The sequence below is a fragment of the Sylvia atricapilla genome, chromosome 6 (genome assembly GCF_009819655.1).
Source record: "Sylvia atricapilla isolate bSylAtr1 chromosome 6, bSylAtr1.pri, whole genome shotgun sequence".
Classification (NCBI taxonomy): domain Eukaryota; kingdom Metazoa; phylum Chordata; class Aves; order Passeriformes; family Sylviidae; genus Sylvia; species Sylvia atricapilla.
Window position 1 is genome coordinate 7,920,969 of NC_089145.1, and position 288,358 is coordinate 8,209,326.

Consider the following 288,358-nt stretch of genomic DNA (forward strand, 5'->3'; position numbering starts at 1 on the left):
GGCAAAAGTCTGGAAAATTACTGAATTTTCTGTTTATTTCTCCATAGTCTCCCATCCATCTTCTAATGGTACCACTTTTGATCCCAGAGGGCTTGGAAAACCTTTCCAAAAGGAAAGAAAAAGGCCATTTACTGACAGTACAATTTGAATGTGGAATTCCTATCTTGTAGCTGTTTCATGGCTGTGCAGAAGAACGTAACAAATGAGAATGTGTGGTACTTGTAAATTCTGCTTCTCTGGCTTCCTGGGGCAGGCAACAACAGAAAACATGAAATAGAATATTGAAACCCATTTTAGCTTTGTATTTTCTAATTATTAGTGCTGGGATTCAACATTCTCCTTATGGGAATTAAACTGCGTGAAACTAGTTTTTATAACAGAGTTCAGATTATGTACCCCAGTCACTGTTTATTGTATCACCCCAGGGAGGAAAAAAAATCCATCAGAAAAAAAAAATCAATGTGTTTGTACTAATTCTCATCGGACTCCTATTGATATTGAATGATTTAAGAATCTGCAGCTGAATATTTTTATGTCAGCAGACATTTGATGGTGCCTGGGACATTTTATTGTGCCATGCTACATTTATGTGTCAGAATGCACTGTTCCTTAGTTGTACCTGCATTTTTGCTATCCAGGATAATTGTTTTCAAGACACAATAAAGCACAACATTTAAGCTTGTAGACTGAGTAGGTTTTCAAATTCTGTATGCTTGCTTTTTTTCATAGTGACTTCTTAGGCATCTGTACATATGGGGAAATGAGGGATTAGTGGACCATGGCACTGTGGTTATGCTCTTGATTTATTTTTTGTGGTTTGTTTTTTTTCCCCCATGACACCTTTGCATGTTAGTAATTGTGTATAGGCAAAAAAAAAAAAATACAATAGATGTTTCATTTTGTTTGGGAAGCACAAAGTTATCTCTTAGAAAGTTCTCTCTTAGCACTTAAAACTGTGCAAAGTGGTGTAAAGTAGATTTTGAATGACATTTATTTGTTACTTTTTTTCTTTTGAACATTTAAAAATCTTGTTTATAATGTTCCCTTTAGCCTGGACAGCGATTCTCTCCCTCAAAACCTTGTTCTTTTCTCATAGATGAACACCACCAGCACTCACAGATTTCTGTGCCCAATCCCTCACCTTGAGCTCCTGCCTCAGTTGTTTTTTGGAACAAAGAGCTCATGTGTTCCTGTAGTTGCTCCATGTTTTACTTCCCTTTACTCACCTCCAGTTCCTTTCCATTTTCTTTCCATTTTTTTCCCATCAATTTTTTGCATTCTTGGCCAGCATTCTTCATGCTGCTGTTTTACTTTTCAGCTGATTATTGAGCCTGGTACAGATACAAGTACATGAACTGGGGCTAGAAGCCCAGAATTGGGGTAGTCTTGGGGCAAGCTTGGAATTTTTTAAACATAAAGGAACTTGAAGGCAGGCTTTAACCAGAGGGGAAAAGGAATCTTTTATTTTAAGAATCAGTGGCATCTTGTCAGTTTTTCATCTTTTAAAAAACCTAACCCCACAAAACCTGTAACAAATAACAACAAAAGCAGTCTGGAACTAAGGAATTTTCTCTCTCAGCTTTTCAGCTTTTTATTCTCCTGCCTTTCTCCTGTACCCTGGGAAACCAGAGAACTTTAATCTAAACTCTCACTTTATTCTCTGGCCTGTCACCCCATCGCAGCAGACACAAATAATCTTTTCTTCCAAAGGCCTGCTCTAAGAAAAATAATTTCCTTTTGATCATGCCAGTACCTGAATTGCTCCTCCTGGTTTAATGCTGGTGGTGTCTTTGTATTCCAGCCTGGTCTTCTCAGGATAAAGACCTTTTAATGCACAAGTGCCTCTAGACTCTGTCAGGCTGGTGCTGACAGATTTATTTCTGCTAGTCCTCCTTGCATTCAATAGAACCAGTACTGTTTTCTTGGCAGGCTGCTACAATCATAATTTGCTTTCTTTTTGAACCTGAGATCTCTTCCCAAAAGTTCATTTTTTTTGTTACCATCTTGGCTGGATATACTCTTCTGGTTTTTATTCCATTTCCCAGGTGATAAAAGTTATTTAGAAGTGTAAGTACAGGGACGATTTTTGCCTGTGCGTGTGTTTGCCTTCCTGCATGCAGAGAACTCCTGAGACCAGCCAGTGCCCCTCATTCTGTGTGCCTGTGCTATTCTTTCCCTCTGCTTTTATGTGCCTTACAAATTGTGAGCTCCTCAGAGCAGGGATGATGACTCCTTATGTATTTGTGGAAGCGTGGGTGTTCTGTGAGTCGTATCGCAACAGTATTTATTACAAGTGCTTCTCCTCGGGCTGAATACCCTGAAAAGACAAAATTCAAGGGACAACACGCCGTTGTCACTTCTGGGAAGTACCAGAACTCTCCAGGTCTGTGTTTCTCATGTGAATCCCACTTTCCCAGCAGGGCTCCTCTGTCCCGTCCATACATTCTCCCTGTGACAGAGCAGTGCTGGCTCACAGTGCCAGGAGGGCAAGAGATGAGAGGGAGCTGCTCAGAACTTGTGTTCTCTGCAGTGCAAATCCAGCTTTCCTGCACTTCTTATATCATTTAAAAGCCTTTATCCGTTGTGTTAGCTCTAGGAGAGAAAAAATGAAAAGGCAATATAAAAGAAAATCCCCTAAAACATATTGGCATACAACTTTGTTTCTTTATTCTTTCTGCTGCCTTACTCCCAGGCCTGCCACACCCTCATCTCCCCCAAAACAACAACAACAAAAAAACCTGGGGTACATAATTCTATATTCTCAAGGAGAAACTCCTTTTTTAGTGTTAAATTTTAGTGCTCTGGCTCTAATTCCCATTAACAGCAAAGTACAAAATCAATTCTGTACTGCGTCACTTTTTCCCAGTGCCATGGATTTGGATGAGCTTCTCTGTCTCTTATCCTAGCAAAGTATAATTTTATTAATGTTTCTAGGTGCATAATACAGTATGCATGTATTTCAGTAGTCAGATGGATTACCCTGATGATTTTTTTCTTAAAATCCTGTTTCACTGCTTGTAGATGACACTCAGCACCTATAGGTTTGGAGGGAGTGTTAAAATAGTACAGTATTTTAACTTGTTGTTCAATAGAAATAAATTAGTTACTTATTTCATGGGAATGTTATGAAGACTAATAAATTATTTAGGCAGGATTTCAAAGCAGTGGTGTAAGTAGTTGGTGTTACTGGTGATGATACTCAGATGCACAAATGGTGTTTGGACATAGCAGCCATTTCAGCCTCTGAAAATGTTTCACTGGCTGCTGGTGGCAGAGATTTGCTGCTGCATGTGACCTGGAGGAAGCTGCTTAACTCTTCTGCCAAATGGCAAAACTAATGATGTATCTCAGAGGCATTTAATCTGCAAAGAGCTTTGAAATCCTCTGACAAGAGGGGCCCTATCAGTGTGCTTATTCAAGCTGTAGGTCAACCATCAATTGTAGTTGATGGCTTTTGAAGGTGTTTCTGCCTGTGCTTCTTCTTGCATCATAAGGATGCAGGATGCTTTCTATTTCAAATATCAATTTTGTTCATTAATTATTATTAAATCCCTTGCTATACTTAAGTTACTTGAAAGGGAACTGGATGTGCACTGAGAATATGATCCACACTTGCCTTAGGAGTGATTTATTCTGTGAGATTCTTCAGTTTTATTTTTATGTGACAACTACCCGCTGTACGGTAAAGAAACTCCGAAGTCAGCAATTTTAGTGCTATTGTTTCAAAATGTTCAGCTAGAAATCCAAGCCAAACATCTAACTGGAATGGGAGGGAAAAAGAATTTATTAAGTGGTCACTCAAAAAGCATTGTCTGCACAGCATAGTGGCCACTCCAGTCATGACTGAGGTTAGATATGATGATATGTGAGGTCAGCTGTTCAAAGATGTCCAGGGGATCAGAACTGAGAATACTCAAGAGTCAACAGAAAGGGAGAAGATCAGCCACAGTGGAACTAAGAGGGGAATTTCCCTCAGCATGGATTTTTGTTTCTCTGGGCAGAATTACACTTTGTAAAAAGACTATCTGAGAAGTTTCCACGTCTCTAGCACAGCACTCCACCTGCCAGTGCCACAGGATCTGTTATCTAGCTGGTGCTGCTTGCAGGATATCAGTAACGTTGATGAACAGATGTTTTTGGCATGGTAACAGCAGGAACATGCTGCTGGTGTGTTCAGAGTGGGTGCCCTGAAACCTTTGACTTGTGATGAAGTGCTGCACCAAGCTCCTGTGGGTTAGCAGGGGTGGTGGCAGCAGGAGCTCCAATTTTTCTTCATGAAGTATGGTTCCACTGCCATAACTCAGAAACACTGTGATAAAGTACACTGAAGAGAGGAAAACCCTTGCCAGACTACTTCAAAAAGGTGTTGTTCAGGAAAGTCACTCCCGTGGAAGTTAGGAAAAAATGGGCTTTTATTCCCGGGGAAAGAAGGTTATTTAATGTAACTGCCACTTCAGTGTGAGTGGTGCTAACTGCTGACAAACGGGGAAACCTTCTCATCCTGCTGTCTTTGAGTAGTGACTGAACTTATATGAGGGTTCAGAGAACATAAACAATCAGACCTTCAGGAATTACATCCCATGCTTCTGTACCTACTAATTTTTCGGTGAAGCTGAAGCTTAAAAAAGGAGCCAGGTGCAGCAGAGACATTTTTTCTTTTTCCAGAAATGAGCATGTGCTAAGCAAAGCCTGGGTCATGCCAGGTTTCAGTGTTTAATCCACTAATCACTGAAAGTAAACACTTCAGGTCCTTTGAAATAGTCCAAATTTCTCTTTTCCTAGTGTACTATCATAACTTTTACTGAGTTTTTATTACGATTTCCCTGAAACTCCTTGTAGACTAACAATTTCCACATACCCAACACCTGCAAGTGTAAGAAGTTGTTTTTTTTTTTCACTGAAAGCCTGCAAAGCAATGTTGGCCAGTAGAAAAGAGTGCTTAAAAAGTCAAGGAGGAAATATTTCATTCAGGCTTGAGCACCTGTCAAGGTCTGAGAAGGAATTCAAAACAGTGAGTTTGAACAGTATCAAACTCACTGTTTTGTACATTTATTGTACAAAACATTTTGTACATTTATTGTACAAAACATTTTGTACATTTATTGTACAAAACATTTTGTACATTTATTGTACAAAACATTTTGTACATTTATTGTACAAAACATTTTGTACATTTATTGTACAAAACATTTTGTACATTTATTATATATTTATTTGTTTCTTTTTAAGTGGTGAGACCTAATTAGTGCTTCTCCAGAAACACTTTAAACCATATAAAATCATAAAATATTGCTGGTTTACGAACACTCTTAATTTTGAAAAGAAAATGTTAAAAAGGTTTTTTTTTTGCTTTTTTTTCCCTCCTTTCCCTTGCCTAATTATATCCAATCTCTTGATTCCAAGGTTAAAACATTGACATGTGCTCTTTTTTTTTCTTTGGTAAATGGTAATTTATTTTTTTATTTTTATGGCGAATGTAAATACTTCATTATAATAGTATAAAATTAAGTCTAGCATTTTGGTGAAATTGCTGCTGTGACAAGATGATCAGCAATTACAAGGTATCAGTTCTGAAAAAGGTTAATGATTGCCAAGTTCAAATTGCCATAATGCTTCATCTTATAATTTTATAACATCATTAGAGATATAATTATGTAATATCATTAGAGATGAAATCCTCGCATCCAACCTGGGCTCTTGCCCAGTTTGTCTTTAGGAAAATTCAGAACAACAATTTGTGAGCTGCCTATTTGTAAAAATGTGATGGAAGAGCTGGAAATAGCTACGTTGACTTTGCTGGCCTGAATGCATCGCCACAGAGCAGTGTTTAGAAGCAGATCATTTTGGATGCTGTGTGGCTAGAGCTCACAGAAATGCATTTATGCAGTGCTCTTGCTGCAGCAGGCAGTCACACAAGCCATCTGTGAATGCACCTCTGGCAGCAGCCAGACTAAAGCCAGACAAGCTGAGGAACCTTTTATCAGCTCTTGGTGTCCATCAGATCTGCTGCTGGGAACAGGGGTTTGTAGGAAATGATGGTTCACATGGGCTTGTAGTGCTGTCTCTTCACACACATTTGCAAATTACTCCCTGGATACAGCTTTATGTAAATATATTCGGTGATAAGTTGTAATATATCCCATAAAACAATTCCTTGGGGTGAACTGTTGGGCAATTTCTCCTGGAGGAAGTTATACTTGAATGCATAGGCTGTGTAAAATTACCAGTTATCAGAAAATATTATGAAATGAAAATGGTGTTCCATTGTGTGAGGAATGGCAGCACTGGCGCAAAGTTATCTGAGCATCTGTGAGAGTGGGGGAGCAGGGCTGGCCCCAAATTTCCGAGCTGTCAGGAGGGATATTTGCAGAACTGTGACATTTGCTATTTCCAGTAACAGCTGGGAAAACCAGCTGGATCCCCACCGTGCATAGCCAGTGGCTATGGAGCTGTGCAGTTTCTAGGGGACATGGAATTACTCGTTTCCTAAGATGCTATGAATAGAGAGAGTGCAGCACTAAAAATATCTGCAAGATAATTACAGAAAATTGCATTTGGGACTTTAAACAACATAATAAATAACCAGAATGCTGTGCGAGCTTGATTTCTCCGTGACCAGCTATTAAACATATTATGTCCTTCCAAGACTTTGCAAACATCTGTGTGCAGTTCCTCTCTCCACCACACTCCCATATACTGGAAGTTTTTCAGTCACCTTAAAGTGAGCTTCCTGTCTTTATTCTCTCTGTACCCTCAGCACCCTGCCTTGCTAGGCAAGAGATAAGGCTGAACAATTGGAAAATCCTTCCTACCTTAAGTGATGCCTAGGGCAGGCTGACCTGAAACAGAGACACCCAAGGTGAACCCAAAATGGTTACAAAAGGTCATGAGGTCTTACATTTTTATAAGTTTTGGTCCATTTGCACATTGGGGGTAAATTGTCCAATTCCAGCTCCAGGTTGTGAGGTCTCATCCTTCTTGTTCCTCCCTCCAGCCCACCCTTGTTTGTGCTTTTGGGCCTGAAAGTTGTCCTTGGTCTCCAGCAGGGAAAGGATTTGTTTTGTCTCCCTGCTCTGTGAAGAGAGCTCACAGCTCAGCTCTGTGAATATGAGGCTCAGAACTGCACCCCTGGGCAGCACAGAATGTGAAAAATATGAAAGCTAAAACTTAAGACATCATAAGAATTGTGAATCATTTTCCAATCTATGAATCTGTCACTCCGTGTATCTCATGCAGTGTGCTGCACTTAGAAGCACAGATTTGTCAGCCCTTGTGTGTCTTGCAGCCTTTGCCAACAACCCTTTTTCTCTTCTCTCTTCTGTCTCTGGCCCTTTATAAGCCTCTGCAGCCACAGCTGTACGTGGTTCTCCTTTCCTGGTCTCCAACAAGTGTTTCAGGCCAAACCAGCTGGTGTGGTAGCTTTCCCTGTTTGTGGAGAGTGGACTGGAAACAACTGAATCTCTGAAAAGTGCAGTCTTAAAAAATGACAACATTTGTAAAATTCGGCCCCTGCCCCCTTTTCATAGACTGAGGCCTATTTTGTAATGAGGTAAAGAAAAAATATTTTGATCTCTGTGGTCACTGTTGCCTTGTGCTAGAATTACAACTTATCTTTAAGACAAACATGGACTCAAACTAGCTGTGAAGTACAGGTGATGTTTTCTGCAAACAAGCTGGTGTTATCTCTATTTCAGTAATTTTGTTGAAAAAAATCTTGGGCTTTATATGTGGGCAGGAAGTTGGAGAAGCATATACCAGCACCTAAGGCATTAATTAGAATTGTTATTATTCTGAAGGGTAAAAGGCAGACCTAAAATACATCCTCAAGGGTAACAGCTTTAAAAGAATTCAGCTCTTTGCAAGGGTCTGCTTAGAAATAATGAACACACTGTTAGTTTGTGGACAAAAAGAAATTGTATTCCTTACTCTTATTCCAGTTAAAAGCAGTTGTTATGGCAACTATTCCAGCATCTTTCTGGTATTTCTGTTGTACTGTTTGGGAGAGGCATAAATCTCTTTTTGCTCAGCTGCATGTGACTGAAGGAATGGGAGACTGAGAATGCCCCATTGCTAAGGAGAAGGATGAGGATTGTGGTAACGTGTTTGAAGTCAACCTCACCCTTTCCTAGGCAAGAGGGAAGCAAGGGCTGCCCACAAATGTAGACAGAGCATCCATTTTCCAAAGCTCTGGGTACCCAGAAGGCTTGCAGCCAGGGGCTTTACACATCACTCTTGGTAGCCAAATCTCTGTGTGCTGCTCCCAGGGAAGGGTGATGGCTGTCATTTGTTGAGTGTCTGGTGATCCTACCCAAATACCTGACAGGAGGCACACAGCAGCTGTTGCCTCTGTGCTTAGTGAGTAATATAAAAATACTCTGCAGCAAGGTTTGTGTTATCTCTTTGAGTAGTCCCTCAAATCCAGCATCTTCCCATCTTCCAGTTGTGAAATCAGGGTTGCATTTGGATGCTTGTCTGCAGCTCGCCTGCAAACTTGTGTTTGGCCTCAAGCCAAACTATGACTTGAACTCATTTTTTTCTCAATGTGTTTGTACCAGTTCATTGTTTCCTTTTACAGTTGTTAACTTTGTTTTACACTGTTTTTTGTGGTGGTTATTATTTTAACCGTGGAGCACCAAGAGGGGTCAGAAAGGTGTTGTGTAAACCATTCTTGTTTCACAGGAAACTGTTGGCAGTATCACTCATGCCACAGGAATTTCTGCTCAGTTTTTAAAAAGCAAGAGTAATACAGGTGCTGTTTCTGGGTAAAACACTGGGCACAGCAAATTCTGCTGGAAAACTCGATTTTCCTGTACCTCTGACTCATTTAATAATCTCCTGATTCTACTGTGCCCTTAACAGTACAAAGCATTATGTTGGGTAAAAGAACAGATGGATCAATAGGCCACAAAGGAATTAATAATCAAGGGGCAGGTTTTTAGAACCACATTCTTCCTGGAAAGCACATCACTGCAAGCGGTCCCACTGAAACTCATATACAAGAGAAGATGATGGCTCTCAAGCTAATTTGACTCAGGTAATATTAATCTTTCACAAATGTTTTCTATAAAGTGAATGACCACTTCTACAGACAATCTAAAGTCTAAGTGAACAGACAGGCTTCTGGAACTGCAGTGAAACTTGACTTGTGGGAGCTTAGATATGATACACAGTATTGTTTTCAGATCTTTCTAGATGATGAAAGCTCTATGTGATTCAATCTCTCTCAGGAAAATTCAGTCAAGGATTTAATACCTGAAAGCTTTACTTTCAAGAAGAATCATTTAAGTTGGCCATCCTTGACAGGAGTTATTGATTGTGAGACCAAGAAGAGAAAGTCATGCTATGGAACAATAAAATGGTTTAAATATGAACTGGTTCAAGTCTGAACTGACACTTTGAATACCTCTGTCTCTCTGCTAAGAACTGAGGTGCGAGAGAGGCTTTTTCTTTGACTTTGTTGATTGCTAAATACACAGAAATCTAACATTTAATTGCCTAGGCACAGTATACACAGGTTAGAAAAACAGAGGTGACACACATTGCATTCAGCTGCAATCTTACATACAGCCAGCCAATGTGCCTTCCAAGAAATTCAACTGAAGTTTGGACTCTGTTTTCTGAGAATAGGAAAGTAAGACAGATTAGAAAAGTGATACCTGCCAGAAATCTGAAGTTATCTTTGACACAGGTTTTGTGGTTTGGTGGTATTTTTTTCCCTCGTGTAATGTGTACTCAGGTAAAAAGTGCTCAGTAGCAAAGCATGTGAGAAACAGTAAAAATCAAGGTTATTCACTCCTCTGATGTGATGATCTTTCTTCATCTCTTAATAAAAGAAGCTCTCTCTGCTGAATGGCTGCCAGATCTGATGAGATATGGTCAGCAAAAATGCTTACAGCACAACACCTGGTTTGGAAAGTACTGTCCATATGATAACTTTTAATTCTTGTCTTTGCAGTGCTTGTGTTGTACTTTTTCTACTGCTTAGAAAGGTGTCAGCATCCAATTTTGCTGGCAAGATCCTTTTTGCGCATGGGATCCTTTTTGTGACTGTCACTGCTTGTTCAAGGTGACCTGTCGACATGTTTGGGACATATTTTTAGATTATCTCTCTTTAATTGTGAGCATTTAACACAAGTGATACTTCTTGTTATATGGCTGAACAATATCTAGGAGAATATAGAAAGCTATAAAATAATGGCACATCACAAAAAATATAATGCACAGAACACCCTTATTAACAGATGTGGAAAAGAAGAATGTAGCCTTTGGTGGTTTGTTTTGAATTGGAATGAGAGCACTTGTCATCTGCAGCAAAATATTCACAACTGGTACGAGAATAACTGGCACTTATGGGCACTTAAATATAGGTATTTCCTACCTGCATTTGCAGAAAATGGGCAGATCTTCCTGAGGTTAGCTCTTGGTATGCCAGTTCTAGAGCAGGTGTTACAGAGGGGGAAAAAACCCACTGAAATAAGTGTGAAATACCTTCAAGTGAAATACCTTCAAGTGATTTAGAAGGTAAATTAATATCAGTCCAAATGACAAGCTGAGTCTCACAACATCCTTTGTGGGTGCTGACAGGAGCTTTGGTTCTCTAGGAGTAAGAAAGGGTCAGTATTTTGAAATTTTTGCCTGCTATTGTTTATTTTAAAAATACCCCAAGAAACTACCACCCACACAGACTTCTGATCAAGAATGTCAGCAGAGTTTAAAGGCTGAACTTAACTCAATACTTTCATGTCTGAGCAGTCACCACCTTCTAAACTATGGTCCAATTTACTTACAATACTCAGTCTCCTTCCTTTTAAAAGCTGAATGAAAACTTCATGCCCCTTTGGCCTTTTGCAACTAATATATGCTTGTTGTTTTCCTATCATAAGATGATATTCTTGTCATTGAAATATTCTGTCCCATCATACATGCACCTCAAATGAGGCTACTTTGCTGGAAATAATACATTAACATGGAAAGTATATTTTTGTAGTGCTAAAAAAAGGTTTCAGATGGTTTATCACAAAAATCCCCTCAGACTACACAGAATTGAATTCAGGTAAAATAATCACTTCCACCTGACAATGCCAAGCTAATGTTAGTAAACAGAAATCCATTGCTTTGCTGGTTTCGAATATAGCCATGAATGACATAACTGAGACTCAACTTTTAAGTATTTTTAAAGGAAGGTGTGTAGCAGGGGGGAAATTTAGAAAATCAGTAGAGAACACACTGTTAGATAAAAGCCTTGATAATTGCCTCCTGAGCCTCTGTGTTAGCACAGCTATTTTGTATTCTGGTTGGAGAAGTTATTGGGGAAAACTTAACATTCACTTGAGCAAGTGTTGAAATAGAATGATGTGTTCCTGCTTTTTATTATGAGCTTTAAAAACAGATGTAGTGCTGAAGGTGTTCCGTGTAGCAGTGAGGTAATTGTGAACCAAACCTGACATTTTGGTGTCTTATCTGCATGTCTTTAAGACTGTAGTTGGATAAAGTGCATTTTAATGTTTGGGGTTTTTTTGTTGTGGTTGTCAAGTAACCAGTCTGTGTACATGCATGCTTATGTTTTATATATAAATTCACATGTATTTGATGATGTAAAGATATATACACACAAATACACATAATTTAGGTCTGCAAGCCTAAATTATGGTACAATCTATTTAAGTATGACCTTACAAAATCTGTTTCCCTTTATATCTCCAGCTAAGTAAGTATTCAGTGCTACCCAGCATAAAATGACATATGACAGCTAATTAACATTTTTGCAACTACCTCTTGATTAACATATATAAAAAGGCTCAGTGATTAGTTTTGACTGATTAACTTCTGTTTATAAAAGACACAGGAGGCCTGATGTTGGAGGGTGACATTTTGATATTTCAGAAAGACAAAACCAAAAAAACCTCTTTCTCAGCATCTTCCACAGCAAAAGAGGACAATCTTAAACCGTATTCTGCACAGTCACTCCCCAGCAGATGTTGGCAAACTTGGAAAGGCAGGGAAGGATAATCTAGAATTCTCCTGTCAGAGTTCCAGTTGGGGATGAGCAGATACCGTGTTGGTAATCCATGCCCCCGAATACCCTTAGGTTTGTAAAAAATAAGTGCATGAACATATAAATGAATAAATTCCTAGAACATGGATCTTTCTAAAGACTGTACACCCCACTTCCAGAAGTATTTCTAGGAATCTCTCATGCGAGCCAAACCCAAGCCACCTCTAAGGATGTGGATGCTCTTTTCTGCATGTTGTCCTCACGTCACCAGCACCGCTTCTTTCCTCCTAGGTGGTGGTGTCTTGCCCCATTTGCTGATGTGGGGAGAGGACACACAGTGGGAAACCTTGGGAAACCCTACAGTCTTGGGAAAGCACTGTAGGTGATAGGCTGGTATGAGTGAATGACACCTGAAAAGATATTTGCTGTCCATAAATATTTAAGCAAGTACTGCAGGAAGAAGGCTTAGGGTTTCTTGAAATGGGATGTTTACTTTAACTGTCAGTATATCCTCATCAGTTGGCAGATGTACTGTTGTTATTTGTCAAGAAAAACTGATCAAAATATATGAGAATAGTTGTCAAGCAGTAGGAGGATGAGGGGGATGACTGGATCTTTCTGGTTATCTTCATCTCTGACCAGACTCTGTTTGAGGAGTTATGTGACTTCTGGAATGGCATTCTTTGCTAACTGTTCCTCTTAAAAACAATCACACACACACCCAAATACAAACAACTATTGTCAGGGAATATTTTTTACCTTTTGAGGTAACTGATGATTGAATTTGATTCTATAGTTCTCCAAAAAGTGAAGATGAGTTTTATCTTTCACTTGGTACTTTTGATTGTCTTTTACAGTGTGAGGCAGTGCTCCTATATCTGTGTAATTTTTATACAGCTGCAAAAGAAAGTGGTGATGAGGCAGTTCATGACCAAGGGTGTCCACTGAAATGTGGCCATGTCCTTCAGTTCTGCTTGTGCTGTTGTGTTCTCTGAGAGGCTTGTCAAAGAAAAGTCTGTTCAGAGACCTCAGGTCTCAGAGCACATGAATATAAATGCTTATGTACATTCATTTTTACTGTATACCCATTTTGTGGTCTTACCCAGAGATTTAAACCCCTTTCCCTTTTATTATGTTATCACATAAAAATGGGAAAAGTATATTCTAAAACATGCATTTTACCTAAAGCCAAATTGCTGTAGTACAAAGTAATGTTTCAAGTCAAGATTTATGGGGTTTCCCACCACAAATTTTTATTCTGGTAATTCTTCTGTAGTTACTAGAATTGCAGAATTTAAACCCACAGTCACCACTGAGGGATTCCCTGTAAGGCTGCTGAAGGAAAGTGTTCCTGAGTGCAGACTCCATGGGAACCAAGGGAAGCAGCAGCCCTGGAGCTGGTGTGGAGCAATGAGGCTGGGCTGGACAGCACAGAACACAGGTGCTAGGACAAGGAGCAATGGGTTCAGACTGAAACGGGAAATTTAGGTTGGATACATGGAGGAATTTTGTTATTGCGGTAAGGTGGTGAGGCACAGGCCATCCAGAGAACATGGATGCCCCATCCCTGGGACTGTTCAAGGCCAGGCTGGATGGGGCTTGAGCGACCTGGGTGAGTGGGAAGTGTGCTGCCCATGGCAAGGGGCGCGTTCTAGAGATCTTTAAGGCCTCTTCCAACCCAAACCATTCTATGACACTGTGGTTTGGCACCATGATGTGGTTCACTTAAGTGGGGTGTGGTTTTCAGATTCTAGACACAGGATACTGATTTTGGCATGAAACATAGCAGCTCAGAGCTCAGTACCTTCCTTTCAAGTCTTTGCCAGGTATCTCCCTCTAGTGCTCATAAATAAAAACGTCCCCAGGCCAAAAAGTGAAGGCCCAGAGCAGCAAGCCTGGAGAAATCAAGAGGAGACTGATTTGATCCACAGCATTTGTTTTTTCCTTATGGCTGCATCTCCATGCGCCGACACCTCGGTGTCTTTGCTGGAAGGAAGCTCAGTTTGTCTCTTGCTCCTCTGCACGTGTTCCATGTTTTTGCTGTCTGAACATGCTGTTTCTTCCCCATTCATCTGGAATGGCTGGATTAGGCACTGCTCAAAATGACTCTGCATTCTAATTCCAATTTTGATGTGTGAAGCCAGTCAAAGGTCAAGTGCTCAGCCCATCACCACGTCTATGACTTTTCTCCTGTTGTTGGCTCAGGGCTTTCCTCTTTGAGAAGCAGATGTATGTTAACCATACATCCATGTATATGATAAATATATATAGCAGAAATTAGAACACCTGTAATTAATGTGCCCCAAGGCTTATTGAACAGCCCCAGGAAGCAATGCTGTGAGCTGATGCTGAACGTGAAGCTGGTCTGCAAAAGACAGTCTGGCACATAACCAGCTCCAAAAAAGGTTAGGACTGTTGCTTAAGGTAGCAAACAGAATAAAACCAACAAATACAGTAATAAAAGAGAAAGGAATTTGCATACAAATAAAAGCAGTTGGAAATAGACTCTAGTAATCCCGGTGTTCTGGTTTACCTTATCAAATTTTCTCTCCTCACCAGTCTTAGATGAAGTGATATGGAATTGTATTCACACCACCTTCAAGGCAGGGAGAAAGGCAGAGTGAATTCATACCTTTTTCTCTTGGATGGAGCCATTTTTACCCAAGTCTGTGGTACCCAGGGAACAAGTGCATTTAAAAAAAGAAGTTGTAAAAACAATGAAGAATTGGAAGGAAAGTTCAGTCACTGAAATAGAAGCCAACCCACTGCGAAATGTCAGGGTTTATATCTTAGTTTTCTTCCAATAGCTGCTGCTTTTTTCTTGTAGCTTTTTCCCCCTTCTTCTTTAACAAATTCTCTTCTCTGCCTCACTTGAGCCCAGGGGTTCTCTCTGGGGTTTTACTAAGTGGTACTGGAGAGAAAAAATACTTGGGGGCATATTATATACACCTCCACACACCACACCTTCCCCCTGTATTTGCACACCGGTGGCTACAGTGGTCTAGACAGCTCTCTGGAGAGGGAGAATGGAGAAAATCCTCTCTCACTGTAGCTATTGGTGTGCAGGTAGAACTTTTTATCACAAGTCTGGAGAATTCTGATGCTCTGCAGTAGCATGCTGAGATCAGGCTCAGGTTAACAAAAGCAATGAAACCAGCACTTAACTTCCAAATGGATTTCCATGGAGACAGCTAGACAGTAATAGTGTTCGGACTTTTTTATTCAATAAAATTTTGAGTTATAAATATTCTCCATTTGCCTCCTATTTACAGTTGTAAAATATTTTAGGATAGCCGACCCGTCACCTGTCATTCAGCGTCTCTATAAATGTCGTGAAAACATCATTGTGAAATAAAAAGGTCTTATTTCCAGCCCACAAACCCTATTTCCATACACTCACAAAATCAAACCAGAGACAAAAAAAGGGGCAAGAAGGAACTGGGGGGAGGGGGAAGCGGGAGGATTACAGTACAGCAGGCGACAATGCAGTACTTGCTACACAGTAGCAAAAGAAATGGGTACAAAATTTAGTCTGCTATGATGACAAGTTCCTCAGGACATTTGTTATGGACCAGCGCTGTCCAGTGCACTTCTGAAGGACCAGTTGAAATCCAAATTCGTTTTCACTGTTCTCCTGCAATTCCAGGCAGCGCTTGGATTTTCGGTTCTGGATAGGACCTCCCTGTAAAAATATTGGGGGAGAAAAGAAAAAGAAGTGTTTGTGTTAAACACTGATCTTGTCACATTGCTGCTGTGGGGTAATACAAGTTATAGAACATTCCAGTGCCTGTCTACTGTGAAAAGCTTTCCAGTTATAGGCAAGAAAAGCGTTGGATTTGGAATGAAGGTTCCTTTGTCGCTGGCTGGGTTTAATTTCTGATGCAGTTTGCAATAGTCTCAATTGCCTGGTTTCCATTTCAGCAAATGGGATTTCTGGAATTGAGCTGTGTTTCTAGCCATACATTTTAACCATGAGCCAAAGCTTTCCTGTTAGCTTCAGTTCTCTGATTTTGTGGCTCTGCTGCACTTCTGAACACCAAAATAAGGGAAAAGACAACCAAGGTATGCAGTATAAAGGATAAAAAGTTTATTCCCTGAATACTGAAATGTCTTTTATAATCTTTTGTTGCTAATCTTCAGTATTGATTCTGTTCAATTCCCAGCTTAATGCTACCTTATTAAAGCCCTGCTTTCACTTTTGAGTTGCATCAAGCTTTAAGTCACTGCTACCACAGACAGCTATAGACCTCAGTTACAATTAAATTGTCATGCAGGTGACATAAATTACATTTTCCCCTCTTTAAATCTGTTTTCAGTTGGTTCTTTCCTCCTCTCTCCTATCTATGGAAGGCAACAGATAACTTGTGCACATCAGCGTCTGGGAGGTTTCTTCCAAGATACATGGAGATACACAGAGTAGAGTAATTGCACAGAAGTCTGAAAGTGGCTTTCTCTAAAGTACCTTGACCTTGTGTAGAGAATTACTGGCCTAATCCGCAAATCAAAGAATTAGATTAGTACACTTGAAGTATAGAGAGAGCAGAAGCATCTAAATTGCTTGTATGTACCACGGGAAAAAATAATTGCTATAAAAAACCCAAACCTCCAATTTCATACAAAAACCCCTCCACCTCACAGTTTTGTTCAAGTCTGTGTTACACCTTGCCTTATAATCTGGGATGGATTTCTGTTATAATCACAAGGATATTGGCACAAACCCCACAGAGCAGGCTGTTCCCCAGACAAGGGCAGCTTGTGCCATTCAGCACAGGCTCTGCTTCATTCCAACAGGTGGCTGAGGGTCCTCTCCTACCCCACCAGCAATGCTCAGCAAGAACTTTCTCTAAGACATGAATTCTAAAATAGTATTTTGGGCCTGGCTAATGAAGCACAGAATTATATTTGAAAGCTCCACACTTTAAAAACAGCTTTGGGTAGGAGGGACCATTTCTAGAATAATCCACAGAACTTCAAAACCTGTGGCTCCCATGAATCCTCCTGGTAGGTCTATGTGCAGCCTTGATACAATTTCCACTGATCACTTTGCTAGGCAGACAGGCTTGCAGAGGCATTTTAATACACCTCCATAATGAAATGCTGAGTGAACTGTATTTTCCCACTGCTGTACAACTGTTATTGACATTTCTATTAATAACAGTAGTTAAATTTGGCTGTCTGGTGGGAGCATAAACTCCAAACTATCCAAAAGCAATAACACTGCATGACATGCAAGAAATTTGAAGAAACTAGGATGAAAATTCTGTCAAAGCTATATTATATGCCATTTCTTCTCTTATCCTACACACTCACCCTACATCCCCACCCCACTATTCTCATTCCCCCACTCCCTCGGTTATTTGGCCTTCTGGAAATCATTGTATTGAGGTTGATTATTTTTATTTTCCTCCAAGTTAATTTCATGAGCTCTGAACTAGGTTATTCACTTACATAACTCTGAGGTAAATGGGTATTTTCTCATTGTGAAAGGAACAGTTATCTTATTTTCTTCTAGAACAACATGATATTTTTATTCCTGATGAAAGCTGTGGAGTGTGGTTTTCCACTGCATAGACTCCGCGTTGCACGGCTCCCAGGGTCAGCTTTCTTGGCTTAGGCTAGGAATTGGGAATTACACCTTACAAGTGTTTCTGCCTAAACCCAAAATGGAGATTAACTTCCTTGTTTTTTCAACTGATGCTGGAGGTGTTTTGTGTTGCTGTTAGTTAGGTAAACTAGTTTTGTATCTTTCATTTCTTGGTTGTCTCTCATCCGACTTTCAATGCTTGGGACACTCTCAGCTCAGATCCTGCACTGAAAGCTGAGGAAAGCTGTCCCACTTTTTGTTAGAAATCTAACTTGGTTGGGTGCATTACTTGCCTGATTTCTGGACACGGGATCTGACTCTGTGGATGGTACTCTTAGGCTTCTCCTGTCATTTCTAACTTACTTATTTTCATCATAAGGAGATAAAATGAAAATATATCATAAGGCAAAAGGAGAGGAACAGAATTCCCTCTCTCCATTTCTTTGTGGAGTATGGCACTGGCAACTCTGTCAGGTAAAGGAAGGCACAGTGTTTAAGACTTAAAGACTGCCATGCAGAGTTGGAATTTTTCTGCTTACTTCCCATTTGTTTCAGTGCTCAAGGGTTTCTTTCACTTGAATGGGCCCAAATGCCTTGTGGATCTGGGGGTGGAGGAAGGAGGATGTTCACAGTGGAGACAACACTCTTTCCTTTTTTCTAAATTTTGTGGAGCAGGCCTAGGTGTTACAGTAAATGTATTTGTGAGAAACACATTAATATAGGCAGCTACACAAACGAAGTGTACTCCTATGGCAAAGAAAACAAGCAAGCAACCAAAAAAGCATATATATATGAAGAGTCCCCTCACACTCCTTCACTCCTTCTGATGTGCCCTCATGTGAAATCTGGCTTTTATTTAACAGAAACAAGTGAACTGGGAGATAAAAAAGCCAAGGAAGCTCTTTTTGATGTGTGGAAAGTGCTCTGTGTTGGCTACTGAAAGCCACCCTGCAGAGTGCATTGGAGCTGCTGTATGGAATAGAAAAGAGACACCAAAGTTAAATAGTGGCTAATATGTGTGAATTCAGTGTTGTAGAGAGCACAGAAGCTTCTAGCAAGATGTGCTTTTTTCAACCACCAAAGAGAAACGGGAAGGCTCAAGGCCTTTAGGAGCTAAGCTGTTCTGTTTGTAAGAGATGTGAGGTCTGTGCAGAGCCACTGCTTCAGCCCTCAGAGAGTGTACACAGCTTTAGATGCTTTCAGCAGCCATATAAAGGACAGAACTGCTCTGAAGTAAGGGGAGGAAGGTTTGTATGGTGCTTACTTAAAAATTCCTGTTATTTTTTTTTCTACTTAGCTGTGTTCATTTCACTCTTTTATATGCCCAATACAAGCCTGGGACAGTGGGATTGTCCCGTCAGCTCTGGGTTAGTGACAGGACACCTAATGCAGGTTGCAAGGCCTGAACTAGTGAGCTGTGTAAGCATTAAAGAACTCGACCTGAGTAACTGCAGTGAAAAAACTGAGCAAGCAGGACTGAGGCATCAAAAGCTAACACTTTATTTTACTCCTCTAACTGGCTCAGCCTCCAAATTACAGCATTCCTGAATGGTTTTGGAAGTCTGTCATCATCCTTAGGAACCTTAGAGCCAAATGCAGGCAAAGGTGTCCCTTAAGTTAATTATTTTTTGCCTTATTTTTTTTTTAGCAAGCAGTAATCCAAACTTGTATAAAAACTCTCATAACTGAGTTTACTGCATGCTTGGCAAAATGGTTTATTGTGTTACTACGCTTCAAGCTCAGTGAAAGGTGAGTTGCCCATCTGGGTTCCTTTCCCCATTCTAGGCAAGATCTCTACTTTCCAATTTAACAGCAAAAATTGATAGCCTAGGGTAATCCCTTTAATCATGAGACATTAAACACAAGGCTGAAACAAGTTTCAAGAGGAATTCTGCACAATTGAACAGAATTAGGATTAAGATCACTGATGATGAGAGGCAGCTCAATGGGAGCAGAAGTCTCAAGAGGATAAATAAGCAGCCAGGTGAACTATGCTGTAAAAAAATAGACTAAATGTGTCAGCACTAACCAGTCTGACTGAAAACTGCATGGTTTTTGTGAAGCAAAATGAAGCAATTCCTGTGAGAAGCACAAATGTTTTCTGCTCCTGCTGGTATTCAGACACACAGAAAACTGATCCAGTGCTTTGTAAGTGTACTGTTAATGTTAACACCTGGTACAAAAGCTTTTCTTTTCCTTTAGAGTCACTGCACTTTCTGCATTTCTGCTGTATGTAAGGGGTTTCCTTCCCAGTCTTTCACTAAAGCAGAATTTATCCGATAATATGGCACTTAAACACCGTTTGATGTGCCTGCAAACCCCTGCAGTACCAAGTTGTGTAGAGTAACTAGTACAGTTTTTTCTGAACTGTTCTGTGGGATTTGTTTTTGGTTTACTGGGGGTGGTGGATGCACAGCTACCAGACCTGATCACTTTAAAAGACCTGATCACTTGTGGAGATGAGGGATGTTAAATGAGCACTGGAGGCTGTCAGCATTACTGAAAATCAGACTGACGGCTATTTTTAAGGAGTTACTCCAAAGTGAACACTTTTCCTTTCAGAGTTTAAACCTGCTTTTTGCTCATCACATTAAAGCTCATGTTATTCCACCTGAAAGAGAAAAAGCATGCTCTTAGCTGCTTGCCTAAACATGGCTATTTCAGAAAAGGGTCTCGAAAGGTTAATAAGTATATCCAGCCTCCTATCACATACACTGTATAGATGGTTGCATTCTCTGGTCTATTAATTTTCTATTTGGACCTCAATCAGTGACCTCAAATATTTACATGTTCGTTCTGCCTTTGAGGCAGAAACTCCCATCTTTGCTGTTGCTTTGATACATTTGAATGAAAGAATTATGGTGAGGTATATGAGACAGAGATAATTTCCACTCCAGACAGAACACTCAATCTCCTCGTGCATTTCCCCAGAACACTGGGGCAAATTTTCGGTGACTGTTAGTACACCAAATTTAATCCTAAAGAAAATTACTCGAATTTTATACAAGGCATTTTTTTTTCCTCTGTGTGACTCACTTTTGTATGGATGTTGAAGGAGTAAGAAAATGTTCACAGGAAGAAGGGAACAATTTATCCCATCCAGTAATTAATGCATTTTTAGAATTGCCTGCTTCTTGGGAATACTGGATGATGTTATTCAGTTTACATTTTCTGCTTTTTAGCTTAAAAAGGAGATATATATATATATATATATATATATATAATATAGAGTTAACTGATTAACTCCTCCATGAATCCAAAGAAGTATGAAAATTTTTCCAACTCTTTGTCTAACAGGTGTGCTGCAAAGCAAAGCAGGCTCTACAACACATCTTTTCCTGTTCAAATTTTTCATCAATTAATTTGTACCACTTCAATTGAAATATTCCTCACTGAAGTATACTGTTATCTGCTTTTACTCAAAGACATGCTTCCTAATATATTTTTATGAGTACTGTGACAATAAGGTGCATTTAACTGCTTTTATGTATATGAAGTATCATATACAGCAGGTTCGTATATTAAAAATATATTGTTATCTGTTCAGCTACTTATATCTTTACTTACAGGGTAGATAAGCAAATGAGAATTTTTATAAGACACACTCAAAATGTGAATTTGTTTTTCCAACAATAAACAAAACTGATTACTATGTACAATGGAAACTTAAGTAGTGCTATAATAGGGATCAGCCAAACCATTTCTTAAGGAAAAAGCAAATTTTTCTGCTCCTTCTGCACTCAGGTTGTGTTGTCACCCAAGCACTTACATCCACTTGCTGGTACTCAGTGTAAATACTGTGACACGTCCTCTGACAGTGGGATTAGACACATCATTCAACAGTTCCACCACTTTAATGTCTACATCACAATTTGTCTCGTTCCTCTCCCAAGACATCTGAGTGTTCTGGTTTTACATGATCATAAATGCTGAATTTTCATAATGCTGCACCAAATTTTTAATACTGCAGCTGTGACAAATCAAATGAAGCAGCCTCATCTGTATGTCCAGAGCAGGTTTCAGTAACTAGTGGTTTGTGCAATCATTTTCTGTTTTATTTACTCCAGATTGGATTGTCTGATTTGCTTACTCTCTCCAGGATGCAGAAATACATGATACTCTTAATTAAGGTATTAAAAGCAATTAAACCTGGTACAAAGAAATGCAGTTTCATACAGAGAATGTTACCAGAATAGAAAACAAATTACAGAGATACAGAAAAAAAAATCAGAAATGGAACATGTGGATATATATCTCTTACTAACATTTCTCCACATACATAAAAAATTTATCACAGATTTTTAACAGGTTTCATTCTTGTTAGTAGCAAGATTAAGAAAATAATAACTTGAAAATAATTAAATTCAAGCTTTCAATGAAATACCAAGAAGCTCCTTAGGATATGATAGCTGGAAATGTGTTTTACTACAGAGAATTGAGATAACACTAAGAAATTGGAAGGTTTGGAGTACAATACATTAGCCAGGCAAAGGTATTTTTCAGAAAGTAAACATGAATTATTACTGTATCAGCAGTGGCCAGGAAATCTACCTAACATGCTAGAAAAACATCTGCAGAAACAAGCATTGTTTATGGTAATAAAATAATTTTTGAAATTAATTATTAAACACCGTCTTGGGGCACAGGGGGTGGCTGTGGCAGAGCGGAAAGCTGATTGAAAAGGGAATCTTTTATGCATACATAGGCCTGATAATTATGGCTAAATGCAGAATTTACAGCTGAAGGCATTGTTTGGTTTTTATTTGGCAGCAAATCCAGGTGATGATGTGTTGTGATGATCTTCTGAGAGCCAGGCTGACCTAGCAGTCCTTTGTGGAAAAGGAACAGCTGGCTTGATCCTCTGCAGAGGATGGTGTGCTTGGGTTTTCTCACCACAGCTGTCCCGAGCAACCAGCAAGGGGACAGTCACTCAGAAATAAACTGCCTTTTTGGGGACTTAGCAGGAGAAAGCTGCAGAGATGCACGCCGGTGAGGGATGACTCACAGATCAATATTTCTGGTTTTATTTTCCTCACCACTAAAGGGGGATGATGGCCACACTTGTCTCTCATCTGCCTGCTGCCCTACTTGGCAGCATTCAGGAAGCTGCACATGCAGAACCCACCACATTCCACACTCACTGGCTACTCAGTGCTCTAATTTTGATACTCAAGCTCTAAATTAGAACTTAAGAGATGCGTTTTTAAACTGTCAGTTTACAGCAACAACTACAACCGCTATGTTTTATACTCCCTCTAGTAGGAGAAGAATTGGATATGGGTAAATCCTGTGTTTGAAACACCACTGGAGTCTTGTGTGAGACATGACCTATAGAAAATATCCAAATACAATGTTTTGTCCAGTGTTTTCTGCAGGGTAACTTTTCTCTAACTAAAACCCAGAATTTTTTACAATCCTCCTTTTCATTGATTGTGCCATGCAACAGCTGCCTGTATAGTGAAACAGTATCTTGATACAACCAAGAAAAAGACAGGAGTGCTGGAGACATTTGCTTTATTTGCATGTTTTAATAATGCATTTTTTTGAAAAGCTCAGAAAAGTTACCCTTTTCTCTTTCATTCTGAGATTACATATAAATGATTTCTGCAAACGACTCAGGCTTGATTCATCTGCTGTGATCTAGGCTTGCTTCAAGATGTTTAAAGTGTAAGTCAGAGAAAGGCAACAAAGATGTTTTGAAGTGCGATGGAATATTCAGATGGTGGGGAAATTACAAAATATAGTAACATGAAATAAAAACAGGACTTTGTTTAGTAGGGGAATGAAAATCAGTGCCTTTAGTGTTCTAAAGCATAAGTACTTGTGAATAGCTGTGAGACACTGGTAAAGTTTCTAAGGAAAAAAGGGTGTTAGATAAAGGATTTGCTACAACTATTGTGATTTATGAGAGTATAGGAAACCTGTTGAATTCCTTGTCTCAGACATCAATGTTCAGTGACTGACTGTATGTTTTTGATGGGCTGAGTTAATTTTAAGAGTGCTGATAATTCTTCTTAGGTATACTGAGATGATCATTCAGACAAATCAAGCCTCAATCTTCTTGAAGAGAGCACTTCTGTGGTCAAGAAGGAAATCCTTCTCCTGGACTTCCAGTGAACTGCTGGCTCACAACAGAGCTCATATCCATGAAACAGTAAGCACTGACCATTGCCTGGGGCAGTCTTCTGGATGAGGTAATTAATCTAGTTAATTAATTTTGTGCTCTGTGATGCAGAAAATTGCATATTCCTAGATTTTGCCTTCCTGTTTTAAGTAATATCATTGTGGTATATAGAATTACAGGAGTGTTTTGGAGGCGAAAGACCTTTTAGATCATTGAGTTCAACCGTCAATTCAACACTCTCAGTTCTGTAACCAAACCAAACCACGTCCCTAGGTGCCACTTCTACGTGTCTTTTAAGTATCTCCAGGAATAGAGACTCCACCACTTCTCCAGGTGGCCCATTCCCCTGCTTGACTACCCTTCCAGTGAACAAATTTTTCCTGATATCCACATCTACATCTCCCCTGGCACAGCTTGAGGCCATTTCCTCTCATCCTATGGCAGGGAAAAGAGACCAACACCCACCTGGCTACAGCCTTTCCCAGAGAGCAATAAGCTCCCCAGGAACCCCCTCTTCTCCCAGCTGAGCACCTCCCTCAGCTTTGTGCTCCAGACCCAGCAGCAGCTCTGCTGCCCTTCTCTGGACACACTCCAGCATCTCAATGTCTTGCTGACAGGGAGGGGTCCAAACCCACACACATCTTGCAGCTGTAGCTCGTGCCTAGGAGCACCTCACTGCCTTACTCTTTCTCTTCTTCTCTCTCTGGATGAAAATATTGCTGTAATGTAGCACAGATGGACAACTGATGTGAAGAACACAACCTCACACTGCTGTTCACCAGCCTTAGCATAGGTTATCCCTAGGTACTCTTCTCCAGCCAGATAAATGAGAAACTCCTTTCAGGACAACTAGGAAACCTAAGATTTTTATATTTTTCCCAGACATGCTAACAGATTTCCCAAGGTTTATGGGGTTTAGATGAGATTATTCATGAGAAATAACTCCCTTGGAAAACAAAAATACTGAATGACAATTTTATTTATTTTGTGTGTGTGTGTATGTTGTATTTAATTAATCTAAGTTTTCTAATCTGAATGCTCCATAAGAAGGAGGCTTAATGCATTTTAACCCAGAACCTGAACTACTTGCATTATCATTATATGCTTCTGATTAAACCAGTCTCTAGAGCCTAAGAAATAAATTGAGTGCCAAGTGAAGAAAATTAGGAAATGAATTTGCACCACTATTTCAATTGATCTGCATATTCTAACATGCGAATTTAGGCTGGGCTCTTTGGGACTCTGATCATAGTGTCTAGTTATTGAAAATGGCTTTTTCCCCACTAACCACACAAATCTGATTATAACTGATATTGGGGAAGGAATGTCCTTGCTGCTGCAGCACAAACCTGTGCAGTTTACTCAGACAGTAATGAAAATAATCTATTTTTTTTGTCTGATACACTCTTGTCACCACTCTTGGGTTCAGGACACCATGGTTGATGGCCTGATCATTTCACTGAATAACAAACACTCCTTTCCTGTCAATTTTTTCATCCTGATTTATTTTGACTTCCAAGGGAACATTTTTCTCATCTTATCTCAGACTGTAGACAATTACCTGGTAGCCAAATCTTTCTTACTTACTTACTGCTATTAATTCCATTGGGATTAAAGATGCAACTTTTACTCACTTGATAGGAACAGAGTTTTGTTTTCAGCTGGGAATTTAGAAATAATAACAGCAGAACTCCTTCCATCCCTCCCACAGCCAGGGAATGCAGAACCCAAGCAGAGACTGGCGTGGTACTGCAAAGGAGGAACCAAAAGCAGAGCTCAAATCCCCTGAAACTCAGGCCCTTCACTTGGTAAGTGCTGGTTCTCACTCAGTTTGGAGGCATTTTGGATTTGGCCATGGTTTTGCCTGGCTGACAGGACAATGCCAGGCAGTGCCTTGGCAGCAGCTGTCATGGCCATTGTTGGGTGCAGCCCATCCAGACAGCTGAAACGAGGAAAAATCATGTGCAACTCAAACAAGTAATTTCTTTGTAAATAAATGTGGCATTTAAAATTAGATGCTAAAATATGCAAATAGGGTATCTGTTTTGAAGGAAAAACATGGGTATGTGTTAACTTTCTTCTAAATTAATTCAGCACAAGTGTCTTTGGAGTTTAAATGTAGTTCTCAGGAGAGTAAATACTGCATAATGTGATATGCTAGAAAAGATTTGAAATGCACCCACTAAAAGCTCTTTTTACTGCTGTATTTCACACAAACTTTCTAGCTGGCAAGTTCTACACCAATTTGCAAAGATTAAAACTTGCTACTAGAAAATTACTCCAAACAGAGAACTGAACTGATACAATGAAATTTTGGTTACCACTAGCTACAGCAATAATTAACAAGTAAATTTAACATCAGTTAGCAATAATTGCCAAGCAAATCTAACATCAGTTGTTAAAACACCATACTTTATAGTAATATTTCTTTTCCATATTTTTACGCATGTTTTTTGCATATACATTTTCATATTTAAGTTGCAGTCAAGTATCCAAAATGGAGAAAGCCTGTATGCTTTCAGATTTTTGTACTTCTCAATATCACTCTGCATAAACGGTACTAAAATGTTTATAGGCTTATAGTAAGATGTAGTTCATGGTGACTAAAAAAGAAACCTTTTAATACACCTTCTTTTAATTAATATTGTCATATTAAAGTATGACAAGAATGTTACGTTACACATGTCTTAGGAACAAATTTACTAGAGCAAAATGAAGATTTTTGAAGATTCTCATTTTCTCATGTCTGAGAAGAACAATGGGTCAGCTTCCTCGTCCTCCAGCTATAACACTTTGTGCTGTTATCCACTAAGTTCTGGGGTAATGTTTGATCAAAAAATGGGCAAAGAATATCTAAATATAGAAATGCTGCTAATGTACTGGACCCCTACACCAACACTCGGCCCTCTGGGGTTTGTGGAAGTGCTCTTTTATGTCTGAGGTTCAAAGCTCCACACATGGCAACACTGGTTATTTAAAAATCAGATTACCTCACTAAAAATACAGGGCTTAACCTAGTCTATTGGCTCATTTAATTGAGTAATTAGGTTCTGTTTTTCTTTATATTTCTCCTGCAGGTTTAAAGTCTGTATCTCTTTTAACAGGATCACCATCCCTTTCTGTTCTGAGCTGCCAGGCAAACAGCACTGCCTAATTACACAGTTCTGTAGCAGTACAGCATGTCTTACACTACAGAGACATCCTGAGAGTATTTGCATCCTTTGTGGTGAGAAATACCACATAAATCCAAATCCTTGATAGATCAATGATGCTGCTTTGCCAGCCTGTGGCCCTCATAACCGGGGAATCTGATGAAGTGGATGGGGCCACTGCTCCCTCAGGCACACACAGCTCTGCTGAGATGAATCCCTCTTGTAGGCTGATGTCCTTGGCTAATGGATGGGACGAAAACAGGAGTGGACACCGGAATTAGGCTGCTGTGTAATGGTGTTGGGCTCTGCTTCTGCACTCTGTGTGCTCAGCAAGGGGGCATCTGAAATGAGCACAGAGATTCTCTGCTTGTTTCCCAGCCCAGCAGGTTAATCCTGCCATGCAGCTGCATTCCCACGCTGCTCTGGGATGTGGTGGTGGGCAACATAGCACTGCACAGCCTTTATTATCATGAGATAAAGGTGGGTAAGAGTAATTGAGAGGCCAAAGTCTGCAGGAGGAATGAGATGCAAATTCAGTAATTTTAAAGTCTATTTTTTCTTTATACAGCTAAGCAGAAGATCTCCTTATCTATTACCTAATACCTATTCAAATAAGATATAAATCATCATATTTATCTAAGGAATACCTGTAACAACTCAGTAATTAATGTGCTTGTCTGTCTTCCCTTTTCCTTCTCACGCACTTCCTGCTATGACATTTAGGAAATACATTCTGTAACTACAGCTGTCAGCAACAAATTTTATTTACAGTTTCTGGCCATAGCATAAACCATTCCCTCCAAACATTTATGAATGGGAAGACATCCTGTGGAAACCCTCAGCAGTGACCAGAGTCACAATTCTCCACACCATGCACAAGCAATGTTATCAGAAGACATGGGAACAGGACAGTGCACATCTTGTCCTCAAATGAAGGATGTGGTGAGTGTCCAACCCTATATACGCAGATTTTTCCTACCTTTCTATGGCAACCACACTGGAAGCTGAATTACTTAAATTAACTAAGTATGAAACAGCTGTAAATGATTAATCCCAAGTTTTTAGCTCAGCTGGTGTCCTTTCTTTTGCCTCTTTTCTTCCCAGAGCTCTCTCCTGCTGCATTTCTCACAACAGCAAGAAGTGAGAGCATGGCTCATCTGGTTAGAATGGAAGAGTCATGTCCCTGTCCAACTAAACAGAAAAAGGAAGACAGTTCAAGATAAAGAGTAATTACAGAAAAACTTCCTCCTTTTGCCTTTGCTATGGCCTCTGGGGGTGCCCTAACGAGGTAAGTGAACTTTCTAACTGCTCTGCTGCCACCCAGGTGCGGTCCACAGAGACAAATTTCACTTGTAGGGCAGGCAACAGACTCTGCATCAGCAATAAATCTGAGAAATCAGACTGGAGACTGAGAGACTTCTTAAAATCTCCCAAATTTTGGGATTTGCTCTCTGAAAAACCTGATTGCAGCACTGAGAATGTACTGGTTCTCCAGAACATCAACCAACCCAATCGTATCAGAGAACTGGGCTGGCACAAGCAGTTTCTACCAACAAATGTCCCGAGCACCTCTCCAGGTGCTCTGGCCTTCCTTTCCCACAGCTCATAGCTCCTTCTCTGCCACCCACCAGAGCCACGTGCAGCTCCACCACTGCAGCAGCCCCAGCAGGTTCACTGAGCACAGGGACAGTGACAAAAGCTGCTGAGCTGGTGCTCTGTGCCAGCACTCTGTGCCACAGGAGCTGCTGCTGCCACCAGAGTCTGCAGCTGCTCCTCGCCAAAACAGCCCACAGCCTGGGGTTTTGCTTTCCTCATGCTTCAGGATGCAGCTTCCTTGGGACCATGTTCCACATCATATTTTTACTTAAATTCCAGCCTTTTTACTACTATGTAATTCTCTGCCTTGTCTAATTTCTGATCCCTACTGGCTTTTTGCTACAAGCCCAAACTTTGTTCTGATTAAACGAAAAAGTGGTGAGACAGACTGAACTAGGTGAGCTGTCAAACAGCTAGAAGACATTCTAGCACAAAAGTATTTCCAAAACAAACATTTCCCTAAGAGAGGATGTGACTAACAGCCTGAACAATCAAATTCTCGAACACCCCCCAGCTGATGGGAGTCTTTTCTGGGCTAATTTACATAATTTGACATAATTACTGTTATAAACACTCGAAGAAGCTTTGGAAGCAAGAATGCCACCAAAGCCTACATTTTATTGGGTCTCGTTGCATTTGGCAGCTGTACAAAACTGTGGAGCAGGGAAATGTGCTCAGATAGAGCCTGATTATACAAGCACATATTACAAGCTTTGAATGCCCAATTTCAGGTTTCTGTACAGGACAAAGATACCAGAGGTAGTGATTCCCTCCAAGTACCTGCCCATCAAATCTGTCCACAACGTAACAGTGGACATCTGGCTGCCTGACTCCAGTTGCCTGCAACTGAAGAGAGAGAGCCAAGGAATTTAAAGTTTTAAAACCAAAGCAAAAGATAAATTAAAATAAGAAATCAATTTGATATATATGCACAAATATATGTATGTGTGTATACTTGCACTTCTATCTAAAAGATGTGGCTTAATAATTAACGAAATAATTCTTTAATAGAGCTAATAGAAGCAAGAAGTCCCCTAACTGAGGACAACCTCATCTTCTACTTTTGTCATGTGGGATTCACTCATCATTACACAGTACAAAGGAAGAGGAAAACATCACCTGAAGGATTTTTTTATTAAAAAAAGCCATGCAGTTTTTGTTGTGACAGGCAGAAGAATTTATAAAAGAAAGGCCTCATAAAATCTGGCCTGCTTGATTAAATTAATAGCTAGCTTGTCTTTTCTTCTAAGTGTAGTTAAGCAATTTGCAAGTTTCTATGCCAAAACAACCTTGGTATGAAAGGTTTATTAATACAACCTATTCTGGGGTTGAAAAATAAGTGCGTCTGTGTAAACAATAAGATCTGTTCCATGAGAACCCATAAAGGAAAAACGTCAACAACCTGAATCTTCGCACCTACACACAAATCACCTGCTGACCGAAAAATGAAGTGGTAAGAAAACGACCAGCCAGTGGGTGCTGCACACGAGGTCCGTGAAAACTGTATAAATAATGTGAGTAAAGAACTGGCTTTTTCTGCATGAAAATAACGGGGTCTCGGCTGACTTATTACAGTATCTGATGACAGATGGCGGGAGGCCACAGCCGAGCCTGCCCGGGAAAGGACTGCACAAACACGGGAATAACCGGGCGGCCGAGCGGGGAGAGCACAGCAACACAGAAACAAGCACGGAAACAAACACAGCTCCCGGGAAGGGCTGAAACGGACTGAAAACGGACTGAAAAAGGCACTGCTGCCACGGAGAGGCGGGGAGCCAGCGGTCTCCAGAACCTGGGGAGTGTACGGTCAAGAGAACTGATGTGGGAGACACACGGGACACATTTATCTCTGCGGCGTAGGAAACAACGTGAGAGCAATGGACAAAATGCCTTTTCTACGGAAAGGTGGGACGAGGTCGGGGCAGGTTTTTGTGGGCAGCGCCCACAAGGGAAGATATGTTAGCCACAAAACCTCCACATGATCTTTTATTAGAGATTAGTTTTAAAAATTACAATTTGCTGAAGGGACCACAGCTGCTGCGGCAACCGGCCCCCGCGGGCTCCACAGACCTCTCGGTCACATCTCCTGTGACTAAAGCTCTACCCACGAACGACGGAAAAGTTACTTCTAATTCCGTTCTTCACGTTGAAGAGACTATTAAAAATGTTACAGGCACTTTGAAGCCCTGCGAAGAGCCGGCCGCAGGGGGAACAGAACGAGAAGCCGAGAGACGGCATTTGTGTGCCTGTGCCCACGGCAAATGGTTCCGGCGGGACACCGTGTCCCCGGGCCGCTGCGGGCCGGCCGCCTCCAGCGCCGCGGGAAGCCGCGTTGGTGTTCTATCTGGGGGATAAACTCACTCCGAGCGGGTTTTACCCTCCAGAAAAGCGCTCCGAGCCCCCGCACGGCCGGTTCCCAGCTCCGTCGGGGAGGCGCCGAGGGCAGGAGCCGGAGCACATTCCCTGCGCACAGCTCGATGGCGTCCCCTCATTCCCTCATTCCCTCTCGCCGAGCGGGGTTTTTGACTCACCCGGCGGCTCTGAGGGCGGGGAGCCACAAGCGCTTTGTGCCTTTTTAACCTTTCCTGGATTTGTTTTCGCTGGTTTTCCCCCTTTTTGCTACATGCGGTCTTTAGAGGGTGTATTTGTGCTGCTTTCCCCTCCGCTTTAGTACCGCGGCTGTCTGGGCGCAGACGGCGATGCAGCAGCCCCGGCAGGGCACGAGGGCTGTGAAAACTGTATAAAACAGTTTATAAAACAGTGAATAAATAAAATAAAATAGTGAATAGTGAAGTTATAAAATAGTGAATAAAGAATTGGCTTTTCCCGCACGAAGAAAATGGAGTCTCGGCTATTACAGTAAGTTTCCTATCAGCCAAGAGTGGTGTCCATGTCCCACCACAGACCACTGCGGGGTGTGCCCTCATTCAAACTAATTTAGCATGAACGTCTGTAAAGAAGGGAAAATACAGATTTTTGTGCTGGTCAGGGAAATCTAGTGCAGTTGGTTTATCCTGCTTTGGGTGGCCAGTCTCTTTCCTGTTCCCTTTCTGAGGCAATTCTCCTCTTGCACGGCTGTATTTTTACTTACCTCCACCATCAGACATTCTCATGGAATGGCTCACGAACCCAGAGACCTCAAAGTACCCGCAGCTAAAGGAAAGTGCTGCAAAAGGCTACAACCGACATCTACATTTTCATTAACAGTTCACAAATTTCAAGACTATATAAGCATCAATGCTTACAGTTCTGATACTCACAGTAGTCCTATTCACTGCACAATGTGGGAAAGAAATACCAGAGCTTGTAAAAAGTCATTAAAAAGGAGTCTTTTAGAGAGAGAGAGTTTCCAAGACAGCCACACAAACACAACTTTTCACCACACTAAATGGGAGAACTTCAAATGGAGTTCATCAGTTGATCTTGGCAAGCCTTGATTGCATTAATTAACTTTCTTCTAACTTACAGAACATACCCAGCGCTGGGTACCAGGCAGTACGTTGAGCAATAATGACATTTTAATTGTATTGGGTATTAGCAAAATCCTTTTTGAACAGAAAACTTTTAATTATTTCATTTGCCTCTTAATTTATCATAAAGAAACAACTAATTAGCTTTCACTTCTCTCGGGGAGAAAGGAGTTCCTTTGCAGGAGGAAGAAAGAGGCCATGGAGTCAAGTTTACCAGTGCTGCACCTTCATAGAGAGATTGTAACATGGAATTGCAACAAACCTAATACTGCTAAATCCCATTTGTAAAGATTTTAACAGCTAAATTATCAAGGCTTTCTACTGCTGCCCCCTCCCACAAAATATAATCTAACATAACATTATGAAATAGGGGCAGTATCCTGGGGTAGAAAGGATTAATTGTCACCAAAACTTTGGAGTATACAGTGCAATCAGTGGATAGGTGGACCATGCTAAATTTGTTGCTCTTTAGTGTTAATCATACCTTTTAGAAATGGTATTAAAAAAATCAAGTACAGAGATGGATTTAGTGAGGCTCTCCTCATGAGAAGACTAGTGTTAAAATTTGTGAGAAGATTTAATTAAAACTTTGCCCTTGAGGGGCCAATTTAGGGATTCAAGATCTGTTGCTTGAGAGTTACCTCTTAAAGACCTAGATGACTTTCAAGTATAAATACAAAATAATGCTTCACTAATATTATACTTTACTGATTAATGTCTAGATGCTGTCTGCACCAAGATTGATACTAACTGTATTAGCAAGGTCCTAAAGTATATGAATAATGGCTGTTAAAAAAATTGAGTTGACAGAAAAGATATTTGCAAACCCACATGGATGTTATAGAAAAATTAAACACAGGAAAAAAAATTGCTTTTAATGGTGAGTCTCAGCCTGTGGGCTGGAGTACCCAACTAGATTTGTTGACTCAAAACTGCAGAGGATCAGCTGTGACACCAGGCAAACTCACACCAGACAGGACATTTCCCCCAGAAGCTAAAGCATGCACTTGTTTTAGAAAGTAATGTCATTTCATTTCATCGACTCACCAGTGTGCCTGACATGGCAAAGTTCCATTATGTTAAACTTACCTTAGGAAAAACTCCTTGTTCTTTGAGAAACAGAACTGGACTCTCTTCGGCTTCCAACCACTGGAACCTGTTTTGCCTTCAGGATAACCTATATCCCTCTGTGGCAACACTGAGATGCCTTGAGTCACCTTGCCACTTCCTCTTAGCTAAACCACAGTGATCTCCAGGAGTGTTCTGTGGCAGAGCACCTTCTCTAGCCCCAGAACTTCTGTGGCTTCTTTACTCTCCCTTCCGTTTCTAAATCAGTTATGAATGTGAACTCCATGCCTGGCCTGTGTCCTATCAGCATTCTCATCACTATGAAAGCACCTCTCAGCCTTTCCTTCAGCCTCTTTCTGCATCTCTCACACTCATGTGGAAAAGCGTGAGCCTTTTTAAGAAAGAAACTGCAGAACGAGCTCATTATGAGGCTGTTATCACCAATGATCCACTACCCTTATTTCTGAGTTGCTACTTCTAAAAAAAAAAAACAAAAAACAAACAAACAAAAAACCCCCCAAACAAATAAAAACATTTCTGTTCCTCATTTCGTACTTTGCATTTGACTCCAAAATAACTTTTTTTTTTTTTTCCCCATGACAGGCCTCTGCCTTAGAAACAAGTTATTCATGGTGAACTTAGAAAATATAATACAATTTTTGTACTCTACTGAGGTAGCTGACATTACGATCAAAACTAAACACCAGCTTCCTGGCTCTATGCAAAGAAAGCAAGGATAAATCTGGTTCTGTTCTGTTAGTAAACAGATTATTCACACTTCAACACAGAAACAGAGCTTTGAAACTTTCTGAAATGGCTGCTGGGTAAGAATTACCTGAGTAAATTGCCAGTAAAGCTTCATTCTCTTGGCTTTGGCATAATTGCATTCAATGAGCCTGGGCCTGCTGTTCACATCCACCAGGCATCTGTTGTCATCATCGTCGATCGTGGGGCTCAGAACACCCACGTGGAGCTGCTGACTGCTTGTGTAATAAACATTCTGCAACAGGAAGCACAAACAAGATTTGTGGCCTCTACACAGAAGCAGCACTTTTACCCAAAAGCTAATGGCAAAGATAAATGCGCTGAATAGCAGTAGGCTGACCCCATAGTGGCTTTTAAATTATTTCCTTTCATGCAGGAAGCAACACGACATTTTAAAAGTTGGTCTAAATTAACAATTAATGCATAAATGCTAGTTAAGTATTAAAGAGGAAATATGCAAATACAACTGATTATTGTCTCATCATGTGCCTTTTAACTTCTGTTTTCTATGGTCGTACTGAGGATCTTCAAAGAGGAGGATCTACACCCTGGAATGGGCCTGGATATGGCCATCAGCTCTGATTAGACAATTTCATCTGAGGATAACACCTCACTGGAGTGGTAAAACAAGAGAACAGCAGCACAGGAGTTCAGAGCATCTCAATCTTTTAAAGGACAGATAAAAAGATAAATGAGGGTTTTCTACAAACAAATGCTAAAACCCACAGTTGAAGCAACTACTATATACAAAAAAAAGTTATTAGCAACTGGTGACAGATACAGGCAGGAGAGAGAACAGAACGGACACGTTTCAGAGCATTTGTTCTCATTTTACTTTTTATATGTCAATACACACAAGAGACTGGAAAAGGGACAGACACTGGCTGCTCTGTATTTCTAGCAAAGAAAGGCCCTCAAAGGCCTCAGGGATTACACCTGGGACCAAAGACATGAGTTTATTATGTTATAAAAATTCCTTCTACTCTGTTTGACAGCAAAGATAACGTGGGAGGTTTCTCTAGAACAAAGAAGAGGAAGGATGGAGCAGATGTGTCCTCTTTCAGATTGACAGGTTACCTGTAAGCCCAGAAAGGTGACACAGAACTGTGTCAGGATTGCCTGTTTGCTAATCACAAACAGAATTTGTTTTGCTAAAATAGACCTTTTTCTTGGAAGGACCATGAGAAAGATGAAATGGAAACATCATGCTGTGGGTGTTAAGTCTTTGATAATTCAGGAGTGGCAGAGTTACAACAAACAAGAGTGGACAGAAGCACCAAATTAATGCCCCTATCATTCACCGTAGCTATTCTATTCATCTGGGACTAAAGGGAAACTGGAAATTATGTTGGAAGTATTTGGGAATCTTTTCAGTGCCCAGAATTTCCAGTATTTGTTCATTGCTGACGTGGTAAATTGTTTTATGTGTGAGCGTTCTCATTTGTGAAAACTCTGGTAAAACAGGAGAGAAAGCAGAAAAGCAGAACAAGCCAGGTCTGCCAAAAGATCTAGGAGCTTCATGTAATAAACTAACAAATAAATAAATGAAAGGAATGCTGGAAGGAGTCAATGCAGGGATTGAATACAATCACAACAAACGGTGGTGTTTTGGACAAGACTGTGTCCCCTGCTTACCCTCCTGTAACACTGCCAGGGCAGATGTAACCTGACTGAGCCGCACTAAAGTTAATTAACTTACCATTAATGGTTTAGACTAATCCAAGGTTTTGCCCCCCTTAATGAAGTTTCATTGCTTCCACCTCACAGAAATGATAACAAGCCTGAGCTGGCTGAAGGGGAGTGAGTGAAAGTTTTAAGAGGTTGAACAGAGGAAAGTTGAATAGTTCAGCCATGCCCTACAGGAGAGAGCAGGGTAATAAAAGGACCTGGCAGAGCACATTTCCAGAACGGATGGGTATGATTGAAGTAAGGGTTGAGGTAGACTGTAAGAACTATGGGCTCGCTAACAAGATCACACTGCATCCACAACTCAGGTTATTAACATTCCTGCCAACAAAACTGATGCCTTAGAAAACAAATAAACATTTAGAATGCACTTTCTAGACAGACAGGAGCAAATATTTTAGACATGTTTATGATCTATTAAAGTGATTTTTTTTTTTTTTTTGAGAAAGAGAGAGACTGAGGTAGTGACAGAACAAAGCTGTAAGATCAAGATGATCTTAAAAGGGGATTTTTAGGACACCCTACAGATGAACTTTTTGTTGCAGCTTGTTTACCTCTTACCTGAAATTACTACTAGAAAACATAAAGGGAAATTGTCAGTTATTTAAATTTTTAAATTTAAATAGGAAGGGATATTTCACCTCAGCATGTTGTCACTACAGAAAACATGATACAAGAAAATTAAGGGGGCGTTGCCTTTTTTCTTTTTTTTTAACCAGATGATATTTATCATACTGGAAACAAATGGGCAGGCTTGTCTGTAACTCTGAGAAGTGCATTCCACAGCACAGCATCTGCACAAAGAAAGCAGGGTGCCTGCAAACCCTCGGGGCTGAGCTGTTTTCATTAGCTCAGACACCTGAGCCTTTTGCATCATGACCTAAAGGCTGCAGGTAAATCATTTCACCTTCTGGATGGACAGAGCAAACCCAGTTCATACTACAGCTTTTTCTGGTGTCAGAGCAGCAGTGGTTCAGTCTGAGCCTCTTTCTGCAGCAGCAGAACGATGGCTCTGGCTGGAGGCACTACTCAATTTCTGCTTGTTGGCAAAATTGTACAGAAGCAGAACAATCAAGTACGATTATGCTTAACAGATTTAATTAGCAGGTTGCTAATTAAGAGAGCCTACCTGCTAATATCACTCCATTTTTCATTGTGGGCCAGTTAGAAAAAGAGGTGAGAAATCTTGAATTCTCACCTAGTGTTGGGAAAGGCACCTTCCAGCTCAGTGGAAGTGGCATGCAAAAATAAGCTCAGACTACAACAGAATGTGGTAGGGTAGGGTCCAGCAAGGCTCTTTCAAGATGTCACTTTGCTTATCCAGTAATTTGGACAACATCTAACTGTTCTATATCATTACAAACATTTTGGTCTCTTATATAATAAATCCACTTCTTATTTCACTTCAGAATTGAAAACACCTTGCCGCTTGACTGCTGTGTTTTTCTATTGAAGGAATCACATCAAAAGCACACAACCTCTAAAAATTTGATTTAAGCAGCATGTTAACCAACAGGGAGGTACTGGTTTGTGTTGGCACTTGGCCAGAAAACTTTTCTTAAAGCCTAATGACAGTCCCTGGTTCCTCTTCCCCACCCTGAGAATGAAACAGCCCCTGCACTGAGGGAACACAATAATAACTCTGTTGGGATGAAGGGAGAAAATCCATTTGGTAAAAGAGAATTAACTATTGACACTACTGATTACTGCTCTAGTCTGAAACCTAAAGCTATTAAACATGAAACCACGGTAAAGTCTCCCTTTAAATAATTCCATATATTAAAAATACTTTAATTGCTTTCATATCAGACCTTCCTGTTTCTATTTGCTCACTTGCATTTTCCAAAATACTCTGAGTTGTAGGGTTGGGGATTTTTTTTTCCATTTGGGGTTTATTTTTGTGTCTTATAGTTTGAGTTGTTGTTTTGATTTTTTTAAGGATGGTACACAAACTAGTTGTCTGAAGCAGGCTGTAGAAGATTACCTGAGTTACATGAACTGAATTACCCTCTCAAAATGCACGTTAGCTATGCACATCTATGCCTTTTTATTGAACATATTTTAAACTGACCTTCATGTAAAGTATGGCCTTGCAGATTAAAACCCGCTCATGCTTTAACATCCTGTAGCCCTATAAACACACGGCTTGCACTTGTGATTTAAACAAGCTGTTGAATAGATAAATGGTCACAGCAGTCCTTCTTGAGGGGGATGCTTTTAACAGGCATCAACAAGCACAGAGCTGTTCTGCAGTCCACTTCAGCACAAAATGGGCAATTGAGGCACTTTTGTTTAAAACAGTTGAAAAGATACAGGTGAAATGCATTTTACTAGCACATTTTTTCTACTCTATTGCAAACATCACCATGAACCAACACAACAGGACAGAAATTCTGCAGTAATTCAGGGCAGTGATTTGTTGAACAATCACTCCAGTACTGTCCTGAAAGTCCAAATGACTGAACACTAAATATGAACTGCTAAGTTGCTGGGGTAACTCTGAAAATTTTGCTTAGAACTTGGACTTTTCATTTGAGCTACAACAGCAAATGTCACAGCAGTGCTTGTTCAAGGGATTACAGCTTAGATAAAAAATTATTTAGTTCCACTGAAGTCAAGACACATGCTCTCTGCTGATTTACAGCATTCATTCCAAGTTCCTTAGCAAAACAAGCATGCATTTTCACATCACCATCACACACACACTCCTGGAGGAGCTACTGAATTTCCACAGGAAGAATCTTGCTTGGATATTGGTACCAAAGCACCATTTAACAACTCTCTTCATCTGCAACAAAATAAGCCTCCTTACATTTCATTAGTCTGTTCTAGCCCACAGCATTTTACCATCTTGCTCTTTCACTACAGCAGCACTGATGTACAACTATGTCTCCCGGGCACGTGGCAGGGAGTGCTTCTGTTCAGGAAACCAGATAGGTCTGACAAAAGGCACTTACTGTCTCAAAAAGGGAATCTGCAAGGATTCAGTGAGAAACTCTATAAAAACCTGGGCAGGATTTGTGATCCGCAGAGTCTCGGTGAGCCTTTGGCACTGCCACCTCTCCTTCCAGCACTCTCCCACCGGGTGGGTGAGTGCCACGCACACAGGGACAGGCTGCCTGCTCTCCCTGCAGGGCCAGCTGCATTCAGTGACCTCAGGAGACTTCCCCTGGACGCCTGGGACTCACAGCAGATGGAAGTGATGGGAAAGAAATCCTTCAAAACAAAGCCTTGTGTGATCAATATAATGGTCTGCAGCAGGCAAATGATTAAAGTAACAGAGGTCTCCTACCTGGGTCTGAAGAGAAGCACATTGGTTGCCTTCAAAGCGTGACAGAGGTGTCTGCCACAAGGACCAGCCTCATTACTAAACTCTTTATAACTGATCTTCCCCCAGACTGTGAAACGTGGGGATTTCTTGTAAGTTGTTTCCAGTATTTTTAGTATCTGCTGAGAAACTTGGCCTGCAGTTTCTGTAAACTGGCACCTTCCAACTAAAGGACCAATTATTCTCTAGCTTTCTTGAATTTATTTTCCTACAAGTGTCCTATCTATAGCCATCACTTCATTTCCGTTTGCTCTACCCAGTAATGTCTCTGTCTATTCACACTGAGACAAGAAAACTGAGATTGGTATCACATAATTAAAACTAATAAAATGGCTCCTCAAATCCTCATATGAGGTTGAAGGTGTGAGGTATAGTCAAGGCATACTTTTTTGTGTTAAACAATTTATCTTTTTTTCTTAAGAAAAACATCTATTTGTCCTGAGAAAAGATATCTAAAGGATGAGAATGTGAATGAAGTGGTAGTTGAGAGCTGCATAGGATTCTCAGGAAATCATAATAATGACTATTAGAACTATTAGAAAAAATTAGGTGTTTGAAATCTTCTCCACACCTGCATTTCAGGTGAACTGGTTTGCTCAATGTTATTTTTTCTTAGTTAATATTCTAAGCTTAACATTTTTTAAAAATTCGCTTGAATATCCAGAAAACTCACAATATTACAATGAAAACAAAAGCTGTATTCAGTACGGCCATTCAGACCCACTCCAGAAATAAGGAGAAGCAGCTTCAGCCTTTATTTGTCATTGGACCAAGCAATACCCTTGCTCATTTTTGGGGAATGCCAGGACTTTCCCTCTCTCCTGATGCAATCTCATGTACCAAATCAGCAGGGAAGAGAAAACTGAGAGCTTATTCTTGGAGTCACAATCTTCCCTAAATCTCCGTTGTCACATTCAGAACAAAAGAGTCTTTGGCCCCTTCTATTCCACCCATCTCCTCCGAGACAAATTCTGCTTTAAGCTGTAATCTTGAAATATCACTTGCACAGCCCTCTCACGGCCAAGAGTTCATCCTCTGCTGAGCCAGTGCTCCTGCAAAGCCCTGCACAGCACACACACGTGCCAGGGGCATGGAGGGGACACAGCACAAAGCAGAGCTGAGCAGGAATGCTCAGAATTGGAAAATAACAGTTTGTGATTTATAAAGAGTTAGAGCTGAGGTAGAGCATATGGAACCCGGCACGTGCATGCAGAATACTTCTTTGCTGATGTTAAAGATTCTCTGAAGCTTTAGCTGTTTCTGTTTTACAGAGGGGGATGATGCTAAGCATGATCCACAAAATTCCCTCGTGTGCTTCAGCTCTCCCCCAGCCTGGCCAGACAGAGCCAGACCAAAAGGCTGTGAGAGACCAGCCACTCAGTCAGGGCCTGGCAAACTGAAAGATGCTGCTGCTCTTTCTGAAGATCACCAACTTGAATGCCACGGCAGGTCTCCTGTAGGGCTGGAAGGGTAATTTTGGTGCCACATTCACATCTCGCGTGCTGCGCTGCAGTGCAGAACACACCTGAATCTGCCATGGGTGAAATGAAACCCCCAGGTACTTCAACCAACATTTCTCTGCCCAGTGAAAATATTACATCTACACAAGATAAAATCTGCACAACCACCCATCCCAAGATGCTGTAGAGTGCAGGAGAAGGTAAATGAGCTCCCCTTACTTACAGGAATGCACAGCTTTGGCCTCACAACAGTGTCATGCTGAGCTTCTGTTCTTGAGAAGTTTGCCCTAAAAGGTCAATTTGTGATTCCCACTTCAATTAACACTGAAATTCCACTGACTTTGGGGGCAATGGGATTTCTGGCTCCAAGTTTGTTATTAAACATTGAAAAGCCACCAGACTTTATAAAGACTTCAGAGCTGAAGTGGCTTGCCAGTTGCAGTAAACTATTCATAGGAGCTGGTTTATCATGTAGCAAAAAAGTTACACTGAGATGTTCAACTTAACACAAGATTATTATCTGAAGGATAAATTGCCGACTCCCCACTGGAAGTTTAGAGCAATACATTCCAATTTTCAGGCTGAAAGCCATTTGTAATCCTTATGGCAGTGTTCCCAGATGAAATCACGCTGGAGACTAGTATAGGACTCTGCATTTATAATGAGCAAACTTAATGCTCACCACCAGCAGTATTTATTTGCTACCTTGCCTTTGGCATAATAACTATGAGGGATAAGAAGCCTGATTCACCACTACTTTATTCCATCTTAGAACCATATTTTTCTTCAGATGAATCCATGAAGTCATTTACTGTCAGGAGTAATATATTAACACACTAGGTCCAAAGTCTCCTAGCAGATTCATACTTGACTGTAACTCCAGCTGAAGAGCAGTCAAGTGGGTTCCAGTAAATCCAGACTTAGCTCCCACTGCCTTTACTTGGCTATTTGTATTGTTCCTGATTCCTATTCTGGCATTTCTTGTTACAGAAACACGCCTGAAAGAAAGAGCTTTCCAACCCTGATAAGAAAATGCCCAACACACTCCAAGTTCATTCTGAGCAACACAAACATGTACATCACTAAGATAAAAATCAAGTGTTTTCCTATCTACTGTTCCTGTAGGAAGTGGCAGAGGAGAGAGGCTGTGCTGTCCTATAACAACAGCATCTCTGTCTTGTGCTGCCCTGAAACACTGCTGAGGAAGGAAATACATGAGAACATGGGCTGAGAATTATAGAAAGTTACCCCTAAGCCACAGTTCAACCCTCAGAAGATTGATGCTGTTTTTGGAGGGTGGTTTTCAGCCTGATGATCCAACTTTTAAACCATTATGATGATATTTATCCACGTTGAGGATCTATTAACTATGAATCTTGTCTTAGTGAAGAGCTGACAAACAGCTCTGGTATACCAAGTGTAGCAACACCTTCCCTTAGATTTTAATTGTATTAAAGTGTGTAAGAAAGACTCACTATTTCACTTCAGTGTTCAGATTTGCATCTGCTGAATGAAGGCACCAGCATACTGATTATCTGACCTACTTGCTCTTCTTCATGTCCATGCACTAATTAAGACCTGAACTCTGAGCAACAATATTTGATAATAATAAAACCAAGGTGCTCAGAAACTTTAAATAGTACAATGTGGTGCTATAAATACATGCTTAAAGACACAAAAATGTTAACATTTTAATAGAAAACAGACAGGTACTAAAGGCCAGACCCTTTCTTTTTAATTTAAATTCATGAACTTATATTGCAGTGGAATACTTAATTCTGGTATTGCCTACTTAAGTATTCAGCTTTGGTTTTATTTAAAACAAGCAAACAAAAATCCTATTACTTAGGCTCCACTTTTTAAATTGAATAAAACTGTCAATCATGGGGTTTATATATGCTCTCAGTATTTATTGCCATAGTTCTCCTAATTCTGGTAAGTACAGAATTAACGCATCCTGGATAAATTAAAATTTTACTTCATTTGCTTCCTAATGCTTCTCCAGGTTTTGCTCTTTTCTCTGCACAAAACTTCTACATCTCTTCCACTAGAAATTTTTTTTTTAAAGGCAGTAAAAAAAAGTGCAGAAACATTCTGGCATCTGTGTCCTGGGTTTTTTTTAAAAAAACATGTTGTCTTAAGGTTCCTGAGACTTGGACCCATCTGCAGTTTCCTTCATCCTTTCCCACCAATCTCCCTTTAACCTTCAGAGTTTTCCTTGTGCATTCCTAAAGAACCCCATGTCTTTCTTATCCTTCAACACATATTCACCAGGAAACCAACAACCTTTGTTTCCATATGCTGATGCTCTGGTCCATCCTTTAAAGCAGAGCTGACTTCTAGGCAAATTAAAATCTGAGCTAGCTCACTGCCATCTGTGTATAAGCATTTGGTAGCTCAGCATCAAGAACTTTAAAAGCAGATTTTTTTTACCTTTTCATAGCTAGACCTCCAGATTACTATGGGCACAGTCACGTTCAGATAACTGTGTGTTTACATAATGCACATCCTCACCTTGAACCTCTTCCCAAGTCATCAAGCCTTACCATGCAGCCGATTTTTCCTGCAATAAAATACAGCTTTTCCACTTAAAATTGACCCTTGCTGCTTTCCTCACTGATGTCAAGACTCATGCCCACTTCAAATCCCTCCTGAATGCTTCTGAAAACTCGGTTTTCAGGCTGCCTTTCAGGAAGGGAACATCTCGCCTCTTGTTCTGTTTTCCACGCTGCTTAAATTGCTTCTCTTCATTTTCAAAGCCCTTCTGAACCCTTCTTTTGTTACTTATCAGCCAAGCAAGTATCACTAGCTTATCATCCAGCTCCTAACTGCCAGCCTTCACTGTTCTCTGCCTGTTACACAGAATTTCCCAAATGTCCAAAAAGAAAAAAATAAATCAGTAACTTTAATTGTGCTGCTGAATCCAGAGCATTACTCAAGAATGCTCTGTCAGTACCTCCTAGCATTCCCTTCTCCTCTCTCCCAGAATCTCCTGTTTCAAATATTTTATTTGTAGGCTTTAGCTGTTCAAGTCAAGGCCATAGGTTTTGTTCTGAGGTTGTAGACCACTTGATATAAGAGACATCTGGGTCATTATTGGAATGCCTAGAACTGCAATAATAAGCACACCAATTAAAAAGATGCAGGGATGAATCAGGTAGCTTACCACACCTCAGAAAGTGGTTCTTCTAGTGGTATAAACTTCTGAGAGTTTTCTAAAATAAATGGTGCTATTTCTACCACTATTACATTTTCTAAACTAAATTTGATGACATTTTTTGTCTACGAGGGATAAGTTAAGGCAAATTACAATCAAGTGCCATACTGTCTTAAGATGCTCTGCAGTAAACACCTTGATCTCAAGGGCTTTGAGGTTCTCGCTTGTTTGTTTGAGGTTTTCAGTTTGTAGATTCATTTAGTTTTGCTTTGTAATTCAGCCCTGTCATGTTTAATTTTGTATGGCAGTGAGCAATGACTGTGGATACAGAGGTCCTTTAACTCCTCTTGTGTTCCACAAGTGCTGTAATTTTTCATCATTTTGTGACAGGAACAAAGTAAGGCAGCTCCTGTACAACTCTGGAAGAATCCCCAGCTCCCTACAGGTATTTCTTAACATTTATGCCTACTCTTTCTCCTGGCTTCACTGAAAGGAATCAAAATCTGTTTCTAAGATCAGATGAGCCAGTCTCACCCTTTCTTAGAATCCCATGTGAATTTGATGTCAGTTTTCCAGAGATACCACACTGACAACCAGCACATGCAAACTCAAGAAAAAAATTATCTAAATTGTAGTTACTTTTTGTGCTAAAGACAATAAAATACAGATATTAAAACTTCTACATGGAAATGAGGCAACACATTTTAACCTAAGCTGGTTAGTGACAATCTCTCTTTTGGGTTTTTTTTCAACTGCTAGCAAGGATATAATTATTTTTCCCCCAGAGAAAAACCCCAAAGAACAATACACCCACAAGAGTTCATCAGCCAGAGTTAAGTTTATAAAGCGACTTTCATGCAAGCACCTTTGAGAGGATTGAAAAAATTGAAATGGCAAACCACCTGTAGCCAAAGAATCTGCTTAGAGACTTCAGTTACAATGGAATTGTCAAAATTAACATGGAAATTAAAAATAAAATAATAACTTAGAGCATACCAAAGTGTCAGAGCACTTTGACAAAAGGGAAGCTCTGAAGTTTTCACCTATTCCTATTAGCAGTGTTTCCTTCAGCAGCAGTTTTAACCTCCCACTTGACCTCCTAACCTCTCTGAAATAATGACACCCTGAAAGTCTTATTCTGGATATTATGGAAGCTGTGAATTCGTCAGGAACACAACCCATCTGGAGACCCATGGGATGAGCAGCGCCAGTGGTCTGGAGCACCACCACTGTTCCAAGACAGTGAGGAGGGGCAAAACCTTCTGCAGTGCAGCGGAGGGCCTCAAACACCAAAACAAAAAGAACTTCACTTTGTTCAAACACAGGAATGCGAGAGAAAGTCAGCACAGATGCACAGCACTCACACAGACAATTTTCTCCAGTGTTTTGTCTCTCACATGGCTGCAGGAATTGTCTTACAGCTGAGCTATTGCTATCTGGGAACAACATCTTAAAAGCTTATTACTTGCAGGTACATTGTGCATTTCCATGCACAGAACATTCAGTGCTGCAGTTTCAGTGACAAACAGCAGCTCTTGTAGCAAGCTCCACCACTTGAGCTGCTCAGTGGGAACTTCTGTAGTCTTTTCCCAGGTTAGAATTAGCCACTTTTCCGAGCAAAACCTGACACTGTTTCCCTCAGATTATCGTGTCATACGTGCCTACATTGACAGAAAAGACAAATGCTATAGGTATTTGCCTATAGCTGTATTAGCCTATATTGCTAATACTAGTTTCATGGTCAGAAACCTTATTTTTAATAAACTATAACAGAAGAAATCTCTGCCAGTTTTAGCTGCCTGCTTTGTCATAATATGAATAAAATATCTGTGCTGTGATGTCCTGTTCTTTAAATGACTTACATGACTTAACAGCCAACTTCACAACAGAGTGCTAATGGATGAGACTGCCTGAATTCTGATGTCGCAGACATGACTGATAACCACCAAAGCAAAGAGCACATTTGCCATTTTTGTTGATTATCTCTGTCAACAGTTAAACTTTTCTCTTTTTTATAAAAGAGCAAAGGCTGTGTACATCTCCCTTTGGGTTTGTGCTGATGGAGGCCTGTGGTGTGGCTGTTCTGAGGGCAGGGCTGAGAGGTGCAGCTTGGTGCAGCCTCCCTTCCATGGAAACAAAGGAGAGTTACTCTGCTCCCACCTGGGCACACTCAAGAGTATTTTTCCTCTTAAACTAAGTTAAGCCCATTAAGCTGAAGAAAAGAATTTCTCATTTCTTAAATGGACAGCATCAAAATCCAAGCAAATCCGTAATCACAGTGGCCTACAAAAAGTAAAAGTATTATGCCTTAGCTCTAGATGATGTATTTCAAGTAATACATTATCACTTCCTATCACTTCAACTGATTTGTTTCAATCTTTACTGTTGGTCTCACTCTGTAGAGACAGACAGGAGCTCATGAAGTTTTATCCATCCCAACTGTATCCTAAAAGAAAATTTCTTCCCTAAAACACTTTTAAGCTCTCCAAGGCAAGTGGAGAAATATATGTGCCTTAATAGAATAGGCTCTTTCCCTGCCTGCCAAAAGTCTTGAAGGAGTGGCTCCACTGTTTTCAGGGTGACAGCAAATGACACTCAGAGAAAGAAGTCACAACTAGAATTTAAATGAAGTTCCTGCACACTATGACCTCATGCAGAAGATGGAGTTTCGATCCTGCCTATGTTCATGAATAAATTGCAAAGTTCACAAAGCTTTGCAAATAAGATTGAGATGCGTCTCAGGCTGAATTACTGTGCTCATATCCCAGAGACTCCTCTTTTCCTCTGGCCCCCAAAAAAAGGGCAAAGAAAAGCATCACCTAACACACTTCTGTCACTAAATGTACTTTTAGTGCTATTAGCACTTTTTAACGGAAAGATGGAAAAGAAGAATAGAAGCAACCATACACCAAGATTTCTTACCATGAATATCTAAGTCTTAAAAGATTTTCTAAACTAGGAACAAATAAAGCAGTTCAAAAAGCAGAAAATTGCTTTGATGTCCAGGAGGACATTAATTCAACTGCCCTAGCTGCGAGGAGCCCTACTGTGCTTGGCTGGGTGAGCTTCACTTCTACGACTCCCAACGCTGCCAACTCTGTGCTGTGCCCCCTGCACAAATCAGGCTGTAAACCTTGGCAAGAAATGCAACTGCAAATACTCTGGTGTGCAAAGGCATGTTGCTCAATCATGCAAATGGTATGATATCTCGCCCTCCCACCCCTCCATTTTCATTCATTTCATTTAATTTCATTTCTAGGCCATTCAATCATACAGTGAAGGCTTAATATAAACTCAGGCCCTTCACAGGCCAAGCAGAAGAGGCTCAGATTTCTGAGCAGCAGCTTATCAGATGGATGAGACAGCAAAATAAAATCAACAGCTCTAAACCCAGGCTGTTTAAATGACCTTCAAGTACAACACTGAATAGCTAAAATAGCTCTGCTAAGCTCCAGGCTGCCGAGGTACCACTGGGCTGTGACGCTGAGCTGCCTTCAGCACCAAAGACAGATTATGTCAGATTGTTCCCTGCATTTTCTGCCTGTCTTCGAAGGCTTTATTTTAATATCTGAAGTAGATTATCCCATAACAGTATCTGCAGGACACAGACTTAAAGAATACAAAAAGCCTGCTGTCTTGCTGTTTAGAATTAATACAAAAACTAGGCGCATCAGTCACTCATAATTAAAAGTCACTGAATACTAACAATATAAATAACAGTTCTTTCAAGACTCTTTTAAGTAAACCAATTTTACAATATCCTTTTGATTGTTCTAAACCAACAACAATGACTACTGTTAGCTTCTTAGTTTGCATATGAATAGAAACACTAGTAAGGATTATTACAATTGTCTATTGTACAATAAACTATTTAGAGATTTGTATTATTTTGTGCAGATTGTCCCTAAAGCACAAATCCACGGCCCTACACAGGCCCTCTTGGGCTAGATGTTCCCTTGGAGGGCAGGGGTGGCAGAGGCATGCACTGGAGAAATCCAGTGGTTTGGGAATTAATTAATAATTAGTGGAATGGAATTCTCCCCTCCTTCCCAGGGCACACTGGCCCGTGTCCCCAACAGAGGGAATGCTGTGCTAGGGCACTGCCAAGGGGAGACAACACCACTGCACTCCTGAGCCATGCATCCACCCCAAACTGCACCGAGGGAGGACAGGGACCCCCTCAAATGCTAGAGACAACTGCAAGGCTCAGACAGGAGCTCAGGGAAGAGGCAGGAAAGATCTGGCCTGGTCCCAGCTGGGCTGTCGTGACCCGTGACATGAATCAGGTGTGGCAAAACCCCAGAAGAGCACAGCTAAGTTTGACCCAAAGCCACATTAATTGCACTTAGCTCTGCCCCCAAACTAAACCAGACTGAAGTAAAGCATCGGATTTTCAGTCAACAAAGTGCTGGTCCAGATGTCCCCGTGGCACACACCTGGAGGACACAATACAGCCAGCTACAAGCTCCTCCTTCAGCATGCTCCTTTCCAAGCCCACTGTTGTCAGCCTTTTATCAGCATCTCAGGGCAGCAATTTGTCAGTCTCCAGTACAACTCACTCTGGGACTTGCACCTGTCAGATTCACTGCAGGAAGGCACTGGAACAGTTAAAACCACACCGCCCACAGTCTTGATCTTTCAATATGAAATCTCTTTGTGTGCTTCAAGCCAACAGAGCCCTATCCTTGCAAACGGAATTGCATCATCCCTGAAAGGAGGTGCCAAAAAATTTTGTTCCTGCAACTGTCATAGAATAATTTGGGAGATGAATGGGAAGCTGAGGTGACAGGCTACATCCTCATTTGAAATTCTGGATAACAGTGATGTACCTGATCCTGGTATGGTGTCGAGTGCTCTCTAAATAAAACTAACTGTACGTTCTCTATGGCACATGGGGCACCAGATTTCTCTCCTGTTGCACAGAGTCTCTCTCTTGTTTGAAGCTGCTTTGCATTTCAGCCTGATAAAATTATTATTTAATTAAAGCCATTTCATGGCTGCTACCCAGAAAGCATTTCTTTAGACACTGACTGAAATCCTTGGGCCAGCCTAGGTGAATTTAGAGCTTTAGTCACTGTCTTGTTATCCCAAAGCACCCAGAGTTTATCCTTCACAATCAGCTGGCTCCACCACACCTTACTTACACTATTAGTGGAATTCCATTCCACTTATTATTAATTGCTTACACTAATGACTCACAGCTGCCACTGTTTCCTACCGAAGATGAAACATTTTTGGAGGTTACTCTATTTGTTTATAGTCACCTTGTATCTTTAATGCTTGGTTTGATCCTTTACAGAAGAGGTGCCAGAAATATTAGTTTTTCTTTTAAATCTATCCCAAGTCTTGGAGAGCTTTTAGCCTTTTGGGGAAGCGATGGGCCTGAGGTCATGGAACTTTTCTTCACCCCCGTCCAGACAACATATTTGTCTTGGAGCTGGCAAATTCAGGAAGAGATGGAATTATTTCAGTGCCATTGATTTTCCCACACAGAGGACTCTTCCCTTTCCCAAGATGAACTGGGTTTCCTCTGCTTTTATGGACAGAACAGGAATATAAAGTATCATGAGATATTTTCCTTGCTCGAGCTGATCCTGCTTAAACAGAGGGGTTGGACTAGATGACCTTCAGAGGTCCCTTCCCACCTCCAACGTTCTGTGACTGTGAGAAACAGTTTCCCATAAGAACAAGGCTGAAAACTGCTGGAGAGCAACGAAGTTGGAGGGACAGGAAGAATCCTAAGAGGTAAGTGTTTAATTAACAAAAAAGTTAATCAGTATTGATGTTTAGAAGTCTAACCAGTGCCAGAGAAGATGAAGTAAACATCAAACTTGACACGGTATTTGGAGGTGGTGTTATTTCTTCTTAGTGTCCTTAACTACAGTGCTATCTCAGGGATTATTGATCAAATTACAGAATTCCCTCAAGTTCATGTGCAGCAAGTAGAGCCTGCAGTAGAGTCTGCCCAGAAATGGGTGCTCTGCAGCACACAGTTAATTCATAATCATTCAGCGTGTCTCCTGCTGGAAGTGGGGAAATGAGGCATCTCAGAGTGCTGGCTCTGTGTGTCACACATCTGGCAGAATGACAGGCAGCTCACTTGACAGCTCATATTTGAATGTGCCTTGAGTGCTCAAGAAGGTCCCAAGACTCTCAGTCTACCTTTATGCAAACACTCACAGTTACTCCTGTTACTTATCCGATTGAATTTTAAAATGCCATCCGGGGAAAAAAACAACCTGCTCCAGAAATGCTTACACCTCACCAAATTCATAGCTGCTAACAAGAAAGAGGTTAACCTTGAAGAGATGTTTAAATCAATCCAGTAGGTGAAAGGACTTAAGTGTTGTGACTGCACCGGATACAAATAAATTGAATTATGATTAGTCAGTCATTGCCATGATTTGATCCAGCAGTGCTGACAGCACACAACCCTGAGGCCAGCTGGTACCCAAAATATGTCCCATCCAATGGAAACACTGTGCAGGCACAATTTAACAAAGGAAACCTTTTTAGCACACTGCGTACCACTAATGCAGTGGTGCTTGATAACAATTCCTATTTGAACAATTGAAGATTTCCTCACATAAACACATTTAAGGACAAGTGAAAAATGTAAAGGATTCGCTTCTGTGTTAATATAAAATAGAAGATCAAATGAAGCTCCCACACCAACATGAAATTTATAGCTCTGATTTACCATGATCCACTTCTGTCACACTGAGTCCTGTCCCTGTCCTTCTGGTCAGAGACCTCTATCCCAAAGGCAAAGCAGCACGATCGAAAAAATTCCAGGTTTAATGCAGTAACCCCAGTTTTATCCATTTTCAGAAGTTTTATTTAAACCTCACGTTGTTTTAGCAAAACCAGTGAGTTTACGAGCTGTGTTGCTATTTTTGACTTCCCAAACTGCCATTTGTGAGTCAGTCAATGCAGACATCACAGTTTTAAGGCTAATTTGAGAGCTTGAAAGCACCAAAAATAACCGCTGAAATGGAATATGCATGCTGAACAAATTGCTACGTCTTTAACACAGCAAGAGCAACAAAGCTCCAATGTCCACAATCAGTGGAGTTCCCTGCCAAAAAACCCCAAAGTTAATTCTGTAGTAACATCAGAATGACTTAAATGCATTCCTCAGCTTTTCCACTTGATTGCTCTGAGCCTTTATGGACAGCCAGCTGAGTAGCCAGCAGAGCTATCGCTGTATAATTCCTGCAATCACACTTTAGGAGAAATTAAAAAGAAAAACACCCAAACAAACAAAAGGAAAATTAATTCAAGAAATTTAACAACTATTTTTAAGCTATACAAGAACACATTAAACCTCCAACTCCCAAAAATTTCTTTAAAAGGCGTACCATTATTCCTCTGCTGTAACAGTCAGGTGTAATTTCTGAACCCTCTCAACTGAACTGAAATTCCAAGAAGTCCTAGCTGTGACTGCCACTTGGCTGGCATGTGAGTAGATCCACGAGCCAAAAAGAACCACCAGTTTTTCACTCTGCTCCCCCATATGCCACAGACTCTGTATTTCCACCTGCTTGCTGCTAAGTGAAACGAGTTGTACTGCATTAAATTATGGTTTCCAGAGAAACCATGTGTCAGCTTTGATGACCTCAACAATTATTTCCTGTGATGGCCACTGACCTGCTCTGAGAGGAATATGCACCTTATTCCTAATGGGCATCCGACTGGCTTTAATTTCTTGCCATTGGCTCTTGAAACCACCCTAGATTAAAATCTCTACTATCCCATATTTTCTTTGGGAAAAATACATCCACTTTGTAAATATATTCACGTTGTGACTGAACTCAACTTTTGCTAAGAGCTAGTTTGATTGCTGATTTTAAATAAATTATCTGACAAACACAGCTCTTTCCTTGGCTTCCAAATCAATGCAGGGTTCTTTTTCAGAGTTACTCATAACTATTCAATCAACATTTCATGTGAGCAAGTAATTTCTGACATTCTCTGTGCTCCCCAATTGGACAAACGATGGTTAATGAGCAGGGCAAAAAAAAAATTCCCCTGTTCACATAAACCCACTGTGGATGCAATCATTCCATAAACATTTCTGCAAATAACCACACTCTGCAAGTGCTGAACAATACCAGGGAAGAAACTAAGCTGTGGCTGAATTGCTGATCAGAATCTGAATGAAGGCTGTGGAAGTAATATGGCTCATGTAATTACAGAGGGAGTTAAATATGCTTTCATGGGGACTGAACTTGGTCCATGAATTCTAAATGAGCCAGTGGATGACTTCAATTAATGGAATGACATAATAAAATTATCAATAAAACTAAAGTAACGATAAAGTGAATTTTCCATCTACCATATTAACTACCTTCTCTAATAGTTATTAACATACTGTTAAGAATTCAAGAAACAAAAATCTGACCTTCAGAACTTCTGTGTCTGATGAAGTAACGAGAGAGAGTGTAGAATTAATCAAAGGAATGTTTAAATTGACAACCATCCCACAATTACTACATCATCCATCTCCAAGTGCTCTGCATGTGCTCCAATAACTGTTAGTTTTATGCCAAATTTAGATTGTAAGCGACAATTGGTTTTAAAAACTGCTGATTGAACTGCCAATTTGCAATGAGGAGAGACATCTTTAAAATATGGGTAACTCTAGTAAGAGCTACATAATATCCAACTCTGATCTATTTCAAATTAATGCACTTACAAAATGTGAAACGCTCCCGTAGCATCAGACTGTGAGACTAGACTGCAGGTACCCAACACCGCTGCTCTGCTTCTCCAGGAGTGTGAACTAAAACAATGCCCAAATTAGCAGAGGAGAGCCCTGCCCTTCTTTAGGAGTTGTACTACATCATCTCACACAAAAAGAGCCTGTTTGCAGAGTCGGAGCTCGGAGGGGGCAGCTTTGGGCCCCAAGGTCAGGGCAGGAACCAAGCCCTGCAGAGGCAGCAGCAGCCCCAAAACCACCACACCCTGAGTAATCTGGGAGTGAGGGCTCCAAAACCTTTCAGCACCAGCCCACAGCTCTGAATCCAGATCCAAAATCTAGTGCCAGGCTTATCATCTAGAAGCCCAGCAGTATTTCGACTCCACATTTTCAAATGTTTTGATATTTTCACCGGCTGAAATCAATTTAACCAAAACTAGCCTTACAGAAAAATCATTTACTATAGCATAGCACAAGGAAAAAAAAAGAAAAAGCCTGGAAATGTTATGTGCATTTTTATTTCCTAGATGAGAACAGTTCTGAACTGTTGTATAATATTCAGGATAACAACTCTAATCTCTTCTAAATTAAAAAAGTACATGAGAGCTTGAAATGCTTGTACATGAGAGCTTGAAATGCTCCGATAATTTTAAATTCTTAGGCACTGCAGTTGCTCTCAACAGTTTCAATTACATTTTCAATGCAGGGGTTTTTTACTACAGATATCCTGGGCAAATTGCCTTAAAAACGTAAACTAGGGAAGAAAGCTCTTACAGTGACCATGAGAATCTCAGTAATAAGTATTTGAATCTTATAAAATTAAAAACAAAACAAAACACCACACCAAAAAAAAAAAAATAAACCAAATCAAAAGAGGGCATTACATAGCCTGGAAATCAATTAGTTTGATATTCTACTTGCCTTCTTTCTGCACCAGCCTCACCTATTTAACAAAATGATGAATAAATTGTTACTGGTCAAACTATAAAGACAGCAGATATATGCTCCTGTCCTTCCATATCAACAACAGACATATCAGCTGTGGACAAGATAATCAGAAAAGATGATAAAGATGGATTTAGTCATACAGAAAGGCAACAGAATTCAGGATGAAGAGAATAACCCAAAGGCTGAGAGGCAAATGCATCACCTAAAGCAATACAGAAAACAGGCAAGGTAATGATAACATGACACAAAAAAACACAAAGTGAAAATACTTGATAAATTATTAAAACAAAATCTGTGAGGAACCTTCTGTGATGTGCAGGCTCATCAACTAACCAGTTTTTCTTAAAAGCAGCAAATAAAAACCCTCCCAAAGAGTGAGAAAGCCCCCAGTCTAAGCTGCGTGGTCCAATAGAGGGGAACTGAGGTGTTAATTGATTAATCCCCCTGTCTCTCCACAGGAGCATCCTCTGTGGCCTCAGGGTGCTGCTCTGAGCCCTCCACAAGCTCCCCCAGTACTATTTTTTGCTGACACAATGCATTATTCTTTTCTGCAGTAATGTGCTGAAAGCCGAGTTTATCAAGTCTAGGTAAATTACATCAGATTTTTTTTTGCCAGTTGAAGTTTCTATTATCTCTATGGAAATCCTGCTTTGCTAGGCAAAAGCTGAGGAGCTGAATGTCTTTGATAGCATTTTCTGAAGTACCCTTCTAACATTGCTTCTGATCAGCATTTGCAATCTTTCCTCCCATTAAAGGTTAACTTATGCTTGTCTATCTTTTCAGCACATCTTCTAGTATATGGGAAATTGCACCAGTACCTCTACTGTAAAATATTAAATAGTTCTGCTATCGTAAAAGAGCTCTTATCCATTCTCTGAAATGAGCATTTCCCTCTTCTTTAGAAGAATGGATGAGTGAACAGATACAGCATATTACAGACAACTGCTTTTATTCCGGTTACATTTTGTGGCTAGGGCTTTTATTTGCCTTTTTTTTTATTGCCTTTTCAAATTCAAAAATGTGTCTTCTGTGGCACTGGCCAAGTTATCTTTGACTGACCTGCTGCATCGACTTGCTTAAAGGAGCATTTATTTCTCAATCAGAAAAATGCTTGGCTATTTTTTTTTTTTTAGAGCCTTCTTGGCTCTAAGTTTTCAAGTAATTCAAGTTTTTAATACTCTTCCTCACAGCATTTAAAATAATTGAACTACTTTTTGGAGTCTTGCTTTTTAACTTCAGCTCAGGTCCTGAAACCTGTATGCCAGGATTAGTGCTTTAGCCAGTTCATTAATTTCAGCTCACAGTAGTATTTTCCTTTTTCATTCATGCTCACCTCCAGCAGTGATCCTGTACACTAGGGAAGAATACAGATTTCAGAGGACATTTTTAAGTTTTTTTCCATTCTAAACCATTCTACTGAAACAAAGATAATTTTTTTTCAAAACAAAACCATTTCTCTAAGACTAAAAAAATCCTATATGCTTCCAAATGAAAAAATCAATGTTACTCTTAGGAAAAAAAAAAGATTATTTTTCAACTCTCTCATTTCACCATGGCTGGAATTTCAATTCAAAGTGATCAGTTCTCTCAATTCTCACAGGCACACGCAGTGTTTTCACACTACATGGTTTCAAACACGAAAATAAATAAGCAGAAATATCCATTCCATTATTTCCAAATTGAAGGATGTAAAAGATATTCCCTCTGATCCAGAATAACACAGTTCTATGGCTTTTTTCCTCCGCTTTTGTTTTCAACCAGTGAAGTGTAACATACAAAAGACCTATCTCGGGTCTGAAACTTGAAGAAGGACCTCTTGTGCTGGTTCTTTTGAATTCCAGTGCCTTTTACCCTCTGAACAGAAAATGACATTGATTATGTCTGATACTTTCATAAAATGAACAGACAGGTGGGTCTCTGTCCTATTATTATAAAGCCTCGTATTCAGTTGCAAAATAGAGTGTGCAAATCCCTCAGACCTGTCAGATCCACACTCATAAGCTAAAGATTCAACACCATGGATCTTCACCTGCAATGAAAAGCTCTTATTCGGGTTGGAAAACACTTTTAAGATTGAGTCCAGCTGCAAACTTAACACTGCCACAGCAAGAACAGAAATAATTCGCTCATGGCAAATGGCTCAGTGTGAAACTGCTCCAAACCCAGAAATCAGATTAGCAGATCCTCTCTCTGAAACTTTGCACGGAAGGAAATAATGAGGATTTATTATAGGGCCAGAATCAAACTTCAGGGAAAAGATTAAAAAATGAAAATATTGTATATACAATGTGAAATGTCTTCATAACACATCCCCAAGAAGAAATCACTGCACTGCCTGTGCTAGGCCAAGAAGGACTGGTTGGTTTTGGAAGCCTTTGAAACATCTCTGTACCTCCCTGGTGTACCTGTCATATATCCTGAAGAGGCTGCAGCTTTGAATTCATCTTCTCAGGTACACATAGAAAAAGTTGACTTTGAAAAGGATTGCAAAAAACTAACACCAGATTTTGCTTCCCTTGCAAATAAGGTCACAACTCCTATTAACTTTACTATGATCAAAATCGGGATTTATACGCTGAAAGAAATTAGCAGAAACATAAATAGCCTTGATAAACGACTCAGCAGGAATGTCTTATATAAGACATTAATTGCCACAGCGACTTACAGAGTATGTTTAAAATAAAACTTATTAGTGCTGATAACCATGCTTGCCAGGCAGTTTCACTGACTCTCTGTCTTCTAATACTGAGCAACCTAGACTGAGGGGAAGGAAAAAAAAAAAAGGGCTATTTATTGTGGAAAAATATCCTTGCTCTCAGAAATCAAGCAAGTAAATAAAAGTTAGAGTTGGGCCCAGTGCTTAGATCATTCCACAGGGGTTCATGAGAAAGGCAAAGGACAGCAATGAGCTGGCAGGGCTGTCAGCTGCAGCCCCTGGAAGAAGAGGAGCACCTGCCCTGGGAGTCACACACACAGCCAGGCTGCCTCTCTGCGTGGGAGCAGTGACAGACTCCCTTTGTCCAGTCAAAGGGAGGAGTGTGCAGATCCCTCAGATCCACACTCACCAGCCAGAAACTCCACACCACTGATCTTCTGCAATGAAGAACTCTCCCATTTAGGCTGGAAAAGACTGCTGAGATCACCCAATCCAGCTGCAAACCCCACGGTGCCACAGCCAGCGCTTGCTCTGTTCACAGTGTGGCTGCAGCAGGAGAAAACTGGGTTTTTTTGTACAGCCCGGCCCTGCACTGCCCTCTGTGTGTCTGCACACACGAAAAGACCATCCTCAAGCAGGTGATTGCCCAGTTCAGCCCAGTGTGTGAGACAGAACTGGTGCTGCCAGATCAGGCTGCCCTGTGCACAGCTGCCTGACATCTGCCTCCAAGACAAACGTGAACACCAACCCTGAGCTTTCACGTAACTGAGAGCTGTGAAACAGCTGCTCTGCTCCCTTTTACTGCCTAAAAAAGGCTGCCTGAAATGTTTTTATTGTAGACACTTCATCTTCAGGGCAGTGATTTTTCAACTCTGAAGGGCCAGTCATTGATCCATCTGCAGGTTTGTTTTCCTCCGTATTTCCTGACAATCAGCATCTGTTGCATGTGGGGCCTTCTGTTAAACTATTTTCTTGCACAGCGTCTCAATTTGCAATTCTTATGTGTTTTACTTACCAAACTTCTAAATAACAGAAGACATTTTCTGAAATGTATGAAAAATATCTGTGTATGAACAATCACCATGCCAAGAGATTTAACCAAAGAAAACATAGCATTTATAAAAATATATATGACAAACGCTTTTGAACCATACAAAGAGTTCTTAGAAGTTGAGAAGTCTCTGGGAGTTTTTTTGCAACTGTTCCCAGTACTTCAGACACTGTGCTTAGAATATACAGTATGCTTTCAGGTCAGAGTCTTGTGCAGTGTGAACTGGCACAGCTTTATGTGTTGGCAGGACTCCCTTCCACTGCCTTCAGTGGAGATGCAATAATTCACAGCAGGCAGGGCTGCAGTCACTGGTGTCAGTTCTGCAATCTCTTGCAAGAATATGAAGTGATATTAATGAGTGTCCCTTCTCACCTGCATTTCTTGTCTAGTGATTCTCCCCGTTTAGTTTTCTGACCCTGGTCCTCAATTGGAATTCCTCAAACTCTAACTGGTTTCTACTGATTTTCACATCACTGGATGAGCTTTGGGATTTAACTGCTTATAAACTGAGAATTATATGAGCCAGAAGCTGCTAAACAAAGGAACAGAACTGCCCATTATCCCCTCAGTCACAAGCAATTTTCAAGGCAAAACTGCGCTTAAAATCTCACTTCATCGATTGATGGTACTTATTTATTATATAATAAAGTCTCTAATAATGTGGTATTTCATTCTCATAAAATAATCTTCTAAACTATCACTCAGGAGCAGTTTTAATGCAAGTGACATGCTGTCAGCAGCCTGCCTTCAAGATTACAGTCCTGGATAAACAGCAGTCTTAAACAACAACAACAACCAACCAGGCTCAGGCAGATCCCAGAATTAGGAAGGGAAGGCAGTCAGGCCTGGGGCATGTACTTACTGCAACTACAACAACCATCTTTTCCATGCAGAACAGGGGCACAGCAAGAAATAAATCTTCTGAGACCTAAATGTATGACTGAATTGTTGCTTTACTTTAACAGGTTTAGGAATTAGAACAGTACCTTTACCCTTTTCTACATGAACCAATTACAAAAACCCAGCAAAACCCCCAGAGCCTCACGTAAACTTTATGGTTTAGGTACTGTTTTGCCAGAACTGTTCTTCTGCCTTCACATTCATCTCCTCTCACTTCCAAGCCATCTCATCTCCCAGTTTTCCTCATTCCCTGCATCATCACTGTGATGGGGAGCTGCTGTGCTTTACATCTGAACTGATCTTACGTGATTAAAGCAACGCAATTTCTACCAGCACTAAGCAGTGTAGTAGGAGCCTGGTTTAACTCCTGGAGTAAGCCATTTTACCATGCTGCATTTACTTTTTTTGGCTGTTTCAACCATTGCAGAGGCCAGGTTTTGTCCAGCTGTGCTAAGCAGCAGGAGAGGCTTGATGTGACAGGCTAACACAGACACTGAAAGTCTCTCACAAACAGCACGCCAGAGGTACCAAAAGCACCTGATGGCCTTGGTGTGTGCACATCTAACAGCTCCCTCCACCCGTGGTGGCTGGAGGAGCAGCAGCAGATGCTCAGGTGTGATGGGGATGTTCCCGCAGATGAGTCTGGGGAATTAAGCCAGAACTCTGGCTGTGGCTGTCCAGGTGGAGCAGTGCTGGTTTGGGCAGAGAGTGTCTAAAGGCAGGAATGGAAAGATGTGATGCTTAGGGAGAAACACCCTTCAGCAACAGAATCAGGGTAGGATGAGCTGCTTAGGCAGCCACGCTGTTCAGATGCCACCACTGAGACAAGGAAGCTCTCAACAGAAACTCTGATTATCTGATAATTTGAGATTAATTCGTTCTTACTAAAGATGAAAGAACAGCAATTCTTCCCTCAGATTCACGGAGGTGCATTGCAGGATCATCACCCTTTTTGTTTTTTCCACCAGTGGAACATTCAAGGTGCTCTACTCAGTGAATGGTGACTCCTGAAGTGTCCAGGCTCCTGGGGACCAGGACAAAATGCAGCTGCCTTGGAAGGCACCCTCTGAGGATGGAGGGAGGGTAGGAAACACACCTAATCACGGATTGTAGTTTTTCAACTGCCTTCTATCTTTTCAGGCCAAGCCAAATACCTAGCTGTGAGGAATTCTTTCACATTAGTAGTATCAGAGGACCACAGAAATGGACAGATTAATATTTTGATTTTTCCATTCCATCTTAGTGTTTCACCACACATAAGATTTGCATCAGCTTCTCTATCTGAAACACAGTTACAAGGCACTCCAAGATACTTGCAGGAATGAACTGTGAATATGCCAATATTAGTTACAGCAGACACAGAGTGGATTGCAGAAACGTTTGGAAATCTGATCACAGAAGTCTTACCATCACTATTCCTGATTCTTTTTAAAATGAAACTGAAACACTACGAGAAAATAATGCTGCTAATCATTTCATTGCAATATTTTAGGATATTTCCTTGCGATTTTCTACTGCTTTTAATTATGAAGCTACATGTGATATTTTTGATCCTGTCTAAAAAAAAAAATGGAGCTTGGAATTCTAATGTCAGGTATGCAGTTCCCTTTCTATTGACTCTATTGATGATTTCTTTCCTATATAAAGCATATTAAAAGGAAACAGTAGCTGTACCTATGATTGTAAAACAAACACCTTATCTAAGCCTCTTCTCGTGCAAAAATGTGAAAATTCAAAAACATCTGAAAGCAGTTAGTGGGGGAAAAAAAGGAAGCTATCCAGTTTAGAAGAGAGACTGTAGTAGTAACTAATAATAGCAACTTAACTGCATATGAAGGAGTGGTTCCTGCCAGTTAGATATATTATTGCACATCCAGATGCAAGTGTGCCAAGTGGTGGCAGCAACAAAACTGTAAATGGAACAGCTACAACAGAAAAACTTTGCATATGAGCTAAGAACGGCATCACCCACCTGAATCAGGGCACTAATCTGTTTTGGTAAGGACTGCCAGGTGGGAAAAACATCCCCTTTGTGCAGCATTTCGCCACTACTACAATAAAATTAACATCTTACCAGTGTCTTTTGTGGCTACTGGCAAGATCACTAAGATTAAAAGGAATATTTTTACAAATATTTCTAACGTGCAAGAGAAGAAGTACATGGCTGGGCTGCAGCTCTGCTTGAGCAAGAGATGCAGCACTGCAATGGAAATCTCACAGAGGTATGCTGAGTGATGCCTGTTAGTTCTTTCCCTCTTAACACCATAATCCCTAACACAGAAAAAGTCTAATTCTCTTTTGAAAAAGTTCTCAGTCATTACTGGGATCTTATTACCCAAATTTGGCCTTTCTGGATGTTGTTTTTAACATTAGTTAGAAAGCAAAATACACAGTAATGGGGAGGAGACACAACATTTTTAATTATAAAGGAGCAGAGCCTTGTCAAGAAAAGCTTCCCTTGCCTCCTTCCCCTCTGTCATTTGTTTGCTGCTATCTCATTTGCTCAGAACTTGAGCTGACATTCAAAGGTAGTTCTTTATCTGGTGAATACCGAACTGCGCTAATTGAAGTGACTTTTGTTTGTCTCTCAACTCTAATTAAAGCTTCTAATTGGAATTTACAGGCGTGCCTGCAGTGTGTTGCTCTCACAGATGATGTGCCAGGTTATGGTGCCCTCCCAGGGGATGAGGAATAATGGCTCAGGGGTGAGTTGCACAGTTCCTCTGCCAACACTGAGGACTGCCTTGCAAACCTCCTGCAGGCAAACAGTGGTTCCCACATCATTCTGTGACAAATAAGGCACGGCCCAGGCAGTGAGTGAGTCTGATGGATGGGATTTTCAGGTGTTTCTGGCTTCCTCATTCATAATGTGCTCAAGCACGATGCCACTAGTGATCAGTGTTAAAGGAAGCCAGTGCAGAGCTGCAGCACGTGCAGCCTGGCAGGGAAGTAGAGAGTAATTCCTACAGCTCACCAAACTCATCGTCCCAGTTCACTGCGGGGTCCAGGCACAGGGGACAAGACCACCCTTCTGCTCTGTGGTTATTTCTGAGATACCCTGAGGAGTCATCTGCTGCACAGTCAAATCAGGTAACTGACAACTCCTGGGTAAAACCACATCCCGTAACTCCACAGGGTGGAGTGTTATAGGGTTCTTTTGAGAAAGCAAATACAAAACTTGGGTAAAAAAAATCCTTCAAACTGGAGGGATTTTTCAGTTTCTCTACTCACTCCCACAAGTATATCCATTTCCTTTATGTCATTTTTGCATATGCTATTTTTAAGGTTAAATAATCTGCACATCTGCCTTTGACAAGCGTCTTCTAGGCCACGCAACATTATTTTTCCTGTCAAGATTTGTCTCAAGACCCTTTCACTTAAGCCCCTGTTCTTAGTTGGGGAGACACAGTTCCTAACCCTCTTGTCTGCCAAGTTAGTAAATCCAGCTGTTACACAGGAAAATGGAAAGGTTTTGGTAATTTGAGTCTTTGGAACAGACTAGAGTAACAGGATGACAGCAGAGAAAGGGAAACAAGGAGATTTAGAAGAGGGGTTTTCACAAGAATAGGGTTTGGAATTTGACACAGCTGTATGGTGTGATAGAAGGTGGCTGTACACTTCAGATTTGTGGAAATGACACAGTAAATATATATATATTTATATACTTATATTTGTATTATTTATATTTATATATAAATATATAAAGTAAAAAAACACGTTGCTTCAGATAATGCATAAACAAACTGTGAGTATACCTATGTATGTATGCGGAATGTTTTAGAATGCATTGCTTCACTCATATGACATGCACAGTTAAGGATCAGAAATGAAAGCTTTTATCAGAAAATCTGGGTCAGAGCTGACTCTCATATTCCTCAAATTCTTTCAAAATGAATAAATCAACTTCCCTGTCAAAGCATTATTATACCAGCACTTCTCAATTTACAGCAGAAATAATGTCGTCTCTCTATAAAAGAGCTACTAAGCATCTTAGCAAGGAATTGTTGCAGGAAAACAATGACAGGTACAAGATGGTTCCTCCCACACAATCTGCTAACAGCAGCAGCAGAATCAGAGATCATTAGACAAACTAACCTGTGGTGTCATTCCATGGCAGATGTACATGATTGGGATATTCTCTGTGTCTGGCCCTTGATCAAGGCACAAATCACTTTTCAAGGAATTCTGCAGCTGAAATAAACAGAAAGAAAAAGAAATCAAGCAAGTTTTACATGAGAAAAAGATGGTGCGATTACTTTATCTTCCTTGAAAAAATAAATCCCACGTAGCTGAGGAAGGAAATATGCAAAGTTAAAATATGCTGTAATGAAGATCTTGAAGAGAAAGCATCCGGACTAAATTCTTCCTTGCAGATAATCTAGCACCACTGATATTTCAATAATGTTGCACAACGTTTCAGGCAGGGTGTATTTCAAAAAGCCTTCAGAGATAGTAATAATTTTTTGATATATGTTTTAAAAGCATTTAGTCTGTGGTACACACTGTATACAGAACCTGAATGCATCCTGCTGAGCAAGACAGATGAGGTATTAAACAGCTTTTAAGAATCACTCAGGAGAGTCTGCTGATTTCCAGAAATAATTCAAAAACCTGCTTTCAGCTGACACCTGGAGACTTCTGGCCAATTGTTATGCACCAGCTCCCCTGATTATTCTGGGCTAACCCACGCAGAGCAATGAACAGACTGCAAAGAACTCGGCCCTGGCCAGCACAAAGCCCTGTGAAAAACCTGGGCAACGCTGAGACAGACTTTTCCGAAAGTGAAGGGCTAAATTAATGAGCACAGATAGCTGGGGGGCCTGCTCAGAGTGCGAGGACAGAGATGTGCACTGCATACCCATGGATGTGCATAAAGGGGCTCAGTGGTGTAAGACTGGCTCAGAGAACAGGAGAAAAGTGCCCGATGGAGGGGAGATGTGGTTTGCAACCACCTGTGACCAACTGGGCACTTCTGTCAGCTGTGCACGGGGGCTCCCTTAAAAAACAAACTCAGATCTTTAGAAAGGAAGCCTAGAACTGCACTAGCACGTAAGAAGAGTGGACAAGCCAGAGGGTGAAGCCTGGCAGTGAATAAAATTGAAACCATCAACTCATCTCTAGAAGACTTCCAACTCCAAACCTAACTAAATCCAGTAATGGAGAGGACGCATCTCAACATTAAAGGGGAAATATGCATTAGGTATCAATACTGGCATTACTCTCAAGAATTGAAGCCTTGAGAATTACGTAAAATCTTCTCTCTCAAAGCTTTCTATTTCTTCTTCATAATGTTTGACTCTATTAATGACTCTAATCACAAACAGATGTCAAAGCACCCTTCTCTATCCAAACCAATGATAAATATCAGCCTTATTAATTCCTGCCTGGGTCTATCCCTACCTTTGTGCTTTCAAAACCTCTTCCATAAATTCCAACCCTAATGCTTGTCCTAGTGCTAATGTTAAAGTTTTCCACAAGAATCCCCACAATAAAGGAAGCAAAAACCCAGAAACAAAGCAGCCACTGATCTGTTAACTAATAATGCTGTTTCAAAGTCTGAGGCCCAGATTCTCAGGAACAATCACTTTACAAAATCTAGTGGCTTTGTGGCAACCAACAATTAACCTGAGTAATGCAATTCTGGCCTACCAAGACTTAAGAACAATTCAAAATATAACAGATAATCCCTGTGCTGAAACCCAGAAATAATTATTGTTACTCTGAATACAACAGCCTTTGGCCTAGTGACATTGGTTTCTTCTAAATAGGAGGGCACTGCACAATTCAGAAAGAAATTTTCTTCCCAGATATTTACTCTGCCACCAACCCCAATCCTAGCTATATGCCACAGCATAAGCTAGACCTGAATGATGCAACTATTTCCCTGACTCTCACAGAACACAAGGAAATGTAGGATTCAGGAAAAAAATATGTGGGGTGTCTCTGTAGGTGCCTACATCCTAACCTTTACCCTCATTCAGACACCTTTTCCAATTACTCAGGATATTTTTAAATTCATGATAATGCTACAGCAGCAGTATCTCTATTTTCAACCAAAAAAAAAAAAAATGAAGCCAGTTGATGAATGGAAGCATTTACAGAATCATAGAGCAGCTGACTTGCTTTGAAATATCACACTCTTCTCCACTGTAAGATGTGCAAGCAGACACAAGAGAAGATTAGACTTCCATGTGATTCTTTTTAGTAAAAGGACAGGGACACTTAATCTCGTGTCACACAACAGTATTTCATGAACCAGTGAGCTGTGCATTCCACAAAACACTCCATCTGTTGTCATAGTTGTCCACTACTCCTTTTGTGACGGTACAAACAGGGCCAGCTCCTCACATCTCTCAGCTGATGATAATCATGTGCCTTACTGGGCATTACCTAAATCACAGGACCACAGAATGGCTTGGGTTGGAAGACACATTAAAGATTATTTCATTCCAGCCCCCTGCTAGGGCTAGGACACTTTCCACTAGACCTGGTGACTCAAGGACCCATCCAGCCTGGTCTCCAACACCTCCAGGTGGACAAAGAGCCCATGATCTCTCTGGGCAACCTCTTCCATGCCTCACCACCCTTAGAGTAAAGAATTTCTTCCAAATATCTAACTTAGCCCTGCCTTTTTTCAGTTTAAAGCCATTCCCTCTTGTCCCATCACTATACATCCTCGTGAAAAGTCCTTCTCCTTCTCTCTTTAGCCCTCTTTAGGTTCTAGAAGGTTGCTCTAAGGTCTCCTTGAAGCCTTCTCTTCTCCAGGCTGACAATTGCATTCAGTTTTTCTGTAAAAAACTCTTCTTACTCTTTTTGGTTGATGAAAATCTCTCAGCAGAGTATAAAATCACTGTTGCTGATTTTCATTTTGACTTGCACAATGTGGAGTTGATCCTGAGATGAGTACTTCAGCTCTTCCACTGCCCTTCCTTTATTTGTATTGCTATCACTTCTACCTGAAAAGATTTTTTTTTATCCAGAGCCACCTACAAGCAGAACCATGCACTAGTTAGCTGCTATGCCTCCTTCTCCTCAGGGAACTCTACACTTGATTAGATCACAGCATCCCTGTGGGCAATTCCATGGTGTGTGACAGAGGGTCCTCACACACAGGTGTGATTTTGGCACTGTTCTGAACTAGTTTGGAAGGTCACCATTATCTCATGCATTTAGCAATGACCTAAACCTTTGCTGGAAGTGCTTTTCTTGTATGATTGTATAAAAAGCCAGCATGGCTATTTTAACTTATCATCACAGGGGCCACAGAATCCTGCAGGATGGACAATCCCTTCATTTGCCAAAACACAGCAGCTGCTCTATGGCACCCTCAGGGCTTTTCCAGAGCCATGCTGGCCGACTGCACAGCTCAGTTTTCTTTCTGAGGAGGAATGTCTGAAGACAAACCTTTCATCTGTATGATGTGCTCTTGCGTTTTCTAATTAGGACTGTCACGCAGAAAGAAAAATCTCATTCGCAGGAATCAATTTTTGTGAAAATGGTGGTGGAAGAGAATGTGAAAAGGACATCTTGGGTTTACTACCTCATTATGGGCCTGTGTTAATTCACTCTGCTCATCTCCCATGCCATACACACCTGCTCTCTGTGACTGGGGCCCTGCCAGTTTCTGAGGGGCAAGAACTGCTTCTGCCTTAATTAGCACCGCGCAACTCAAGTGTGATTCAACACAGACAAGGGCACTACTGTCCCACAGGTAATGATGAGCCCAAAATGCATGGATTTAGCTGCACTTTCCGTTGGATGCAATGTAATTCTTGAACCTCTCTAGTGGTGCTTTATACGTGGGTTGGCTGTGTGACATTTGGTTAGCTTGGAATGATAGTCTTTGACTGTGATACCCATTCTAGGGTGGATCAGGATTTCCTTTAAATGGCTAAAAGTTTAATAAGGGAAAGCATCAGCCTTTAACAGTTGGATTTGATTATATTAAAGGTCTTTCATCCTAAATGATTCCATGATTCTAAATTAAGATCTGGCTACAATCTTAAGAAGGTTGCAGTTGAAATACTGAGTCTATTTTGTGAGTTCCCCTGCGGCTACAAACCTGTCAGCTCCAATGTGTCTGCAAAATCACACCTTGAGTATTTCTGTGAAGCCATGAAACAAACAAACAACAAAAAATCAGGGAGGAAGGTAATGTTCAGGATACCTCAGCACAAACGACAGCAGAGCAGCTGTCTCTGTCAACTAACCAGTCTAAAACATTATTTAACCAGTGACTCCAAATGGATCTGATTGTTTAACTTTGAGTCAGGCATTGTCTTCATGAATTACTTCCACTCTTACACCTTTCTCCCCCATGTCTGTACAATGGGAAATGTAAAAAGAGCCTTACCACCCCGTAGGCGACGGTATCTGAGTACATCCTCATTTCTGGATACACGCTGACAAGGTACCACCTGAAGGTCTTGCACTGGAGCTTTTTCCTTAGAGCCTTCCTCTCTGAAATATCACCAATATCAATTCCAGAGTCCTGCACGTGAAACAGAGAGCAGAAAAAGCCAGAGAGACATCAGTGATACGCTTCTGTGTAAACTAAACGCCCAGAATCTCCCTTATTGCAGAATCACAGAATAAACAGAGTTGGCAGGGACCTGTCAGGATCATGAAGCCCGACTCCTGGCCCTGCACAGCACCATCCCCAAGACTCAGACACAGTTTTGACCTATGACAATAACCAGGTTTTGGTTGTGAAGTGAGTCTGCTACCCACACACACCCCAGAAAGTGTCCCAGCTAAATATGGTGCAACTCACCACAGCAGGGTCTCACAGTCTGCTTTGGTCAATGGCGACTACTCCTGTTGACTCCAGTGGGGTTGAGATCCAATTTCCAATGAATATCACTGCTGATCTCTAATTTCCTGGCACTTTCCAAGTCCAAAAGGAATTGGCAGGAAGTAGCAAGTTGCCCTAGAAACATGGGCAGTGCTGGTGTCCCACTGTGGCCTAATCATTACTGTATGGCACCTCCTGGCCATTTCTGAAGTCTGGGTTCTGCTTGACTGCAAAGAGCAGAAGCTCTGCACACCTCTCTGAAACATCACTTATTAAAGTTCTTTTGTAATGTAAAAAGAGAAGTTTGTTATTTTTGTTAAAAGCAATTGCTGAATATTCTCGCCTGTAATTTTTATTCTCCTTTACATTTCTGGCTAACCCAGTTTCTACTTTTCGTAAGAGCAGATCACAAAGCATGACTTTCATAAAGGGCCTATATATAAAAATCAATAATTTATCACATCAAAATCACACAGCAGAAATTTTTAGAGAGGGATCTAAGTGCAAATCTGTGGCTGCTCTTGACAGGAAGTAAAATGAGACATTTTGCTGCATATTGTGTTCCATGACTTCTGCCTCAGAGCAAATACAGGGTAAATACATTTTCATAGGGAAATCTTATAATCTATCTCCTTAAACAACAGCCTTTACTGGGCCAGAAACACCCCAAAGAGTTTTGTCAGCCATGAGACAAGATTTTAAAAAAAAAACATTGAAAGCACTGAATTTTCCTAGTTACACAAGAAAAAGGTATCTGAAGAAGCATCTACATTTCTGAGCTGCTGAAGCAACCACTGCACCCCAAAGCATTGAATTAATGCTAATCTGGAACAAGTGTATTTTATTATGTGGAAGCATTTTCAACTAAGTAAAATTGACTTCCACACTGGCAAAGCACACTGAAAAGTAAGAAACTGTGATCTGGCATACACAGATCAGACATAACAATTTTAAAATTGGTGATCCCCGTCTCAAGTCCTACATCATTTGCAAAACTTTATGTGGAGCTACTCCTTAATTGGCTTTTTTTTTTTTTTTTTCTGAATTTTGCAGCAAGTGAGTAAATAAAGAGGCCGTAGGGTGCTGAAAGATAATCAGTGGATCTTGTGAACAGATCCCACTCATGCTCCACTCTGGCTGCACTTTGCCACTGTATCTGCCACTTGTGAGAAGGAAAAGGAGGGTGCCAGCACACAGGTATTCCTGGGATCAAGTGCTAAATTGGTCCACTGCCTCCCAAATCCTTTCTCATCCAACCCTGAAGGCACCAGGGCCTGTTCCCTCACAGCTCACAGTATAAGAAAGAGCTTCAGTAATCACATCCTTTCATGCAGCTGAAGAAGGAAAATAGCTCACATGCAGCAGGCTGGCTTTATCACCACCAATAAGAGAGTGTGTTGCTCAAAGCTGAGAATATCATGGGAAAAAAACAAAACAACCCAACAAACAAAACCAGAAGCACTGGGAGAACACATGGAAAGCCCAGTTCTTGACTTGGGACTTGAAGAATCTTTCCTCTGGATTTCAAGTGCTTTTCTGAATCTATTTACCCAAGTGTCAATGATGCAGAAGTCACCATGGCAGCATAGGTCTCCATTTGGAGCCCTCAGTACTTCAGAGAGAAGCCCACAGAGATCCCAGGAGGGCAGTCACAGCACACTGCAAAATGAGTTTGACTCTTTTTTATTATTTTTATTAGCTCCCAAAGACTAAAACCTTTGGAAACATCTGACTTCTATGAGATCTGGGAATTCTTCCATGGAAAAAGTCAGGTCCCCTGTTTAACATTTTGGAACAACATTATTTCATGGAAAGTCCGGACTGTTGTAACTAAATAAATTTCTTTTACCTACCCAGTCCATTACCAGTACCCATTAGCTTCCAGAGACAGAACTACTCCTGTAGTTGTCCAGTTGGAAATTATCTTTGCATTATTTATGAACTTGATCTCAAATTGCATTCAGATCTCAAATTTGCACAAGATCAAGCAACACTATCATCACATCCAGATGAATATGATGCAAATCAGTGTATAGTACTGTATGTACATCCTTCTTAGCAAAAGGAATTTCTAAGTTTTGTGTTAATGGTATGTTTGCAAGTCAAAAAACTAAAACTTGGATCAATCAGTGAAGATCAACCAATCTTCAAGAAAATAATGAACACCATGAAATAGAAACTGAAATTTAAATCTACCAGGATAATCACAAATAAAATTCATTTGGAATTGCTTTGACATAAAATAAGCAGGGCAGCCCTATCCAGTGCAGAAATGTCTTTCCTCTTGCATGGACTGCTGTGCAACTGCTCAAAACAGGGACACGTAGAGGGCAGCTTGGATTCTGTGAACACAGAATTTCAGAAAAGCCCTCTCCTGTATCAGGTTGTAGAGGATCTTTTTCATGGTCATAGCAAATTATGTGGCTAATGATACAACCCAAAAATAGGACAATGACTTCCTCACTTTGCCAGAGTTATCTAGTTTTAATCATTAGAGATGCAAGAAGCTACTGAGAACAGCTGAACCAATATCAGCATTCATGTTTTCAGCTGATTTCTTGTTTCTAACATTTTCTTCTAATTAAACTGAAGAAGTACAGCATTTTTTTTCTTGACACAGAAATTGTAGCAAAACCAGTTTCTCTGAACTGTTGTCAAATCAGAGAGATTTTATTAAAGAAAAACTAATCTGCCCTTTAATTTAAGTCTAGAGGGTTTGCTTTTGCTGTAATGATGAGAGCTGTACTCTGAGTTAAACTCCATAGAGCCATGCTTCCCACTTCTAGGTGGAAACAATCTATTCACAGAGATTCTAAATAAGCACAGTGCCCTTGCTCTGAGCCCTTTAGCTCACAGCTCTTCACAGATTTAATGCCATTGACTACAGAAATGAAGGACAGCTAAAATCAAACTGAACTCTGAAGCTGCCCATCTGACATTATCTCTTCAATACAATGGACCAAGCAGTGCTCATCCAGGGAAATCAGGACCAGAAGTGCAGTGGGGAGTTGTAGCAAGATTCTGCAGTATGTCATGACACCCACCAGCCACCCTCACCCTGATGTGAAATACTTCTCAGACCCCCCACACTTGCATCAGTAGATGTCAACACCCCCTGACAGATCTCTCCTCACAAATCTGGTGGAATTATAGCTCTCTGGGATGGTAAATAGGAAACTCAAATTCAGATTAAGATGTGCAATGTAGATTTGATGGGGTTTTCCCCCATATTTCTGCAGCTACTAGTTTAAAATATCCATGAAGAATCATCAGTGAAGAGAATAAACTTAACAAGAAATTAATTTTAAAGGAACCTAAAGACAAAAATAAATTATTCTAAAATAAAACACAACTACATATACATGTTTATATGCAGTTGTGTATGTATAGGCATACACCTTATGCCTCTATGTGAGACATAAATATATATGCATATATACATACAAATAAAATTCTACCATAAAAATCAAAATTCAGGTTAGCCAAAACCAAAAGGATCCAAAACCAAAGGTAGGTTTTGGTAAGTGATGCCTTGGGAAGGCTGACCTGAAACAGAGACTGGACAGAGCCAGAGAATAAAGTACTTATTGAAAGTCCTCCAGGATCCACCTTGGGCAGGACAAGAGCCTGAGCAGGGCTACACCCAAGGTGGACTAAGAATGGCCACAAAATGGACAAATGGTCACGAGATCTTACATTTTTATAAGTTTTGGTCCATTTGCATATTGGGGTTTGATTGTCCAATTCCAGCTCCAGGCTGTGAGGTCCCATCCTTCTTGTTCCTCCCTCCAGCCCACCCTTGTTTGTGCTTTTGGGCCTGAAAGTTGTCCTTGGTCTCCAGCAGGGAAAGGATTTGTTTTGTGTCTCTGCTCTGTGAAGAGAGCTCACCACTTAACATGAGGCTCAGCACTGCACCCCTGGGCAGCACAGAATGTGAAAAACATGAAAGCAAAAACTTAAGGCATCATTTTCCCCTTTTTAGAGGCTTGACAAGGGCTTTTCCTTGTTGAGCTTTTATTCTAAAAAGTAAATTCTAAACATTTACTAATAACAGGTATTTAATACCAAATAAGTATCTAATAGCAGTAAACCCCAACCAAAAGCCAAAGCTTGGATCACTGGTGTCTGTGACTCACCTCCTGGGGAATGTTCCAGGCCATATAGACGTGGCTCTTGAACTCATCCATCCAGACCTCGGCCACCCTCAGGGCGTTCCTGCGGACGTGAGCAGTCAGATCCTCCGTGTAGGGTTTGTGTGCTCGCTCAATGTGGGCAATCCTGGAGCAAGGCAGCACCTCAACGCTTCCTCCGCACTGCCACACCTGGCAGGGGAAATAAAAGGACACGCTGCTAAGTGGAAGCTCCTCACTGTGGGAATACACAAGTCTGAGAGTAAGACAGACTTAATTAGCATAACTAGCCTAGTGACTAGGATGCTGTAGCAAAGACAAACAGAAGTTTAAGCTTATGAGAAGATGGGATTTAAACCTGTTTAAGAGAAAAGATTCAATCAACCCCCAACGATAAAGATGCTGTATAATGCATGAGTTGCTTGTATGATCTTCTAACCTAATTATTGTAGTAGAAATTATTAACCTCACTGAAATGGTATATAAAACTTGGAAAACCTCAGTAAAACCGAATTCTGACCATGAATCAGTCTTCCTGTCTCTCCATCAATCACCGATACCCCACACCACTGCTGGCCTCCAGGAAACACACTGGAATTGTTACAAAGGAGAATAACCACTCAAGATTTGTTGGGCTATACAGGGGTTGTGAGTGGGGAGTTGCCTCACCATTCATTATTGTTGCTACTTAACCTTATATCATGGTTTAACACAGTTTGGGTTTTACTTAAGAATACTGCTCTGTAAGCACCTGTTAATTTTTTGTAGAAGAGACAAGCACATATTAGAGGCTAATTTTTAGATAATGACATATTGTTTAACCACTGAGGAAGCTGAATGTGACTTCAGGAATAATTATATAAAGTCCTGATAGTGTCTGAGCTGAAAAGTCTTCTGTAAGCTGTAGTAACACACTGTAACATACTAGAATAGCCCTTTAAAAAATAAAAATATAAATTGGGGAGATGATTATTCAGATTTTTAAATTTAAGCAAAAGTATCTGTAATTAACTAACTAAGTATTAAATGAGTAGCTGTGATCTTGTGATCCCATAGGATGTTTAAACAGAAAGATATAAAATAAGAAGCTCCCTGTACCAGTAAAGAAATGAAGACATCTCTGTTCCTTAAGATGGAAAAATCCTTTGCCTTTAAAGTTGTTTATCTTTAAAATAACATCCCAGTATGTGTAAGTCCACAGCCTATATGTAGCCAGATGGGAAAGGCTACCTAATAAAAAATGTCCACAAGTACAAAGTTTCCCAAACAGCTGCTTTTATAGAAGTTAAAAGTCACAAGTAGACTGTTCTTTCTTATAAAAAGTTACCACAACAAATCAAGAGGAACTTCTCTCTCTAAAAAGACTAAATGAAAAACTATTTTATAAGTAGTGCTAACTTAAAGTTCTAAGTTTTGTCTCTTTACATTGTTTGTAAGAAAGTAAACACTTGAGGGGAGGAGGAGTGTTTTAAAGTTTCGTTTTAATTCTCATTTTCTTATTTTAGTTTGTGTTAATAAATCTATCTTTATAACCTTTAGGTTTAGGCCTGCTTTGCTTTTCTCCAGATCCTATCTCACATCAAAAAAAACCCACTCAAACCACTGCACTAAATTTAGCAAATAAAATTAAGAAAGCATAAAACCAATTCACCTTACTACTGAATTTCTACATTACCAGTAGCCTCTCATCTCACTCTGCCTGGATCAATTCAGTTGTTCTCAGGATTATTAATAAAATTATTTACAGGACATTCAAAACAGTAACACCTGGTTCAATTTTTAAGCCTTGCAAGGCTTTTGCTCTGAGGCTCTGCACAGTCAGTACCAGACCATAGAAGCACTACCCAGAATCTCAAACTAGGCAGCTTGTCATAACAGGGAAACTAAGTCAACCAGCTCTTTCAGACCACTGAAGTTCCTGGTTCTATGAAGATGAGGAATATAAATGCATCTTACACTTCACTTTGAACATGGTTGAGAAAGGACCATGAAAAGACTTCCTTTTGAGGAGTGATGAAGACTGAGACGGCCTAATGAAAACTGTTGTGTGAACAATTTCATCAGAAACTACTCTTACAATAGGATTTTTTATGTAGGTTACTCTACCTGCTCAAACAGATTTCAGTTTTGCCCACTACCACAACTGAGCTAGAGTACACAACATTAGTCATAATTATTGCTTTCATTTCTCATTTCCTCTTTCTGCCCTCAACGAAAGAGAAAACCACTTTGGCAAACTTAAGAGTCAGTGAACTGCATGAGTTATTTTACATAGCAGCTCTTTTTCTGTGTATCCTGTATTATGTAAGCTTCCTAACAAGATCAAGGCAGCCCATTCATAATGGTCGACTGGATGCTGCTCAGGTGAAAGCCCAGATGTACCCAAACTGTTTGATCCTGCTGAACAAGTACCTGGGTGTCCCAGAGGCAGGTGTACTCACTGAGAAGTGACAGAGTTTGCCTTATGATACTGCCAGCACAGACTCCTGAGGTTTGGTACCTCATGTTAAGAGAGCAAAAAATGAGAGCAAGGGTGCTCCTTCCTTGGACCCTCATCCAGGGGATGATATTCTGGTCTCCCTCCTGGTGGCCAGGGATGTAGGCTGGCAGAACATCCTGTTCTGGAGCTGATCTCAGGCCCCTCTGATCTGTCCACCCTATAGGCATATGCTCTACTAAGGAGGCACTTTGTTCAGTCATTCATTTTATATATTTAGACATCTGGCTTGAACACAGCATTTAGGCATTTGGCAGCTCCTGAGACCAGAAAATGTGGCATGAATTCAGAATGTTTACAAAGCTCTTTCTGAACTGGTGCCTAATTGCATTCAGCATATGCTGGGAGAAGAGACAGAGCCCTGGCTTGCAGAGCTCTGTGGAAAGGGAGCTAACCCATGAACCTGCTGTACAGTCAAAAAGGGAGCCGAAAAGACTTCAGCACATCTCTGTGTCCAGAACTTGGACGACCATTACAGCAAATAAACATAACCAGTAGCAAAATCGGGGCAAAACTGAGATGGCCATAAATATTAAAAAAATAAATATGCAATTGATCTGGCACAAGAATAAATAATCTGGAAACAACATTTGTGTCCTGTCTTTCTAAATATCATATTAAGTGGGCAATCAGGATTAATGATCCAACAAAAATAATAGTCTGTCAAACATTTAATTGTAAATGGTCCAGCTACATCTCCTAATAAAGATTAAATGTGAAGTACCACAAAGCTCTGCTCACAGAATGCCTGCTTTCATTCCAAATCATTTCTCAGTACATCCAGCTATAAATTGTTTCAGAGTTACTCACTCTACACTGCCTAAATTAGTATCATAAAAGACAAGGAAGATGTAGAGATGGTCCTAACTCGGCCCAGGACAGGGAAATCCACAATACACATGCACTGTGTACTCTGCCCAGCCTCTGCTCATTCCAACCAGGCCTGCAATTCAAGCCAAGGCTTGCAAGTGAACACCAAATCTTTTGTGGGATTTTCACAGCTAGGTCTCAATGCCATCTTGAAAACAAGCTGAGCCAAAAAATTCACAGTCTGCAATAAGCTGAATTTCCAAGCAAATTTCTAGGAACTGAAATTCTGAAGAGCAGAGTCATCTATAATTTTAGCACTGATTCAGTTATCAGGAAACTCTGATTTGATTTATATCAAAGTAGGATGTTTTAAAAAAAGAACCTGAGATGCCCAAGTCTTTGACAGAGTTTGCAAATAAGAATTAGCCACTACCTGAATAAGCACCAGGTAATCAATTCCAGTGGCCATTCCTTTCTTCCAGACACTGCCAGTCTTTGTTCTATTTTCAAAGACTAATTAATTTCTATCAATTAATTAGCTATCAATACAGAACTGCTAAGTTGCATTAAACTGTTTCAAAACCATATTATTTCCAAGCAAAAATCTCCTAAAATCCACAAAAACGAGCTGCAGCACTCAACAAGGAGCACGACCTTAGATACAGGCGATGGGACCTTGCCAAGTGGAAGCAGAGGCAATGCTTTCAAGAGACAGAAAGTACAATCCTGACATGCTCAGCCAGTCACATCTGGGCCAAGCCAATGTCCCTTCTCCCTCCCAGGGTCCTTTGCCAGTGGGAGTACAGTCTGGCAAGGAATCTCTTTTATCCGAAGGTTTCGTTGCCTTCAGGGAGTGGTGAATTGTTTTAAAAAAAATCAAAAAGAAATGTAGGTAGCAAGTATTAAAGTGGGACTTTCAAATGACATTAAGCTCTCCTGGAATCTCATGGAAGTCTGGATTCCCAGCTCCCTAAAATATGCAAAATTTCCAGCAGAGGAATGAAGGGCTTTGCTATTCATAAACTCAGCACTCCCCTGAACTGCATGTATGAATACTAAACAATAAACATAATTAATTGCTACAAAAAGCATCAGGATTTTTTAAAATTCTGCCCCGATTATATGTTAAATAATGGAATTGGTTTCAGTTTCTTTCCCTTCTAGACCAACTGTCCACTTGAATCTGACCACTCCTACCTCCCCTCATCTCTTTCACTCAGGTACATTAATCCCTAACCATTGTGGATAGCTGGATGGTTTTTCAAGAGAAAAAACTTGAGATGGTATAAATCTCACATCAGAAGTGCACAGGAAACACTAATTAATAACTCTGAACAAATACCTTTCAGTAAGATAAAATTTATAGGGTTTTTTTAAAAATCAATATTTTAATACTAAGAAATATACTTTCTCAGACTCTACTCAGAGGGAATTTGAGAAGCTGGCCTGTTCTTCATCTAATAAAATTCCTGTAGAGAAGAAGGAATAGCAACTGAGGGGTTAGTTCCTCGCAGCTTCACACATTTCCCCTGTGGATTTTGCAGCTATTTTTTGCTGTCATTAGCAATCTTTATACATCTTTAAGCACACTGAATAGCACCCTTCTAGTTTTCCAGCACTGCTATTTTATGTGACAGCTATAAATACATACAAAAGTTAAAAATCAGTAGAGCTTTTTTAAATTATCACCCATGGCTTTAGCAAGGAGTCTAAAGATAAAAGAGCTTCAAAGACTTTTTTCAACCACATGGAATGGTTTTAAGTGAAATGTTGTATCTCTGAGCATACTGTGGCTGCAATCAGTAATACTTAAAGACTAACCTGCTTGTACAAATTGCAAGGAAAAGAACTTGATTAATTTCCTAAACCATGGCTGAAAGGAAATTCAGCAACTTTTCCTGTTGCCCATGAAGATAATTTACTTATGATAGGCAAGCGGTGGAAATTACCAGCAATAATCTCAATTTCCTGCCAAATCTTGAAATATAAATATGCAGTTGTAAAAAATAACATCACTTTCATCACACAACAAATAGCAATTTGCCTATCATGCTGTAAAAGCATAAATTGCCAAACTGTACCAAGAGGTCTCAGACTTTGCCATAGAAAGTTTTGAAGTGTGGGGGGTCTATGTGTCTTTGGGAACACCTTCCACGATTGATGGAGTCTCAACAAGGCAAAAGGTTTGCTTTGCTCTGGAGGAATTTCTTGAGGCTCTGGTCCTGCTGGTTTACTTTGCAGAAACAGCCTTTCAGGAAAAGAACACAGCAACTGGAGTTTCCCTTCCCAAGAGCTCTGAGCCCACTTCAGTGTGTTTTCAATGCTCCCCTCCAAGCCAGCCTGAGAAAAGGCTCTTTATTTTTTAATTTCCTGAGGAGGCTCATGTATTTGGTACAGCCCCAAGGAGGGCTTAGAGGGATTCCTCTTCTTGAAAGGGTTCCTTGTTCCTTCACCACTTTCAAAAGGTAGTAAAATTCCATAAAAAAAATTCAAGGTCCAGAGGGACAGTAGCAGTGCCAAGGCAAACACTTAGAGAGCTGAAAGACTAAAATCACCACACCCCACGACTTTAATTCATTAAAAAATCAAAGGGGAGATGACAGGAGCATTAAATGAATGCAGAGAATCTACTCAGGGTGTGAGGGGGAAAGGAGGGGAAACTCCCTTTTAAATCTTCAGTTGTTGTGGCTCACGTGGACAACCCGTCCAAGCTCTAAGCCCTTCACACTGCTAATTTACTGAATGTTTATTTGCAATTGTTATAATTGTGGCCCTAAATCTGAGAGAATTTATGTTCACCGAGGTTAAAGTAGCATAATTTTAAGTTGCTGTCCTGGCTCTCCCAGAGAGCAACTTAAAACCATGGAGAGGACACAGACGGTGGCACAACAGCTCAGCTGTGACTCTGCTTGTTGAGGGCTGCAGGGCCTGAGCATGGGGCAGTCCAGGGGGATGGCACAGCTGAGGCAGCTACAGGAGCAGGAACACACCAAGCAGCTGCTTAAAGCAATTTGCCAAGTCCTGGAACCCCTGTCACCCCTCACTCACTCCCACCAGGCATCCCACAGCACTCGCACTTCCTAGCAAACACCCAAACCAATCTGGTTACAAGTTTGTTAAAACAAATTCCACTCCCACCTGGAAAATCTCTTTCACTACATCATTTAGTAAATCCTCCCCAATTTCATTTAAATGTATTTGAATTTGCATATTTAATCAAAACAATCACAACTTTTAAGCCGATCCCTCTCTCGAATATTTCATTTATACTTCATTACCAAATGATATAACACTTCTTGATTAGAAGTTTCTTTTTATCTCTTTAATCACTGAGTGTTCTTTTTATGTTATAGAACCTTAATCTAAAAAAAAAATAAACCCTGCAAGCCATTGAGCAGTTCATTAGCATGTACTGCATTCATTAAATTTACACAGATCATGCAGTTTCTCCAAGAGCTGATGTGACCTTGTTTGATACCATCACTTCATTTGGACTGCAAACAAAAACCTTTCAATAATTAAGTGATTTCTCAAAAAGCTGAAGTAATTTCTAGCTTCCGTGAAGGTTGCAAATTACAAAATTAGAAGTACTCATTAAAGATGCCCTGAAGTTAACAAAACATAGTCAGTGTAAATTAATTACTACTGTGGGTACAAACTAATGAGTTACCAATATCTTTGAAATATATTTTTGGGAATAATTTATTGTAAAAAGTACTTGTGAATCATGTCAGCCTTTGTCATTACCATTAATTGTTTACTGATAACCAGTAATGAGCTTGATGTTTTACAGACAAGTATGAATAAGCTATTTTCATTCAATGCCATAATAATTTGAATCTGCACTTTTATTTTGGTAACTTGACAGGTGACTGCAGAAAGGACAGAGTTGTCAGACACAAAGGTGACTGAAGTCAATATTCATATTTCTAGTTGCTACCAGTGGGTTTTCAGTCACACCCTGGAAGATTTTGGATTGTCGTGCTCATTTGTTTGGTATCTGTCTCTGTCGAGCTAGAAACTATACCCACTGGATTAAATATGTTAATATTTATTTAGATCATATCTCCACTGAATTCCGATAACCTTCACTAAATATTTCTGATCATCACACAATCCTGTCATACTTTCAGGTAAACTTATTTATTTGTATGTAAGAACAGCCTTTTTTCATAACCAAGCTGATATTTTAATGTGAAACTGTAATTAATCTACAAAAACACACCCCCACAATCTAAAAGGCTTTTTAAAAGGAAAATAAAAGACTTTAACATAACTAGAGCTGCTCTTCATTTTTAAAATGTAAATTATCCCTTAAATCTAACTTTTGAAGTCATCATTAATTGCCTCACAGGCCTCATTTTACATTAATTGTGCCTTCATAAAACACTCTCATTGAAAACCTAATACATGTAAAGATTCTTCCCAAATTAAATTGTCATTACTTTCCTTCCTCTTTTAGCTAATTGCTTCATTATGTACGTTTTTAAATTGTTTTGTTCTGCAGGGATTAATTTCACATGTATCTTCACGAGCTGTGAAGACTTTCACAGTGTACTGTTAAACTCCACACGGTGTGCTGCTGGTTTAAACTGCAGGAGCCATTCTCCACCTGTGTCACCTGGAGATAACACACATCAAGGGTGACTTGTGGCTCTGTTCTCATCCAAATGTGTCCATCCCATTGCCAGGCACAGTAAATAACCCACACATCAATGACTGCGCTGCCAAGTTTAAGTTATGGACGTTAAAAAAAAAGTTATGGAAGTAAAAGAAATCACTTTTTGTCTTGAAAAGAACAAAAGCAGGAGACTGAAGAGCAGGATCACCGCTGGTTAAGTATTCATGGAGCAATGTGGTGGCCATCTTTTCTGGTTTTACCTTTCTACACTTGGCTTGATCAGTTTCACTAATCTCGCACTGTGCCTAAAGATCTGATCATGGACTACAACATGCTGAGCTGGGAGGGACCCACAAGGACCATCAAAGCCCAATTCCTGGCCCTGCACAGGACACCCCAAGAGTCACACCATGTGCCTGAGAGCACTGTCCAAACACTTCCTGAACTCTGCCAGGCTTGGTGCTGTGACCACTGCCCTGGGGAGCCTGTTCCAGCATCCAGCCACTCTCTGTGAAGAGTCTTTTCCTCATGTCCAACCTAAAACCTTCCCTGACTCAGCTTCAGGTCATTCCCTCGGGTCCTGTCACTGTCACCAGAGAGCAGAGATCAGTGCCTGCCCCTCCTCTTCCCCTCCTGGGGGAGTTGTAACTGCAGTGAGGTCTGCCCTCAGTCTCCTCCAGGCTGAACAGACCCAGTGCCCTCAGTCCCTCTTCACACAGCTTCTCCTCCAGGCCCTTCATCATCTTCACTCCTTTGGACATTCTCTAGCAGTTTAATGTCTCTTCTATATTATAATATCCAAATCTGCCCCATCACTGCAGGTGAGGCTGCCCCAGCCCAGAGCAGAAGGGACAATCCCCTCCCTTGTGATGCTGTGCCTGATGCCCCCCAGGACAGAGATGTCCCTCCTGGCTGCAGGGCACTGCTGACTCGGATTCAGCTTGCCATCAATCCCCAGGTCCCTTTCCACACGGCTGCAGCCCAAATTCTACCACTATTATTAAAGACTGAGGTAAGAACTCCTGAAAAATTCCTTGTTCAGCCAGGCTGGTCTTTTGCCTCACTCACCTGACTTACAGCACAAGGTGCTGTCACACACCTAAAGGTACCTGGCCTTCACACCTGTGACCTGAACATGCTGGATCCATCCTGGTGAACCCATCTCCGTCATCTACTCGCTTCTGTACCACCACAACAACCCCCTGCTCTCCCACACTGGTCTTCCTCTAATCTTTGTTAGATTAGTAAATCAATCTTGCAATATTATAATCACTCAATGAAATTAAATTCTAGAGATAAGCCACAAATACACAATCTTCCTATCTTAGGCATGAAGACTTGGAGTACCAGAAGGTACAATGGCAATGACACTACGCCATGACTTGAAAGTGCAGGAAGGCATTAAACATGAGGCTAATAATGCACTAATTAATTTGCATCTCGCCCGAGTCCATTGGTTTATAAGCGTATATTGAGTTAAACTGTTCTGGTTCTTCCCATAGCACTATAAATAACAATTTCCTCCCATAAAACATCAAGATACCTATATTACTTCCCAGTTGGTAATGTGCAACCACACATGCACAGTTGGTGAAAAAAACTTCGTGAGAAATCTCCAAGTGCCTCCTCATCCTTCCCTGTAGGTTACAGAGATGCCTCGTGTTAGCTGCTGGTGTAATACTTTCCATTCCTGTGGGAGCAGCTAATAAAATGTTCTCTCCTCAGAAATAGCAAAACCACAAAACTGATTCCTTGGTAATGTATAATTACACACGCTGTAGCTGCAGGTTACCTGCTGAGGCATTCATGGGCAGAACAGGGGGAAAAACAATTATTTCAGTGTAGGAGTGACTGAAACCAGAATAAGCCAAAAGAGCCAGTTCCTGGTAATGTCATGACTGGCAGAATTGGAGACATGACAATTCCTTATTTTATTCTCAATAGAGCCTTTCTTTGTTAACCTGTTAGAATTACAACCCTGTAAATAGAGAATTGTGGTCTGTGCCATCTTGGGATTCAGATTGTTAACACAGTGAGGTACTCTGCAAAACAAAACTAACCTCAGGAATCATCCTGTGCACACTGATAAGCCACTGCTGGTTACACAGAGTGCTAGTGCTTATGCCTGCACTGCTAAGGAATTATTTTTGTCTTGGTGAGAGTGTGGGCTATGAAAAAGAGAGGCTACATCTTGTAAGAAGTACCATTTGGTCAATCTTGACAATTTTTTTTCTTTCAGGCTTCAATCTAGAAATAGTCTCCTCTTAATTCAAAAGAAATGGATAAAAGCAAAACAAACTTCTCTCAATTGAAAGCTTTAATGCAAACTCCAAGAGAAATCATTCTCTGAAAAAGTAGTATTTACAAGTTATCTCAGAGTAACAACTAAGGGTATTTCCATTTTCAGACTTTTCAGCCCTTTACCTTTACACATCACCAGCCTTGTACTGTTGAGCAGCGCTTGTGATCACGTACTGAGGATGTTTTCTTTTCAGCAAACCATTCCCTAGTGGCAAAGGATATTGGCCTTCTTACTGAAAACAAGCTAAAAACATGCCTTTAAGATTACAACAAGTGATGATAGCTGCAAGTGCAAGAATGGGAAATGTCTTGATTCATTTTCCTGAGGCGTATTCAGGGAAGATCTACATTGCTCAGTGGAGTGCCATGAAGGGAGGCCCAGCAGCAAGGACAGAAAGGGACACCAGGCACATGTGACACATCCCACTGCTCTCTCTCCATGCAAACACAGTTCCACAGCACAGCAGCTTGGTGAAAAACCCCCTCACCTTCTTGGTTCATTCCCAGACATTTCTACCTCTTGGCACGCCAGCCTGTCCATCTGCCTAGCAAAACAGTCTGTGAGGCAGCACGATGTAAACCACAACCTGCTTAACATCAAAATTAACCCCGCAATTAAAAGAAAATAAAAGTTTACTGAAGCAGAGGTGTTCAGAGGCAGCAGGTGTGGGGCAGACCACGGTGCTGGCACAGCCAAAGCACTGGTGAGCTGCTGCAGGAATGAGAACAAGAATGGCCGGGAGAAAATGTAACCCAGTGTAGCCTATGTGCTGTGCAACTACACTCAAGCTTGAACACTGTTTTAGGACTGTTCTCATCCTAAACCCAAAACACAGCACTGCACCAGCTACTAGGAACAAAATTCTCTCCACCCCAGCCATGCCCAGGACAACTGTGCAAAGGCTGTCCTTAATAGAATCAGAGATCTATTTATGTGCAATATAGTCACAGTTTCATGTCATTTATGGCCTGTGTTAGGAACACTGGCAGGTAAAATTGCTGGAAATTTCCAGGGAAAGAGGAAAAAGGGCAAAATGTTTCCAGACAAATATGGAGATTTGAGGGCAAGTGTAAATATCTTCACTTGCTTGTGATTTACAAAAAGAACACTACCCCGGAGGCAGTATTATAAGAAAGATCTCAGGTGAGAAACAATCAGGATACACAGATGCTGTGGATTGGAAATGGCTGGAATATGTGAGCAGCCATCAGTATTTATGGGAGACTCAACTAACAGGCAATGAAAAATCACAATCCCAGAAGTACGTGTTGGGGTGAGGGTAAAGAAAAAAACAAGAAAGGTAAGACCCGAAAACACACTAAAAAGCCCCAAACAAACAGTAAAACAAGACCCATCCCAAAACAAACAAATAATGGAAGTAATTTCTGGAATTTAAAAAGCAACAGATGAGAGATAGACATGATAGATTTCACATCTGCTTGCTTTGTCACAGAGGGACTCTAATGTATGGAAAACACCCCACTGAACACTGGGACTATTTTCTGCTCAAATAACTAATTTCTCCATCTCTATTCATTAACTTAATTCCTCTAGCTCTCCACCAACAGAAAGAGCATCAGCTTCACAAAAGGTCTGCAGATAAACCACCAGACTAGTAAGAAATGAAGCAATTAATTACACTACAGTAATATAGAGTACAAAAGTATGTGCCATGCTCAGTCTAACTATAAATGCAATTTTCCTCCTGGGTCAGCTGATGTAGAGTCCTGATATCCCATTTACTGGGAACAAGACCCAATCCTTTTCCCTTAAAGAGCTTTTACTTTCTAATAAAATTTTCTCTTACCCACTTAACAGGGCCATTATATCCTTGTGAACATGAATTCATCTGCAAGCACAAAGTCTTTGTGACAGATAGAATTATTCTAAGTTTAAAGCCTGGGCTTGCATTTCCTTGATTCTAATGATGACTTGGTCTGGAGTCTGGGGAAAATCACTGAATATTTGTTAAGACATCCCTAAAAGCAGCAGAAATAACTTATTGCAACAGATATTTGAGAGCCTTATCAAGCATATAGGCTGCTTTAAAAGACAAAAGGATTGCTACAGCGTTGCTTTTGACAGAAAATCTTCTTCTGACTTCAGCAGGAATTGGAAGAGGCCTTTAAGACACCTACTGCAAACTAGACTTGAACCATCCAAAGCAGAAACTGACTGAGTGCATCCAGTTGATTGCAAAGGATTTGTAGACTCTTCCATGGCCACAAGAACTGCTTGTGCAGGCACGACCCAGAAGCTGGGTCCAAATGACACTGAGAAACACCAGCCTTACATTCTTTTCCCACTTTAAGGCAGTTACCAACACAGTTCCTGCTTGGTCCCATGGATAAGAATGTGATTCCAATTCGCCCTACAAATGCAACCTTGGTAATTTAAAAGCACACTTAAGTCTATTCAATTAGGAATGGCTGGACATAAACCAAAAAGAAGCGCCACTCAGCCTAACCTGAATTTACAAATACGATGCTGCTTCACAGTAAAATAAATCTTAAAAAAATCCCAGTTAAAGTAATTGAACTGCTCAAAGAGGATTCTATCAACCAGCCTGCCTTTTTTGTCTTATGGGGCAAATAAATAGCTCTGCAAGAAAATGTTTGCTTGAGGAGTAAATAAAGTGTTTCTTCTAAGAATCAAATGCATTTGTGTTTTGAACTCATCTGTCAGCTTCTAGCCCAAGGCAGAAGATCTCTATTAATATTTATTTAATAAAATATGTTGAGCATTTTACAAATGCTGTTACAAAGCCACAGACAAGGGTAAAAATCTTAGAAGTTAAAATAGTATTCCAAATCAGAGACCAACAGAGCTGAGCAGTGAAACAAATTCTTCAAAATCAAGAGAATTATCCTCCAAAGTCCTGTTTTCTGTGGCTTGTTACAGTTCACCAACAATGTGTACTTCAAATACAGTTTCCAATAGCTGGGGATTTTCTTGCACTCATATAATACAAATAACCAGATATTTGTGTAGATGATGAGGTGACAGAAACAATGGATAGTGGGAAAAGTCTCCCTTTTGTTAGGGTTTAATTCCTCACAGTAGTTTTACATCCTCTGAAACAAAATCAGTAACATAAGGACATGGGACCACATTCTACTTCCCATGTTTAAGACAAACAGGTAGCTCAAATGATCCTAACACCTGCTGCTATTTCTGCAGTCAAAAATAAACTCTCCAGTTCTTCTAGATGTTTGCTCTTACAAGCTTATGCACAGAATTCCCCTAGCAGGGGAATTTTGGACAGACAGTGTCTGCTTGTCTGTTATCCTAAATGATAATGCTTATCACACAGCAGAATCCTAGAAAAATCTAGATACTTCTTAGAAAAAAAAAAAGGAAAACAGCAGTGAAAGATGAGGTACAACGAGTAATATGTAGTCATAGACTGGAGAACAGCATTTTAAAATGGAAAATAAAAAAAATTATTTAAATAATAAATAATAAAATTATTAAGATAATAAAATTATTTACTGCACTAATATTGTAATTGTAATGTAGGTTTTTGTAGAACAATGACTATTTTGATTGATTCATCATTGGCCCCGCAGTAGAAAGTAACACAAGTAATACAGAGACGTTCCAGTGCCCAGCCATCCTCTGGGTGAAAAACATTTTCGTGATCTCCAACCTAAACCTCCTGTGACACAACTTCAGGCCACTCCCTTGGGTCCTGTCACTGGGCACCAGAGAGCAGAGATCAGTGCCTGCCCCTCCATCTCCCCTGGTGAGGATGCTGAAGACCACAATGAGGTCTCCCCTCGTTGAGTCTCATCCTTGCATGACCTCGGACACACTGAGGATTGTGAGAAGAGCTGGTAATAAAATGCTGGGAATCCTGTTTATTACAGCTCTGTAATTTGTTTTCATATAGCCAGGAACACAGATCCAAGCCAGCGTAAAGTCAGATGAGGCAGCACACATTATGCTACCTTGCACACTACAATGTGTTACAGATGAAAGTATTTTATGTAGGTCAGGCACTGCTTCCCTGGAGACAGACAGAAAGCCATGAGGAAATCAGAGCAGTGTCAGGCCTTCTTATTCCAGTGATCCAGCCTGCTCCAAAACTTCAATTATGCAGAGACTGTGTCTCTCTGGTCTTGTCTATCAACATACCAACAATCAACTCCTCCAAGGCTAAGTACTGCAGACCAGACAGGGCACATCTCATGATGCAAACTGAGAGAAAACTCCTCGCACTCACGAGGAAACAGTAAGTTCTTGTCAGTTGTAAAAGAACAGAAAAATCAACTGAGTTTCCAACTCATCGCAACATTGAGCTGCAAAATAAATTTTTGGGAACAGAAGGCAGCTCTCTGGCCCTCATACTGAGAAGAATGGTGTTTTTAAAAGAAGCAGTCTTGCATTTCCCTCCCCCTTTCCTTAAAGAAGTGGTCTAGTGTAGCTGGATGTGGGTCTGTGCTTCACTCGGGCTGAAACAACTCTACCCTCTGACAGGCAGAAGAAAAAGAATTTCAAGAAACCAGAAGTAAAACAGTATTTTTTGTTATATCTTGCTCTCTCAGGAGATAATTCTATATTCTTCCACTAAGTTCCTTTTTTTTTTGCTATTGTACAACAGTATGCTTTTATTCTGGCAACTAAAAGGCTCCAAACACAATGTTAACTTCCGCATACATTTCATAGCAGGGTTCAGACTTCAGTTTTATAACACACCGTTTTTCATTACCATTATCTACCTAAGAATTCCACCCTTATCAAAAACCTGAGAGATTTTCAAAAAGAAAAGAAAGGTATTTAGCTGTGAATAGATACAGAAAGAAGTACAGAAATCACACACAAATGCTGCATTACAGCAAACAGGTGAAGAGTGTACAATGGGAAAAGAAAATATATGCACTTATGCAATTTATGAATATCTTAATCCCCTTCCCTCTGGAAGGCAGCATCAATACCTCTATATTCCACTTTGGTCCACAGCCATTTTCCTAATTTAAATAAACCAAGTAATCTGGAAAGGTTTTTCCCATCACACCTGTGAGAAACTATTCTCCTTACTGAGTCTGGGATCACAGGTAACCAGGCAGTTTTAGCTATCAACTCCATAAAATTCTAGCACTGTTGAAAGGGCAATCCTAAATTCTGTACGTCTACCATTGTACAAGATTAGGTTCTGTAAAGAGAGCTTTTTCTCTTTTTTCCCCCCTCTCTCTCCTCAAATGAATTTACATGTCTGAGAGCTGTAGATCTCCTTTTCAGGCCATCATCCATGTTCTGGACTGCTTTTCCCCCCTGCAATAAGAGGCAAGCTGTATTTCAAATGTAAGCCACCAGTATTGGCTAATAATTTTCCTTACCCTGATTCCGAGCTCCACATTCTCTCCTCCATATACTTCCATGCCTTCATCCAGTAATCCAATCTCTTGGAAATATTCTCTGTCTACTATGAAGCATCCAATCAAGGCAGGACTTCTGGAAGAATAAACCAGCAGCAATCAAAATTAGCAGATAAATTATGAAGAATTTTATTATTCAGACACAAATTGCGTTTACCATTGCTAGGTAAAATGGTGCAGCAAAAGAGATTCTTAAGAAAGTATTTCTCCAAGAGTTTTGTTTAACCTTGCCTTCTAATATTCTTAACTCTAAAGTGAAATGGACACCACTGAAGGAAATCAGAGTCAAGTTAATGGACATAAACATTCACCAGAGCAGTCAGGATTTCAGTGCTAACAGAGAGAGCTCCAGGAGCCCCAGTTTTGTTCCTGAGGCACCAGCCAGTGTAGTCTCTGTCCTTGCCAAGTCCTCAAGTCTCTTGTCTGTGAAAGTTGCAAATGATGCCCAGTTCTGTGTATTTAGCCAGAAGCCTGGTTCATACAGAGCTAAAATCTTGTGTCTGTAAGCTTATGTAAAAAAAGGTATTATTTCTTGAATAGGACCATTCAGGTCAGGTTTTTTAATAAAGAATCAAGAAAAGTCTGCCTTTACCAGCTTAGTGTAATATTAATCCATTGTCCTGAGCCAAATTTCAACACATGACATAGCTTTATTGGGTCAGTAAGCTCTATTTATGTCATGGTCTGAACCACTGATTTTTACTTTACAGAACCAATTTTAATCAGGTAAGAGTTCAGCCACGAAGGATACAATTTTACCTTTATGAGATGCAGTGCAGAAGGATACAGAGTCATTTAGCTTTTTCATTTTTTTCTCCTACCTTATAATCCACAACTGCAAGAAATAAATGTGTCTTTTCTGATTATTATGCTGGCATCAGGCACTTTGGTAATGACAGGATATTGATTAGCAGTACAGGGGAAATCACTCTGCTTTTATTGAGAATGCTCAAGCTGCAGCTAGTGGACAAATCTGCTTTCAAACAGATCATAGACTGTCTTAATCACAGATTGTGATTTCTACAGAAATCTACATATTAATGCCTCTAAGTGCTATAGTACCCACTCTATAACAATGAAAGACTGTTTCTGATGTATTTATTAATGAAGAAAATAACAGTTAACATCAAAATACAAAAGTTATGCTTCTTTTATGATAAGGTACTTTGCTTTTGTTGTTGTTTGTAAGTGCATCTCAGAGTACCTGCTTCCCTTTGCTATAATTTTAAAAGCATGACAGAGGTATGATAGAAACCATCCATCAATACACATGGCTTTGTTTGTTGGTGTGTTTGTTTTAATTATCCCAACACACACACAGCATATTGCATTAAATTAAAAAATGTGCCAGGGAAAGGCACAAAGGAATTCATAAAGGACACTCACTCCCTGGTCCTCATCTAGAACAGAGTTTGGGGGTAAAATGGACAAGCACATTTTCTCCTTATTCTGTGTTTCAATACTTTCAGTTTTAACAATCATATTAATTATTCTATATAATTAATCACTGGATCATAGAATGGTTTGGGCTGGAAGGGACTTTAAAGATAATCTCATTTCAAACCCTGGCCATGAGCAGATACATCTTCAAATAGATCAGGTTGCTCAGAGCCCCATTCAGCCTGGCCTTGAACACTTCCATGGAGGGGACATCCACAACTTCCCTGGGTAACTTGTTCCAGTGTTAGAATTTCATCCTAGTATCTAACATAACCCAGTGCTCTGTCAGTTTAAAGCCATTCCCTGTTGTGCTACACTACTTACTTTTGGCCCTTACCAGCTTTCTTGGAACCACCCTTTAGGTGGAAGGTGCTGTAAATCTCCCTGGAGTCTTTTCTTCTCCAGGCTGAAAGACCCCAACTCTCTCAGCCAGTCTTCACAGGAAAGTTTTTACAGCATTAACAGAGTTCGTTAACAGCAATAACTATTTCTAATGATGTGGAAATTATCACCCTTTTTTGCATTTGTCTGTGCCAAACCTTTCAATTTTTATCTCCTGCTTTCCAATTCTAGGTCCTCTTCATGGGTCAGCACAGTTCAGAGTGTTAACCTGACAGAGCCTGAGAAAAGCAGGTTAAAGGCAGACCTACTGGATGAAAAAGCGTTGCCAGTGCTATTTAAGGTTCTGCTTTTCAGGTGGTGAAAACAGCGTTCACACTTTCTTTCTGCAGGGAGCTAGTGCACAGGTACCAATTGCCTCCTTGGAATGAATGTGTACCTACAAGAAAGCCCTGCAATCTCAGCAGAGCTGCAGAGTGGGTTCAGAGGCTACTACTCCTCTTCCTGAGACAAAGGTGTTGCTCTGTACCAGCCTAAAACACTCTGGATGTGATAAGAGAGCAGAGGCCCAGATTGTCCCAAAGCAAGGACCTGATACAGCCTTTGCTCACAGTGTCAGTGACCAAACATTAACTCCTAGGACACAGCACAGCTGTATATCTATGTGACAGCATTACAAAGAATACAGTTGTCAGATTAGCTCTGCTTACATAATGTAATTGCAAAGAACATTCCATTGCTGGCCTGGAAGCACTACAGCAAGACATTTGGAGAAAGCAGTGCTGCTGAGCAGCCCTGCCCACCATTCCACTCCAGCAGGAAACCTATTTAAAAAGAGCTACTGAAAACAAGAGTTTCTTTTAAAAACCTTTAAAATGGTCTATGAAAACAAGAGTTTTCTTGATGATTGTGTAGGCGTCAAGGACAAAGCTGAAGAGGACAACTCAAGGACATTTAAGTATTTGAACTTTACAGTCAGTAAAGCCCATTACAACAGTTGAGCTCACTTGCTCCTTGCCATATCTAGGAGAGCATTTCCAGAGACACTGTAATTTAGGCCACTGATACCTTATTGGAGCAGTTGTGTTCTCCAGCTTCCACCAGGACTTAGGAGGGTTCAGATACCGGCACCACAGCTCCCAGTCAAACCCCTGTGCTGAGAGGGGATACTCCTCTATTTCAAAATTATCATACTTAATGTTATCGAAGGACGGAGAAATTACTCTCTTTCTGTTTTCTTTTATCCTGGCGAGCACTGGTTCAGCCCTAAAATAAAATTTAAAAAAAAATAAAAAAAAGAAATACAGTGTTAAGATTACACCAATACAAGCACAGCCCTGATGGAAACCATAGAATAGTTTGGTTTGGAGGGAGACTTTAAAGACTATTTAGTCAACCACCAAATAAACAATACAGCAGCTTATGCTGTATTTTTCAGAAAGAGCAAAGTCTAAAGCTGTTACCCATTCAGAGCTTTCTCTGCTTTGAGATGGAGTTCTGACAGTGCAGGATTTGCCCCAGAATAACACACTGCAACATTTTCTCTAGGATGCCCTGTTGTTAACCTTGATTTGAGCTGCTGGATGGAAGAAATGAGTATCTGCATATCATAGAGCATTTATACCCTTGCTACCAAGTAACGATAACTTCAGGCTCTCAACATTATCAAGGACATCAGGATCAGAGTTAATAATAGATCTATCCTAGGGACAGAAGCTCCTGCCTCTTTACCATCATTTTTACTTAAGGAGCAAGGAAGATATTAAATCCAGACTGAAAAAGTTGAAGTACATTATTTTAGATATGTTTTCCTTTTGCAGAGTGGCCAAAATAACACCTCTTTGTTTACACTGCAGAAGATAAAAGAAAAAAGGTATTTTTAATAAAAGAAGATACACTTGCCATCATGGGCAAAGATCCACGCTATTGGAAGAGATTTTTAATGTGCAGTTTTCCAATATGATTTAAGTCCCTTGTAATTAGATCAGCAGATAACTCAAACCATAAAATTGGATCTAGATCATATTACACAGCATAAACACATTTTTCCAGTTTGTGGCCACGATTATGTCCGAATCCTCACTAAACTCAGAATTCTAACTCACCCTCTAAATGCAAGAGGAACGGCAGTCAGTAACTTAACACCAGTGCTTGGAGAAGGTCACTGGGTCAGAGAAACAGAAGGAGGCACGTACCAACCCACGTTGAACTCCACGTGGGCATCGAAGAGAGCGACGACCGGCGCTGTGGCTGCTCTCCAGCCGCTGACCCGGGAGCGGATCAGCCCCTCCTGCTTGCTGTGCCGGACCACCTTGATGAAACCAGGCTTGCGGGCATTCACCTCATCAACGTACTTCTGCAGCTTCTCCTTGAGCTCCTCTGCAGAAGGGAAAGAGTTGGGTGTTAGCCTGACAAGAGGTAAAAATCTGTTCTTTCAGCGAAACAGGAGTAGCCTTCGCACAGTAGTCAGAATTCTCAAGTAGTCAGCCTAAAAGGAGGCAAACAAAAAGGAGAAGGACCACGTCTTGGGTTGCAGTGCAGGACATAACCAGGGGTGTGTATTCTATTATCTGCTGAAACCAGGTGGGGAGGTGCTAATGGTCCAGCTGTTAAAACCAGCTGGGGCAGGGTTCTTATCTCTTCCACCACCCATCCTCCCTCCAGGGGATATCTGCTGTTAATGGGCCATCGAGGCTCACTGCATGGCTGATACAATGACATCATCCCAGTGGGAGATGCTCCACCCAGGGGGAGGAGCCAAGCATTCCTACCTGGATAAAACCTGAGACTCAGAACACCAGGACAGCCTGTTTGCACTGGATTCCCAGAGGAAGACTGGACCCATCTCACCACCACTGGACCTTCAGAGGAAAACTACACCCTTCTACAGCATCATCTCTACTCCAGCAGAACCACATCTGTCACTCCAGGAGGACTTAACTGGATTGCTCCCAACACCCTGACCAACAGGGTGTCAGGTCATATTCCGACTTTGTCAGTGTTTTCTTTTAGTTGTTTGGTTTTTTGGTTTTTTGTACTACTATATTTTTATTCTTTTAATATTCCCAGTAAAGAACTGTTATTCCTATTCCCATATCTTCTCTTAATTTCAAAATTATAATAATTCAGAGGGAGGACGTTTACATTCTCCATTCCAAAGGAAGCTCCAGCTTTCCTGGGCAGACACCTGTCTGCCTAAACCAAGATAGACCATGAATTATACAGCAATAAAAAAAAAATCTCAGATATAACTATTTAGCCGACATGACTGCCATCAGAATCCTGGCACTCTAACAATAACATGCCTCAAAATGAAGTGTCATAGCTACATAAAAGCGTATTATATTATTGTAACAATAAACAAGGCAGCTGTCTTGTATTTCCAGGGGAAAAAAAAAAAAAAAGCCTAAGTATTTTCCATGAATCTTCTCTACTAATATTTCAAGGAAAAAAGAGATTCATAAAATGCATTCTTTTTCCTCTTTCCAGTTATCTTTCTCAACTTTGACAACTGGTTTCTGTCTCAGTTAAGAAGTTCAACAACTTTTGTTCTTAGAACAAAGACCAGTAAAAGCTCTAGAGGAGAATCATTCCTAATTAAAACATAATAAGTCTTTGATCAACAGTTATTACATCTCTGGTTTAAAGACCACAGTATGAGAAAATACAATATGTGAAGTATAAATATTGTGTTCACAATTATTATCAACTGAAAGCACTGTTCACTTCATTCTTTATCAGCAGTCCTATGTCCTATTTACATTATGGTATCACTCAGAATTCCCTTTGGGACAATAAATTCCCTTTATTCTGAATCCCTCCACAAATCCAGGGATGCCTTTGCTGTGATGCAGAATAATGTTCCTATGGCTATAATGCTGTATACTGAGCATTATCAAATCTGCATTAAGGCTCAGTGCTGACCAGTCCTTTCTGGAAAAACTTGAGCAAGTCACTTAACTTCTCCTGAGGAACACGTTCCCCAGGGAAGTGGTCATGGTACTCAGACATGTGCCTGAGTTCAGGGAGTGTTTGGACAACCCTCTCAGGAATATTCTCATGTGAATTTTGGGGGGTCCTGCATCGAGCCCAGGCAGCTTCTCAAACCATCAGCCTTTCACTCCAGGACCTGGTCACCTCAAACAGATCTGGACAGCAGCCATGCTGGAATGGTTAATGGCACAGAAAATTAAAAGCAAGCATACTTTATGAGCCACATTAAATATGCATTATTGGAAAGGAGGTGGGTGTGTCCTCTCTTGAGCTGACAGAAGAACAGAGCTCATCAAGTACAAAGACTCCTTAAATTCATCCCTGTTTGTAAAGACTCTTGGACAGCCACCAGCTGTGATGCAGCTGGTTCCTCAGGCCTTTCAGGACTGCGCATGCCACATACCTTTGTGTCAATGAACTCTGCATGAAATGAGAGAATACCACAGAAAAATCCTGATTCTTACAGGTTTTCATAAGAACCAAGAATTAAAAAGAAATAGTCTGCCGATTGTGTCCATTTAAACTGCAGCAGTATTTCAGGAATTGATTGGATATACTCCCAGAATTTTCGACATTACATTGCCAATATCTACTCAATTTATTTGTCTTTGACTGCATCACCTGGAATAAACAGTATGAGCCACTTACATAGCAAAGAGCACTCTTCTATTTTGTATTAGACTTGCTGCTTATTAATCACTACACTTTTTCTCCTTTATGAAGTAAAAAAATACCTCACATTAATTTCTATCAAACCACATGTTCTTACTGCTCACCCCCTAACACACAGAGGTTCGTCGCCAGCACAGAAGTATCAAACCAACCACTAGGTAACAGCAGCTCACATTGAAAAGAAGACATCTATGCTACTGTAATTCTATGCACCTAAAAATAGTACAAACCCATTCTCTCTTCCCCAAAATGCAACACTGCGGAGGGTGAATATCAAAACAAGAGATCAAAGCTTTGTTCTTGGTGTAAGTGGCTGCTCCCAGCTTTGCAATACCAGGAAGCTTTGCCACAACAATTGAACATCACCACTGAGGATAAAATGTGTGAAAGGAAAGCAGGCTCTAATCAAGGACTTGAACATCAGTAGCCTTGACAGAGTCATTGTTCTCTCAGTCACTCCATTTCACTAAGTGGGCCATTCTTACTCCTGCCTTATACTTGTCCTAATGTGGACTGACTCTAGAAGCTTGAGTAAACATAAAATCCATTTCATAGCTTGGTGTAGAATAGAAAGAGATGGAAATGGAACAGAACCCAAACCTTGGCTTGCCACCAGCATGACTTCAGCTGCACATTAGAGCTGTGACATCTACTAGGCAGCTCATGCTTCTGATTTTCTGGTTACACTGCAGCTCTTTGCAAACGAAGTGAATGGCCTGAGAGCTCCTCGGGGGAACCTTGGAAGCTCACCAGTGGTCAGTCAGCATAGAGAAACCATCCCTTGGGCTTCAGGATCACCTCAGGTGGTTGAGGAAACTGCTGCTTTTCCTTAATCTTCAACACTGGCCCAAAAGCAGTGACTTACTCTGCGGCATGTGCACAGGAGACGGAACAGTATTTTGCAGTCAGGCACTTTCTGGCCTTTGTTATTTAAAACAGATCAGCTTTGCTCTGCAAAGGCAGAGTGCTGAGCAGAGCATTATGTGCACCCTCTGTCTTACAAGACCTACTGGGGACATTCTCCCAGAAGAAAAGATAAGACTGTAAAAAAGAATGAATCATTTTCACTCAGCCACAAGACAGAAGACATGTTAAAGAAGTTTAGAAAGTCGCAATTTTGGAAAACACTTTAAAGATGCCCTAGCAAAAGAGTTGAGTCAGTTTTTCCCCCATGCATTCCATGTCTTCCTGAGTTTTATATGAGAAATCTGAGTTCAATTGTATTTGACAGTTTCAGAGCACCCAGCCCAACTGGCCTGAATGATGGGACTCTCCCCCCAGAACTATTCATACACTTTGCTGTGGCACTGATAGTCTTCAGCAATATCATTTTAACCCATGTTGTTCTTTTTTTTTTTTTTTTTTTTTGTTCCACTTCAAGATATGTTGCCTGAATAACAAACAGTTTTTTTCATTAATTATTGTGCTTCACAGCTTTATGCCACCATAGGGAGAAGACAGGGAATAAGCAAATGTGTCATCTTCAATACACTGTTGATTCAGTGTCTAATTATGGAAACAAACAGGCTTATAAAGATAGATGCATTTGCCTTTCAGCGCAGAATCTCTCAAATAAGGCCTCAATTTGACTAAGCTGAAAGAGGCTTTGCAATTGGAATGAAAGAGCAGCCATATATGGAGTGGGAAAATGGCACTTGGAAATGTTGCACTCTACCACCTGTCTCTATATGGTACAGATGTCTGGAGAGTACAGCACAACTCTCTTCACAAATGTAGAAAACATAATTAGCGTGCCATAATTATGTTTAATATTAACATAATTAAGTTCAAACTCTTCTAAGAGGTTGTTTGTTTATTTTTAACAAATTGACAAAGATTTTGTTTGTCAAGTTCCCCTACTCAGTAAGACAAAGCAGTGCTAAAGGATTCACTCAACTTTATGAACTTCTGGCAGAAAGACAGAAGGTGGACAGGGTGGAACAAGGAGCATGAGGAGTCAGAAGGCATCAGCCACGCCTTTTTCTCCAAAGGAAAACCATCTACAGATCATGCTTTTCATCCAGCTGCATGAAGTGGGCTACCTTTTGCAGGCCTCTGTCCCCCCTAAACTGAGAAGTGAGCAGGCTCAATGGTCAGTGCTGTCCCCTCAGCCCCTTACACCAGTGTCCCAGAGCAGCCATGGCTCTGCCCCCAGACTCCAAATGTCAAAGTAACTGATACAAACAGCCTCGCCATAAATAAAAAATTCCTGCCTCACAGTCATGGGGAAGGAGCTTAAAGAACAGCCAATTCAGGCTAACTTTCAGTAACTTTCATACTTTAACATACTCCCACTCTGGGTGTTTGAATGAGCTTGCATCTCTCAGAACAACCATTTATGAAGCCCCACGCTATGCTCGGCTGAGACACGCATTTTATTCACCTTTTTCTCAGCTGTAAGTTTGCCAACAGAGCTAAAATAGCAAATATATAAATAAACCAACACTGATAACATTCTGCATTTTCTAAAGCTTAAGAGTCCCTGCTGGCTTTGGCCCAGCAATGCATGCTGCATGTTACTGCCATCTCTGCAAACCTCGTGCTTTTTCCTTTAGGGAAATATCTACTTCCATGTCAAAGGCCTGGGAATTACCACACCCCTCTTTACCTTGGCCCTTGGCACAAACATGGCTTCTTTTACTGTGAAGGGAAAGAATTACTTTTCAATACAGAACTAGGTTTAAATTAACAATTTGCCTCCTTGTGCCAAAAACGGTGGATTGATTTGTTATGTGAAAGAGGTAAAATCCTGCCAATTCATTATTTTATCTCTGTGTGTTCACTGAACTGCCTAGAAGGCACACTCTGGTCCCCAGGTAAAGAAAAGTGCTGGCTATTTCCTTGGATCATAAAGGACACTTTTAAAGGCAAATCATTACAGAGCCTGCAAGAACACAGCAGGAGCTTGTGCTTGCAGTTGGAGCCAAGAGCCCACTGGTCAGCTTGCTTCTGGCAAGGATCCCAGAGCCTCCTTGAATTCCCTGTGCAGCAGGTCAGAACAGGACCCAGTGCCCTGCAGGAAGGCAAAACAGCCACCTGGCACAGCTCAAGAAGTCATTTCAGACAAGGGCTGCTGCCACACTGGGAACATCTGTCTCATCAGGTACGTCTTACTTCTGCATGAAAGAACAGTAAATCGGCAGAAAGACAGAATTTGCACAAGCCAGTTAATTTTAAACCAAGGTTTTTCCCATCTCCTTTACCCAATTATTTTTGGCTCCAAGTCTTAGGAACACGAAGAGGTGCTTTTCCAACTTTATTGTGTATTAACATAGCTAACTTACTTTCTGGCAAATAAAGAAAGCCTATTGTAACAGGTTTGCTGCCAAATCCCTCCTCTCTTCCCCCGAAGTCTCTCTGTAGGCAACCAACCTGAATTCATGTAATAACCTGAACTCATGGCAGCAGCTAGGCATATAAAGAACCTGTTTTGCTGCACTTTATCTAATAGGATATGTGGATTATGTCACTTATTTCGTATGCAGCTCAGTGCTTCATCATTTTTATTTTTCTTACCTTTGGTCCCTTATCTTTCATGCTCAAGTGATCAACTCTCATCTCTGTAGCAGCAGCAGATAATTCTAAATGGAAAATATTTATAACCAGACAGAGGCATGTCATTTGTAATGCACATGTGTACAGAGAATGTCTGCAGCAGAGGGTAACAATGCTCAAGCAGATAAGGAGGGCCTGCTGTGCACACGTATTTAATAACCCTGTGTTATCTGGTAATAGATAAACCACCCAGGGGAAATTACCAACATGATGCAAGGCATTGATCTGGACAGACATCAGAAACAAAAAAAGCAGTGGAATCCTTCTCCTTCACTCCCATACCTAACTTGCACTCTTGACAGAGATGCATAGTCTAATCTCAGAAGTTCAGGCTATCCACATGTAAAGATAGAGAGTGTAATGAACTTTCACAACCTTTGCATTCAGCAAGCCAAAGTCCCAGCTGCTGTCAGACCTCCTCAGGTCTAGTAAGATAAATTGCCTACAACAATCTATTCCAGCTCACATCTTGGATTACAAGCCAAGGGTTTCTTTAGCACATGAACAGCATCCTTCTCCCACAGTAAGGGCAGAGAAAAGAAATGCATTTCCCCTCTTACCCCTTCACACACACACACACATACTCTTTTGATTGCCCAGGAGCATCTATACAGAGGAATGGGGAGCTTTCAAGGGGTTTAATAGTGGCTGCTTTGATCCATTCTCAGCTCCTTCACAAACATGTTCTCTCTGCAGGGAAGGAGCTCAGGTGGGCATTTCACTAAATCCTTGTGTAAGGTCCTGGGAATCCTACAGCAAAAGGACAACATACAGCAAATAAATCCAGTTCAAAACATCAACTAAACAGCTTCCAACAGAAAACAGAAGACATATGTGCCAGCAACTCTTCCTTAGCCATCTTGCAGACATGTTCACTACTTAGGTTCATTTGGGTTTTTTTTCTAAATTATGTATATTTCCAATCCCAGCCATGAAAATGGGATACCACACCTCAGATCATTAAGTCCTACAAAGAAATATTTCTGCATCTTAAAAAAATCCCAAAAGTATGGAAAAAACTATGAAAATCATCTTTTGCAAATTCTGGCAGGTCAACACTGTTATGGAGGAGGGGGATGGAGAAAAAATAAATATTACAGCTGTTATTTTTTGTTACTGCTAATCTTCTGGAGTAATGTCTTCATTACAAGGGCTGTAAGTCCCTTTTATTCCCCTTCTATTATTTATTGACTATTGTTTGGAGACAGCACTCAATTCATGTAAGGTGCATCCCATCTTAAGGATCACCTAGCCCACATTCTAGCAGCAGTCTCCCAGCACTTTGTGAGGCATAAACTGAGATGCCAGGTGAATCTCCAAGGTGACACCAGGAGTTACAGAAGGGGAGGAATTTGGATCTCCCAGATCCTAGGGCTGTACATTATCACTGCACCATTTCCCTAAGGCTGTGATTCTGCATTTTGAGCCGTGGCCCATGTGGAGCCCTGAGAACTCTGATTCAGAGCAGATTCAAGGGCTCTTCCACATGCCTGTGCCAGGATTCAGGGGCAGCTGATATCTGGGATCTTGCTAATGCAAACAGAAAGGCATTGCACTGAAGGAACTAAACGCTGCCCTTCCATCCCACCAACAGCAGGAGACTCACATGCTTATCTCTGGGTACAGAGCAGAGCTCACAAAAGAGAAGTGTTAGCATTCAGAGAGGAAAAGAAAACGAATTTCCTCTCAGGTGAACATTCCAACTCTTTAAGAGGCAAGGCAGGACAAATAAAAAGGCAAAAAATGTCTTTTCTGAGGCTGCCAGTCAGGTGTGCACGTGTGGAACATACAAACACAACTAAACACAGAACAGGGACTTGCCAAGTGCTGCCACCAGCCACAGAGACACCAGAGGGACAGAGGCTGCCATGCATCTCTTCAGGGCCACACCTGCTTAAATTTCAAAGTACCTTCAAACACAGAGCTGATTATATGAACTTAATAGCCAATTATATGAACTTAATATAATTATATGAACTTAATCTCGACGTACAGATTGCTGGCTGCTTGAATTAATCTCAGCAGGAACACTGTCCCACTCCTTTCAGCTTTCAGTGCATGACTGTTCCTGTTCAGGGGCTGTCACTGGATGGATCGTGGGCACAATAATGTGATCCCAACACTGAGGGCAGGAATAAGCCCTCCTGCTGAAATCAGACACTCATATCACATCCGATGCAAGAATCACTCCTGATGTTTATTTGGATACAATGGTTTTAGAAAGGGAGCTGTGGAGTGAGAGGCATAACAACACCAAGAGCGTGCATTAGAGCTGACACATTGATATAATACACTGCTGGAAAAGCCTCAGCCAAAATTCTGAGTTCATCATTTCATCCCTTGGTGTTCCTGGATTCATCTGTAAAATGACCTTTAAATGTTAAAAGAAATGCTTGAGAAATGCATTCTAGTCCCAGCTGTTTCCAGTAATCCAAATGGCACTTTTTTTTTTTTTTTCTCCAATATACAGCATTTAATTCTAATCTATTTCTTGGATGCGTGTGGAAAATCACTACTCAGAGAAGGAACAAAATGCCTGAACAGAGCCAGATCAGATTGTATAAATCAAGAAAAATACAATCTAAAGAGCACATTAGAAACCTCTGTACTTTCATTACCATAAGATGCAGCAAGCTGCTCACTCTACTGTAAACTTGATAAATAATCATGACTCCAAGACACAGTAGTGGCACTTCATGTTGTGATAATATATTCATAAGGAAAAAAAAAAAAACCTGCCAATTAAAACACACTAGTCCAAGTGTAGCTGCTTTATTTCTGGAGTGGATTCTGGGGAAATTAGTCCCATAAGTTGCATTAAAAATGGAATATGCCAATACTCATAGAACTGTATATGCCATAGAACTGGATGAAACAAAGTTGCTAATATTCCTCTCTGGATCAAACCTCTTCTACACTCCTCTGAGAACAGGACTATAAAAGGAAGAGAAAACAGAAAGTAATCTCCTGTTTGTTGGACCTGGGCAATCCAACCCTTTACTCAAAATAAGTCCAAGTAAACAACATGAAGTAATATTCACTGTTAAATAGTTATTTAAAAGAATGACCCAGAGCATTAAAAGGTTTTGATCTGAAGAACTTAGCCTTGCATGCCATGTTAATTTTTATTAAAATCTTACCTGACATCAGAAATTATAATTTAACTTTATATTTATTGCATAGAATCCCTTTCCTGGGAGCAAACCAACCTCCACAAAACCTGATGATACTCTGAAAGCATCCTTGAGGGTCAGGACAGCAATAACACTATTTCACAGTGCCTTTTTCTTTTTCTTTAACCTTGCCCAAATGTAGAGTTACATTTGGTAACGTTTTACTTTGACTGAATGGCTCTTACTGCACCAGACAATTCCTGCACATCAGATGCAAACGATTCTGTCCATATTCCAAGCCAGAAAGACTGATTTCTTGGCTACCTGTGACCACATTGTGTGTGGCCTGCTATTACCTTCTCCTTTCAAAGGCTGCTTGCAGAAGAGTGCAATTCACACAGCAATAGCAATGCAGCACCCAATCCACCAGGGAGAAATACAGGAAGGCTCTTTTCAGCAGGCAGGATTAGCTCACAAAAAGAACCTGGTTTTATATAAGCAGAGCTGCAGTCACACAAGATGTTTCCCAGAATAAAAAATAAAAGCAAATTATCCCAACATGAACAAGTTTGGTATTTATTCCAATAGCAAATGTATCTCTGGCAATACAGAGAGAGTAGATCAGGTTAATAATCCTTGCAGGTAAAAAATTTACATGGGAAATACTGGAGTCATCTGAAGTCAGTGAGAACTTCCCAGAAAACACTGTTATATGTCCTGAGCCCAAGTGCAACATCACACATGATGTCACTGGAAATGCAACTTAAAATCCCACCTCTTAAGAGCCAGCTCTCACATATCCTCTTATTTTATCAATCAGTCTTGAAAAAAATCTGCCAAAGACCATTTATTATCTGCAAACCCATCAAATCCTGCTCATCTGGCATAAAGGGAAGGAGCAGGACCTAGCCCATCACCTTCCAAGCAAGCAAAGGGATGCCTTCAGAGTGCACTTCCACTAAAACCCTTCCAGGAATGTCACCTCAGCAGCACTGCCAAGTTCATTTGGGACAGCTTGGGAGGCAGCTACTGTGCTGTGTAAGTCATGGCTTTTAATTCACAGCATTCTGAAGAACTTGGAAGTTACAACTGCTCATTTTTGAGACTTCCTAAAGTATGGATAAAATCCAAGTAGTTTTTATGCCTACAAATCCCCCATTCAAATCAGAAAGTATTTGGTTTGAATAACGTAAGAGCCACAGGTTTTGTTTCCATCTAAAGACTGAAATTGGGTTGGTTTTTTGTTTTTTGTTGTTTGTTTTTTTTTTTTTTTTGGAAGAATCAACTATGAACATTTTCAAATTAAAGCAACAAATTCTGGCTTGCTTCTTTCCTAGCATATTTGCTTACTCCTTAGGAGTAACACAGTGCTGGGATGGTGCCATTTGGTAGCTGTGGAAAATCTCTAAATCCAGCACATATGATCTCCAAGAAAACTGCTTATTACACTACTGTATCATCCCCTGCTTCCTAAAAATCCTGAACTCCAAGGCTTAAAAGAACACAACACCACAAAATTTGTATCTTTAAATGTATCACCATGTAGCAAATTATTCCAAGCCTTCCATCAGTTATTATAGAAAATTTCTCAATAGGCATCTAATCACAATCAATCCATTATTTCTAAAGACATATTTGGGAATTAATTTTTATATTACAACTGCTGTTTATGCCCTGCCTTTTTGCATCAGAAACATGTGAGGGATGACAGCACAAATCCTTATGTTTTCAGAAGAAAAAGGAAAAAAAAAAAGGCTAGGCATTAAAACTAACCCAGGTAATAACTTGAACTAACATGCAACACAGCTTTTCAATTCACAACCCTGGAACAGCACTGACGTTAACATCTTATTGCAGCCTGGTAAAAAATTTTGGTTAAATCCTGCTTAATTGGGAGTGTGTTATTTTAAAACTAAATATGTTAATCTGGCTGTTAGTATGCCTCCCAGCAGGGTGGAAACCTTGCCTGCATAAAACATGCATATACACAAGAGCACACACCAGCCTTCCCTTTCCTGCTCCCTAGGAGCAATTGGCAGTAGAGCCAATATTTTTTTAAAGGTTTTAACAAAAAACATTTTATAAGCTGCTTCTTTTTTTGTTTGGGGGGGGGGGGTTTGTTTGTTTTTTAAATTAAGTATTAGGCAAACAAGAGTTCAGGGCAATATTCTTGAGTTACAGTGCCTCCTGGTAATATTTAGATATATTAGACCAGGTTCCTTCAACATTTGTGTTCTGGGAGAATTCACAACGATTTCAGTTTGTTTCCTTTCTCCATTTTTTTTTTTAAATTTAATTTTAGCCCCTTTACTTCAAAATTTACCTTCTGAAGCAAGGCTTGAACACCTGTGGTCAAAGCAGAGAGGCTCTTGGGACCCATCAGTCACTGCCCATTATGGACAACTCAGGATGTGTGAAACTGATTGTTCATGTGGAAAACTACACACATGGGCACTTGTATCCAGCACTTTTTTCAAACAGCTTCATTTTCTCAGTAAATGCAGCAAATTTAAATGACTTCCATAAGAGCTCCCAGCTTAATTTTTGCCGACATTATTATTATTTTTATACACATTAAAATTCTGAATCCTGATATTTACATAAAGTATTACTTGGGAATTTTAAGGGTTTTTTTTTTTCCAGGACATCTTTCTATTAAGGATATTTAGCATTAAGTACTGCCTGTATCTCATTTAGCCAGCCATGCTATAGTCTGTAGCTTTGCAGAAAACCTACCAGACTCCATTTATTATAGATATCCAAAGGCTTGAATCTACCTCCTATCCAATTCTTCAGCATCCTGTTTGACCTTTCGTTGTGAATAATGATTTTGCACCGATACTGGCTAATTTCCTTGGACTGGATTTTTATTTGCAATGATTTGCAATTTGATTTGCAGTATATCCACATTTTTCAGAATAGTTACTGCCTGACTCCTCAGATTTAAACCCTTTAGCATCTTCAAAAGAATGCTTCCTGAACAGCTAAATTTGTAATGAAATTCCACGATTAAATTCTCTCCATCTATGAGCATTAAATTTCCACCTTGTCTGCACACTGCAATATGTTGCATTGAAGACAACTTTGGACTGGGTAATGATCTCATTTTCCTACACAGCATTCATCAGAGGGTTTATACAGCTATATTCTTATGTCACGGGAGGAGGTTGCTTCCATGGGTACTAAACTCAGAGTTATAATTAATATCCAAACCTGAAAAACCCTGAGCAGCATTTATTCCATAGAGCAACAGCAAGAAGCTTCTTGAGGGGTGTGGCTCTTCCAGCTCCAAGGCTCTCACATCGCCCCCACTTTCTAAACCTGCCCCATGTTAAGTTTAAAATGTGTAAATTGTTCCCTACATAGCAAACACAGTGACCCTACACACACTGAGAGTGTTAAGTGGCCTAACAAAGAGTAATTAATTTCTTCCTTATATCTTCCACATATATAATGCAGTGTGCTTAAAGCAAGGTTTCTGCTAATGGAGACAAAAGAAGTAAGGTTTCTGCTAATGGAGACAAAAAAAAAAAATTAATGTTATTTTAATAAATTAAGCACTACCTTTTTGGTTTCATAGCAGTACCACATGGATAAACCAGCACTTTCCACAGAGGAGTTTGGCATAAACAAAAAAATCAAATGCAGCCACTTGCAATTCTGCACAGCATTTCTACCTGAGAGGTTTATAGATTCCTCAGAAGAGCTGCTTGCAAAGCTATTGTCAAAGGAGCTGGCAGGGTTTGCTACCTGAGCTACAATAGCAGCCAGTGTGAAGAACCTGAACCACATGCTGCAATTCCAATTAGGGAACTCAAATCAGGAAAGTAAGTAACTCCAGTAAATGCCATAAACATAAAGAAGACAAAATGCCTGAAGTGGCAAACAAAAAGTGGTCACAGATCAAATACCACAAATTGGAGACTAGTCAATATTCCTGTCTTTCACCACAGACAAGTCATGGCGATTAAAACACAGAGAACCAGTAGGTTTCCCGACATCTGTTTGAAAAACATGGCAGGTGAGTTTTTTTTCTTTTTTTCTATTACCATCCAGAAGAACAAAAAGCTCAAACCTACAGCAAAAGCAAATAACTTTCTGAAAAGCAAAGACTACCAGCTCCTAACAATAAGTTATTCTCAGTCCTTTCACTAAGCTGCACATGAAAGCTTATGTCAAGATTCCTTTTTTTTTTTATTTGCTGTGTGAGTGAATCTTCTTGGTAGCTACAAAACAAACACTGTATGTGTTAATTGGAAGCATTTGTGAAAACTAATTAAAATTGCTGCGCTGCAATCGTGCTTCAGAAAACGTTTTTTGTATCAAATCCTAATAAAGATTTGTTCGTCTTGTACATGCCTTGTTTAATCCCCTCAGGTGGAAAAACAAAGAATGTATCAGTCATATCTTAGTAAACAGAGGCAGCCAATCTGAAGACATTAATTAGAGAGTATGGTGCAAGTTATCCCTGGATAAAAAACTCCAAGAGATGCATGTCCCTTCAATACTAAACCATGCCACCAGTGTTTCCATGTGCCCACTCCCTGATGAATTCATCTCCCCCGTCCTTTTGCTCTCATCAAGACTATCCTTCCCTAACGATGCGAAATGGACCTGATATTTGATATGCACTAGCACTCACAAATCCCTCTGAAACCAGCTGGGACCAAACGTGTGTAAAATACACGAGCAGTTGGATGAGCTGAGTCTCCATTTCCTCTTGGCTGTGTCCACACATAACACCTGCCCTTATCAAACAACGCCTTATTTTTCTCCACCCATCTGCCATTTCAATTTTTGAACCCATTGATCCCACTGGATTGACTTGCACTGTAAGGAACAAAACCAGCAGGAGAAACAGCGCACACACTTCTTGAAGGGTTTTCACTGAAATCCTGTCATTCTCGTCACTAAAATCCAGTCATTTCACCTTCTCCACAAACACTTTGTGTTTCACTACAGCATGACCTGCCACCATTAAAACCTCACTGTCTGAAAGCCTGAAATATCCAGGATCTCAGTGTTATCAGGCATACATGACTGGGATTTGCCACTCATCCTGTGAGGACAGAGCCACAGCAGCTCCCCGCACCTGGAGCACGTGCAGATGTGTCACTTCCAGCTTTGGGAGACCAGCCTGGCTGAGCTCCTTGGGGCATGGTACCAAACCCCCTGAGCTGGGTCATGCACAGTTTTAGCTCAGGTCTGCTGTCTTGCAAGTGCAGTTCAATGCCAATATGGCATCCTTAAAATACTACTAACTGTTCTCTTTGAATCTGCATTTTAATGACCACAGTCTTTGAGTCATATGAGAGGTTGCTCTGAAGCTCAATCCTTTTAATTGTTGAAGAGAAGGCACTTTTACAACTCCTTAGCATCTGGCCATCAGAAATAATTCTGTGAATTAAGGTGACAAGAGCAGCTTTGGTGAGAGCTAGTCAGCATCTGAATTAAACAAATACAGTAAGTAGCTGGGCTCATAAATCAAAAGTGATTATGTTCACATGCCAAAATGCAGCCAACATTTTTTTTAAGTTTTAAACTTATATTTCTGGCTTAAATTTCCAGCCACCTTAAACCTGTTTAACTAGTAACAAAGATATTACTGAGGCTGGAGATTTTGAAACCTAACTGGACATGGTCTTGGGCAGCTTGATCTGGCTGACCCAGCTCTGAGCAGGTGGGTGGGACTAGCAGGTCTCCAGGGGTCATTTCTCACCTCAGCCATGCTGTGACTCAGTGACAGAGTTCACATCTGCCTTGGAGAGGATGCATTCATTTCTTTTGACGAATCAGAAGATGCACATCCATCTTCTGAGAAAATAAACAGGCATAAACATCACAACACTGAGTAGATGGTTTGAAAGCAACACAGGAACTGGGATGTGAGTGATTTGGCCCTCCTTGCAACAAAACAAAGCTTGCAACATCCAGTCATAATTTTATAGAATCTGATTTTATTTTTTAACAATATTTTTTAATTTCATACACAAAATAAAACCCTGCCAAGAAACTAAGCACACATTTTGGACACTGTAAGGTCAAGGTTTTTGAAAGAGATGTCTGAAGCTTGATTCTGTAGCCCTTGCTTAGGTCATTGAGCAGAAGTTTGCTGATTTTCACAGACCTACAGAGACTAAACACTACAGCATCCACCTCACCAGTAGTGAAATAATGTGACTGAGTCTGTTCCATTATGAAGCTCTGCCCATCAGTGGCTAAGTTACAAAACACTTCCACTTTAAATCTATGTGACACCAGTTAATAAATACCAATCAAACTGTAGCTGTTCTGCGTCACAAGTCTTCCACCAGCAACAGTTTGCTGAAGAAATTGAGCCTTGCAATGACTTGTTTGCAGATGGTAAATGAGAAAGCATTAATGCAAAGGAATCTGGTGATCTCACGCACCACGGGCTGTTATGCAAAGAACAAACTGTGAGCCTTTTTATGGGTATTCTCCATACATAATTCAAACAGATTGCAGAGCCTGATGGGGCTTTTTTATATACAGGGATCTCTGTTTAAGAGTACATCTCAAAAACATTTTTTCATGAACACAGTGAATGGTGACCAACTACTCTGAATACTACAACGTGAGAGATACTAAAGATAACTCTAGCTCTGCCTGTTGGCAGAATATTCACAGGACTGCTCAGGGCTTTCATAGAATCTAATTTTTTCATATTTGTCCAGGCCTCACAAAATGTTGAGGTCAGAAATTACTTACAGCAGGATGAAAAGAAACCCTCCAAATACAGAGAGAACTTTCTACTGCTGGTTGCAACTCTGCCACCTTCCCTTCACAGGAGCAACAGTTTCTGAAATATTTGTTATGGTGGGTCAGAAACTCTAAGAAATTTCTTTGAGTATGAATTTCCTGCCTGAAAATCTACATGCTGACTAATCAATGAATGCTTATGAACTTCACCTTAGTGCTCTTCTGTTAAAAGGCCAAAATCAGTTCTACAAATACACCATCAAACTGCAGGACTAAATGGATTTTGAGAGATCATCTGGTCCTTCTACTTGCCCCAACAAAGAGAGACACTTGTTCCAAGTAATCCTGATAAGTTTCTCTCATCTCCTTTGAAGTTTACTCAGCAAATATTGTCCCACGCTCTTTGTAGATGGATCAAATGAAGCACACTGTTAAGAGAAATACATTAACAGTATACCTAACTCTGTTGTCTGGCACAGTTAAAAAACACAAACCCCAAACCTGCAGTGATTAAGTCTAGATATTTGCATTTGAAACCATAAAAATAACTTTCTTCAGGCTAACCACCTACAAAAGCCATGAGCCATCAAACCAAAAAACTGGCATGAAAGACCTAAAACTCTGCAAACTTTCCACTGACAAGAATACCTTTTCTTCATAAATCTGAAGGCCAAGAGCTACTCTGCAGTAATAAGCCCCTTTGAAGAGTCATAAATATTAACATGTTTCTGATGGCAAATTCCTTGTAGGAACTGTGCTTTTCCAGCGGGGTATTTCAGGATGCCCCTGGGACGGGGGGAAATGGAATGACAGATAGCACTATCTCCCATCGCCAAGCTGCAGGAGAATCCTCCCACCAGCAAGGCTGGATAGTCACACCAGCAGCCTGTGGGGGGATGATAGTTTTCACAATTTGGCAAGACACAGAGCTGGCTCTAAACCCTACACAGTCATCAGTAACATTTAAAAACCAGCTTTTATAAAGAACACGGAGAAACCGTCCAAGTTCGCTCGCTGCCAAATCACTTGAACACAATCAAAAAAAAAAAAAAAACAAAGAGCAAAGAACTAGTTTGAGGAAAAACACTTCAACTAAGAAGCTGCAGGAGGATTACAGGGAAGGTGTTAGGATATAAAGCTGTTAATTTCAATAAAAGAAGGAAAAATAAGTAATTTAAGTCTTAACAGCAAAACCAGGAAAACACCAAATACATCAAATCCCACCAAGGACACAACCTATTCAAGGAAAAGTATTCTACAGCACTTCAAAAAAAAAAAATTAACTCAAGTCAGCTGATTAAGAGATGAAACTCATCTACCATCTCAGACAAAAAGTTTAAAACCGTCTTGTGATTTGTACTGAACTCTCTTCAGAAATAAATTAATTTGGTTATTTAACGTATTCTCTATGTCAAAAAGAATAATAAGATGACAGGAATTTGTATATTGTCTAATAAATATTCCAGAGAGTTGTCACAGCACATACAGTTCCCTCAATTTTATATTTTTTTCCCATCCATATATCAAATCTGTGATGAATTATCACTCTGTTTATGGAAGCCAAGAGACTGAAGTCATTGTTCATGAGTTCTGGTACCATATGATACAAATAATTTCACTGAGTGTAATGGCATCAAGGAGGATGGGATCCATTATGCATTTAATTGCTGAATAGCACCTAAACCAAGGAATATTTCCCTGTTTCCACGTGGGAGCTTACAAAATAACATAAATCACACAAGTAATCAGGCTTACAATACACACAACTGGCTGCATGGTTAGCTGTTCAGTCCGTAATGCACAAAACAGGACAGTTTACGAGGATTAGATACTTTTCAAAGGGGGACTGAATTTCACGTGAGATTTTCTTGAGCAGACTTATTCCCATTTTAGCATCCGTGCCAGTGACAGCACATTGGCAAAAGAGTCTACTGAAAGAAATGCCAAGGAAACACATTGAGGAGCCTGCAAACTGATGCCAGGGACGGACCTGAGCGAGCAATATAATTCCTCAAGTCTTCCCCAGTGGAGCCTTGACTTGCCACACACTGGAGAGTTATTTATTCCCTACAGAGAGAGGCAGAACCATCCTGCACAGCCACACCACCAACCTGCTGTCGCTCCTGCCTGTCCTGGGAAGGCTCACCCATTCCAAGCAGATCCCACCCTAGCACTCCTGGTCCTGTTCTGCAGGCACTTCTGTGCACTTCACTCACAGAAATAAAGTTTTGTCTCCTGGGGGAGACGAAACTGTTGGAATTAGAATTGTGTTAAAGTATGTCTTGCAGAATGTTTACAGAGAAATCTAATTATTTACAGAGAAATCTAATTTTTTTTTTCCAGAAGGACGCCAGACGGGGCATTGGTGTGCCTCATCCTACCATGCAGGTTCTCTGAGAATTACTGTACAGTACCTACAGTGAACAGGCCAAAGATCTGTTCACTGCTCCCCTCAAAACTGGCTATTTATTCTCTGCAATTTGTGTATTTCTCAGCTGTCACTACTCAAGTCCCTTTTAGGATGCTGCTGTGCCCCTGGGCTGAAGCTTAGTCAACACAGGTTCTGCTGGTAATAGGATAATGCAGGCAGTTTACTCCTCAATTTCCAAAGTATCTTTAATCGAATTATCCAAAACTCACAGAGAATGACCTTCCGTTTCTAAATGGACCCATTAAAAAACAGAAACATATTTATTTTATACTTACTGGTGCTTTTACAGGTCTTTCTCAGTCAGGAAACCACTGAAGGAGTAACTGATTACACAGGTAACTGCAAGTGGCATCCCATTTTAAAAATGCAGTACAAAGGCAAAGAAAACACTTCTCCCCTGCCACGGCCAGTTATACAAATCTCAGGAATTCCCACTGCAATGGGTATGTACGGCACAAACAACAATGCAGTTTCACACTGATAGGAACCTTTAAAAATGACCAGAATCAGAAATCCCCTTAGTCCAAGTGGAGATGGACAGGCAGGAGAAGTTAAGCCTGCAGCAAGCCTGGATCTGATAACCAGAGGAACCTGCTGCGATTAAAAGTTTCTGAGTGTGGAAACTTAATTGAAACAAAATCCATCTCCAGCACACAGATTTGCTAACTCGGGTTGCATCTGGTCTAAGCTAAGTGATCATTGTTCTGTATTAAATCCATCACCCCACTGCTGCTCTGTTAGGATGGGGAAGGACAGCCAGAGTAGCAGTGCAGCAGAGTCCATGCAGAGAGTTCAGCATTTCCTAGAAAATACTCTATATGAACTCTAAACCACACAACACGGTGCAACACCATAAAAATTCATGCAACTTTTGAAATAATGTTTTGTCATACATCAGAGCCAAATCTTGATGCATAAGATCCTGAGAGAGATAAATCACCCGCTGCTGTTTTTCATGTTACTTTTATAACTTTGATAATCCAAACCTAGGAAGTCAAGGAAACTATTCAACATACATCTTCTTTTATAGTTTTACAAAAAAAAAATCCTCTAATTTCTTTCTTGCTGACCTGAAGCTGATTGAGCTATTATGCATTAATCCACGGTTGATTAAACTCAGTTTGATACACTCTGAAGCAACAGGCATATTTTTCTAGGGTACTTTTTTCCAGTATAAGGGAAGCTGATTGGACTTTTATTTTTTATTTTTTTTTTTTTTTTTTTTTTTTCTTTTTCTATTTTACTGCATCTAAGTAATTCCTCTCAGTGTTTCAAGTTTAGGGCAATAAAATGATGGTTAGTTTAACAGACCAATTTTATTAATTCCCCTTCTCTAAGGTTTTTCTTTTTAGATGTTTTAAAAGACCCCTGACTTCCTAATTTGTGTGTGTGATTGAAAGAGTGGTAAAAAGAACAAATATTGGTCACAGCTAACCTGTGCAGAGCTTGCAGTATGAATCGCAGATCTCTGGGAGTGACTCAGGCTCAGTTTTGCAATCTCCTTCCTGGAAGACTCCATTGGCTCTCAGATGGATGCTCCAATGAGCTGGAACTTCTGGTGAGAGCTGGCAGGATCGCTGAGGCTCCACTTACATCCATTTGGGAAGACAACTCTCTCTCTCAGTGATGAACCACTTCTGATTTGAGGAGGTGGGCTATGTGAGCTGATCTAACACCACTGAAGGACTGGATTTCCTTCATTTGGGGGTAAACCTCTCTGGACTAATCATACAACTTTATGGATAATATTTTTCCATGTCACAAGAAAGAACCTAAGTCACACTGTAGAACACAGCCTACTAATGAAAAATTAAATCCTATAATAAGTAGGAGTCAGCACCTTTCAATATTGGTCCACAAATTAGAAACAAAACCTAGAAACTTTAGATATTTCATAAAGATGGAGTACTGACACAAGGATAAAACAAGCTACAGAAAAAATAAACGTAAAACTTTTTAAGTAGCTGAATAACCCCCTTTTGTCCCTTTTGTTTTTAAAAATAATTTTCAACTGAGAGCTTTTATGTGTCTAATCTTTTTAAGATTTAGTATATCATGCTTATTTTAATCTCAGCATCATTTTGAGAAAGGCAGCACACCAGCACCAAGAACTGTCTGTGATGGAAGCTTGAACACTAAAATTATTGTACCATTCTCACCTAAGGTACTATGACTGCACATCTGCAAAACAACAGAAAATCCCACTCTACAGCATGCAGTCAAACAGCACTTTTGACTGCTTTAAACTGGATTCACTGATCGGTCTCCTGCAGAAGTGCTCCTTCCCACATGATGTCTGAAGCTTTGCAGAGTATTCCAGGCTGCTGAATATCCATCTGAGAAAGAAACACTGAGCAGTTCCCATGCTCCATGTGCTCTCAAGGATATGAACTACCAACAATCCCTGCCATCAAACTCTTCCCAAAGCTCCTACTGGGGCATACAGCTATAGAGGCACTTACTCAGATTTTAGGAGAAGAGTACATCAGTGAAAATTTAGTTGGAGTTACATAAAATACTGCTCAGGGTCAACTGTGTATCAGGCAACCTTGTAAAGTACTTCTGTATCACTGTGTAACAACTGATATTTTCAGACTTGTAGGGTAAAATTAAAGCGCAAATTCTCTTATTTCATCTGAAATTTCTCTTCCTATGCTCTGTGTGATCATTCCGTGTCCACATGTCATGATGTTCCTTTCAACAAGCCACTGAGGTTTCCTGTAACTTCATTATTTTGTGATGTTCTTCTCCTCTGGGAGATATAATTGCTGAAGCAAGGAGACAGACTAAATGAAAATTTCCAAAGTCAGACACTGCTTACCTCAGATGGCTTTAGCAGTGTGCAGATCTAGACCAAAAAAAGCAACCCTGATTGTTTCCCTTGTCCTTAGTCAGTGTTTGGTCTCCCCAGAAGAAGGGAATTCTGCGCAAGGTCTTTGCTTCTCAGTCAAAAAAATTCTCCCTTTCTTTTAACCAACCTACTTTGTTTTTTTCCCTTGGCTATGCTATAGGTGAATTTTTCTGGTGAAAAAGCTTTCCTAAAGTCTCTTTTCTCACATTGGATTAATGCTCCAAGCTCAGATGCCATAGGGTTTATTCCTAGAAGAAGAGGAACCTTCAGAGTCTCGCAGGTCTCCCTCTTGCACACAAGGCATTCCAGAGGTTCTCATGGCACAGCTTCACTCAGTTCTTGCCCTTTTACAGAGCAGTGTGCAGCACAAATAGCATTAATAAAAACTGAAGATAATTGTGGAATACATGTTGGTTTTGCCTCTGAGATACTAACCACACACACAGTCACACAACTTTTGCCTCGGTATTCCTTGAGTTTTATCTGTTTGTGTGGGGGGGAAAATTGGTAAAGAGAAAAAATATTTCTTTGGAAACAGAGAGACCTGCGGAGAGAAAACACAGAACCAGAGCTACCCAGTTTCACTTGCATGTTCCAAACTGGATGTCAAAGCCTATGAATTACCAACAAAGAAGTTTCAAGGGCACAAATATCACTGAAATGTAATCCTAGACATTTCATATAAGAAGCAGACCACGGGGAGATGTTTCAGACTTGTTGCCCATACAGTAATAATAACACTACAAGGCAGGGAATCACAGTCACTTATTTGACATGGGAATGTAAATACATTTTTCAAGTACTGACACTGCAGTCATTCATGGTAATAAAAAACAGAAATCATTGTTTATTTGCTGGCAGAGAAGTTGTCAACTTGTTTATTTGCTGGAAAATGACTTGCAACTTGTTTCTCATTCTAGAAGACCTTGTTGTTCTCTTTCCACTTCGTGTACATGAGCAAGGCTTGAGATTAGAAGCAATAGGTCAGGGGGAATAATTATTTCATAGCCTGTAAGACTGACAGACCATCTATTTAGCCACAGAAATATCTTTAAGCTTCCTTAAATTTCACACAATTTGATTAGCTATGCAGAATTTTTTTTCACCATCATAAAACATTAATGCTGTTAACATCTCATTTCTTATTGTATTTTTTACTTTATTTTTCCGATTATTTCTACTTCTACTGTATGCAAATCTGCTGGTATTTGCACTGCTTGAAAAGCTTGCTTCAAATAGAAGGTGGCAGCTTTTGAAACATTAAACAATGATTATACAGGCACTGGGCCAAAGGAGTGTGTCAGTGAGGAGCAAAGGAACAATGCAGCAGCCGACACTGAGCTATCTGGAGAGGACTGAAAGCACTTAGCAATTCCATCAAGGTTTTCCCTGCTGCCAAACGAAAACAACAATGATTCATGCTGCCATATTATTTAGCATTCATCATGATTCTGAATTACCCAGTGGAAAGTTCACACTGCAGTGCAGACAAACCCCTTTAAATTTAATGAAAGGCAAATCGTCCTTTGAGTTGGTACCAAAAAGCATCTAACCATTGCTCTCAGATTATGCTTGAAAGGAAACTAATAGGAAAAAAATAAAAATAAAATCACCCGTTAATTCACAAACTCCATTGCAAAATGCCACAGGGTTGTGGCACAAGAATTCAGCTCCATGCAGGCCCCCAGTCAGAAGTTGTCACCTTCAGACTGCCAGGAGAGCAAGACTTGGCCAGTCCTGTAGAAAACTGGCTGCAGAGCTTACCCACGATGTAACAGACTCCTAGACACTTGTGAAAATCAAACAGAAAATGAAGGGTATTTATATTTTCAGCATATACCCTGTATCTCCATCCATATGTACCCCCAGAGACTCACAACAGAGTTCCACAGCACTAAATGGTGTTAACAACAGCTCTGGTCATGGAGGCCAAATGAAAACAAAACTTCTTTTTTCCAAATACACCAGGTGAGGAAGAACAAGCGGGAATTCTCACTCTCTCACAGACTAATCCCGAAGTCCTCATTTTTTCCCTTGCTAATTGCATCATCATAAATGAAACTGTTAGCTTTTAGTCACCTTCATCACGTTTTCTAGAAAGTTTTAAATTGAGCTTCCCCAAAGTTTTCCCAGGTTGGCAGTTGAAGCACACTACCTTAAATAGGTTGCTTTTCCAAGGTGAAAGGAAGGAACATCATTTTAGTAACATCCCCAGAAATGACTAGCAGGGAAAAAGTGAAGTCGAGTAATTTAAGATATGGCCACTGAAAATACTTTGAGAACACTTCCAAAGAACTCAATGCCAAGCATATCTACAGAAAACCAAAAAAAAAAAAAAAGAAAAACAAAAAAACAAAAACAAAACAAAAACAACAACAACAACAACAACAACAACAACAACAACAACAACAACAAAAAAAAAAAACACACACCAACAAACACCACCCCCAAAAAAATAGCAAGCCAACATGAACTGATTTGGATTTTTAGAATTCACATATCCTTTGTTAAATATCCTTTATTAAAATGTTCTGTACTTGAACTTTAGATTTACAGTAGGTTCCACAATACCTTTAAAATATCTAGCAATGCCTATAAATGTGCCTTTGTGTGGCGACCACAGATTAATCTGTAATTTATTCATATGTTTTGCCAACTGATTTTTACCATTTAGAGATATGCTTGAACACTCTCAAATACTTCCTTAGGCAAATCTCTTATCACGTCTTGGACCCTTCAGCACATCAAGAATTCTGAGGTTTTATCACAAAGAAATTAAAGTGTTTGAAACTATCAGCTCTGGCAGGAAGTTTTACCACTACTTAAAGTTAAGAACTCAGTATTGGGTTTATGAAAGTTATCTTTTTATCCATTTTTCTCTTTAAGAAAAGCATGCTCGGGTTCAGAAGAAAAGGTACATTTTAATGAAGTTCATTTAAAAGACAATTTTCATTTCTTAACTTTCTGTAGGGCAAAATCCTTTAACTCCTTTGTCTGACATTACAGAGTATTTTCCCACACCCCATCAAACTCTTTCAATTATAAGTGCCATTCTTTTGATAAGGAAAGAGAAAGAAATCCTTTAAGAAGTCATTCAGGCTCATAAGAGCTTACATTACTAGAATATTTCAAATACAATTTCTCCCAAAGACTTCATGGGAAAAGACATCAAAAGGAAATAATCTGATCAAAGCACAGTATCTTACTGACATCAACAGGTATTGGCACTTTTCTCATGAGCTCTACATTGATGTTTGTCACTGCACCAAATCTATACCAGTGGCTGCTACTTGAATTTAGTGACATGTGCTTCAGAACATCATCAACAGAAACCATTCAAGAATTTTTGAAGTCAAAATAAACTGAAAAATGTGAGAGGGGGAAAAAAATGGGGAAAGAAATAGGTTTTTCAATCAAGCCATTTCTCAGAGCTCTCTGGACATTAATTTTGAAGCTAAAATCACAGTGATAGCACTGAGAAGTGCACCAAGGCAGTATTTATGTGCTGGCATCCTCAGAGCCAGGATGCCAGCAGCCCAGAACACACAGGGTGAATTTCTCATTGCTACCAGAAGAGCTTAAACCAAGCCTGCCCTCAGTGAATGTGACTGCACCCTTTAAGTGTGGTCACATTTGGCTTCTGAATCCCACCTGACACAGGTGATGTTATCTTCTGTAAGTTGACCCAAACCATTCTTCCAGAATACCCCGAAGTGCCAGCATGCAGCTATCTATTGTCACCTAGAAACTGGAACTGTAATTTATTCACCCATTTCAGGCTTTGCTGAGGCCAGGCACACGAGGGCACATGTGAGTGTGCTCACACTTATGGCTGGGTCACTGGAGGGTGGCAGGACAGGCGTGGGGAGAAAGGAGCACCCTGGGAGTGCATGGCACCACTAGTCATTCAGGGGACACAGGAGATGTGGAACAGGGGCATGAACTGGCACATTGGGATCCAAGGTAAAACAGCCACCGTGAAGCAAGGCCAGTCCTCACAGACTTGGTGTGTTGAATCTGACACAGGGAAAGGTATTTATCGGACTGCAACACTGCAAGTGGGTCAGGACTGAACGAGCTAAATTACCTGATGGATGGAATAAAAGATAGGATGGCCACACATTAACTTTTGGGCACTGCTGGCCAGGGAAGATTCAATTCATAGCATTATCTGAATGCTTGAGTCATAAAGTCTGATGTCAGGAGACTGCAATAAAATCTCTGCCCTGCACAGCTGCCCCCTGATGTGAACAGAGGCTCTGCTATCAGCTGGCACACACACTGAGATGTTGCTTTTCCAGCCATACCAACAGACTGAGCTATGGTGTATTGCAGATTATTAAAGTCACTGCTCTGCTGAAAGGCCTTTGTCACTGCCAACGCCTTTGGAGCACACGGAGCTTCCACAGAGGCAAGTGGTCCCACAGCACTGGAACTGTCCTCACTGCCCAGAAAAGGAAGGCTAAGGACCTTCCACTGGAGTTATAAAGAAAGGAGACTGTGATGGTTCCCAGTATAAAACACCAGGCTGGTTATGGAACAGCTTTCACAGAGCTATAGTGATGAGGCCACAAAAACCAGAGCCTTGCCTCCAGCAAGGGATGCCATCCCTGCTCCCTTGTGAATGGAATGTGAGTCCTTGAGACTGGGGGACTGTGGAGTTCAGGCACCGGGGAGTTACGGAAGCTGAATGAGAAGGAGACTTCATAATTATTCTTAAATGAAAGCAAAAGAGAGTTGAAAAACATCTGTGAAAAGGAGGCAATGGAGAGGAAAAGGAAGAAAGCAGGAAAGGATAAAAAATACGCCCAAAAAAGGGGAAACAGACTATTACTGGGGGAGGAGGAAGGCAGGAAGGGATGATTCAGGCAGGAATTTAATTACTGCAGCTAAAAGCAAGGGAAAGCTGAATGGGGAGATGGAGGAATGCAGTTTGTGACAAAGTGCAGCAAACAGTGGGATGTGGGAGATGGTAAGAGGCACAGGTACCGTGGAATTTGAGAACATGCGAAATGGAGACCCAGCTGAAGGACAGGAGCTCACAAAGAAGAATGAGTTGTAGGGAATGGGGGTGAGGGAGTGAGCACTCAAAAAGGCAGTCTGCCAGGATAGAGGGAGGCCAAGGCAAGGGGACTGAGACAATAAAGGAACTAGACCACTCTTGGATGAAAAGAAGAAGGAACGAACACAGAAGAAGAAAAAGGTGTGAAGAGTGATTAAAAAAAACCCCAAACCCACAACCAAACCACAACAAAACAAAAACAAACAAACATGAACAAAAACCAGGGGGAAGAATAATTAGGACAAAGGGCCTTATTCATCAGCAGTGTGCTTCTCTTCTCTGCTCTGTTTCTCACTTCATTTTGATATCCTACTCCACAACCTCTCCCCTTTAAAGCAGGAATCAAATTCATTCGCAAGCACTGCAAGTAAGAGGAGACAACAGTGTACAGCCAGTCTAAGACATCATCTTCGGGACTCAGTATCCTCATAAAAATCTCACAGTCTATTTACATCAGTGGTTTTTGGGGGGTTTCCCACCAGAGTTCTGCACTGCATGGCCACGACAGTCTCTCACAGCCCTGAGTAAGAAGAACATTATGCTCTAACTTCTGGTGGCAGCTGGAACAGATGGCCAGAGGACGAGGGTTTGCCTCCAGTTATTTCCTTCTTCTGTCTTTTCACAGTAGCTGGCACACCTCACTGCAGTCCCAGCAGAGGCACACAACATGCAGCAGCAGACATATGCTCAAAGAATTGCCTTCATTAATTCAAGCTGCAACGCTAAATGTTACTAAAGTAAAATGCAGAGTTTGTAACAGCAGCCAACATCGTTCTCAAATCCACAATGGGAACAGATTTCCTGCTCTATACATAAATATTTGCTTTCTAGCACCTGATTCCTAACCAGCACTGCACAGCCCTCTTTTCATGTCAGTCCCTGTCATGTCAATCCCTTCTAAGAGTTTGCTTGTGTAAAGACTGTGCAAGAATGATTTCAGCATCAAGACCTCTAACTAATGCAGAGAATCAATCTAGGCAGATAAAGTAAAGCCTTCCCGGTGCATAAACCACAGCCCAAAAATGAATGCAGGTTTGGATGAAGTTGGCCTATTTCCTTGCTTTCAGATGTTTCTGTTTGTCTTGGAACTTTCCTGACATTCAGGCAAGGGAAGAACAAGAGTCCAAACAGAAAGAATGCAAGACAAAAGGTTTTCCCTAGGAGATTGCTATCAATAGGTTTTTCAGAGTTGTATGATCTACAAGTAAGCCACCTTTGAATTATGGTGTGCCATGAAATCTAGTATGCATCTGAACAGCAGTCTTGAGGTTTATTCATCACTGCTTTTATAAGGGAAAAAAAAAATCAGACAATCTTCTATTCCAAAGAATCTCCTAAGAACTGCCAAAGAAATTTACCCTTTTAATGAAAAGCTCTGGATGCTTTTTGAAAAGTTTCTTTTTAGTCACTGTTTTGAGGACACCCTCTCACAGGTGATACAATTGCACCTGACCCACTTTACACCAGCCTTTGCTAATTCTCAACACTGCAAGACAGAAAACTCACGTCCTGTGATACCAGCATTATCACTGCAGTTCAATAGCTGTACTCATGGAAATCTCAGGACAAAATGAGAATCATTACACTGAACATGCAGGAAGATTTCATTCATAAGTAATGCTTCAAGGAAAAGAAAGGGACCTTGCAAAATCTGAGCCTTACTGCAATGTTATTAAATGTAACGTGAAATCAAAATTTTCTAGAGGATGATAATTACTCTTACAGTATTCAATTTTGCAAGGCATACTACAGACGTGCTAAAGCCCACTGCCTCCCCATGACACTGAGCTCATCATGGCTCACAAGGAGCTTTTTTAGACATTTCAAATCATCTGAAAACACCTTCAAGAGGTACTTTTTGACACAGTGATGTTCAATGCCAGCAAAAAGACTCAAAAGCCAAGCCAGGGCTCCAGTGGCACAGAAGGTCATCACCCTGTCCCCAAAGGGCAGGATGCCACAAACCAGGGGCAAATAAACCACAATTCCAGCAGTCTCCAGATCAGGCAATGCTTCTAGATATGTTTCTGAGATGTAATTAACCACCACCAGTCATGGATGTGGTCACTTAAATTTTTTTTTTAATCCTCTTCTCTGAAAATAAAAATAAAATTCTGCTGCTTTTGAAGGAAAAACAAATAAATAAATGAATTTCCAAATTGCAGACTTATATGTACAATATCTCTGCAAAGCAAGAAAAACAGGAAAGATCCTGACCTGACACTTAAAAAATACAGTAAAACATCTGAAATCTGTGCAGTTGCTTAGTCACCGATGTGACCAACACCCAAATGAGACACAAATAAACAACACTGATACTTGGCTTGTTTTAACAGAACTTCTGTTCTCATGATACAGTACACAGAGAGTCACTGAAATGTGCCTTTTTTTATCCTTCAATTAAATTAAATTCTACTACTAATGTGCCTATCAGCACATATGAAACAATTCAGAGCCATCTTTATCAGAATTCCAACAGGAAAGATGGTATGGTGAAATACAAACATTAAGCCATGCAAATGGTTTTATTAAATAAAGGATCAAAAATTTAGGACCTGCAAAATCTATTTTCTGCTTTTAAATGGCACACACATGCCAAAAGGGCATTTTCACAGTCTTCTCACTCCAAACATTTATTTTAAAAAAGGGAAACTTCACAAAGAGAGTAACTGGGGTCTCTCAAAACATAACTGGGAATTTGAAAAACTGCACCAAGGCTTAGGGAAAGTCATAGATAATTTGATAGACATACCTTGAAGTACATGAAATAAAATACCCTAGCACATTTTGTTCAAGACAAAGGCACAGACTTTGGTCTTTTACTTGAATTTATGGTTTCTGAAATCAGCCTTCCGGAATTAAAAAAAAAAAAAAATAAAAAAAAAATAATAATAAAAAAAAATCTAGTTCTTGCACTGCTCTTTTCCAAAATACAGAGTTCTACAGAAATCTGGGATTCATTAAAACATGCCCATTTGGACCCTGCCAGATCTCTGGTCTCATTTTTTCTTTCTAGTCATTTCCCACAGCGTGATGTTTCCTGCCTGTGAAGCCCATGGCTGTGGCACTCCAGAAAGAAATCTTGCATCAAGTTAAGAGAAGCTGCCATCCCTGGCAAAAGCCTGAGAGTAAAAATACCACTTATAATTAGGATTCTGACAGATCCCTGCGAGAAGCAGAGCTGGAGCCCACTGCAAGCGCAAACCAAGTGTTTGCCCCCTCAGGTAACATTACAGAGTAACCCACTTATCTTACAAGCAGCAACATTTGCAGGCTAAAGAGCTACTAACAAAAACACAGAATGACACTAAATATAAAGGATTCATCTCAGCAATGCTAGAAGGGAGAAAAAATTGAAAATAGAATATTGTAAAAGTAAAAGTAAGTTTTAAAATAAATATTTCAAGATTTAAACTAATAGTAGGAAAGCCCATAAATCATCTTTACAATCGCTCCCATTCCGAACATTCATCTACTCCAAATATATGCCTATTACCAGATTTTAGCATACATTATGGGATAAAGAGGACTGTAGAAATCTAATTTACTACTGCAGGAAAGAGATGCCAGAGAAAGGGTTAGAGGAGTAGCATAAAATCCTGTAGAGGGTTGAATTTTTCTGAGACTAACTATAGCTCTGCACAGTGTGATTTTGTCTAAAATGACATGTAACACCAAGCCAAACCAAAGGTTACCTTCCTCTCAATTTCTGTCTCCCTGCTTGGGGCCAGGAACCCAAGGATTTAAGGCACTGAAGGGTAAGAAAGGCAAACCTGAATAAAAGGCACAGCAAATCATAAAAATATTACAGAGTACCACACCAATACTGGTACTAACAAAAAAAAATGTGGCTGGACAGGTTTTCCTGAAAGATAAAGCAGTTCCTGTGATTTCTGATCTATTTCAGGTACAAAATAATGAAAAAGAACCATTCTGACAAGTCTGTGGAGCAGAGTGCAAAGAACTCATGGCAGGGATGACAGGCTCTGAGCAGCACTGGTATTTCTGCCATTGCTCTGCACCGTGCCCACTGCAATAACTGCCTGTAAATGACACAGCATCAGACTCAAAAGCCAGAAGCCACTTATTTCCCACCAGACTATTTCTCTCCTTTTATGTCTGCTTTGTGGCCAGTTTATCAATGTCCAGAGACCTCAGGCCCTGCAGCACCAGGTTCTTTGCGTTCCCATTTGAAAGGTGGAGGAGTGGATTCACACAATCACAGACAAGTCCACCAGACAAAGCTGAATTTCAACCTTGTGTTCTTTCCTACCAGATTTCCAGGTGTTGCACAAGGGAGAGGACAAAACTTAAGGCATAGGCCTAGGCCTACACAAAATTGTTGAGTTTTGTACTTTAAAGAGTCAGGATTGCAGTTTTTCCTTCATTTATAGTCAGCAGAAGAGGATATAATGACATGCATAGCCTGGGGTGAGGAACTTATTCACTTCCCAATAAGTTTCTTCTCTGTAAAAATTTGAGACACATCAGCAGCAAGTCACAGGATTTAGCTACAGGGATACAGCCAGGTAACAGCAGTCGTGATGGCAAAGATAATAGAAGCCCTTTGTTCAGCTTTTTTCCTTCAACAGGAAAAATTCAGATTCTCCTTGTATTTTAGCAGTTCAGAATTAATGCCCCCCATTACAGCAGAATTTTTCTTTTAAGTTCAGCATTCTGTACCTATTAAAATACCATTGCTAAAGTTGCTAGAAAATAAGACTTGTAAATAGTGCCCAGCATGGCCTCACTGACAAACACCCTGGCAAGCACTGAACCATCAGAGATGGGCACTGCAATCCTTCTGATCATGGAGAGCAACATCTCAGCACACACAGCAGAGAGGCAGCAAGGTAAGTGCTGCTAATGAGGAGAGGAGAACTGGAAATCTAAAGGAGAAGTCTAAGAAACACAGGAAGACATTTTATATAAAATAAAATAAAGAGATAAGAGATTTTATATAAAATAAAATAAAGAGAGTACACATGTGGAGTCATACAGTGGAAATAGGAGAAGCACAGAAAGCATACAAGCTTGAAAACATTCTGAAGCATTAAGAGTAAAACTTGCCAGGTCTAATCTATTGTTTCATTCAGAATTCTGCCTACCAGGCACCTCAAACATTCTATCTTTTGTACACACTTTTAAACATGCCCCACTTGTGACGAGTTCAAGACAGCCCAGCAGGAGCGTGGGGTGAAGAAGGGCGAAAGCACACCAATAACATCTGCAAGGCCAAACAGACGAGCAAGAGCCAGAATTCAAAGCTTCTCTTGGATGATCCAGGGCAGGGAGGGGGGGCAAAACCAAAAAACCCTCTTACCATTGTTACTGTTATCATCCACGAGGATGATCTCCTTGAGCAGGTGAGCAGGAGTGCGGTCGATGGCGGAGTGGATGGAGCGCAGGATCACCGAGAGCGCCTCGTTAACGAATATGAACACAATGCTGACCTGGGGAAGACTCTCAGGAAACGTCAGGTTTCTGCACCTGAAGAGAAAGGTCGAGGAAAAGATGTAAATTGCCAGCAGTGACAATGCAAATAGAAGCTGTTTCAGAGAAATCTAGCCCCGGTTGTAAGAACGTATTTAAAAGACAAACGCATTAAAAGATACAGCTCCAAAGAATGTCCTGCTACTAAGGCTAAGACAGATGGTGTAGCCAGAAAAAATATAGACAAGAGTGGAAAACTTACCCCTATGCACAGCCAAGGGGCTTACTCAGAAAGAGGAATACTCTCATAGTCTGGTGCATTTTTCTCCCCTTTTTCAAAAACAGATATTTCAGCCACATTCCAACTCGCTTATGGAAACAGCACCATGGAAATGCTGTCCACAGCTTTAAAGGTTCAGTACTTTATTGGTGGGGTTTTTTTTTCCACCTCCTTCTTTCCAAAGAGGATTGAAATCTTTCACTTACATGAGTAGAAAGCTCTTTTACTGATTTACCTTTTTTAACTGTCAGCAAAATATTTGCTTTTTTACTACAGTCACAACTTAATTGAGCAGAAGGAATTAACTATTTTTCCGTGAAACTTTCAGTATTCTAATGCAATGTTTCTGAACAACAATTGATTCTACCTTTTTTCTCAGATCAGAAACTATTTACTAGGATGAAATTAGGCACAGGCTAACCAGGCATCATTTTTAGATAGACTTATAGGTGGAAATGATTGATGTTAATGGTTTTCTCTACCTCCTTACAACACTGAGTGGCTATCCTCTCCAGATGCCAGGGTTTGCTACATCCAGGAACCCCTGAAAACTGTGGGAAGCATAACTAACAGCCAATGTATTGCATACAGAAAGCATGGATGGATTCAGTATTTTTACACTGCGCTTGTATATGACTCCTTAACTAAATCTGTTCCTCAGTTCAAAGAGAAAAATCATTTTAGGATTTTGTATTTTGATTTGTGCGGCAAATAAATACAGAGGAGTATCACAAAAGCATTCCTCTTCATGTGCTGGATGTTGTACAAAAATTAAGTTCAATCAAGGTGATTAATTTACTTCTATGATTTTACAGGTTCTGAAAAAAGTCAGTGCATAGGACACATGACACCAAACCAACTGAGATAGCATAATATTCAGAATTCAGCTGGTCAACCAATTTTCTAAATTCAGTCATTGATTTGAAATCGATGGAAATCACATTAAAGAAGCTATTTAATATTTTAGGTACTTTTTTCTCTGTCACCACACCAAAAAATTATAAGGACATATAAAACAGAAAACACAGTCTGTAAAAAGTAGTAACAGGTCAAGTCTTAAAAAGTATATTTTTTAATAATACACTGGTTCATACACCTTTGAGAAACAAATATGAAATCTCAGTGTCACAGAGATCCACAACTTTTTGTTCCATAGCATCAATATTAGAGGGAAATAATTAAAATTGATGTTTGGATTTACTGATTCCCACTTGATCTTCTGCAGCATAACAAACTAAAACTTTCTTTCCCAAATCAGTTTGTATTTCTACTGGTGTGTTAATCCTCTATTCGTTGGTAAGACAGCTTGTGGCATCAGAACAAAAAGTTGTCCTTAAAGCATCCAGAAGTGGATTTTATGCAAAATAAAACACTACAATAAGAGGCAAGGGAAGCTGCCTTTTCTTCCAGAAGACAATTACTGCAAGGCTGCACTGTTTTTCTCTTTTAGCCAGTAGTTCAGGAGTTAAAACCTTCAGCCAGGACAGAGGGAGCATGAGTTCAATCTTCCCTGTCTCCCCAGAGAGCCAACTACTAGCCAGCTTGGTGTGATTATTTTCAGTCCCCCTTTTCAGGGTCATTCCACTTTCTGTAGAGCAATTAAACTAAGTTGGAGCGATACTGAGTCTCCCTAACCTCCTGTTTAGGGCAAATCCCTTGGAGAAAGGACCTGCAGCACATGTTCAAATGGATGTTGGTGCATTTTAAACCCTCAACTCTTCACGGTTATGTCCAATCTTCTAGATTATAATGCCACAAAAAAAAAAATCTTGTGATCACTTCTTTCTTTCTTTTACAAGCTAATATTTATTACTTCCTTTCTACTAGTGACAATTTTGGCTGAAGGAAAAAAAGGCATTTCCACAGAGCCATCAAGTCAGGTGTCAGGGCAATTTACTGGGATACCACACAATCACAGGATGGATGAGGTTGGAATGGGCTTCAGGAAGTCATCCTGTCCAGCCCCTTGCTCAAACAGAGTCCCTCAGACTCAGCTAGAGCCATAGAATAGCATTTTCCCCATCCAGGCAGGGTTGGGATGCCTCCAGTGGTGGAGACTCTACAACCTGTGCTTCAGTTCGTGCCCACTGCCTCTGGGCAGCACTGAGAAGAGCCTGGCTCTGCCCTCTTTGCAGCCTCCCTTCAGATATTCACCTCGATGACATTCCCTCTATAGACACATCCTGGTTTCACATCTTCTTAAGGAGAAAAGAGTTTCCCCACCTGCCTCCTGTACCCTAGAGTGAGTATTTTAACCTCTGAAACTGTTCCTTAAAAAAAGATCCCCTTTGGTGGTGAACAATCTCTGAAAGCCCTGCCCAGAGGATGGAGTAGTTGAAGCAGGCAAGAATTTACTGGGGCTGAGCACTGTCACACCTGAGGGGAAACTTTGACAAATGTGAGTTTTAGGGACCATCAGCTTGAAGTGGCATCTGACAGAAGGATTTCCAAAGTGCATATTTCAGGCTCAAAGTGGCTGGGAGGCCTCTGCACTTATAATCACATAAGAATTCTTAAATACTAACACTCAAAATTTTCCAGAAGATGCTAAAACCATTACAGATCCAGGTCCTTGAAGAACAGACCTGTTCATGCCAAATGGATTTGTCCTCAAATACATTATGGACCAGTTAACAGGTTTAAACCTACTAAAATAATCTTCAGTATCACACCTTAAAGAACCTACAGTGCTTGTTATTTTAGTGATGTGCTTGCAGCCAAAATGAACAGATACAAAATGGTCCAGCAAACAAATCTACAGCCAATCTATCTTTTAGCTGTCTACCTTAGGCACAGCAATATTTGTTATCTTCAGCCACAACAATGTACAAAGAAGATAAAATGAAACTCTAGCAAAAAATGAAACTCAATCTGGTAAGACATGGTACCTATTAAATTAAGAAAAATGAAGGGATTTTTGAAATTACTTTGAATGGCAATAAAAATATACTGAAAATAGTTCAAAGAAGTTGCTTCCTTAAATACTAGTGTTTTTTTCTCCTCTGTCAAACAAGCTAAGCTTGAGATAAATGTAAAATATACTACTGCAAGAAACTAGTGACAAATTATATTCCAAAAAGGTTCTAGATGGCAAAACAGCCCCCAATACACTGCTGCCCTGCCACAAATCCATGCATAAACCGAAATGCTCAAACAAAATTCCTGCTTCTGATTGAGTTTTCCATCCATTTGAAAGAAACTATTTGTACTGGTTTTCCCACCTGCATTCATTTACATCGTACATATTTGCAGTTTTTATCACTCTGGACAAAATTTTTCATTGCTGGCAACTTGAATAAACAAAAGCAAAGCTTTTAATTCCTGTCAATGTAATTTGAATCCCTTTTTGCACCACCATGCCTTAAAAGATAACTACAGATGACATGAGAGAATAGAATTAGACTCCCGGTTTGTCTAATTTCTTTAGTCTTTTCAAGAATAATTTTCAGTGAGGGTACGTTCCTGAACTGAGTTCATGTTCTTTTTTTTTTTTTTCCCCCCCCATTCAGAATTATTCATGATCTCTACTTCCAGCTCAAATTCACTCAGTCTTCAGTGTATCTGCAGTTTTTAAAAAAAACACTTTTTCCTCTCTACATTGCTTTTTGTATCAGCTGATGACAACAGAAATTACCTTTTTTTAAATTTATTTAACCATTAACCCAGCCCCAGCTCCTGCACAGTACGTTAGACCACTTCTGCATTTTCACGAGTATGTCTGCCACCGTCTTCACGCCAAGTTTTATGAGAAACAAAATTCCACAGTGATAGGAATGAACAAAAAATAGCTACAGAGAGAGAGAGAGAGCTAGCGAGGGGGCGTGTGTGTGAGTGTCTAGAACATGCTGAAGGGGGGTAAGAGGAGAGGCAATGGTATGGATGGGAATCTCAGCTCCATGAGCTGGGAGAAGGGAGCAGTTGCGTGGCAACCACAAGGCACAAGTGGCAGTGGCGGCCCCGCCAAGGGCTCATCCCAGCTAGGAACACCCTGGATCTGCCCCTCACAGCCCTTTGGGATGCTCCCCACAAACACACACACCCCACACGGCGTGTTCCAGGGCGAGGCTCCACCTCAGACACGGATTCCAAATGGAATTTAGAGCCGCGGCTGCTTCCGCAACGCTAAAAATTACCACGGGCAACTGGCTCGGCTCAATTACATCGGGCTAATAGCACTAAAGTAGCAGTTGTCATGGTTACCAGAAATTTAGAGGAACTCCTGGTGTTCTGTTTCAAGCACAGCTCTGGTAAATGGAGGGCAGCATACATTATGAGGCTTCTTTCAAATATTTGTCCACAAGACAACTCTATTCCTCTACGCATTGTGATAATTCAATTTAGCCAGTCATTAGCCATTAAAATTAGTTTAGTGTAACTATGCATTAGAGCAGCAAACCAAAAATTATTTCCTGTATTAATAACTTATCTCTGAGACCTTCTACAAATATGTACATAAATTATGAACACAAATAATTTTCTGCAAGCTTTGAAAAACTTCCACCAGGAGTATCACATCAAACAATAGCAAAATCCCATGTTTTTTGTTCAGAAAAAAAATTATAGCATATATTCAACTTTTTTGTTGTTTTTTTTTTTTTTTTTGCTTGTTTGTTTTTTTTGTTTTTTTTTTTTTAACACAAGATGCAATAAGGATGTTACTAAAAACTTTTGGGGTTCCCGTGTTGTTTTAGGAACTTACATGGGAACAAGTTTTAGTTCTAACAGGGTAAGAATTTCTGAAGTAGAAAGAGAATTGTATTTTCTTCAAGAACTGGTAACATTTTGTCCACATCCAAAATGTCAAACTGAAGTTCAAAATATATGGGAGTAAAAAAAAACCCACGTTCTGGCTGAAATGAAATAAGTAACACCAAAACTCTGGCAAAAGAGCTGAGTATTGTAAGAACTCCTGCACAACTATTTATGTTTATAATTTCATTATGTGATCAGATTTCATTTTTCTTTTTGCTATTATCAGTATTTTAAGTGCTAACTGAGCTATCCTAACCAGGTTGGCATTGAACAGCATATAAAAAGGTCTTTTTGTTTTTTCCTGTACAAGTATACATCATCATTAAGTTGGGTTATTAGAGCTCAAGACTGCAGCAGATTTGGTATCAGTGCCAGTGATATGAAACACTTCTAGAGCAGCCATTTGAGGAGGAACATCCCAACAGGAAAACTGGGGCTGAGCTCAGAATCCCAAGGGGGTGGCTGCTCAGGCAGCACACACTGCTGCTGGGAAACACTCTGAAGGCAAAGGTGAGGTAAGAAAAAAAAGAATCAGAGGTAGAGAGATAAGTAAAAAGAGAACATGAAATATGACAGAACTAAACATTAGGTATTCAACAAGAATGCTGAATACTTTGTTAATTTTAGGATTTCTGTCCAAAACAATACATTACAGGCTTCTGTGATCTTTTGAAAGGACTCCTTTGAAACATCAAAACCAACAAGCAATATTAATATTCTCTTTTACCAGTAGCAACAAGAAAACTTGGTCAGAAATTAACAAAGAGCCTTACCCATCACTTACATAAATCCAACAGAACAGAACTGTTTCACAGAGACATGTGGGGGCAAAGATTTATGGAATGCAAGCCTGGAGGAGCTGGCTTTTGGGGAGAAGCTGGAAAATGCCCAGCCTGAACCTCACTAGTTGAAATCATATGTTTTTCTTATATCAGCCTTAATAAAGGAACAAATTTACAGGTGCCTGATGCATGCTACATCCAGGATTGTGTTTCCCACCAAGAGACTGCTGGACATTTTGGACAAGTGTACCCACATGACATTCTGGACAGGTGTACGCACATAAACAACTTTTGTCCCAAACCACATCACTCTCCTCAATCAGCCAATGCTTGATTTTTCTTCCTTGTAGTCCCATCTGCATTCAGAGAACCTCTTGTCTGCTGTTTGTGCCCACAATATCCTAATTTTGCTGCCTTCAAGGCTTCTATCACTGTCCCTTACCAAACTGAGCCCCTAAATAATGAGTTTGGGAGTGGTCAATTGTTTGAAAGAAGTGCTTATAAAACAGCCAAAGTTCTCTGCACAGGAAACAGGACCTTTCTTCTGCACTCTTCTAGATGCCAAATGTTCAGCCGGGAAAAGGGCAAACCTGCTGCAAGCCACATGCTGTGCTCTGCTATTTGACAGTCTCCAGAGAATTAAGACATCTGAGCCTTAAATGTTTCTTTTGCCTTCCACCCTTCCTGCCTTTGCTTCTTTCTTTTGCTTCTTTGCTTTCTCCCAGTCAGTTACACCGACTGAAAATGTTGGTTTGCATTTACTGGCCAGGTTTCTTCATATCAGACAGTCTATACAGGAGCCAAACCCTTTGAAAGAGCCCCTCTGCTGGGATCCTGCTGCAAACCTTCTTTTCTGCTACACCTCCCTTGCTCATAATCAAAGAAGAATATTACCCCCCTTTCCCACAGGTGCTTCAGCACAATGGATCAGGCGACAAAAATTCACAAGCCAACAAAGTCGAATCTTCAGTGCATCTACTCAAAAAGGAGTTTGGGAGACAGCTGCAGGACCCCTAAACAATCAAGCTTGTTATAATGAATTTCTGCATGAGCTTGTTTCATTCACATTGCACTCATAACAAGCTTTGTGGGTACTGCCTGCCCTACTGAAAGTAATGAGCACAACAGAATTATAACTAACACAGAACTATTATCCTCTGTTCCTGCATGCAGCAAGGGCAGCACTGCCTTCCTCAGTGCCTCCAAGCTCATTAGAGCCAGGAGCTGTTTGTCAGTCTGTGACGCAGACAGGTTATGGGCTAGCAGATGCACAGAAGGGTGGGGAACAGCACAGCACCCAACTTCAGCAGCACAAAATCACAAAAATCAGGTGCTGGCGGAGACAGTACTCCGCAATAAACCCTGTACTGTCTACCAAGTGCTCCAAAAATTGAGCCCACTTCAGGGTGTGATGATTTCTTCAGGGGACTAAAGTATCCAGGGCAGTTAATCTCTTATTGGCTTATAAGAGATTATTTTGGACTGTGCTGGGGACACCCTGTGCTAGCACAGATACTCACAGTGAAAAGGAAGCAATTCCTTGAAGAAATTCAGAATGCGACAGGAGGCTCGTGGCTGTGGAGTGGGTCAGAAACCACTCTGCAGTACCTAAAGCATGAGAAGGTCCTGTGACAACTGCCACAGCTTGACCCAACTGTGCCCTGCTGGATGTTTCCATCCTTCATGATCATCTTTTTCTAGAGAGGCCAGAGTTCAGAGGCCTGGGCAGAGTGTACTGCCCCAACTAACAGCTGAATGTGTCCTACTGCCTCTTCATGCCACCCACGCTGAAGGACTGGGCAAGGCTGGATTTCCACCCTCTCCTCCAGCTGTGTTGTGGCTCAGCAATCTCTAATTGTCCTCTGCTTCTATCACAGCACTTAATGTTGAGAATCTCAACCTCAGAAGATGCTGCACGTTATAATTTGGTGTTACTACACATGTGGAATGGCCTTTCTTTCTGCAGAACCTTGTAAAGACAAGCTGAGCTCCCCTGCTAAGATATGCTGATGTGAATTCTCACAGCACTCCAGGCAGAAAGGTCAAAACTGAGTCATACCAGTATGATATAAAAGGAGTAATATCACAATTTTGGCAGATCACTTAATTCTCCTGCTCTCAACTGGGGCTACCAGTGTATGAATTTCCTTAGGTTTCAGTTGCAAATATTGTTGTCTTCCCAAATTCTGTATTTCATATGATAGTTTCTCAATACAGATGACAGACAACCACTGAGCCCAGACAGAACTATGTGAGCTTTGCTTCTTTATCTACTGTCAAAAACCTTTGCTGGGATTCCACTGTCATGCTGCCTCTTGCAGCATTCATTACTGCTAAATCCAAGCTGAGCTTGGTTAAACCTTGGCTAATTCTGTCAAGAGCTACTGTGTGACCTCTTGTAGTCAGAATGAAACACCACAACGGACTGAGGTCCAGCAAAGTGGACTAACTTGGTCTCTACGTCACTTGCTGCATGCTCTTTTCACACCACACTGTCCCTGGCTTTCTGTGGCTGCTTGAGCCCAGTACCTGCCCAAGGATAATTTATATACAGCTATACAGCCTCAGGAAATGACTTCTGCATTCGGCTTAAAAACCAGGTGCTAGAAATCCCAGAACTGATTATTACACTGGAAAGGTACTCTCACGGGGAAGATGTTGTTTCCCCACAACATTCAACACAAATGAGACTTTGCCTGTCAGGAGCAGGAATTCTTTTTCCAGCAACAGGACTTGGAGAACACCTGTAGTCTGCCCTCCTCCGGGTGCTGTAGATACAGCTAACAGTTTGCACACTGTGTGACAAGACAGATCATTTCCCTCAGGGTCAGAACTTATTACATCCCAGTGCCAGAGTCCCTGCCTGCTCCCCAGCCTAAGGGCTGTGTGGGGAACCTGCCTCAGCTACCAGCACTAAGCCAATATTTTGTATGTATGTGTCCCTAAACATACTGAACAAACTTTCACAGGCATTAGGATCATGATTCATTTCTAACTAGAGTTTCTTTTAAAATCCTAACCTTAATTTGTTTTCAACTACGGTAACATTCATTTTCTCTGTATTTTCAATTTTTAAAGCACATAGTTATAAAAAATTTATATTCAAATCATTCAGAAGAGTAATTCCAAAAGAGCTATAAGAAAAGAAACATTTCTATTATTGACATCTAGTTAAAAAGATTTCTTTTTCCTCTGGATTAGTTTACAATTAAAAAACAAAAAAAAAGACTGTCCCTACAGGCACTGCTAAACTGATTTTACTGAAACACAAATACAAGTGCAGGGACTTTGATTTCCTTAACGTCAGTATTTCAGCAAATCTGCAACAAAAATGTTTCTAAAATGCAATAGATAATAATATATAGCACAGATACTGCCAAAGTGCTGCCTGGGATGGTGTTCATATATTTTTGCTATCATCAACTTAATGTGCAGCATCAACTTAATGTGCAGCAAAATGCATTACTGCCTTAGTTGTTAAAATGTTTGTTTAGAATAAGTGAATAACATCACATTTGATTCACTAAGTACCCAGAACATTTATTTTAACAATTTCTTTTTTTAATGATCTGCAAAAAAAAAAAAAAAAAGCAGTTTTCCCTCAACCCATTTCTTCATCTCCAAAGCTGTTCAAAGCATCAGATGTATCACCAAGGCTTCAAAAAGGTTGAGCATTAACAGTCTCTGTGAACAGTCCTGCCCAAAGAATCCTCAGATGCACTGAAAGGGAGGTTTTTCCCTGCCTTGGTCCTCATCCACCTCCCCAAGCCACCATGGAATAACCCTGGATGCATTCACCCTGCCTGGAATGAGTGATCCCAAGCAGAGACCTGTCCAGGGAAAGAGGATCCCTGGGCCTTCAGCACTTGGCTCAAAGATGCATTTCACCACTGAAACTCTCCAGCTTCACCTGCCGACTGACCTTCATCAGGCAGTTCTGTGCTTTTAAAGAAGGCAGCCCTTATTTAGCCATACTATCTGATAAAACCAAAAATTAGCATTGAAAGGTCCTTCTTTTAGCAGAAAAAACACACCTGCTGTCTAATGTAAATGGTAGATGAGATGAAGCTTCCAATGGATCCTGAGGAAATTTTAATGAATACTTAGTGGGACTTTTCACAGGACTGAATTTGGGCACAGCAGCACTTCGGAGGACAACTGAAGCTTACAGCCTCCATCTATTTGGTAGAAATCACTCATTCTGGCTGCCATCTGTGTTACACTGCTCCTCCAAAACCTAATGGTTGTTTTCATAACAGAAAAAGAGTTTCAGTTACACCCCAGGACTTTTAAGGGAGAAGAACCAGAAATTCTGTGCTTCACTCACAGTAACTGGCCCAGTGCCAGCACAAAGGCACCTCTTGGATCTTTGAAATGTACCTCAAAACCTGTAGCTGTTTCTGTCGGGCAGCTTGCCAAAAAACCCTCCTAAATGGTTTAGTACAAAAGAAGGAGCTCCTCAGTGCATTTTCAGTGTGTCTTAGCAGGGTGCTTCCCTGCACTGTGCACAGCTTTTCTGTTGTGTGTGATGGTTCTGGCTCCTTTTTCCCTGCCAGGATCGGGATTAATACACAGGAATTGAAATTGGAAACTGGATGTTTATTCCTTATCTATTTACAGACTCACAAGCCATGAGCTCTAACTAGCAAGTTAGAGAAATGAGGGAAAATGGCTTACCTCTAACTCCTTCCAAGGTTATTTAAGCACTAATTACCCAATAACGAGGTGACACCTGTATTATTTATGTTTCTGACCCAATAATGACCACCCAAGGCGTGCAATGTGGACCTTTTTCATCCCATTACAGAAAACTACACAAATCCATGAAGAAGAAGGACCCAGACAATACCCAAAATTCTCCATCTTGACTCACATGTATTACTATCTACCAAAATCTTAAAATCTAAGTTTTTCACCCTGTGAGATCACACAATACTATTGAAACTACACATCCACAACCCCTGTGCTATCACTCAATCATGGGAGCTTGTTCCAAGGCCTCAAGTCAAATGTGGTGCTTTGCTTGAGGGTCAGCACCCTTTACCACAGAAAGCCTGAAATTCTCAGCCTCCAAAGTTCCAACAGTTTTGTATCGTTTGTTATTTTCTCTTTAATTAAAATCTTTTTTGCTTTTTCAAAACCCATCCGATCCTGCCAACTCCCTAATTATTATTATTTTTTAATTTAACTTCCATTTCTGGGAGGTTGCTGGACACCCTCAGAGTGTGTTCAACACTCTGTGGGGCTCACAACACGCTGGCCTCACACAGAATTTCAACACATCTGTGCCTGACCTACGAGGCAAGCATTGCAGCTGGAGAAGAGCTGCAGGCTGCCCAGAGGGTGCCCCAGCACTCGTTGGAACCCTGGGCACTGAGAATTTCAGGCTTTCTGTGCTGACAGGCACTGACCCCCCCAAGAAAACACTGCATTTCACCTGAGGCCGTGGAGAAGCCTTCCAAAATTGAATGACAGCACTGGGATTATGGGTGTGTAGTGTGAATAGAAGTGTGTAATATTACATGCTGGTGGAAAACTTAAGAGTTTAAAGTTTTAGAATACAGTGATATATATAAAGTGAGACAGAAGTTTTAGGGCGTAGGCTAGTCCTTCTTTTTCACCTTCTTCTTCATGGGTTTAAGCAGTATTTTGTAATTAGATACAAAAGTCCGCATTGCAGGCCACGGGTGGTGAGCTATTAGGTTAAAAGTAAAAATAAGTACAATTTAAGTACAATTTCTTAATTAGACAGTTTATCATTAAAAGGCCTTGTAAAGAAATAAAGAGAGCAGTTTGCTAACTAAAAGTACCGTAAAACTCGCAGCTTACAAAACTTCAACAAGAATTAACAAACACCTAAATCCAAACACGAAACACCCGTCTCGCTCGATTTAATCCCAGATCTAACAACAACAACAACAACAATAACAACAAAGGCAAAATATAAGGAAAATGGAGGGAATGGAGGAAGGAAATAGGGAAAAGCAGGAAACAGCCCTCACCCGCTGGGGCGCAGGTCCGGCAGCGCCCTGTCCAGCGGCAGGCGGTCGCTCAGGTAGGCGTTGTAGCCGTAGTACTGGAACTGCTTCAGGGCCAGGCGCCGCTGCTCGGGGCTCAGCTCCTGCCCCCAGTGAGCAAACAGCGACGAGTCCGTGAAGGCTTCTGCAGGGCTGTCCTCCAGCTTGGGGGGAGCTTCTGCCAGAGACAAAAAAAAACAAGGATCGTTTTAAAAAGCGTTGATTTTAGCTCCTCTGCTGCCTATAAGTTCTCCCCACAACATGCCCTCATGTACTCCGGTATCGGTGTAACCATTAGCATGTCAGGCTCAAAATTTAATAGTCAAAGTTAGGTAGAAACAATTCTTTATTACCATAATGTGACTAAGGGCCAAGACTGATAAACCCAAATGAATTAAACTCCAGAAGAAGCCCTATCAGAAAAGAACGGTCTTTTGCTTTTATGTTTTGCAAACAGAGATGAGGCCATGAACGCCTCTGCAGGGCTGTCCTCCAGTTTGGGGGCAGCTTCTACCAGAGACAAAAAAAAACAAGGATCGTTTTAAAAAGTGTTAACTTTAGCTCTGCTGCTCCCTATAAGTTCTCCCCACAACATGCCCTCACGTACTCTGGTATCGGTGTAACTATTAGCATGTCAGGCTCAAAATTTAATCGTCAAAGTTAGGTAGAAACAATTTTTTATTATCATCATCTGACTAAGGGCCAAGACTGATAAACCCAAATGAATTAAACTCCAGAAGAAGCCCTATCAGAAAAGAACGGTCTTTTGCTTTTATGTTTTGCAAACAGAGATGAGGCCATGAACGCCTCTGCAGGGCTGTCCTCCAGTTTGGGGGCAGCTTCTGTGAGAGACAAAGGCAAAAGGAAACAATAAGGATCTGCTTATTTAAGAGTGATCCTTCTATTCTTTTGACTACATTGGCCACATAAGCTGAATCTGTAATTAGATTGAGGGGTTTTTGAAATAATTGAAACGCTCTGACTACTGCTGCTAACTCCACAATTTGAGGAGAACCTTCCACTGTCTGAATGTCTGATTCCCATGTTTTTGTTGTTGGGTTCTGCCACGTTATGACTGATTTGTGTCCCTTCCCTGAACTGTCAGTGAATAATGTTATTGCATCCAATAGTACTTCACTCAACATGGGCTTTTACCTAAGACTTAATTTTGCTTGCAACAGCTTGTGGCTTGGAAAGTGAAGCTTTAAGCTGTTTTAAAAAGCATTAATCTTAGCTCCACTTGTTGCCTGTAAGTCTTCCCATGACATGCCCTCACGTACTCTCATGTCGGTGTAACTATTAGCATGTAAGGCTCAAAATTTAATAGTCAAAGTTAGGTAGAAACAATTTTTTATTATCACAATCTGACTAAAGGCCAGGACTGATAAACCCAAATGAATTAAAGTTCAGAAGGAGCCTTATCAGAAAAGAATGCTATTTTACAAATAGAGATGAGTCTGTGAACGCTTCTGCAGGGCTGTCCTCCAGTTTGGGTGGAACTTCTACAAGAGAAAGGCCAAAGGAAACAGCAAGGATGTGCTGTTTTAAAAAGTGTTAACTTTAGCTCCACTTGCTGCCTGTAAGTTCTTCCCATGACATGCCCTCACATACTGTCATGTCGGTGTAATGATTAGCACATAAGGCTCAAAATTTAACAGTCAAATAAAGTTAGGTTCAAACAATTCTTTTTTATCACAATCTGACTAAAGGCTAGGACTGATAAACCCAAATGAATTAAATTTCAGAAGGAGCCTTATCAGAAAAGAATGCTATTTTGCTTTTATATACTAAGATGAAATATTTAATTTCAGCCTGGATTATCTTGCTAGGAAAAGACTGATGTTTTGAAGGGCAGAAACAAAGCATCTGTGCACAATGCACAAAATGGCTGCCAAAGTCCATGTGTAAAATAAATTCTTTAAAACGACATATTCAACACAGAGAAAATTCACTGTACTAGGCATCCATGTTTAAATAGAAACCCAATTCCAGTCATGCAATAACTTTATGCTCCAGTTTACCAATCCAGGCTATTTGAATTTTTTGTCAATATTTAGGTGCATGTGATGATGCTACTGGGAACATCACTTGGAGTATTTGCGTAATTAGAAAAGGCTTTCATTCCACAAGGCCACATCTCTATTCCAAACAGAGAGGAGGGGGAAAGATATACCTCCAACTCAGTTCAAGAAGAGCTCCGGTACAATGAAACCACAACATTCATTCTCGATGTTTAGTTGCACAGAAAGTCTGTTCAAGGTGACTTGTGAGCCCTCTGTGACTGACACATCACATTTGACTCATAATCTAACCAAGAGAACCCCTTGTTTCTGTGAGCACTTTACAATCTGCAGCACACCACTAAAGCAAGATCAAATGCCTTACGTGACTCCAATTTGTCAACATAAACTAGAGCCACACAAACAAAAAAAAATACCTTCTTTTTCTGGAAGTTGTTATTATTTATCAGCAGTGACCCACCAAATGAAGAACTCTCCTTTCTAAAGAGCTGTACTTACAAACACAGAGACTTATGAAAGTTAAAGCTCATCTTTTGAAAATTTGTCAATTATCCCCAAAGTCCTCCTTAGCACCCAGAGTCACCTACAGGCCTGAGAGCTGACTTAGCCTTCATGGAAGCACCTAAAGACAACAGTTTATGTACAAGCAGAATATGCCATCAGAATCCTGGCTCCCAAAGAATGTCAGGAAGCATCCTTTGATCTCCTGCTATAAAGAACCCAAAATGTAAAAACATAAATTGAGAAGACTAGGTTATTTGATTTGTTCAAGATGTTCTCCCTTTTTTCCCTGACAACACTGACAGGAAACTAATGGTGCTTGCTTCCTACACTATGTTCCGACCTCTGTAAATATGAAATGTTTCTTTACTTGTCAAAGAACTGCCTCCCAGCCTGAATTCAGGAATCAGCTCTAACTCTTCAAAGATGAAAGACAAACTAAACCCTCAGTCAAAGGAGGAAACTACTCTGACAGACCCTGCTACCACACAGATAAATGTCTGAGAGAGGAGCTTGGCAACTACACGAGTTGGATAAACTCAGACCATTTTAGAGGGTCCAAACTTGAAAGAGGCAGAAAATCATTTGAATACCAGTTCAAAAATCACAGCAGCATGGGAAGTCGCAGATGTGTCTCTTTTCCTCAATGAAAAGCCATCCCAGAAACAACTGCCTTCACAGACTCACATGGGTATATACTGGACTTTATCTAATAATTTTGTGGGCAAGAGAATCTCCTGAAGTGATCTGTGAATCTCTTGCTGTTTTCTGACTGAAAAAGTGCTCAGTAATCCAGGTTGTATCTCATTTTAAGATTTTCCAGTAATGGATTTCTGTGAATTTATTTTACAAGCTCTACTAAACCACTTACCGAACTCAGTAATTTTTTTTGTATGCTAAGCAAACATGTTATTTCAATACATTGCTCTACAGGAAAAACAAAAACAAAACATTAGCAGGAACTTTCAATTACAATTCCAATCAATGGAATTAAGGATGCATCTCTGATGACAAAGCCTTTCTTTCCTTTACTTGGCTGAAAACCCTTGGGGGAAGCAACTTTCTTCAGCCAGTCTCTCACAAAAAAATAAAAATAATGATTATGGACCGTCAGCTGCCTTTTGACTAGTCAACAAGCGCATTTGATGCCTTACTCTGTAAACAGGTCATGGCCTGAGGTCCCACAGCCAGGCTCCTTCCCAAGCTCAAAGGTGACCCGGGAGCAGTACTGCCTGAAGCAATACAAAGGCAGGCACATTCATCTGCTCAGCTCCTACCAGAAAGGAAAGCTCAGCTCCATTTCTCCTGTGGGAAGAAAGCCTGCTACCTGCAGCACGCCACTGCAAATGTTAGCAGGAGGTCCTCCCTACACTGACTTTACACACCATGCAAAGCTCTACCCAGACATGAGCCTGGTATTAACTCCTGGCAGACTGACACCCTGCAGTTAAATCAGTTAGTAGCAGAGATTTATTACACTGGCTGCACATCTGGGCCAAGGAAGTCTCCTTCCAGAAGACTGGCTGGTCATGGCATCAGCCTGGAGTCGGTCACACACTGCTTACCTGAGCCAAAAACCCCACAATTTGTTTTCCAAAATTATCTGCCTCTTTGGCTCATACTCACATTTCCTAGTTATGCAATTAATGTTTATATACATCTATTGCTTCAGTTGATCTCACTGACCAGCCACCAGGACAGAAATTCACTCTCCTCTTCCTATTGCTCACTGTATAAAATAAGTCAGAGACACCAAATCAAAAGACATCACTGAGATACTAAGGGTGAGATACTAAGGGACACTTTGTTGTCCGATTGCTGCTTTGTTTTACAACCTCTGGAGAAAGCATATATTTCATTTATTGCCAGTTAACACAATCATTTAATTAATAACTTTGATTTTATCTCCATAAAAGCCTTTGAAGCTCATTAAGAGAGACTCATTTTTTTAGCCCATTCAGATTTCAACATTTGTTCCTAAGAAAAGTTACCACAAACAAGTTCACAATTAAGAAAAAGGATTAAGCCAGAAAAAGGCTGCAAAATTAGTTGCAGAGACAGATTCAGATGTGCTGTTTGTTCTCTCAAGTACCTAAGTTTTCATTTTGGTTCTACCCCTTATTTGACTGCAGGTCTATTCACAAAAGCAGCGGCGTTTCACATCAAAGTTTTGCCCTCGTGAAAATGCCTTCCATGGAAACAGAACTGCTTTACAGAGCCAGCAGTGTAACCTTATCTGCTGGTTTCATTAAGCACCAGTAACAAGAAGGTGGGCACAGTAAGTCAGCAAAACCCCCCTAATGGCAGCTAAAGACATGCAGAAGGCATCAACCCCTGCACTGAATGAGGCTGCTCAGGCGGAACAGGCTGCTCACAAAAAGAAGGAGTTGGAGATGATGATGATAGTAGAAGGAAAGGCTTTGATCACATGCTCCCCCAAGTTTTCCAATGCCTGACCCTTTGATTTCCCAGCCCAGAGAGGAAGGAACAGGCCGTGATTACAGAGGTGATGCCACAGCTGTGCCCTCCCTCAGCCTGCGAGGAGGACTCGTGATGTGCACACTCTCATTAAAGGCAAAACAAAGCTCAGCTCTCTCATGAGGCCTAATGGCCTCCAACTCTGGCTCTGGCTCCCAGCACTCAAAAAATCTATATTCTATTTCCTGCAGGCAGTACCCTTTCAGCTTTCTGTGGAAGGGAGGATCTTTTCATCCTGTTCCTCTACAGGTGCCCTTCATCTGTTAGGCAATCCATACCCTCTCCATCCTCTTGCCAGAGGCTATTCAGTGTGACAGGTAAAAATCCCAGACTGGCATTGGCTCACAGAGCCATGATACGCTGTTTAGAAGTGTGAAAACTTCACCTAAACTTTGTCACGCAGCAGGATACACAGAGGAAAATCCCGCTTGCAAAAATCTATTGTAATTCATGAAAACACCTCATCAGCATTCTCAAAAATTGCAGTTTGACAATTCTTGCCTTGCAAGGCTGCTCCCATGCAGGAGCCTGCTATAAATCCTGTGTCAGATGAGTGAACCTCTAAATGAAAACATCCTTGTTGGCATGGCGTGGTGAAACACTGACAAGCAACAGCAGAAGCAGGTCACCAAAATGCACCACTGCCTCAGCCACGGAGAAAAATATATTCAGAAGACAAAAACTGAAAGTTACATAAACAGGTCTTCCCTCAAAAAAGTTATCTTACTTATCCTCTCTCCTCCCCAAAAAAATCACAACACAGCTGGCAAGGTGTCAACATTAATATAGCTTTGTGCTGAAAAGTGAACTACACTGTTTTGAGAATTCGAGTTAAGTTAATTCCTCTTGGCATTCTAGTCTTGTTGCCAAAGAAATGACTTTAGCAGAAGTGCTCCTAAAAAAAATGCAGCATCCAAGTGGGTTAAATTCTGCTACTACTGCTTACTTACAGCTTAGTAAGTCATACTGAAGTTGCCAGGGATGCTCAGAGAGACTGACAGAGCCTGTCAGACCCTGTCTGCACACAAGACAGAGTGGCAGAGCCCTAATCTTAAGAAAAAATAAACCTGATCTGAGCTACATGCAAAACACACAACCATCCTGAGAGGATTCAGCTCCACATCCAGTCTTTGCACAGTCTGTAGTTAGTGTCAATATCAGACAGATCAGACAGACAGGGAATGGAAAAAAAAAACCCAAAAAAAGAAAGGTGATCCTTTCCTCGACAGCTGTCAAGAAGTCATGATAACACTATGAATAGTGTACAATCAGACAAAACTTTAAAGATTTAACAGTGTATGACAGCACATACAGAAGGAAATGCTAAAACTCACTCAATTTTTAGATATTTTAGAACTTGAAACACAATTTACATGCTACCTTTACTGCATTTACGCAGCCAATGCACATACATAATGGTATAAGCTATTAGCATGCTACTAACATATATTTTCATTTGCTTCTGTTTGGAGTTTTTTCTGGTAAATAATCTCATGTTTATTGTGCATATTAGGGTGGAAATTCAGCCTAGCACCTAACAAAGACAGACATTCATGTAGAGAAGGTGGATGTTCCTTGCCCTGGCAGATCCTGATAACCCAACAGCTCCTAAAAAGTCGTGGCACAGAAGTTCCTTTACAGCGAAGAAGATTTCTGGAGATAATTCTCCAGAGGCACTCAGCGCTAGAGGGCAGTGTAAGAAACAGGAAAATTTGGATCTTAAGAGAAATCTGATGGGTTTGAGACTTCTTCAGAATTTGTTAAAGAGCTCTCAGAACTACAAGTACCAAACCTATCAACTGCTAATTAACCAGAAAATTCCACGATAATGGTTATTTCCCATGGATAAGAAAACACATAGCAAAAAAAATGGAATTATTATGTTATCAAGTCAATGCTAAAATATATTATGTGGGTGCACACAAACAATATTTTATAGGAACAAGGTCTTGGTTAGGGCTCTATATTTCTTCTGTATGCACTCCATCTGGCCCGTTCTGATCTGGAAACACTATAAATCCTGGCCACTGTTGTTCCTACTAGATATGTTCCCACTACCAGCCTATTAAATTCCCCTTTAGCCATAACTGTGCCATGGATATGAATCAGGCCAGACAGGTCCATGCATCATTCGGGCAAAGTTAACATAAAGTTACTACAAGCCTGGACAACTCGAAAACAGGGTAAAAGCTTCTAATTTACTGGGATGGGGCTATCTAAGGAAATATAAATTTGCAAGTACAACACATTTCCCCTCAGATGAAGACATAAAACTTTCTGAGGGGTACCCATACTGCACTTTTAAGGCTTTCTGTATCCATTGACATCACTATTTTGTCAGGGACCAATTTTGTTTCCTCCAATGAGTAAAAGGTGTATTTTCAAAAAAACACACTGTGAGGATATTAAAGACTAAGGAGTACCAAGTTCCAAGTCTTCAGACTTTCTAAAACACAATTTTCAGCTTGTTCTAAGCAACGCCTCTCTGCATTCCTTCTACTTGGAAACCAGTTTTTAAGACAGCATCAATTCATTTAAAGCAACATATAATTTCTTAACTACAGGCCTCCAAGATAAAGGGTGGTCAGAATAATTGTTTATTGACTATAACTTAAAGGATTACAAGTTTCATTAAAAGAAGTACATTTTGTACTGGCAAAGTTATTTTTCTCATTTCAAGTAATTCTGTACTTAAAGCATTAACTTAAACATAATCTGTAGGTGAACATACCAAAATTTTTGGAATAAGAGCCTAAAAATACAATAATAATCTGCCAAAAACTGCTTGAAAATTGACTTGGTGAACTTATTCATTTGTGATACACAAATCTCAGTACTGCAAACTGCAGTGTAAGTGCCCTGAACCAGCATTATGGTACCCATAATGGAAAGAGAAGAATGAGATGGGCACAATTACCTCCCCAATTTTTCAGATAAACACTGTGACAGCCTTGTTTCAGGTCATGGTTCTGGTCTGGAGGAATAAAACCCACCACAATGCTGATTAGATCAGATTGTCAAGGAAAATGCTAGACCAATTTAAGCCCATAATCTCTGATCTGTGCAATCTTGTGAGAAATCATTGCACTGGCCTAACATGTTTCTTGTCTTGGATGAAAAAGACATCATTTTACATCACACATAACTGCCATTCTTTTAATTATTTGTGAAAATACTTGCAAGAAGCCCAGGAAATTTCATGATACTGAGAAATGAAAAGAAGGTACAAATTAAACCCCAATTTTGCGAAACCAACCTTTTCATTAGGTTACTTGTTTATACTGGGTATTTTTTCCAGGTAAGAGTGGAAGACATCAGAAATTCACAGATGAGAGACCAGTTTGCATCCCAGAAACAGAGCTGTGCCAAAAATTGAAATTCCTTCTACTTGATGGTGAGAGACAAATGACAACTTTCCTCACTTCCTTATCACCATGAAAGAAATAAGTGGAAACATAGGAGATTTATATACAAAGAGCACTTGGCAAAGGCAACGGAACAAACCAGGCTCCACATTAGAGGCTGGAGTCTGAGACCTCTCAGAGACACAGCACAGCGAGTTCCAGTGCAAAAAAAAAAGAAGATAAAAAGGTTCAGAATATTCCACTGATTGCAACTGCACGTGCTCCTAAATTTAGGCATCTGCTAATGGGCTTACTAAAAAGGGAAACTCATCTGCATTTAATGAATAGCAGACCACATTTTTCTTCGGGATTAGTGGAGTTTGCATCTGTGCAGCTGAGAGGCTTTAAAACCTCAGTGTGTTTTATATCCTAAACCTAAATCTGTGTCACCTGGAGTAAACATGAAAGGCACGTAACTATTTTGAAAACTATTTTGCCAGGAACTGTCAGGCTGTGACACAGCTAATTAGTCATATACATACAGCTTTTCCTTTTATACAGAGCTGAGTAGTCACACCAAAAGTAAAGCTGACACAAGGAAACAGAATTCTCCTCTACAGTCACCCAACTCAAAGCACCAAAAATAGGCTTCCTCTTTCAGTAATCACACAAAATGAGATTTTTCTCTGCTTGCCAGGCTGTACTGAGCTCCCTCAGATTAGTTCTACCTCAACAACTTCCATTCAGTTCTTTCAGTCCTCTGAGGAATTTTGTTTTGGCCGTTTCTTCAAGAACACAGAAGTTTTAGAGAGCAACAGCTCCCTCACTCAGGACATCCTTTTCTCCTTTCCTCAGTACTTCCAGCATTGGACAACACAAGCTGCTGTCACCAGCACCTCAGGACACAAACACTTGGCTAAGGGGGACTCTGCTAGACAGGGCTCCTGCTGAAAAAGTGCTTCCCAAACACCTGCAGGCATTATTGCACAGTGAAGCTACTGCACACTTCCAGGGATTTTCCCAAGCTACCCCCAGAGACAGAGATGAGTTTCAGTTTTAAAAGGAACCTGAAGAACTATAAAAAAAGAACAGGGCTGCTTTGAAGAGCCAGCAGTGCTCTTCTGTAAAAGCATCTTCCATTCCCAGGTGCCCACTGCCCCTGTCATGCTTACAACACTGGATGAAGACAAATACAGGAGCAGGTACATTTTAAAGGTTTGCATCCTGTACTTCAATAAAAATAAAAAATAAGCAACAACGACAACAAAAAAAAACCCCACCAAAACTAAGCATAACAGCTTCACCTCTTGGCAGAAAAACAGGAATGACAAATTAAAAGCATTCTCCCATCTTTGATACCAAGGAGATGATTTGTGCTAATGTTAACATCAGCGACACACTGAGCCTTTCACGATGTCAAGAACTCTCCTTGAAATAGTAGGAAACCTTAAAGAAAACGCAATCAAATTAAGTTCTCTGGTTTCACAGGTATTTGGGTAAATGATACTTTAGCTTGATCTTGGAAATAGGACAGAAAGTCAGAAACGTGCTGAGAGGAGACAATAAATCATGTGGATAAGTAGCAGACTGCATCAACAGAAGGCAAAGAGGAACTTCTAGATTTTCTGGATTTCACCCAGCAAATCTTCAGTTCGCTACTTTTTTCAGCTACCTCTATTCTACAACTAGGAAAACTTGGAGAAATATCAATTACCTGAGAATTTTCCTCTATCGTCCGAATTTAAGAACTGCAGAAAAAAATGGCTTCAAACTTACAGCATTTTGCACTTCCTTTGCAACTTCAAAAAGCAGACTAACTTTAAAAAAAATTAAAATTGCATGAAGATGACTGTTCCTCTGCTTCAGTTGTGTGAAGAATGGGAACATCTGGCTGGCTGGTCATTTCTGCTTTGGTTTTTTTGGGTTTTCTTGTCTGTTGGTAGTTTTTGGTTTGGTTTGGTTTTGGGGTTTTTTTGTATGTCATTATAGCCCTGTCAGAATTTTAATAAAAACAAAGAAACAAGAAAACCCAAAAAACCAGGACAAAAATACCTCAAACCCAAAATACAGCTAGATTAGAGAATGAAACAAACTTATAGCTAGAAATAGTTTTAAACAGAAATAAGAAGCAAGAAGAAAAATGAGGAAGCCAAGAAAAACTGGAATTACTGCCACAATAGGAAACTAAATGAAAATATTGGAAATTAAATTTATTATGCTAGATACAATGGGCAATAGTTAGCAGTTTCTCATCACAAGACTACAGATTTCCCTGCAGATCTCTGTGATTTTAGTGTGAGAAGCATTATCGAAAAGGTCTGAGATTCACAAATCAACCTCTTGCAAATGTGCTAAATCAACAAAGAAGATGAGAAGTAGAAACATCTTCTATGGTTTTTAATTTATTACCTTTCCAGCAACATAAACCAAAGTTATACTTTGGTAAAAGTCAGACACATCTTTTTTCTTCCTGTCCTCACCCCACACCTGATGATGAGCTTCTGGTAAACCCACAAGGGAAAAAAAAAAAAAAAAAAGGATGAGGGGAAAAAAACCTCCATCCCTTACTGGCACATATTTTGGAATTGTGCAAAGCTTTTCTTCTATTTTTTTTTTTTTTTAATAACCCTATTTATCACACATCCCGAAGAGAAAATCAACTTGTTCATTTTGCCGTAAGATAAAAATCAAGACTCTTTGTTAAGAATGGTTCCAGCCCTCACCAGCACAGCACCCCAATTTAATCCAGGTCAAAGGAGCACTGTGCCTCCTGCACTGCACCTACAGAAGCATCCACATCTCACTGGGTGTGCACTGGTACATCAAGGATGCACTGGCACCTATGGCAAAGCTGCTAAACTGAGTGGAAACAAAGGAATTCCTACTGATTTCTACCAGGTGAAGATCTAGAAGAGCATTTAAAATATTCTACTATAAGTAAAATTCTCATGTAAGCTATATTAAAATGGGCAGGAGTAGAGGTTGTGTTATTTTTAAAAGCTGCTGAAGGATACCACAATTACATTTCATGTGCATTAAACAGAAGAGAGCACTTAGGACATATCTCATATACACATAATCCCAGAGAGGTGCTTACTAAGCCTAGCTGCTCTAAACTGAAAAAGAATTATCCAGGAGCATTAGCAAACATCAGCAAAAAGCCTAAAAAAATGGGTAATTAAAACAGACTTTCACCAGTTTTGCAGAGTATTTTTAGTACTAGACAATCAGAGACTTTATTATTATCATTACTTGTAGTAGACACTTTTTATGATAGATACCAGAAGAATAAATTCTGATGAATCAGCTGAGAATTTTGAGATATTCAATTTTGAAGTTATATAATGCTTTTAGGAGTTGTTGGGCATGATAACAGATTTCATTAATCCCGAGGTTATGTCCAAAATGAGCAGTGTTTTTTTTTCATTTGCTCCACCTGCCCTGCAGGTGTTTGAAATCCACAGGGCTTATGAATTAATTACTGATCAGTCACTGGGGTGGGACGGGCTAATTAAACCCCGTTTGCAAAAGAAAAGAATGAAAAAAAATCCCTTTACCATAAGAGTCAGGATATTAACTGCACAGTATTAGAGAAGGAAGAAGCTCTAGAAGCAGCCAGCTCTGAACAGAAACTAGGGAAAAGCTGATGTCCCTCTGGAATAACTGCTCATCAATAAAACCAATGATTTTCTATATTCAAAGTGCAAACGATTTTCTCTAACAGCAAATGAAGTTTCTTAACAGTTTGTTTCCAATTAATCTTCGCTCCTGGAGAAAAGCTGCCCTTTAATACTTTGACACTTAAACACAGTTGGCAGTCAAGTAAAGGTAACAACAGTAAAGGCTCCACGAATTTTGTAAACAAATCCTAGCTTGAGGCAATGTCAGAGAATTTAATGTTTTACCTGGAAAATGGAAAAATGGGATATTTTCATTCAATAAAAAGAAATAAATATGAGATGAACTGAAGGAAGTTAGAAAGCAGGAGATGATTTCCCTGGCAGGAGAACTAAGGCCCATTGCCTTAGTCCTAACAAACAACTCCAAACCTCAGCCAGAAAAAATGTCCCAGCTCCCCCCATAGTGTTTCTTTGTGTCCCTGGTGAAGAGGATTTGGTAAGCCTGCTGAGGGGGCATAGCTTTTTCCATGAGCAGAGCCACAGTCTGGCTGGAATTTTGTAACACCTCTACTTCCCTGTCCACCTGACTAAAATGCACCCATGCAATCTCTCTCCATGTTTAGCCAGTGGTCATTGCATGAAAGAGTGCACAAGAGCTGGAGATTTAACCCCCAAGTTGCTCTTACACGTTGAGTTCCCTTACCAGAAAAAATATATAATCTGCATTTTAAGAGCTTAACACTCGATAGGAAGTTTTGGGTGGGTTACCCAGGGCCAGAAAACTTGCCAATGCTTATCCAACACTCCTGAAAGAAACAGACACTGATACCAAGGGAACTCCTACACTAGTTTGGCTCCATCCTAGTTTTGGAAGAGCGGCCTGCTAAAAGGTTCAGCAGAGGAGTGTTTCTGACTGCTATTAGCATCTCTCTGCAGCTGCATCTCTGCCAATGTAGGAGTCAAAAAGAAAAAAAAAAATAAAAACCCACATGCAAGGAAATACTGATGAGATCTTGCTCATCCCATATGATTTACATAAGAGTAGGCTGATCAGAATCACAGAATTGAGCAAAGTCTTGTATGGTTTCTTTTCCAATAAATGTTGTTACAGAAGGTTCTATCCCTTCAGACATTGGCACTGATAACATTTCTTTGTTTATGCACTTTCTTCCAAAGAGCTAGCAAGCTGTGAAGGAAGTGGTGTCTGTTTCCATCACCACTTTTTTTGCTTCATTTACCACCAGGCTCTCCAGCTCTCCAAGAAGTGGAACCACAGACACCAGATTTCCACTTATTTAGGTCCTCAGTGTCACCTAGAGCCAATGGAAGATTTGTCATTGGTGTTTTCCTGGATACTCTCTCCAGTCTAATTTTACACAATCTTCATAAGGCAAACCATCCACAGCCAGCAGCACATCCTTTGGCCTCCTGTGGAGGATGATGGTTGAATTGGGAACTTAGACTAAGACTACTTTTTTCCTCTTGCTGCTCACAGTACCCTTCAACAGTGGTAAAGGAAAAAGAGGATTTAGTTTTCTTCCTAAAACAATTCCTTGATTATCCCTGCACAGCTGAGCTCTCGCAGAAAAGCCAGAATGTTTTCCCTGTGGATCTCATTTTGCCATTGTAAAACAGGAACAGAGGCGCATCCCCTGCCTTGCAGGAGTATTAAAACAAAGCTACACTTCAGAGCTGCTCAGCACCAGCCATCAGTGAAATGCTTACAAAACCAATAAAACTCTTCTTTCTTCTCATTAGCAAAGACGTTAAGATCAGCCACTTTTCACCAATTCCTCTGCATCAGCAGACAGGCTGCGCCACCCCCAGTCTTCAATTGCTCGCTGTCCCTGTCCCACAAGAAGTCAATCCTGACAATGTTGGTTTGGCTGTTTCCAAGCCACCAGGCTCCAACACCCTCTGAATTACAAGCAGCAGATGTTTATGTTACAATTCCATTTCCTTAACTAGTATCAGAGGATTTGTTTTGTGCGTAAGGAGATTTACTAGATTTTTCCAACCTCTTTAGAGCGTGGCTTGTGAGGAATATTAGATATTTCAGTAGCACCATTTTCCCTGCAAAGAGTCACATGGACTGAGAGATTTGCTGTCTTACAGCCTGATAAAAATGTGGTTCTGTGAACAATTGTTACCAAGAGGGTTTCCATTCCCAACTGACCTAATCATACAGCAGGTTAGAATATACTGCAGGCAAATAATTTTGTTCAGGCAAAATCCCTTCTTTAAACTGGACCTTTTAGCCCTAACAACATGTGCACTTCTTTGCTTAATTACACTGCCTGCTTCGCCCCTCTCATTTCCCATTCCCATTTTTGTTTTTTTCTTGCTCAGAGGTATGCAAACCATCTGTGCAGTTAACGTGCTCTAATAACTGTTTGCAAATCTCTTCCCTGAAAGTGGCACCACAAAGCTGGGAGGCCAAACAGTACCAGCTACTAAGTGTTATGATTTACTCTTAGGATGCTAGAGCATTCAAAACTTCTCTGGAGCATTCCTGAAAAGATACTTAAATTTTATTCCCATAACACTTGCACAGTATAGAAACATATGCTTATTTTATCTTTTTTTTTTCCTTCTTTTTTTTTTTTTTTTTTTTGGTGCGTGTAAAATTTAAGTGTTTGGAATAATTAAAGAAACTCCAGGAAATTTACATGCTCCATTTACATGTAGAGGAAGATTCCAGAGTAAAAAAGAATACATCCTTGGCCCGCAAAAGACCAAAGCATGTTTACAGAGTCTCTGAAAGTGTCTGTCTGCAAATTTACCCACTGTTTTCTGTTAGACTGTATTTTGGGAATCTGATTTAGAGATTTACATGAAATTCTCCACATTATTTTTTAAAATTAAATTAGTAAATGTACAAGGGTGTACCTAATTGAGGTGCTACTGACACGGTCATACTACCAGCCAGAACTTTAGCAAACAGCACTATGATGCTACAGGAAAACACTGACATAATCTGACTTTGAATATTACTGATGGAAAGAAGAGGTGCAGCTTTTTAACCACAAACAAGTGTTGCACCTGGAGCAAAGACATACTTTTGACCAAAGCTAAAACCTGTCTCATAAAAAGAGATCCCTTTTCCCTGTTTTGGGGGAAAAGAACCCTAATTTAAATACACTCAGCAGACTCACAGGAGTTTCTTATTAATGGTATTTTCTTCTGGTAGCTCTCACACGCTGCTGCTCACAGCTTCCAGCGCTTACAAAAAGCCGTTTTCTATAAATCATTAAACTTCTTTAAAACTTCTATTTCCGACTATTAACATTAATCTCAGCCCAGCCTTGAGTATTAGGATATCTCTTAATATATTTCTTACAATATATTTTTTGCCATTGTAGGGATTAGTAGGGACAGGTAGCACTTTTATTACATTCCCTCCAACCAGCAATGCAGAGCTACTGTGTGGAAAGCAGTAAATTATGCAGGGGGAAGAAAGTCAATGTAAATCTCTTTTCTCTTGCAGTAAAAGGACACTTTATATACCACAGTGCTGCTCCTTGTGTTTTCTGCAATGACTACTCAGATCTTCCTACTGGGGACCAACTCAGCCCTTCCTAATGTTTAATTTAGGTACTAATTTCTAAACCACACTTTTGAAGCAAACAGTCCTTGATGGAGAAGATAAAGGAACACTGAAACAATAATTCCAATATTACATTAACATTTCAGGAAAGGGAGTTATTCTTTCATGAGTATCAGTTAAATGAACAGCTTTATATAAAGCATATTCAAACTACAGGACTTAAATTATAATGTATCTTTCTAAGAGGTAACAAGACATACTGACAGAAGAAAATAGCACTGCAAACTGAGGAGGGATAACCCAAAACTTTGTTTCACTTATGACTGGCTGATGGATGATCGTGTCTTGCCAATGTTTAACTGGATTTCTAAGGTCTCCCTTTTAACATCGTCATCTGTTTGTCTTTTAGTCATACTTGACAAAGAAAATTAATTAGTTTGGATTTATGCAAGCTTCTTCACAGAATTTCAATGTATAAACATAGAATTCAATTTTTAATTTAATATTTCCCATTAGAAAAAAAACAGGAGAGTGAGGAATGAGATTTTGTCATATTTGTCACATAATTCCATTTGATGTCATTCCTCTTTCAGTGATTTCTATCTGCATAATTTATTAGTTCATTAACATATTACAGCCACTGAATCTCAAGCAGCTGGTAATGATCATATTTCAGAATCTCTTAGCATCCACTTGCTATGATCTTGTTCTTCCCATCTTCCATCTGAACCACTTCCAGCAGATCAGTGGGGAGGGAAAAGTGTGATTAAAACTAAAACAGCAGGGCAGAAGATTTGCACTGTAAAAAGCAACACCCCAAATTTTCAGGAGGATGTTGCCAACCAACAGAAATAGGTTTCTGTGCAGCTTTTAGTAATACTTTACATGTGCATTATTTAAAAACAACCATACAGGTTAAGTTGTTGGGGCTTTTCTCATCTTTTCAAATATTTAAATGAATGCCTTCTCCTGTAAGGGCCATAGCTCTGCCTTTGCATCTAAAATCATTAGTATTTCTTTTATGTCAGATGCTGCCCAGATCATACTCTACATATTAAATAAAACAGTCTTTACATTAGAGTCAAGAGTACAAGCACAGTTAACTGAGCATGAAAACACATATGGATACCTCAGCCAGGAAAGCTACATCTTCTGCTTCCCATCTCATTCTTGCCCCTCTTCTTCCTCAGCATAGCTTCCAAACAAGTCAGTGTAAGAAACTGAAATATTTATCCTGTAAGACTGTGAAAAACTAGCTCTGGAGGACTAAAGACCCCACAAGGACATTTGCAATCTCCTTGTAATTGCTGTTGATTTTCCATGATAAATCCAGGCAAAGTCAGGACTCTTTCCAAGGTCAGGGAGGCCACTGGACGTTATTATCAAGATTCATGCCTATTTACACAAAGTCTCTGATAACTTATTCCTTCAGATCAAGAAAGCAAATGACTCTGTAGCGATAAACTCCCCCCCCCAAAACTGTCTGTAATTTCTGTTTTCACAAAGAACAACCTGACCCCCAATCCTCATCTTAGCAACAAAAACAAAATCACAAGGGCCACGTGAATCTCCAGTTTCCAGTTAAACAAATAGTCTTTGATACCCAAACATACAATTTTTCACAGCTTGTTTTGTATTCAGCACTTAATGAAAAATTGACTCGGATACGTTTTCCCATAGCAGTCAGAGCATAATGGTTTTTTTGGTTAAAAACTGTTTCTCAGAATCAGAACATTTTGTCTCACATTGGAGGAGACCCATAAGGATCACCAAGTCCAACTCCCTGCTCCTGGCAGGACTATTCAAACCAAACCCTATGACTGAGAGCATTGTCCAGGTGCTCCTTGAGCTGTGGCAGGCTCAGTGCCATGACCATTTCCCCGGGAAGCCTGTCCCAGTGCCCAGCCAGATCTGTCCCGGGCTCACAGACAGTGACACAGCTTGTCATCCTACATATGTCTGAGCCTGTGATGTGCAGAGAAATGTGGCTATCAGGCTGCTTTTCCTACATCCTGCCATGACCTACTGAATGACAGCTTCTGGGCGATTCATGTTTCCACCAACAGTGAACATTCAGCTAGTTCTGAACGTGTAAAAAACAAAAAAGAACATCCAGTAGGAAGGAATCAGGGAGCTTGTTCTGAGCAAAGAAACTACTGCAACAAAGGCACTGAAGAAAAAATACTTGGATGAGAGCCACAAGAAACACTGGGGTTTATTACGGGGGAAAAAAAAATCTCCATTTTTAAGGGTACATGAATTGGAGGTCTATCATATACCAATTTAAACACGCATTAACTTACGCTTTACTGATTAGGTATATCATAATCTATCATGGTATTCTAATACTTCAGAAAATTTTGCTAGCTACATTTTAAAAATGTTATTTGGAATAGTAAAGGGTAGATATAGCAGAGCATTCCCACAATTTCTACAGTGAAAACATTTTTCTAATCAGTTAAAATTCATTGAAGCAAATATATTCATGGAAGCTTTTAGCTTATGCGTAGATGAGATTAATTACTTGGATGAAAATTCAAAAACTTTCAGAAAGATCATTACTCTTTCTGTGAAATTAAATACCAAACTGTTCTCTTAATAAATGGAAGTCTTCACGAAAAGCCAATGAGCAACTATTGAATGAGAATTTAGATTAGCCTTGAGAATTCTGTCTCCAAGTTAGGGAAGCCATTTGCATTCCCAACAGCCACCAGCACTATCAAGCTCATTACTTAACGAGGGCAATCCAGCCTGGAAAACCAACTGGCAACTCAGAAGAAACAGCTTTTAAGTCAAGAATGCTCTCTGGTGACATACTGCTGCTGATGGTTTTTATGTCAATGGCTACAAGAGATGCAAAATGTGCAAAAGCCAGAGATTTTATCTGCAAGGTCAGACTATCAGAGGTGCACGGCACTCCCCTGAATACAAAGGGAATTATTACTTGATTTTAATAGCCACCAAGTGCAATTAGCTATCCTCTACCTTGCAAAAATTCAAGTGATATATAAAAAAAGTATTAAAAGCATTTTCCATGGGTTTGACTATTCTATTTATGCTTCTTTTTAAGAGCCCATAAAGCAACTTGTGAAACTGTGGTGCCCCATACTGAGCAACTTGGTGATGGTGCTGACACATCAGGTTTATACTAATTAGCACACACTCTCCAACTGCAGCTATGCTTTGCTTCTTTTTAATAGTCTTTGTCAATAGAAACCTCTCTATAGCTCTGTGATGTTCTTCATGTGCAGCTAAAACCTTTACCATATTTATTTACCTATCCTGAAGGCAACTCACAACAATGGCTTTCCAAAGAATATTAATGTTAATTTATGTTGCTCAGGCCCAACTCTGACAAGAAAATTTTATTTGATGATCATTTAAAAAAAAAAAAAGTTTCATACTGTTTTAAAGCTTTGACACAGTAGCAAATAAGCTGAGCTCCACTATACTAGGTATGTTGTTACTTTCCTGTAGAGTTTCAAATAAATACGTTTCCTTTTCAATAGCAGAAAAGCTGCTTTGGTTGCCCTGACATTTCAGTGGAAAGTTCCCCCTTTTTCTCCCCAGCTATGAATATGTTAGTAGGAAGCCTATTCTCCCACATGTGCTACAGAAACTTCATCCCACTGATCCCCCAGCTACTCTTCAGTTTGCAGATATGCTTTACAGTCACAATATTTGTTTTTAAACTCCCTTCTCCTCCCATCTGAACTTCTATCCTCCACCTGAAGCTCAGCTCTGTACAAACACTGCTCTGCAACAGTCCTCTCTGGGGCACATATCACTATTTAGACTGGCTTTTTCATGGTTCTTTTCCTTGATTCTCCTTCTTGTCAGGTTTCCAGCCTCCTTTGGAATGCTGCCTGTTCTCCCCTGAAGAGTTCAGGATCTCATTTTGGTACCTGCACTTGCTTCGTACAACACTCAAAAACACAAGGGATGTAATTTATCTGGAAAGACTCAGAGGAGATTTCACAAAAACAATACAGGAAGATGATAAATCCTTTGTTCCCAGGACAAAGGGACTCTCAGACTAATCCAGCTTAAAGAGATCATTTTAGGTCAAAGAGAAGCCAAAACTCAGTGTGCAAATTAAGGCGGAGAGACACATTGGATTCTCTTTCCCTTCAGGCTGTCTCCTGCAAGTGCTGCATCCCCCAAAGGAACCACCAGAGAAAACAGCTCTGTCAGTTCTTGTGCAGATTCCTGCCATCTGCAGCTCCTCCTTCCAGGAACAAGAGTGCCTTCATTTCCAGTGTACCATGAGGACAAGGACAGGTGTGCCAGTATGATGCCACAGTACCAGTTCTGCCCCCCTTACCAGAACATTGTGTTTTCACACGGGGACAGAGCTTCCAGGGTACCATTCTGAAAACAGTGCAGCTCGTTAAAATACTCTGCCAAATCCCAGTATTGAATAAAAAACTGAAAAACACCCAGTATTGAATTAAAACAGTGTTAAAAACACATGGTTGCATTTTATGGGACCAGCTACCAATTGTGCTTACTTGCAAAAAGTTTTAAAATTTACTACTTTTACTGATTCAGAAGATGAGAAATGATCCATATTTTATTATCTGCTTACGTTTTTGCATAGTCATCACTCTGGCCAGCAAACAAAAGCTTTCAAGAAGGTACTATCCAACTAAAGAAAGACTGAGAACCTGAGAAAAAGTGACAGCAGAATGAAGTTGTTTTCCGTGAGATACACCTGGCTCGTGAAGCTGATCACATCAATTTGGCAGATGGGCGGAAGAAGCAGCCAATGCAGACAGATAACCAATTACCTCTTCCAAAGAATCTTGAAGGTCAACCAAATACCCACAGTGATTTTGAGGTGTTGTGATAGCTGGGTAATCCTCCTCCAGGGAGCAACAGCAGCAGGAGATCCTGACACAAGTGTTTATCTACAACAAGCAGCCTTGTTTTCAGAGGAGATCACTGACATGAGTGTGACCTGTGTAAGTCAGATTTGCTGGGTTACATTCAGTTTGTAATCCTTTCAAGCATGATGATTATGGAAGTTTAGTGCTTTACCAAAACGTTTCCAGTTCCACACACAAAGCCAAAATCACTCATTAGCTGCAGCATTATTAAATCCTCACTGTTCAGTGACTTGGTCAGGAATGCAGCTTGGCAAGTGCTTTAAGGAACAACAGATTCCAATGCTCTCTTATGGTCTCAAGTATCAGGACAGATGTTCTTAGTTTCTCTTCCTCAGATGTATACGCCTGCCACCTCTGTACAGCTGAGCTGTACTTGTGTTCCTAATGAAACCCACTGGGAGCTGGGAACACGCAGCCTCAGCCAGCATTCCCACAGCAAAACAAAGACACTGATTTTCCAGATCAGGCAATAGCAGCAGGTTGCCTCAGCTTCTTTCCCAGCTTCATCTTCAGCAAGACATTTGCATCAGCTATTACAGTTATTAACCTCGTCACTCCACGGCATAAAATACCACTTTATTTTTCATGTGTAGTAGAAAATTCTCTATGTGTCTAATACATAGCTTGTGGTTTCTTTAGTGGTTAAAGCGTCCCTTATCAGGTGCATGGATAAAGAAAAAGAGCTCTTTATGCTGTTCAAGATTTATTGTTTAAAACTAGAGGTACCTTTGGCATGTGAGTCCCACACTCTAAGTGATCAAAACATAGAAGTGTCATCAGCCTCAAGCAGTAAAGTCTTCCAAAAAAATGAAGTCTGCAGTTGCTGCTGAACTGGCTCATAACTAGCACGTGGCATTGGCATTAAGGCAATAAATTTAAACCCTTTAAATAAATAATGCCTTTAATATGGTCTAGAATAGGGATTTTTGGAATTAATTTCTTTCTTGTTCCTATTATTTATGATGAAACAGTAGCATGGGACCAGAAAGAGAGAAAAAACTGCTGAAAGAGTAAATGAGATACAGCCACTGAAATGAAAGAGCCTCAAGCATAATGCAGCAGTACCTACCCAAAAGCTCTCTTCTCAACCTGTTGAGAAGGCTGTCAAAGTAAAATTTAACACCTTTAAGAAAAATCCAGGCGTATGCACCATAGTGGATAATCAGGTTTTTAAATTGACACAATGCGTATTTATACATTTTTTGTAAATGCTGAATTTGTTTAAAGCATGGTCAGCTGCAGTTTTCAGAAGATCAGATGGAATAATAAGAAAAACCACCTCAAGAAAAATTACTGTCATCACAGCGAGTTTACAAAATGGAAAGCGGGCGGTGAGTAGAGGAGGTTATAAATTTTACAGTGGTTTTTTGATTTTACACACCGAAGAATAACCTCTATCAGATTCCTTGCCTGCAAGGAACAGAAACTGTGGCTCTGCTTCTTGACAGCCACAGATGGTAACGGGCAGGCTCAGCTCAGCAAGCCTTCCTACAAATGGATTCCTGCAATATTGACCCAGGCATCTATGAGCTGCCTCCTGTCCCAGATTCCCTGGCCTTGACCAGCAAATGCTGAGCTTGGTCCTAGACCACTGAAAATCCATACTCAGAGACAGCACCGTGCTGTTTGTTACACTGAAGTGGGATTCCAGTCCCACTCATGGCATAACTCTTCACTCCCCACCCTCACTTCTCAAAATACCATCCTAGCTATGACATACACATCTTTTGAAACTTCTCAGTATCCAAAGCATAGCAGTTAAATAACTTTCCATCCCCAGGAGAACACGCAGTATGTTCTGCCATGATTTTTTTAGACCGTACCACAGAAACAGTGCTTCGGGCAAGACAGTTTTGCCTAATAAGGACCACCTTATACACACAGCCTTGCATTCTGCTCCAGCTGTGCTTCACCCAGGCCTCTCTGGTCAAGAAAACAAACACCTGTGAAGCATGACAGATTTAAGATATGCCCCTTCCCAAAGCAGTTCATTATCAAGACAATCAACACTACAAAATAACAAATGCAGGACTAAGCTTGCAGAAATGCCTCTGAAAGCTGAGCAGCTCACAAGGTGCTTCCATTCTCTCCACCTGTCTTTTTCTGATTTTGTCTTTTTGGTTTTTAATAACAATTCGCAACTCCAGACAGGTTGACAACTTATTGAAAAGGATTTTTCTTCACAAAAGTTCTCATCACCGACTGTGTACCATCTTTATTACATTGGTACTGACATTTAACGCTCAATAAATCCGCAGCCCTTCAGTGGAGCTCTGCCTTACAGCTAAACTCATACTCCTTTTCCTTTGATACTTGAGGTTTTCCAGGGACCAGGAGATAATTCAGTGCCAGATCTGGAACTATCATGCAAGCCACTTGCTCATGCTCCTTCCCACTGGCAAGATAAAGCAAGAAGAAAGGGCAGGGAAAAAAAAAAATTCCTAAGGGTCTTTAACAAAATTTCACAGCTGTTTTTATCTCAACACACAAAATCAAACTGTGTCATTCCACCGAGCTGCAGTTTGTAACTTCCCCAAGAACAATCACTGCAAAGTGAGTGAGTGGTGACAGCTCTCCCAGCTATATCTTCTGGCACAAGCTCATCATGAGACTTGATGGGGAAGGGTCAGGAGATGCTGCTGATTGACACTGTCTCTCTCAAAATGGGCTGATGTCAGAACTCCCCAGTTAAAAATTCCTGCACAGAAGCAACCCCGTGAGGTGGGAAAGGCAAAGCACCAGTGCATAATGGCTAGGAGGAGGGTTCTGAGAGAAAGGCCTTCTACACTCCAGCTCAGAAACCTTTTACCCCAGGGGAACTGTTCAGATGATTTTCAACTGGCAGCAGAACTCCCTAAAGTAGAGCACTTCACAGAGGTTTGCAGCAGGGCTCAAGTGCAAGGCACTTTGAATTCACTGGGCTATGACAAAAAAAGAATTTGTTTGACTCACCTGAACTAGGAACACACAACTGATTCCAGGATACATTTTCATTCATGTTATTGGTAACAGCTGACAGCATTGAGCCCCAGAAGCAATTCCCTTCAACTGTTTTTATTTTCTAAGTGTCAAAAATTAATTACAACCAAGTAATTCGATCTACAGCAGACTTCCAGAAAAGCCAAAGAGCAGATGCCTGAAACAAAGATCTGACCCATCCAGAGGGCTGTCAAAATACCCCCTCTGTACAGATGTTAGCACAGGCATACAGAAGTTACAGACTGGAAAACCACATGTGTGGGTTCTCATCTGCTGGAAACTGCCACTGCTCCAGCAGCAGAAACAGCCTAATTCCCAACCACTCTACAGAGAATGTGACCCCTTCACATCACAGATGACAGGGAATGCAGAGTGAGATGTGACAGCCAACGTATTCCTTGGGGTTGGCTTCCACTCCACAAGCTGGAAATGGAGCATATGGAGGGCTTCACATGCATGCAATGTATGATACATGGCAAAACCCATTCTCGTCACTCTTAGCTTTCTGTTTCTTACTAATGTTTCTTTTAGCCACAAACACTTACATTGACATCTCCAGCTTCCCTTAAGAAAACAAAATTTCAACAACTCTGACTGCAGAACCTATCTGCAAGTCCTAAAATGAGGCTAAAACTTTTGAAATGCATAATGGAACATTAATATCATACCTTTTGTAGTCAATTTTTTAATTCAGGTATTTGAGTTTAAGATGCATACACTTGATAATGCTGTATTTCTTAATTACAGTATTTCATTTTTGCATATAATGTGCTTAAACTTTAATATCAAATTTTATTCTAGGTTGTAAAGAAATGAAATTTGACCATACTCCTTCCAGAAGCAACTTTTAGCACTCAGCATTAGCATGCCATTACTGGGATGTGAAGCAGTCCCTTTCCTCCTTTGAGAGACTGTAATTCATTTTCTGAAACAAGAGCATGAATGTAACAAACAAGTCTGCCATACTGCAAACATTACATGTTGCCATTTTGACAAAGAAATGTTCCCAAACTTCAGTATGTCTCCATAATTGCCTCATCCTCCCCGGCTCTTCCTCAGCAGTGCCAGGCCTCTCTTTAGCCACATCTCCTACCTCAGAATAAGCACAGAGGACATTCTGTGACAAGATCAAGACTGCAATAACCCTTTTATTCCCTCTGCCAGCCCCCATTTCATTTTAGTCAATACCTGTGTGCTCACAAAATGTTTGACAAGAACACGGTGATTTTCCACCTGTCTCTTTGTCATTTGCGGCGCAGGAGGACAAACAGTTCTACACAGACAGGACAGATTGTCTTTGAGGAGGTAACATTCTATTAGTGACCCACACACCATCTTGGCAAGGAAACCAAAGGCGTCCCACTGGATTTTAGCTTTGTACCAGATTCTCCATAGCTTTCTGGTTTAAAGAGTTCCTTGGCACTGGTGTAACGTGGCATGATACAGATTCACCAGTGGCCAGGACTGACAAGAGGAAACGGTCTCAAGTTGGGCCACAGGAGATTCAGGCTGAATGTTAGGAAGAACCACTTCACTAAAAGTGACTGAGCACTGCAGCAAGCTCCCCAGGGAAGTGGAGGAGTCACCATCCCTGGAAGTATTCAACAAATGAGCGGACACGGCGCCTCACCATGTGGTTTAGTGGGCAAACCACAGAGCCTTTGCTCTGTCAAAGGCTGGACCTGATGCTCTTGGATGCCTTTTCCAACCTCAGTGATTCTCCAATTCCCAAATTCAAACATCCCCAAGAAAACAACAGGCTGTTTCACAGCGTTCCAACCCGAGCAATGGGAGGAATGGAACGTCTTTTCAGATGTCTTCAGGAATGTCTTTGTGACAGCAGTAGTGCAAGAATTCCACCAGAGACACCGAGCCTGGAAACACGGCAGTATTTCACCTGGCACTTCCTCTGATTCACATCCATGAGCTCACTCAACAACTTCAGAGTTTTCTCTGGGGTTCTACACAATAGTTTTTGGGGTTTTTTTTTCCCCAGGACTTGATACATTGGGGAAAAAAGGTGCCCATTGCATAATTCAGCCAGAATCACCTCCCATTACACAACTTAGCTCAAGATATGATAAAATGCTTTGTTCATTTTCAGAGACAGAACTCACCCTAAAACACAATACCAAACCACTGTAATGGCATATTGCTAATAAAATATTCATTCTAACTACCTTTCATTTTCCCTTATAAATGATCAGCAGATATATTTTTCAACAAAGTAATTCTTCATTAAAAAAAAATCTTCTGTGGATTGTTTTCCAGTATATATAACAAGGCATTGTGGCAGATTTATATTTGAAGCATAATCATAGAGATAAAGAGTACAAACAGATATTTATTGACACTCCTCATAGATAACAGCATTACTTATTTTACTGATTCATCTTGCTATCATATAAGGGGATTTCTTAATTCAGCTAAAATTCAACACTTTATCAAAAGAGGAAGATACTGGATATATTCAAGTAACCAAAAGGTTTTCCTATAAAAGTCTAGAATTTCGACTACATACGTGGCAGTTCAGATTTCATTTTAACTCAGTTTTGATGCTCACCACAGGATCATAGCCAAGTGCTAAATTTCATACTGCACACCCAGTTTTGTGAGGCAGACTTCATAGGGAAATCCAGCATTCCTCAATTTTTAGTTTTATAAACTTTTACAGACTATGCAGCTTGGATTGGTTTTCCTGATTTCACTATCCTCCCCAAGGACTATATAACTGAAACAATCCTTTAGGCTACACATTTATGTTGCCGCCGTTTTCCTTTTCTAAATGCCAAGTCTCTGATTAATTTGATTCTATCCAAAATGTGAGCGTGAAACACAAAGACTGTTTAATCCACCACACACACAAAAAAAAAAGCCTAAATAAAAAAGAAACGTAAGCCATTAATATTCCTGAAGTGAAAGGCACATCTGTAGAGTTTCTTTTTTCATGCAATACTTAAAGCAGCCTAACAAATAAATAAGCTGCTATTCTACCTGTAACTCTGACCTATCAGAAGATTTTAAATTATTGTAAGACAACAACGAGTCACCAGAAAGAACTAAATCTCTTGCTGAAATACAATCAGTCATGTCACTCTGTCAAGGGTGAATCCTGAGCTCTAGAAGTTAAATTTTCAACTGTGCCAAAAAGATATTTAAAACTTCAGCTGCAAGAATAGAAAAAGATCAGAGATTCAAAGTCTCATCCCGCATGAGCACCTTGACTACTGATTGGTTACCACTGAATGAATCAGTCTATTCTCAAGCCCCTTTTTAATGATAAATGGCAAAAACTCTTTGGAAGTCATTAAATTAAAAAACTTTACAATCCCTGAAAGAGTCTGATAATGACAAAATTGACTGCTAGATAGCTCTGCTCATACAATTAACAATATTCAGAGGGAGGTGTGTTAGCAGATGCCTCTATATCCATTTTAAAATAATGTTTAGCTGAGTAAAATAAATCTCTTTTTAATCAGCAATGCTTTAAAAGCTGAATTACAGCTTGAGTATGTAATGAAGAGATAAAACTCTCTGAATAAGAATCAAAATTAATATAAAGAAATTAAGTTATAATTGCTTGAGGAGAGGGAACTAACTATCTAACTTTATGAGACAGTTACAAAAGGCAAATCACAGCAGTTGCACAGAACTCTTGCTCAGAGCCTGCTTTTCTTCTAATCTCAAATCTTCTGAGGACCCAAAGCAGCATTTCTGTAAATTTTAGGGCAGCACATAAAACCTGATCCCTCCAGGTCAGATTTGATAGAATTAGTTAATTTTGAAATGATTACCTACTTTCCAAAGCATTGAAAACGCTGCTACAGGGTGCTCATGAGTAGCATAAATCAATTTAGGAAGTCTGTGAAACAGCAGCACCTTTCCAATTACCCAGGAGAAGCAGCAAGGCTCTCCACTTTTATGGATGGTATCTTAGAGGTCCAACTTAACCTTATTTTACAGAATTTTCAAGGTAATGAAGCGCAAAGAAAATTATCCTTTTTATTAACTAAACACGTTTGCTTCTCATAAATGCAGCCAACTGCTAAAGAAATAAACAGAGCAAGCTACGCAAAAGATTCCTGAGATTTGGATGTTACATAGTTCCCTGTTACTGACAGAGCACTAATACCACATCCTCTAGTTCAAATTCAATCGGTAACCCTCACACAAGAACCATAAGGGAAAAGCAATTAGCAAATTTTCAGCTTACTGAATGCCAGTTGGTGTTAACATCAGACCATGAGTGCAATGCAGGATGTATTGATTGTGTCATTTCGGACATGCTCCTCCTTGCAAGGTACACAGATAGTCATCTAAGCATACCACAACAGGTTAATTCTTTGCCTGCAATACAGCTCTAATGTATATCTATGGATGACTGTTTACAGTTTGCACTAGGTATGTACTGTCTTAGTCCTTTGTCTTACTAAGAGTCTGTAGAAGACAAAAAGTCCCTGATCTGAACATCATAGTGTTGAATCACAGAGGAAGACTGGATCCAAATCCCACTGATCCCATCAGAAAATTTCTAACTAGGTGTTAGAACCCTGGGCACTGAGAATTTCAGACTTTCCGTGCTGACAGGCACTGACCCCCAAGAAAACACTGCATTTCACCTGAGGCCGTGGAGAAGGCTTCCAAAATTGAATGACAGCACTGGGATTATGGGTGTGTAGTGTGAATAGAAGTGTGTAATATCACAGGGTGGAAAACTTAGAGGTTAAGTTTTCAGAATATAGTGATATATATAAAGTAAGATGTAAGTTTTAGGGCAGAGGCCAGTCCTTGTTTTTCACCTTCTTCTTCCTGGGTCTGGGTGGTATTTTGTAATTAGATAGAAAAGTCCACAATGCAGGCCATGGGTGGTTGGTTATTGGGTTAAAAGTAAAAATAATTGTGGTGTCATTTCTTAATTGTATAGTTTATCCTTAAAAGGCCTTTTAGAGAGAGAGACAGGGGCCATTTTAGAACTCACAGTTTGTGAGACTGAAATGTAGATAAGAATTAATAAACATCTGAGTCAGAACAAGAAATACTGTCTCAAGCGTTTAATCCCAACCCTGGCAAAAGGAGGAAAACCACAAGTAGGTGCTGAGTCCTGAGAGCAATGCAAGGTGTGAATGCAAGAGCTCTCTGCAGATACAAACCCAGCAGGTACCATCTCTGGATGCTCTGACTCACCAGCTGACACCCTGCTGACACTTCAAGGCAGGATTTGTCACCACAGTCACGCCCTGCAAAGCTCAGCTCCTCAGGCAAATTCTGAACTGCACCTTGCAGCCCAGCTGTGAACCAGCACCCTGAACTCGGGATTCCATTCAATGCAGGCTTTACTTCAGCTTGAGAAGATGAATTTCTATTCAGGCAGCCTGGTTGCTGCCTTTGCAGCTTAGTACAACAGTTTTTCTTCTACTTTCTGAACACACAGAGACTTGCTCTGCCAGCAGCTTCACAGAGGTGTGATCAAAGAAATTAATCCAGACCACACTGCCATCACTCAGAGCCACAACTCCCACAGCCTTCCTACCAGCAGGGCAACATTTCAGCCTCACAGCTCTGACCACGATCACCAGTCAGTCCCTCTCAGCTGATCTGCCAAAGCAAATTTTTAAATCAAAATTTTAAACGTTAAAATTTTACTTTTAACCCACTTGCACTGGATTAGACACCAGTGAGAGGACATCCCCACACAGAGCCAAAATTAAACTTCTGGAGAACAGCAGCTGGGAGAGAACAACTGGGATTTCACTGTCACTGCAGAAACTTATAGACTGTGTTGTACCCCAGGACCTTAAATCCCAGCTAGAAAGATGGGAGAAAGAAAGACACTTACAGTGAACATTCAAGTGAATCAAGTGTCTGCATTCAGTTTTTCTAAAATTTTACTTCAAAAGAACCTGGAATCTCAAGAAATCAGAATAGAAAGTGTTCTCAAAACATTTCACACCAAACCCCCCCCCCCATTTTCAGTCAGCATGAGCAGTTCAGATACAGTCATATGGATTAACCTTAAAGTATCTACAGAATAAGAAAAGGGGAGCAGATTTTCAAAACACTGGTTCTGCGATAAAGTAGATATTTATAAATTTATATCTGGAGAGACAGTATTTTCACAAATTAATTTCTTTTCTATAGCTTTTGATTCTCTGCATAACCTCATGTTTCTTTCATTAGTGTTTGTTCCTTTACTCATTTTGAATCTTTTTTCTTTCTTCCTCCTCCTTCCCAAATGTCTAAACAAAAAGGGAGATTTCTCCACCATTTGAAAAAGAGACAATACTGGAATAAACTCCTGACAACATGAATTAAACTCATAGGTTTTCTTTGACATGTTTCTAGATAAAATATTAAAAAGCACAAGAAAAGTATCTGTGAGCTGAAAAGGAAATCACTAGAACAAAAATAAAGTAAAAACATGATCCCTTCATTTTCTTTTCACATAACCTCAGCAGATAATTGATATTACCAATTTAAAAGCTTAAAATTGTACATTTTCCTCTGTTCATTACTGCAGTAATCCATTTGAAGGAGTCTGCCTAATTCTAAGTAAAATGTACATATCTTGCCTTGTTTTTGTTTTCTGCAAGGAATTGGGGATGTCTGTTAAAGAAGCCTGAGGACCCTGTAACTTTCACTCAGCTGTATTTCTGCCCAACATCTAAATCCATGTGAGGAAGATCCCAAGGGACTCCAATAATGGGTAGCATTGCCTGCCACATGAAATACACTTCTCACTACTTGGTGCAGTAGGACAGTCTACTGGAAAGCTCATTTGTTTCAATTTCAAAACTGCAACTCAAAACTCGATGAGAAAACTTCCAAACCTGCTCACTTCCTTCCTCTATAATTTTGAAGAAATTAGTTTGCACGAGTTCAAGCTTCTTGATGGTGCTGACCAAAATACTCCATGTGATGTAAAGCACATGGTGGAAGTGTGCCATGATAACACTGCCCTGTGGGATCATTCAGGAAAGGAACAGGTGCCTCTGCTTTACCTATTTATTGCTATTTTCCTGCCCAGTGAACTGCAGCAGCGCCAGGGCAGTGTAACCTGTGTCCTACAGCTTGTTCCACAGGCTGGTTTAGACACACAGTACACATGGATTCACCAGCAGCACAGACTTCCAGGTTACTGAGGGGTTATTTTCACTCTGGAGTGGTAACCACCTCGACAATTCCCTGAAGTACTAATTGCTGAGAGCCAGGAGAATATTTCAGGGAAGCTGACACTCAACACATTTATTTTTTTTCTTTCCCCCATGTGAACTGGCTGCTGGCAGAGATGGAACAACATAGCAGAAAAACCTTCCTATGAGTGCTGTACACTCATATTATATAATACACACGTTATACCATGCATTATGCACTATATGGTGCAGTGCTCATTACACAACGTGTGTATTATATAACACACTGACAATATCTGAAGCAGGTAATTTTGCAGTGTAAATTATTAACCAAAATCCACGCAGCAAACTCTGATCATGGGAAATATGTGTGAGTAAGCATTTTTAAAAAGACAGTAAAAAGAAACTTGGGAAGAGAAACTTGATCTGCTTCTCCCAGGTAATCAAGAGTTCTTTGACTCCAAGGGTCAGATATGCAAAAGCTGTAGCTGAAGTCTCAGAACAATATTTTCATCAAGAGAAGGACTGGACAGAGAAACATAAGCCCCTTTGTTTCTAATGTAATGCTGGTCATGCAGAAACGAAACACATCACTTGTAGGTGTTTGCAGGACTTAATTCAGAAAAGTAACCTCCTAGTTTTGTGCAGTGGCTTGGAAGAGGCTAAATAAAAATGCACGTGCTTTCATCAGTTTATCTGAAATGGGAGAGCTATTGGTGTGGAATGTTGGAGAAATTAGTTGCTACATTGAATTAAATGTAGTAGTACCTCTGTTACTCTGAATTTTAGTGAGAGGGAAAGGATTAACTATTCCTAAGAGTGAGAGCCTTAGTAACAAAGCCAAGCAGATCTCTTTCCACGTGATCTCTTTCCAGTTTTACACAAGGCATCCCTTTTGGATCTCTTTCATGGTGAGCCTCTGCCAAAAGGGGAAAGCAAGACAGGTATTAAAGAGGGTAATTAATACAACACTTGGTTGTCCCTTAGATTCTTTGTAAACTAAAACGTAAGGGCACATCAGAAAAAGAGGTCAGCTGTAATCAGGGAGTGAGGACCTAATCTGCAGTGTGAGCTGTGGTGCTTGAGATCAACACAGATTACAGTAATCTGAGTGAGCTGCCTGCAGTGACTCCAGCCATGTGACACCCAGAGCAGAACTGCTGGGGCTCCTGCAGACTCCTGCTGGCACAGGAGGCAGGGGAAGCTTGCACACTCATCACTTCACAAGGACTGCGACTGACAGCATCAATAAGACAGATTTCCAAGCCAAGCACATCTCCCTGAATTTGTGTCCCTTTGGTGTGCTCGCGACTCGCTTTTATGCCTTGCTGCACGCAGCACTCCATGGCTCCAAAGGTAAGTTTAGGGACAGCCTCTTAAGGATGCAAAATGTGAAATACCTCTTGTCTTCCGAAGAAACTCTCACCTCCTACTTGAATACCGAGGACTCTCATGAATAAATCTCATTGTGGAAATCCCCAGGCCGCTGCTGAATGAACAGCAGCACCTTTCAGAGGTGGTGTGTCAGTGAACCCTTCCTTGCCCCCATGAGCTAAGAAGCACAGCCAAAAACGGCAAGGAAGGGCAGCCACGCACACAAACGTGCTGCTTGAGTTGTATAAATAGCTTTCCATTAAGTGCCATTAAAAACAGTCATAAAAACCAGTTTATATTCCTGCAATTATGCTTCATTTCCCAGTTTAGGCTTGGTTTATACATTAAAGGTTGTTTTCTCTTAGGCAAACAGAGAGGGGACTCCAAATGCCAAACTCTTTATAGCCCAGGGACTTCATTACACACACCTTCCTGCCAGAATGTGAAATTACTGATCTGAGCTTTCTCTCTTTTTTTTTTCTGCTGCACTCACAAACCTCCATCTGAAAGAAATCCAACTACACAGTGCTTTTCTATACTCAGTTTTCTCTAGGATCCAAGTTCCTTGGATCTCGTATTCCAGCTGGGGTTTGTTTTTAGTCCAGATGCTATTTGTTGTACGAGTCACAATTTGCAAAGAGACCTGGATCTAATGTTTTGTGTGGCTGGCATTCATTTCTCAGTGCAGCTGACAGTCCAGAATTTTGTGTGGTACAGCACCATTCCTGAGGACAACAGAGGATTGTATTAATTGATGAGAACAGACACCTGATGAACCCCTGGGGTTAAAAGGGCTGAAATTCATTCATATTCTGTTCAGGTTTAAACCTTCAACTTCCACACTTCCCAGCAAAAAAACAGCATAGTGGAATCTTCCCTGCTAGCCTAGTTTTCCATTATTGTATTTTTCAAAAGTTACTCTTTACCTCTACTGCAGAGACAACCAGAAAGGTTTGGGTTTGGTTTTTTTTTCTGTGAAAGATGATCATGACTTTTTCTCTTCAAAACATAAAGGCACTTTAAAACAGAAGATGTAAATTGATAGAACTGTCAGCTTCAAGCTGTCAGCTATATTTGCCCCGAGAAAGACTACCTGGGGCCAAGACTCAGGTGATTTCCCTTTAAAATACCCTTACATCTGAATGTGTCTTTGAAAACGTTTTGATAAGCAGAGCAGGGTGAGGATACAACACATAAATTTCCCCCCCGGGTTATGAGGATTTGTCTTGCCTCCTAATATCTCAAAGAAAGAAACTTTTCAGACCTAGTTTTAACCATTACAGAGCAAAGCAGCTCAGGTGAACACAGGGCAAGCTTGCCTGGCTGACTCTAAGGCACACTAGAACTTGTATTCCTTTTAAAACTGCTAGAACAAGTTTTGCCCTGGTGTTGCCATGCAGGCTGCAAGACAATTATAAGATACACCCATCACTCAGAGGAAGGCATCAAGGTCTGGAAAACCCCAAGAATCCATTCAATAAACTGGATTACTCAACAGCTTCTTATATTCCTCCGTCCTGTTTCTCCACAAGCAGAATGGGAGATCAGGTCAGCTTCCATCAGAGCTCTCAGAGGCCTGGATTCCTGGGGAAAATCCCTTCTCTATGAACTCTGATGCTGCCATGAGTCCAGACCTTTAGCTGGCATATAGCAGAACCTAATACTGGAAAACTACACAAGAGCATGGTGAGATAAGTGATTAGCAAATAACTGTGTATTGAAAGGTTTTAAATATATTTCCTCAAAGTGAGTTTATAACTGACTTTTGCTACATATATGCACAAAGCAAGTAACACTTCAAAAATTCATCAGAAATACGTCTTCATTAACTTTTTTTTTTTTTTGAGAAATATTTATCTCACACAAAAATCTATGTGATAGTAGTAAGATACACTGGTTGAAATGAATTTAAAAAATACCTGTTGATTAGATTACTATCTTTATCTATGTCAGTTAAGGATTATTATATCATCCATTTTATTACAGACATCTGGATTTAACAAAGCCATTGTTAGGGTATTACAAGTATTATTAAAAGTATTATTAAAATACTTTTCACCCTTCATAAAAAGATGTTTTAATAATACATCAGACTCAAGGATACAAAGAGTACACATGGAATAAAGCCCTTTGCATCCATGGAACTGTCCTGTGACCGACCACCTGTTCAGAACACTGATGCTGCACTAGAAAAAAAAAACCCAAACAATAAAGCTCATACCTTTTTCAATCCAAGCCTATTTTTAGCCTCTTTTCATAGAGCACAAAAAACCAGAGTGAACATTTTGTGTCAAAACTGATAGGTCAGAGTAGTGGTTGGTATCCAACTAAATGGCAAAGGAAATGATGCATAAAGAAGAAAATTGCAATACAGCCATGGATCACTTTTGACACTTTCAATTAAGGTTTTGTTTAGTTAAGCACTTCCAAGTTTTAATGAGCAGTTTTGCAAAAAATTAATTAAAAGATTTTCACTTTTCTTAAGTTGCCTGACTTCACAAAAAAATCCCCAAAACCCTAAACCATCATATTTGTATTTGATTGTTTTCATACATTTTACTTTCAGATAACTGCACTCCAGAGCAAACTCTGATCCTGAATTCTTTGCAAACTGAGCACTCTACATGGAGTTTGCTCTTCTTTTTATTAGGAACATTTGCATGTCAAGATTCTTAAATTTGCATTATTAACATAGTCATTTTTTAATAATTCTATTTCATGAAGGAAGGATTATTCCATCTATACAAATGCATCTAGTAAGAATTGAAAAATCAACTTCAAAACTGAAAATCTCTCCATAATTAAAGCATAACATAAGTAAACCCCTAGGGTGAACTTCAGCATGGTAGTTTTGTCTGGTAATGCTCTCCTTCCTGCTATTTACTGAGAATGTGTGTTGCTAAGATAGAGGGAAAAAAAATCAAGGTATTTGTTCAGACTCATTTTACAGCAGTGCTGTAAAAACACTGCACCTCTGAATGTGCTACTGTGAAAAACTTCTGTCTTTCCTTCCAAAATAATTTTCATTCCTGCTACTCTTGAATTTATCAATTACCTTCCCAGTGAAATCCCAGCTGGAGGAGGGAGTGGAAAGGTAAAACACATTTTTATTTCTATTTATTCTTGGATGCATCAGATAGGTAGAATCCTTTCCCAATCAAAGACTGTTTTGTTTGATGAGAGCCACCGGGAATGAGAATCAGCACAAATTACAGAGCTTGAGATAACTTTGCTTCAGAAAAGAAAAACAAATCAATCCAAAACCCCCTACAAACAGCAGGCGTGACAATCCAATATCACACTGCATACTCCAATTCATTTCCTTGCTTTGGTACCCACGAGTATTTGCAGTATTAGCCAAAACACCAGAAAAAGCTCTATAATTCAAAATGTGCAATTGCTGTATTTCAATAGCAGTTTTTGCATGAAAGGAAAAAAAAACACAAACAATTTGCAGACAACCACTCCTAGGGCATGTCACAATTTCAGTGTTTACAAGCATCATTTCTTTCAACAAAGCTTAATGTCCCTTTTGAAGTTGCTCAGGAAGTTTGTCCAGATTTCACTCCCTCACAGTACAGGAGATTTGAGACAGAACATAAATATTCTAACAGTTTTGCACTTCCTATTAAGCAGCAATAGGTTTCTACACCATCCAAAACAAAAGTAATAGAGTTATCTATTCTCACAAAAAACGAAGTATGGTTTAAAAACAAAGACTTGGCTTTTATTGATTATAATAAAAACTTCCGAATAGTTTAAATAGTGAGCTACGTTATCATACTTTCAAACTCAACTTCTCCTAATATTTGTCAAACACAGTCTGGAGAATGTGCTTGTTGAAAAAGCAGGAATGTGCAGTTTATGAGTTACATCCCATTGATAAAACTCAACTATAGAGAAGTGCTAAATTACTTTGCAAAATCACAGATGTTAATATCTAGTGGGCAATAAATTTGATTTCTCAAGAATCCCATCCCCTGACTAAAGTCCTGTGCATGCATTTATGTGGGCTAATACATAGTAATGTTGGACACTACTCTGGTCTATCCTCCAAATCAGAACTAAATACAAGAGCTAAGAGCCAAGGAGAAAAGGCCCTCTCTCTCCCCCTTTCACAGCTTGATGCTGGTGGCATCACAGCTATTAGGGACAAATAGGATGATTCACATTCCAGAGGCTCTGAGTAACTTTTGGGGAAAAGAGAGAACGGTATCAGGAATAAAAAAAAGAACTCAAAAGTTTCACTTTGGAAAACAAAAGGTTTTCACAGGAGATAGGGCCACTTTCTCTATTTTCATTCTCAGGAATAAATACTACAGAATTCATTCCTCCCCTAACTTTCAGCCTCCTGCTTCCAGCAAGGTTGATTCTGATAAAGACATTTATGCTTGTTTGGAAAGCAGTCAGATGCAGGAGAAATCATCTTTTAAGTCTACCAAATTTTTACAGCCGTATCCAAGAACTTGCACTGTTTGGTGCTCTCTGTCCAAAACAGTCTTCCAAATCCACCACCAATGTATTACCTTTGTGCTGTGAGAGGAGGATTTCATCCCTGTAATAATCCCTTCACTCAGCTTTGAAACATCATTAATGAAGGCAGCTATTACAACATCAACCTCAGAAATGCCATTAAAACATTTATTCATGCATAAAGGTTGACATTGCAATTCTCATTACCACAGTGTGCTGCCTTGCTAGTCAATTTTTCTTAGAAATATTTAAAAACTTACTTGCTTAACAGCTGCCTATAGAGAGTGTTCACGATCACTTTTTATTCACTTCTCAAATAAGTCCAAAATTCCAACTACACGGTATCATTTTGTGTCCTTTTTCCTCCATTTAAGACAGGTTCTTCCCAGACTGAAATATCACAGCCTATTTCCTGTTTCTGGGCCGTATATTTAAAACAGCTTACTCACCATCAGTGCCAACATGCTGACATACCACAATATTTTTTGCATGAAAAACACTGCTTTGTCCCTTACATTTATGCAACTAAGCAAGTTTAGGGTTTTGGTTTTTTTAAAGCAGAATTTTTCTTCCTTTTTATTTCTCACAGAATTCTATTTTAGAACTTACCCAGCACAGCAATTCTATTTTAGTTGATGCTACTCAGAGACCACCAGGCTAAGCAACGCCAAGCTTCAGGCAAGTGAAGAACAGCTAACACCAGCAGTGCAGGCTTAAAGGCTGAATGGAACACTGCTTTCTAACAGCCCTGTGTACACAAATACAGCCACACCTTAATTATCTCCACTCTTTAAATAGAATAGCTTAAACAGAACTCCATCTATTACCATAACTGCTTCTCACATCCATTTCTACTTGCCCAAATCCCCACAGTGACATTGAGCTCTGCTCTAAACTGGGCTGCTGTTCGTGTTTGAAGAGGGTTCCTGGGTGACCAGCCTCCTATTGGAAAGATCACTGGGGTGAGACATCAGCCACAACTCCCAAGCCAGCTGTGCCCACCTCCCAGTTATCCCAGGCTGTTGTGCCAGGGTTTCTGGCAGGGATTCAGCCACATTTCTTTCCCTAATCCCGAGCCACAGCAATCACACTGCTGAGGTGGCAGTGTTTCATCAATTCCAGAAGTGGTACAGAGCTCCAGGAAGAGCAGCCTGGCTGCTGACACTCAAGACAGAGTCCCTCCAAAATAGGTATGCAGCTCACTGCACTAAGGGAATCAAAACTTGCCATGGGAATCAGAGGTCTGACATCTCTGAGCTGTTTTCAGGTTCCCAACAGCTGCTCCATAACAGCTGAATTGCCATTCTGAAATCACTCAGTGGCAAGCAACCCCAGCAGTCCCCATCCCACACAAATTTTGTGGGAATTTGCATCTTGCTGTCAAACAGGACAGTAAGGCACTGCAACTGACTGGGAACAGGGGTCTCATTTTTCCCTTTCCTTGCCCTCTTGGAGAACCACAGCCCTTTGCTTTGAAAAATGAACAGTCCCACAGAAGTCATCACACAGCTCACATGCTCAGTGTCTACCTTTTTTGTGGGAGTTTCTTTTTTCTTTCGTTCGCACAAAAGAACCACATCTGGAGAAAAAAGAATCATGAAACTCGAGTGGGACAGAGAGTGGCTTGCTATTGCAAAAATGTTAAGAGAAAGTTAATCCACTCAAGCAACATTAAGTTGCATATGGATTCTGGGCTGATATAAGGGACAGATGGCAATTATCTGCCATTTGTTAATGACCTAAATTGTCACTATAAACAGACACGGCTCTCACACAAGTGTCAAGATTATTGTTCAATCTTACAAATAAAGTCTGAAGGAGTTGCCATGCTCAGAGGGGCTCCAACCACAGCAAAAACACTTAGGGAGAAAACCAATGTTCATCTGAAGTGTACCTAACTGGCCTCCAGTTGAATTGCCCCTATTCCCTGTGCAGCTTTCTCTCCATAAACAGACCCTCATTCCACTGGCAAAACTCTGCAATTGCAGTGATTTGGAGAAGGTCTACAGTACAAGGATAATACAATTATTCCTCAGACCAGGCACTGTGGTCCTTCTGCACGCTGTGCATGGGGTGCATTAAGTCCAAAATAAGAGGAAAGTGGGCAGTGTTACTGCTAAGAGGCTAAAATGCATTCAAGCAAACGGCACCTAGAGCAGAGCTCATCAATCAGCTCTTCTCAGAGAAAACTTGCATACCTAGTTCAGTTCTGCTCAGCAATTACTGGCTGATACAAAAAGCCAGGAAAGCACTGCCCAATTAGGAGGAAAACTCTCACTAACCTAAGTGTGGAAAATGAGCTATAGCTTTCTTAAAATAATCTTTTTCCTTTTTCAATAAGGAATACATTAAAGCAATACTTGACAGAGTTTTATTAAAAACATTCATTAGCTTTCTCTGAAACACAGACTTGGGCAAAGCTTATTCTCCCATTATTTTCCCATTTATTAGACCAGCCAAGTCTTCACTTGTTTCATACATTAGATAATGTCTAAACAGCTCCCTTGATCTGTACAGTTCAAGAGGTCTTTGAGATCTACCCTCTGGAACATAATCCCCTATTCTGCTGCAAAATTAGCACTTAACAACCCACAGCTTCACTCTGTTGATGTGATATGTGATTTTGACCAGCACTGCCCTCTGGTCCTAGTAAGATTTTCACTCCCCAGTGCACAGGGCAGCATAAACCCAGTGGCTGAACCAAGCAGGTGCCTTCACTTTGTCAGCATTCAACTGGCCCAGGAAAAGGCAAATTCCTCCACAGCTTTGCCCACCCTGCACACAGTGAGCTCCTGAGCTCCTCTGGCAGCGGTGCCTCCATTTACAGGAGCTGGAGAGCCTCACTGGACACAGGCAACACAGCAAACACCAGAAGAGATCCAGGACACAGATACATCCACAAAAATATTTGGCTCCAGTAGCTTTTTGATTAAGCAGTAATGCAAAAATACACTCGTGGAATGTGAATTAAGGCCTGCTGCAATTAAGGGGATCATCTCTTTAGACGGCAACTCGCAATTTTGCTCTTCTAGCTGTGCCCTGACAGACTGGCTGCACCACACAAAGCTGAATTAGGCAGCTCATCTAAAAGGAGAGAAAACGAACACTGGCCAGCAGGGTTGCTTCTGATGGAAATCCACCTCAATTAGACACAAGTATTTCAGATGCTAGCACCAGAACACACAGGTCTCACCTAACTGACTCCCAAGAGCTGTCCCACGTTTGATGGGGTGTGCAGGCTCCAAGTACAGCTTGGGTGCCTGGGTGTCCTAAGGAAAGTTTCTCGTGGAATGTGCAGCCTGCAGGAAGCTGGCTCCCACCCATGGATGGCAGATGGCACCATCAAAGCAGCACAGCTGTACTGTAAATAACTCCCACACTCAATGAATTACTGCCTCAGCAATGGAAACAGAGCCCAAAGAAGTGGAAAGGCAGCAGTGGTGGGGACTGCACTGCCTGATTCTCTCTGTTGCACGTTGCTGGTAAATCCACCAAGTGGTGGCTGTGCCTGGACTCAGAGGACTCACACAACCTGTCTTCCATGCTTCCAATAGCCCACAGAGAGCCTTCTGCACACCAGTCCCAAAATCCAGCCTGTGCATTCCGCAGGTACAGCTGCAATGCCCCATCCTACCCATCCTGTAGGAACAAGCCAGGCAGCCTTTTTACACGGAGGAGAAGATTCCCCCAGTCACACGTGGGCGATTTCCACACACTTTCGCCTGTAAAACAACAGTGATGTTGCCAGGCATTTGAGCTACACCTGGATAAAACCAGTAAAATCCAGCTACCAATGAACAGGCTAAAAGCAATTTACTAGTATAATAGAAAATAATGCAAGCTTTTATTTCACACCACAAAATACGTCAGTATGGAAGAGAAGCAAGGCTGTATCAGTACATTTCCAGAAATTATTAGGTCTGCTCTTTTCGTGGTAACTAAGTATTATTTAGCAATCGTTAAACTACAATGCAAATATCAGCATTTCAAAATGAAAATAAGCAAAAGACAAGGAGAAATGAAAAACTCAACCTTGCTTAAGGGACATCTTGTGCTAGATCAAGGCTAAATAAGGCACACAGTGCATTATTTCCAAAAATATCAGCCTTGAAGCCAGTAGGCAAATTTTATTCTGCCCACCAAGAGGATAGCTGGAATATGGAACAAACAGAACCACTAAACTCTAAGTTCATGCTCAGCTGAAGAAGCCTCTCCACAGAAGAGTTTGGAGTGGGGAAAAATGATCTGCTGAAGAATTAGTGACAACTGGGGGAATAATCATCTTTCCCAGAGGGTTCTGATTGGTTTAGACTGTTTTTTTCCAAAGAAGTCAGGCATTTTGACAGGTACACAAAGAAATCCAACCACACATCCTCAGTACACTGCATTAACCCAACCAAAACTCAGACCAGCAAAGCACAAGAGAGAAAAGCAAGAGCTTACCACAGATGGTCTGCTGCACCTTCTACTGAAAAAAAAAAACACCCAAAAGAGCCCCAAAAAATCTACAGAAAGATTCCATGTATTGCAATGCAGGCGGTCCTGCATCTCTCCCTCTTTATTTCTATTTATTGCCTAAACATGTCTTACTGTGGGTTTTCAATCCCAAAATGCTTTCAAATTTACAAACAGATAACAAAATTCCCTAACCACAGCACAAATCAATTATTACACTACTTGGCTGGAGTTAAAAATGCTTAAGAAATACATCTTCTCTTCCAAAAAATGCACCACATCTCTGTATTGTCTGCGTACCAAACAAATAAGCATTTGCTTTGTTTACATCTATATCAGGGAAAAAAGACTGTCCTAAGTTTTTTAAGTAGTATGGTTTTAAATGTGACTCCTGACTGGACAGCAAATACCACATTAAGTGGTTCACAGGCTTTATGAATATAGATTTTTATTTTTGTACATAAAATCTATTTCTTGCATGGAAAAGTTGTCCTCTTACTGTAAGAGTAAAACTTCAAATTTTATGTCTGTACACAACTCCAAATGCCATTTGAAAACTAGCTGCAGTGATAGTTAATGACCTTATATAATATCGTGACCTACCAAAGTGATGAAAACAGACTGTCATTTAATGATTTTTTTTTAATCTTTTCATTCATCCAACTCATTACGTGGAAATATTGCAGCTATTCAAGGAGATACTGTCAGTTTGTTTCATATGAAAAACATGACAGAACTGTATCTGGTGCATCTAAATAAACAGAATTGTTCCACCTTTTGTATTGGCAGAGGCAAGAAAAAAATTACGATTTCATCAAAGACACAATAATTTTAAACATTTACTTGGCCAAAATCTTGAAAAGGCATTCCTGTTGGCATGCCTTGGGGATACTGGATGCTAAAACATCTCCAATTATGAACTTACAAAGATTTCAACTTGATATATTTACTCACTCAAAGATTAATTATCCTCTCAACTCTAGGAATAACACACTTTCTTTAGTTAAACTCTAGTACACATATTCTCCCTAAGTGTGATATTATATGCCTCACAGAAATTAAATGCTGAATATTTTTAAGTAGCCTTTTCAAGAAATTAATGGGTCTGGTGGAGGTCACAGCTTAGAGGAATCATGATGTGCTCTAAGAAACACAATCATGAACTGAAAGAACTACATCAAGGTGCTAAAGAAATTTGGTTTTGGTTCCCAACACCAGTGGCCCAAGCAGGAAGCCCCACTGAAAGTCAGAAAAATCCTGAAAAACAAAACAGTTCTAGACATACAGATTTTGCTGAAGAGTTTTAGCACACATATTTGTCCTGGGTTGTAGTTTAGGATGTATTCTATCACCATCTCCATTAATGGCCCATCAATGCCTTGCCATGACTCACAGAGAACTCCCTCCGGGAGCTATCTCTCTTTAATGGGCCATCAAGGACCTCCTCTATGACTCATCATCCCATTGGGAGATGCTCCGCCCACGGGAAGGAGCCAAGCATTCTCACCTGGATATAAACTGGGATTTGGGACAATAGAAGCAGCCCTCACCCACTGGATTCCCAGAGAACTGGAGCTACCAGACCTTTCTATGGGATCACTGCTTCAGGAAGACCACCTCGTCTGGACTGCTTCCATCACCCTGCTCAGGTTGTATTCTGACTCTGTCAGTGGTTTTTTTCTTTTTGTATTGTTGCAGGTTTTTTTTCTTTCCTTTTCTTCTCAATAAATTGTATTTCTGACTTAGAGCCTCTCACTTGGTTTGTTTTCAAACCACAACAATATTGCTGCTGGGTGAGCATTTGAGTGTCCCTGTGCCTCTCACAAGGAGCTGCTGTCCCACAAGGCAGTCCTGTGGCTGTCCTGCATCAACAATACTTCAACAGTGGATTTACATACATCTTCCCCACACTTAATTTTTCAGCTTCAGAGAGAGCAGAAATGTCTTAAAATTAAAAGTTTAAAACGATCACACAGGTGGTTAACAATCCTTACACTCCAATAAACTAATTATTACACTAACTCTTTCTTTGGATTTCACCTGCAAGTTTGAAGACTTCTTTCCCAAGTGGACTGAAGAATGGATTATAGGGAGATGCATATACATAAAAATGCTCATATACATTCATCTAGCACCTTCACATAAATATTACACCAGTCAGCACATAAGTGGCTGGGTGATTTGTGGAGTGAGGCCAATTCTCCACACTAATTTCTGCAGCCTATTACCCACTCCTGTTTGTTATTATAATATCCATGGCTCCCCACAGCAAGCTGAATTTGCTGTTACAAAGAATATAAAGCATGTGCTAATGGCACGGAGTGCAAGGCAAGATGCAGGTCGTGAGAAGGTCACAAAAAAAGTAAAAACTGGGCAAAACAAACAGATCAGAATGTGCAATCTCTTTTTGGTCATAGGTTCCATAAAGAGCCATTTCCAAGAGCACAGGGTATGATAAGTTGCTATCTACATCATCCAATCCCCCTGGAGCATCTCATACCACAGAAGGGAACAATCAAACCCTAAGAACTGTAGCCTAGAAGTCCTCTAAGAGCAACGTGTCTATTTGCTTAGAGACACTTAGGCACATCCAATCAACTTGCCTTCCCCCAGTGCCCCTCTCAGCTTCTTAGATTGGCTGTGTGAAAAATCTCTGACTCTGGACATCAGGAGCTGTTTAAGACTGCCAGGTAAGTGCAGAAGCAGTGCCCAGACACATCTGGCTCAGAGGAATTAGGATCCAGGATCAAACAAGGTTTTCAGTGTCAGCTGGGGAATGTTCTGGGCACCCCATCTTCCAGAGACACTTCACACATCAGTTCCCTGGATAATCTTCTCCCAGAAAGAGAGGAAACACATGATTCTACCTCAGCAAGTGAGATTCAGTGTGTAAGAACAGCACAGGGAGAACCCAGAGCATGTGGGGAAGACCAAAAGCAAAACACAAGAAGGTGATTAAGAGAATGAGACATAAATCACGCTCCAAGAAGGAAAAGCGAGGGCACACAGGAAAAAAAATGTTTGTGGAGACCTCAGGCACTGACCTGAGGAGCATCTTTTGCAATTACAGCTCACTGCACCCAGCTCTGTGAAACAGGATGTGATACCTTCGTACCCCTTGTCACTGCCTGCAGTGGGGAAAAAAGCCAGTCACAATTCTGATGCCTCCAAAAATGACAGAAGTGAGGGCCCTCCAGCCACAGCAACTACAAGCAGAGAATTACTTTTGTTTAACCTTCTTTTTTTTTTCTTAAGTTATTATATTAAAAAAATAAAAAAGGAGAAGAAAAAAAGTCTTTGAAGACACCCTCCCCCCTCTAACAAGCATTCTGGCGATCAAGATCCCTGCTGCTCTGACTGGACAAACACTCATTAACAATCTGCTGGATTGCAGGAGACAAAAAAAACATTGCAGAAATGACTAACAGATCAATTTCATTTTGTTGGATTAAAAAAAAAAAAGTACATATGGATGCAAAGGCATGCCTCTCAAAAAGCCATTGTTCCTTCTGTAATTTCCTTCAAGGTTTTTTCTTCTATAAACTATTTACTTTTCAAGACTATTATGATCTACAAAAGTAATTGGACTGGAGCCATTCTAATGGCTAGCCAGACATTAGGTTCACCACAAGTGAATTTACTCATTCAGCTTCTTCATGGAAGGACAACAAAGCAGTAACTTAAATTTATTATCTTATTCTAACATTTAACTTACTCGGTACAATATAACTGATAACCTTACACTGACCCAAAACCCCCTATACCTCCTATACATTATACTTCAATTTCATGCCCAAAGGAATTTTTTAGGAGTTTTTTGTATTTACAGGCCAAGGGCAGAAAGCCCCACTGCTCCTGAGATTGCACCTCCCACACAGGAGCTCTCCAACCTCAGCCAGTTTTACCCCAGTAACATGGAACTAACACAAGTCTTCTGAAAATTTTATCCAGATCAGGTCTGTTAATTCTGTACATTCTGCATGAAACTCAATGATTCAACTATGGCAGTCTCTGCATTAGAACAGAAAGCACTAAGGACTAAATTTGATTTTAAAAAAACCCTTCTGTCATTTACTTTGAGTTTTAGAAATTAGTTCTCAATCTGAATTTATTTATTCTAAGGTTCAAACCTTTGCATCTTGCTATGCCTTCTATCTAACGAACATACAATTGCTCTTCACTCATTTAAACACAGGCAAAGGACAAGATAAGACCAGCTTTTAACCTGTTTTTTGGGGTTTTTTTAATTAAAAAATGGACTTCAAGTCTCCGACTTCAAGAGGCATTGCTACTCACAGTACCTAGGTCCTTGGTAACCTGGGACATCAACACAGCAAACAAAAACGTTTGACAAAAATCAACCTTGATATCATAGGTTCACCCTGCAGAAAAAAGCTTCACAAACAATACCTTGCATAGCAAATACGTGGCTGTTCATGTGCCACTGGCCTGACAGCATGGATTAGGAGAAAACAAGATTAGAGCAAAAGCATGACTTGGACTTTTTTTTTTTTTTTTTTTCCCTGCTAGCATTCCAAAGCCAATGCCAGTGTTGCAAAGAGAAAACAAACTGAATTCTCTACTGAGCAATATTTCCTCAGTAAAAACCCGTAACTGGATTTTGATCACTGAGTGTTTACACTGAGGGGAGAGGACACACAAGCCAGAAACCAAGAACCACCTCACCTGAAACAAATCTGCCTGCTGGCCTTTGCCAATAGCCACTCATTAATTTCAATCAAAGAATCAGCGTTAACAGCTGATCACTTCTCTTCCTAATAGAACAGTTTGCAACACCTGCAAAGGTATTAACCCAGTACCTTTAAAATGTCACTGATGTAATGATGCAGAACTAGCTGGAGCAAAAATTAAAATAAAAAGTAACCCAGTATGACTAGGTTGCTCTTCAGTTTGCAGGAGTGTGAGTATTGCCAGCAGCAATGAAACCCACCAAAATCTCTTCCCAGCTATTCAGAAATATCCCACTTCGACTGTAGCATCTCTAAGTGTGGGAAAATTAAAGTCAGAACCTAAGGAAGGAAATTAAAAAAGAAGGGTCATTTGCTGTTATTGTTGGTTTTAACCTGACCTGGGAAACAAACAATCCATTTCTGCTTCTTAGGTCTGACATTGGGTATCTCTTTATTTCTGCATGGTTTCATTACTAACAGATTTTCCTCCTATTTAATAAGGAACCAAATAGTGACAAGCTTTTGTATAACATCTGAGGTTTCCTAAATGCCATGTTTATAAATATAACCGCAGATACAAATTATTCTTGCCACCTGTCCCTTAAAATGCTAGGCTGCCCTTTAAATGTTTATTTTACCTGAAGTTCATCCATGTTGTGGAAGTTAATGAGCCTCCTGAAACTGCATCATAAATATCTCCCTCTCTGCAGCATTTCTTTTCCATAGCAAGTGTCTGGGGAACCTCTACAACGATCAGCCAAATGTGGTAAAAGCCCCAATCTTTTGTCGAATTTGTGCATCTTAAAAACAGAGTGAGACTCTTTGTAGCAGCTGTGTGCAAGGGCAGCTGGCACACAGATTAAGTGAGAAGTGACATTTCTCTCCCATGCTCTAAATACAATCAATAGTAAAAAAGTAGATGGATATTTTCATTCCAGCCCATCTGCCTGTGGGCAGGAGCTCAGGCTGGTACAGGGAGCTCTGAGGAGCACACCTTTAGAATTCCAGCCTGCTCATTCATCACCTGCGGCTGTAAATGAACCAGGTTTCAGGAATGCTCTGCAGCAGAGACAAAAATCCACATTAGGACTGTGTGTAAACCATCTCTAGGTCAACTAACTGCCTTCACTTTCCTCAGTTCTGGAACAAAACCATGGAGACAGGTTTTGCTCTTAGGTTTTATCTCTGCAGTCATATTCCTTACAGTGCTACCACAGGGGAATAATTACACTGGGATTTGGTTCAGTGGATAGGAATCTTGAGATTTTTATTTTTTTTTTTCTCTGAAGAGCCATCAAGGGAAACTAATTGTAAAGAATTGTTTTGATGACTTGCTTTTAATGGGAATAATGATTACAATTTTAGAACCTTTTTTGGGTTGTTGGTTTTTTTGGGGGTTTTGTGGGTTTTTTGGGTTTTTTTTCATTCCAGTTTTGCCAGACATCTTTTCTGTAGGCTGCTTCAGAATATGGATATAATGCTCACATCATGTGAGCAACCCCCTGGCATCAGAAACCTCCCAGAGGAGCACAGGACTAAGCTGCTGAAAGAAGCACTCATTAGCAACACTCCTTTTGCAAAGCAAGAGGAAAAGAGGAATAAAAGTTTAAGAAAAGCTCAGACATTTTGACATAACGTGTGAAATAAATATGAGCATAACTTTAATGGTCATTACACCTGTTATGCTGTACATCACAAAACCAAAGGTTACAAAGCACAGGTTCCCAGCTGTCTTTAACCAAGAGGAAGTTTCTGTTGCAGTTCCTTAAACCATAAAGTTCCTCCTTTAAAACTCCTGCAGCACTGGGAGTCCCACACCTCTAACCCCACCTACCAAAGTGCACAGCTCAGGCACTGAGCTGACAGCACAAAATAAAATAATAAAATCAGAAACTCAGTTTCTTCCCCTCTACAAAGTACAAAACGAAGCAAATAGATTTGCTAAAGTGCAAATAGAGAAGGGAAACAGGAGAGTTGCACAGCCACCAGTGACAGGCATCTCTATCAATTTAAAAAGGCCATTTGACAATAGTCCAAAGCTTCCATTGCAGTCCCTGTATGAATTAATTCTGTAAAATACAGAAATTAAAAGAGCAAGTGTGCATTTCTGTGAGACTGTGTGAAATAGGGGGAATAAATGCAGATAGCTTGACCTGTGAGATGTGATCACTGTCTATTTTTAAGAGCATTTACAGAAGGGCAATTGAGGATTCACTATTAAATAAGTCTAGATACACACACTAAATTTGACAGCCCTGCTTGTACAGTGGTAACTCGTGTACCTATCAGCCCAACCTAAACCAAAGACTCTTTATGATTTATTAGAAAAGAGAATAAGTTAAAAGTAGTCTGACTTGCCATCCACTGCTGGATCACCATTTGACTCTGAACTTGAACCATTTACCACAGACCACTGTGAAATATCATTACAGTGTTTTAGGTCTAACTAGTTTTGGTATGAAAGAGATCTCCATGCAGGGGTACATCCTGTAATCACAGCACAGCACACGCCTCTCCTCCACCTGCATTATATCCACGGAACTGCAAGGGAATTCCCACCAGGAAGATTACTGGGTACTTACCAATGGAAGTTTTCCTGCTAAAGCCCACACGGTGCTGCTGGGTTGTGAAAAATGAGGTTTAATTTTTTTGGTAAAAATTAGAAAGTTTAATAAAAGGCCAATAGGAGACAGTGATAATAAAGCAAAGGGTTAATGGTTAGCTTGGCATTCAGCTAAGAGCACACTTACTATCTTCGGAGACATTCCTTAAATACCTTTTCTATTACATCAGCCTGTTGCATTTTCATGGTCATTATGCATATTCATACTCTTCTAGGAATTGTTTAGCAGGGCCACTCTTTGGGTCTGCACTTTTACAGCATGCACGTTTCTTGGCTGTGGTTTTTAGTCCATTCTGTTTATCATTTTTAATTTGGGCCTTGATCTATGTATTTTTTAGACAGCAGATGCTGATAATTGGCATATTAGTAGCAGGGTCCCCATCATATGTTCACTGGATGTTATCCCAACTAAGCAGGCAGGTCAAGCACACTGTATCAGCTATCACTACTATACCTAATTTTGCTAATAGCAGAAATAAAAACTATACACAGCAAAGCTATTTTCACATTATACATAAAGCGTTTATCTTAATACTCTACAAAAAAAGCCAACATTATAATATGTATTTCTAAAATGGGTGAAGAATAGGTCCTGCACTGCTCCCCTTTCTTTCCCTTGAGTCACCTCCTGCAATTCAGTGAGGCTGGGCTGGATACAGATGGCTAAAATCTGCTCCCCAGCGTTTAAATTCTCTCTAATTGCTCACCTGAGGTTACCGGAGTTCCATCCTCAGTGAGGAATGCAGTTTCTACACTTATGCTTAGAGCCCAGACGTTTCAGAACAACAAGTAGAAAAGGAGTACATTCAAGCTACAAAAAATTCACTCTTCCTCATAACACTTTGGCTAAATGTTTCTTGGTCCTTGACATTATTGTAATCCTTGTTTTAATCTAGATCTGGTTAGAAACAGTTAACAACGAAGAAATTATATTTTTGAAAAATGCACTCTGCTCTTTTGTAAACTAAAAAAAAGTTTTACTGTGAGAGGCTCCATAAGTAAATCCTGAAGACCCTCTTAAACCCCCTCTGAAGTACATTTTGTAGGACCTGAGTAAAGGCACAATGCAGAAACAATCTGGTCTATCAGCCTCTGCTGTGAATAACACCGCTTGAGCGCTTCATCTTCTGCAGTTCTTGAGCATTTCCCAGAGGTCATCATCCCCAGGGTGTCCTTCTCACATAGCTCACATCACTTGCTAGGGATCTGCCTACACTGTTTCTCATGTTTGCATTCCATATAACATGTCAATCCAGAAAAGCAACAAAAGTGTGGAATGTATTAAAAAAGATTATACCAAGATGTATTTGGAGTAGGCACTTCACGTTACAAGCTGCTTTTTCTTAGTGACAGTTACTCTCAGCTGATTTTTCCACTTCTAACACTGCTGCCAAATCACTGACAAGGACTTGCAGGAAAGGATAACTAAACAGAGAGAGAAAAAGCAAGGCATATGCTGAAGTCATACCATATCTTATGTCATTTCTTGTGACTTCCCAGACTGAGGAAAGATTTCAATAACAAATAATTGTTTTACATTATTTTTAAAAAGCCAGTTTTGAAGCGACACCTGGTATACACAGAATCACAGAATGGGGTATGCTGGAAGGGATCACAGGGGAGGATCATCTGGTGCCACCTCCCTGCCCAAGCAGGGACAACCCAGAGCACAGGGCACAGGAGGTTCTGGAGTATCTCCAGTGAGGGAACCTCCACACCCTCTCTGGGCAGCCTGTTCCAGGGATGATCAGTGCACAGTGACAAAACTCTTCCTCATGTTCAGGTGGAACTTCCTGGGCATCAGTTTCTGCTCTTGCCTCTTGTCCTGTTGCTGGGCACCACCCAACAGAGCCTGGGCCATGCCCTGACCCCTCCCTGCAGACACTGACAGACACGGATGAGCTCTGTGCACACTGCTGCCACCAGCATTGCTCAGAAAATTTATTCTTAACCTCTTTAAAATGGGGGAGTGAGCCACAAAGCAAACCACATGTGTCATAAGGGCAATTAGTGACACAGATTAATGCTATTTATTCATTGTTTTCTAGGCCTGTCCAAAAAGCTCGTCAATAGCAACCTCATTTCATAAGCTACTCACACAGTTAAGGTCAGCAAAAGTGCCCAGCTCTATCTCAAAATGAAAATCATTAAATATTTTACTAGATCAAGGCAGGCCCAGATCAAAGCTAATTACTCAAGCATCTTTGTTTCAATCATCATGTAACAAGTCACTTTCTGCAGTGCTGCTGCCAGAGGTTACCCAGCCCATCCTGGGAGAAGAGCCATAGGTTTTGTTGAGGGTTTGTCTGAAGGTGTTCCAGTACATGGGTTTCAGGTTTTCTAACATTTTCAGGTTTTCTAACGTTTTCAGGTTTTCTAACGTTTTCCAGCATCTCACTTATCTCACCTGGGATATCAGTCACTGGAGTGCCACAATAACGTTTGGGGTTTTTTCCAAGAACTGTGACATCCTTTCCTCCCAGGCTAACAAATCCACAGCCCAAGAGGCAGCGGTGCCTTCCTTCACAGGGCCCCAAAGTTGTCAAAAACAGATCCCCAACGTGCAGGAGGAGAGCAAAGGCATTGCAACAGGGGCAGTGAGGAACACCTCTGAATGCAAAGCCTGCACCTGTAACCCCCAGAACCACACATTCAGAGCTTCCACCTTTCCTTTCCCAAGAATGAAGGGCAGCACATTATTAATATCAGCCTAAGGCAAATGGAATGACATCACCAGCATTCTCCTGCAGACCTGCCTGACTTCTAAATCATCCTACCTGTTACTTGTTTTGCTGTTATTTGTAAAGTTTAATGCACATTTAGATGAAATATGTATGAGAGCATCACACAGAAAAATCTCAAGCAGGCTGTGCCTCCTGCACAGGCATTCATCTTCCCTACAGCAAAGCTTTTAGGTGCATGGAGCTTTATCTTCCCTTCTGTAGTGAAATATCAAAAAAAAAAAAAAAAAAACCAAACCCAAAAAAACACCACCCAAAAAAAACCAAAACAAACAAATGAAAAACATCGAAAGGAAAAGCAAAGAGTTTTACTAGTTTTCTGGCTGATCTTTTTAGCAAATATATTTTCAACCTTTGTGTCAGAGTGCAGGTTATATAAAAACAGTATGTGAAGAAATGCAATTTTGAGAAACAAAGAACACTGAAAACCAAAGTCATAAAAAAGTCATTTTAAATAACAGTCTAACAATACCTAGGAGAGACTGCATCTTAACTTCATTTACTCTTCACTCCTAAGCTTTAAAGACATTTGAGACACAGTTCTGACAGAGAAATTCAGAGTATCGAGTGTGTATTCAAAAGCCACTGAAATAAGAATATCATTTTTATGTAAAATAAAGCATCATCAAAAAAGTCACACTGACGAATGAGTCACCCTCTTTTGCATGCCATCTTTAGCTATCAATGCCACAATTGGTTATATAAATAAAGGCATAACGTTGAGAAATTCATTTAAATTAGGATCTCTGAGCAAAATGTAGATAGGTACAGGTCAGATGCACATGACACAGGGATGGAACAGTGACCAGAAAAGCCTAGATAAAATTGTTTCTACCTTAGCTGTTCTCACAAGTTTGTATGAACTAGATCAGCAATGATCATTTTTACTGTCTGTTAGCCAAGCTATCAAATTTGTATAATGTATCACTGATTCCATGAAAAAGACCTGGCAGAAGAAATGCTTAGCTTTGGAAGTGTTTGTTCAGCTTGGTCAAGAGCAGAAGATCATCACGCTGATGGAAGGGGGAACGGAGGGAATGGGCATGGAAAACCACAGGTGGCATTAAACACTGAGACCACACCCAGCTCAGTAAATCTGTGGGGTGAAAACAGTTGAAGTTTCTGAAGAGAATGGAAAATATTATCATGCATGCTTGCCCTGCTCTTGCTGTTTATGGCTGTTGCTCAAGACTGGACATCTTTCATTTGATCCAGGACTGATTGTTAATAAAAAGCAGTGTAACAGGAAAACAGGCCGGAGAGATGCTACATAGAGCACCACACCACTGCATACCAAAGGAACAATCCACATGGAAAACATCTGATTCAAATTCGCTTTCACATCTAATGAAGCTTGGTGGCAACATGACAAAACTTCACTGGCCCCAGTCTGAGTGACAGATAAGATAGTATTCTGTGGGGTAAAGGAACTGTTTAAAGGCATTGTGCACATAGTCACACCAATAATAAAATAGCCTCTAATTTTGTCTGCATTCTTTCGTGTCCTCCTGCCCATCCACTTGCTTGTCTCATCTGCATATCGTGATTGCTTGTTGCAGTGCAAACCATTCAGGACAAGCACCCTGACTGATGTTTGCACAGGGCTCCACGCAGCAGGGAGCATTTGGTGCAAGCCTCTGGCCTCTACCAAAACAGAAATGGTGGGCAGTAAGACAGGGGAGCAGCTGAGGGTATTGGCATGTCAGTAATGTCAATTCTCTGAGAGCAGCACCAGACCTGCAGTGAGCAGCAGAAGGACCAGCAATGCAGGAGCCATTTCACCTCTGACACATGGCTACACGACTCACCTTTTAGTCCTTTCTTAAAATTCACTTTCTCCTAAAGGCAATTTATTCATGCCCTACAGCTTCACTTATTCTATATTAACAAATATCAGCTGCATAATAAAGGCCAAGTTCAGCTTTTATTTTTAACTGAATGCTCATCATCTCCAGCAACATCCCCATTTTCCTCCTGTTTGCTTCTCTCTTCCATATCTCCTGTTGTTCCCCTTTGGCTTCAGCCTACCTAAATACAGTAGATCCATCAAAAGGCCTCTCTTATTTCTGTAAAGGAAACTGAAGACCTGAGCCACTGTTAATTCATTTTAATTCATGTTAATGTAGAGAAGCAATGAAACTGGCACAGTAATAGGGCATCACTGTAACACATGAGCAGCTTTGCTGCCACTGGCCTCAAATGAGGATTCTTTTCCTTTTTGGTAGCCTTGTGTTCACAGCACTTCTAACTTCAATACTCTACAGATTGCTTTACTGCTCAAAGAGAAGCCCAGGTTTAGTTTTCCCTCAGATCTCACTCTGGTTCAGCATTTGTACATCCCAAGAAATAGGTACAAATATTAGCTAGGGAACAGCATTGTTTTGTCTCTGATCAGAAATGATAAAAGACAATTTACAGCAGAAACACTGTGGTGGTCTCCCTTAAAGCACATCACAGCTGTGTTTTCAGGGGTAAGGAAAAAGAAAATCTTCTTGCTGCATGTCTTGGTTTCTGGCATAATATACTAAAGATTCAAAGAAACACTGTCAACACTGTTGATGCCACATCTGTACTTGCTTTGTGGATATTCTTAGAAAATTAGAGATGTTGCAAATTTGTCTAATTTTTTATATACACCAGAGCAAAAATTAAGGACTACTTTAACCTCATCTGTCTTTGCAAAGCTACATCAATTCACACTGCCTAAATTTGACTTACAACTCAGTACTGTTCTCTAATATAGCTAGCTCTCCGATTTCTGAACAGATTTTCTTATGAACATTTTCAAAATTTCATGAAGTTTCTGGGCCTTATTATTCTTCACATCTCATCTGAGCTGTATCACTTAGATATTATCAGGCAGAATTAGATTCCAAGAGCTTTACATTAATGTAACATCACAAAATGTTCCCAGAATTGGTGTTACTGACCCTGCTCTCCAGGTAAAATCAAACAAGAGTTGCATAGCAGAGGGGAACTAGGCTCTCAATCTCAGTGCAACAAAAAAATACATCCTATTCATTTTGTCTTTCTAACTCTAGAGATGTGTGTACCAATAATCTTTTGCAGCAGATCCCTCAGAAAACCATTCTCCAATCCTCCAGTGTACAAAGCCTGAAAAATAACATGGCTAAAGAGAACTTGTCTGATTTGCCTCCCAAACACAATGTGCTCTTGTTTTCCTTCACTCCCACTCTAGTTCAACACAAAAACTTTTTCTTTCTAGCAGCAGTACATCTTTTTCTGTCATACAAGAAATTTTTAGCATACTTTTAAATAATTAAGTGAGCAGAAAGGGGAATATTACATGGCCTGTTCATTATTGCCAGTTTTTAACTTGCTCCTCCTGTTCTCAATATCCTCCATACACCTGCCTGGAGTAACTGCAAGAAACCACAGAAGGGGAAAACACGGCTCCTTTTCAGATCTCAAGTCTATCCTTGGCTATATGGTCATTTTGCAACACTTAAAAGAAAAAAAAAAAAAAAAAAAAAAAAGTGCAGTTTAAAAGATGTTGTCTGCTATTGGAAAGCAAGAAGCACCAAGGACCCCCATGGTCAAACTAAGGAATATTAATTTATGAAAACCTGGCTAATACAATGAGAAAACTTGTTTGCCACATGAAGGAAATGACGGACACAAAGCTTTCAAAGCAGTCTTATTAAAGCCCCAGAATGCCTCATACAATCGGAGGGAAAAGGACAGCAAGAGGCTCAAAACCAGATAAAGGTGAGTGGATTCTAGATAACACTGACAACCTGAAGGTTATCGGTATTTCCAAAAGAAAATTCCTCATCTCACTCCATTTAGTGCCACTCATGACCATCACCAGTAAGAAATAAACCAAACTACACACTAAGCTTTCATTCTCCCTCCCCTTTCACAAAGTTCACAAAGGCAGAGCTCAGGGGAGCTAAAGCAGTAATTGGACTGACTCCTAAGGCAGGAGGGATTTATTCCTTGGGAAGGATGCCCTGGGTGAGCAGAGTGCCAGCCTGGGGACGGCCCTGGCACTGGCACCTCTGTTTGTAGTGCTCTGCAGAAGCTGAGGTGCCAGTGCAGCTGGGGTGGGAGCTATGGGACCCATCTGTCCCTTCTGGTGGGCACTGCAGTGTTGGAATGAGTGCATGAATGAGACGGGACCACTGGGAGATGTTCCTCGAACTTTTATTGCAGCATCAGTCTCACACCACTCCAACCAGGACTTCCTTCTCTCTCCATTATCCCAAGAGATTGGCCTCTTATAATGACAGACTTAAAAGACTGCTTTTTTCAGCATTCCACTTCATCCAGAAGATGCTCTGTGACTTCCATTTTCAATTCCAAGTACCAACAGGCGAGAGCCGCTGAAGAGATACCACTTGGTTGTTTTACCCCAAGGCATGAAAAACTCTCCCACTATCTAACAATAGGGTTTGAGACAACTGAAAGATGGCAACAGGTCACATCCTGCCACAGCAGCAGCCAAAGATGTCTTTGTTACAGGGCATTTTAAAAACTTTCCAGTCAATAACATATTGCTAAAGCTTACAGACAATTGCTCTAGTCAATCACTAAAAGCTCACATACACCAGATTCAAACAGTGCTTGCTTCTTTGCTTTCTAGTAGCAATACACAATACCCTTATTAAGCTTAAAACCGTCTACTATCTTGCTAGGCATATATCTTTCTGCAGTCTTAAAGTCTATCCTAGCCAAACCTAAAACTCAAACTACTGTTTTGTGTCCTTGCTTGCTGTGCCATTGTAAGCTTTCCTACTTTCAAGCTTTGCAGCTGCCACTAATTCTAAGTTCCTTTGCTCTGTTTCTGGGGCCTGCTTTCACTGAAAGTCTTCTTGCCTTTAGTATTGCCCACGCTGCAGGACCCAGCCACACACTGCTGAAGCCAGCAGCACTCACCTTGATCAGGCTCTGACACAGTCTCTGCGCCAGCCCTGCTCCTGCTGTCCCCACCTGGCAGGGGGCTTTGCACAACTGAGGCACAATGACAATCTCAGACTCGCCTGGCAAACCTTGTGGCTGCTCTGCCACCAGCCCCAGTGGCCAAAGGTCACATTGAAATACATGCAGAAAGATAAAAAACCCTCTAGGCATTCACACATCACTTAGGCAGCACAAAGCACTTTTACAAACAGGAATTGTGCCCATTCGACAGAGTTGTGAATTTACAAACAGAATGCATTTGCCCTGTGTGTGGATATACTGAGAAAAGGGTGAGTTCTACAAAATCCTTTTGACAATACAGAAGTCAAGAATGAATTTGGAGCATAATGAAGCCACAAAAAAATTCCAAGATCACAGTAATTGCATTTACTTGAAACAGCTGCTGTCAAGCTCCTCAGCTTGAAATTAAAAACTGATAATAAGAAAGTACAATGAAACAATTTTCAGATAGGAAAATTCCCATGGTTTAGGGTAGTTTTGTTATTAGGGCAATTTGAAGACTCGTTGGCTGCCTAGAACCTGTTCTTGAGCAGCATTATTCCACATATTTTGTCATTTGAAAATATTGGAAGATAGCAACTTTCCTTAGCCTCCCATTTCATCAGCAGCATCTCCTGTAGCTCAGATATCTGTGCTGCAAGACCAAACAGTGCACATGGCCAAAGGACACGGATCTAACCATGCCTCAGCTCCCCATGTTTCTGTCTCCAGCTGACTGCTGCTGTGGGATGAAACATCAGACCTTAGAACAAGAACTCCAAAGTTGTTTTCAAACTCAGGGCTACCTCTGCAGGGTTTTTTGCATCCCCACAGTGAGTGTTTTATTCTGTCTGCATGTGGGCATTCAGTGCCTTCACTGACATGAAGCAATTAGGACACATTTTTACAACCAACGGGAGGTAATCTGCTTTAATTTTTTGAAAGGGAAGGATGGGGATAACAGGTGAGGAAAGGAGTGAATACTGACCTTGTCAAAACTTTTTTTTTTCCCCTCAAAGCAATGAAAAAACCCCATTCTTTCAGAAAAATACAAGGTTGAGCCAACAAATATAGCATTTGCATAATAAGTCCCAGCAGGCTACACACTACAGAGTAAATTACTATTGGGAAATACTCCATATAGATGATAATTTTTCTGGATACTCTCTACAGAACAACTCAAGAGTAGAGATGCATAAAAGTTGTCATTATTCATAGAAATTATGTATACATCTCTACAGATGAAAAGAAATGCAAGAAAATACACGACAAAAATGTGCATATTATTGAAAAATGTTTATAGGAATATAATCTAATACCTGTATAGTACAACAATCATCCAATATATGTATTAAAATTCTATGTAAATATTTCAAGATACATAATTACAGAGGTGTAGTATATATTAAATATAAAGGTGTGTAACATGACAAAAATTGATGTGAAATTGAAATGCAACAAACACTTGTTTCCTAGGCAAAAGCCCAGCAGGTAAAAGGTACAAACCCCCAAGAAGTCTTCAAAAAAAGCAGCAGTACATTTTTTTCACACCATCACATTAGATTAGCAATATGAAAAAACTGCAAGTAGAGAAAAGGTTGAATATGAAAACTAATAATCTTTGTCAAAACAATAAGGAGAGACTGCCAGGTTTATGGAATAGAGCTGCAGCTCCATGTATTAACTCAGATATTCTGCTGTCAGTGTCCAGCGATGCTCTAAACAAGGATTGACTTGTATTCCTCAGCCCTGTCCAAGACTGGCTGTATTTTACCTAACCCTGCTGTAAACCTTTGGCAAACATGCTTACAGCACCTCTTTTAGCAAGTCAAAACCTGAGATGGTCAGCTTTTCAGCAAGTCAAAAGGATTACAGAGTAATTCATCAGAATACCTAATAAATAAAAAAATAGATCAAAAAAATTTAACCACAAGTCCCTTCTTTAAGCCTCCAATGTGAATTTACAAATATTTTTCTGAACATGTATCACATATCATCAAAGCTCAAGCTCAAAGTACAGATTCAATCACCACATGATAAAACTGTTCAGGAGTCCAGATGGAGTTTTCTATTCCATTTTCTCCCTGAGCAGTATTTTGACAGTAGGTGCTCCCTAGCATGGCCAGTTTAATTCTCGTGACAATCCCATCCAACTCCAAAGACTGCTTAATGACTTCTGAAAAAATCTTTTATGCATGCAAATCTCAAGGATCAGGTTGAACACAGCTCCAAATTTACACTCCTCCTATCTGGGAAGACTCTCATCTCTGAAACTGGGGAAGGAAGAAAAAAAGGCCCTGTCACCCTTCCCACCGCCCCCTCAAAAATCCAACAAACCCAAGCTGACATTTTCAATTAATCCCTTCTTTCCTCAGAAGCTGAAAAACCACCAGTCATAATCCAATAGGGAGTTTACTATTAGTCTTCAAATGCAGACTACGGAAGCTTTTGGGAGCTCACTAATCTTTAGTTGAGAGTCAAATATTATTTGAGTGGAAAAAATAAGCTGATTTTCATCTTACTAATTACTTCCCAGAAATTTTGTCCAAAACCTAATGCCACTGGATGTGTGCTAAAAATTTTATAGATGCTGAATAGGGGGCTTTTTGTTGGGGTTTAGGGGTGGGGCTTTTTGGTGGTGTTTTGGTGGTTTGTTTTTTGTTTGTTTGTTTGTTTTTGGTTTTTTTTGTTTGTTTGTTTTTTTGTTTTCTTTGAACTGAAATTTAATGTCCCAGAACTGAAAAAATTTAAATAGTGATGTCTGGCAAGAAAAATATCACCTGTTTCGCACAAAGTTCCTTTTTTGCTGTAACTTCCAAGTCCACTGTGTACTATTTACAAATAAATACAGTAAGAAGAATCCAACATCCTGACTACTACACCTTTACAGATGTTGAAAACTAAAAAATGGTCTCATCATTTAAGTTTGGTTTTTTTTTTAAACTACAAATGTCAAAGTCTATAAAACGCAAAAGCACAGATTTTCAGGATTGTCTTTGTAAAACTTTTTTTTTTTTTTTTCCTCATAAATATCTTTATCTAGCACAAAACTCAAATAATTTGTATAATGTATGCTACTGGTTTTCACTCCCATTGAGATTTTGGTGTCATCAACCAATTCCTCTTTTCTAATACCCAGTGCAGGTCTGGGAGGACTATTTCTGATCCTGGACTATTTTTGACCCTAGTTGTGTTTTGAAACACGGCATAATTATGGCTTCCAATGAACTTGGTTGTGCCTTCACTCCATAACACACCATAAATAAAGTTAAAGAACACACAGAATTTCCAGCTCTTTATCTACACCACTGCTCCATTGCTTTCCACCCTTTTCCAGCCAATACAATGGTGAAAGAATGCAGCAGTGGGGAGCTAAAGGAAGCGAAGGATGGGAGGCATTCCCTCACTTCCAAGTCTGTAAAAGACCCTGTGACAGGTGTGAGACATGAATTTTGAAGAATAAAGGACTTTAGTTAAACTAGATATTGTTGAGGTAAACTTCCCTTTGTTAACAGAAGCCGGGTTTAAGGAACTGATAAATCAGGAAGCCTGTCAACTTAATCCATAGACTCCAAGAACACAATGTGATCAGATAGTCTTGAGAAAACAGGATCCAGGTGTCACCAACACTAAAAGGTTAAAAAGTCAAAGCGAGGAAGACCCATCTTACTTCATCATTTTGAGACCCCACCCCATAAGAAGGACCACCGACCCATTTCAAAGAACAAACTACACATGCTTAATTGCTTTTTGGCTAATTACCATACAAAGCGGGGAATGGGATGGACCAGAGTTATGAATTTGTATTTGGGGTATTCAACACTCTTGTACATAAAAGGACCCTGTGATCATCTGTAAATTGCGGTGTGTATTTGGGAGCTATCCCTCACGCTGCCCGGCGTCGTAATAAACATCCACTTTGTAACTTCAAACTGTTAGAGAGTCTGTCCATCATAGTTGGATGTCGGTATTAGATCAATATCTATATTTTTTTAATAAATCAGGTGAGACCTCTCCATCCTTCCTCGCAGCCACCCTGTGCTCACAGGAGATGCTTTCAGACAAAAGCATCTTGGAGTGGGCTGTGCTTTTTTCCCAGGCCAGCCTGGCCCTAGCCACATGGAGCTTCTGGAAACAGCAACAACCAATTTGCTCCAGCAGTCAAACACATTCCTTTGGCTTCCTCCTCGGGCCCCAAACTGTTCCCCTGGGAAATGACTGCACCCCTGGCTACAGCTGAGCCTTGCCTCCTTCTTTTCCAGGTGACACTGCCACAGGGGAGTGCCTGTAGGCAGACCCAAGCTGAAAAAGCAGACTGACCAATTCCAGCTTTAGTGTGTTAGGCACACATTTTCAGACTGCAGCAAAAGCCACGAGCTGTCAGTGCTCACTGTTCTGGATCGAGCTGCAAGGCTTAGCCAGGAATTGGGTTAGAGTTACATAAACCCTAATTCAGAAAGGATTTCAGCTCATCGTCTGCTTCAGCTAACACAATTACAGAAGCAGCTTTGTCAATACACTGAAAAGATTTATTCTTTGCAAATGTTCCTGTTGCATTTACAGTCAGAAGGGAATTAGGACAGAGACAAATGATGCCCACTGTGCGGGCAAAGTTTCCAAAGGAGACGAGCAATGGGGAGGAGTTTGGGTTCGTGCTGACACACCATGGATGGTGAGGAAGTGAATCCTCCCAAATCCACAATGGGGAAGAGAAAAAATATGTGCTCCTTCCCCAAGAGATGTCAGCAATTACTCTGCTTACTGAAACGAAGGGGTTATGAAATATGACTTTGTCAAGTTTTTAGTTAAAGCTGCTATGAAATTCCACAATAACTGGCCATTCACCTTAAATCACATAAGCATTTCAAGCAACTGATTGATTTAAAAACCATGAAAAACAAAGAACCCCTATGACATCCTCAGCTTGCATTGGTTTGCATGTCTCAGGAGCATGCAACTAAGCAAAAAGCACCAGAGGAAAAGCTCTGGACTATGACATAATGACCTGGTGCTGGCCAGCTCACCTTCTCTAACATCCACGTATCCACTGCCCCACAGAGAAGCTGTCTCATCACCACTAAGTGGGAGAAGGATCAATCTCAACTTCAGCATGTGTTACTGGACTTTGTAGGACAAAACTCAGCATCTCAAGTTCTCCATCTCTCACTTGTTTGAGGTGCTGTTCATTCCAGAAGCTGGATTCTGCCTGTCCTGAGTTACACAGCACAGACAAGAAAACAGGCAGGGGCTTTGGACAGACCTTTCAGAATCAGGTGAGATTTGGTATCAAGTCAAATAACTTTGATAATAATATATATATATTCAAATTCATGATTCTCTTCTGTCACAGAGAGCTGTTTAAAAGCTATTTTGAGTAGGAGAGGAGTACTTGTACTGTTTTATGGAAACACACAATTGACTCACACACACGGTTTGCTTGACAGAAGAGACGCCTGGAGCACAATTTTGTAATTAGGTTCTGGTAAAAGTAAAAAAATTATGCCTGAAATAACATTTATATCAATTCAAACTACAGAGGCTGAACCAAGCATCTCCAACCTTTGGCACATCTGAAACACACAGCACTGCTTTTTCTAGATACTTCCATGTGCTGCTGGTGCACTACACATTTTCCCACACCTGTGGAAGCCACAGGTATTATTAACTAACACAGGTCAGGACAGGAGCTGCTCACAGCAGTTTGCCTTCGAGTTTCACATCTGTTACATTCCAATAACTGACAGGCATGAAAAATAACCTGGCACGCCTCTCATTTGGGGGTGGGATGTGCTGCAGGAACACTCCTACAAAATGCATTAACACATTCATGATGGGGCTCCTGAGGATTCTTTCTCAAAATGTAAAAGACTTTTTTTTTTGTTTTTAATTGTGGGTGAATCAATATTCACGTCTTAGACTTCGTAATTATAAATAAACTCTCTCACTTTCCAGTACTGGTCATTACACAGCTCCTGATGACCACAAAGAGAGCAGCATGCAGCAAAATCCTATTTATTCATTACCTCTTTCCTGCTCATTTCCAACCAGAACCAGATTTAACAGACCTCTGAGCAGCCAGAAGACTTGAAGGGTCTGAGTGGCAGCATGAAAACAGAACTGAGAGAAGAGGCAGCAGCTAAGCAGAGGAATGGCACACCAGTGAGTCCCTTCAGGATATCACGTAAGAATTTAGCATTCTCTTGTGAAACAAGCCAAAATTATACAGGTGGGGGATTTCAGGCAGAAAGATCAAGGACTTTAAAATCTATGACAGACTTTAGGAGTCTGTGGCAGAACACACATGCACACCTGAATACAGTCCTTCTGTCATCTCTTGAACCAATCTTTGGGGTTCCGTTTTTGGATCTTTGAAATTCTTCAGAGGAAGGGAGAAGAAAATGGGAATTGCCTGGATTCCTCTGAGAAAAACAGAATGACATGTAAGGCAGCTGTGGGAGTATTAGCAAATCCTAAGTGTAAAGATAAACCAAGAAAAAGTACACATTATTTTGAGCCTTAGAAGAGTCTGGATTTAACTCAGAGGAAAGAAGGCAAAGGGTTCCTAATCACTGTAATGAAATGCTACACTAACTGAACTGCAAAGCCATGAAAATTGGTTTCTGTTCACACCAAATCACACTAAACGTGCATTTCACCACAGGATGAAGTTCAGGTGCTAATCTACAGAGCAATGCCATTTTTTGACATTATGTCCGTACATTATTTACTCAATTTTAAAACGTTTTCACTGCCTTGAAAGATAGCACAAAAGGAGAGCAACAGCTTGAAAAAATAATGTGCTCAAAACACGAGTAAAATATCTTCAGGGAGGAACAAAGCTTTGACTGCATTTTAATTTCAATATTCCTCTATGACCTGTGGTTTCAGCCACAGACAGATATTCCAGCTATAAGATGCAGCTTATTAGTGGCAAACTACCCCAGTGCTAAAAAGGATAATGAAAGAAATCTGTTAGTAATAAATTACCATGAGAGAAAAATTGGTAAGAAAAAAACCCCCACAAACCTTCAGATTATAAAGACAAGAAAGTAAACTCCTCTTTCAGAAATAAGAAAAGATGTTTCTCAGAATGCCACAATGTTAACAGAAGTTTTAGGACACCAGGATTTCTGGCGGAAGAAGCCTTACAAATAAGTGGGAGATTGATCACTGAACTATGGATGATGGAGTTCTGGGGCATGGCAGCCATTTAGTTAGGCACCAGAAGTCAGGTTTTCCCTTGATGTAGTGCAGCCTTTAGGATCAAGCTATTTGAATTTACTCTCAGAAATGTTAGCCTCAGTGCTTACTGGTGTCACAGCTAGTTTGAAATAGGGATCAGCAGTGCCCAGAGATAACACCGCTGCAGAATAAACACCTGCCAGCTAAACTGACAGCTCTTCAAAGAGGCCTCTGGACACCAATCCCACCAGAGCCAACAGCAGCTGAGTTAAGCTGGAGGTTCACAAATGGACCAACTGAAGAGTTTTACCTCTCTCAGTCTCAAGGCTCACTGTCAACAAGGTTCAAGGAAAGCAAATTACATACGACCAAATTCCTGCAGTTTGCAAGTAGTTTTTCACATAAACTCCGTAAGAATCTCCAAATCACGTCCTAAATTTAATTAATGCATGCATCTTGTCAGTCATACCAGCATACAAACACCGGTCAGGCCACAGGCACCACAGTATTATTGCTACAGTCATCACAGTCATCACAGCTTTCCTAAGCCAAACACAAATGTAAAGTGGTGTCACTTGGTTGATCCCAGTGGTGTGACATTACAGCCAAGCTAAGCAGTGACAAGTATGGATTTCCTGTATCATTCTCAAAATATACCAGCCTGTGAATCCACAGAGACGTGCACAACCCAAACTAATAAACTTTTTAGTGGCACTGGGTAAAATTGGTGTAAAACAGTCACATTCCCATGCAGTGAATCCAACTGTTCTGAACTTCCCTTTAGCATTTTTAATTAAATAAATAGTGACATCAAGTTTTTAAAAAAACAACAGTTTGAACTAAATGAACAAGTCTTCCATGTAATCCTAACATGGAAGTGACAGGATTAGGGCAGCATTCCCCAGCCTCTAACCCTCTTTGTAATCAGTTTCTTCACCACAGGTAAACCACACCCCACTTCTTCAATCAACTCTTTTCTGAGACACCACTCACTATCTACTCAAATATTTACTCAAAGCTATTAAGTTTTACAATGGTAAAAGGGTTAGAGGGCAGCAGAGAAGTCAACTGCAAGGTCTTGGGGCAAAATTCAATTACTCCAGGAATTACTACCGAAGTAAAATGAATGTACAAAGAAATAATTTCTTTAAGCCAAATAAATACCATTTCGTGTATCTTCTGAAACAAATCAAGCTTTTAAATTACATACTACCTCTACTGTTTCTTCATTATTCCCTCATATCATTTAGGTTATAAAAAAACCCATTAGATTGAGCCCAACATAACACTGCCAAGTCCACAACTAAACCTCTACAGATGCAAAGAGATGCAAATCCAGTCAGTGGAGTGATACTGGGCCTGGGACACTGTAAAAAGGTGCAAGAGAGGAAACAAAGGATTTCTGAATATGGAAACAAGAGACAACGAAGACCAGATATGGACTTTCACAAGAAAGATGTTTAAAAAACCTAAATTAGTTTTTTTGGGTTCTTCAAAGACAGACATTTAAAGGCAGAAAAAATAGATAATAATAATAACAATAATAATAACAACAACCACCACCAAAAAGAAAGCCTGAGCAGCCTGAAATCCACCCTTCCTCCCAGCCTTCAGCCCACCAAGAGGCAAAAGAAATTCCTCATCATGCATCAGGAATCCCAACCAACATGGTGCTGAAACAAGGAGCCCCTCAGGGACCAGCAGTGTTTTGTCACTCTGTTTATGAAGCCAAGTGCAATCTTGTTGCTGACTTTATTTAATCTGGCAACACAAAATAGCATGACTGGAAAAGTCCAGGGCCTTCCTTGTTATTCCTGCCCACCCATAACGACTGGGAATGACCTGGAACACCACCCAAAAAAAGGACTAAACAGGCCTGCCCTGGGAGGGAATGTGCAACTTCTTTATGCAACCAAAGCAAAAGCTGAATATTTAGGCTCATTCCATTATCCTGAGGCACTCTAGCACAGTGGTGCACATCCACCCCTTGATGAAAACAAATGCCTAAGCATGGTTCTTCTTTGGGGAGACAGAAAGTAGCTCATACAGCTGTTTAAACACACCCACAGGACACGATGGTTAACTTTCTTTTGCTCTCTCATCCTCTGCTCTACAGGTTTGTTGGTTCTGGTATACCAGGGCTCAAAAGAAATGCTGGATAATGTGGGCAAAACATGTAGCTGTTTTAGAAACCTGAGGTAATTTCCTTAATAACAGCTTACATTTATTTATAAAAGTACATAAGCAGAACAAAGTTCGAAATAGAAAAACAAATTCAGCTGTGCTATATTACTGGCTACTTTTTATGGCTCAGTTACAGCAGTCAAAAAATCTCCACTCTAAGGGTGTAACAACATCAACAACAAAAACCTTACACAGCAAAAACATTCTGTGCTTCTAATAGGTTGCTATGTAAATATTTTTTCCTTTTTTAATATTGAAGCAGCTTCACACACCCAAGCAGAAGACTGGTTGCTCAGACATTAGTTTAAGAAGCTTTCTCCATTTACACGATGGTAATAAGCTAAAACTCTCATTAAAAAATTCCCCCCAAACCTCTTTTAAGTTAGTATAAACAAATACAAGTCTAAACTGACAACTGGGAAAATAAAGCAGGTGAAGACATAAGTTACATCCCAGAAAAAAACAGAACTTCATCAGTTAGAGGAGTACTGTGGTTTGGTAAGAACCTATGAAGTTCACAAAAAAGAATTTCTCGGCACAGTGTAAAATGTGTATTTCAAGGTTAGGCTCTCCACAAAAAAAAATGGAAAATCAGATATCTCACCTTGGCATGAATCATTTCTTTGACTTAAGAGTACTTCAGCAATGCTCAGGTACACGCAGAAGATTTAGGAAGCAATAGCAAAACAAGCCCACTTCAGCACGATAATGGTTTCACAACACAGGATAGCTCAAAGGTGGAGGGATGTGACAGCAATTAAATGTATCAACCCCAGAGTGCAGAGACTCAGATTCAATTTGCAGCCCTTTTACAGACACCCTGAGGCACACATCTGCCCCCATCCATCTCTGCTCCCCATCAGAAAAACTGCAGTGAACAGCACGTTCCCATTCCAGGGGGAAGGCTGTGAGGATAAACACACTGCAAACATGGGAGGATCCAGACATGGCAAGAGTGGGAGCAAACATTTCCCTGACGCTGGCAGCAGAGTCAGCGCTGTTCCTGTGCACACACAGCTCCTTCCCTTCCCACACTCTAACAGCTGAGCAACACTCTGCCTCCAACAACAGGCACAATTCCACATTGTCCAAGTGTCCAGCATCGCGAATTCATCTGGGCAGTTCCAGTGCAGAGGAATAGAACCCAAACTCACAGACAATTACTCCACAGAGAACCACACTCCTCTCCTTCAAAACTCCTGTTTGCCACATTCCTCTGTGTCCTGGGTTGTAGTTTAGGATGTATTCTATAACCATCTTCAGTTAATGGCCCATCAATGCCTTGCCATGACTCACAGATAACTCCCTCCGGGAGCTATCTCTCTTTAATGGGCCATCAAGGACCTCCAGTATGACTCATCATCCCATTGGGAGATGCTCCACCCACAGGGAGGAGCCAAGCAGTCTCCCCTGGATATAAGCTGGGATTTGGGACAGTAGAAGCAGCCCTCACCCACTGGATTCCCAGAGGACTGGAGCTACCAGACCTTTCTATGAGATCACTGTTTCAGGAAGACCACCTCGTCTGGACTGCTTCCATCACCCTGATCAGGTTGTATTCTGACTCTGTCAGTGGTTTTTTTCTGTATTATTGCATTTATTTAATTTTATTTTTTCCTTTTCTTCTCATTAAATTGTATTTCTGACTTGGAACCTCTCACTCGGTTTGCTTTCAAACCACATTCCCCTGCCAGCACTTGCTACCCCCATAGAGCCTGGGATTCTCAGCCCTGGAGACAGCTTCTGTTCCCCCATCCCTGCTGAAGGCAGAGTGACTTCCACAGCAGTCAGGCACCATTACTGCTGCAGCTACTGCCTCCAAATCTGCCCTCCCAGAATGCAGCCCTGTCGCCTTTCAGCTAACCTGAATGTGATGGACCAAGCACAGCTGCCAAGAAAGCTTGTCACCCAGAAGTGACACAAGTCTTACTGTATTGTCCCTTCAGTCTGTCTGCAAGCCCATGGCAGTGCATATTTAATACTTGTTAAAGGTTTTCTAGGAGTTACCCAACAGGAACAAGGCCAGAATCCTTTTCAAGGATCCTGTCTTACCAACAAGGGAAAGATATTTTACTCTCATGACTCCTTCCCACCCTAAATTTACTTTCATTGGTGGTGTGGAATGATTATATAATGGGAAAAAAACCCCAAGATTTAAATGGGAAACAAAAAACCCACACAGAAAAACACCCCCTCATATACTTACAGAACTTATGAACATTTTCAAAGCCATTCAAATATCTGATGATACAGCTACATTCAATACTTTTTTTGACCTGCCTTTTCTCATTAGAAATTAAAAACCTGCACAAAGAGAAAAACTTTATCAAATTTCAACACGGATTCAGAAAAGGAAGCAATACTTTTGGAAAAGTCAAATACTGACTTTCTTTTTCAAATTACTGCAGATAAGCATGAGATTTAAATTTGCATGTGAAAAGATATCAGAGGCAATATATTGATGATTCCCTAGCAACTGGCACATTTCAAATCAAAACACTAGAAAAATAAGTATGAATGTTATCCCATCAGTGAGAATGTCATTGCTGCAATCAAACATCCCCCAAAAGTCAGAACTCAAAACTCAACTTGCCTCAAAGAACTCCACAACTAAACCACAACCACCTGAAACCTCTGCTTCGCCACAGGAACAACTGCAAAAGGTGTTACAGATCTGATTTATAAACAGTATTGGTCCACACCTTTTTTTTTTTTTTTTTTCCTAATTATCACTTTCCTACAAGGTACTTCAGAGTTTTCTTGCTAATAACTAGCAAACCCAGAAGTCAGTGGCAGAATTGGCATATATAAGATCTGACCCAGCATTTGTTGAACTACACAGAAGAATTTTTTTCCTTCTTGAATAAAAATTCTTGACGACTGAAATTCAATGTAAGTTAGAATCTTTTAAAAGGTCATTTAAGCAGAATACAGAGATCATGAAGCAGAAAAACCTGTGCATGAGACTATTCAGCAGTTTGAAAGAGCAGTTCTCTTTTTAAAGCTGCAATGTATTCATTTGTAAGGAGCAGAAGCCTTGGTGCTTTAACAGGCATTATGCCCTGCAAAGGCTACATCTCTACCAGAGCTGGCTGAAGAAATGAAGAGCCTTAAATAAATTCCAATTACATGAGATGAACCACTAGGTCTTCTCAGCTTTATTATTTTCCCTCAAGATGTTGCCTAATATCTCAGTAAATTCAAAGACAGGCCTGGAAAAAAATGGTACAGTACACACTTTTGACAAATAACACTGAATTAAAATGTCCTTTAGCCATCTGTATCTTGAAACTGATGGTTGAATAGAAACTAAATACATCTTCCTAGCACTGGTAAACTCCAACACACACTCTCTTGCAGCAAACCAAGACCAGACAAAAGGGATCACTTTTAATGGGAGACATCACTGCTTCAAAATTTTGCTCCAGGCCTCTGGAGTTAATTCCTACAGAAGATTCTTTTCATAAACTTTCCGTATCTCTCACATGCAAACCCTGCTATTTGTTGGGTTTGCAACAAAAAGAAACTACCAAAAAGAAAATAAACAGAAGAAACCAAACCCCAATCTCAGAGACCCACAAGTTAAATCCATTTCAGATACTGAGCAACTTTCTCATCTAAGTTGTCTCTTTCTACCTTTCATATAATGGGGTTGGTACTAACAACCACACATGGTTCACAGAGTAATTGTTTATTCTGTAAACACTCTTTAGACTCACAAATATAATTTGCTTTCACCCCAGTCTGACTGTTAGGCTGAAATAGTATTTTTTTCACTGAGTAAAAAAATTCTAATAAATTCAAATGAAGAACGAGTAAAATGTTTGACACTACAGCTGTCAGCAGCTCCTGGCTGCAGTACAAATGTTTATCAAGTCCTAATTCTTTACCTGCCCTTATTTTAAAATATTATTCTGGTTGAATTAAGGGAAATTTGAAAACAAAATAATGTTTCATATAAAAATCCTGGAGAGCAGATGCAGTAAGAGTGATGTGTTATGATTCTGTTTACGGTAGCTTTTTTACAAACTGCCATTGCAGATCTGTCCCCTAAGATCAGGAGGATGCTCCACTTTCCAGCCTCTTTTACTAAGATTCAGAGTTTACTTTTGATACAGTAAGATTTGAAGCTGCACTGGAGCTGAGAAAGATCTCCCACTGAGAGATGGATTAGTCCTGGAGGTTTAAATCCTGACTACCCAAAACAGGAATTTTCCTCCCTCTGCTCCAGAGCTCATCAGGGACAGACTCTCCCATCCCAGATCCATTTCCCCACCAGGCTGGGCTGCTTCCAGAAAGGTCCCACCTGATGCCATCACAATGGAAAATATATCTGTACATCTATACCTTAACATATTTTGAATAACAAGTTTCAGCACTCACAGTAAAATCTGGAATGATCCCATGGACTAATGTTATACAATATAGACAACTTAAGTCTTTAATTTCCCCCTTCAATTTAGTCCATGCTTCCCAGTTGAAACAAAATAATTTAATAAGCATTTAAATTTAAACTTAAATTTAAATTTAACTGAGTTGCATTCTATTGCCTGTAGAGTAGGGCTAGATGAAAACACAAATTTTATGTGGTGGCGACCAGATGTAAGCAGACTGAGAGGGAAGTGGAACATTCAGTGATAGTCAGAAGGAAATATTTAAATTAAGGGAATTCCAAACTGAAGATCTACTGAACAATTCTCTTTCCTTCCCCTGCTAATTATTCAGAGATGCTAAACAGGACAGTAAAACGTTGGCCTTAATTTACATGTGACTTAACACGAACTTATGCTCCTAAATTCAATGTCTGCACATGACAGGAGATTCTCAACTCAAACTTCATACTACCTTGAATTTCTTTCTTCTACTTCACAATTCAAATCACTTCACCTACATTTAATCTGCAATTATTTCTTTTAATTGTTCACTGCTTAATAAATTCAAGATCATTCTGGTTTGAATGTTCATAAATAAAATATTCATGTAGCCTATACAACAGGAAGTATTTGTTAGGTTTAGTGCTTTACAAGGTCCCAGTTACACAAAAAGGTACTCATTTATATGCAATTTCCTTTCACTTCATGAAAAGAGACTGTTTCAAAACTACAAATTAAAAGATCAGTCTTTGGGGATGAAAGCAACACTTTAATTGCAAGACTTGCAAGACCAGACCCTAAGAAGACCATGCACAAAGACAGGAAAATGCAGGGATCAAAGAAAACTGTCTTTGCTGAGTCCTGGCTGTTATTAAAGTAAGAGCCTGGAGCCTTGGATATAATCTAGATATTGCAGCATGTAGAGATTTAACTGATTTGCACTCTAGCAATACCAAATATTGGCAGACACTAACTGGGGACATTTGTTTTATTACAAGGAAGATTAGGACCCAAGTTTTATTTTTGTGCAGACAGTCTTAGCCACCAGAAGAAGAATACCAGTTCAGTTAGTAAGAACAGTGGTGACATTTTGCAATCAAATTTCCTTGAAAATAAAATATGTAGTCATACCTTTCTTCTCCTTGCCTTCACTAATAATCAATACCATAAAAATATTCACATTTCTCAGGTTTTGAATTATTTCCTTAGAGAAGCCACATCCTTCCTAAGCCCATTCTGCAAATGGGAAGGATTTGATTGTACAGTTTGCCAAAACTGTAGCATCAAAATAAACCTGATTTTCTCAGCTTATACCTTCTTGCAAGTTCAGGCACTTGTTTAATTAAGTGAAGGGTCTGGAAAGGGCAGATGTTTTGAGCTAGCACTGCTTTTACTTTGTCCACAGGGGCATTCATTATATTTGAAAACCAGTTGGAAACTCAGGATTCATACTTGTTTTTCAGGTGTTGCTGGGATAAAAATTTCAAGGGCTTATCATCCATGAATATCTCCAGGCACTGACAGTCAGCCAGCAGGACTTACAGGAAGGGTGAAGAACAAAAGCAGGAGGAAGAGGGCAGAAGACATTAATCTACAGAAAATCTCACGAGACAAGGTCAGTACATCGGTCATTGCCTGTCTGAGGTGAGAAATTCAATAAAGTTAGAGCCCCGTAAATCTCCTGATGAATCTTGGTAACATCTTTCATTTCAATAACAACTTTTACGGCTGGCAGAAGGTAAAGCGCTTTGTGATAAGCAGCTCTTGGAAAGTCCCAGACAACTGCAGCTGCCAGCCTCAAAACAACCAGAAATAGCTGTTGCCTTGAAATGTCTACCAAAAGCTGGCAATTCAACAAGCTTTTCCTAGAAAAGCTCCAACTGTGCAGATTATCTTCTTAACATGAACTGTTTAGTTATATCACTCTCAAGAGTCTCTCACATTTTGGGACAATTTTGTTCTGTCATGTATGACAGAACATGAAGTGAATATTGAAGCTACTTTTCAATAAGTGAAGAGTAGCTGTTCTTCCTTAATGCCAAATACAAAGGGCATTATATATTTCTGGACAAAAGAGCCTGTGCTGCTGCAGCCCCACCAAACCAAGAAATTCAACAAATATTCCTTAACAGAAATAGAATTTAAACAATATAGCTCACTCCTAACCATCGTGACTGATCTAATGGTATTCAGAATTTGGAACACCATGAACTAATTCTGTATTGAAGAAGAAAAAAATGTCAAAGGCTGCAAAACTAAAAATTTTAGGCTGAACTTTCGATGGCAACCACTGGACAATCACCTGGTCACATATAAAAAGCTCAGAGAAGAGCCTTAAGATTAATTTGAATTAATTCATTTAGTGATGTCCATAAATTAAATATTCTTATTAAATAATGAATAAATCCTATGACGAGAAAAAAAAAAATCCTTTATGAGATAATATAGGTTGTTTCACACACAGCTTAAGCACCCTAATTAGTATCTTAGATATAATGAGCAGCAACTGTTTAACTCTTTGTATACAACTACAGTTAATTGGATGGAACCAACCAGCTTGAATTTGCCTAACGCCTCAAATTACATGTCTATTTAACTTCAAGGTGCACAACATGAAAGAATGTGCTGCTTGCCTTTTTTTTTTTCCTTTGCCTTGAATCTGCCCTTTTTATTGCTGAGCCATTCTAGAAGTAAATAAACAAACTGAATACAATTAATTTGACACAGAAAAAACTTTTAAAAGTATCCTCAGGGAAATAAGAAGAAAAATATGAAAGGCAGCTATTTAATAAATAAAGCACTGAGGTGAGACCTGCATGACCTTCAGACTCCCTCCTGTCAGAAACACATCACAACCTGTAATGTGACATGGCCAAGGCAGGTAACAAGTTGTGACAAGCAGCATAACATTATGCTATTCTAAAGCACAGGGCTATTTATATCCATTTTGTCATTACCCAGTCCAGCTCATTAGGTTGTTTAGTCTGCAGATGAAGAACACATCTATACCCCTGGAACTGCATTAAACCCAGGCTTCCTACATGGCAGCCTAGCACTGGAACAACCAGAACTGCCCTTCCTGGACTGCACTGATTCTAATGAGCATTTAAAGCCAGCAGAGAGCAGCCCAAAGTGGCTGGGACAGCTCAGGACAAGGCTGGATGGACAGGGCAGGAATGAGCCTGGCAGCCTGACTAGGCTGGGTCTGCTTAATCCAGGCACAGAGCAGCACAGCCCCTGGTACCAAATACACTGAGCACAGCATGTTCTCAGCCACGGAGACTCAAATTCATTTTTCACTTGATCTCAAGAGAGCTGGAGACTATTTAAAGAATTTGAAACTATGCTATCACAGCTGCTTCTAGTTCATCTTTGTTTTGTGGGGGTTTATCCTCCCTAAAAACCAATATGCACATTCAAATGTTAGCATATGGCACTGGTTGAAGAACAGATGCCCTTTTAGATCTCCAGTGGGTAAGGAATGACACACAAAATATTAAAATGACCTTAAGAGAGGTTCAGGTTACCCGTGAAACAGTCCATACTTCAACATTTTTTTATTGCAAATCTTGGACTTTACCTAAAGCCTTTAAAAATAAAACTATTCAATCATCTTTACATTACAAATTCTAACTGGCAGCATTTGAAAATATTCTTTTTGCTCCCATTTTTATTATTTTCCCTGCTTTCACTTTTTAATAAAATGAAGAAATCCTTTAGTGTTTGTGAAAGCCACCAGATCAGTAGCCCTGGAGAACCAAGTCTAATTAAATTGTTTTCAGAGTGTGTGGCTCCCTTTCCCTGTTATATAAACAGAGGCTGGCAACCACCCAAGCAACAGCCAACATCCACTTCCCACTGAAGCCAAGGGTCTCAATCCCTTGTGCTTTCCATTTCCACTTTTCTCACACTACCAGGAAAGGTAATTTCCTCACCAGGAGAAATTATCCCCTTGGTTTGGGAAGCGCCCTTCAGCTCCAAGCCACAAAGCGCAGCAGATCCTGCTGCACCAGAGGCAAAACCGTTCCTGTTCCTGTAACTTCCCCAATAAAGTACAAAACACAACAAATCCTTCCTGTCCACGACTGCTTCTTTGTAATACTGGGATTTTTTCAACGATAAGCTGTATCCCAACTGCAGGCTTGTAACAGAGTATGCTGGGCTGACCCTGGCACTACTGTAATACTTCAGGATGAAGAGGAAAAAAGTCAGAATTTGTGCCTTACAAGGTGTGTTATGATGTGTTATCTCTGTGATGCTGCACTGAAATCTGCACAAAACAAAAGAACTCAGTCTCATATTCCCAGTCCCCAGTGGAAGCAGCAGCCTAAAGGAAAAGCTAAAACTGAAGCACTGCTATAAATTGGTTTTTAGTACTCATAATGGTTTGTCGCTCAAAACCCCCAAACGGCAGCAGAAATAATTTCCTGAGTTTGTATATATAAATTAATATCTCCGGTCTGCACAGTAATACCTTGTTTGCTCACTAGCCTCCTGCCTTATCTATTAGTTTCTGACTGAGATTCTGCAGCGTTGCTACAGCTGTGCAGAATACATCCTAAGTCTGCTGTTTTATTTAAATGAGCATCCCAAGGAAAAGGCTCGGTACAATGAAGACTTAACTACCAGTGAAATAGGGGATTATTAGAGATGCAACCAGAACAAAGAGCCAGTATGTCAGTGTATTTATGTATGTATTTACTATTACAACAGACAATGATATTCGTGCTAAAACACTGAGATAAACATCTTGGGGCTGAGTTTATTTTAACAGTATTTTAACTTGATATACAGCTGATACAGCCAACCTAAAAGGGCTACAGCACCTCGTAAGAGGAGCTAATGTCTAACGTGACACAACAAAATATTAACTTAGCAGAGAAGAAAAAACAGGGCTTTTGGCTTGCTCAAAGACATAGCTTCAAACTGGCCATCCTCACATAATTAACTCTATTGATTTGAAGAGATTTAGACTGACAAACCTTTAAAGTGGGGTTGATCTCATCTGACTGTAAGCACTTACAGGGTGGATGTCTGCACGTGGGGGAGTCAGTTTAAGCTCCTTTTACAGCAGGGATCTGCATGTGGGTTATTATCTCTGCTGTTTGTGGGGAGAAGCAGGTGCTTCCATGGAGGAATGAAATTGTTCTTGGCTGGGTTGAGTTGAGCCTCTCCTTTTACAGGGAACCTTGACACAAACTTTCCATCAGCTAAATGCCTTTCCACTCCCTGTAATGGTCACAACAGGGAAAGGAAGTAAAATTCAGAGTGCTGCTCAAAGTCTAAAGCAAAACAATTAAATACAGTGCAGAGTCCTTTTTCATTATGAACAAGGGCATCTCCGAGCAGGAAGAAAGATAAGCAGAGCTCACACTTAGACCTATGAACAATTTTATTGAAACTTTGTGCATGCTCCTGCTCTTTGTCATTCTGCAGAAGAAAGACTGTTGCTGCTTCAGTTCCTGTAAAACACTGATTTAAAATGAGCAATTTTATAATTATCATGCAAGATAGCTACCCAAGCAAAGCAAAATATTCAAATGTTAGTGAGGCACAAAGTCACCCAAACTGCCAATCAAAATTATACCAGAATTAATTAGAAACTGTTAAGTTTAAGAATATACTTCCTTTAAAAATTAAGCTCTTGGTTTCTCTTTTTTTTTTGTTTTTTTGTTTCTTTGAAAACAATAGATGATTTATCATTTCTATTACTTTTTCCCCCATCTTCTTTGACTTCTTGCAAAATCAAACCATTTAGGATAGCATTCAGGAGACTTGCACAAGGAATTAGCAAGAGACCCAAGTCCATTTAATTGTCACTGGAGTATTATTACAAAACCTGGCCCTAAGGCAGGTTTCAGCCTCACATAAACTCCCAGGAAAGAAATGTAAGAGACTACAGAGGAACAGGAGACCCTCTGCAACACTGAGACTTCCTTGTCTTCCCTCTTTCTGGAACAACACCAGAAGATGGAGAAATTGAGGTAATTACTCAGTTTAATTACTGATGATCTTAATTCAACGCTTGCCTACAACAGCAAATCCTCGTGAACGCCATGCACACAAATAACCAAGGGGGAAATGTTAAATGCGTGTCATGCCCAGAACACTGCCCTGTGCACTGCTCCCCAGCTACAAACAACGACCCTGCCACGTGCATTTCAGGCAAAAGTTCCATTTAGAAGTCAACCCCAGGCTAAGCACACCTTTTAAAATAAATCCTGCCCTTCGCCAAGTCAAAGAGAGCAGACTCGTGGCCAAGTCTGTGGATTTGGTGTGGTTTGGGTTGTTTTTTTTTTTTTTTTTTACCTTAAGTTGTGATCAACTGGAAATCCTCAGGCAAAATTCTAAAAGTTATCACAGTAAAACTATTGAATCAGTAAATGTATCAGGAAGAAAGCAAGCTTCTGGTATATGTTTTCCTCTGTTTTATTGTACAAATACGTTTGTGTGGAGGTTTTGTTCCCCCCTTCTTCCTCTCAGCTGCACAAGTAAATAAAGATATAGAAAATCTGAAATTCTCTCTCAAGGTGGTTATTTCATAAAAATGTTTTTCAAAGTTTACCTTGGACTCTTTTTGCAAGGGAATAAATGCATTTTTCCTACGGTGAATAACTAACATTTGCCCTCTCCATCTTAAATACCACAGAGGGATAAGCTGAACTCATCCATTAGACTGCCACAATAAATTTTAATGTTCTGCACACACATTTTCTTACACTTATATGACTGAGCAAAGCAAACAAACAAACAAAAAAAAACCTGCAAGAAGAAAATACTACATGTTCATAGCAATCTGGAATATACAGAATAAACCACTTGGGCTTTTCTGTACTCGTAAAAACTCAACAGTAACTGCTCCAGCCATAGTTTTCAAAAACTGGTCAAGAAAGAGGCTACAGATTGGTCTGGAAAAACAGCAGGGTCAGGGTGGAATTAATTTCTATCAAAATGCATAGTGAAACAGATTATCCCAGTGTCACTCATGCTGACTGTGGCTTTACTGACCAAGCCAGCAGGATTGCAGGAGTCATGAGGATTAAGAAAGGAGTAAAGTACTGTGAAATCCAGAAAATATAATATTTTGTCTGGAAAACTTCCAGCTCCAAGACAAGGGGAGAAAAAATAATTAAGTTACTCTTAGAGGGCAGTTGGGAGGTTACTCTAAGGGAATATATATTCTCAAGCTCAGAAAAATCAAACTAGCAAATCTTGGATGCTTCTATTCCAAAGAGTCATTATGGGAAAATCTATGTGTGGAAGAGGAAATGGATGTACAGAACGTGCATTTCCATTTATCAAACTCCTGTCTCAGTAAAGCCTCTTTATTAAAACTGCTGAGCACCTATAACTCAGTGAAACTTAGGGGTAGGCAACTTGCCTTGGAATCCTTTTTCTGACCTGTCCTGAGGTTTGTCTGGAGCAAACCTGCAGAACAAAGAGCTGTCCCCTCTGACTTGGTTTGTACCTTAAGGCATGCAATAAAGTCAGCTGAAGAATCAATAGCTCAAAACATTCCATTAGAAGGAAAGTGTTCACAGCACTGAGGCCATTACCACAAGCTTAACGAAATTAAGATATTAACAGAGTAAATGGAATAGATTTCCACAGATTGTACTGCAGCTCAGAGTTAACACCAGCTTAGTCAGGCAAAGGCATCAGGGCCAGGGTTTCAGGGCTTTCAGAGGCAGGGGGAGGAAGGGAAGAGGTTTTGCTTTTAAACACACATTAGAAACCGGAGATTCCTGGTGAGAGATGTATTAATAATTAAACAGAGCTTCTGGGTTGAAAAACCAATCAATAACATACATTAAGATCAGATATTCCTTAAATTGTCAAATGTGGGGTTTTACAGGTTTTGTATTCACACATAAGAATTTCTATTTATGTCCCTCGTATCTGTCATTTACTATATCAAATTGCTGCTAAACTCCAGAATTTTTAAACTGTAATTCCTTACAGTGTTATGGTTAAAGCTTGTAATAATTCACAAAGCATTCCTAGTCACCCAGCAGAATTGTCTTTATTGTTCTTCTACAGAAAGATTTAAGCGATTACATTGGTTTGAGGGTTGTGATTTGGTTTTGTTGTTTGAGGGGGTTTTGTAACCTATGTGTAAAGAATTTCATGAAGGTGAAATTTAAAAAAACCCTATTGCCTTCTGTCAATAAGTTGCTAGGCAGCTCTTACTAAGGCATGAATTAAAATGGGTTTTACTGTGACAGTATCAGCTCACCATAATGGACAGCAATTCTTGTTCATGCACAGTACTACTACAGTTCTTAATGGCTTTGTTGCCTCTACAGTAAATTTTCAGACTTCATTTGCAGAATGAAGGAATTCTCCTAACAAGGAACGAAACGTTTGCTGCAGCACTAAATTACATTACAGAAAACCACAGAAAAGGTATGTTTTATAAAGCACCCATGCTGTAGTCATCAAATGAAATAAGATTTGTTTCAGAGACAAGTTTCCGTCATTGTCAAGACAATCCATAACTCTACAAAAGCCTGGTAGCTGAAAGTTTGCCAAGGTGATACAAAGTACAGAGCTGACAGCATCAAAAACTGATGCACTATCAGAGTTTTCCTTAATGGGCCAAACTACACTTTTTTTCCTTCCTTCCTGAACTGGACATGGTAACCCTTTTAAAAACGCCTGCTCTGCCACCTTGAAGTAACAGACAATTCCAAAAAGGGGGATTGAAACTACATCTGCACCATAAAAATCTGTTTCCAAAAAGAAACACCGTGCCTCCCTTGCACATCTTTATTTCTTCTGTATGAATTTAAAAGTGTAAAGCAAGGAAAGGAATTGCATCCAAACCAGTGACAGAAACCAGCGCCACAAGGGCCCCAGTTCCAATGTGTACAAAATTGTCACAAGGTCAGCTGGCATTTTACCAAAGCAGTTAGCATATAAATTGAGCCTAAACAAGAGGAGATAAGTGTGTCCTCTGACAAAGAAGATTCCCAACAAAAACAGAATTTCCATTATGGAAAAAAAAATGCACTCATTAAAAATGTAACAACATTTATCTTCCTGCTGCAAGCATTCTTTTAGCCATTCTGTTTATTGCAGAGGGTCCCAAACAGTGTCAAGTTTCTGTGCTTTGCTTCAGAAAAATATTCATGCACAGGCTGACTACGATAGATCCCCAAAACAATTTGCCATGTAAATGTAATGACTGATTGAATTTGACAAGCCTCCTTCTAGAACAGTAAACACTGAAGCTTTTGTTTAGGGATATTAATCAGCTCAGCAAGCTCAACGTGTCACCTGCGCCAGAATGGAAGAAAAATCATCCCCACCTGCTGGCAGAACAGCCACCAGTAATACCCAAAGGAGGCAGGACCATTCGCTTAAAGAATTACTCTGGATCCCCAGCTATTCCAACAGGCAGGTTTCCACCAGACACTCATCTTTGCTGTAACTGATCATCCCATTAGCAATAATGATCCTGCTCCAATGGCTGTGGAGGTCCAAATGGAAATCTGGGAGAGCTTTCTGCCAACTAAGAACTGCAAACGCAGATAAATGTTATAATTGCCTACAGACTGGCTCAGGGGTCTGTCTTCACCTTAACGGAGTGTGAAGACAGTGCTTACTACTCTGAGAATATTTTCTCTCTCAGAAAGCCGACTTTAATTCAAGAATAATTAGAAAACAGGTATCAGGGAGTAGTACACCAAAATTCTTAACTGCAACTTGCAGATCTTACTATCATTCTTACCTCCTGCTGCTCAGTGGCAGAGAACTTTACAGACAATTTCTTTTCAAGATCAGGTTCCCACAGAAGGGCAAATGATTGTGCAAAAATCAACTGGCTGACTGAAGTGATGAAGTCAGTGCTCTGAGGAATGTCAAAATGCCACCTGCAGCTGTAAAAAACTAATTTCTTACAGGAGGATACCACATGTGCTGAGCAAACAGGAAAAACCCTCAGATAGTGACAGGAATTATCCTCCCTGAATTCAGACACTGAAAACTTTATCTGTCCCATTGGGATGGTGTATGTTTTGACACTGCCAAGCTTGTAATAAATAAGCCTGAACCGTATCAAAAGCTCAGTCCTTCCCACTGACTGAGGCTCCCAAGCTCTGCAAGCGCGCACGTGCAAACTGGCAATTTCCCATCTCGTTTTCACTTATTTTTACACTCTCTGATGCCTTGCAAATGGGACAGTTGGCTCCTGAAATTAAGACTGGAGTGGTGAGCACCCATCTCGATGTTTCGCTGTCCCATTCCCAGAGATGCTGGATTTCCCTCTCACACCCTCTGAAAGCCCATGTGATCCCATCAAGCTGAGCAAATGGACACTCAGCTCAGATGATCCTCTGCATGATATCTGGAAATAGCAAAGCACACTTTCTGTCTCATTTACTAATACTGCTGCTAATTTTGCTGTGTCCCAGTTTCTCGTCCATCTGCAATTGGAATTCACTTCAGCTGATGGAAAAGGAAACGTGCTGCAGCACAGACCAGGAGCAGGCAGTCACCTCAGCAGAATGAACAGTCCCATTTCTGCTCAGAAATTCTTCCCAAAAGCTTAGGAAGGACCTAGGACATGATTAAATAAATCAGGTCACTAAGCACAAGAGCAGATAATGCCAGTTTTCCTTTGGACTTAGTTCTGGGGTTAATGGAAGTGCTTTTGAAAATTTTGCAGTATTCAGGAAATTACTGGGAGCAGGTGAGTGTTCTTTCCCATGCACACTGTCTGACAGTGAATATTAATAAATGCAGCTTTTCAACTGGCACAAGAGAGTATCTGCAGTGTCTCCCTCTATTAGTTGGAGGAGACTTATATCAATATGGTTATTTCCAAGATTTTTAACCTCTGATTACATCAATTTGACTGCCAGATCCCAAAGTTACTAGAAAGGTAGATGGATTGCTTTCTTAATAATTCAGATTCAGAGATAAAAAATAGAAAGCTTATGAGATAACCCAGTAGGTATCTGATTCTTCCTTCTAATGCCAATATCACTGGTAATAATTTTAATCAATTACATCATAACGAAAACCTATTGTGTGAATTCCTCAGAATTTCAATTAGCTGGTGTTTTACTTCCAGCTCCCTGTGTGAAAATTCTGAGGTATGCCTCAAGCAATTTAATTTTTTTTGGTTTTTTGGTGGCTTTTTTTTTTTTTTTGAAAGGTAACACACTAAAGGAGATTAAGCAGCAGAGGCCCCAAAGTAACTATACAGAAAAAAAATTCAAAACATATCTAAGAAACCTATAAAAATGGAACTCACAAGTTTTTTAAAAACATTTCACTGCAATTCTGCTCCTCTGACAGCAGTGTGTTTTGTCATAATTACTAATTTGAACTCACACTCATGATTTGACTGCACTTTTTGTGTCAGGCAAGAGGCAGTACCTAAAATGCATCAGGGTTATCAAGACCAAATTTAAAAATATATGTATCAACAAAAAGTCATTCAATAAGTTGCCCACACTGAAGAACTGGAAACAACTTGCACTCAGACCACAGAGCCTTTCCTACAATTCTGCATGGGGGTCTGAGGCTGAGGAATTCAAAAAATGGCATTCTTGAGGAAGTAGCAAGGAATCATGTTGGCCAACTGGCTGCTTCCACATTTCTGGAAAAGAAGCTGTAACAAGAACATGAGGAGACAAACCTTACCATCCATGTTTTTTTATTAAAGTGGATCAAGTTGCTAGAGAGAAATTAATTTTCATCCCTCCTTATGCTATTTTACATTATAAGTACTCACTGAAATTTGGCTGCTTACAGAGTTTGGCATAGATCTTTTTAGTAGTCACTTAGTTTTCAAAAATCTCTTTCAAAGAAATAGGCAGCATAGGAACTCCTGCATGTTTCTAACAGACATGCCATGACCTAACTTATCTTTTCCTAACTACTTTTATCTGCAAGTTCCCAAAGTTCACCAACTGAAAACTTCTAATTTATTGTAACATAGGTGCACAAGGTTTAAATAATAAGGGCAATAGGAGAGGGTGGGGGAAACCGTTCCTAGAAAACAGGAGATATTAAGTTAACTAACAAGGGGAAAAAAAAAAAAAAAACCACAGGTGAGAGGGGAAGGGGTAAAGGGGAAAAGTTCATCACGTTCTTTATTGGGCCTCAAGCACATATTCTGCCACATGGCATTGCTGCAGTGAAAATTTAAACTATTTAAAATTTCAACCAAACTCTATTTGCTTGACTGCAACCTCCTTTGTATCTCTAATCAGTCCATTTTAGTTCACATTTTGGGTTTGGAGCTGCAAAGGCAAGCTAAAACAATAACATTGCTAGGCATGAGATGACTTGAAAACATCCTGCTCAGTGCTGGGAAAAGGAATGTGGGCAGAACACCGTGCTCAGGCCTCCAGTATCAATACCAACAGTGACCCGTAGGAAAATTTTGTTTGTCCACTTCAGGGGGGTGCAAAACCTCCCCTTAAAATACTGGAACTGAAAGTTGGGAAATGTAAATGTTTAAATTTCTTCAGCTGGGGCCTTCTACTCCCAGTATTATTCCTGCTGTCTAAGGTGACTTCATAAAATTGCCTCTTTTTTTTTTTTTTTTTTTTTTTTTAAATCTAAAAAACAGTGCTACCCATTCCTATGAAATAAACAGGAATTCTTGAGTTTATTTTAATAGCAGTGAAAAGGATATCTTGTTTTGGATTATCCCTTCTAGGTAAATTGCTTGAATAAATCCTTCTTGTTGGATGATAATTGAATGAGCACGGGGAATTTTGACAGTTCCAGGTGTCAAGAAGTTGGGAGAAAATAACATCTGTTCTCATCAAACAGCAGAAAGGCAAATTCAAAGTCACTCTTAATAAATGTGTGGCATGAACACGAACAGAGAGCAAAAGAGATACATTAAGAATACTTTTTAAAGCAAAATTGGGCTTTTTTCTTAGCTGAATATAGCAAAGCCAAACTGCTATATCCTGCACTGTAATTTTATTATTTTTTTTTCCTGTCATCCCACTCACTATCACAAGTTGCCATTGTGACTAAAGCTCTCCCATCCACTGTGAAAACAGCCAGACAATGCCATGGCACTCACTGGCAGACAGGAACAGCCTGGCTGCTAGCTCAGCACGAGTCTTAAAAATAGCCAGCAGGGAACACAATATTTGCCATTGCCTGGAACTGGCCACGGTCTTTTACATCATCACTCCTACAAATAATTACTTTCTCTCCTATGCTAGTGAATACTTTGGTTCTTCTTTCCCTTGCCCATCTTCATGCCTCAGACCCAGGGCTTACAGGGTGAGGAGGAAAAAAACCAACCGGGTGAGGAGGAAAAAAACCAACCGGGTGAGGAGGAAAAAAACCAACCGGGTGAGGAGGAAAAAAACCAACCGGGTGAGGAGGAAAAAAACCAACCGGGTGAGGAGGAAAAAAACCAACTGCACAGGCGTGGGGCAAGGAAGAGTCCCCGTGCATGATCCCAGCGTGGCCCGTGGGTAACCCAGGGCACAGTCCTGGGGCACCAGAGGGGACAGAGAGCGTGTCCCTGCTTTTCACACTGCCCTGACTGCTCATTCCGCTCCCTCCCCAGCCCCATGTTGCCTTAGAACTATGAACTATGGCCATGAACTCAGCAATTTATGTGAGTTCAACCCAGATAAGATGTTAGAGCAAGGACTTTGAGTGCAATCACACTGACTGAGAACTCAATCCAAGGGCTCTGTTACATTCTTTCAGTAGGAAGAATGCAATCTAAAAAACAAATAACTTAGTATTTATCAGTATCTTAAGGTTTGTAAGGTAAGCAAAAAAAAATCTTATGAGAGAACAGTCACTCCCAGGACTTCCTTGTATCTTTTCTAGTAACAGAAAGGGTGTAAATACACACTGCCTTCAGAGATGACTTTACTACTTAAAAGCTGGTCTTAACTGGACAGTTAGAAATGATAATCCAATTGCTGGAGAAGCAAATATCCAGAATTATCTTCCACTCAATCTGTGCCAACACACAGAGCATTGAATAACTCTCTCTGTTCCTCCTTTTCCTAAGACAGATGAACAAATTTTTTAGGGAAGTTACATGGCATTCTTACCTGACAAAACTGTTATAAATGACTATTATAAAGTTGGCTTTTCACAAAATGTGTGCTATATAATTAATAACTTTGTGGTAAGGATATAAGTTTTTATTTCTACTGTTAATAAAGAAAATTAGGCATAGTGGTAGTAGTGATATAGTATGCTCAAACTGTCTATTTGGCCAAAATAACATCCAATGAACATATAAAGAAGACTCTACTATTGATACAGCAACTATCAACATCTCCCATCTAAAGAAAGCACGAACCAAAGCCCAATCTGAAAGTGATAATGAAGACACAACCAAAAAACACGCATGCTCTAAAAAAGTAGACCCAAAGAGGAGCCATGCAAAACAATCCCTAAAATATGAAAATTAGTTTATGGAAAAATATGAATATTCAACAAACTGATACAACAAAAAAGGTATTTAAAAAAAACCCTATAAAATAGCAATTTGTGGACTTGGCTAAATGCCAAGTCACCCAACCCACCGTACTTTACTTTTTTCCCCTTATCTCCTAATTGTCTTATCTTTTATTAAAACCTATTTCTTAAAATCTACCAAAAAGGTGTATCTTGTTTTTCACAAAACCAACCACAAAAGCCAGGTTAAACGCACAAGGTTTTTGTCTTAACCTGCCAAGAAACATTTCCTGTGGCTGACCCAACACTTCAAAGATTCTGAGAGCTCTTGTTCCTTTAGGAATTCTGTTCCCAACTTCAGGACAGCCGCTCACAGCCCAAAAGCTGCTCACACAAAGGTCTTTGTAAAAAACAGCACTCCAAAAGTCACCGATGAGTTAAGAACTTGGCATAATCCAAAAAAAATATCACTCCCCACGATCATCCCCGTTTTGTATCTACCACCTCATCATTGTAGCAGAACTTGGGGATTCCTCTGTAACCTAACCTTAACCCATGGAGTTAATGACTGCAGTCAGGGTATTTATCTTCCCTGCTGACAGGCACACAGAGGGTGCTTGGGGCTGAGTGCCTGCTTATCCATCAATCCCTGCAAAAGGGATACAGGTGGTGAACACAGACACGTGGGACAGCGTTTGTAAACGCACTTTTGCGCCACATTTCCTCGGACTGCTCTGCTTTTTTGCCACAGACGACATCTCCCTCCCCATGGTGTGAAGATAATTCTGGTATTTCACAAGGTATTACGACCTTTTGCCATAACAGAAGGTTTGGGTTCCTCTTCATCTCAGAATACAAAAGAGAAACAATCTTTGAAATATATTTAGGCTAAACTTTTTTTTTTTTCCAATGTTAATTTTCAGGAATGTTGCCAATCCACTTTTAGCAGATGGTTTGCTATTTAATGTCTCTAGGCAGGCAGAAAAGCTTTAATCAATAGAATCAAAAGAAATGTTGAGAAATTGCATGCAGTTTTACAAAATCAAAGGCATTTCCTACATATTGTCAAGCAGACAAAAATATATTGACATGTTGTTACTGCAAGGAGCTGAGGAATGATTCCCACATTACAACACTGAATTTCCTTTTACGTGTTTTCAAGTCTCCAGGTTTCCTCATAACAAGGAATTTTACCCTGTCGTAAATTTTGAAATCCTCCAAGAGCAGCTTAATAAAGTAAAAAAAAAGAATCCAGGGCTGAGCAATTAAAAACCTACCCTCAAGAGCTGGCAGTGCCCATGTAAAAAGCTTTATCTCTGCTTACTTCTTCGAACAAGAAATCAATGGTGTGGCCCCCATTCACTCTGGGGCCCAGTATTCCACCTGCATCTGCAGTCATCCAGGAAAAGAGACAAAAGGGGCAGGAACCAGCCTAGCCACCACTCACTGACTGCAGAGAGCACTGACAACTGCCTGAAAACCTGATTGCTCTTCAGGCAATACTTCCACCCTCTGCAGTTCCAGGCTGCAGGAGATATTTTGCAAACACACTGCCATGTGCTCTAAGCAAGCTCCTGCCTTGGTGCTTGCATCACCATTTACAAACCCTTCCATGTAAGCCCTTGTCAGGCAGTGGTGAAGACCCTTCCCTAACTTCCAGACAAGACATATGTCTCCTTAGCTTAACTACATCTTTAGAGAGAGGTATCATATGGAAAACATTTGAGGTATATTTAATATTTCCATATTCATTTGCAAGCAGAATTTTGTCTCAGTACTTCAACGAGAGAAGTAGAATGAGAACTGTGAAGATGCTTTTAACAAAAATTATGTGTTTTTATGTAAGAAAGACATAAGCTGAGCTGGAAACTCGTGTGTTGATAGAATTGCACATACAGGAAGAATAACAATGAACCAATGAGATTTAAATGTTTCCATACCAGAAGCATTCCTGTTACAATGGCAGCAAGTGGGAATGATGTATCCAAATGTAAGTCTTCTGTTGTCATTTTGTTGTAGCTTTTTCTGGTCTTGCTACTTTCAGTGCCTAAATTCACCAGTCTCCTTGGCATTGTGTACAAGTTTATACATCCCTTTGGAACTTGTGTTTGGGTTTTTCTATTGCTGGTTTGGTTGGTTTATGCCTAACAGTTTTAAATTCATTTTGAACTTGTACAGCTTTACAAACACACGAAAACATGAGCTAAACAGAAGCTTGAAACACCTCGTTCTGTTACATCTAACTTTAATGATGTCATAATCCTTTATGGCTGACATCACGTTGTAAAGTTACACTGTTCTACCTCTGAAAAAGCAGGATCAAAACAACAATGCACAATTATAATACTGGAGACCAACAGCATCACAATTTTGGTTCCAGGCCCAGTATTTTGCTTATGATAGTCTGGCTGTGTGCAAAAAAATATTTCTTACTTCATTAAAGGTGCTACACATGTTTTATAAGATCCATATGAACTAAGTGAAATAGATTTAAGTCTTCAGTTTTTGAATGCTAGAGTTTGGCTTAATTAACAAGCAAATGTTTGTAGCAGACTACTAGATGTGAAAAGTGGCTTTGAGAGAGACAGGAAAGCAAAAGGCTTTCAAAAGAGAATCAAAAATGGAGTATCACTTCTTTCCACTCCATGGAAACTCACTAGCACCAATTTCAATAAAATCAGTGGAGAATCCAGAGTTCCCACTCAATAACTGCAATTTCATATCAACTAGAAAAGGACAAAACATTCAGGTATTCTTGTGCAGCATGTAGCTTTTGCTGTACTTTTCTCCTCCTTGACCCTCCTTGTCCTCCAAACTGTTAAATGTGAAAACATCTTCTAATCAGAAATTCCACAGAAATTACAGCATACTACTCCCACACCCTTCACTTGAACAACTTAAAATATTCCTGTTAGCACAAGTAGAAGAGGAAAAGGCTGGCATAATATGATCATTCCATATACAGCTGGTAAAATCATAAATCCCTCAAAGACAAATACACAGAACAAAATTATTTTAAAAATTATTCTGTGCTCAGTTCTGCAAGCCCTTTTTATTCTGTGCACAGAGAAATCCCAGAAGACTTTTTCCCCCAACCATAATTTCATTACAATGAAATGATAATCCTGTAATGGATGAGTACAGACTCACTGAGTCTGCAGTGCTTGAAAAGTTTATCTGACAGTTTTAAAGGTAAAAGTTACCTCCAGCATACCAAATCTTCTTGCAAAGCCTCTGGCAAGTCATGACTTGACGCAGAAAGAAAAGCTTCAAAGCAATTTGAATCCACCATGAAAGCAGGGACAGGTAATTCTCTGCATTAGTTGGGTGATTCATGAAAGAGATCTTCAGCTAGATTCTGATTACATATGAGCAAGCAACACAGTCTAAAAATCTGTATTATCTCCCTAAAATGACAGCTAGAATGATCATTTATCAAGGAAGAAAAAAACCCCAGAAATACTATCTTTTTCTTACGCTCTTCAGAAAGCTGCTTATAGAAATCCTATTTTCTCAGAGATCACCTATGACAGCTCTAATAAAAGAAAAATTCAAACATTCACATTTAAAATATGGGGCTTGATTCAGGAGATAGGAAATGTCAAAACCAAAACTACAACAGGATTTCCACACCCTTATGGACATTACTAACACAAGGTCACTGAGCTCCTGAATTTTCAGCAGAGATGTGGGCAGTTGTGCTATTTAAGATGTGCTAATTAAAACGTGTACGTTGGGAGAGCTATCTCATCTCATACTTCAGGGCTCATGTCAGCCTCAAATTTGTGTCACTGCACAACAGATGTGGCTACTGCAGCACACCAACACCTGGCTGCTGCAGGACTCACACACTCCCTGGGGGCAGGAGGGACCTTGTGTCTGAGCCTTCTGAGCAGCCCCAGCAGTCAAACCTGCCACCAACAGGCAGTGAAAGTTGGCAGATCTCTCTTTCCCCCTCCTCTGCCCTGCTCCTGCACTCCTTATCCATAGGGATGAAGGCATGGAGTCAGGGCTTCCACTGCACATTCACATGGCACATTCACAGGACAGCTGGGATTCCTGCCAGCTGCCACAGCGTTGTTGCCATAGAAATAATACACTTCTAAAACCTCGTGTGTTTAAAACACACTTGAAGCAGTGACTATAGCAAGAATCCCTCACAGACCCGAGAAGACACACTGGAATTTTAAAGGCAGAGCACTTCAAGGCAGCAGCTTGGGCCTTCCACCTTCATATTCTAAAACAGAAAGCAGAATATTCTCATTTGTTAATTTTCAAAGCCAAGCAAAGGAGATGCTGGAGAACTGTAATAATGACCATCATGGTTTCAGCTCCTAAACATCACTGCCTTTCCCTCAGAAAACTGAGGATATCACGTTAAAAACAGCACCTTAGCTACAGAACACCAGTTGAGCAGAGAAAAGCTGTGGAGAAAACAAATAAAATGCTGTTTCACAGAGAACACATCTGCATTGCACAAGTGTGGGACAGATTTAGGTATAGATGACAGCAGCATGAAGTCAAAGCATGAAGCCTCATGTACCTGAGAATTCCAGTGTCTATGCAGAGTATCTGTCCCCACTAATCCAACAGTCTGGCACTGGGCTGTTCATCAGGTTGCTAAAAGGAAGGAGCCCAGAGTTTCTACAGAGGCTGCAGAGCTCGCACTGCAAGGCCAAGGGCAGCACAGAAAGATGCCTCCAGAGATGATTGAAAGGGAAATAATGCAGCAGATGAATGAAAAAGGATTTGCCTCGGAGGAACGAAGTTAGCTTTGACAACATGAAGGTAGTTTTCACTCCTGCGTTAGACAGAAATTAAACTTTATACATTTTGTTCTTGTGGACCAGTAAATCACCTCACTGCTCTGGACTCAGGGACAACCCCAAGACACCACAGAGCCCAGCCTCCAATCTCCAGGCCAAGTGTGGCTGACAACATAATCTTATGGCTGCAAGAAGTAAGGACAGCCATTAACCAGCTACAGAGGACTCATGCCCCATTGTGTACCTTTCCAAATATCGATATATTAATAGCTGATAATCAAATTCCTGGGCTGTTTCAAAGACAAACAAGGATCCTCCATCACCCTCAGGAGGCAACTAAGCCATCCTCATAACTATCTCAAGATTTGAGCCCAATATTTGCTTTTTTAAATCACCATAGATTTTCTTTACACATCATGTCTCTAACATTCAGATGGATAATACTGGCCTATCCCACCACTCCAAAGCTTATGCACATAATGTAACATCGATGACAAGACCCTTCTGCTGAAGGCAGAATTAAAATAAACTGCTTCTGTGACCTGTCACAGGCAAGGGAGCAACATTAGGTGTGGAGAGAGGCAAAAACTGCCTCATGTGATGCCATGAGAGAGCGAGAGTCCAGGACCAAGCTGATCTCAATGTTACACACAACTCCCAGCAGCTGTGTGCAGGCCTTGCTTTATGTTCCTTTTCAGATGCATTTACCTCTACTCTGGTCATACAGCTAAAAATGACTTGTTAGCACTGAAGTGGGCATAACAAGCTGGCAGGAAAGACCTCAGCTGGAACCCCTGCACAGCTGCAGGCTGCTTGTGCCAACCTGAGCCACGCAGCCCAAAGTGACACCAGAGTGGCACAAATGAAGCGCTGGGTGCAGAACCTGAAGCAGAACAGCTCTCTCTGTCCCTGCTCAGCCCATCCATCCTCTGCACTAAAACCTCCCCCTCCTTCCACTGAGGCTGTCCCATTACGCAGAGAAACAAACGTCAACAAAAATGAACTTTTTCAGAGAAAAAGGCAAACTTTTCTAGCTTAGCAATGAGGGAATTTGTTGAGGGCATGGAAGTCACGCTCAGCTCCTGATTATTTTTTTTAACCTTCCGTTGAAGTCTTCTTTCATGTGAACTACAGAAATTGTCATGACTGAAGGAAACTGAATCCAGGTCAATTCTCTTCCCAGCTAAAAAGCTATCATTCACTCTGTAGCCAAGTAAAACTTTTCTTGTTTCTGTCAAAAGAAACAAATCTCAAATCTGCCATGCCATTCCCACTCTATAAGCCTGAAGAAACAAAACAATCAGGAAAATAGAAAACAAACAAACAAAAAAAAAAAAAAAAAAAAAGAGAAACCTCATTCTGAAGAAAACAACTTTAATCATGAAAGGAAATCATTCAATATCCAGCAATTAAATCCAGTTACCTTAATAGGGCCAAACCACCACACCTCAGTTTTGCCCACTGCATCTTAACCCCAGTGACATAAACCCTCAGTGGAAGAACCAGCAAGAATATAATTAGAAGGGAGCTAAAGATATTAAAAGCACCAAAAAGTTAATTTTAATAACAGTAAGAATATACTATCAAGGTGTAGTCAACATAATCAGCAACATTAAGTCTTCAGTAGATTGTCCTTGAAATCCCTCCACCTCCAGTGTTGCTTGAAAATTCACAGCAAATTAAGTCTTCCAGTTGAAATAACTATATTAAGGGTTCTTTAGTGTGCTCATCCCTAAGCATGGAAGAACATGAAAGTTAAATTCCAATTAATCTGCACTGACATGCAGCCATCTAGAATGACTTGAGAAGTCACAGTCTAAAGAGGAAAAATAATGGGATTAATCCTGCCTGTCTTACATATGCAAGTAGTTGCTTCCATTGCCATTAGCTGCATTGGGACAGCAGATCTCTGTGCTTGTACAGAGACAGGGAATACACAGCTCTCTGCAGTGGAGCAAGAGCTGAGTGTTCCCAGGGCTGCTGCCTGGTGCTCATTTGTTTCTCAGTAGAATAAATACGCTGCAGCGAGCGATAAACACGCCTAATTGCTTTTGAGCTGGAGGGAAATAAGCTGGGGGGATTTAGCCATTAATGATCCCCATAAGGAATGGGCCTCAGGAGTAAGAGACATGGTGGAGTGGCCATTTGAATCCTGGTGAGTTGACTTTATGGAACCCAGGTAGGGTTACTTAGCCAGCCTGCAAAAAGACAGAAGACCTCCTTCTTTGTGTTTGAGATCAAGAAATAAAGGGTAGATAAGAAACATGACTTCTACTTATTCAAATCTTTCCCAGGCTCAAATTAAGAGTGAGTTGACCTAGTTCCCAAGCTCAAAGTACACAGTTTCTGGGAACAAATCATTTCACCCTAACACCTGACAGGGGGACTGAATGAATCACACACTGAGACCTCTCCCTCACCCAGCTGACCACAGAGGGTGATCAGATACCCAGCTGTGGGATAGCTAATATTAGCTCAAGTAAATCCACACAGCAAACCATTCTAAGCAGCAGAATGAAAGAGAATGCAAACAACCCTTCTATCACAAATTTTCCCAAGTCTGCGCAGTACCTGATATTCCACTGATAAGAACAGATGCAGCAGCTTGCAAAGATGGAGGACCAAAGTCTTAGTAGGACACAGGTGTCTTAATAACCATCCATCAGCCTCAACTAAAAATTAGGCTAATTCTAAATTGAAGTGGTAACAGGCAGTTCATTTCTATCAATTAGCTGGTGTCTTAACTGTTTGGTAATTCTGTTTAGGTCCAAGGGATTGGGAGGAAGAATGGGGCAGGGGCAAGGAAGCAAGTTAATGTCATAGACATCACAGTCTATAATTTTTTAAGATAATTCCACAACAAAAATATCATCTGATTAAAACTAGGAAGGCTGAAAATCGTCGCTGTAGGACACAAAAAATAGTCCAAATATTTCAAAAGGCAAAGAACATAGAAAAAGGCGGCTTTATATTCTAATTCTTGCTACCTTTTATAAGGTGTTCCGATATAGACTTAATATGACTGGTGAACAGGAATGACACCTCTCCAATCCCATTGGTTAACTAGAGGAACAGCAAAACATCACCTGGAGAAAGATTGTTTCCAGAAAGGATAGTTGTTTGCCAAGATTGTTTTGAGAAGAAACTATCTTGAGAATTTTTTCCTTGGGAAAAAGTTAGCAGCTACTAGCAGGCTAAAAATCTTTCAGACTCAGAAATATCAGGCCCACAAAAAAACTACCAAAATGACATTGCATAATAAGACAGGATGATGTACAGCAGTGTTTTGAGTGATATGGGTTTAATCATAGCCTAGCTTTTCAAGGAAAATTAAACTGTGAACTATGACGGCCTAAAGCGAGGCTGCAGAAAACAGCACATTTCTCCCTTTTGGCTGGTGTTTTTCACTTTGTCACTGATACAAAGGAAGTGTCAGATTAAGAGCAGGCGGCCCAGTCCCCTCAGCTTCCAACTGCACATACGACTTAGGGCAAGTTTTTGGTGTCTGAGCCAACGCATTATTAAGATGAAGGATATGTTGTGATCTGTCTGAAGCACTCTCGTATTGATTTTAATAATGTGAGAGTGTTTGGGGGTTTTTGAGTCAGTTTGGTGTTTGTGAGCAAAAGAGAACAGGTTTTTTTATCCCATTTAACACTTGTTAACCTCAGCCCTCTAAAGCATACTTCTCTGGGAATAAAGCTCAGTGCTGCTACACAGTCCATGTGCCACACACCTCTGTCAGCCATGAAAAAGGCTGCATTCTGCATCAAGCTATCCATCTGGTCTTTTACTCAGTTTCTTTTATACACATAAACACACACAATTGACCTCGAAAAAGACACCATCCTGTCTGCAAACTCCAAAGGAGGTGGGAACTAGAAGTTTCTCTCAGTGGGCTGCCTGCTAGCATGGAGCATATGCCTCCTACTGAAGATTTGGGCTGGGGGGGAGGAGAATCTCCTTGGCACTGGGAGGGTAATTACCTCAGATGTAATTAACACCAAAATCCCACAACACACTGCCACAGAAAACCCTGCAGGTCACCATTACTGCAAAAAGGTGAAGTCACTCCACCAAAACCTCTTGTGAGCTGTGTCTGGCCACAAGCCAGGAACTCAGGATTCCCAGGTTTCAGTCAGCTCAAGTTTCAGCATCGAGCTTTAGCTCCACAGGATTCTTCTTTCTGTGGCCCGGGATTTCCCTGTCCATACCGTTCATTCCAAACACAAGGCATACCAGCTTTGATTCCCTCTGAACCTCTCCTAGCTGGAAATCAGTCTGCTGCTTTTCTTGCCATAACAATGTCTTTTAAAAAGACATACTTTAAAAAGGGTCTTATATGAAGGTACATCTTATTTCTTCTTATTTCCAGGACACTTAATAAAATATTACAAGATTGCAATTTATATGCTAAAGGAATTCCCAGATGGCATCTGATTATACAATTCAATCAGAAAGCAAATTAAAATGAAATATCAGCACAACCCCGTGTGTAAAATGGAACAGCTAAGGCTCTCTGGCATTCACAGGATATCCTATGGAATGTAATTCTATTACCCCTGTTAATTTCATGCCTGTTCAGCATTGCAGAACATCTGAGCTATTGAGATCTCTCTACAACACAAAAAAACCCCCAGTGGCCCAAGGACAAGTTTGACAGCAAACTACAGACAACCCTTATAACCATGTCTAGAACCATTACAGCAGCTGGTTTACTCATTGTCTGGCAACAACTCTCAAAAAATATAATTTCTTCAAGCTGACCAAGTTCAAATCCAAACCCAGTCAAAATTGGGATATTTCTTTCAATAACTCCAGCAAGTTTTGTACTATGACCCAGAATTCACAGCATCTCACAGTTCTAAGCAAAATCTGATTAAAGTAACACTGTATTCTGCAGTATCTGCCACAGGAACTCCTGTGAGAATCCCAGTTATAATTATTTGGCAAATAAAAGTAGAGAAAATCCACTTTGAGCTAAGGATCTGTGATTTTTATTTTATTCATTTATTTATCTTAAAGACTAAGTAGTTTCAATGAGGTATTAGAAGGTTGTAAAGCATTTTTTTTTACCCCCTAATATTTTAGTATTTATTACCAAACTGTTCACTCAGGTAATTCTGAAAAATCCTCTTCAACTTTAAAAGAAGTATTATTTGAGGGGGAAAAAAAAAATCACCTGGTTTGGCTAATGGATAGTCACCAAAAAAAACCCAAAAGCTTATGCTCTAATCCATGCTATACTCTCCCCTGATTTAAGTGCACCTTTTCTCTGCTACTCTAAGAACTAGTGACAGAAGGCACCAACATGGTTTGTTTCCTTGAAAACAGTTGTCAGTTTCCTTGAAAACAGTTTCTAGTTTTCTGGAAAATAAACAAGGCTATTTGAGCTTGTCACCAACAAACCTGAAGGGAGTTATGCTCCAGCCTCATAAGGGAAGTCAATTAACTTTGTGTATCTCGCTCTTAAGCCAGAGTCTCTTGGAAAATCCCTGCCTTCATATATGCTTCCACAGTGCACTCCACTGGCACACAGACAAGAATACATTTCCTTTTTAAAATCCATTTCGGGAATCAAGAAAAACTTAAGGACTGCATGATAGAACTTAAAACTTGAAGAAGCTGCTATAACCCATTCTCCAAGGCAGAAAAGGGGGAGGAAAAAAAACGTAAAAAGCAGCATTTTACTCCTTTGAGCAAGATGACAAGACTATCTGAGAAATGAGTGCATATACAAAATGAATGATGATGTGCCATATTTAGAAAGATATTAACACAAGCCAAAGCAGAGTAGCTGGGCTTTAATAGCACTGCAAAGTTATGTGTATTGGCAAGGAGGGAAACCCAACTCATATGGGATTACCCACCCGGCTCAATCCACTTGCTTCATATTCCCAGAAGACCAGCTGGTCAAAGCTGTGTGGGAAAGATTTTTTGCACTAGTGACAGGTATCCTTCACCACACGGTCTACTTTTCAGATTTAGGAGACACTAGAACTAGGGTTTGAGCATTTGGTGGAGGTTATACAGAAGTAGACGAAGATAGTTCCTCTAGATTTTGTACAGGTTCTCACCTACCCCCAAGCCTCCTTAACATCCAATTCACGTGGCAGGCTGAGAGTGACGGTATGATCCCATGGAGGTGATGAAAATATCAAGGAAGACACTAAAGATCCCCCAGTAAAGCAAAAGTCATGAAAAACCCCAAACTCACAGGAAATAATCATATTCTCCCCCTGTGCCTTCCCACTTCAACCCTTCTCCCAGGGCACCCATTAAGCGGCGATCAAATTAAAAGGCATTACACAGAGAGAGATTGCCCCAGTTCTAATCCCGAGAGGCTCTCGGCACTCCAGCGGCACTGAGGGAAAACCTTCATCAGCCCAAGGAACACGGAGACTCAGCAAGGATTAGCAGAGCCGGGCTTAAAAGGAGGCGGGGGTGGAGGAGAACAAGGATTCCACTAGCAGCAAAAACCATTTTGGAAAAATAACAAATAAAAATTAAAAAAAGGACAGGGCAGACAGCAAGGCGGGGAGCGGGGCTGCGGAGCCCCGCCCGGGGAGGGCAGAGGCAGGGAGCCGAGGCAGCCCCCGCACGGTCCCCGCGGGGCTCCGGGAGGGCTGCCCATGGCTCCGCCGATCGCGACAGGCACGACACACGACACACAGCCGACAACACACAGCGGGAGGGGATGGAGCCGCGCTCGGCGGGCGCACGGCGAAACGGTACCTTGGATGTGCTGCTTGATGACATTTTCCAAATGGTCCAGCCTTTCTATAATCCTTAAAGTGTCCCCTTTGTCTTCCTCTAACTTTTTTTCTGAGATCGGCTCCTGCACTTTCACATAAACACTGGCAATGTAGTTGGTGACCCAGCCCACGTACAGCAGGCAGACGATGTTAGTCATTCCACTCAAAATCACGCAAGTGGACACTAAAGTTTTGGTTTTCCTCGTGCACACCATCCTGAGATCCCTCCATATAGCTCCAAAATAATCCTGTGATCCAAAAAACAAGAATAAGCCGCGATGAAAAGAAATCCTTTCCCCCCTTCTCCCCGAAACGGAGACCGCTCCGAAGTCAGTAAATTTCCATGCAAAAAAAAAAAAAAAAGTTCTCTAAATCCACAGAATTAAAAAAAAAAAATATATATATATACTAGTCGCCTACCTAGAAGGAGAGGCGGGGGCGGGCAGGGCTGACAATTAGAATGCCGGCTGGGAGCACATGGAAACAGCCGAAAGTTTGCGATGGCAGCGCGGACAGCGAGGCGTGCCCGCCGCCCTCAGGCGCCGCCCCCCGCCCCGGCCATCACGGCCGCCGGCAGCCCAGCGCCCGAGCCCGGCAAACTTTCCTCCCGCCGCCGCCGCTTGCCATCGCGGCCGAGCCGCAGCGCCGGGAGCGGGCAGGCAGCCGGGATGGGCCGGCCGGGAGCGGGCAGGCAGCCGGGATGGGCCGGCCGGGAGCGGGCAGGCAGCCGGGATGGGCCGGCCGGGAGCGGGACTGACAGCGCCCGGCTCCAATGGCAGCGGCGCGGGGCGGGGACGCGGCGGGGCCCACCTGCTCCTCGCTCCGCAGCCAGCGGCGCCTCAGCGCCGGCCTCCCTGCCTCTCTCCCTGCCCGCCGTGCCCGCGGCTGGCTGTGAGGGATCCCCGGGCTGGAGAGGCGCAGGCGACAGCCCGCGGTGCCGCTCGCTGCGCGGTGGAGCAGCCGCTGGCTCGCCCCCAGAGGCGTCCATTTGCCTGAGGGGCGGACGCGGAGAGGCGCCTGGGGCTCCGCGGGGCTCCGCGCTCCCCGCGGCCGCGGTGTGTTGGGCTCGGAGCCTCTCGCCCATCTCGATGCTCGGAGCCTCTCGCCGTGCCCGCTCCCCGCCCAGGCTGCGCTGGGAATAGCGAGCGCTGTGGGCATCCAGCCCGGCGAGCCCGTATCCATCCGTCCATCGCCTCCCCGGGGACACGCTCCATCCCAGAACACCCACAATTAGCCTCCGTGTCGGGGGCAGGAGCACTAACTCACAGCTGAGCTCAGCGCGCCCGTGATGCTTTCCTCTCGTCACCTCACGTTTCGCATTATTTTTGAAAGCGCATTAAAAAGGCAGATTTCTCTCAATATGAAATCTCACTGATTTGAGGGAAGGCACATGATGAATCTTTTCCATTCCTTTTAAATAGGGGCTTTTGTACTATCTGAGATCATTTTCTTTTGATAGCCTCAAGACAGAAATGTAACCAGCGTACCCAGTATTAGAAACAGTGAGGCACGTGTTAATTAACATTCTAAAATTACTTTAAATGCTTTCCCAGTGAAAGCAAGAATATCAAATGTTGTGGATTGACTGCACTCTGTAGTTCACGCTACAGAGTTGATCGTGCCACCAGGGTTTGCCAGCGTGCAGAAAGCCCAGCAAGGTACCAGGACATACTACTCTGAAGCACAAACATGAGTGTTCAAACCCTTCAACAGCTCCAATAAACACTGCAATATCTTCAGAGAACTAAAACCAGATGATTTGTCTTAGGTCTTGGGATTGTTATTCTTAAATAATTGCAAGCAAGACCCAGTATTCAAGAGAGAAGGCAAGCAACTGCCCTGCCAAAAGACAGAATGACTTCTTCCTTTCCATCAGTTAGTGCTCCATAGAAACTGTAAAAATGATGAGTACTCGGAGACATACAAACCAGCACCAACAGAAGCTGCAGTCAACTCTGCCAACAAAGCTGAAAAAACAAGTTGCTCCCTCAGCCTTCTGAGCCTCTCTGAAAACTAAGTGAAATTTGGCCGGTTTTAAAGTACTTCCCCTGTGGTAACACTAGAAGAGGTGAGCCCAAGAGAACTTCGTTGGAAATTAGAATATGTTGCACAAGGTGTTCGAAGGAGAAAACAATATTTACGTTTTAAGAAAATATCTTTTCAATAATACAGTGAAGTTTGCTGGACAAAGCAGTCAATGAACAAGTTCAAGCTTTGTGAAAGACAAAACACTGACAGAATATATTACAACAGTTCCACCCCGTAAGTCACTTATTCCACTTGGTCTGCAATGAATGTTTGTCCACACCATCATTTAGTTTCCTGTTTTCTATCTTTGTGTACCACTTCAGTCTTACAGCTTTGCTTCTGGTAGCAATGAGAGCAGGGAAGTGCTGTGGTGGAAGCCTTTAATAATAGTGTTACACAGACTTCATTTAATCTTTGTAAACCCCGCCTGCAGTCACAAAATACCAATTCTTCAGCAGTTTAGGCAGAATCCAGGACTTAGCCTGGGACTTCTCAATCTAGAGCACAATTTATCAGAAATCAGTCCAGGTAAGGGATGAGCAACAAGCATTAAAAAATCATAATTTCCATGGAAATGTATAAAATACTAAGCACTAACTGCTTTTATGAACAAATATGAACAGTACTTGTTACTAATGACTGTAAGCACATCCTTAAGTGACACAAGCACTTGGAAAAAGATGGATAGTGTCTCACAGCTTTAATAGGTTACTTTTAACAGTACATAATTCATTAACCCACAGTAACTATTAATAGTTCTTCAGCCTTTTGTTCCCATCAGCTCTCTGATCAAGTTTAAAATATATTTTCCTTTATAACCACATTCTCCTATTACCAAAGCTGCACTCCTATCTCCTAACTTGAGCCTTGACTTTACTGAAGCTACTCTTAAAACTGACTTCATAGCAAAATCTCCAGATGCTTTGATACACAGAAAAACTGCACTTGCTTTCATGCCTCTGGTAATAATATTCTAGACAGATCTCTTTAAAAGTCTTCTTTTATGGGTTTATACAAAGTTCGAGGTATCCAAGTGTTTGCCATTGAAAAATTGGTTGTTTTTGTCATTTTGATTTATTGTTTAGTATTAGAATCCAGATGAGACCCCTTCATGCAATGTATTACATAAATACATAAGCAGTGCACTTTAATAACTTAATGGGAACAAAAACAGGAAAAGGAACAATAGCAGAGTAGAAATGCTGCCAGCCTCACGTTATAGTCAGGGAGAAAATTAGGTGGTAAAACTCTTAAATGTTTCTTTTTCTGAACATTTAAATTATAGGGAAGCACAAGGTCTATGAAATATTTTCTCTTAAATCAAAGTGGTGTTTTCTGCTTCAGGTGTTTAAGCTTGAGGCAGTACAAGCTACAGTGCAGGTTATTAAAATACAAATCTTGATTTTATCCTTGTCCTGATACTGCTGTGCCATGTCACGCTATGCAAATTATTTCATGTAATTACTTCACATTTCTTAAAACATGTATATATTACAGGCTTTAATGCTGATTTCTCTTATAGTCGAGGCAGCCACTGCACTCAAGGTGCTTCAATAAAAACATCAGAAGGCCTCAAGTATCAGCACCATGTTAGCTAGAAGTCTTTCATACCTTTTCTACGTAGCAATCCTATGGGCAGCTCCACACAGCTCTGGCTGTTTCTCTTCTTCCTTCTGCAGTTCCAGCTCACTGCTGTGCTTCCTGTGGTGGCTATGTCCCCAACACAGCCACCTAACCCTGTCCTATGTACAGTGGCTTACCTTAACTGTCCCCTCATCCTCACAGCACGGCTAACAGCCTCCAGCTGAACTCTCCACCAGCTAACTCTCTCTTTTATCACACCCAGCTGTGGGGGCAAGGCTCTTCCCACTCTTTGGCAATTAACACAGCTGCAGTGGGTCAGAGGCACGATTGCCTTCAGCACTGTCTCTGTCTTCCCACAGATTTCCCCAATACACTGCTGTAACAGGGCACCATTTCAATCTAGTAAATAATGCCAGAAAAGTGGCGGCTGTAAAGTAACCTCTCAGAAATTCACTTCCTATTTCTTACTTATCATTACAGTTCATGGAAGGGAAATGTTTAAGAACTGTGTTTTTACGGCTGCATTTTGATGCAGGTTAAAACATTTTTATGTGTAAGGTGATGCTTGAAACATCAGAGCCAAAAAAACACCTACCGCATTTTATTAGAACAAGTTTCTTACACCTTGTTAGAAATCAGTGGGAAAGCTTAACTTTTAAACTTTATCACATTCTATTCAGATTCTTAGCTGAAATCCCATTAGTTTGGGAGATATAATCTTCATTATTATCTAGTCTGAGGAGATTTTCTTCTGTTATTTCTTCCCTCTCACCCATGATTATCACATCTCTTTTTTTGATAGGTGATAAAAAATTTCAAAGGCACTCACTAAGCAACATAGCATTTTACATCATGGAGAGAGACGACTAAATAAATCTAGGAAAGCCTGAATCACTCTGAGAAGGTGGATTTTTTGGGAAGCTCTAATATCTGAGCCTGCACACACAAATCAAGACCTGTACATCTCAAGCAGAGATTACCCCTTCTGCAGATGAGATCTTCCCAACAATTCAAAATATGAAACTGGAGTTTTGGCTCCTCAAAAGAGGCAGCTTTCTCTATTTTGAAGGTAAAGATCAAGTGTTCAGTCCCCAGGGAAGTGATCCAATGATCTTTGGTATCTGTTGTCCCAAGCCATCACTAGCACTAATTTTAAACTGATCTTAAACTTCTATTAAGCCATAAAAAGACATATGCAGGAATTGCAGAGATGCTTCCGCATTTTCTGGAGCTGGGTTTTGGAGTAAGGGATTGGGTAAGTGGATGTTGTATGATAATGAATAGGAACTGAATGCAAAACAAAAAGAAAGGAAGAAAAATTGGGAAAAGGCTGAATGAATGATAAGTAGGATGGAGGAAGTCGAGAAATAAAAAAAACTTTTTCCTTGTTATGCTGGGACATATTCTCATCATCCTTATTCCTCTGACATTTTCTCTTTGTCTCTCTCTTGCCTTCTTTGGGTCCATATCTGCTCTATCCCTTTACTATTATTCCCTGTCATCTTTTCCATTCCTCATTTAAAAACCACTACTTTCAAATTTACACTAGTTCTGTTACACATCACCCTTCGTGGCATTTTTAGCAACCACCAGTTCATTCAGGTCATGCAGGACTCCTTTTTCACCACTTTGCAAAGACTGTTCAGCAAAACACCGACTGCAGCAAAACTCAGCTCCACACGGCCACTGCAGCCTCCCAAGGAGCAGAGTGAATTAGTGTCCAACACACAGACATCCAATGGCATTCACATGACCAACATCCATGAATCCCAGAAGCACTGAGGTTGGAAAAGGCCTCTGAGGTCAGCTTGTGGCTGAACAGCACCATGTCAAGTAGACCATGGCACCAAATGCTGTGTCCAGTTCTTTCATGACACCTCCAGGGACAGGGATTCCATCACCTCCCTGGGCAGCCCCTTGCACAGTCTGATCCCTTCTTCACCCCTTCTGTGAAGAAATTCCTCCTGATGTCCAACCTGAGCCTCCCCTGGTGCAGCTTGAGGTAATTTTCTCTCATCCTGTCACTGTTCTCTGTGAGAAGAGGCTGATCCCCACCTGGCTCCCCCTCCTGTCAGGCAGTTCTGGACAGTGATGAGGTCTGCCCTGAGCCTCCTTTTCTCCAGGCTGAACACCCCCAGCTCCCTCAGCCACCCCTCAAAGGACTCTCCAGACCCTCCCAGCTCCGTTTCCCTTCTCTGAACTCGCTCCAGCCCCTCCATGTCCTTCCTGAACTGGGGCCCAGAACTGGACACAGCACTCGAGGCGTGGCCCCAGCAGTGCCCAGGGCAGGGGGACAGTCCCTGCCCTGCTCCTGCTGCCCACACTCTGCTGATACAGGCCAGGGTGTCACTGCCCCCCTGGGCACACCCTGGCTCATGTTCAGCAGCTCTCGACCAGCACTCCCAGGTCCTTTTCCACTGGGCTCCATTCCAGCCACTCTCCCCACAGCCTGTAGCAAAGCATGGCGTTGTTGTGACCCAAGGACAGCACCTGGTGCTGGGATTTGTTGAACCTCACATCACTGGTCTCAGCCCATCCCTGCAGCCTGTCCAGATCCCTCTACAGTGCCTTCTTCCCTCCAGCAGATCAACACTCCCACCCAACTTAGTGTCATCCACAGACTTTCTGAGGGAGCCCTCAGGGCTCATGGCTGGATCATCAATAAAGATATTAAACAGGACCAGCTCCAACAGCCCTGGGGAACCCCACTGGTGACTGTCCCCAGCTGGAAGTGGTACCATGCACCAGCACTCTCTGGACCTGGCTGTCCAGAAAGTTCTTAACCCAGCCAAGAGTTCACCTGCCCAAGCCATGGGCTCCATCATTTCAAAACCATTCACTGAGCACTGAAAGGAGGAAATTTAACATAACAGAAGGTACAGAAACAAGAGAGTGCTGACATCGTTCCACAGGGGAAACTGAACTGTATCCTGTCTTCTGGACTGAGTTCTCACTACACATGAAGCAATGAGAAAACACCTCATGCAAAGGAACAGAACAGAGCCAGAAAGAACATTGAAACATCTACTGGACACTTAGATTAAAAAGCAACCTGCAAGAGCTAGGGGCACATGGGTGTGTGTTGTCTTCTCCATTACCAGATGCATGGCATACAAGGTATTTGCCATCTCCCTGATACAGTTGCTATAAAATTTATGTCTGTATTTTCTGTTTCCATATAGCATTTTCTATTCTCAATGTTTGCCAGGCTTATCTTGTCCATTTGTCTTTCCAAAATGTTTTTCTATCAAAACCATCAAAAAATCACTTCATACTGTAATTGATCTCTGCTATGCTGCTGTATTAGTTACTTTTATGCACTGGTGTGATTTATTTCTCTCTGGCAGCATTACACTGCACCATGTTTTTTGCCACAAAATTCTCAGTTAATCCATCTCAAGTGACTCATGTGTGACCAGCAATTCGCCAGCAGGAGTAAAAGATGCAACATATGGTCCTTTGAGAGGGGCATGTCTACAGCTTCTCAGAGAAGCATTATGTTCTGTTCTCCTCAAAGCTGTCATATGTCTACACCCTACACCTCCAATGACAACCTTTTCCCTAAGCAGCTTCAAGTATCTTCATTTTGGGGTGTTAAACCTTGGAAACATTTGAAACAGATTACCAGAGATTGCAGCCCACTCCATCTCTGAATCTTTTTATATCCATTAAAAAAAAAAAAAAAAGAAAAGAAAAGAAAAGAAAAAGACTAAATGGAAAACAATTGAATTGACATCTAGAAGTAATGTTGGCTTCCTCAAACAATTCCTCAATGCTGGTTTCTTCTGTCTTTAACTATAGTCATACAAATCATTGTACTATGTCAAACAAGAACTGAGGCAGCCAAATATCCTATTTAGAAATACTGTCTAGCTCTGAATTTTGAGGGACAAGAATAGTCCTCTTGCCAGGCTTTGCCTGGAAAAGCTTCAACAAATTTAATGGCTTAAAGGCTGTCTGTGTCAGTGGTTGCAAGTGATTGCTTACACTAGCTGTGCAGGCAATCACAAATTGACAAAGTTCTGAACTGGTACTTTCTCATATTCCAAAGAAAAAAGAAAATATTGTGCAGGCCTGTCACAGACCCCCTTCTTAGAGAGCTCTTTGCCAGTGTGACTCTCATATGTGCAGTCCCTTCTCACATAGCAGGAGCTCCCCACTTCAGTTAATTTTTGTAATTCTGCTGTTCCATCAAGCTGTTATTCAGGGTCATGGCTTCCCCCACCTTTTGCTGTTGGCTCTAGAAGTTACTAAGGCTATGGTATCCCCGCTGTTTACCTGCTTGTCTGGTCACATCTGTGCATGCTGAACAATGCAGATCCCAACCTCCCCTGTTCATGACTGCCTTCTCTTTGGAAACTGACAATTTCTTCCTATTCTTTGTCCTTTCTGTCTTAATCAGTTTTTAATGCATGAATGGAGCTTCTTCCTTAAGCATAAGAGAGAACAAACTCCTAGGAAGGCTTTGCAGCCCAAGTACCAATTAAATCCAGCATCAACTGTCATCATTATCCATGTTCTCTGATGTCTCAAAAAAACCCCTGTAAATAGGTGGAGAATGACTTCCTTCAGTTGCTCATTAGAGAATTACTTTTCTAAACAGAAAAACCTTAAAAGAAGCCTAAAATTCTGCAATACTCCTTTTCTCCCATTCCTGCAAGACAGGGGGTGATTATTTCTTCCAAATTTTTTCTTTTCTGAAGGCTTGGATCTTCATACTGTTTCAGAGGAATTGACGCTGAAACATTCAAGAGCATTATGCCAGAGTAAAGAGAATTAATGAAACTACTACAGAGGATTAGAAGGGTAAAACTTCAGGAGTGACCGTAAACTCAAAAGAGAGATCAGAGTAAATGGAACACAAAAGTTATTGTCCTTTTTAATTCAAATTGATGGTTAGAAATAATTAAATAACCTTCTGTAGGTTCAGTTTATTGTTCAACCAGAAATTATCAAAAATTGTATGATTCTGCTTTACTGGTTTAATGTAAGGAAGGACAGACACCACTGAAGAACAGTGATGGTGAAATCAATTAGTTTAACTCTTCCATTTCCTAATCAACATTTTCAAAACCATTTTAAAGATGAGATTTGGCCAGCTGTCCTTCAGCCAGTGGTTAAAGTAAATGTACAAAAGCCTCTGTTGATGCTCTTTTGCCAAATTTACATCCAAGTAAGTAATTTAGCTGAAACATGAGTTTCTACAATTTGAGACTGCTGGAACAATTTTCCATATGACACTTTCTTTCACCAGATACTACAGCCACAGCTTAAGCAAACAAGCAATTCACCTTAAAATACCTAGAGTATGTTAGTAATTAATTCTCTTTCTTAGAGAGATGAAAAGGTTTTCTGCTTCGGATGTGTTTTTGCTTGGTTGGTTTTTAAAGGATTTGGTGATGTCCAGAGGTTATCTTTTCTCTGATCTGTTCACTGCAAAAAAAACCACCACCACCACCACCACCCTGAAACACAAAAAAAAGCCCTTCTGCCATTTTTAACCAAAACTGACTACACAGCAAGAAAGCTTTCAATCCAGCTTGGTATTATAACAGTTCTCATGGTATGAGAGCAGATTGGGGGTTTTATTTGGTTAGGCCTGGAATACAATACACTGCTCTAAGGACGTCTAACTAAACCCCTGTGCCCTGAGTTGCTGTGATGAACTGCAGAGGGAACAGCCTTGCGGTGCTGAGAGTTCAGGTCTGTGTAGCCCCTTGCCCTGGGTGTGAGGGAGGCGAAGTTCACAGCCCTCCCAGTGCTGTGCAGTATTAACTGGGTGGGTGTTGATAACAGAGCAGTGATTCAGCTGCTGCCGAGCAGCACTGGCCCAAATCAGCCAAAGGGGTGTTCCATACCATTTGACTCCAGCTCAGATGTATAAGCTATAGGAGAGGGGAAGAAGGGGAGGCATTTGTGATTCCTCAGCCTTTGCCTCCTGCAGAAACCATTACACATGCTGGGGCCCTGCTTTCCGGGAAGGGTGGGAACATCCCTGACAGTGGGAAGTGGAGATTGACCTTTTTTTCCTCAGCTTATGCACGCACAGATTCTTCCTTATTGCTTTCTTTCTCTAATAAAACTGCCTTACCTCACCCTGCTGGTTGTCCTTCATCTTACTCTCTGTCCCATTGGGAAAGGGAGTGATAGAGGGACATAGTGTGCAGGTGGCCTCCAGCCAAGGTCAACAAGCTACACCCCTTCTCCCCACTGTTTTGTGGATCGGTTTGCCCTTAAGTTGCTAGGGATTTTAAGAAAATCCTAAACATACAATGAGGTCTCCCCTCAGGCTCCTCTCCTCCAGCTGAACAGATCAAGTGGCCTCAGCCTCTCTTCCTACAGCTTCCCAGGGCTCCATAGCCTGCTCTGCTCCTGGCTTCAAACAAAGCATGTTCTCCCTGTAGCCTCAGCCTTGGGCAGCTCCATCTCTCCACACTGGGCTCTGTGTCCAGCTCAAGGTCCCTCCTGTGCCAGCAACACTTGCTCCAGCAGCTGCTGCCACGAACCCTGAGCTCATCACTGCCATTGCTGGGCAGTCTCAAGCAGGGACTTCATTGAGCACCATTCCTAAATCTTGGCCCAAAACTACTGGGCTCCGAATCCCAACTCCAGGTACCAGGATCACTGGGATCTGTTGTACTCCTCTGTTACCCTCCTGTGTCAATGATCTCTTTCCAGAGGATACAGAGTGTGGAACTATATCTAAGTGTGGGTTGTTTGCCTAAAAAATGTCTTTGGAAGTGTCTCAGCTGACTGCCTGTGCTCATTCTCTCTCTGCAATTGTTCTCTATGCAGGTATCAGATCGTAGCATTCAGACACAATTTCTGTTACTTTGGACTGCCATTCTCCTCTGCTTTGAGGGCTCGAGGAGGCCTTGAGATTGTCCCGCTGCCACAGCAGCCCCATCCTAGAAGTGCTTTGTGTGGGCTGCTCCAAATGCATCTTCAAACTGCAGGCTCTGCTTCCAGAAAAGCCCTTCCAGAGCAAATAATCTCCTACTGTCCAGCCTCAGTCTTTTTCCCTCTCAATTTCCTCTTCTACCAACTATCTGTCACATGAACTGGCAGGTCTTCCCTCAGCTGCTGCTTTCTTCTTTAATGGACAGATAGAATCACGAGAGGAGCCTTCTGAATGTCCTCAAAGTTGAGCAGCACTCGCTGGCACAGCCTCTTCTGCTGCTGGCACATCAGTGCCAGACTTCTGCCAGCTGGGCAAGGACAATGGAGAGCATATTATTACTACCAAAAGACTTTCCTTTTGTTTCAGAAATAAAGACAGATGCTTACAGAAGTTATCACAGGAAAAGAAAAGGAAGCCCTCAGAGGAAGCCCTGGCTGAGATGCAGGATGTATTTCAACAACCAGGAAGCTACCAGCAAATACAAGGCAATCATCCCATTTGGAATTCACAAATTTCTAGGAATGTCTTGAGTCAGCTAGAACTCCAGATTTTAGAACTGCTGAGGACAATATTTCAAACCATAAGCTGCAGACAACCTATAAGAGTTATTTTTAAATAAATGCTTGTAGACACACAAAAAAAGTAAATTGTTTTAAAATCTCCCATGAAATTCCAACTAGGCTCTTTCCTTACTAAAGAACAGTATTCCCTCTGGTGTACATTGGAGTCACATGCACATACTCTTCTGCTGTGCAACTCCCATAGTCCTTCACTATTTTTTTCCATGGGATGCACTGGCTTTATGGTCTTCAGCAGAACCTATCAAACACTAAAGATGTAGAAACGAGATGCTGTTACATAATTTGGAAGATTTCTGGTGTAGAAGCTGGCTTCACATACAGCCAGGCCTAGGCTCCAGCTGCAACATTATTTACAGCTTAATTTACAGCTTGACTTTCTATCAGCACAACTCAAACACACAAAATCCACACCTTCTTTAGGCCAACGAAAAGCTGCAAAATGCATTTTGTAACAGGCACCCAGCAGATCACTAACCCACAGCTTTCATTTTAATGATCACATTAAAAGATTACAAAAATGCTGAGGCTTTTTTTGACAGGAAGACTACAAGGGAGAAGTGGTTTTTTTAACGTGCTGTAGTGGTTTCATCCTTCCTCATATTGTCTTTTCTAGTCAAGCCCAAGGATAAACAGGACTCACGTGGTCATTGCAAATGGTTCATTGCCAATTTCAATATCGGATACCAGAAAAATACCGAATGGTTTATTTCTTTTTTTGTCTGAAGTAGCCTGCACAGTAAGAAAAAACACTTATTTTTTATAAAATCACCTACTTTTATACAGCTTAAGACAGGAAAGGGCATGAATTTCTATTTGCCTAAGTTCAACACACAGCATGTTCACTCACAGGATAACAACCACCAGGCAGCAATACTTCAAGGTCCTCTAAAGAAACAAGCAGCTGAATTGCCCTATGTAGATTTTCCAGTTTATCTTCCTGTTCTTTATGCTATTTGCTTTACAATTGCTTTATAATTCTCTTCTGCCCCACAGAAAACTTCCTTTAAAACATGATTGAGTCCTGGAGTCCAGAACAGAATGTGGGAACTCAAGGAAACTTTTGGAATTCTTGCTGTTATTGAAATACTAAACACCACATGTTTAAATTATAAAGTCAACTGCATGGTGGCTTTACTATGGAAATTTCATAAATAAAAGATATTCAGAAGCCCTAGTTTATCCCAACTGAGTCTACACACTTCAAAAAAGTTACGAGACCATGTGGGTTTAAGAGTAAGGCACAATCTGTTTGAATTGTACCACGGCTCCTCCTCCTTAGAACATCTCAGTTGCACATTTTCACCCGCCCAGCTTTATGGCCTTGGCTTTGTTAGATAATTTCCTCTCTAGGATTACATTCCACTGGCCTCTTGCCAAAAGCATTCCAACTAGAAGAGATGAAATCTTCAGCCATCAGCAGAACAGTGGAGCTGACATACATCTTCAGGCAACTGCAGTCTGACCTCTCTGAACAGCGCTGTGCTAAACACAAATTTCACTAAACACCACTCGGATGGTGTTTCTACCTAGTTGTTGATAAAAACGTGCAATATAGACTGTAAAGTGTGGGAATTGCAGCAGACACTGTTTCTCTGTAGACTGTAAATAATACAGTTATTTTAGCAGCAGAAATTCTGCCCAAGGCTCATGTTATTTACAGCAACCTCACACTTTTCCCCTGCAGGGTCTGCCTCAACAAGCTTCTGTTTGTTTCACCAGGGCGTTGGAAAGGTTCTGCTGCAAATCTTTCAGAGACAAAATTTTTAGCTCTGAGAATTGATGTCTGGTTTTGGTGGGTCCTCCTCCTGCATCTGGACTTCTCAGGAGAAGCCTCTCAGGAAAAAAATGATGCAGAACCAGGATTCAGAGACTGATTTGTATGGTAAGCGAGACATAAAAACAACATTGCAACCTTTTGCAGTGAAATTGAAAGAGCAAAGGGTAGACTGAAGGTGGAGGTTTTTGGGAAAAGATAGGAAAACAACTCAACCTGTAAGCAAAGGGAAAAAACAAGGTACGATGAAAACGATACCTTTAGTATTAAGTGTTCACCTGTGGCACAAGACACAAGCCTGTGCTTTGGGTTTTGCTGATAGGACTAAGAGAAACACCTAATCTGATGTTTATTTCCTGATGATATTCATTTATTTTGCTTCTTGCTGTAAAAGACTTGGGAGAAAAAAAAAAAAAAAACAACACCCCAAACACATTTCAATGTAATTCTTCCCCCAGCTCAAGCAATTCCCACCAGTTTTAACTTAGATTTATCTATCACATGCCAAGCATTATTTCATTACAATGCTGTGTTCTGAGGGTGACTCACCAGTCAAATAATATTTCTGCGAATATATGCAGAACTCAGTGATGCCAGGCTGCAGAACACACTGCTAGCTGTTAAAAGCAGTACTAATTCCAGCTGCAATTTTTGATTGTAGGCAAAACAGGTAGGCATAATTTGGGAGTTATTGCCACTGTGATTTTGATTAAACAGGACCTCCTGTTTGCTGTGCAGACTCTGAACAAACTCATCATTTACCATTTCTGTCAGTAGAAGTTTTCATGCTTGTAAGTGCACTCTGACACATTCTGATAATCAAATGGCATTGGAAATGCTCAGCATACAGCAAGAAGGTGAGTTTGGTGTTTTGAAACAGGACATCTGTTTGGGAACAGGTTTTATGGCCACTTTGTGCCAAAGAGAAGACTTTGTGAAATTGGCAATGATTCTCTTACTGTCCTAGCAACTTAGATTTCTTCTTTTTTTCAGAAAAGTCAAACTCATTTAATGTACCATCCTGAAAGTTCCATTTCAAGGTAATTTTTACAAGGCCTGAACAGAAAAATTCCATGTTCTTAAACCTTCAAGGGCAAAATAAATGCCAAGCCCCTAAGAAAATTGTTTTTAAAAAAAGTAAGCCAGTCCTCCTGGACTCATTTTTATTTCTTTCTTTTTCCTCTCTTTGTTATTTTTTTGTTACTGAGAGTTATAGGAATTAACTTGCCTTGATTTGGGGGGAGGTGTTTGTTGTTTTTGTTATTTTCTTAAACGAAACTAACTTAATGGCTGTGACAAACGCAAAAGAAGGAGCCAAAGTAAAGCACTGTCAGCTCCCTTCATTAAAGTGCATTTTCCACTTCACTGTGTCTGGTAAAAGAGCCCAAGAATATCTCTGCAATCCAGCAATGCTTCATTATTTTGTTTTGCTTAAATGAGGCAACACATGCCGATCCAGCAGCAAGAAAGAGGATTCTTTCCTTTCTGCAGTGATGGTGTATGCAGCAAATAGCCTCCACTGGTTCACAGATCCAAATTTTATCTCCAGAGCTGTCACAGAGAGACAAAGCATCAATTGTTGGTCAAAGGCTAGAGAATATTTGTACAGTAGGGAGCAGAAAAATATTTCAAACTAATCCATGTCTACCATAAAGCAGATACCAATTTATACAAATCATGTTTTTTTTAAAAAAATGTAGAGACACAAATATGAGTAAAATAATTGCATTATTTCCTTAAAAACCATTACCTTTGGGCAATATCAGCAACAAATAGAATTAATAACTCTTTGAAAAATATTAATTTCTTTCCTTTCAACAAAGATGAAAAGCATTAGACTCTAATCTGACTTTAAAGCTTTTGCCTAAAAACTAAATATGTTTCTCCTCCCCTCCAAGCTGTTGCACAGGAAAGCTTTTTTTTTTTTTTTTTTTTTTTTTTTTTTTTTTTTTTTTTTTTTGTGGAAAAAGGCATTTTTATTTAAAAGAAAAAAATAAAATCAGTATGTTATTTGATTACTGTTGTAACTTAGCATTCATTCTAATGATGTGGTACTTCTAATGCTGTGTTACTTCTAAATTCTTGACGTTCTTAGAGTGGAATGAAAAGAAACCAGTCAAAAATCATACTTGTTTCCAGTAAAAAAAAAAAAAAAGAAAGAATCTGTGGACTAGTTTAGAAAAAAGTAATCCAAGAGTCCTGTAGGATACTAACAAGACTTTTTGAAACCATAGTAAATTTGTCCCACTTTCAAAACCAAAATGAAGCAACACGATCAGGAAGGGGAAAACTCCCACACTTTCCTGTAGCTCAAAGCCTAAGCTTTCAGAAAAGAACTGAAACATTTACTTTCAACCTTTAAGCCAGATTTAATAAATACCCTAAATCAAGATGTAAGACATCACATAATTCATATCCATCTTCATGAACTAAAAAGAGAGAATCTTTCATACCAGATCAGATAAAAAGTTCTTGCCCTGCTGGAGAACATTTCCAAATTGAACACATCTTGTACTTCCTTGCTTTGCTCATTGGACAAGGAGCTGAATTATGGATTCCTTTACAGCAATACAGCCACCACAATCCACACATAGGTCACCTAAGGCAGCGGGTATTTCTCCGTAAGGTAAGAAGAAATTGAAAAAACTGAAAGGTCAAAGCTTGCCCAGCTTTTAGATTAGAATTTAGGAAACACTGAAGCTTGATGGTGCAGTGGGAAAATACACAAAACTTATGAATGTAATTTTCAAAAAAATGTGGAATACCAGGTAGAGGGTGAGACTTTACCAGCTCCTGAGGCTGACACAGCTGTGTTAACCAGAGTGTTCTTTAGACAGGGGCTGTGTTCCCCCTCTGTGAGCTTTCCTGGAGGGGTGGGAACAGCAGCAGCTGGAACACCCTGGATAGCAGAGGTCACAGGGAGCAATTCACACCAATTGCAGCACCAAGCATTGTGACACACTCACAAAGGACAGGGGTGAGTTCATGGTCCAGCCTCAGCCACCACCTGCACAGAAACCATGTCACCAAAAGGGGGTCATCTTTGGGGAATTTATTTTATACTTCTTTTTTAGTTCTCATGGTAACAGTGGAGGTTTCTATCACCTTTCACAGAAGGCTTTATGGCCTCATGTGTATGAGAGATCACCAACTTGACTATTCCCTACATAAATAAATCTTTGTATTCCCTTTCCTCATTATAGGAATGATACCCCAGATAAATATATGCTGCAGTAGTTACAATAAAAGTTAGGTAACTTTGTATAGAAAAGAGAGTTCCAACACCAAAAATCTAAAGTTTTAGAATTGGGAAAAAAAAAAAAAAAAAAAAAAAAAAGAATAAAATTGTGCTTAGAGATTCTGGTTTTAGTTGTTTATCAGAAAGGGGAAGATTTCCCGTTGAAGTCCTCCTCTCTCTCATTCCCACTGTCCACTTTCCCCACCATCACCATTAAGAATTCCTGTGATGTTTTACAAGTTTTAACGAGTTCATTAGGCAGCTAAATCAGATTAAACCTAACTGTAATAAAATACTATGCCAAGTGAAGACAAATCATAAAACCAGGGAAAACCTCTCAGACTCTGCAACTACAATTATCTATTTTAATTCATAAGGTGGGAGAACCACTGAGTTTTCCATAAATGTCACGTCGTAACCTCTATCATTGGCAGCAGAAATCTAGAACCCTGACTGAAATCTTGCCAGATGCCATAGCCAAAAGCTGATTTTTTTCCTTCCTGCTAAATAAATATCTAGCAGAGCTGAAAGAGAACACAGATGGAGGCTAAAGGAGGTTTAACACCACTAATTCATGCATCACTGCTGCTGGGCTTTGCCTTTGCATTTCACTAGACTGCTTTCTTTGAATGAATCAGCATCAGAGACCAAAAATTTCATTAACTGGTCAAAGCTGGCTGGGTTGGAACATGAAATGTTTGGCAAAACTGTAAATTAGGGGGTGTGTATTTACACATTTTTCTTTGAGGGAAGCAGAGTTCATTCATAAAGAGACTTAATGGACAGTAAATTTTATTGCATCTGTTAAAGAAAAAAAGAATTGACACATAGCTGACAGATCAAGTAGTAAGTTCTGCAATCACTTAGCTGGAAAAGTACTATTCAGGACATGTTTGTCTTCCACTGGTTATGAGATAGTGCAAAAAGGTGAAGCCTTATCTTTCCCAGAGGGCAGTTTCCACTAACCATGTGTAAACAAGAAATCCAAGAGCACTGGCTGGAAACACTGCCACTTTTCTCTCCCGGTTACAGGTGGAACAGAAAGTTTTCTTATTGCAGATTAATACGGTTGTCTGACAGCTAGAGAGCTGCAATATAGTTAAACCTGAGGTTGCTCAGAAACACCAAGAACCTATTTTAGTGAAATGCCCTTTCGGAGCAAGCCTTTCACACCATAGATAGTACATAAAAAGGTGAGAGTCACGATTTCCATCTTTCTTTTGTGACACGATGTACATCTTCCATGGCTATTACTCCCCCTCAAGTGCAAAAATGAGAACTCACAGAACTTTAGAAGTTTAACATTTAAGTTGCAAAATGAAAAGGAGCTTCTTCTACCTTTTATTGCATTTGGTAGTCTACACATTCAGGCAACAATGCAGTCATTTTTACTTTTGTCTGCCCCAGAGAATACTTGTGCTTTGAGCACACACACTGCAGAGCAGGGCCAAAAGATCCAGAATATCCAACTCTTCGTTGCTTGAACCAGTTTCAGACACACAGGAAGGACTGAGCCTGGCTGATAAACCAGCATAGCTTAACTCAGTTTTCTTCACTTGCAAGAGAACCTTTACCCTCCTTATTAAAAGAAATAGGAAGATGAACATGTCACTCAGATTAGATTTTACTCAAGTTAGATTTCTCTCAGTATTTAAGACTCACCCTGCCAACCCTTCCCTTACAGTTTATTTTTGACAGACATCACAGGCAGTTAAGAATTTTAGGTTCACAGGGCAAGAAAAATAAATAGTCTTTTCTTCAATATTGTGAAGTCGTTGTGATATGGAGATGACCTGTAACACAAGCAAAAATTGCAAAGAGACTTTTCTCTAAGAGAAAATTTCCATTGTGCAGAGGAACACTTCAGTGGCTCCAGTTAACATTAGTGTGCTCAGGTACAGGCTTCTGTGACTTGCACTCTGCTAGTCTTGGTGAGTGATTCATAAATGTACTGATCACCATGTGGAACATTTGTCCATGGTCTCATTAGAATAATTTCATTATTTGACTGGATAGTGTCGTCATCTTAATAAGATTTTTGAAAAAAAAAAAAATTATCTTCTGTAATTGTTAATACAAAAAGTCTTTGAGACACGTTCCTTGCAGACAATAACAGGATAAAACAGCACAACTTCCCTACCCTCTAGAATGTGATTTTGTGTTTATGTATCTAAGGGGATCTGACACTAGACTTCAAGATTCAGTTTCATCTCTGAACCTGCCAAAGAAAAACTAGCTTACAGAAAATATTTGGAATTTATCCTCTGAAATAAAATTGGGGGGGGGGGGGGGGGGGGGGAATCCCGAAACCAACAAACAAACCAACCCAAACAAACCAAAAAACAAACCAACCAACCACTCAGTTAAGCACAGTATGGCATCAACACATACCCAATTGCCTTTCTTAATTCCTGACTGGCATTCAGAGTCCAGAGCAATGTATTCACCTGCCTTTTGTCACACAGAGGATGTCACCACATCCGTGTTTAGAAAGGCAAGAGACAGGACACACCCCTGCTTTCCCCAGGGCTTCCATCCACAAGAACCATATCTGAGCTGTGCCACTGCTTCACAAGGAAGGTTTCAGGCAAGCTGAACTCTTGGCAAGACAGCCATGGCTGACAAACTTAAAATCACCGCAGGCTGCTCCCTCACACTCCAAATTATTCAGGGTTTGGCATTATGATATGGTAATGACCCAGGTCTGTGCAGGCACCTTCACTCATCATCAGGCAACACACAATTAATTCACTGTGGTGAATATAAGCACAAGCCACCTGTGCATAGGGTAGGGGGGAGGTGATGGGATAGGAGAGGTTCACCTAGGCATAGGATGCATCTAACATCCATCTAACATTAAAGACAGTGAAAGAGTTTCACCTCCTCCAGGGTAGATAAATCTTATCGAAAGATTTTGTCTCCGAAACCTGTAAATGGAAAAAAATTACTACTCAACAGCCAGCCATTAAAAGGCAATTACACATTGACAAGCAAGATGGTAGCATTTCATTGCCACTTTTATACAAAAATGAAGACAGAAACCCAAAGAAATTCTCCAGTATTATTTTAGCACACCTTTTTATTAACAGACATTTTCTTCAGTAGGTATTAAATGTGATAAATGTCATATTCTCAAGTTACTGAGGGCTGCTTTTCCATCACTTTCAGACTAAGTTCAACTGATTGTTGGGCAGATGGTGCAAAAGAAGACATAATGTGTTCTCAATCTGACTGACACAGATTATAGTTTTAAAGCAGTGATTGAAGCACTTTGATATACCATTTCCTCATCCTCCACCATCAGACAGGAAAGTTTCCTTAGTTACATTGATGCTGTCTCCACAGTAAATAGGATTCCAATTATTATGCAAGCCACTGAAGTCTATTTTAAGAGTCTTTGCTTTTATTACAGTGCATATGGAGGAGGTTTTCTCCTGACACTTGAATAATCTGTCTTCACCTAGCAGGTGTGTTTTCCTCTCAGATTTTATTTTAAATAACCTCCTGAAAAATAATCAGGAGGATTGAAAGGGAACGAACTAGAATTCTGCTGACAGGCATATGTGCTGTGTTTAACAGCACCCAAGAACAGTGCCATGCTAAAAAAAGCATTAAAGCCACACTTATGGAGGAACAAGTGAATCAAGTGAGAACATCCACGCATTTCCTTTTCAGGTCAGTGCACAGCTCCCATGCTCTGCTCCTCCTTGTGCTAATGGTCATAGTGTAAGAGCTGAAGCAATCCTGGCATCACTCACCACCCCAGGCAGAACCAGCTCCTGGCTGCAGAGAGCTCCTGAAGGCAGAGCAATGCAGGTGCAAGCCTGTTACCATCAGACAGGTGTTCCTCCTTCAGGCATGCAGCAAACAAATCCTGTCACGGGCAGTTCAGGTGCATTCTTCAGGACCTTAGAAGCACCTGGCAGGTTTGTTTTTGTTGGTTGGTTTTTTTTTGGTTTTTTTTTTTTTTTTTTTTCTGGCAAGCATCTTAGAGCAAACAGGTTGCAGCTGAAGAAATGTTTCAGAAAGGAAGCAACAGATGTAGCCAACACCCTGAGAGAGCACCCTTGACTCCTACCAAGTTTGGAGGCTTCTTGTTCAAAATACAACTCATTGAGCAGTCCTTTTGCCAGTCCTCTGCGACTGAATGGTTCAGACATGACAAAAATCTGAGAGCAGAAAAAAGAAAGGTGACCTGAGAAAGCCCTGTAAAAAGATGAGCTTAGCTGAGATAAATGAATATACCTGAGTCTTATATGAATCTAAGCCAACTCAATGAGATTCATTTAAAATAATCTCACATTCAGTTTTATGATAACCTGTGACCTCCAGGCCTTGCATCAGTAGGTGGTTCAAGTAGGCTGAATAAGGAGAAAAATCCATAAATGATTTGATTTTTCTAGCTCAGAGCTTTGGCCACGTGCCTAGTAAGCTCTCAATTATTTTAAGTCATTCAGCCACAGCAATGAAAAAAATCTCGTCATTAATAAGAACTAGGTGTTTAAGTGCCAGTTTAGAGTGTTAAGAAGGACTGAATATCTCCAGTTTGCTGACAGAAGAAAAACCTGGAATCTGGCCTTTGCTCCTTCTCTGAGCACAGTCGAGATGATCTCATCAATATCCAGAACTATGAGACTGAGACTTCCTTCAGTGCCTGCTGACCATCACTGCCAGCAGGACTAACACAGATGGGAGCAGTTCACTAGGAACCTGGGCAAGAGCAGGAGCCTCTCACAGGGAATCACAGAACTTTGTTCATGGCTCGGTATTTTTTACCAGTGTTGGGTGGTTAAAAACCTGTAGATATCTTGCATATTGCAGACCTTCCTGCCTCTCTCAACCCTGCCTCTCTGTTTTGTGCCAGATTTCAAGTCACCAAATGCCAGTGGCAATATGGGATTCCTTCTCCTCAAGACTGGGCACAATTTATTTGGCAAGTAACTGTGTAGAATCATAGAACAGTTAAGGTTGAGAAAGACCTCGGAGACAATCAGGTCCATCTGCTCATCCAGCATGGCCATGTTCACCACGTACACATCCACAAGTTTTGTGAGAACTTCCAGAAATGGTAATTTCCTGGGAAGCCTGTTGCAATGCCTGACAACTCTTGTGTTGAAGAATTTTTTCCCTGGCACAACTTGAGGCCGTTTCCCCTCATCCTGTCACTTGTTACCTGGGAGAAGAGACCCACCCACCCAGCTGCATCCTCCTGTAGAGGGTGATAAGGTCTCCCCTAAGCCTCCTTTTCTCCAGAATAAACAACCCCAGCTCCCTCAGCTGCACCTCTGAATTGTAAAAGAGCAGGATACAAAATCAGCCACCTTCCAGAGAGGCTCTTAGGTGATTCCTAGGTGCAGTGTTTGCATCTTGTGACGTTCTCTGGGGACTTGAAGTCACCAGATCGTCTTCTGTTGTCTTCTATTTCACAGGAATGTACAATGATAAAAACATCCCCATCTTTCAAGGGGATGAAGCCAGCCTGGAATGAACCACAGGCCACGAGGCTTGCAGAGTTCAGTGCTCAAGGAAAGGCAAAGCCAAGGCAAGTATTTAAGCAAGCAAAGAACACAGGAACTCCCGGTTCTAAAGATTTAAGGAGTTTTTACAATATGACTTAGCTAAAACTAAGAACCTTAACACTCAGTGCATTTTCATTGCTGAAATCATTATTATTATCATGAAATCACTCATCATTAGCTGAAATACATGACAGAAACAGTGGGTGCATCCTCCAGAAGGACCCATTAGCTGACACAAAGGTAAAACACAACTGCAGCTGAAATTTCCACTTGAAGAAACGGCACTGGTTACATAAAACACCCAGGCACCTGTAAGGGGGTCCACTTTAAGAATGTTTGCTCTAACAGTGAAGATTTCTATCCATTATGTTCTCCATGCTTTCAGATAACTGCTGTTTCCCTTAATGAAGAAAAGCTTCCCTTCACCTCCTGCTAAAAAGATCCCCAAAGATATGTTAATTTTTCTTTAATGTATTATCTTTTCCATCACCGCAGCTGTCTTGTCTGCCTTCTTCTCAAGGACTGATGCAATTGCAAATACTTCCCTGCGTCCCCTGATAGATTTTATTAATGACATCAAACAGTTTCATGCTTTGCCTCGTTATTAAGTTCTGCGCTGGTAGCGGATATTGCATTCCTTTGTGTAAGTTCTGTAATTTTTCTGAGGTTTGATAAGGCCATTAATCACAACACAACTATGCTGATCCAGACCATGCTGGTGTCCAAGACAACACTACAGTAACCACTCTTTAATAACCATCCTCCCTTGCCTAACACCTGGAGAGGTTTTCTCTGCTTAGGCAGTAGTCTTTTTAATAAATATGGGAGAAGATGAGTACTAAACTGATGTGATTGTGGTTCAGTGAAATTTCCTCAAATAATTGGGATAGGGCTGACCTTATGAGCTCAGCTTATTATATGGGATTTGACCTCACATCCTTGTGACTTCACTGCTAGTTGGAAACATTCAACATCAATATTCGGACTTAAATGATGCAAAGTACTTGAAAATTCATAATTGAAAAGGAATATAAATAGCACTGAAATCTTTGCTCCTCAGTAGCCTGACACTGAAAACCTTCTGCTGACTGCAAGCATTAGGTCTCCTTGCATTTGCTAACCAAAATCCTGGCTTCTTTCAAAATAGCTGCTGACAGGTCAACATCTAAAGAAATCACCCTGACAAAGAGCACAAAGAGGAGCATTTGGCAGGCTGCTATCCTCATTGCCCTCTTAATTTTTTTTTTAGGTTTTGCACCACTCCATTTGGTGCTGAGAATTACTGAGATGTACACTTCAAAATTGTTTTCTGTGATTCTGTAGAGGTCACATACATGTCTATATGCACATCCATACATAAAGCACAGGCACTGTGTTACATATGAATCTAAAAAAAAAAAAAAAAAAAAAAAAAAACACCACCAAAAAAAAAAAAAAAAAACAAAAAAAAAAAAAATAAAAAAAAATAAAATACAAAAAAAAAAAAAACAAACAACTGGGAGGGGAAAAGACACACTCAGTGAATCTATTTCCTTCTTGTAGTCAAGGTTTGCTTCCTTTGTAGCACCTACAGCCACCTGCTTTATTTGGGATGCCTGAAGTCCAGAGGCTACCTATCCTAGGATAAAGCACCCTCAGCACTTCAGAGGATTAAAGCCCAGCAGGTGTAAACTGCAGCAGGGTACAAAAGGAGCCCCTTGTATTATCCCTGCACACAGCCAGCCTGCTGCAGGAGACTGTGTGAGCAGGGCAGGGGAGCTCCTGTGACTCTGACTCCTTCCCTGAGCTCACCAAGTGTTTAAAATGCTGGGTCTGAGCAAGTCTTTGCTTGACTTAGGACCTGTCCCCTGCAGCAGCCAGCAGCAAATAACCCAGAGAGAGCATGTATGGAGCACACCACAAAGGTTTTCTTTCCCTCAAAAACATTCTTCCAGCCTACAGAGATTTAGGGCTGGCTGAGTTCCCGAGTTAAAGGCAGTGCTCTGGTGTCCTACAGCCCTGACTGAATCTCCCAGAAATACAGGGAATTGTTAAAGCAACTTAGAAGGTGGACATGCCCCAAACCTTGACAGATGAGCTGAGGAACATGCACAGAGTGGTTTTCCTCCTTAGCTGCATTTCTCTCTCCCAACCTCCCACCACCTGATGCCTCTGGCCCTACTAGAGGACAGTCAGAAGACCTCTCTGACCGACCACCTCAGTCACCTCTCTTCCATTTTAGTCTGATCATCTCTTGTTCAGAGGACAAGGTCTAGGGCAGACACGGGAGAGGATGAGGCTGTGTTGTGCTGAGCAGCAACAAAAGCCACAGCAGTGAAAAGCTCAGCTTCTGTGGAACTGTGCAGACAGGACTGCTCTGGAACCTGGGTGCTTCCTCATGTACTCCCATGAGGAAAACAAGCTCACCTCATCCGTGGGTGGGTATAAATCACAGGTGGTCTCAGGTGCTGTCTGAAAAAGGAAGGTAATGGTTGACCTTTTTGGGTGTGAAAGGGTCTGGGCTTGCAGGTACAGAGTCAGTTATGGCTTTGCAGCAAGACAAGACGTGCACTCATCATGTTCATCTATCACACAAGCCTGTAACAGTCAAGTGATTTTAGTGCTCTCTCATGGAATATTACAGCTTACTGTACTTGGAAACAGGCAATATAATTTCCCAAGTTTCAATAAATTCTATTAGTTACCCCACATTTAATTTTTCTTCAAGGAGTTTGCTAATACCATCTCATTTCAGAAGTCTCCAGAGAGCCAGCTTTGGTTTTGTGAAGGGGAGGAAGAAAATATGTTTGTTTTGCTTTGTTGTACAACAAAGTTTACTCTTAAATTGCCTTTTACCTATTAATAGCATCCCCATATAATGCACCTAGTGTTTAATAGTACAACAGTAGAACTAGGGCTCCTTCTGGCTCTCTGATGGCTGTGATTCATTCCCAGGCAGCCCAAAGTACATTAGCTGTGTGACTGGAAACAGGATTAGGTGTTCTGCCCATCAATGGATAAAAGCATGTCCTTCATGCAGTATTTCATGAGGCTCTCTCTGGTAAAGTGCAGGTGACCCTGTGATAGAATTAAGTTACACTAGGAGCAGAGGATCCAAAAGACAGCAACAGGAGTCACCAGGAACCTAATGCCAAAGGAGTGGATGTAACACACCAGGGAAGAATTCTGATCTAAAAACATCCCTTTTCTCTGTGTTAAACTATTAGAACCTAAGCCTGTATATAACTGGATACAGTAACTGGAAGACAAACTTAAAAGATGGTATGTGCAAATGTCCCAGAAATACAGGAAATTATGACAGTAGCCTGGAATGTGGAGAAGGCCCAGCCCTTGACAACTGCTAGGTTAGCCAGAATCAAGACATGCTCTATATTGTTATTCCTCTGGAATGTTAACCTTGTTAAGCCCTAACACATTTTGGAAATCTGCCCATCGGTTACAGAGTTCGTGCTTTCACAATGGCAACAACATCTATAAAAAGAGAGAAAGCAAACCCGAGCATCTCTTTTCTTTAGAGCAGCATTAGTGATAGCAGAGCACTCTTTCTGGAAGTCAAACCACCAAAAAACCACACCAAATCAAGCAGAGACTACAATGACTGATCCTCCTCTCACTTATCTTTCAGAATAATAAACCTGTGTTGTTTAGAGCCATCTCTCAAATTTGAAAAAAGGGAAGGCTAAGAACAGACGACAGAAGCCTTTTCAGTTGTGAGACCTCCTCCCCAGGTTCCCACGCAGTCCATGAATAAACCCTAGAGGATCATGCAGTGCCAGAACATGCAAGTCCTAGAACATACTTTTGTGAAAACGAGCCAAATTTATCTGAGCATAAGCTAGAATTAGAAAAATAGCAGATGGCAAATTGCAGCACCACTGAAATTCCAACAGCTTGTTTTGAAATGTTGAGTTAATTCTTAAAATAAGGCTTTAGAGTTCAAATAAGATTCTCTAGAGATCCAGGAAACTGGGTTCAGACACAGGAACTCAGATTACTTGCAAAAATGGACTGGACATTATTACCCAGCTGCAGTTTTCTACATTCTCCTCACATCAGAGGGCAGTTCCAGGTGTTCCTCTGGCAGTCATAACTGAGAACTTTTTTTTTTTAAAGGCATTCTCACTTTTGACCAGTTGCTCCTGCCAGACTTGAAAGAACTCCTCACACCCTCCTTCCCAGCCCTATCACTCAGCCTTGAAGCTGGTTGTGCTTCAGATGCAGTAACTTCATAACCAGTTTGCCCCTCTGCTGTGGCTCCCTGTGTTGGGGAGCAGATTCCCTCACAAAGGCACATTATTTTGCCTTTTAGGTCACAGCTACATTAATAAAAAGGACTAAAATCCTTGGCAGACTGAATGATGAAGCCCTGTAGGCTTCCTCCTTATGCTGAACCACTGATTCACACTGTGCAGCCAGTTTCTTCACTTTCCTAGGAGAAACAAACCATTTTGGGGAGGGAGGACAAGAACCTTCCCTTCCACACCTTTCTTCTCTCCTAAGCCCCTTCAAGAATTAAAAATAAGAAGGATAGATGTTCTTCTGTCCTCCAGGAAACGCTGTTCCCCCTGTGCTCCCAGCAGACAAACCCAGCATACTCCAAAAGTCACCCTGCTATCCCCACATCCTTGTGGGAGGACAAACAACGGAGGAAAGAGTTGCTTTGAAGCTGCTTTTCCAAGGGCTTTTCATGGCTCGAAGGAAACTAAGCAGTGGCATTGTCAATCCCTCCCAAAGCGGCTTGCTCACAGCTCCAGGGGATGAAGAATGCAGGGGATGAAAGGCAGGAGGCAGAAGCCTCACCCCACTGCCCTTGACACATGGAAAAGGCCTGGGTAAGAACGTGGGAGCAACATCTGAAAGCAAAACACCTGGGGGAAAAAGGAAAAAAACAACAACAAAAAAAACCCAAACCCCACACCTCTTTAGATGAAGAAGAAAAAGAACTCTATTAAAAAAAAAAAAAAAAAAAAAAAAAACGCTCTGAAGCAAAACTCCAGGGACTGATCTCCGTGCCCACATAATTTTTCCTCGTCACCTACAGCAGCTTCCCCTGTGTGCAAAATGAATTCTACTCTCTCCTTTTTTTTTTTTATTTATAAGTTTAATTAAAAAAAATTAAAATAGACAAATTAGGAGACAGAATAAGCAAAGCTTTTTGGCCAAGGGGTCTTGGCACAAGACCCTGTAGCCCACCTCACCCTTTTAGGACCCTTCTATCTTTATGGAGCTCCGTGTTGAATATTCAATAGATGTTAATCAAACATTCTTTTTTTTTTTTTATCTGTTTTAAGTGTCTCCGATCATCCTATTTAATAGATTTATTTTGTGGGTGGCTCCACTTAGTCTGGTAACGTGGGTGTAAATTTCCTTCTGGGGTTTTTTGGTTCTTTCCCTTTGGATAAGAAAACAGAAAGTTTAGAGGTTTTTTTAGAAGGGTCACAAGGTGAAAGGTCACAAGGTGAAAGGTCACAAGGTGACCTCCCCTCCCATAACTTCTGGCTTGGTGGATTAGACATTACAAAGATAAAAATAAAACCCCAGTCTTAACCCTCTGGTATAATCAGCAAACACACATTCATTACTCTTCTAAACTCTAATTAATAAAACATAATACAGTACAATTATACATACAGTGGTCTTGTTAATAATTGCAAAAAGCCGACTATATGATAAGCATTTATAACATCTGTGGGGCACAGCTACCATCTCCCCTGAGAAATCAGTGTGCCTCCCTTGTCCTGGGTCAAAAAACGCCCTCACAGCAGCACCTCCACCAGGCAGCTTTGCCAGGGCCACGCTCCCTTTTGGAGCAAACCCAAGAAGCAGCTGAACCTGGTCCTTCTTCCAGGAGGCTGTGGCCAGGTGGGCTCAGCCTGGCCCAGCCGCTCCCTGGCACAGGGGCTGGCACTTTGCTGCATGGCTCCAGTCAGGCACAGCTTGCAGGTTAACGAGCTGCAAGGGAAGGCAGAGCAAATGTAAAATTGTCTAATAAGGGGATTTTTTTTTTATTTTTTTTTTTTAACCTCATGGGCAGCTGCTGAGGCCAGAGCTCACACCACAATTAGTCCTGTATGGACAGTAAGATGCTAACATTGCTTCTGACTTCCAGGAGCTGGCACAGGAGAGTTTTCAGGTTTTCCTCCTCCAGTTTCCTGCTGTTCTAGTCCTATAACAGACTCTGTAAATAATTATTTGTGTGTGTATTTTCTCTTTTTTTTTATGTTTCACTGTAGAGGTGGATTTATCATAGTCAGTATTTCTTAAGGCACAGCTGTTTCAGCAGACAGTGATCAAGGCTAACATTAAAGTCAGGTCACAATTTACATTACAAACACCGATTTCTGGAACCTTACCACCCTTGAATAAAAATGTCCTGCAAGCAGAAATAAAGCTCAGTGGGAAAAAAAATTAGAAAAACTAAAAAAAATTTAAAGAACTAAAACAGTGACACAGTTTTGCACCTATTACCAGTGGTTCTATCAACCTATTTCCACTTTTCACCAGTCAGCCATGTGACTCTTTAAAAATCATATTTTCTCAGTGCAAAACAAAGCAGACACATGCAGATGATGTCCAAGTGCCCATTAGAGGGACTGGCAGCTGCAGCCAAAGCCTTGTGGCCACCAGGACAGGACAGTTTGTACTGCTTAAACAAACATGCTAATGAAGGTTTGCTTTAGAAAAAATGAGAAACATTTGAGCACCCTGAACATTAAATCCTCATTTAATGAAGGGAAGTGTTGTGTTTCCTTCCAACACTCAGGCACAGTGCCACAACTTCAACAAGCTGCTTAATTTTGTCTCTAATGCCTAAATCTATGTGATGGATATATGGTGCCATATCACCCTCAGCTGGGAATTGCCTGAACTTTATTGTTTTCTGTCACAGTGTGTGTGCTCTTCCAATGTTTTAGAGATTGTAAAAGATCAGTGAAAAAGGACTACTTTGAAAGTCTTTGGAAAGGAAAAAAAATCCACGAGGGAAATTCAAGCAACAGTAAACCTGAGACCTGTTGTACAGCACGAAACATTTAATGAGAAGCAGAAGCAGCCTTTCAACTGTGACAAATAATGAGAGATGCCACTGCAGGACCACTGCTGGAAGACAGTTAAGAGAGAGCATCAGAAGAGTGAGTGCTCAGCTTTTGGGAAGCATTTTGTTCCCAGGGTCTCATCCTTGTGGATCAATAGAGTACTTATTGTTGGCAGTGATTATGAGTTACTGCTGATGCTGTTACAGAGACACCTCGAAGGCATTTTCATCAGTCTTTCCTTCTGAATTAAAGTTGGTGTGCAAAGGCTGTAGTCCAAATCCAACAGGGACGCAAACAGCACAGCACTTTCAACACATTAATGATGAACAGGGATTTTTGGGGCAGCTCCATCCTGTCCTTGAGGCCAGTGCTGGCCCAAAGGGCAGTGCCACTCTGCCTGCAAGACACTGCCATCCCTTCTCTGGTTCTGATATCAGCATTTGTCAACTGACCTGGCAGGAACATTTTTATTTGGTCAAGTTTCACCACAGTGCAGTGTAAATGGTAGAAGTAGCTTACAGGAGATGAGCAAGATAGTAAATGTTGCAATTGGAGAATGCAGAAAACTGAATATTCTTGACCCTCCTTGCTAATGCACTCTCCTGAGAGACTCAGGTTCTGCCTTCAGATTGGATGGACAAGAGAATTGAGACTGAAACAAGCCTGTGCTCCTCAGTGTCTGTTTGGTTGTGCCCACCTGCCTTGTCCTTCTGGAAGGCTGTGCCAGTGGGAAAGACGGCAAATTATATAACCTGTAAAACCTTCATCAGCTTTGATTTGGTAAAAGTGTCCTGATGTTTAACTCACAAGTTTTTCACATGAACAATGGCTGAAGCTTCAGTGGGTCCTGACTGTGACTGGGTTAGGTTACAGCTACAGTCTCACAGGAGAAAACTCATGACAAGCCTCTCGGTGCATGAACCTGTTCTCTCAGCTGCTGGATTTCTTCTGTTTTCTCTCTCGCTGTCCTCAAGGTTATTCAGCTCCTCTTTATCATACTGCAGTTCTCTTGCACAGTAGCAATGTTTCCCAGCTGTATTCCGACAGGGGGTTTCATTAGCAGACTCTTCATTATTTCAGAGAGGTCATTAATGAAGGCCTCACGTGTTTGGCCCCAGGCAGGCTCCTTCAAGATCTGCAGTAGTCAAACCCCCTCCAGCCTCATCATTCCTCCTAAGGAGGTGCCAGCCTCACCTTACATCCTCAAATCCTGGAGCTTTCTCATCACACCCAGTGTGTGATTTATCTTAATCTGCTAAGCATTGAATTAATAATGCAGTGTAATGTTATAATGAGCCAGACTTGCAGAAAGGTGTGGATTTCTTAAAATGCAGTATTTCTACCCTAATGCAAGCAGGAAAAAAGATGACAGCCTAGGAAAATGACTTACTAAAGAACTAAAAGGGAAAACATTTGTATTATATCAGAATCAGACAAAACCAGTGTGAACTGACCTGAAATATAGTAGTCCCAGTGAAAGCCACACATAGACTGTGATCCCAGCAACATCAAAGACATAGCAAAATGCTCATTATTAATTTATCAGGGAATAGTAAAGAAAGGAAACGATTGCTTTTTTCTAAGAAGCAGAAATCTTGATGTACCCACACGCTTTTATTAAAATACAACAATGGATGAGCATTAATTAACCAGTAATCTGCATTAATCAAAGAGAATGTTTCATTATTGCCCAAAATAAAACAAAAGGCCTCTTTAGACTTGTGTGGCATGCCAAGTAGTTAACACAACCACCCACCAGCTTGGCCAGCTAAATAAAAATATTCACCAGTCAGAACAACCAGTGGAGGGAACATTTTTGGTCCAGTCACCACCTGGTTCTTGCAGCATGGAAAGGAGTTCTCCTAGCACAGTGAATCACTGGCCTGGCTTACCTGGAGCTCCTGAGATGAGTAAGGCATCAAAACACTTAGCGAGTGACAATTATCAAAAGACTGGGATGCACCAACATAACTGAACAGCCACAGGAGCTGGCAGGGAGCCTGAGTTCTCCTGCTGCTTTCTGCTGCTGTTAGATCAGGATCTTCTTTCCTCCACTTTCTCCTCCACTCTCACCATTATTCACTCCCCCATGTTACAGTGCACAACCTATTTCCTCTCTCCAGTCAAGCATTCTGTCATATCCACCTTGGCACCGAGCCTTTTTTCTTGCTCCTTGTGCCATATGACCTGACCTGTTCCCCTTCTCTGGTTTGTTTCTTTTTTAAACTCCTGGCAGATTTGGAAACTCCTTTAGCCTACACTATACTTAACATTAGGTTAGCTTGATGAAACACAGTCAGCCTGTAGTCACAGGATTGGGTCTTCTTTCTAATCTGATGTCTGAAAGGTGTCTGGCAGGTTTATTTGGGGCATATGATCCTGAAAAGCACTGTTTATTAATAAATTAATAAGTAAATTAATAAATAAATAAATTAATAAGTAACCCAAGCCAAACACAGCTGAATGCAAAAACTACATTGGCAACTTTCTTTGATCTGTTTTTTCAAATATTATAAAAACATATATGCACCTGAGTATAAGAAATACATGCAAATTACCATTCAAAAATTTTTAAAAAGCTAAAATATTATGAGGAATACAGTACCACTGAGGTAAGATTTCTGAAATATGTTTATATATTACTTGTAAGAGCAATTTACAAGGCTATGAAAAGTACAGCCAAGAATTAATGAATTAGGAGATACCAGGATTAAAACTGCACAAATTCATTATGATCTACAACTTTACTGCATGCACAGGTACTATTTCTTCTATGTGAGCCGTGCTTTATCCAGATTTAAGACAGATTGATTACTCTCTTATTGACCTGCTCTCCACTATTTGATTTTGTTCTTGCTCATTCACTGGGCAAAAACCAGCCCTGTACTCAGCACACCCTGTTCCATTGCTGCTTTAAAAGAGCAATAGTGCATTTTGGTGGGTGAATCTTGCTCCACATCCTCCCACATCCAGCTGATTTCCCAGCAGAGAGGCCACTTGTGTCCTGGGCACTGCAGCAGGGTTAAAGCAGGACCTCAGCAAACACAGACCTTGCTGCCCACAGCAGAGGAAGGATGCCGCAGAAGGTACCAAAAGCAGGTTAGATGATCACCATGGCCCTGCTAAACCCCCCTCAGCTCCCAGGACAGCTAATCAGAGGTGACATCTGTGGTCCCTGCAGTGCCAGAGAGGCTGAGAAATGTCTGCTGGGCTGCTCTGACACGGGCACGGCTGATGGGCTCTGCCTCACAGAGCTCTGTTCATTACAAGGAGTAAGAACATTTTATCCCTAAAACTCTATGACTGAGTTGATCCTGTTGATAACTACAGAGAAGAATCATGCAGGGGAAAAAAAAAAAGGCATTATTTAAGGGAAGTATCAAAATTGGTACGCTGTAATTAAAATGGCTTAGTGCACACAAACATTTCTGGTGGAAGTGATGCCACAGAGGTGACACTTTCCAAAAGAGCTCTAGAACTGGACTGTTTATTGGTCTAAAACACATTAAAAATTACTGGACAGACACTAGAGAGTAGCTAAGGCTTTGTCTGAATCAGGCCTTGAGTGACTGGCACCAAATACCCTTGACCAGCAATTCTTCTTGATATTACAACTTATGGTATAATATCAGACTGTTTTGGAGGAAATCTAAGAGGTCCTTTATTCATGCAGTTTCTTAAACCAGGAACATTTTGCTTCTAAATGAACAAACATGCTTAAATGTCTGAAAGCCAATAGGAAATTACCATCTTTGGTGACATGTGATGAATAAAATCAAACCAGGTTTTTCCCATCCTTGTCACATACTAGGGGTCACACCCCGGGATTTTTACCTCAGTAAGACATGGGAAATAACTCTGACATTCATTGGCAATGTCTTCATTTCGCAAAAGTGCACATACCCACTTCTTCAAAATGCTTGAGTTGGACAATAATAATAATAATAATAATAATAATAATAATAATAATAATAATGTCATGTTGGGCGTGTTGTGTCCATGTTAAATATATTCATAAGGCCCTAAATAGCAATCAGCACGTTTGCAGGTGTTGCACACTCCATTGTCTCCAAAAATGGAGTTTTCATTTATAAGATGCTGTTTGGAGGTGGGTTCTGTCTGCAGGGAAGGCTGTGCTCAGAGATCTCTGTGCACACTCCGAAGTGAGGGTCAGCCTGCAGCGTCCAGACCATCCTGTTTACTAATTCATGGAGTGTTTCACGGCGTGCCAGAAGGACACAACAGGAGTATTCTCACTTCTTGGTATTCTGCAGTGGTGGAGAGCTTATTGGATTTTCCTCAGTCGCCTGTCACGCCTTAAGCATTCCTAGATCATTAATGATCAATAGATCCGTTTAGATAAGAATAATAATGCAGGCAATTGAAAAACATCCAGGCTCCCTGGAAGGCTTGTGGGCACAGTCACAAATGAATTCTCTGTTCAGCCCTCCCCTGAGGAATCACTGCTATTGGAAGAGCACGTTTTGGAATGCCAGAGTTGCTAGCTTTGATGATTCCCTAATAACTGCAGTGTAATATTTGGGTTGTTTGTTCAAACACTGCACAAATATTCTTCCTTTAAATTTATCATCTTTACTGAGACTCTGAGCTCTGTTTAGACCTTATGACCTCATTGTATATTTAGTTACCACAGCAGCCTCTGTAGTGGCAAAAGTAAAAATGTTCTCTCTTAAAAGGCTTCTTTCTCACTTTTGGGAAACACTATTCCTAAGTCTAAAGCAGGAAATACCCAAGATCCTAGAACACAGAGCTCTTATTGTCCATATATGTGAAGTCACCTTCAATTTCTGCTTCATGTTCCCCATCCTCTGTGCTTCCTGCATGTGTGCAGTAACAAAGATTTGGAGTTAGATGGGAAAGAAGCAGGCAAAGGGCTGCCCTGGAGTGTCCAGGGGGGTCAGGTGGACAGCTGTGTGTAGGAAGGACAGTCCTGACAGCCCTACAGAGGAACTGTTTCCTTCTTGTGTTACAGGCACTCCCTGCTCCTGCTCGTGCCACAGCACTTCACACACCCCAGGTCTGTCTCCAGCCGCCCTTCCAGCTGCTTTGCTGCCTCCTGTGAAGGGGACACTCACTAAAATCCCTTTGCTGTGGCCACCCAGCCCTTCCTCAGCCCAGCAGCTGAGTTCCTGGTGTAGCAGCAACAGGCACCTCGGGTCAGCTCAGGTAACTAAAAGAGTGGCTGGCAAGCTCAAATTTCTCTTATTTCTCGTGTTTCTCCAGTTCTACTGGAAGTCTTTTTCTCCCAAGCTTTATCTGCATGTTCAGTGATCTTAATCTTAATTGCCAGGTTTATCATCTCTTGAAGGATGGCACTCAGACTCATGGTCCATCATTTCCAGCATCCTTTCTAGAGCTATTTCTGTGGACAGGACAGACTCCTGCAATATTCCTGCTTCTGTCATACTGAAATAATTTTTACCTTTATTAAATTATTTTTCTTCCCCATCCTGTGCAAGGTGCTCCTCAAACTCTCTCTTAATCCTCCTCTAATGTCCCGGTAATGTTTGATCTGCCATATGGATTTTTCTGCTCTATTCTGAAGGACAAAATTCCTGTTGCAAATGCCAGTTCTTCCTACATGAAAACCACCCTAATTTTCTATTTAGTCCTGTAGGGCTTTTGCTGGACCACTCTGATATCTTTTCAAATTTCAGCACAGAGTTCGTCTTGAATGCTAATACAGGATTTCTCAAAAGTGTCTAGGCTTCTTGCTTTTTAGCCTGCTCCCTCTTTAATCCTTTTTTCTTCCTTCTAACCACTTCCCATATTAGCATGCAGTTCCCTTTCTTTAAATTGAACATTTGTGGTCTGGATTTGTTTGTTTTGTCTCTCCTGCTGCAGGGTTAAACCTGATCATCCTGCAATTGCTATTAAATATTAAATCTGCTCCCCCACATGCTTCTCAAGCTGGTCCTGTGCACCACTCAGGACCAAAGCCAGGGCAGAGATTTCCTGGGATTGCAGACTAGTTGTTCAGGAAAGCAGTTCCAAAAATTGTATTCTCATGTCCTGTCATAGGTGATGAGGCATTTATTGTGTTGGTAGCTGATACATCCCCATATTAATACCTGCCCTGACTTTGCAGGTGCTCTAAACTCTATCCTCAAGCTATATCCTGGCTGAGAGTGGAGATAACTATACAATCATTACTTTTTTTTTTTTTTTTTTTTTTTTTTTTTTTTTTTTTTTTTTTTACAGCGGGATACTTCCAGCCACAGAGATTTCCGACTGCTTTCCCCCCCCCCCCCAACAACAACAACAATAATTTAATTTGGTTACACTGTATTTTGGACTCCAAAACCACTGCCATTCTGTCAGTTTGTATAAAGCTGCTAGGCTGGGAACATCACATCCACCAATTACTCCCTTTCTGCAAGGTGTGTGAGGAGCCTCCCCCAGCACATGAAGCACATCCTGGTTCCCCCATTTGATTTTCCATGCTTCCAGCACTGGCAAGCTTTGCCCATGGTCTGTTGCCCCTGCACTGGACACTGTCAGCTGCCACAGGAAGGAGCCTGATTTGCCTTCCCTCCTCACTGCCCTCGTGGTGCTTTCTTTGCAGCTTTTGAGACATGCACTGAACATTATCCAGGGGCATTTTGGGGATCACAGTCCTTTGACAACTGTGTTCCTCTGCATCTGTCAGCTTCCTCACAGTTTATAGCTGTTTTTTATATTTTCTAGGCCATCAGCTTGGCTGTCTTCTAGCCAAGGTTTTAACCCTTCCTTCCTGTTCCCTCTCTTCTGAAATATTTTCCATTTCCTAATGTATGCAAATCTCTTATGCCAGTATCTAAACGAAATAATTTCTAACTGAATATTATGTTAATTTCTGTTCATGAACAGCAACTGATCATCATCTTCTTAAGAACTCCCCCTTCTATTACAGATTAGACTGCAACCAGAGCACAGAATTTCTGAAATGTTTTTTATTTTACGGGAGGTTATTAACAGGCAGCTGCCAGATTATTAGCAGGCAGCTCAAGTATTATATTTATCCAGACAATAATAGCATCAACACTGTAGTTCAAGCTTCTCCCATGCAGTCCTATTTATTTATTTCCATCAAGCCGAGGAGAAATTCCAATAGGGAAAAGGGATTGTAATGAGTTTCATGAAGCCTCATTCATGCCAAGCTGTTACAGATGATTCAGAGAGGGAGAAAAGGATATGGGGCAGCATCCAGAAGCTGGGGAATAATAGGATGCTAAACCACCAGTGCCTGTTTGCAAAGTTCAGATAAACACCAGGCAAACCCCGTATTCCCTGGCACTGGGAATACACAGCTTCCTCCTGCAGGGTGCCAAACACACCCCAGCACACACAAGCACCCAAACACACCCTGTGTCTATACAGGGGGCAGCTGAGCTCTGCTTTGCACTGGGGTGGCCTCACCTCGACTCCTGGGGGCAGTTTGGGGTGCCACACGTGGAAAAGACATGAATGTATTACAGAATGTCCAAAGGAGGCCACGAGGATGGAGAAGGGTCCAGAGGGGAAGCCTTGTGAGGAAAAGCTGAGGTCTCTGGGTTTGCCCAGCCTAAAGAAAAGAAGACTGAGGGGAGATCTCATGGTGCTCTTCAATATTGTCATGAGGGGAAGAGGAGGGGCAGGCTCTTCACCAGTGACAGGGCTCAAGGAAATGGCCTGAAGAGGAAAAAAAAGAAGAGAATTCTATCCCAGAAATGGTCTGTTAAGAGCAGAGCAGATACCTTTTAACCTGCTGCACATCTTCATTCTCATTTGGGCCCTGAATTCTGAACTCACAGGCACGCTCAGCAGAGGGAAGCCTTTTAAGCTATGGCATCTATACATCTATACATCTATCTTTGTATAGATGCCATAGCTTAACAGGCATCTAGTGGCTTTCTAATGCCACTAGAAACTGTTAGTGGCATTAAGAGCCACTGATATTCACTACCCTGGGCTTTTTCACATATTTCCTCCCAACATCTTTCTTTGCCAGCCAAACACTATAATATTTTATGCCACAAACAGGAATGGCATGCAGTCAGCAGCAATTTGACTCTAAACCAAAAATCCTATCTCTGCAGCTCTTGAAAGGATGACCCCCTCCTATGGCTAGAGCAGGAAAGTTATTTTGCCTCCCTTCATTCTGTTTCGTGGAGTTGTTTACCAAACCATGTACAGTGGCTTATTTATGGTGTGAAAGGTATCTGGCAAAAAAATCACCTCCTCAACATTCTCAAATGCCCAGGCACTTCCCAGAGCTGCTCAGTCACATGGTAACTGCCATGGGCTGGATGAACACTAGGAATGAATAAATTCATGATCCAGATCTGTGCCGTCTGTGGTTTTGAGTATCTGTTGCAATATAAAAAGGATTTTTATAGCAGCCAGATACAATCAATGAAAGCAGGTAAAGGAGAGCTTCAGAAAGTGTTCTGAAAGAGAGGTCAGAGTTAATGATCTCAGCTTCATGTCAGAGAAATGTCATAAAGCCTCCATCACACCTGCAGCTGGCACTGGCAGAAACTGAGAATCAGAATGGGGAAAGGGTAAACAAAACATTGATTGTACTGCCTGGTGTGACAGGCACATTACTCCTCACAGGATTATGCCACAGATTCCATGACAACAATAAGAACTAAGATATTTATAACTTTGAAAACAAGCCTCTGTCTTAATGCCACAGTTTGCATTCACAGGCCAAGGACAATTTCAAAAAGTTTTTGCACAGAGGTACCTCAGGTGTTTAAGAGTTTAAGTGTGAAACCTGGAGCAGAGGAAGCATGGTCCCTTTGTAAGGGCTTGTGGAACAGCAGGAAACACTGATGCAGAGCATTAAAACACTCATAGCCTGAGCCCCTTCCCTTCCAGCAGCACACATTTAATAAGAAAGGAGCTCAGTGAGCCTGTCATTTCTCAGTTCTGTATGGCCTGTGCACAGCATGTGTTCTTTGACTTCAGCATCACACCCATACACCAGAAAGGAAGGATTTCCTTGGATGTGCACATATTGATTCAAAGAATGAAATTAATGCCTTAGACTTTAATGAGCTGAAGGTTTCAGTGCGGTTTTCAGTCATTCTGCAATAACCATTTTGTCCTCAATAAGCAACTCACTCTCTCAAAATTAAGTCTCTCTACTCACAATTAAGTCTCTTGCATATTCCTCAAAATCCAAGCATAGTTTTCATGCTGTTTGACCAGAAACTGTTAGTGGCATTAAGAACCACTGATATTCACTACCCTGGGCTTTTTCTTCCCAACATCTTTCTTTGCCCAGCCAAACACTATAATATTTTATCCACGGTGACAAAATTTCCAGTGGCAGGATCCCATCACTTGCACTTTGCCTCATCCCATCACCTTCTCTGTGTAGGCTCCAGCATTTCCACAGCTGGGAGGTGAGCTCAAGCCAATTAAACATCCAAATACCTCAACTGACTTTTCAAAATTTTCATTAATCTGCACAGTACATGTAGCACATAAGCTGAGGCCAGCACAAGGAAAGCAACAGCAAACGAAGTAGTTGAGGCTAAATTCTTTCAGCCCAGAGAAATTACAACAAAGAGGTGGGACACCATGGCCTAAACATTTAATGAGAGCAAATAATATATAAATTGAGATCTTGTGGCTGGACAATGTTCTCACCTGTAGAAACGGTATCTCCAGTAATGCTAGGAAAGTAGAAGATTTTGTTTTCATAGTGGAATAGCTGGCAAAAGAGTTCTTCACACACCGTGATCTTCTGACAGTTTCACTGGTGATGTGGTTGCAAAGGCACACAAGAACCTGGCAGGTTTTTAAAATATAGTAGAATAGGGCTTCTTATGTTTGATATTCAGTGAAAAGGAACAATTATATAATTCACACTGTATAGAGTCAGCCTAGGACAGAGCAGCTGAGTGAAGAGGCAGAACAGAAGAAGGTTTAAAAACAACTCTCTCTAAAGATGCATTTTGATGCAGTGAGACCAGACACATTCAGAATTCATAACCATTGAATCACAGAATACTTTGTGTTGGAAGGGACCTTTAAAGCTCATCTGGTCTACACCCCTGCAATGAGCAGGGACATCTTCAATTAGGTCAGGTTGCTCAAAGCCCTTTCCAACCTGGCCTGCAGTGTTTCCAGGGTTGGGGCATCCCCCACCTCTCTGTGCCACCCACATTAGCGTTTCACCACCCTCCTTGGACAAAATTTCCCATGTCCTGTTGCTACAGGCTCTAATTAAAAGTCTGTCCCCATCATCCCTGCAAGCCCCCTGTGGATACTCAAATCTGCAGTGAGGTCTCCCAAGAGCCTTCTCTTCCTCCAGCCTGAGCAACCCCAACCCTCTCAGCCTTTCCTCACAGGAAGAGGTGCCTCAGCCTCTGATCATTTTTGTGGTCCTCCTCTGGACCTGCTCCAGCAAATCCACGTCTTTCCTACTCTGAGGAGCTTGTCCAGGTCCCTGTGGATGGCATCCTGTCTCTCAGGCATTCCAGCTGCCCCCCTCAGCTTGGTGCTGTCTCCAGACCTGCACTGGATCCCACTGGCTGTCCTTGGTGAAGGTATCAAACATACAGGTTGTTGTATGGTTCACAGCTGGCTACTCTAAGTTAGGCAGAATTTTATCTTACGTTCCTGATTTTCAAAGGTGCTGGGAATTTAACTGCTATCCCCAAAAGTGTTTCTCTAAATAAGGATGAGACTGAACTGGATCTGAAAGCCAAGCAAGGCTTGTTAACAAGTACAGCAGTACAAAACATCATTTTATTCCACCCAGACCTGACTTTTCCTCCTCGAGGTACTTTTCTTCTCTTCCATCTTCCTCATCCATCAGTGTGTACATACAGAACGCATCTTGAAACATGGAAATTTTTATCAGAATCTGCTTTCATCATACAAAGAGCACACAGACACAATCCCAGTGTCTCGAATGGCTGCCTGGACAAGGAAGCTGCAGCTGACACAGCCCAACCTCCCTGGACACCAGGAGATGCTCCTGCTTGCCCTCTGCAATATCCCAGCTGCACTGCTGAAAACAGCACTCACCTGAAGATGCAGATTTGTCTAAGGCTGAACACCAGGGGAATGGCACAGGAAGATACTAGGGAAGAGAATTATATGGCAAAGAGACAGGAAAATAATTATGTTCACTTGTTCCCTTCAGTGCTACTGCAGAAGTTACGCAAAAGTTCTTACTAATTTCAATTTAGTCCTATGTAGGCATGAAAGGATTCATCGTGGCATTTTGATAAATGATGAAACATAAAATTAGCATAAACTTATTTATATGAGGAACGCTGCTGACAGAGTACATGCTTCTTCATTTTATTTTTTCACATTCCCTCTTTCCAAGACAATCATCTCATTCTCCCATCAATTACACCCATACAAAAGAAGAATAACTTCAATAAATCTTGTATAAATTTATCATCCTAACGAAGAGGCAATACGTATTAATAAGCTGATTTTGCCAAAACCACTAGCCCAGAACAATAAAATTTAACCCCACACTTATCTATATTGCCTAAGGAGAAGACTACTAGTCTTAAGACAGATAGCACAGTGTATATGATTCTACTTGGCTGTGCAACATCACTTGTGTTAACAAAAGGAATCTGGGCTGTGTTCATCCAGTTGAAGACAACAAAAAGGGATCTTTGTTCTGCTGTATCTGGGCTGTCTCCTGTTTGAAACAAAGCTCCAACAAGAATTTTGCTTTCCCACCTCCTTTCTTACCCTGGCACTGATCTGCAGCTCACAACTAAAGGCTGGAACTCTGCTGCATGGTATAGTGAACTCTACCTACAGCACTCAGGTAAACTGAATACTGGATGGTTTAGGAAAAACAAAAAGATCACTGCTTAAACCAACGGTCACATAACAGGGCAACATATGCACCACAGACAGAAGTCTCAAGACAAGTCTGAAAAGAATTGCCATGATACTTTTGCTTCAGAAGTAAGCATGCACTCAAGGAAAGGTGAGCAAATGCCAGAGTATGGCTGTCAGACAATTTAAACACTGGGAAAAATACTCTGTGTAGCTCCCCAAAATATTTGTTTTCTGTTTTCTTTCCTTTCGGTAATTAAAATTTTAAAACCTGAAGGTAGCAATTAAAAAAAAATTTCTTTTACATCTTGAACAATACTGCAGCTATTTTGTGATACAACAATGTAAGAAAAAAAAAAAAAAAACAAACACCAAGTTAAATATTGGATTAGCAAGTGACAGCTCTTCAAAAATATTCTCATTGATGTTGCTCAGAGCACCAGAATCAGGTTTCACGCTTTAAAAATTAAGTTACAGGGAAAGCTTCCTCCCTCTTACCATATCCTTAAGGACCTGTGAATGCTGTTGTGGGTGGCAGTGTGTTGGCAAAGCAAATGTCAGCAAACTGCCTCCCCTCACCCAAGTGATTGATTTATCAGTTTAATAGAGCTGTAAATCGAGAAAAATGTTCCTCAAGCCTAAACAGTGAACCACAAGGAAATAATAGGCAACAAGCTGTGATGCAGAATTGAAAATATAAGTGCTTGTGAAATACAGCATATGTTACATTTTCCTGTCAGGAGCCCACGGAAAATCTGACCACTCTGATTTCCAGCTACAATGACTCTGCCCTTGAATTCTGGTGGCAGAGCCTTACAGCATTAATGTTGGATGCCCTTGCTTCCCTCTGCAGGGAGCGCCCACGTGGATTTTATTTCATTTTGGACAATTTAAAACAGAAAGAAGACAGCACAAAGGAGCTAAAAACAGCACTACAGTACACTGAGCCTAGCAAGGAACCTCCAGCCATAAAGCAAAAACAATATTCTTTGCAATCACTTAGTGCTTCTATATATACAGAATCAAGAAAGTTTCTAATGTCTGTAATTGTTTGTACAAGACGTAAAGAGCTGGCAATGTGCATAATTCCCCAAAGATTCCTTAAGTACCATTCGCACTCCATCTAAATACATCAATGTCATACCACCTGCCTTTTTTTTTTTTTTTTCCCTTTGCAAAACACTGGTTCTGGCATATCCTGCCATTTCTGTCCAGAATTTCTCCTTCCTTATTCCCGTTTTTGTGAATTTCACAGGATGTTTTCTAGTTAACTCTCCTGTGCTGTGAGATGGAGCCAGCAGTGAAAGGGGAGATGTTATCCAGCAGCCTGCAGCAGGAGAGCTGCCAGCTGCACTCAGCCCTGAGCCTGGAAACATCTGGGAGGGAGGAAAGGTCTCCTCATCAGAAATCCAGTTCTCACTCATGATGAATCATACAGTTGTAATGCAAAAAGCAGTTCAGAAGAGAAAGCTCAAACCTCAGCCATGGCCTAAGTATCTGAGGTTTTGTTTTTAAGAGGTGTTAAAATTGGATAATTCAAGCATTTTAAAGATAGAAGCTGAGGTGGGAAGGGTTCAGTTTTAGAGAAGTATTCAGTTCCAATTACCTGAAAACACAGGGTTTGGTGCATTTTTTTCCTCCAGGTTTGCTTCAACACTGAGAGAAATACAAGGGGTTTTTTTGCAAATAACAGTAGGTTTTCATTCAAGAAGGTAGGGGGTGGATTTCAACACAAAGACTGTTAAAAATAAAAAAAAATCTTTTTTTGTATGGTTGAAGCTAATTCTGTTGTGTAAAAAGCTTAGTCTTTATTTGAGAGAAAATGTGTTTAGTTGAAAAATCTCCAGTTGTTTTAAGTCTGGCACAACTGGAACAGCAGACCTCTATTCCATCCTACACTAAATACTGACAAATACAGCCAGCAAAAGACCAGATACTCTCAGAGGTTCAACAATATCTCTGGAGGCCCTCAAATCCTTCCCAGGGAGCTGTGCCTTTGCAAGCAAGTCAGGCACATCTTCTGCAACCTTGTCTGCAGCCCAGGAGAAATAAAAAGACACCAATCACACGGGACTGGCCTTGTAACATTGGTTTTTTGTTCCCCTGGCTGCTTTTGTTTTAAAAGCAGTGGTTGTCCTCTGTGTCCCTGTTGGAAGAGCTCAGTGCAGTGCAGCCTGTGCCTCATCTCCTGCTGCAAGGCAGAAGCAAGGTGACAAAAACCACAGGGAAATGCAGTGAGGGAAAAGTGGCTTCCCCCTGCCAGCACATCACACCCAACAGCCTGTTTGGATCCCGCAGTGCCTTTTCCATGTTGGCCTGCTGTCTTGGTTTGGAAAGACAGGTGTCTGCCTGGGAAAGCTGGAGCTTCCCTTGGAATGGAGAATGTAAACCCCCTCCCTCTGAATTATTTTAATTTTGAGATTAAGGGACTTTCAGGCAAAGATATGGGAATAGGAAGAACAGTTCTTTACTAGGAATATTAAAAATAAAAGTGTAGTAGTACCAAAAAAAAAAGAAAAACCAAACCAAACCAAAAGAACCAAAACCAGCCAACAAACAAAAAAAAGGACTGAAAGAGTCAAAACACAACCTGGAACCCTGTTGGTCAGGGTGTTGGGAGCAGTCCAATTAAGTCCTCCTGGAGTGACAGATGTGGTTGTGTTGGAGCAATGATCCTTAGAAGGGTGTAGTTTTCCTCTGAAGGTCCAATGGTGGTGAGATGGGTGTGGTCTCCCTCTGGGAAATCCAGTCCAAACAGGCTGTCCTGGTGTTCTGAGTCTCAGGTTTTATCCAGGTAGGAATGCTGGGCTCCTCCCCCTGGGTGGAGCATCTCCCACTGGGATGATGTAATTGTATCAGCCATGCAGTGAGCCTCGATGGCCCATTGACAGCAGATATCCCCTGGAGGGAGGATGGGTGGTGGAAGAGATAAGAACACTGCCCCAGCTGGTTTTAATAGCTGGCCCAGTAACAGAGAATTCCCCCTGGAGCTATGAGGGATGGGTTGTAGAAGACATAAAGAAAAACACCACCCCAACTGGTTTCAACAGATGGCAATAGAAAACATACTTTTGGTTACATCTTGCATGGCAACCCAGGACACCTGCATTAGCTTTGGCATCTCCCCTGAACCTCCTGGAGGGCTTTAATATGTTCAGCTGTGGCCACTGCAGCCTTTTCACTGTGGTTCCAACCCCCTGTGCCTTCTACCCAATCTGCAGATATTTTTAAAAGATATTTGATTACAAGTCTGAGCTCTGTACTCACCAGAAATACAGTATTATTTGACTGATCTGCTTCACAAGAACTTATTTTCACTTCTGAACAAACAAATGCAAGAGCTTTCCAAGCCCCTATTACACCCATGGAAGTCAGCAGATTTCTGGTTTTTTAAAAGCAATCCAACATATTTCAGGAGTCTTTCTTTCTTCCTTCCTTCCTTTCTTCCTTCCTTTCTTTCTGTCTGTCTTTCTTTCTTCTCTTTCTGATGGTCCAGGAACCAAGCTTTAACATGCATTAAATATTACTGGAGGAGCAAACACTGCACCCTGGCACTTGCTGACTTTGCCTCAGTGTTTTTCTTGCCTTGCTTTTCTTCGTTAGAATTCAATCAGCAGGCTGTACCCCCAGCCTTTCTTTGTTAGAAAATAATCAGCCAAAAATTAGTTTTTACACAGGGGAGATAAATAGGATCAACTCCAGTGAGAAGACCACATCCCATGAAATTAAACTTATTTACTTGCTTCAATCCTTTAAAGTATTGTAGCAGCAAATTTTGAAGCATTGGTACAGCAAATGATCTGCCAAGCAGGGAGCTGCTGACTCACAGGGCCACTTGGAATCAGCATCTCAATGTAACTTGTATTAAATTCCCTAGTTTCTCAGACTTTCATCTCAGGAGCACATTTAAAAGTAATTAGTTAATGAACTTGAAAGGAAAGAGAAACCCAGGTAATTCTAGAATCATGTTTATCATTAAATGTAGCACTTTTTCAGAAAAATATAGTTTTCCTGAATCGACTTACACCCTGTTTCGCTCATCACAAACTTAAAATCTCATTTCAACTTGAAACGTCAAACTTACTGAGCCAAGACAATAAATAATGCTGTTCAGTATGGGCAATAAATAACCAATTTAGCTGCTTTCCAAATCCATTTACAAGTAATCATGCAGACATTAAGCAGTTTTATAACTGATACCTAATGGCCACATAATAATATATTTATTAGAGCTAATAATTCCTGTTCTGCTGGTAAATGGACGAGCATGGTTCATCACCATCCCTAATGGCCTCTTTATGAAGTAAGAGGGAGGCTGTCAGGGAGTGACTGGTACACCCCATGAACAAGGCTTCTTTAATGCACTCTCTTTTTCCTGGAGAATAATAATGCTCAGACACAGATGCCAGGGGCTTGTCACGTCACGTTATGACAGATCCATTCTCCCAAGTTCTGTCTGGAGAGTGCACTGACTGCAGCAGGCTGGAACACGGAGGAAAGTGGAAGCCTTTAAAACAGAGCACAAAAATAACATGTCTATCCATCCGTGTCATCCTTCTTGAAAACTCTTTGTGCCGCTAGAATTGTGCAAAATTAGCTTTCAGCTGTCAATTAAAGCAGCTCAGCTTGCAGCTACAGTTGGGTAAGAAATTGTTTGTATCCCAGCACCGACACCAAGCAGAAGAGAGATTCTGAAACTCCCTTTGTGCTCCTCAGGCTGTTTCCCCCTCAGACTCTGGCCCAGGCTTAGTTAACCCCAGTTTGTACTTTTCTTCCAAGCACCCTTTTCCAGGCCCTGGGAAACAGCTGTGGAACAGAGCATTCCAGCTACAACCCCATCTCACCCTTATTTTCCTACACTGCCATATGTTTCTCATGTCAGGGCTAGAATTAGGGTTGGTGTGAGCCATTGCATGAGTTATCCTCTTCAGTCTTTGAAAAACAGCCATGGGCAAGGATCTATCTTGAGCTGTTTCCTCTCTCCAAGGTCCCTTTCATACTGCTAGAGCTGGGGATTTTGCACACAAGTCCCTTCTGTTTAATTTCTAGAGAATGTTCCTTCGTATTGATTGTGTCAAGATCTCATTTTCCCCCTATTGCTCACTGAAACTTCTTTAAAAATGCTTAGAAATCCTCCCCTCTTAAGCTTCTCTTCATTTATCACAAAGCAGAATAAAGAACACTTTAGAAACAAAATTCACAGGCTTGCGTGCATTTGGCTGATACCCTGAGTGTAAAGAATGCAGTTGGGAAGACAGATTTTTTTTTACCTGCTATCCTCTGCTGTTTCAGCTGTGTGCACTCCAGGCAGAGCCTGTGACAGCCCTCCATGGCACCAGAGCAGGCCCTGAGTGATACCCTGGTCCCTGAGAGCAGGAAAAGTGACTCAGCATCCTCTGATGCCTCCAGAGGTGGAACCACCTCTGGTGACTGTGAAGGGAATTATCACAGCTTTTACTGACAAGGCACAGAGAAGATATGAGGAAGAAACAATACTGCATCAGTGCCAGCAGTGATAGAGATGGCTTGCCTAATCTGCCAGTAGCCTGAGGTAGGGAATGTCACTGAAAACTCACCTTAATAATATTGCATTTGGAGGCAAAGCCCTGTCAGCCAGCAGTCTCATTTATGGTCTCATAGCTCTAATCCAACGCTGAAGAAAAGCTTTATTAAAAGTAACTGACAGTATCATTCCCTTCCTTGCTCACCACCTGAGCCTGAACGTGTGTCTGGTACACGCTCACTGACACCATCTCACGTGGGACAGCGTTTCCCAAGGAAGAGAACTGCACCAGTGCTGCCCACACCTCTCCTCCTCCTGCTTCCCCTCACTGCCTCCCAGCAACCACCTCCAGGAGCAACAGCATCGAGCCAAAATGGGGAGTTTCAGGCCTGTTTATCCCTTGCTGAAATAACCCCAGTGAGGGGTCACAGGCCAGGGGCTGGCTCAGGCTGGCACCCTCCCTGCTCCCAGCCATGCTCCGGCAGGGAATGAACACTCCTCTCGCTCAGCAGGACCAGGCTGGCCATGGCACTGGCTGGCAGCACACAGCCTGGGCTCCCTGGCAGCTGCCCAGGTGGATTTGGGATGGACCTGGCCTGTCTCCTCCTGTCCTCTTTGGCCACAAATCTAAGAAATTCAGTGAAGAAATCTGAAGGTCGTGAGTTCATTCCTCACACAGGGCACCATTAAATGTTGCTTTTTATCTTCTTTTCTGCCAGTCAGAATTAAATACTTGAGATGGTGTTTTGTGTTCAGACTCAGATGTTTATTAATTCTTATCTATATTACAGTCTCACAAACCGTGAGTTCTACCACACTTCTAGCTAACAAAGTAAAAATGGCCCCTGTCTCTCTCTCTAAAAGGCCTTTTAAGGATAAACAGCCCAATTATGAAATGACACCTAAATTATTTTTACTTTTAACCCAATAACCAACCACCCATGGCCTGCAATGGGGACTTTTCTATCCAATTACAAAACACCACCCAGACCCATGAAGAAGAAGATGAAAAAGAAGGACTGGCCTCTATCCTAAAACCTCCTTCTTGCCCCATATACACCACTATATTCTAAAACCTCAAACTCTAAGCTTTCCACCCTGCAATAATACACACTTCTATTCACACTACACACCCATAATCCCAGTGCTATCACTCAATTTTGGAAGCCTTCTCCATGGCCTCAGGTGAAATGCAGTGTTTTCTTGGGGGTCAGTGCCTGTCAGCACAGAAAGTCTGAAATTCTCATTGAACAGGCTTCCAACAGAGAAAGATGTCCTCGATGTTCCTTCCTGTCTTGGGAAGGCAAGTAGGAGGAAAGGTTCCCTGCCCCTTCTTTTTTTCCCAGCTAAAAGACGAATAAGATTTCAGTTTCACAGTCTTTGCCAGTCAATGTCACCATGGAGCAGGAAAGCAGCTCTCCTAGGGCAGGGCATGGGTTTCCCCTCACTGCTCAGGCTAACCTGATTTTGACCTGAGCAGGGCACAACTGAGCTGATTCTGGTGGGAGATCTGCCCAAGGGAAGAAGCTGTCTAAGCTAAAGTAGAATGACCTTTACACATTCAATTTACTTGAAGCTACTTGGTAATTAACAGTGATTAAAGATTAACAGTGACTGAAATATCAGAAGCTTTTAAATAAAAAATACAATTATATTAGCACTAATAAATATAGTTGACAGATGAACAAGGAAGAATATGAGCACCATGGCAGACAAGCGCCTCTCCAAGTCCAAAATTTCTATGATGTGATAGTAAGATGGTGGTTTGTGGCTAGCTTGTATTTTAACTAAAAGACTCCCCTTTTGTTTTAAAGAAAAATGCTTCTTTAAAGGTGATTACAGAGTCTCTCACCAGAAACGTGTTTCTTATGAGCTGAATTAATTTTTGCTGACCTTAACAAGTAGTCATCAGTCACCCACAACATGTCCCCCAGAGAATCAAACAGCCAGCAAAACTTCACATAGCTCTAGAATTTATGTGTTTGGAGGATGCATTAAGTATTTCAAACAATTTCTAGGATGTTTTAGACCATAAAGTCTGCTTTCAACTATCATAGATCATTGGCTCTGCTTTACAAGAAACATTGTTTTACAGGTTTATAACTTGCCTGTAAAAATGTGCTCCAAGCTAAAGCTCAGTATAAAAAGGTCTCAGCTAAAGGGTAATTTTTTTCATTACAACTTTTTCCTACTTTGTTTAGCTTTTTAAGATTAGAGCTGCCTCCAAAAATCCCCTTTCACTGTAGGATTATCTACCAGTACTGGGGGTTGATTTATGCTCTAAACTGCAGGGAATGGAAAGGGAATCCAGATTTAGAAAAAACACCACTAAACCATCAGAAAATGAACACCCAAAAAATGCTGAAACTATGACGTTTTATATGGTCAGGGTTTTAGATTTTTAAGGTAATGTACTGGAGCAGATTCTTAAATGAGCTGTGACTTAGTGTGCACTTCACACCATACAAAAGGATGTAATGAAAGTATTACCATTTCAGACTGGGGCATCTGTAACAGAGTGCTCCATCAGTGGACCTCTGCACTGTTGAAAGTTTGGGGTTCCTCAAGACCTGGAAAAAAAACAGCTAAAGCTGTTTGGTCTGATCATTTCATCCAATGCAAAGTCTCGAGGTCATCCCAGTGAGTATGGCCTTGGGCAAGCTCAGAAATAATTTAACATTCTCAGAAGCAGAAAACATTTCAGCCTAATGATAATGAAGTCAGGTCTAGGGCAAGCAAAGTTCAGCAACTTGAGCTCAGTTTTATGTTCAATTATTTGGCCCATAAAAGCCAAACAGGTGTTAATGCCTAGGGAACAGTAGGAATTATTATTATAAAGTCATATGAAACTACCATAAGGAGGCAGTATTGGGATTTGTTGGTTTTTTTTCCCTAACAACTGCAGAAGGGATGTTGCTGGGAAAAGTAGCCATATGCCTTTTTCCCCAGTCTTCAACAGAGTGAGTGAAATTGCTGTTTTTGCCAAGTTTCTGGCCAAGCTGAAGCAGCACTGCTGGCAGCAGGGTAAGAAGACTCAGGGGAGAACTTTTGTGTCAGAAATCCTGGGCAGCCCCAGCTATGCTCTGCCTGTAACACCCACATCCATACCCATTCACAGGAGAGCCTTTGAGGCCCTCTGCTCTTTCACTGCCTCTGCACAGGGTAGAGTTACACTTCCTAGAAACATCAGAGGTGTTGCTTCTGCTTTTAAGACACCCAGAGAAAACTGTCCTATTTCCAATAGTTATATAAATACTTTGAATCCTGATCAGCTTCCTGCCCTAAAAGCGTCACAAGGGCATTTTATGCTTCTTTCAGAATCCTGTGGTCATAAGTGCTGCACTTACAAGCTGCTTTCTATATCCCCTACAGGAGTATTTCCCTGATGTTCACTACTGGCCCTGAGAGCCTGGGCAGCCCATCTCACACCATCACCAGCAGCTGGGAGTGTTCAGCATGGACAAGAAAACACTCCAGGGAAACCTTGCAACACCTTCCAGTACTTAAAGGAGCGACAAGGGAGCTGGAGAGGGACTTTTCAAAAGAGCAGGTAGTGGTAGAACTAGAAGGGATGGCTTCAAACTGAAAGAGGGCAAGGTTGGAGTGGATTTTAGGAAGAAATTCTTCCCTGTGAGGGTGGTGAGGCTCTGGCACAGGTTGCCCAGAGAAGTGTGGATGCCTCATCCCTGGAAGTGTCCACGGCCAGGTTGGATGGGGCTAGTGAAAGGTGGCAGTGTGTTGGAGCTAGATGACCTTTAAAGTCCTTTCCAACTCAAACCATTCTATGAAACAATTCTGTGATCATTTAAGTACCAACTAAAAATGCAGAACAGCAATGTGTTTCCATGGATCAGTGACAGAGTGCTTATGCCTCACCAGAGCAGCAATATTATGGAGACCATTGTGTACATTTTATTTTGCCCAGTAGACGCCAAAAATCCCACAATCAAATTAGAATATACCACAAAAATCCCATGAGTGGTGTGCAAAGGAAGTAACTTTTAAAAAACTTTCTGTGGAGCCATGTTCTATTAACCTGCAAAACACCACTGGTGATGCTCCTTTTACTTTTTATATAATCACCAAGCTTAAAGTTGATAATTATTAAAATGAACATATCAAATACAACAATGCATTGGTCATCCATGAGTTGCTATCCACACACAGGAATGACAACAGTGATGCTTTCACAGGTGGTCTGTGCCACACCAGGCAGTACCTCAGGATTTATATGAGGAGGACAATTTTGTCGTTAGGTGTTCAAGAATTACAGAAACAACATTAGAAGTTGAAGGCTACTGAAGTGGAGAAGTTAGGATTTACAGAAACAACACTAAAAGTTGAAGGCTAGTGAAGTGGAGAAGTTAGGATTTTCAGTGGCAACCCAACTGCATTCATAAGAGTGGAATTTACTGGTGATCAAGCCTTTTTCTGCTAAGTGAGGAGGACATAATTCTGATCCCTGGGATGAAGTTACAGCTAAGCCAAAACAGCTCAGCCCCACCATGGGTGGGAAGCAAATATTTGATGGTCTGTCAGAGGGAGTTCTGCAAAGCCACTGCTCCCTCAGCAAGAGGGCTGAGGGGATGAAGGTGCCCAGACTGGAAAGACACCCTCTGTGCATATTTCAGTCTCTAAATCTCATCAGGAAGGGGAAACAGGCACAGGCTCTGTTTGTACTAAAGTGAACTGAGATGCACACTGAAGAAATGACTCATAGGAGACTCAAGGACCTGGGAGAGATTGTAATACTGTGTCTAATTTTGGAAACACTTCATGATTTGTATCCTCTTTCAATGCCAATGGAAATAATGAAGGTTAATACCAGGTGCACCAGCGAGTCCTGGCAGTTGTGACCTTTAGGAGAGTGAACTGGGATTTACAGATGACAGGATTCATTGCAAGCACATCACACCACGCTGAGCTGCTGATTTACAGGCTCACTAAGATTTACTGGATACCCCAGCCCAAACACCAATATTGCAGCACCCACAGGAAGGGAAGTTTTACCAACAAATATCCCAGCCTGCAATTTTCACCAGTAATTCCCGACACCTATCATGTTAACCAATATGATGTAAACATGTAATATTTTTCCTCACGGGACTCATTAGCATTCCACATTACAAATCTAATACTAAGGCTTTTTCCTTGCACTCAGACAATAGTAGAAATATGAACATGAGGCAGAAGTGGACCACCTGATACTGAAGTCCAGTGCAATTAGAAACTTCTGGAAAGGAAAACTAATTTAAACACTAATCCAAGAAGTTGCTTTTTTGCTGCTTCCTTTTGAAGGCACTTACCTAACTCACATGTCCACATCTCTTGTACTTCTCCTTTCCTCATAAATGTTAAAAATAAATCCTGGAGGCATCCCATTTGTGAGTTGAGACATCAGCTTTCACCACACACCTGAAGTACATTTGTGCCCCTGCAGGTGTACACAGAAAAGCAAGCCTTCACTTTAGGAATTAGTTATTACCTGTGCATAGACATACAGGATGCTGATTGACTTCTGCAATCAATAGGAACAATAAATTAGGGCTGGGCTGGATGAGCAATGGAGCACATTGAACCAGATTTCTCTGAGGCAGTTTGAGAACTTTATCTGTCCTCATTTCATTTTGAAAGCTGTTTTTCTGGCTCTCCTAGCTTCATCTCTGGCCTCTCTGGGACCTGGAGATGGAGACATGCTTCACTTACGGGGATTTTGGTTTGTTTTGTTTTTTGTCTCACAAAATACTGTGTTTTTCTTGACATATGTGGAATGATGAAAATAAGACAGATTACTAAAGAGAAATTTCCCCTTTCTGCCTGCCCTCAAATCCCCTTTCTGGTTCCTAAACACAAAGCAGTTGGACAATTACACCTGAGCCAATCCATTGTGCTGCTGTTCCTCTGTGTTTACCATGTATTTGCTGCAGAAAATTCTGGGTACTGGCTCCTGACACCCACAGAGGTTAACTGAGAAGCCTTCCTTGCTTGCCTGTACACAGAATGTTTTTCCAGCACTTGATACCCCAGAGAATCCTTCACTGACTGTGCTCCTTGATCCAATGGGAAGTTCTTCACACATTTCCCGAGTAGAGAGAAAACCCATTTCAGTAAAAAAAAAAAAAAAAGGATTATTTAATTTTCAGTAGTGCAGTACCACAGCAAAAAGTTTTTCTGCCTTCATAATATATCACTCTAATGTTTTATTTACAACAGAATTTGTTTCAGAGACTAGTGACTAAAATATGCTGTAGGCTAAGGTCATAAATTTTCAGATCTAATCCAATGAGTTTTAAGATGTTAAGTACGTTAAATTTTTAATTGAAAAGTTAACTCAACTGCAGTGTCATAACTTGAAAAGTCCAGAAACTTTGCCGAGTCCAGTTTGCATTCACTTATACTAAAAACAGAGCACTACCTATTTCTATAGATGTCTGATTTGCCTCCAGTTACTCTCAGACTTCTCTTTTCTTTCAGTTAAGTAAATTCACTCTCACATTGAAAACTGAAGAAGTCCCAGAGCAGCATGTAGCCTCTGAATTCCCAAGGCCACAGGCCTCCCACTGCCTTCAATACTTTTTGCATCAGCTCCTGGAAGGGCCTGTGCTGATAGATAACTTCATTTGTCACATAGTGGCCCATAGGCCTCTAGAACCAAAGCTCTATTAAACGAACAAAAGAACCCCCAAAATTTAATTTTCACATTCATAAGGGATTTTTTTTCATATGTTAAGGCCTTCTAAAGATAATTTGTGTGTAATTTTTATAATCCGATTTATATCACCTTGAATATTGAGTAAATATACATGTAACAGTAATATACGCTGGCTTTTAATCAGAAAAGTATTTAATAAACATGGTCCTAACTTTGTCCAAGAAGCCTGAAACTGTTTTAATGAATCAAATCTAGAGTTAATCTGAGCCAAACTTTATTCAAATATTTACAATAATGATAATCTTTGGGTATATAAGAAGCAGAAAAAGTTTTTGTTTAACTTAAACTGATATTTGCCTGGTTTTGCTCTGTAGAAATATCCTTGCAATGCCATGGCCCCTCAGCTCTAGAATAGTGAGGAAACATTCCTGTAACAATGCATCCAGAATGGAATGAATAATGCTCAGCATTTAATAATTCTCACCATTTAATAAACAACGGGTAACACTTAACCCTGATTTAAATGCAGGACAGAAAAATCTCATGGGAGCCCCAGTCTGATCCTATTCATTGAGGAGCTCCCCTTAGAGATGGGCTTGTTCCTTGTTGTGTCTCTCTGACTACAGGTGGCCAGGAACAGTCTCTGCACTAACTGTGCTGTGCTGTTTGCACTCAGGCACAAAAATAACACTGCTCAGTCCAAGCCAGCATCCAGCTCATTTATATTTTACCTCAAATCAGCCCCGTGGAAACAAAAGAAAGCTGCTCTCCCAACCTCCTTCACCTCCCTTTGTCTTGTTCCAGGAGATCAATTGGCAAGTAGAGGTTGCTACAAATACAGACCACAGCACAACCTGATTTCCTCCCCTTCACAGCAACTCAGAAAAACAAAAAGCTATGGCCCACAAAGGCCTTATTAATTTCCTTTATTGACTGCGATGCAAGACACAAGGCGCCTCACAGCCCCTGAGCCACACAGCAAAATAAGTGCAATGAAAACCACTAAGTAATGAAACAAAAGAAATTATGAAAAGTCGAGCTAAGGATCAATATGCTGCTTTTCTGAAAGACTGTACTCAGCTCTAAAAACAGAGTTGTTTGTGCTGAATATTTGATTAGCTATAGATCTCTGAAGAAGGATTCCAGACCATCTGGAGTCTATTCTGTGAGTTGATCTGGAAACCTCTAGCTCAAAAATAGTCCCCGTGTGAAGGCACAAACATACAAACCACAACCTCATCAGTAAGTTTCTGGAATATATTTTAGATAAAAAGATGCCATCTTTATCTCCTGGGAAACCTGAGATGAAAAATAAAAGAACACAAATACCAAAGTACTGGAAACAATTGGAGAAGCAAGGCATTATTTCTTAAAGGAGCAACAAGAGGAAGGGTAATACCAAAAAGCCTGATGAGCAGCTTTAGCTTCTAAACATTAAAAACATGCAAATTATTCAACATGGAATAATCACCCAGATGATAAATATACATCTGCTGAGCTTTTACAGGGAGCTTACAACAAAACTCACAATGTAGCAGAGGAACAGAAGCCCCCGTTGCACTGGGAGAATAGGGAAATTGGAGCATCACACAAACACTGGACAAAAGCTGTCTTAAAATAGAAATTGGAGTGATGCCATAGCTAATAGCTATAAATACAGAACATGCTGGTGTTAAACATGGCTTATAAATACAGCTTTAACCGAATGGAAAAGAAAGGCAAGACTTGACAAAGACTTTGGTCACCATCAGCAGTACAAAGAAAACTGAAATAATTCTCGACAGCGACTAGTGAAAGACTTTTACTTTTCTGTTTAAATCAGATTGGATCAGACTAAAAGACTTCCTCCCCATTTCTATACCAAGAATAGAAAAATTAGCAGTGTGTCTTAGAATGAGAAGCCTGCCTATGTACAACATTTGAATTAGAGTCAAGTGGTGCAGCATCTCCAAGGGCAAACAGCAAATGATGTTCTGGAGGTGGTAGAAGAGGTCCTCACTAAGCAGCATGCATAAGAGGCCTTTGCCCCTAAGAATCAGGGCAAACCTTTGCAGAGTGTATTTCCTGGGTCTGAATAAAGATGGCATCCTGGGAAGATAAAGAATAGGACTGGAAGTAGAACGTGGTTCACTTTCACATCAGGAAGGGTTTCCAGAAAGAGTTAATGAAAAAGAAAAGCTATGAAATATGAACTGCCTCAGTATTTAAAAAAAAAAACCCAACAAGATGCAGTCTGGAAGTTGTAAGTGTGTCTCCAGCCCAGCCATGACTGAGCAATACAATCAGGCAGGGTCTTACCAAAGGGACTTCCAGGAAAACTTTCCACCCTCTCCATCCCATCAAGCACAGCCTGTGCTCACAGCAGAGGATCCAGATGTGGGGACGTGATAAAAACTTGCACGTGGCCAGAATGGAATAAGCTAATAATGGAATGAAGATTTATCAAGTCTTTGAGGGTGTTCTGCACTTCTCAAAATGGCTTAAAATAACAGCAAGAGCTCCTCAGGGGTGTTTTGTAAAAGCAAAAGGTTTAATAAATGAAAAATAACAAACAATACAGAAACAAAATAAAAAGCCAAGCACAGGTGTCAGAGAAGCTTGACACCTTGCTACAGCACCCCAGAAAAGCCCAGAGCACCTCTGGGCTTGTCCTTCAGTACTGATTAACTCGGGAGAGGTCTATTGGCAAAGTGCCAATAGAAACAGCTATAGGTTTGAGAAACATTTCCAAGGCCCAGCCAGTAACCTCTGCACTGGACCTTGGCCAATTGCCATGAGAAGGGCATGGAAAATTCTAGATTAACTTCCTAATATGTCTAAAGGTAAACTGCAACTTTTTTCCCTGTACAGAAACCCCTGCTCATTGTGGGGGTGCTTTACTAAGGGATGAATTTTCCATTCAGACAGGGACTCAGCTGGCTCTGTACATGGTAACAGAGTGTGTCAAGAATGAAACACATTTTTCTATAACCCAGGTGTGTTGTGGTATTTGGAGCTCTTCAAGGACTGGGAGATCTGCTTCTAGTGAAATCTCAAACAAAAATATCAGGAAAACAATAAAGAAACCTATGGGAAAAAAGGGAGTCTTAGTCATTGCCTTCTTTACTCACTTTTGAATCTTGGAAGAAATGGGTTGATGAGTTTAGAATTTATGCATCTATCTATACATATTATTACTGTTTTAGTAAGCTAAATTGATATAATCATATGGCTTAAAGATAAAGTGACACTAGCAAAACCTGCTAAGACAGTAAAATAGAAAAACCCTGAACATTTATCTAAGAGTGATCCCAGACATTTTCTCCAGCCATATCATTTTTTTCTATAAGCATTTTTTATAGATTTCCTGTGTTTACAATGCATCTGCTTTTGAAAAACCTCAACCTCTGCAAATACATGTTCTACTTCAAAAGAAAGAAAAAGGGAGACCAAAGCCCATCACCTGTGTAACAGAAATGTGAAATGTAGATGCAGAAGTGTGTGCGACAAACAATACTCTTTCACTTGTTTACCCTTGTCTCTCCAGTTTGTTTTTTCATTATACAAATCCCAAACAAGCAAAGACACTGTGACAAAACCAGCAACTGGGAACAATTTCCAAATACTCCATGCTCAGAAACAAGCACTTGACAGAGACCAGGCATAGAATTTATTTTTTTATTATTCCTACCAGATGAAACTGAGCCTCTACTTAAAACTGTGTCTGTGCTTAGGAAGCTGGAGTGAAAAGATTCCTGCTTTAAAATGGTGAACGAAATACACTGCTGCCACTTGTGAATTTAAATACTTTAAATCGTCCATTAAGGTATATTTGAGCACAAAAAAATATCCACAGCCTTCATTAGGTTCTGTTAAATCTTATGCATCTCTGTGGCGTCTACAGCCCTGATATGCACTGGAAAGGGGCAGCAACACTCCCATCATCTAAACTCAAACTCTCCTTTTCTGTAATAAAAATAATGGACAGGCAGCCAGAAAACACAGATATTATCCTGCCACAGCTTCCAGTGATGTAAACCACAAGAACAAAGTTCTGGGAAAAAAAATCCTCACAGCCTAGAGTGTCTTGGTACTTGTGTGATAAACTCTGAGGCACATCAGCAATGCTAAACTGCAAGGGGCTCCAGCTTCCTCTGCAGGACAGGAGGATGGAACTTCTTACACACAATGGGAGAGCATCAAAGAAACCAGATTGTTTGAATCTGAGCACTGAAAAAAACACAGAGCTTTTTCAAGAGGGCTTTGGAGGGAGAAGCTGCTCCTCTGGAGGGAGTGAGAAGCTGCAAACCTCCTGCAAACAAGGAGTTTTTATAAAAATGAAATGGCAGTTGTTCTGTGCAATTATGCCCACACATAGCAGGTGGTCAAGGCATCTGCACTGGTTTAAGGTTGCTGCAGGATTCTAGCAGGTTCCCTTGATGGATGTGCAGCCTTCCCTCTCTTTTGGCACACTAATTTCATCACTCCCACCAAAGGTCTCACTCAGCACTGACAGACGTGCCACGACTTGACAGCTATACAATTTGCTCTCCGTAACAGCAAAACAAAAGGCATTTATGTCCCATTATCCTCACCAAAGCCTGGCCTGTAGGAGCACTGAAATTTCTATTTTGCTGCAGAAGAGCAAACTCAAAACTGACTATTTTCCCTTCTTTTAAAAGGATCTTGGTGCCTGCCTTAAGGACCACTTTTCTTGTGTAAGGCAGCTGATGCAGAGCAGCATTAATGACTGCTACAGTGCCTTTCCTCACAGCCACCTCACCTCTGGTTCTCTCTGACAAACAGCCCGAGTCCTGAGTTGGGACCTTCACAACTAAACAGCAGCAGCAGAGAAAAGCTCACCAAGTTCTTTGCACGTTGTGGTGATGTGGCTCCCAGTTGCCAGGGGAGCAGCTCTCATTTCCATCAGCAGAAAACTCAGTCCTGTGCTTTTAGCCAGAGGATAGCTCCAGGATTGTGTGCTCGACGGACTAAATAATTCCAACAGTACTTCTGGTTCATTCTCTACTGAGAAGGACCAGATAATTTCAGACTATTTCTTTGCTGTGCAGCACTCTAGGCTGTACACCCTCAATCTGGTTCCTAGGACTGCACCAGGAATAGAATCAAACTGTTTCAATTCCTGTTTCTCAGTGATGGATCTAGAGTTTTCAGGGGAAATAAAAACAACAACTGATTTATCAGTTTTCAGGGGGGGAAAAAAAAAAAAAAGAGGATTTGGGATCTTAGAACCATTGCCCAAAAGGTGTTGAAAAATTTAATAGTATAATAATTTAATATTTAATAAAGAACTTTAAAAATTTATCATTTAATAATTTAATAATTCTAAGTAATTCAGGCAGGAAACATCTTCCCAAATCCACTATTCACCTGGATCCCTGAGGCAAAGGTGCATTTCTGTTTATTGTATAATAGCAGGTAATGAATAATTTCCCTCGTCACTCATTAGGCTCACTGTGTTTTGAAATAAATTAAAATGGAACTCTAAGAATCTATCAGTCTTAGAAAAAGGTCTTCTCCTGTTTCAATGATAGGTAGATGAAAAGTGCATTTATCCTGGGAAAACTTTTACCACTCTCATTTAATCTTAGCACTCTCTCAATACACTTTTTTTTCCTCAAGATATGGTCCAAACCCTACTGAACTTAATAGAAGAGGCTTTCATTGACCTCAGCAAGCTTTGAATCAGACCTGTAAATTAAAGTCTGACCCCTTTCATGGAATTTATCATCTTTACAGCCTATCCTTGCAAAATTAGGACACTGTGGACTCTGTGCTTTATGCATCTCAAAATAACTGCCAACTGATAGTGCAAATGATGCTGTTCGTCTCGGCATATCCTTGAACTCTGGTTATTTGTCTAATTTTACTCCAGCTGACCCCTTGATCCTGCCAAGCTTCCTTCATCACAGCACTTCTAGGCCACCTGTCTTGCTGTCAGGTTAGGAAGCTCAGGCATGAGAGAAAAAAAGGAGCTGCTTGGCCATCTAATCTCATATTAACAATTTAAAATAGAGGTTTAGCAAGTTTTTCTTATACTGTGTGAAAGGAAGCATAAGATGAATGGTTAGCAGCACTTATCCTTGCCTAGTATGATATGGAGAATGTGGTTAATATTTAAATAATATACACATTGATATGCAGAGAGGAAAAAATGTTTGAAGTGGAACTGATGCCCCCCAGGATAGGGGACACCCCGGTGCCCTCAGATGACAGTGACAGCCCTTTAGGGGAAACATCTACCAAAACCAAATGAACCCTGCTGTGAATCACCTAGCTCAGCCTTTTCCACTTTGCAGCTCCCTCTGGCAATAAACAAATTCCTCTTATACCTGCACTTCCCAGTGTTCAGTGCCAAGAGAAAAGGTGTGTGACTGAAGAAACATCATGTCCTGTTTACAGGCAGTCAGTGCCAGGTGTCTGACTCCAGACAAGACGAGAGGATGTTAAACCACATTCCAGTAACTCACAGGCAGCTCTACAACTCAATGTTCTTAACTGAATAAAAGGATTACAGCCCACTGCCACGCCTGTAAAGACACTCAGAAAGAGGTGTTCTGATTTAGCAGCACTTTAGACACTCTCTTTGGAGGCCTAAGTGAATCCACAGTGAGGAAGTCAAGGGTAGCAAAGTCCTGTAAGCATTTCTGCAGTTGCAGGGGCTG

At 40.7% G+C, this 288,358-nt stretch overlaps 1 protein-coding gene across 2 annotated transcripts; it reads right to left on the reverse strand.

Annotated features, from left to right (window-relative positions):
- Window positions 1-15,487: 15,487 nt before the first annotated feature.
- On the reverse strand, window positions 15,488-229,571 carry GALNT18 (polypeptide N-acetylgalactosaminyltransferase 18). Of its 2 annotated transcripts, XM_066320557.1 has the most exons (12): window positions 229,489-229,571; window positions 229,049-229,316; window positions 133,599-133,791; window positions 121,673-121,839; window positions 90,148-90,331; window positions 89,021-89,218; window positions 86,135-86,249; window positions 70,572-70,757; window positions 65,995-66,132; window positions 61,737-61,832; window positions 33,825-33,989; window positions 15,488-15,677 (listed from the first exon to the last, which is right to left on the reverse strand). In XM_066320557.1, exons 2-12 carry the CDS (start codon window positions 229,281-229,283, stop codon window positions 15,531-15,533), a joined length of 1,824 nt encoding a protein of 607 aa, XP_066176654.1. In that variant the 5' UTR covers window positions 229,284-229,316; window positions 229,489-229,571; the 3' UTR covers window positions 15,488-15,530. The 2 variants fall into 2 exon arrangements, with proteins under 2 accessions (XP_066176654.1, XP_066176655.1); XM_066320558.1 differs by lacking the exons at window positions 33,825-33,989; window positions 229,489-229,571 and having other exon boundaries at window positions 229,049-229,442.
- Between the last annotated feature and the right edge of the window lie 58,787 nt (window positions 229,572-288,358).

What these genes read in the sequence shown, in the direction of transcription:
- GALNT18 (XM_066320557.1), bottom strand. Translation starts at nt 229,283, where the DNA reads ATGGTGTGCACGAGGAAAACCAAAACTTTAGTGTCCACTTGCGTGATT. An exon ending in GTGGAGTTCAACGTGGGTTG is followed by an intron (nt 89,219 to 90,147) that starts GTACGTGCCTCC and finishes ATTTTATTTTAG; the next exon opens with GGCTGAACCAGTGCTCGCCA. An exon ending in CCTGGAACATTCCCCAGGAG is followed by an intron (nt 66,133 to 70,571) that starts GTGAGTCACAGA and finishes TTTCACGTGCAG; the next exon opens with GACTCTGGAATTGATATTGG.